This window comes from Callorhinus ursinus, unplaced genomic scaffold, assembly GCF_003265705.2.
Source record: "Callorhinus ursinus isolate GAN/ISIS: 27379988/994484 unplaced genomic scaffold, GSC_fseal_2.0 scaffold24, whole genome shotgun sequence".
In the NCBI taxonomy this organism is placed as follows: Eukaryota; Metazoa; Chordata; class Mammalia; order Carnivora; family Otariidae; genus Callorhinus; species Callorhinus ursinus.
In genome coordinates this window covers 17,891,571-18,138,198 of record NW_027397086.1, presented here as the reverse complement: position 1 = coordinate 18,138,198, position 246,628 = coordinate 17,891,571, and the positions used below count along the sequence as shown (strand labels likewise).

At 43.2% G+C, this 246,628-nt stretch overlaps 1 protein-coding gene, 1 long non-coding RNA gene and 3 pseudogenes across 7 annotated transcripts; 1 reads left to right on the top strand and 4 right to left on the bottom strand.

The window, feature by feature from the left end:
• Window positions 1–54,243: 54,243 nt before the first annotated feature.
• Window positions 54,244–54,994, bottom strand: LOC112836679 (small ribosomal subunit protein eS6-like; annotated as a pseudogene).
• A 15,844-nt stretch (window positions 54,995–70,838) lies between these two features.
• LOC112836680 (uncharacterized) lies at window positions 70,839–73,073 on the bottom strand. The gene is made up of 2 exons (XR_003211537.2): window positions 71,663–73,073; window positions 70,839–71,241 (listed from the first exon to the last, which is right to left on the bottom strand). It is a non-coding gene; the product is annotated as an uncharacterized lncRNA (long non-coding RNA).
• Window positions 73,074–97,478: 24,405 nt separating this feature from the next.
• Window positions 97,479–224,583, bottom strand: SUSD1 (sushi domain containing 1). Of its 6 annotated transcripts, none has more exons than XM_025888078.2 (18): window positions 224,288–224,583; window positions 211,989–212,096; window positions 208,873–209,028; window positions 198,273–198,425; window positions 197,425–197,604; window positions 186,891–187,070; window positions 177,589–177,686; window positions 176,821–177,007; window positions 161,604–161,713; window positions 158,475–158,667; window positions 131,960–132,051; window positions 130,320–130,506; window positions 119,766–119,862; window positions 116,148–116,406; window positions 107,768–107,807; window positions 99,130–99,154; window positions 98,547–98,640; window positions 97,479–98,196 (listed from the first exon to the last, which is right to left on the bottom strand). In XM_025888078.2, the coding sequence occupies exons 1-18, from the start codon at window positions 224,391–224,393 to the stop codon at window positions 98,026–98,028; spliced, it is 2,436 nt and encodes an 811-aa protein (XP_025743863.2). In that variant the 5' UTR covers window positions 224,394–224,583; the 3' UTR covers window positions 97,479–98,025. The 6 variants fall into 6 exon arrangements, with proteins under 6 accessions (XP_025743863.2, XP_025743864.2, XP_073732638.1 ...); XM_025888079.2 differs by lacking the exon at window positions 224,288–224,583 and adding an exon at window positions 223,755–223,871; XM_073876537.1 differs by lacking the exon at window positions 224,288–224,583 and adding an exon at window positions 220,685–220,709.
• A 5,542-nt stretch (window positions 224,584–230,125) lies between these two features.
• On the top strand, window positions 230,126–231,690 carry LOC112836625 (double homeobox protein A-like; annotated as a pseudogene).
• Window positions 231,691–238,108: 6,418 nt separating this feature from the next.
• Window positions 238,109–238,795, bottom strand: LOC112836693 (large ribosomal subunit protein uL13 pseudogene; annotated as a pseudogene).
• Between the last annotated feature and the right edge of the window lie 7,833 nt (window positions 238,796–246,628).

The following is a 246,628-nucleotide window of genomic DNA, read 5'->3' as shown; positions in this document are numbered from 1 at the left end:
CGTGATGGACTTCTCAGGGTCAGTGTGAGAATTAAAAGGAGGACAGCATTTGAAAAGCCACGTTCTCAGTAAAACCTTGTGTGTGACTATAAGGATCTCAAGTCACTAAGTGAAAATGAAAGCTTAGTTACACAGTTGACAAAGCAGTTCTTCTTCCTTCGAGGCTTGAGGGAAAGAATTGTTCACAATCTGATGGAGAGAGTTGCACGATCTTTTGTAGGGCGACTGACCCCTCAGCCCCTGGTGGCTCAGAGCAAATATTCTAGCATTCAAGGTGAAAATCAATCTGATTTAAACTATTCTAAATAGTGCTATTGTAGCCCATATAATACTGTCAGAGTGTCAGAGCCAATGGCCTGAGCTGCAGGGCCTGGCAGAAAATCGCAAGACCCCACTGCACAGACCCGCATTCTGAGAAGAATGTCCACAGAATCTGAAGGCCAAGAACCTGGTGTTCACAGCAGAGCATTACAACACACCTGTGTGGAATGAGGTGCACCCATGACATGGGCAACATTCAAGGAATTTTACCTTGGCTGGAATGGCTGGAATGTTTCCAGCTATTATTCTTTTATAGGACAATTTTCTGTATAATTCAAAGAGTTTCCTGGGTGCTCTCCTGACTCTCTGCACTGACAGCAATTAGCACGGAGGCTGAGGTCTCTAGACCTGGCCCTCTGAAGGGGACTTTTCTTCCGCATGGCTTTGTAGCTTCCATGGTTCCTGAACTAGTATAAGAATTATTTTATTTTTTAAAGATTTTATTTATTTGTCAGAGAGAGAGATCACAAACAGGGGAAGCGGCAGGCAGAGGGAGAAGCAGGCTCCCCGCTGAGCAAGGAGCCTGATGTGGGACTCGATCCCAGGATCCTGGGATCATGATTCGAGCCAAAGGCGGACACTTAACCGACTGAGCCACCCAGGCATCTCATATGAGAGTTATTTTAAATACCAACTGCAGTGCTCCACTCCCATGTCCTAAAGCCAAAAACTCTATACCTTTATAAGCTTCCCTTAGATTCTGATGCAGGCACTTTCTGGGACACTTCAAGGAACATTTCAGTAGAGCTATATTACCATGGGGATGCATTTCACACAAGTCAAGGACCGTGGAATGAAGGTGGTGTCCATGTGGGCAGGAAAGTTGAGGCTCAGCCCCTAGGTCATATTTTTTTTGATCTCTGAAGTGGCTGAGATACTTTGATTTATAATAAGAAGCAGGGGCACCTGGGTGGCTCAATCGATTGAGCGCCCGCTCTTGGTCTCAGCTCAGGTCTCGATATCAGGGTCGTGAGTTAGAGCCCTGAGTTGGGCTCTGTGCTGGGCGTGGAACCTACTTTAAAAAAAAATAATAAACATATATTTGATCTTCACCCCCCTTTCTGGCACAGAGCTCCTAAAACCTTTACAATCTACACGGAGAGGCCTTTTGTTATGTTAATGAGGTAACTCCGACTGCAGCTAGGGTTGGGGCTGGTGGCCTGGAGAACCAAACGTGATTGGAGGGTTGGAACTTTCAGGGAAGGTAGAGCACCTGGAAGTTGAATAGATCTCCAATGGCTGATGATTTAATTAATTGTACCTACATAATGAAGCCTCCATGAAAACCCGAAGGATGAGGCTCAGAGAACTTCTAGGATGGTGAACATGTGGAGATTTGGGGGAGATCCACGTGCCTGGAGAGAGCATGGAAGCTCCAAGCCTTTCCTCCTGCCATGGCCTCTGTATCTTTTCCATCTGGCTGTTCCTGAGTTATTCCCTTTAGTAAACTGGTAATCTAGTAAGTGAGATGTTTCTCTGAGTTCTGTGAGCTGCTCTGGCAGAATAATGGAACCCAAGGCCGGGGTGGTTGGAAACTCCAATCTATAGCCAGTTGGTCAGAAGCTCAGGTGACAACCTGGACCAGCTTCGGAAGCGGCAGGGGGCAGTTTGGGGAACAGTCCTATAGAACTGAAACCTTACCCTGTGAGATCTAATGCTATCTCTGAGTAGATAGTGTCACAATGGAGCTAAACTCTGGGACACCCAGCTGGTGTCCTGAGCATTGCTTGGTGTGGGGGGAACCTCCTCCGCTACATGGTGGAATGGTGATCAGGAACCAGATAGTGGTCTCGTGCAAGTGTAATCACCAGAGGTTGCCACAACACTCGGGAACCTACAAGGCAGATCATACAGAACAGCAAACAAGAGGCCAGGTAGTGGGAACTTAGACGCAGAGGAAAACACATTGAAAAGTTAACAGAGTTTTCAAATATTTTTTTCTTAGAAACTGTAATTTTGAACTTTGTTACAGGGTAGCTTGGACTTAAAATTTTTACTTTGTTTTCATGGATTAGCCCAAGGGGGGAAATATGTGGCAGAGGACCCATGGCTGTGTCTAAAGACATTGAGCCAAAGTTGCTGAGTTGCAGCACCTGCTGTCCCAGGGAGTTCTGGGAAAATGACAACTTGTTATAGTCACTTTTTTTTTTAAGATTTTTGTTTATTTATTTGACAGAGAGAGAGACAGTGAGAGAGGGAACACAAGCAGGGGGAGTGGGAGAGGGAGAAGCAGGCTTCTCGCAAAGCAGGGAGCCCGATGCGGGACTCGATCCCGGGACCTTGGGATCATGACCTGAGCTGAAGGCGGACTCTCAACGACTGAGCCACCCAGGCGCCCCTGTTATAGTCCCTTCTGATCTCAGTCCCTCCCAGCTAGGACCACTCAGCCATAGAATAAAGAGTCCAGACACAGCTAGGAGTTAGTTGCTTGAAATCTAGGCACGCGTCCAAATCTGGCTGCCGTACATCCTTGCTGTGATCTTGTCTGGGAGATACTGGTGCGGTTCCACTGATGGTGCTAGAAAGAAGATTGAGCTTTCTTCCATCTGAGAATGGAGACCCCACCCCCAAAGCCTCAACAGAAATGTCAGGCTTCCTGTCCCTGTTACGGCTGGCCCATATTACGGTGGCAGTCAGCCCACCACTGCTGGAGGGATTCCACAGCTGACTTGCCAAATTATCAGGCAAAAGAAATTGCAACTGAAGAGAACATGTCATTTGCAGGAAAGAGACCAAGTGGCCAGAAGATGTGGGTAAGTGGAGGCAGAATTAATGGGAGAAACAGAGGGGAAATTCAATTAAAAAACATAATGAGTGGGAAAACATAATGAGAACTTTCAAGAATATGGAATTAGACCATAACAAATGAAATTATGGAACTAAAAGGCAAGATTTCTAAATTTAGAATTTCGACGTAGAAATAGAGTGATTCCATCTAAAAACCAAATTAGTGTTTGGGGGTGGGAGGGTGTCTCAATTAACCCAGCGCCAAACAAAACAAAACAAAGCATTCTAAATGCGAAAATGCATGGATCCAAAAGGTAAAGGACCAGTGGGGTGAAGACTCAGTAGTCTAACAGTAGGAGGCCTGGGAAAAAGGGGAAGAGAGAAGAAACCTGAAGACATGATTTTTATTTAAAGGGCCCAGGGGGGTTTATTGAAAAGACACACCCACAAAGAAGCATCCTGGTGAAGGTTCTGAGCTTCAAGGATGAACTTCACCCTCATCAGCCAGAAGGAGCAAGTTACTGACAAAGGAAAGAGAGTGAGGCCAGGATTGGACTATTAGCAATACCAGAGGCTCTTGGGAAGCACAGGAATGATATCTACAGGCTGGGGGTGGGGGGTAGTGGATTATGATCAGAAAAGCTCACATCCAGTCAAAACATTATTATAGGAGGGCAAAAAAAAGAAGGCATTTTTTTGGACCCAGAGGGCCTCAGAAAGTACACCAGCCATGTTCTCTGAAGAAATTAGTCAAGAAAATACTCAAGAAAATAAATCAGAAATCTCTGCATGGGAGAATTGAAAGAATTCAAGGAAACTGTGGTAAATAAGGAACTTGTGGGCGCCTGGGTGGCTCAGTTGGTTAAGCAACTGCCTTCGGCTCAGGTCATGACCCTGGATCGAGTCCCGCATCGGCGGGCGGGGGGGGGGGGGCGGTCCCTGCTCAGCAGGGAGTCTGCTTCTCCCTCCGACCCTTCCCCCTCTCATGTGCACGCTCTCTCTCTCATTCTCACTCTCGCAAATAAATAAAATAAAATCTTTAAAAAAAATGTAAGGAACCTTGTGTTAGTATTGGTCTGAATGATGATGCTAGTGTGGCATGGAATAATGAGAAATTTTTGAATCAGCTAAGACTTTTTATAGGGGAAAGTTCAATAGCCTTGGCTAAAATTCTAACTTATCTCCAAACCTAGGAGTAGGGACGTGAAAGAAAATGGAGAAGTAAAAATGGTTTCAAGCTTTGTTGAGGTTTACCAAATTACGAGCTGAGGTGCCATGCCACAGGGCACAACAAACAACTTCAAATTGCTCCTCAGACCTGCAAAGCCCTTTGTCCATCCTTCCACTGAGGATTTCTTGATGGTAATAGTAGTGTCCCCTCAGTCTCTCTCTCTCTCTCTCTCTCTCTCTCTCTCTTTCTGCCTGTCTCTCTCTCTCTCTCACCTAGTGGTGTCCTTTCTTTACCTTCTCAGCTCCCCATCCCTGTTTTTGTTCCTAGCCACATTCGTCTTACTCTTGACACAGGGCAGGTTAGCTACAGATTGCAAACTTAGCTCCAGGCCCACCCGTTCAGCTCCAAAACCCATCAAGATGCTCACTTGGACAAAAGGAACAATTTCTCCCTTAGAAATAAAAAGGACTAGCAAAAACCTTGTGATTATGATCTTTGTTTTGATAGAATCCACCCCATTAGAAGGCTGTGCGCTTTTTTTTTTAAGATTTTATTTATTTATTTGAGAGAGAATGAGAGAGAGAGCATGAGAGGGGGGAGGGTCAGAGGGAGAAGCAGGCTTCCCACGCAGCGGGGAAGCCCCATGCGGGACCCGATCCCGGGACTCCAGGATCATGACCTGAGCCGAAGGCAGTCGCTTAACCAACTGAGCCACCCAGGCGCCCTAGAAGGCTGTGCGCTTTTTTTTAAAGATTTTATTTATTTATTTATTCATGAGAGACGGAGGGAGAGAGAGAGAGAGAGAAGCAGAGGGAGAAGCAGGCTCCCCGCTGAGCAGGAAGCCCGATGCGGGACCCGATCCCAGGACCCCGGGATCATGGCCTGAGCCGAAGGCAGACGCTTCACCATCTGAGCCACCCAGGCGCCCCGAAGGCTGTGCGCTTTTAAAGAACATTTCTCTCGCTCTGTGACAGAGTCCCGGATGAAGTTCAGGGTCACTGGGAAGCAATGGGGTTGAGAATAGGGGTAGGGACGAGGTGAGGACCGTGAGATGAAGATGGATGGAACGACAGGGCAGGAGCATGCCAAGCCTTGAAATCCTAGACGAAGAATTTAAGCTTTATCCTGAAGGCAGTAGGGAGCCATCGAATGTTTTGTGTGTTAGATTTCTCTGGTTGCTACATGGAGATAAAAGAGTTTTTAGTGATAATGACCCTGAAGGCAGAGACCAGAAGGAAAGTTGTTGCTCTAATCTAAGAGGAATTCTGTTTGTTTATGGAAACCATCCCTACCTTTATGACCACAGCATGGCTAGAAACTTCTTTTTTCTCTTTGTGCAGGTCAGGTGGGAATGTTCCACTTACAACCTGCTCGCTTTCTACAGATGGGAATCCTTTCTGTGCCATACTGACCCTAAGTCTGCCTTCATGAGGGTCTGACTTCCCAAAGTCCCAAGAGGCTGACACCTAAGAAAAATCCATGTCAGGATGACAGCCCACTGCATCTGACTTCCTACCCTCACCTGACTTCTCAAGGACACCACTCTCCAATTTGTTCCTGCATATGACAGGCTTTTGGTGCTATTAACTTTATTTCCCTGTTCAAGTCTCCTACTCACAGCTTGGCTTTCCCTGCTGCCACCTAATATTCAAAATTTGATTCTGAAGCTTGTTAAATTAAAACCTTAGCTGAATCCATAGCTTCATCAGGTCTATTGCAAACATTACGGCATTGACCAGAAGGAAGTAGGTCCCCAGGAATTGATTTGGGGGGATTTGTGTGCTTCAGAGTATCCAGAATCCCACAGAGCCTCTTGCTGGCAGATGCAGCTTCTCTTCCTTCTTGTCCAGTGGGGATCCCACAATGATCTTCTCCCGGGAGTTACTCTGCAAGGGGGGGGGCCGGTTTCTTCAGCCCCTACCCTTATCATCTCTGATTATCTCCAGACTTTATAACTAGAATTATGTCCTAGTATGTCTCCAGGGGCCCAGAACCAGGAAGATGGCTAAGACATAAAAGGAATTTTTTAAATCTTTGCTAATTTTTATCAGCAAAACCCTGGCGAATGTGTGTGAGATTAAGGGCTTGACCAAAGAGAGAGGGACATGACTAAAGATTAGGCTGCATTTTTCGAGATGGTATTCTTGCCAGAGATTCTGGATGAAAATACTAGCTCCAACAGCTGGGAGTACGTCTGATTGTTTTGCTCATTTGGCTGGCTGGAAACTACCTCAGAGGTAGTTTCTACCAAATGAAGCCAGAAAGTCAGAAATTTCTGGGATAATGGCAAGGAAGGAATAGATTTAGGAAGACAGGGATTGGGGAATGCATTGATCATTGGTAATTCAGTCCATCTCCCAGTAAAGATCAACAATGTACTCCTATCGCCAAACCTTTGAGAAACACGTTTGTTCAGGGAGAGCAAGGATCTTTGTAAAGGTATTTGGCCAAAGATGCAGATGGGAGGGACTCGCTGTACAAAATATCTTCCTGATTTCAGGAAGGATGGTGGGATCAGGGTAGGGCTCTTGAGCAAGGCCAAACACTGCATTTAACCATCAGAGGCTTGATACCTAGGATTAATGCACATGGCAAAGGTACTACAGTGGTAACCGGAATGGTCTCTTTGACGGTATCTAATTAATAAGCAGAAGATCCAGAACTGAAACAGATGGGCAGCCTCCTACAAGGTTGTACTTGATTTCTGGAACCAAAAAAAAACCCCAGTCTGGTGGAAAGAGATCATACTTGAGCCACTACAATAGAAAACCCCATGTCCTCACTCAATTCACAGGCCTGATTTATTTCAGAAACTCTGAGCCCCTTAAATGAAAGGAAGGGTGCATATCCCTGACAAAAGCCTCTATGATAACATGTCAGGTTTATAATACTGTGCCTCTTTGTCCTGATCTTCTCCAAAGAGACAGCTATTCATCAGCGTCAATGTATACTGAGGGAAAGAAAATCTCCAAACCTCTTGCTTTGAAATCATGGCAAACTAGGATGCCTCTGTGGATTACCAGTGAGTGGCAGCCTTATCATGATCAGATGATAAATATTTTAATTCTAATTAGCTTCACATGGGGCCCTGTGAAACCCCCACCTGTCTTGTGGTTGAGTGTAGCTGGAACAGATCAATTGCCAATGAGCATAATTTCCAAGTTAGCTTCCTGACCCCTGTCATGAGGGCTATTGTGGCAGGAGAAGCAACTTAAGACTCCAAGGAGTATTGTCCGATAGAGATATAATGTGAGCACACATCTAATTTTAAGTTTTCTAGTGGCCATATTTTACAAAGGTAAAAAGAAACAGGTAACATTATTTAGTAGTATTTTTTATTTAACCCACTATATCCAAAATAGTATCATTTCAACATGAAAGCAATACACAACTTACTAATATACTTATTTTTGTACTAAGCTACACTTAGACAGAACATCTTATTATGGACTAACCACGTGTCAAGTGCTCGGTGGCCACATGTGGCTAGTGCCTATGGTATTGGATAGCCCAGCTCTCGAGGTTCTCCGCCCCACTATGAGAGCTAACCAGAAGCAATGACACGTTCGGGAAGATTCTCAGAAATGCGTATGCAATCAAAAAAGATTTGATCGTGGTTATGGTTGTTTGGGAATGGTTCCTTTCATATCCCTTTTTAACAAATCTGTTTTACCTATGCAGCCATCAGATAAACTCAAAGAAATATACAGTATTACTATAGATTTAATTAGGTAGAGACTCAAATTGTATCTGCCTCTCCAGGTGTGGTCTCTTCACTAGAGCAAACAAGCCCAGTTCCTAACGTCTGGTGTGCAACTAAGGGCGTGGTAACTGTTTGTGTCCATTCAAATAAGGAGAAAGCATTAGTTGCTAATTTGCTTTCACCTGGCAGGCACAGCTGTCCACCTTCTCTGTTTGGCTTTGGGATTACATGGACTCTGCCTCTGTGCCACAGTTGTGTCCATGCTTGGCTTTCTGCCTATTCCACAGGACGTGATGCTGGTCCATTATATGGATGACATCAGTCTGATAGAACCTGGAGGCCAGGATGCAGCAGGTGCTTTAGGTACCTTGGGGAAGATACAGATGTGACTAAAGGGAGAGATGCATGCCATGAAAATATAGTGCAAGGCTTGGAATACCACTTTTTTTTTTAAAGATTTTTGTTTACTATTTATCTGAGAGAGAGAGAGAGTGCAAGAGAACACAAGCAGGGGGAGCTGCAGAGGGAGAGGGAGAAGCAGGTTCCCCGCTGAACAGGCAGCCTGATGTGGGGCTCGATCCCAGGACCCCAGGATCATGACCTGAGCCCAAGGCAGATGCTTAACTGACTGAGCCACCCAGGCGCCCCAAGGCTAGGGATACCAGTTTCAAAGGAAAGGGTAGGTGTGCCTTGCAACTTCTACCATTAAGAAAGAGGCACTTCGTTTGGCAGACGTCTTTAGATTTGGGAGGCACTGTATACCACATTTAAGCATGCTGTTTGGACCTTTTTACTGTGTGACCAATCCTTCCAGGATTGAGCAGGATCCAGAGCAAGAAAAAAGATGAAATGGTGGGTGTAGCATCTTCACTGTTGCATCTAATATACCACTTAGTTTGATGCTCATTTCCCCAACTACGAGCTCTGTTAGTTTAGAATCTTACTACCAGACGAGGAATGTTTCCACCAGGGACACAAAAACGACACTGAAGTAAAAGCTGAACCAGTCACTTGGCCATTTGGGCTCTTCCTTATCACTTGAAGAACAGGCAGAAAGGGGGTCATGGTGGGCGCCTGGGTGGCTCAGTTGGTTAAGTGACTGCCTTCGGCTCAGGTCACGATCCTGGAGTCCTGGGATCAAGTCCCGCGTCGGGCTCCCTGCTCAGCGGGGAGTCTGCTTCTCCCTCTGACCCTCTCCCCTCTTGTGCTGTTTCTCTCTCTCAAATAAATAAATAAATAAAATTAAAAAAAGAAAGAAAGAAAGGGGGTCATGGTGTTGACCAGAATGATTTATCCTGATTTTCAAGGTGGAAAAGGGTTGCAGTTATACAGTGGAGGCCGGGAGGAGGTATGTCTGAAAGCCTTAGGTCTCTGTAAGGAAAAACCTGGTTTTCGTCCTGTGTGTCTCCTGCGCCCGCACCCTGCCATGCTCACAGCGTGGCATGCGGAGGTTTTCCCCCACCGAGCAATTCTCTGAGACACCAGCTGGGTGTCCTACAGCTTAATTTAATTCATTTCTGACGCTCCTTGGCGATAGCCTCAGATCCCGCAGGTTAAGGGTCAGCCCCACGAGACTGTTCCCACCCCACTTGCGGTGCCAATCACAAGTCCAGCTTCTCACCTGTGCCTCCATCCCACGGCTCCCCTCCTCCAGTTCAATTAATTTGTTAGAATGGCTCACAGAACCCAGAGAAGCCTTTACTTATGTTTAGCAGTGTATGGAAGGACATGATAAAGGATACAGATGAACAGCCAGACGAAGGGATACATCAGGTGAGCTCTGGGAGGGTGCCAAGCTCAGGAGCTTCTGTCCTCATAGAGTTCGGGGGCATCACCCTCGAGTACATGGATGTGTTCACCAACCTGGAATCTCCCCAGACCCTGTACTACTGGGATGCTATGGAGGCTCCATCACATAGGCATGATCACTTATGAACTCCATGTCTAGCCCTTCTCCCCTGTCTGGAGCTGAAAACGCCAAGCTTCTAATCATGGCCTGGTCATTCTGGTGACCACCCCCTTCGAGGAGCCCACCAAGGGTCATCTCAGTAGACTAAAAGATGCTCCTAGTGCTCTGAGTGCTTAGAATGTACAGTCTGAGTCAGGAACCGGGGACAGAAACCAATATACATTTTTCTCAATATTTCACAACCTCCCAGTATTTCTTCACCCAGTAGCAGTTAAATAAAAAATGCTATAGAATAGTATAGAATCATCCAGCCAACAGGCTAACTGAGGGCAGAGGAACATAGAATGGATGGTAGTGGAAAGAAGACATATAAACACCAACTCTGACCATTTAATAAATAGTGGGGGGAAATGCTACAGTATGTACTTGTATTTTTTTCTTTCTGGGTCATAACTGTTATTTTTCCTCTTTCCTATATGCTTACGAATTTATATGGAGAGTTGTGGTGCTGGTGGTTATTTTACAAAATAATCCATAGCTTACCAGATATAAAGCCAGAATCCAGATGAAACTAGAGAAAGAATGTGCGTCACCCAGAAATCCGGGACTTGAAGCTGGGTGCCCTAACTGGTGAGACCTTGAGTGGTCTCCTTTTTGGACAGAGGATAAGTCTGTTTTCTTTTGGAGGATAGTTGCATTATCTCAAGGTAGAAGGCTTGTCATTGGTAAGCTTAAGTAGGCAAGAAGGGTATAGGTTAATGTTGAGTAAACAGGGTTGACTATACCGTAAATATTCATCACGTTTTCTGGCTGCCCAGCAAGTTGGGAGCGCCCTCGCTATGTTTTGGGAATTTGCCATCTTGTAAACCTCAACGCACCCTACCCCAAGGTAAAAGCCAAAAGAACTCTGCCAGCATTCCTGTCAACTGTAGCATAAACGTGTAATCCAGACCCCATCGATAAGGCCTACCCACGGAGACAGTGACTTTGAAGTAAGCGATATAAGGAAACAGTAGTGCATATATATTTAATTTTTTCTGTCCAAAGGGTAGCAGAACTCTGGCTTCTAGAGCCCTCCAGACTGAGTTCTTGCTGAAGAGATGTCACAGATGCTGGCAGAAATGGCAGTTGCAATAAAATTGAATTTCTGACCCAGAAGTGGCAGCAGGGAAAAACCACAGATTTGGTTAGTGCTCAGGGAAACAACCAAGGTGTTTTCCTCATAAAGCCAGCTCTGTGGCTCGGCTGTTAGGGCTCTAGAAATACAGGGCTGTGGCTGACTCTCTGGTCTTGTCAATCAGTCTGCAAACTACCCAAAATCCAGAGACGATTTCTGTCCCTTGCACCTGGTGACTGAATGATCCATACAGATGCTAGTTCCATTTGAAAGGGGTGAAGGGTACACAAAAGGAAGGAACAGGAGGCAAGTTTAAAAGCTGTGATTGCGGAACCAGGGCAAGTCTCTGAGCAGGAACTGATGTCATCAGAGTGGTGTGTCGGGAAAAATTCAACTGGCAACAGCAGGGAAATTTTATTGAGGAGGAACTTGAGACAAGTTCCAATTAAGGCCAAGACAAGGCCCATGGCGAGACCATTGCACTAGTCTAGGTGGGACGCCAAGGCTTGGAGCAGATGGGGGTTTAGGTCAGGGATATGGAGTTGGAGAAGTCTCATCCCTGGTTTGACTATTGACAAAGAACTCACTTGGCTTTCTAATCACAACTTTTAATATATTAAAAGTCACTACTGGGACACCTGGGTGGCTCAGTCGGTTAAACGTCTGCCTTCGGCTCAGGTCAGGATCTCAGGGTCCTGGGATCAGGCTCCCTGCTCAGCGGGGAGTCTGCTTCTCTTTCTGCCCCTCCCCCTACTCATGCTCTCTTTCTCTCTCTCTCAAATAAATAAAATCTTTAAAAAAGAAAAGTCACTACTAATCATTTTTCTGGTATTCGAAAAAATTATCAAACTCAAGTCTGTCCAGATGTCACAGGACAGTTCTCTGTGCGGATTCGAGTTTGAACTTGACATTCTGTGAGCTTTCTTTGTTGTGTGGTCCTTTCTGCAAAGCAAGTGACTTCTATAAGAAACGTTTCTGAGGAGTAGCATCTTACTCAGTGTTTAATGGAAAGAAGAGACATAACATTTAACATTCTAATCATGCGCCTGATCACTGAGCCCATTTATTCCCCCTGAGAACTTTATGAGATTGGAATGATTATATTCATTTTCTAAATGATAAGAGTAACCAGGGATTCTGACAAGTGAATTCCCCACAGTTTTCAGAATTCCCCCCTGCCAGGCTGATTTAGTCCCAGTTGGCCTGGCTCAGGCCCCGGGTCTCCTTTTGCTCCAGATGAAGGGGCTCACAGAAAACTTAGCAATGTGATAGTCATCAGAAAACTATTGCATCTTTTTTGTTTCCACCAGAACTCAAGAGGAAAAGCAGAGGGAGGTGGGTGGGTGAGAAGAGCACATGTACTCGTCCTCAGTGGGATTGTTGGCAACCACTCCCAGCTGCAGAGTCAACAAACGTGTTCCCACTTATTTCCTTATTGAATGAGCTCTTCACAGGGACTGAGTAGGTATCGTGAGGTCCATCTTAAAGATGGAGAAACTGAGACTCAGTAGACTTACATATGTGTACAATTATGCAACTAGTAACCAGCAGAGCCGAGATTTGAGTTCAAATCCTCTGACTCCAAACCCAGAACATTTTCCACTGCACCGAGCCACAGAAGAAAATGAAGAATGGAGCATCTTTCTGGATAGAGTCCAGGGCCTGGGATTTCCTGGTAGGAGGCCAATATCCCTGCAGGGTGTCCTTCTTTCCTCAGGTTACCTTGGGACCCTTGAGGCAAATCACTCTGGGCTGTATCAAAGCTGGTGTGGCATACTTTCTCAAACATCCAGGCCCAAGGATGGGCATCTATTGGGAAACAAGGTGGTGCTCGTTGACCAGACTCTTCCCTCCTAAGCCACCTTCCAAAGTGACTGAGACATAATTGTAAAATTTTACAAAGACAGAAATCAAAATACTAGTTTTATGGCTCCAAAGGAGACCATGACTTCACCTCCCCAGACTTCGTACTATTTACCCCCCAAATAGTAGTCTTTTCTCTCTCTGAGGGGCAGAATATGTTCTGGTAAGTTCACTGCATGGAGAAGCAGAGAATCTGCCTTTTCCGAGAGTAAGCTGCTCCAAAAGAAAATTTTCCAGTTGGTCACTCCTCCTCCCTTGGGGAGCACTATGTGGAGAGACAGGCTGGATGTGTCTGCCCATGCTTTCTCCATGACAGTGTCAGGAACGGGAAACAAGCATTCCTTCCTCTCAACACTGTGCTTCCCACATTGCAACATGCTGAGTCTATCAGAGACATCAGCAGATGCATCATGTAATCCATTGTGATGAGGAAAGAAAGACAATGGTCTTTGATGTCTTATCTCAAATGGTAGGTAAACGAGACAATCATATACGAGGAAGGACTGGTAACCAGGAAGAGCAGATGTGTTATTTGCGGACTGGTGTAACCACCAAATTAGATTGTCAGGGCTGTAAAGAACCTTGAAGATCATGTACAAGAAATCCCTGCTCACCTGACAGGCTTGTTTGTCGTATGAGAAGACATGGAGCTGGGATGTGAGTCCAAGCATTTAGTCTGGTTGTCCTAAAGAAGTCTAATGACCTAAGCCCCATACCCATGACCCCCTTCTAAGGCTCTCTCACCCTGGATCCCATGCTGCCACTGTTGACCCCTCCAGCATGGCCATAACTGAATGGGCATCTGATGGAATGGTAGCCAGCCTAGATGTTGGTCTATAAACTGAGCAGAAGGGACTCCAGTGACTAATTGAACCCACCAGATTCTATCTTTTGAGGATTTTTGAATTTGAGACATTGGGCACTGAGCAACTGATAGGAAGAGCAAAAGACACAGAGAACAGGCAGTAAGAAGACATGAGCTGAAGCTATGAGTGGGCAGAGTGTGAGGTCAGGTGGAGTAAAGAGTATTTCATTGGCGGAGATGTAGATGGCAGAAGAAAGGATGGAGGAGCTGGATCCAAATGATGGTGAAGCTCCAGAGTAGCAATTAGTTCCTCCTGCTGCTGAGGGAGGGGTAGACATCACCCAGTTGCCAGACCCACACTGGATCCTGTACCTTCCAATTATCAAACTACGTTCTAGGCCCTGGGGAGGTTAGCTACTGAGCTATTTATAGGTTCACCAGAGACCTGGTTATATGGCCAAGATGTCGCTCTTACTTAAAACATGTAGCTTCACAAACCACCAACACTCAGGGTAATCTGGATAAGCCACTTTGTATATTACAACTCAAACAGGCTAACACACTAGCTTTTCCACTGGCAACTTTCCCTGTGCAAACCATATACATAAGTATTAAAATTTTTGATCCAATAGTTTTATTCCCCCCCTGGCAGTAAGACCCAAGGCCTTTTGGTTAGACCAGAATCTCACCTGTGATCATGTCCTCCATCCCAAATAATCACTAATGCAGTCTTAGAAGCCTTCCGGTGCAGCCTAAACAGCTCCTTTTTTCCTGGCACACTCGACAGGGACTCCTTGGGCAGTGGGTGCCTCCATGTCTAGTGTCCATCCTGAGGTCCAAGAATGGCATTGGGATGATTAAGTGCCCAGAGCATAACTACCTATTCACAGATGTGGAGCAGCTGGGTGGAATGTATGTGTTGGATGGAGGGAGGCAAGTCAGGTGGAGAGAGAAGAAGAATGCATCCGATAGCTAGGAACTGTCATCTCTAGCTTTGCTGGCCCAACCTACTCCTACTTGACTTCCTCACCCTCTTCACCCCTTTTTTGCCCCTCTGTACCGCTCTTCTCTCCTCCCCACTCCCCCCTCTCCCCAGCCTCTCTTCAGGACCCTGGGGTGATAATGAGTAAACCTCAACGAAGCTTCTGCAGAATCCAGATCTCCTTCTGCCAAAGAGTCTCCAGTGATACAAGCATGAATTTTTTCACAGTTGAATGCAAACTTTATTTTATTTGCTCATCTATAAAATTGGCAAAAGCCCATTTTATTTATAAAGGTATAGGACAACAAGCACTCTTCTCATACATTGCTGGTGGAGGTATAAATCGGCACAGTTTTCAGTATGAAAACTACAGATCATGTGCCTTTTGACCTATGTTCCACTTCTAGGAGTTTATCCTAAAGATATACACGTAGCAAACTTTATTTTTATCCTCTTTCTTTCAGGAGGTATCCGTTAAGGACAGCTCCAATGAGGAAGAAGCAATCTTTGAAAGTCTCTTCAGTCCAAGATATGGGGTAAGCAGTGTTGTAGCCAACAGCCTGTCTGGCTCAAGAATGGTTAGAGGTAGGGGGCATCTCCCTCCATCAAACCTTCCTTGATTTTTCCCATAGAATGACCACAGATAGCACTTTGCTACATCCCTTACATTTAGCAGCTGAAGAACTCAAACTATTCACCAACTCTTCTGCCTTTCTGATGAATGAAAGAGTGCAAGAGGGTTGTGACCATGTAATAGGGGATATTGGGCAAAAAGTGACAGTACTGTTGCATAGGAAATGCCAGAACGCTGTGTAAATGGGGAAGTCATTTTCAGTTCTGACCTCAAGCAGGAAGGGACTCCTCTGGCCAGAGAGCCTTTAAAACCCCCTTTTGCCCCCACAATTTATAATGAATACAGCCACTAGAAAAGAGGAGTCCCAGCAGAGTGTATACTGAGAGACTTTGGGTAAGAGATTCAGGGCGCCAGCCTCACTCAGCTATTCCCAGACTCAGCATCCAAACACTGTACCTTCAAGCATGTGCAGAAAGATGACATGTAGCAGTTGGATCCTACAGAAAGAGACAGACCTTGGGGTGCCTGGGTGGCTCAGTTGGTTAAGTGTCTGACTCTTGGTTTCGGCTCAAGTCATGATCTCAGGGTTGTGAGATCAAGCCCCTCATCAGGCTCCACACTCAGCACCAGAGTCTGCTTGAAATTCTCGCCCTCTCCCTCTGCCCCTTCCCCAGCTTGCATGCGCATGTGCTCTCTTTCTCTCTCAAATAAATAAATAAATAAATAAATAAATAAATAAATAAATAAATAAAATCTTAAAAAAAAAAAAAAAAGAAAGAGGCAGACCTCCCAGTGCAGGGCATGCTGTGTGAAATGGGGAGACATGGGCTGCCTACAGAGAATTAGACCTCATCTGCCCCTCTGCTTTAGGGTCATCACCAGAATCATCTAAAGAGGAGCCGGAGCTGGGGTTCAGAACTCACCATGGGCTGTTACCCAGTGTGTACTATAGCCTTGCTTCAATCATTCTCAACATTCACTTTGCCATTTCCATAAAATTCTGAGCCTGGTGAATTCCAAGGCAATATTAGAGTCCTTTAGAAAAATAAAGGTATATACCACCTTTCCTATCATTCCTGCCACATATTACACCAGTTCTTCATTTGAGGGGGCATGGTAGTTGGGTGAAAAGACCATTTCACTTGCTATTTGATGTAAAATGAGCCTTCTTGTGCTTTATTTCCTTATCTGCAGTATCAACTTTTATGATATTGAGGTAAATTTTCTGACATGGAAAGAATGGGGGAGGAAGGAGGGAGGTGAACAGAATAATGGTGGGGTCTAGAGTTCCTGGATGACAGGGAGATACTTCTCCCAGAAAAATAAGTTGTGCCCTGACTGTAATGTTAGCTGTGTTCATTGTGAGGACAGGTGTTTGTCCTCTGATAATGAATAGACTTTAATCCTAGGTGTGAGTACAAGTCATGTCAACAGGGGTGGTTCCAGAGAAATCCACAGTAATTGCCCAAGACACGACATGAGCCCACAACCAAATTCTCACACTGAAAAATGACTGACAAGTAAGAATGTCAGTCTTAATGCAGTTTATTAGGTAATAGAAAAGGCACTGATTGTTCAAGTCAACAAACATCTTCTGATGCTTCAAAGGCCAGCCAGGCAAGCTATACCAGCAATGGAGAGGTGTGGCTCTGGCGTGTGGTGACACACAGTGAACACCCAAGCTCTGTAGTGCTGATTAGTTGTGTAATGGGTGGATGAGTCAAAGATCATGCTTCCTAGTTTGTCAGCTACTTGGTAGCTCCCAGGAACTTGCTCCAGACTTCCAGTGGCTCCATGCAAGCAATCCTGGGGCTGGTTATGAGCCCACAGAGTCATCAAGACTCAAATTTCAGTGTCTTAAGCAGTGAAGCAAAATACTCCTGACTCACATCCTTGATCCAACAAGGGAGCTTTTGGTCAGAGATTGTGTTTCTGTGAGCATCTTCATTTTCATCAAGGCCTTGTGACTTTATGTTGACAGTGCAAGAGAAGGAGCAAAGTAAGAGTCCAGCAAAGTCAGCTCTTGCAAGGTATGAAAACTTACTGACAAGACACGACCCCACTGGCCAGTTAATAGCGCCCACAGTTGTGGCTCCATGTTCCCTCCAGTGAGCTTCCTCCCACAAGTCCCCTGACTATAATATTGGTATCAACCCTGATTGCCCTGTTACCCAGGAGTCATGGAGTGGGCAGAATGGTTCGCTTTCCTTCCAGTCCTCAGGGTTCCAGGAAGAATCAAGGAGTCATATACTCCCAGGGATAAGCCCTGGCTAAGCTACTTAATAATTGGATGACCATGGACAAATAATCGGAGTCTCAATTTCTTCATCTGTATATTAAAAATAATAACATCCATTTTGTTGGGTGGTTATGAAGATTAAATTAAATCAGGAATGTAAAGTACCTAACACAATGCCTAGCACAAGTAGAAGCTCCATAAATGGTAGTTTTCTTATTTATTTATTTTTTTAAGGTTTTATTTCTTTATTTGACAGAGAGACAGAGAGCATGAGTGGCCGCCCAGCCTCTGCTTTGAGTCTATCCAAGACAAGAGAAAATATCTTTAGGGGGTTCTGAGGACTAAAGAGTAGCACTTGCAAGAGTAGCACTTCTGGCTGTGCAGACTTGTTGTTCACACAGACTACACTGTAAGGAGTTGGGCAGTGTGGTGGCCCTGTCTATGTAACAGTCATCCAAATATTTGGTGTCCACCTCATATTCCTTTGAGTCTTTTCTTCCCCAATGAAAACTTCCAAATTCCTTCTGTCATGTCTCACATGACAAGTTTTATATCTCCCAACACTCAAGTCATTCTTCTCTCAGTGCTCAACTAAGTACTGCCTCGATCTGGGCACAACACTCGAGTCATCATCTGACCAGTTGGGAGAAATGAGACCTACTTTTCACATTTCACGCGGCTAAGCTATGGTCTCCCACTACTCCATCCTGACTTGCATGATGTGTTTTATTATTTTAGTTCTCACTTAATCCTTACACTTGCCCTGTGAAATTTCATCCTGCTAGGTGTAACTCATCATTCCAGATGATGAAGACATCTTTGTATCATGCAACATACTCATTCTCTCATGCTGGTACAAAGATTACTCAAGACTCACAAGACAATGGGCAGAGCTCTTTATTCCATTCTCAGAAAATTCCCTCCAATGTGACATGGATTCTTTCTTTCTTTCTCTCTCTAGCTCTTTCTTTCTTTTTCCCTTTTGATATTTGTTGCACTAGCATCCAGTTAAGATATCTCTTTATTGACCACAACCTAACTATGGGAGACTTTGTTGAGTTTCTTGTTCAAGTTATTTATTCCTTCGGACAACAGTAGCGGGCACCTGCTGTGTCTTGGCAGTACTAGACACCTAGAGTACAGGCAGTGTTGTGCTGGAGTATGTTTAACATTGACTACCCCCCCTGGAAAAAATCCCTGGTTTGTAGCATTTGCTGATTTCCATGACTAAGTACTTCCCAAACGGCAGATTCCAAACTACTAACGTGTTGTCACTGAATATGGAGTTGGGAGGACATGTGTATGATCAGCTCTTGTGAGCCAGCATGAGCCAACTCCAGCACACCACTGATGATGTACACATAAACCATAGATGGTTTCTTTTTTTTTTTTAAGACTTTTTTATTTTGAGAGAGAGAGAGAGCTGTGGGAGGGGCAGAGGGAGAGGGAGAGAGAATCCCAAACAGATTCCACACTGCGTGTGGAGCTCATCGCAGAGCTTGATCTCATGATGGTGAGATCATGACCTGAACCGAAATCAAGAGTTGGATGCCCAACCCACCGAGCCACCCAGGTTCCCCGAACCATAGATGGTTTCTGCCATAGAAAAGCTCCAAGAGGTTCTTATAGTCTGGTGATGCACAATGCCTGTCTTCCCTCTAGACCCACCATGGAGGAACCATGTCAGTGGAAGAAATAAGATTTGTCTGATGTGATTTGTTCTCAGTGAACCCATGTCGTTTCATAATTGCAATGGACCCTTTTAAGTGCTTGTAAACTTAAGTGTTTCATCCAAAATTACTTCCAGGAGCAATGTTGAACTCATTCACCTATAGTTTAAGGAATCTACATTCTCCCTTTTAAAAATCAGTACATTTCTAATCTTTTAACATGTTTAATATTCTCTGTAAATCCTTCAAACTCTCCACAAGCAATTTTGAAATCTCATTCTTAAATTCTCAGTATCTTGGAGTGAATTCCATTCCAATCTGAGAGCCCAGAGCACATACTGCCGCTTCACCCTCCTTGAGCTGTTGATTCTTCTCTTTTGGGTCCAAAGATCTTTCTACTTGATGAGAAAGAAAGATGAGAGGAAAGTAGAGATAAGGACCCTTTCTCCTTGTTTTCATGACAGATGATCTTTGCTAACCGACAGGCAGAGTAAGCCCCCCTCCTATGATGGCCACATCCTAATCCTGGATTAGGAGGGTTATGTTATCTTACATGTAAATATGTTATATTTTTTGGCAAAGAGGAATTAAGGTTGCATATGGAACGAAGCTTGCCAAACAGCAGGTCTTAAAATGAGAAGATTGTTCTAGATTATCCAGATAATCCCAGTGTAATTACAAAGGTTTTTTTAAATGTGGAAGAGAGAGGCAGAAAAGATTTCAAGATGCTACATTGCTGGCTTTAAAGATGGAGGAAGGGACCATGAGCCAGAGAATGCAGATGGCCCCTAGAACTGGGAACGGCAAGGAAATGGATTCTCCTTTAGAGCCTCCAGAAGGAAAACAGCTCTGCTTAGTCTTTGATTTTAGCCCTGTGAGACCCATTTTGGACTCTGACCTCCAGATCGTAAGACAGTAACTTTGTTTTTTCTAAAACTACTAACTTTGTGGTAGATCTGCTGCAGCAGCCAAAGAAAACTCATATATGAGGGGCGCCTGTGTGGCTCAGTCAGTGAAGCATCCGAATCTTGATTTCGGCTCAGATCATGATCTCAGGGTCATGGGATCAAGTCCTGTGTTGGGCTGTGCGCTTAGAGGGGAGTCTGCTTGAGATTTTCTCTCCTTCTCCCTCTGCCCTCCCCTGCTCGTGCACGCTCACTCTCTAAAATAGATAGATAAATCTTAAAAGAAGAAGAAGAAGGAGAAGAAGAAACAAACAAACAAACAAAGAAAAGAAAAAGAAAACTCATACATCAACCCATTTCCAGGCCTTATTCCTTGCATTCTTCCACCATCAAGGCTGGAGAGTCCGGTAGAGACAGTGCTCAACTTACGATGTTTTGACTCACAATCTTTCGACATTAGGATGGTGTGAAAGCAATACACATTCAGTAGAAACCGTACTTCAAATTTTGAATTTTGATCTTTTTCCGGGCTGGTGATATTCGACAGGATTGTCTCTCATGTTGCTGGGTAGCGGAAGCCGCAGCTCCCAGTCAGTCATGTGATCACAGGGGCAAACAACTGATACACTTACCACTGCTCCGTGCCCACACAACCACTCTGCTTCTCTACCCTTGCTTCTCTAACGGATTCGTCCCCCCCACCCCCCAACTTCCTCTCCACCATGAAACCATCAGGAAAGCAAAGCGAGAACTTTGCCACATATTTCAAAGGTAGAGAGGCCACTTTTAGGCAGCAGGCTTGAGCAGTGGAAACCTGAGTAAGGCAGAAGGTCCCAGAGCGACCACCAGGCTGAATGCAAACAGGCTCCTTAAGCGACCCACCTCGAAATAGCCATAGACCTTAACTGACCAATTACAACCAGGCACAGTTCCTAAGATCACCGAAAAAGGGAAAATTCCATACCTTCCCATACTCCCTCACTCCACCCTGTAACTGTGGGGCCCCTCACCACCACCTCATGGCAGACAGTCTCTCCTTTGCTGTCCTGCCCACCTCTCCTTAGCGATATATTCAATAAACTTCTATCTCTTTTGTTCTGCCTCGGGTGAATTCTTTCACTGTCTGAACCACTGGCCCCCACCCAATTGGGACACCCCACATTTGGTGCCCCCCATCCGATTGGATGACCCCGCATTTGGGTCTTACATGAGTGAGATCTTCAGGAGAGGGTGGAGAGATCCTGTACTGCCATTATCTTGCCCTTTACTTTCCTTCAGCTGGGTGGGCAGGATGCAATTCTTCCCCACAACCAAAGGTCTTCTATGTTCTCCCTTCTTATCCTCCCTTATTACCTATGTGCCCTCCACTGAGTCTCTAGCCTAAGGTAATTGATTTCCACATCACCATAAATGTCCCCTTGAATAATTCTGTTCTCTTTTATCTCTGTTTTCCAGCCTCACACTTCATGCTCCAGAGTCTCTGGAACTGTGTTCAATGAGTTTATTACTCATGCTCTGTACTGAAGTACCCTGAGTTCCATCAATCATTAATATGTCCTAGGTGCTGTGGGACATGAAAGATGCTCCATGTGACTCGAATCCTGCTTTTTAGTTGGGACATTATCAGATAACTATGTTGTGAGGTAGGAAGTATGTGCTTTAAAGAAAAGAATTGAAAAGGTCCAATGGGAGCTCTGAAGTGGGCAACAGGTCACTTCCAATTTGAAGGCAGGCCTCAAGGAGGAGGAACTTCCCAGACAGGGCTTGAAGAGTATGAACAATTTAAAGATGTGAAGAAGTGGGCTATCCTGTGATAGAGAATTCAGAGTTGTGATAAGGCTGGGCGTATCCATGCAGAAGAATGAAGGTCAGCTTGGACAAGCATAGCTTGGTGGGTAAAAAGTGTGAGATAAGACTAGAAATGTAGGTGGAGCCAGACCTCGGAGGGTTGTCAAGTCAGCAAACAGGATTCGGCCTTTTGGCTATAGTCAATGGGTGTCTTCAAAGCTCGGTAAGCAAAGAATAAAGTAACGTACTTTCTCAAAGTTATATAATAACCGCTCATTAAAAAGAAAATTGATATTCGGTACTTTAACTAAGTTGTATAGGTTGTTGCCTAATCACTGACAGCTCTCAAAAAAATTTTTTTCTTTAACAAATGTTCTGAATTAAAAGGGGAGAGTGAAGAAAGTATAACTTGGGTCCTGAAAGGCCCTGCCCATGTGCACCCCAGAGATCGAGGCTGGAAACAAAAACCTTACCCAGATCCACCAGGCAGAGGCCTTTCCTAAGCCGTGCAGTTGGATACAGAGGAGGAGGAAGCAGCTTCCAAATGCTGCATGTGCTACGTTGGAAATGACCTTGTAATGACATTCAGGAACCTAGCTTTGTCACTAATTCACAGGTCCCTTCCCTTCTTTAGGCCTCAGTTTCCCATCTGGACATTGAGGGAGTCCATCACAGTGACCCCTGTGACCTCTGTCCTGACAGCTTCTGTAATATCTGCCTCCAATATCTACCTCTGCCTCTGCCCCCAAAAGGACCTGAAATGAATACCCTTCATCCGTGCTTCCGGCCTTATCTCCGGGACTTCTCTTGTTCTAAATGCTGCACACAGAACTCTAGATTCAGGGAATGTCAACTCTGGGCCCCCTGATTCTATTACCTTCCCAGGTAGTTTTGGCATGCACTGGAGAGAAGTTTCAGGTGGGAGCGATGCTTGGGTGAGGAAACCTTGAAGAAAACCAGCTACAACCCTTCCTCCAAGGAAGGCCTGCCCTAGAATACTGAGAGAAAGTGGCTTTTAGAAAAAGCTTGGCTTGGGCTGCCTGGGTGGCTCAGTCCTTAGGTGTCTGCCTTCAGCTCAGGTCATGATCCCAGGGTCCTGGGATCGAGCCCCGCGTCGGGCTCCCTACTCCGCGGGAGGCCTGCTTCTCCCTCTCCCACTCCCCCTGCTTGTGTTCCTGCTCTCACTATCTCTCACTATCTCTCTCTCTCTGTCAAACAAATAAAATCTTAAAAAAAAAAAGAAAAAGAAAAAGCTTGGCTCAACAGAATTAATGAGGTCATGTAAAGTTGTGAAGCCTCAGGTGGGGTGGGGATGACAGTCAGGTCTGTCTGAGGGGAAGTGGCACTGAAAAATGGCCCATTAACAGGGGTCCCGCTCTTCATAGATTCCCTGGTCCCAATACCTGGAGCTGCAGGTTGGCCTGCGAAGACGTATCTGATTGGTTCGTAAGTGCAGCCATCAATCCTTTGGCCTCTGCCGTCTCCTCCGAGGGGCAGGGCGGTGCTGAGAAGATGGCCACAGAGAGAGAGTGGAAGCAGAAGCAGGGACAGGAAAGGAAGAGGAGACATGCAGGGTCCTAAAGTCTCCCCAGTATCTAACAGCACAGCCTGGCTCTGAGTGACTCATACCCTGGGATAGATCTTGCCGAGAAGATGCCACACCTTCCCGGGCAACAACTTCTGTCCTCTGGAGATAGGTGCCTTCTCAAAGCTAAGCCAAGGCCCCATCTGTTGGTGAAGGCTTCCATCCAGACCACTCACCGAATGATGGTACGGGGCCACGCCTGGCGGGGCTAAGCTCAAAGGCTCCCGGAGGGTACCTAAGTGAAGACCTCTCTCTACCAAGGAGGAAAATTAGGCTCAGAGACAGGAAAGGATTTGTCAAATCCTTCATTCATCTAGCAATTAGCTGCATTAGAACTTGACACCAGGCCTTCTTATACAAGGTGTAGCTGTTAAGAGAACATCAGCCTCAGAACCAGATAAGACACCATCAAAATCCTGCCTCCCCTACTCCTAGCTGAGCAATTTGACCAACTTAACCTCTTCCAGGCTCAGTTGCCCCACTTACCAAAATGGGGATGGTAATAGAATCTAATGCAGAGGGTTGTTGTAATGCTTAAATGAAGTAATAAATGATACACACTTAACAGAACTGACTCACACAGAGTAAGTGTTCGGGGCATGTTCAAGGAGCAAAGTACAGTCTTCTTTTCTCTACAGCCTGGAATAAACACCTCCTACCCCCAAGTCTTGTGCCCAAACCAAACTACTAGGTGGTTGATACTGAGTTTTCCACAGCTGGTCACAGTCATCACTCCTTTGGTCTTGTCCAAAGCACAGGTCAGGGAGGGGAGGAAGTAGAGGGCCTAATTCCATAAGCCCCACCTCTCTCCCCACTCTCTCTGTTTACACTGGGGTTGCAATTGTAAACATCCAGAGAACAGACAGGTATATAAACATGTGAAGCAGGCCAGGTGGGATGTGTGACAAATTGGAGAGTCCAGTTTGATCCTGGCCCCATAAAATCGCCTTTGCTTATACTTCCTGGGGTGCCCAGGGCTGGGAGACAGACAGTCATTATGGACCCAGCCATGGTCTGAGTTATACAAATGCTTACAATGTCATGTTTGCAGGGACACGTGAGTCAATTCTTGACTGATAACGCTATCAACACTGGGTGGGTACCTGTGACCCCCGGCCTGAGCTTTTATCTATCTCACGGACATGGTGAGTTGTACTGAACAGTTTGTACTGGGGGGAACGGCAGCCCCGACAGCTCAGAGGAGACTTCACGGCCCCACACAGAGATGCATCAGTTACTATGCAGGTGAGCTGTACCGAACAGTCTGTACTGGGGGGAACGGCAGCACCGACAGCTCAGAGGAGACTTCGTGGCCCCACACAGAGATGCATCAGTTACTATGCATTTTAGGGTGTTTTTTTTTCCTTCTTTGATCCTACCTAATTTTTTAAAATCCCCTATTTCCATTAAGAAAGGAATTGTGCTTTGGTAATATGTTCAAGTAAAAGTGTATAAAGTCAAATGTATAATTAAAATCCCTTCTAGAACCACCTCTTCGGAAATAACCTCAGCAAGAGTTTGATAGATTTTTTCCAGTTTTATTTTATTGCATATACACACTGTACTAGTTTGCTAATAACTTAAATAACAGAAATGAATTTTCTCACTGTTCTGGAAGCTAGAAGTCTAAGGTCAAGGCGGCAGCAGGGTTAGTTTCTCCTGAGGCCTCTCTCCTTGGCTTGCAAATGGTCATCTTCCACCTCTGTCTTCATGTGGCCTCAATTTGCATGTGTCTGTGTCCTCATTTCCTTTTCTTATAAAGACACTAGTCATATTGGATTAGGGTCCACCCTCAAGACCTCATTTAACTTTAATTACCTCTTTAAAGATCTTTCCTCCAAATACAGTCACATCCTGAAATCCTGGGGATTAGGGCTTTGGCACAGGAATTGGCCAAATTGGTGGTGTACAAATTCCACCTGCAACACACACGTAATAATTCCTTTTCTGCACAGTTAGCAACTTGTTCTGTTTTTCACTTAAAGTAGTTTCAGCACATTTCCAAGTCAGAAGACTGTGTATGTTCCTGAGGAGGCTGAGATAGTGAGTATTTAGCTTTATCTGCTATATATATATATAGCAAGAGAGAAGAGGTTGGGAATGGCCATTTGGGTCAAAACCAACAGCGTCCGTCAAACAGCTATGGCGGCTCTTCACTGCCTCTCTTCCTTCTTCTTCTAATTGCCTTTTTTTTCTTAAAGATTTTATTTATTTATCTGCCAGAGAGACAGAGAGAGATCACAAGTAGGCAGAGAGGCAGGCAGAGGGCGAGGGAGAAGCAGGCTCCCCACTGAGCAGAGAGCCCGATGCGGGCTTGATCCCAGGACTCTGGGATCATGAGCAGAGCCGAAGGCAGACGCTGAACCGACTGAGCCACCCAGGGGCCCTCTAATTGCTTTTATTACTTTGTGTTTTCATCTAAAGTTCATGTGATTTTCTTATGCTTTTTCTTCAGATCCCACCTTAAGTTGGCTATTGCATAAATTATGCTCTGCGTGCTGTTTCTATGATGTGTATTCATTGAAAAATGCTATTATGTCCTTGCTTTTTTTTCTTAGCTCTTCTGGCTTCCTTGTTTTATCTCATTCTGTTGATTTATTACTATATCTTTTATCTCTTTTTTTCCACAGAGGTCACATGCTCTATCTTTTTCTGTGGGAAGTGCAAGGCATGTGCTATCTGAAAGCCCCTACTGCTCCCTGGGATGTGTTCTCTGAGTCTCCTGTTCGACTCTCAGTAGTATGAGTGGCTTCCTTTACTCACCTCCTTGTGCCTTTGGGTTGCCTGTATATTCTGCCCCTCGTACTTAAAAAGGCACATGGATGCCCTATTGTTTACCTTCAGAAGTCTGTGTGTGCATGGATGCATTTGTGAATTTTGTCTCAACTCGCTTCCTTCACCCTCTCAGGGCCCATCCTGTGGGCATGCCTTCAGTCTTTAGAGTGTTCCCAACCTGAGGTGAAGCTCATTCCCTTTGCAGGCTCCTTAAGGCCCCTTGAGCATTGCTTTGATGTGTCAGTCAAATCTATTTTAGTGTCTTTAATGTCATCATTAAGAAAGATTTTCTTACTTCAAGATTATGTAAATGTTCATCCATATATGGAAGTATACTTATCACTTTTTTCCAAATGGCCAGCCAACTTTTCCAATATCATTTTTTAAATTATCCAAATCTTTCCTACCTGTATAATTTGCCGGACGGTATTTATACACATGGTGTATATAACATACCAAATAATGTATAGACATAGAAATTTTCTAGGCTTTTCTTTCAGCATCACAAAAATAGCTCTTCAGGTTATATCTATTTTCAGAACACTAATGTATATTCACAAATAGATTATATTGCATTATATTATATTATTATACATAATATATATGAGATTCTAGCTTTATAATACAGGAAATTAAAAGTTGCATAAATTAAATAAAAGCTCCCACTGCTCTCACCTCCCACTTAGACCCCATGGACAAGGTCCAGTCATAACGTTGACCTGATTAGAGCACAATAGATAAGCCCTAAACAAGAAAACTTAGGGACAGTCTCTACTGCCTGTGGGTAAGGCTGCTAGAGCAGGGCACAGGGCCCATGCTGTGACTTAAGAGTTAGAAATTTGTCTGAAGTTATCAAATCTTTATTTTCATATAACAGAGGCAAGTCTTATATAGATCATTCTTCAAATAATCAAAACAAATGGCCCAAGGATTCATCTTAGGGAGGGAGCACTCTGTTTAAAAAAACATTTCATAGTCCACTTAGATAGATAAAGTGGGTTCTCAGGTCACAAAGCCTAGTCATGAGGTGCATAAAGGGAGTTCAGTTGCATTATAACAAAAGGAATTATTTTAGAGCCCCATGAGGAGAAGACAAAAACAAGGAAGGAAGACAGAAAAAGCAGAAACCAGTGATACAGTAAAATCCCCAGGGCTGGGAGAGCTAAATGGACTTTGAAGGGGATACCTGATATTCAAAGTTGAGTTGTTAGTATTCTATTTTTTTTAAGATGTTATTTATTTATTTGAGAGAGAGAGAGAGAGAGAGAGCGTACACGAGCGGGGGTGGGGGAAGGGGCAGAGGGAGAAGGAGAAGCAGACCCCCTCCTGAGCAGGGAGCCCCACACGGGGCTCGATCCCAGGACCCTGCGATCATGACCTGCGCTGAAGGCTGATGCTTAACCGACTGAGCCACCCAGGCGCCCCTGTTAGTATTGTTTTGACATAAACTCCCCCATTTCTCCAAGTTCCCAGCATCCTTTGCTCCTCAAATGAAAAGCCTGTGTGTAGTGGGGGTGTAGAGGGGGGTAGAGGACAGTAGCTGTGTCCATATCTAGGTCTATGTGTTGTCATGGATGGTCCATAATCTAAACTTATTCAGCAGAAACATGAACCATAACAGAGGTAACCATGAGCAGGTGGGTTCCACAAACTATTGCAAAAACTTGGGGAAGATCATTGATTTCTACAAGTTATAAAATGGGGACTTTAAATTACACTAAATTTTGCAAGCAGGATGAACCCAGCTGACGTCTTGTAGTTAACCAAAAGGTCACTGCCTATGCCTACACTTGCCCCTCAAGAGAACTGGCATTACTCATATCTTTGGCAAAATGCATTGCCGTACTGCTCAGTGTACCTCCCAGAAACAAGCGGGGAGAGAGAAGGAATAAACAAAATTTCAAAACCTCTGCTAGTTTTTCTAACGGTCCATTTTTAAAGCAGAGCAGATGGGATATGATTACATTTTTTAATTTGTAAAATGTGACGAATCATAATAGCTTCTTCACAGGATTGTGGTGAAGATCACATGATTAATGCTATATGTCCAGTGCTTTAGAACTGCCTGGCACAGAGTACATTCTGCATACGTTTACTATTACACTACAAATACAGCTGTCATGATCATGCCTCCTAGAATAAGGGGAATTGAGCTGGAGGGATTCTAAGAGGAAAGGAGCTGGAACCTTCAGGAGCAGGGAGTGGAGTGCCTGTCCCTGGCTCCCCCTTCACCTCAAACCTTTGACAAATGGACCATATACAAAAAACAAAAGCCTGTGGGAAGTTTGGGGGGGGCAGTTGAGGGGCAAGAATCACAGAAAAGGAGCTGCATTATGGAGTAGAGAAGAGAGAATGGCTTCAGGAAGTGGAATGTAAATGAAACCATGAGTGTGAGGGAGCTGGAGCTTGAACTCAAAACCAGAAGTGACTGGGGGGTCAATAAACTCACCTGGAATCTGCAAACATAATTGGAAGGGACATTGACCTTCCCATTGAATTTGGGATTAAAGAAAATCATGCCAATCAAAACAAAAGAGAAACAGGCCAAAACAACATGCAGAGGATGATCTCAGCTGATCCAAGCTCACATTAAAAATAGAATGTACAAGAAAGTTAAGAAACAACTTGTTGAAAATATGTCAGATAAACACTTCTGGGAAAGTGGTCATTCAGTGCAAATTGACAAGTTCCCTTCCAGCCTATACTCATTAAAATAAACAAAAATATCCCCAAATAGAGAAGGCCCCCATCTCATACATATTAGGAAAATTCACTGGCTATGATTTAATTCATATCAAATTGAAAACTGGTGCTGAGATTGAAAGCATTAACATTCCAGTTGGTGAGCACTGCTGGTATTGGTAGGGGACAAAATTCTGAGGGTCCCACCATTACTACCCAATAGAGAGTTGGGGTGGGTTGTGGGCTAGTACATTCAGGACACATTGCCCTGTAAGATCTTAATAAGGTTACAGAGAACACTGGGGAAGTAGATCCTCTGCTTCCATCCTGGACAGGTTAGGTCTTTAGGGAAGCTGCAGAACAAGAGTGACTGGGTGGGGTGTGGGGTACGATACGCCAACCAATAAAACCAAGCACTAGCATTTCCCTAGCCAGACCTCCTCCAAAATGGCTGCCTTTCCCCAAAGTCAGGATCAAACAGAAGTATGGAGACTCACCCACTGTTCCCCCACCAGAAAGACAAGATCCTAAATCAGTGAAGATGCTCACAGCTATGGGAGTTTTAACAACCCCTGAAAGGAAATGCCGCTTCCCTGAAGATTACCAAAAAAACCCCAAACAATAAATAAACCCATGGAATTCAAGAGAGAGTCCAGAAGTACAACTTTACATATATAGTCAATTGGCTTTTGATAAAGGTGCCAAGGTAAAGCAAATAAGGAAAGAAGAGTCTTTTTCAATAAATTGTGTTGTTGAAATTCCTTACCTCACACTACATATAATCAACATTTATGTCTTGCTATACACAAAAATTAACACAAAATAGATCATAGACTTAAATGTAAAAGCCAAAACTACAAATCTTCTAAGAGAAAACATAGGAGAAAAAATTTTGCTGTCTTTGCCTAGACAAAAATATCTTTTTTTTAAATTTTATTTTTAAGTAATCTCTATGCTCAATGTGGGGCTTGAATTCATGAACCCAAGGTCAAAAGTTGCATGTTCCAGTGACTGAGCCAGCCAGGTGCCCCCTAGACAAAGACTTCTTAGACAAAACACAAAATGCATGAACCATAAAAAAAGAGAGGAAGATAAATTGGACTTCATCAAAATTTAAAACTCTGTTCTTCCAAAGATGCTGTTAAGAAAGCAATGGATTGGGAGAAAATACTCACAGTATGTCTATTTGCCAAAGCACTTATAGCCACAATATATAAATAACTTCTATAGTTCATAATAACAAGACAAGTAACTCAATTCCTTGTCTTTGTGAGGGAGGGAAATGGGCTTTGGAAGCCTAATAGTAATAAAAATAATACAAAGTGTTTCTTGTTTGCCAGGCACTCTTCTAAGTCTTGTATACATATAGCTCATTTAATCCCTTGAACAATTCTATGAGGTAGGAATTCCTATCTCCATTTTACAGGTGAGCAAACCGAGGCAGGGTGAAGATTAGTAGTGTGCCGAATGTCACAGAGCTAGTAAGGGCTGAGCCAAGATTTAGACCCAGGCAGCCTGGCTCCAGATACAGAACTCTTGTCTCTGCATTCTGCTGCCTTCCATTACTGTGTCAGGAGCCATAGGGTGAGGGAATGGTTGAAGGAGCACACTCTCCCCTGTCATTTCCTCTCCCCCACCTTTCCCTCCCCGGGTGAATGGCAGGAGGATGGCAATGCCCACAGAAGGTCAACTGGAGAGGACCCTCCTGGCCTCCACAGCATCTTCTGATAATGACAGGTCAGGCGGGTGCTTGGTCCCTGATCATCACCTTGCTTCTCCCCCTACAGTCTGTGAGTAGGAAATGACAAACTAGGATACCACCCCTGCAAAAGATCTGTGCCTGGATACAGTGGTTTAGAGATTGTCCAAAGAGTGGGATTGCCAGGGGATGTGGGGGAGCTCCTTGGAGGTGCGCTAGGGTGGAGTTGTTGAGCCTACCCGGGGCTCTCCCGTTCCACTCATCTGGAGAAGAAGACAGTGCTCAGGTCTTCATCCCTCCCTGGGAGACACATGGTCAGCCAGAGTGGCCAGCAGGCACAAGGGAATATGAGCTCACAAGAAAAAAACAATGAGACACCTGAGGAACGCACACTATAAAATACAGACGACAAACTGAAAAGCTGACAGCAGAGGAAGCTGAGTTAAAGGACTGGCAAAATAAATATCAAATTAAGATTATAGATGTCCAGGGCACCTGGGTGGCTCAGTCGGTTAAGCGTCTGCCTTTGGCTCAGGTCATGATCCCAGGGTCCTGGGATCGAGCCCCATGTCCAGCTCCCTGCTCGGCAAAAAGCCTGCTTCTCCTTCTCCCTCTGCCTGCCACTCTGTGTACTTGTGCTCCCTCTCTATCTCTCTGTCAAATTAAAAAAAAAAAAAGATTATAAATGTCCTCGGAAACACAGGGGAGGAATTAGAAATGCCACAGTATGAAAAGAATAATAGATGGTATGAGGAAGAAGCAATGTCATGTGAGAAATAAGGTTAAGCAAATAACTTTATGGCCAACTAACTAAATAATGGCAAAAATTAAAAAACAAAACACGTGTTCATGACAATGCCTCACTACAACTACAGAGTTCCAACGTTCTGGGAGAGAAGGCTGGGTCACAGGGATGTGAAATTGTGCTGAGGGACTTGACTCATTTGGGGAGAAGACAAGGAGAATTTTAAAAGGTATAAAATAAGGTGACAAGGAGGAACACATCAGATGATAAGGGCTGGAGAAAACTGGAGTCACAGTTTAATTTTAGGCAAAATAGATTTCAAACTCTTTATTCCCCTCCCCCGCCCCCACAAAAAACAGACTCTGGGGAAAATAATGATGTCATAAATCGTACAAGTGCAGTACACCCGAAAAGACATAATGATTATAAGCATGTATACATCCGACTACTTAGCCTTAAAATAGATAAAGCCACAACTGATGCAACTAGGGGAGAAAGAGCTAAAACCACCATTTTTAGAAGAAGTTTTAACACTTACTCAGAAACTGTTAGATCACACAGATTTAAAAAATTAACTTCAGTATAGATGATTTAATAAATAGAGGATTGGACATTTTTAAACCGGGACTTAGCAACATATTTTTTCTCAGCACATCTGAAGGAAGAGGCTCACTATAACAGTGATTCTCAGAAGCAGGAAGTCTCGTTGAGAAAGAGACAGAATACTAATTCATAAAATTAACAATGACAAAGGAAACGTATAGAATCAGAAAAATCAAAGTGAGTCTAAAAGTTTAAAAATCTGCAGTGAAAGAGATAAAATTCTAGGACAGTTGGCTAAACAAGAATGAGACTCTGATATAAACATGGAATATCTATTTAGACCCTGGCTTAACCCTAACTCATCTCCTTCAATTCTTAGAACTAATATTTAGTAAGCACCTACTAGATGCCAAGCACTCTTTCACATCGCATCTCGTCTCATCCCATCCTTAACAACAACTCTATCAGCTAGGTACCATTAATATCTCCCATTTTACAGAAAAGAAAACTGAGGCACGGAGAAATTAAGTATCTTGCTCAAGGTTACTCAACTTCTAAGTGTGCTATAAGTAAGCAATTGAAATATACTAAATATTAGAATGTGAGAGGTCATATTATCATCACTACATCTATTATTTTTTTTAGAGAGAGAGCATGTGCGTGTGCATGTGTGTGTGCGGGGGGGCGGGGCACAGAGAGAGAGAGAGAGAATCCCAAGCAGTCTCGGCCCTGACTGAGCTACTCAGGAGGCCCCATTTTATCTATTTTTTTTTTAATTGTGGAATCAGACCTAGGGAGTGTTAATTATTTTTCCCAAGGTCACAGAGGTAGGAAGTGATGGAGCAGGTACTTGAATCCAGTTAATCTCACTCTAAGAGCCAAAGCATGTGACCACTAACATGACTCTCATCAGTGAGATCAGAAGTGGCTCTCTGTACTCCTTTTGAAATTGCTGCAGTGGGGAGGGAATTTAACTCCAAAAATAGTATGTAAAATATTTCCTTTAAAAACATAACATACCTCATATGTGCACATTATATCATATAATACATAATTTTATAAATTTCTATTTATTGTATATAAATTTATATACATATATATTTTATATATGCACACATATAAAACATATAAAATATTATATACATTTATTAATATATTATATTTATATAATATTCATAGTAAGTATGTAATGAAATTATATATTATATAGAGAGAGAGGGAAACAGAGAGACAGAGATAGAGAGAGAGACAGAGAGAGATTGGACAGCCTGGGAAGAGCGTCGGAGTCACATTGCATATATTGGATCCCAGCTCTACCATTTACCAACTGGGTAGCCTCCAGCAGGATATATAATCTCTCCAAGCCTCAGTTCCTTTGCCATAAAATGGGGCTAGTAATGGTACCTAATTCCAGGCTGTAAAGATGAAACCAGTCGCTACATGGACGAGTGGTTGACCAAGGGCAGCTGCCTACTAAGTATTAGTTTACTTTGGTTGTTAAAAATGGCTATTTCTGGAGAGCATTTCACTGTTATTACTTTTGTAATCAAGGAAAATTATTACATTAGGAATAACTCTTCTGTAATTAAAACCACGTAATACTGATGCAGATATAGGTAGATCAATGAACTAGATTGGAGACTTCAGAGAAGTCCCCATTATCCTGGGATATTAATGGATAATACGAATGTGGAATCAGTGGGTGAAGTACGGGCTATTTCATCTCGCCATTTGGGGAAACTGTGCGGCTATTCTGGGGGGACAACCAAAGCTGAAGTCAACAAAGCCTCTCCATTCCTTCTGCAGACGTGCTGGGCAAGGAGGGCTGGGCTAACCGAGCCACCCTGCCTATCTGCAGTGGACCAGTGAGCTGGTTTAATTTAGTGCCACTCATACTGCTTTTCCTCTTCCCTTTTCTGAATTAGAGTACCCACCTGAGCTGGGAGTCAGGTGGATAGAGTCCACTTAGGCAGTGTTCTCAGCCCTGGCTGCACAGCAGACTCAGGTGGAGGCCTTTAAAACTACTGCGGCCCAGCCCCCCGCCCCCCTCCCCCCCGCCAACCCTGTGCGTTGAAATCATCTCTGGAAGAGGGCCCATCCATCCGCATTTCTCAAAGACTCCCCCAGATGATTCTAGCATGCAGTCAGGATTAATAATCACTACTTTACAGGGTATTATTTTACCAAAATGATATATTTATTAAAGGTTAATTTCCTCAGGAACAAAAGTTCACACAAGTTGTTTATTAAGAGATTCGCCATTCCTGCATTCCTCCCCTTTGGGGATCCTAGTTGGCAGGTACACTTTGCATTTAGATTTGCCCTCGGGAATGTTAATTGCTTGAGCTATCATAACAGGATGGAATTTTTACTTTTCCCTTGTAGGAGTGAGAGAAGAATCTGTACAGCATGGCTGAACTCTGACCTCTCCGTCTACTTGGGTAGCACCCCCCCAAACCCAGCCAAGTCAGTGGTCCTATTTATTTATTTATTTTTAGAGATTTTATTTATTTATTTGACAGAGAGAGAGCATAAGCAGGGGAGCAGCAGAGGGAGAGGGAGAAGCAGGCTCCCCACTGAGCAAGGAGCCTGATTTGGGGCTCGATCCCAGGACCCTGGGATCATGACTTGAGCCGAAGGCAGCCACTTAACTGACTGAACCACCCAGGCACCTCAGTGGTCCTGTTTAACTGCCGAACTTGTGCACCACTAAAAATGCAGGATTGAGTCAGTTAACAGGACGGGGAAATCACCAGGCCCCCACTATAGAGCCTGAGATAATGAGGAAATCAAAAGTCTTTCTAATGTTGGAAAGTTCTGCTGTATCTCCAAAACTTCTTCCTGGTTTCCAAGCAGCCAGCCACCTGCTCTCGGCTTTGACCAAGAACTAAACAATTTAAGGAAGGAAAAAGATAATTCTAGGCCAGAAAGGTTCTGAGAAACTTTAAGTAACCTTGCCTGTGGGGAGGATGCTCCTTGGCCTCTTTCCCTTGTCAGGCAGGACCATCTTCTGGGCGGGGGAGAAGAAAGCCTTTTATCTTTTCCTAGTCAGGATCATTTTTTCTAGGCCTAACCGCCTGAGCTCACACTGAAAGAGACCTGTTAAGTCCTGCTTTGTGGGGGAGAGGAGCAATTTCAGATTAGACCACTAAAGATAAGGTTGAGCAGGATCAGTTGCTAGATTCACTCATTTTATGTTTCCACAGTGCGCGTGGTGCAGTAAGTAACACACAGAGATGTGTTGCCAAGCCAGAAATTACGAAACATCTCAGGTCTTTCCTGAAACCTGTGAAAGCTGCCCCTTGGGAGGTGAGGGCAAGTTGCAGATGGGAATGGTTTGATGGATGGGTTTAAAGAATTAGCTGACGGCTCAGTGTGGACGCTTTCAGTGTCCTTGCTTTCAGTGCCCATCCCTGACTTCTGGAGCAGCTGCTAGAAAAGCCATACTGTGCCGACTAAGCGTTACAGGTAAAGACAGAGTTGACGCAGGAAGCCCGCAAAGAAAACGTAAGAAGGCTCAGGAAGGTCCCTGCCCTGTATAGGCCTCTCCCTCCTGCAGCCCGGCCACCCTGGGGGCAGTGGACCAGGGCTGAGCCCAGGGCTGGCGGGAGATGCCCTGGCCCCATGTTTTAGGCAGTGTGCTTCCTCAGACTCTGGATGAGATACCTCAGCCGGCCACTGGGCGCCTATTTGCATAAAGGTTGCTATGGGTCCTAAAAATTGCTACAAATCAGGAAGGAAGCAGCGCCTTCTTTCCAACCCCTACGCAAGGGAAAATAAATGAGGCCAGAGGCAAAAACCAGACGTGGCCTAGATCTCCAACACAAGACTCTGTCAATGGGGAAAAGCAAAGCTACCTGTGGGGGCCATGGTTTTGTTGAACACCCCACGTTGTCCCCCCCCCGGCCCCGGGGGTTTGGCAGAACAGGGGGTGGAAGGATTCTCTTCCAATGGGATTGGAGAGGACTGAGGCCTTGCAAGAGCCAGCAGATGAGACTTTGTTAGAGCTTTGCTGTTTATACATATTTTCTTAAATCTCAAAGGAATTCTGCAGAGCAGGGAGGTCACCTGGGGGCTGGGGAAGAATGCTGGCCTGAGCATGGGGCCAGGCCTGGGAAGGACTGACGGGAAGGGTCCTACAGCGGGCAGCCCCAGGATTCTCCCCCGACCTGGAGTGATTGGGGGAAGACTCTGGTGTATCCCTTCAGCAAATGTGGCTTCAGAGGAGGAGGGAGAGGGGACGACGCTGGTGGACTTGGAATCAGGGAGTCTGAGGGTAATCCGGCGAATGCGTCTCGGAGTATAATCCAGGGTCTTAATATTTCCAAAAAAAAAAAAAAAAAAAAGGAAACCAGAGAAATATTTACCATTAGATTGTTTTTGCAGTAATCCTGACCTCATGCTCAAATCATAGAATCACAGAATCAGGGACCCCTGGGTGGCTCAGTCGCTTAAGCGGCCAACTCTTGATTTCCACTCAGGTGGTGATCTCAGGGTTGTGAGATCTGAGCCCCACATCGGGCCTTGCGATCAGTGGGGAGTTGGCCTGAGATCCCTCCTCTCCCTCTCCCTCTGCCCCTCCCCCCGCTCACACGCGCGCGCGCGCGCGCGCTCTCTCTCTAAATAAATAAATAAATAAAATCTAAAAAAAAAAAAAAAATGACATAATCAGAGGACTTGCCCAGAGGCCCATCCCAACTTTTATAGAAAGTGTCCCGAAGAGTGACATCAATAGCAACTACCATCTTATTCCACTGCGTTCTGGTCACAGGGCCAGCACTAGGGGAAGATAAGCGAGGCACTGGCCTTGGTGCAAAATTTAAGAGGTGCCCCAAAACCTAATAATCACAATAAGTGTTAATGCTCTGATGCAAAAAAGCCCATGATGAACAAAAGAGCAAAATTTTAGAGAAAGACAAATACCATACGATTTCACTCCTATGTGGAATTTAAGAAACAAAACATGAACATAGGGGAAGAGAGAAAAAAATAAAACAAGACGAAACCAGAGAGGGAGGCAAACCGTAAGAGACTCTTAATGAGAGGAAGCAAACAAACGGTTACTGGAGGGAGAGGGGGCTGGGGACATGGGGTAACTGGGTGACGGGCATTAAGGCGGGCACGTGATGTAACACTGGGTGTTGTATGCAACTGAGGAATCACTAAATTCTACCTCTGAAACTAATCATACACCACATGTTAATTAAATTGAATTTAAATTAACAAAAAAGAGTACACTTATGGTGATGAGCAGTGAGTAATGTAGAGAACTGTTGAGTCCCTCTATCATACCCTTGGAACAAATATAGCACTGCGTTAATTATACCTCAATAAAACAACTAAAACGAAAACAAAACCAAAATATTTTAAATAAAGACGGAATCTAGTCCTGTACTTGCTGGACCCTGAGAGTGAGCATTGAGTTCGCCTCCCTCTAGTCGTGGCTCCAACCAAATTCATTCTCATTTTAGGGCTTTTGTACTTGCTGTTCTCTGTCTGGAATGTTCCTCCCAAATCCTTGCATAGCTGGCTTCTTCTCATTATTTAGGATTTTGCTCCAGTGTCATCATCTCAGAAAGGGCCTCTCTTCTCTGACTTTGCTATAACATCACCCACCCTGTCCCCACCCCAACCCCTGCCCAGTTACTCTCTATTCCATTACTGTTTTACTTTTCTCAAAACACTCATCACTATGAAATTATGTTGTTTCTATATTTGCTGATGTCCCTTCAGTCCCTGATACATAGTATAAGCTCGCAATATATTCGTTCCATGAATAAGGCACATGAATGGAGCACTTGCCTGTGAGATATCATGCTAAGTGCTTTACGTGTATGATTTCAACCCTGTCATACAGATAAGGAAACTGGAGCTCAGTGGGCTTACAAGACGATGATTTCAGTTCATGTGACATAAGGTCACATAGCCAGCAAGTGAACGAAGGCCTAAATCATCCAGAATCCAGTGATCGATTTCATCATATCTATGGTTACCACCCGTGCTTTGGGTTCCTTATTTCTCTCTTCCAAGGAAAGATATAACTCTTTTATTCCCAAAGTCAGCCTGCCTTCTCCAGGGAGTCATTGTTGTGGACACAGTAAAATACCAACCCCTTCCTTGATTAAAAGCATGGCCAACAGTAGGCTTGCATGTCCGGGGAAAGCTCTGGTATGACCCGTTCGTGGATGGGGCTGTTCTCACCAGTCCGGCTGAGGTGGGGTCTGATTCCTTCATGCAAGTCTGGCCCGGAATCATGTAGAGTGCACCCACATTCTCCTTCCTTCGAGGCTACGAACTGTCTAACATCCCATCAGGTTTGATGAGATAATGGTAGATCTGGGACCCAGAGCCGATCTGTGCTTGACCTAATTTTCTCTTTGGCCTTGTATTCAAGGTGCTGTGCTTCTGCCCTCCTCAACGCCTCTACGTCTGTGTGTGTGTGTGTGTGTGTGTGTGTGTGTGTGTGTGTGTCTAAACAAGTTTAGATACCGTAAGATTCACTAATAATTTTACCAAGTTGTGTAACTAGCACCACAGTCCAGTATTAAACATTCCCGTCATCCACTAAGGTCTCTCATCCGCATTTACAGTTAAACCCCATTTCTACCCACAACCCCAGGCAGCCACTAATCTACTTTCTGTCTCTATGGCTTGGCCTTTTCTAGACATTTTATACTGATGGAATCATTCAATATGTGACCTTCTGTGTCCAGCTTCTCTCAGTTAGCATAATGCTTTTGAGGCTCATCTATGTTGTTAGTGTGTACATATTGTGTTCCTTTTTATTACTGAATAGTATTCCAGATGTGTGATTTGAATGGGACTGTATGAGCAGCTCTAGCCCCTGGCTCCTTACTCTAGGCCTCTTTCCTGGAGAAGACATCCAACAGCCCTACCCACGGGGCCTCCTCCAGGTCTGAGTAAACTTCTTGCAATTACGTCTTCATGGGAGAGCACATCTGAACCCCGCAGCGTGCACTTGGAAACGGGTTACTTTTCACATCCTCAGCCCAATGTCTTTGGTGGTCCTGAGTCTCCTTTATCAGACCGAAAACTCTCTACAGGGAGAAATTGGGTCCTCAGCTGCTTCTTCATTGATTCAGTCTTCTAAGAACAGTGCTGAGCAGAAAGCATGTGCCTGCTAGGTGGGTAGGTGTGCGAGCTGCTTGGGCGCGAAGCCAGGCTGCCGCACGGACTGTGGACAATCCCCACGTTCCTTCCGCCCCTTTGGCCCCAGCTGCCTGCGCAGTGCGAGCTCGGCACCGCCACACTGAGTCAGTCCAGCGAGACACAGAGCGACAGCTTGGCTGCGTCAGCTCCCCTGAGGCCCTGGGCCCAGATGTCCCTCCAGGCAGGTCTCCAGAACATACTGGACATACTCGGTTCTACAGAATATACAAAAGCTCTGTCTCTGAGTGACCCCGGGAACGGTTTCTCCTCTGGAAAACAGAGAAAGTATCCATGCCACAGGCTATGAGGATTAAATGAGTTAAGGTATCAAGAACATAGTCAGGCCCAGAATACGGTAGTGCCTCCCTCCCTCCCCCCCAATGCGCTCATCTTCTCCCCCCGCCTTGTGGCTTTTCTCACCCCTCCTCTCCCAACTCTCCCAAAGTCAGTAGATAACGGAGATTCGAAGCTACCTTAGAATTTGGTAAAAGCGGTATTATCACTATCCTAAAGGTATTACTATCTCTGTGGGAGGATTTAACCTGTTAGGGGAAGGAGTTCCAAGGACTGATTCGGTTTTGATATTGCTGAGCTGTTGCAAGGCTGAGTGGCAAATGGACAGCTCTCAGCTGTGTTTCATTTGGTTTCTAAACAGAAGTTCCAGGGAGGTATTGTCAACATTTAAACAATTCAGAGGTTTCATATTATAATCTGGATTTCTGTCTTCTCTTGAAAACTAAAACAAAACAGAAGATCTGGCCATTGGGTTTCATGCTTTGAAGGGCCAGCACCTCCCAAATGGCCTGAGTCCCCATGGGTTTTCTCTTGCTCTGAAGACTAGGATCCATTTTCTTTGCTGACACTCATTTACATTTCCTGCCTGGCCCCTGACACACTTGAATCTGTGCCCCCTTAAAAGGTGATGCCCAAAGAGAATCGTTCCTGGAGTTCACAAAGGTTTGGTGAAGAGGTGAGTTGCTCAGAGATGCTAATTGTCCACATGGGCTGAGGCCACTGTTATTCTGCCTTTATTTTATCTTAATATCCACTGCAAAATATAGATGATAGTAAAAGCTTGAAGTGGGGAGTAGGGGGTATTGGAAGGGGAGGCTCAGCTTGGTCTTAACTTTTGACTGGGGTCTAGGAAGGGGAGGTTTGGTGAATTCCTTCCTATGCTTCGGAGCAGAGGTCGTGCCCAGCTCTTTAGCTTTCACCCGAGACTGTGAATGTAACCTGCTTAGCCTGGTGGCTGGCGCAGACACTGGGAGCACTCCATGCACACTGGATGGCAAGTATTATGACTAAACCCCTGATTTCCTGCTACTCAGCCAGCTCCCAGCAGGATGGGCTCCTGATACCCTTGCCTTTTAACAGCCACCTCCACTACTCTCTGTCTCCTGACCTCTTCCAAATGCCTTGACTCACTTTGCAGCCCTGCACCCACCCCTTAGACCTACCCACAGCCCCGGCCTTTGGCCCTGACTTCTGGCTTTCCTCCTCCAGCGGGACTAGCACATCTATCCCTCGTTGAACTGCTCCTAGCTACTCCAGGTCAAGGGCTCAGGCTACCTCCTCCTGCCTCTGGCCTAAAATGCAAGTGGGAATCTAGATAGCAGAGGACACATGCAGAGACTCCCGTGACTCTCAGGGGAGTGAGGACCGCCTCGGAAGCAGGGACATGTCCGTGTCTGTCTTGTTCGCTGCTGCATCCCCAGGGCCTAGGCCAGTCCCTGGTACACAGCAGGTGCTCAGTAAATGCTTGTTGAATGGATAAATGAATTAAGAGATGAATGAATGAAGGAGTAAATGAAATGGATCAGAGACCTGAGTGGTAAAAACTGTATAAATTCTCTAACTCTGGGCGCCTGGGTGGCTCAGATGGTTAAGCGTCTGCCTTCGGCTCAGGTCATGATCCCAGGGTCCTGGGATCGAGTCCCGCATCGGGCTCCTTGTTAAGCAGGGAGTCTGCTTCTCCCTCTCCCTCTGCCTTTCCCCCTGCTTCTTCTCTCTCTGTCTCTCCCGCAAATGAATAAATAAAAATCTTTAAAAAAAAAAAATTCTCTAACTCTCCCAGATGGGTTGGTTTTTCAATGCTGCTTGTTTTTCTTTCATGAGTAGGGATAAAATCATTAAGGGGAGGACAGTCTGTGTGCCGGCCTTGTAGGGGAAGAAGCAGGGAGATTACCTTCTAGACTGCAGACAAGCCCTAAGGAGGGCATGGGGTCAGTGGCGGTGACCTTCAAAGGAGCTGGGAGAGAGGGGAGCACCCAGAGCACAGGAAGGCCAGACAGCTTGGGGAGCCAGCTGGGGATTGAGAAGCCACCAAGAGCCACGCAGGAGAGAGGCCTGCTGGGATTTTCCTCCTGTAGGCGGAAACACGTACTCCACAAACCCTAACCCTGATTTGCTACTGACCTTAAGCAAGGCCCTCATTCCATTCATGAGTGAGTCATCTGGGGGCCTGCTCTGGGGCTCAAAAGGCACCTCATAAATGCAGCTGGTTATTAGCCCTGAATGATGTAAAACCAACAGCATCACCACCCCAGGACACAACCTTCCTCTTCCGCTCAGTTCTGTTTCTCCTCCCGCCTGTTTTCTGCACTAAGTGGTTAGCTAAGGCAGCTGGGGCTTCTCAAGCCCCAGACCGATGAACCCACTTCCTTCCCTCGGACCACTCCCAGCATTGACAGCCCCGATGTCCCCTTCTCCTCCCCCCCCCCCCCCCCCATCCATTTGTCCCCAGAGATGAGCCATGAACCCCCTTGGGCAGTGGGAGTCAAGATGAAAGTAGCAGGCCCCAAGCACTGCCCAGCAGATGGCTACTTCTTCCCTTTCTTCTGGCCATGTGTCTCTCTCGTTGGGCACAAGTTAATTTTAGCCAACCTCTATCAGCTTCCCAAGGTTGATTGTCTTTCACCATGATTTTTCTGGAAATTTGAGCTTTTCTATTTCTGGGGTACCCCGAAGGCTGAGCTGGGGGCAGAGTCTAAGCAGCTTTCAGCCTCTGGGATGCTGCTCCTTCTGCATCCCTGCCTCATCCATTCCCTCCCACCTCGATGATGTTATAGTTGGGGGGCACCAGGGAAGGCCCTTTGCATCATATTTTCCACTGCACTACCCTAGAACTCTTTCCTCTCGGGGTGCCTGGCTTGGTTCAGTCGGTGGAGCATGCAGCTCTGGATCTTGGGGTTGTGAGTTCAAGTCCCACGTTGGGCAAAGAAACTACTTAAAATAAAAAAAAAAAACTTTAAAAATTAAAAAAAAAAAGAACTCTTCCCTCTCATTTGTTTGACCAGGCATTTCTACCAAACACTTCATTATCTCTTTTGATGCTCATAACAAATCTACAAGGCATGTGATATTATTTCCTTCATCTTCAAACAAAAAAAGAAACGGACTTAGAGAGATTAGGTAACTGGCCCAAACTCACCAGCCAGTAAGTGGTAGAGCTGGAAATTTGAACCCAGGAAATGAGACTCCAAAGCCTTATGTCTTATTGCCATTTCCACTGGGCTGAGGGGTCGAGGGAGGAGGGGAGGTCCGTACAAGGGTTTCCTTTTGGGGCTGTTAGTAAGCAATCTCTAGGGGTGGGAAACGAATATCTGGGGGGAGGAATTTGGGGAATATGTTTGTGCCAGCTAGAAGCTGCACCTGGCAGGTACAGGAGCAGGGCACCTCTTCGTGCCCTCACAATTACCCCAGTGTTTAGATCACAAAGAAAGCCCTTCTCACCGGATCCTCTCATGAGCCAGCCTCCGACCAGCTCCCAGGGGCTCGTGGTCTTGTGGAGCTAACAAACTCCTCTCCTCCACGTCCTGTTCCCTGCCCACGCCTTCTCCCTCGGGAAAGGCCCCCTCCTGGGCCTTGTCTGAAAGAGTCCCCACCTTGAAGGAGACCAACCCTTGAGGCACAGACCCAAGGAACGAGTCCTCACCACCCATCAGTGTCCTGCCCCGGGCAGGCGTCTGTTGGGCACTACCTGAGCTCCTCTGTCTCCAGAGAAACCGCCAGGTTACATGAGATTAACCGTCTGGCAGAACTCCACCCTCACACTTAAGGGCCTGTAGGAAGTCTGACCTAATGGCGCCAAACCCTCGTATCTCTAACAGGGAAGTATGTTCCCACTGGGACTACCTGTGCTAATTCTCAGAAGCTTTCTTGTCGCAGAGGAGGAGGGGGAAATTTATTTTAAAACTCAGCTTTTTTCATCCTTTTTTCAAACCTAAACTCTTGGTTCCCACCCCGTCAAACCCTTGACCTCCTCTCCCTACTTTCTCTTGGCCTTTTTTAATAGAAAAATGGCCCATAAACTGCTCCCTGCACATACCCACATGCTTATTTTTTTTTTTCTCTCGTCACAAAAGTGAAATACATCCATTGCAGTGTGAGAAGAAAGACAGAACCTCCAGGCCTTGCTGAGGGACTGGGTGGGGAGGGCCAGAGGAAGAGAAGAATCTGGAATGATGAGGAGATTTCTGGCCTGAGCACGTGGATATAGACACTAACAGAAGGAAGCGTTTGGTAGGCAACTCACAGTCCCACTTCCTGAAAAGGGGGTACTTTGTCCAAGACAAAATGAAGAAATTTGGGAAGTTTGTCCCAACTTCTGACATGGAAGCAAGGCTGGCCGTGAGACGTGGGGACCCACGGTGTTTCTACCATCTGTGTCGTTGTGGATCGACCATGGTTGGAGTGGCTTCCATGGTAACAGAAAACTACCGGCCAGCAAAAGGAGGCAGGGGCCCCAGGAAGGAGGCCACAGACCCACCAGGCAGTGTGCCTTGAGTGGCGGTTGAGCCAAGGAGAAAACATGGGAAAACTGGCCCCTCTGTAGCTGTTACACCAGATGAGAAACCACAAAGAGCAAAGATCCCTGCTAGGGCTGCCCTGGGCCCAGCTGTCTGCAGGCTGCCCTGTCAGTTAGGCAACAGGGGGTAGAGATTTCCTCTTCTTACAGAACACCTCTCTCTCAGACAGGAATAATGCTAAGGACTAAAATGCCAGGCACAGACGAGGCGGCCAGGGAGCTATCCCAGGGCAGCTGGGGAACCTCTAGCAAGGCCTGGCAAGTTCGACCACAGCGTGCCCCCTTCCGAACCCAGGCAGTTTAGGGAAGTTAGGAGAGCTGATGTGAGTTTCTCGGCACCACACTCAGTTGTGAGAGATGCCACATTTCTTTGTTTCTATAAATACGATGAGTTTTCTTGCGGCCCTCACCCACTTTGCTGAGACGAATATTCCATCTCGGTCACAATCCAGACGCTCTCTCTCATCTCAGCATCTCCCTACCACACACTCCCACGTACACACAGAAAATGCTGCCAAAATCCCGAGATTGCCGGGGAGAGCAAGCCAGGGAGGGGGCAAGTTGGTCCAAAAGAGGTGCATCAAGGAAATCCATTGAGACGGGAACCACAGGCTATGGAAACTGCAAAACATCTCAGGGCCACCAGCGGCGAACCCGTTGGATTTCTGCAAGGGGTACAGCAAAGGAGGCGGTAAGAAGTGCCAGCACTGGTCTGGGCCCGTTGTGCTGTAGAATGCTTTCCCCCAGAGAAAGAGACCATCGGGGTGGGCCCCACCGAGGGTCACACAGCAGGGGGAGAAGGCCTGCCCGGGAGAGACCCCAAACCTCTTGCTGTGTTCCTGTCGCCGTGTACTTCTCAGACAATCCTCCTCCACCCACTAGCTCCTGTCTTGCTTCCCATCTCCCCTTCAGGTCCTGGCTTTGTATCAGGTTTCAGTTCTCCACTTTATAATGTTCAGTCTCTTCTTGCCTTTCCAAGCTTCCTTACGCGGGACTCAAGCAGGGTTCCTTGGTGATTCTCTCTTTCCTCGCTCTGAAGCCCGGGTCCTATCTACTGACTCCCTTTCTCTGACTGCTTCAGGGAGCACAGGCGGGAATCTATGGGCGCTACTCTCTCAAAAGCCAAAGTTCAACAGTTTACCCCTGTTGCCCCAGGGTGGCGGCGGGGGCGGGGAGGGGTCTACATTCATCCCAGGCCCCAGCTCAGGCTTGATAAGACAACTCTGGCTTGCTTGGTCTTTCTGTAGCCTGGCCTCACCCTGCCCTTTTCCCGCACCACGGTCAGTTGATTCTTCAACAATTACAAATTCTTTTTACTCAAACCAGGGAGAGAGCAGGGGCTATTTCATGGCTGAGTTCCTCAGTCCGGAAATCCTGTTCCGCTTAAGGGGAAGGATTGTGCCCCTAAGGCTAACAGCTCCCTCTAGTGGCAATGATGCATCTAGAGCTGAGGGCACTGTTTAATGTGTTTACATATATTAGTAATTTAATATTCACATCAACCCACTGAGGCATTATTATTATTATATCACCATTTTACAGATAAGAAGATGGGCACAGAGAGATTAAGTAACTAGCCCAAGGTCACACAGCCAGTTAGGAACAAACCCAGGCTCGAAGCCCAGAAAGTCTGGTTCCAAAGTTGGTGATTCAACCTCTGTACTACACTGACTCTCAAAACAAAACACAGCACCCACCCACACCACTAAAATGCTCAGACACACTTCTACCCCTCCCACAGGAATTCCTTTTCCAGCAGACATGCCACAGGCTTACAGATGGATAGTGTGAGCCCCCTTCCTTATTTTACTGTTAGCAGGTAAGGTGAGAGAGAAGGATGAGACTTCTCTGAGCAGCCTCTGGTTCTGGAGCAGCAAGATGCATATTCAATGGCCTTATCCAGCATAAAGATAGTCACTGTCTTAACCTGCAGGTTCAGCGTGGGGAGAGACTGGTTCTCTTCTTGCTATGCGGTATGGCTCTTTAGCCAGGCACAGGAATGGAATGATTTTGGACTACGGACTCGACTCGGTTCTAGAAAGAATTCAGGGACATACTCTCCAAAGAATTTGTCTGCCCCATTTCCTTCAGCTGCCAAACCTCCCTATGAAGAGAGGAGAAAACCTCACATCTCAGCTGCCACTCAGGCCAGAAGCTGGACCCAGAAACGCTGAGGAACCAGCAGATGGCTCAGCAACTGCAAGAGATGTCCAGCTTCTGGTCAAGGACCCCCATCCTCACATAGGGCCGATCGGAGACTCAGCCCATGACTCCACCGGGACGTGGTCCTGCAGGCTCAGTAGCAGTGGGAGGAAGGTGAAGGGTCTCATGAGATGCTTCCTACTTACCCTCACGCAGGAGAGCACGTGGTCCTGGTGGGGTGAGGATGGGCCCATGACAGTCTCGTGGACACTGTTCTCCCTATTAGTTTTCCTTTCACTTTTGCTGCCTGCATGCCCAGAACCCTGCAAAACCTCTTTCAGCCTAATATCCCCAAGGCAGGAGTTCTGGGAAAACACAGACAGCATTTATGAATCCCAAACCTAAGTAGGGTATGAAGTCATAGTTTAAAAAGCACAGTCCACAAGTGAAAAGAATTTTTAAAAGGAAGCCAAATCTTTAATTTGCATCTCTATTGTATTAGAAGGGATTTAATTTATAATTTCTAATGAGGTTATAGGGGACAGAGCCTTTAAAAGTAAGACTGCCAAAAGAACAGTCTTTGAAGTTTATAAATGAAACTTCGTGAGAATCTTCTCTTCCTTTTTTCTGTTATGCCATCTGTAAAGTTAACTGCCCAACCCTCCAGGAGCTGTTGATAGCAAAAGGAGGCTTGATGGAGAGTTTTGCCCCTCACCAAAGGAAAAACCCAGTGTTCTTAATTAGAAGGACAAAGCAAGAGCACGGTATTAGAATAAATGTCTATTCCTGCTGAGGCCTGAAAATATAAAAGAATCTCACAATGGGACATCAGACCTTCTGTAATTTAGTGGTTCCCAGACTGGAGTTCACAAAGGTAGCACATTTTGAGCTGTTTGAATCAAATCTAAGATGTCATTAAAGTGAATAACAGCACTATTTTATGTACCATTGAGAAAGAAAAAAAAATGCTATCAATTAAACCGAGTGTTCTATTTGTTATAAGATGCATTCAGGTTTTAGAGATGTTCAAATGTGAAAACAAATTCACAGAATCAATGAAACATGATTGATTGAGTGTTGTTAGGATGAAAGGGGTCCCCCCTCACAGAGTGTATGGGGCAGTATTTGACACGCTGGAAGAACCCCAATAAATGTTAACTATGAACTGTAATTGTTGAAGTACCTTGGCTGTTCCTATATTGGGGATTTAATCCTAAGGAAGGTAAGAGGCTGTATTCAGGGAGAATAATTCACTTCCCACAGCAGAATGGAGAAGTATAGATTGAGTTGGTGAGGAGAGTGATCACGAGGAGGCTGCCAGAGGATATGCCAGAAAGATGGGCTGCATGGAGCTGAGGTGAGCACGCTCTGTCCATGCCAGGGAGGACCTGCAGATCTGGTGCCTGTCTAGATCCAGCCGAGAGAATGGGAGCCACTGCCTACCAGAAGCAAAGTCACAGCAGGGGAATCTTGTGACAAGGTCTAAGGAACCCATATCATTACCATAAAAGCGAGGCCACGAACTAACAACCTGTCTTCTGGGCAAGGGTCCCTCACCCCCTGAGAGTAATTGCTTTCTTGAGGGCACCGGGTGTGAAGGAGTGGTTATATCACCAGAGAAGGGAGAGTAAAGCCACCACATGACACCTCTGCACCCGCCACAAAGTTCTGTGTAGTTCAGGCAGGGGACCAACCCAAGACCATGAAGGAAGGGCCATCCGGCTCAGGCCTACTTCCTCATTGCCACCAGCTGTGTCCACATTTGGCAGTTGCCATTCGGCAGGTGCTGGTACCAAATGACCATGAGGAAAAGAAGCCCCGGGTTGACACCAAACCAGCTGTGCCTCATTTCCAGGTCCCAGCTAAGTCCTGTTACCCCTACTTTTACCTTTCCTTTTTCATTGCCATGAGACAATAGGACCTATAAGATTTTTGCTTTGGGGAATGTATGATCGTTGCCTGTCTGGCCAAATAGGTGGTGGTGTTCGTACTCCATGAGCAAGGGATTCCAATTAAACAAGGCAAATGGGGCACATTAAAAACCCACTCAAATGACAGAAAAAGAAATGTTTTTCAAAAGCCATAAACCAACAAAGAGAATTGTGGAGGAAATAATAGTAGACTCAATTGTCAGAACTATTTTTTAAGATGGAAAGCCGATAGAAGAGACAGAAGATGGGAGGAAAGTGGGGAGCCTGTTGGGGAAGCCAAGAAGAAGCAAGATGATCCCCACCCAGGAAAGGCTTAGGGCTTGGAGACGCTCGTGCCTCTCACAGCAACGTAAGAAGCCAGAAGACAATTGAACAATAGCAGCCCTAACTGCTACAAATATCATTTTTTTAAAAGAAAAAGGAAAAATTAAGTTTCCTCATCTTAAGGGGAAAAAAAGCATCATTCAACCAACCCCTGTCCTCATCAAGATACATCCCTCTTTTCCTTCTCTTCTATAGTCAAACTGATGTTAAATATTGTCATGTCCTCACCTCCCCCTCATTCCTCATTGAACTTCAGTCTGCTTTTCTCTCCCATCACTTTGCCTAAAACTCGTCCTGCAGTCACTAATCCTCTGGGCACTTTGGCATCTATATAAAATTTGAGATCCCTTCCGTCTTAAGGTGACATTGTTCATCTTTCTCTCTTTCTTAAGACTCTTTTCTGCCCTTGGTTTCTGAATCTCCACACTCTTCTGAGGTCTGGCCTCTCCTTCATGACCTTCTTAACAAGCTCTTCCTTTGCCTCTCCCTTAGGTTGGTTTCCTGAGGATTCTGCATTTTCTTGTTTCACTCTAGCCACTGTACCAACTCCTTCTATACCTACTGGAAAAACTCCACAAGGGTTTCTTGTTGATGAATGACACTCAAATGAATTTATCATCTTCCCAACCATCTTCTAGTTCAGAAAAAGGCACCACCATAAACCCGGCATTCCTATTATATTTTCCCCTCTCCCTTCCTGTTCTTGTTATCCATTGCTGCATAAAAAATTTCTCCTAAAGGGTGTTATGCTGAGTGAAATAAGTCAATCAGAGAAAGACATGTATCATATGACCTCACTGATATGAGGAATTCTTAATCTCAGGAACAAACTGAGGGTTGCTAGAGTGGTCGGGGGTGGGAGGGATGGGGTGGCTGGGTAATAGACATTGGGGAGGGTATGTGCTATGGTGAGTGCTGTGAATTGTGCAAGACTGTTGAATCACAGATCTGTACTTCTGAAACAAATAATGCAACATATTTTAAGAAAAAAGAAAAAGAAGAAGATAGCAGGAAAGGAAGAATGAAGGGGAGTAAGTCAGAGGGGGAGACGAACCAGGAGAGATGATGGACTCTGAAAAACAAACTGAGGTTTCTGGAGGGGAGGAGGGTAGGGGGATGGGTTAGCCTGGTGATGGGTATTGAGGAGGGCACATTCTGCATGGAGCACTGGGTGTTATGAACAAACAATGAATCATGGAACAGTACACCAAAACAAATTATGTAATATATGGTGATTAACATAACAATAAAAAATTTAAAAAAAATTTCTCCTAAAGCATGGTGGTTAAAAACAGGTATTTTACTCATGATTTCGGGGGTCAGAATTCATGAAGGGCTTGGCTCGGCAGTTCATCTCTGCTCTGTGTGGTATCAGCTGGGACATCCCGGGGTGGAGGATCTACTTTCAAGATGTCTTCTTCACTCACATTGTGTGACACCTCAGTTCTCCTCGATCTCTTTCTCTTCACAGGGCATCTCATTTCCAAAGTCTCTCCAATGCCTTGGGCATTTCACAGCTTGTTTTTTGCGTAGTCATATTTCCTACCCAGAGGTTCTAAGAGACAGGAAGTGGCCAGGCTAGTTGGGTACTAACTTGGAACTGACACAGTGTTACTTCTACGTTCTAGCGGTCAGAGTAGTCTCAGGGCGCACCCAGAGTTAAGAGGGTGAAGAAAGGCTCCATTTCTTGATATGGATAGGAAATACTGTTGCGACTGTCTTTGGAAATAAAATCTACCATGTTTACCCACACAACCAATCATCGGATCTTATCTCTTCTACTTTCTAACTGCCTCTCAAATGCATTTACTTCTCTCCTTTTCCTCTATCACCACCTTATGTAGGTCACCATTTTCTCCCTCCTGGACTCTTGCCTTAGCTTCCTAACTGGCTTCCATGGTACGTCTAGATCTTCTTTATTCTCTGTATAACTGATAGCATGATCCTTTTAAAAGGCAAATTTGATTATGTTTCTTCCTATACTTAAAACTTTTACATAGCTCCCATTGCCTTTATTTTTTTTTAAGATTTTATTTATTTATTTATTTGAGAGAGAGAGAGAGAGAGAGAGAGAGAGCACAAGCAGGGGGAGTTACAGGCAGAGGGAGAGGGAGAAGCAGGCTCCCCGCTGAGCAAGGAGCCAGATGTGAGCTCCCATTGCCTTTAAAAGGAAAAATCTAACATAGTTTACAAGTCCATTCAGGACCTACCTCTGCTTATATTTCTAGCCTCAACCCAGACAATATGATGGGTTAATGTATAGTTCTATATATTTAGAAGCATTTTAAAAGAAGTTTTTAACTTTACACAAAGTTGTTTTTGTGTTTGTGTGAATGTTTCATCTACACCTTTTGGGTAATTTAATTTTGATTATGAATTTCTGGTGCCTATAAAATAGCTATCACCTGAAAGGTGCTTAGAGGTGAAGGTACTGGTACTGTTTCCAAAACTGAATCGCTATGACACCTTTGTATCTTCCTACTTTCAGTCTTGTCTCCCCTGTTCTTTTTGGATGCAATTTAGATGATTGGTTATTCCCAAAGACTAAAACTTCTATACCTCCTGCATTCTTTCACTGTGTTCATGGCTTCTGATTGTACAACAGTAGCTCTTTTCGAATGGCCTGTTTTACACAAATAAAATGTATTTATGTGATGTCAAGTATAAATAAATAGTAGAACTTTAAAAAATTAGTACAAATGTTATCTTTTGATAGGAAAATTTTAGCCATTTACATTTCTTGTCATTACTGATAAATTTGGCCTCGTCTTGAATTTTATGTTTTGCATTTTTTCTTATGCTTCCTTTTTCCCCCTTTGTTTTCTGTCTTACAGAAAGAAGCTTACAGACCTTTGATAGTGTTTTGGAAAATAAATCAATGTTTCTAATTCTATTTGTACTTATCTTGATATCTTTGCATGATGAAAAATTTTTTAGAACTTTGACTATAGTATCCAAAATCTATAAAGAACTTACCAAACTTGACACCCAAAGAACACATAATCCAATCAAGAAATGGGCAGAAGACATGAACAGATATTTCTCCAAAGAAGACATACAGATGGCCAATAGACACATGAAAAAATACTCAACATCACTCAGCATCAGGGAAATACAAATCAAAACCACAATAAGATACCACCTCACACCCGTCAGAATGGCTAAAATTAACAAGTCAGGAAACGACAGATGTTGGCGGGGATGTGGAGAAAGGGGAACCCTCCTACACTGTTGGTGGGAATGCAAGCTGGTGCAACCACTCTGGAAAACAGTATGGAGGTTCCTCAAACAGTTGAAAATAGAGCTACCGTATGATCCAGCAATTGCACTACTGGTGATTTACCCCAAAGATACAAATGTAGTGATCCGAGGGGGAACCTGCACCCCAATGTTTATAGCAAGAATGTCCACAATAGCCAAACTGTGGAAAGAGCCCAGATGTCCATCGACAGATGAATGGATAATGAGGATGTGTATATATATATATATATATATATATATATATATACATACACAATGGAATACTAGTCAGCCATCAAAAAAATGAAATCTTGCCATTTGCAATGACATGGATGGAACTAGAGGGTAGTATGCTAAGCAAAATAAGTCAACCAGAGAAAGACAATTATCATATGATCTCACTGATATATGGAATTTAAGAAACAAAACAGAGGATCATAGGGGAAGAGAGGAAAAAATGAAACAAGACAAAACCAGAGAGGGAGACAAACCGTAAGAGACTCTTAATCACAGGAAACAAAGTGAGGGTTGCTGGAGGGGAGGGAGGTGGGAGGATGGGGTAACTGGGTGATAGACATTAAGGAGAGCACGTGATGTAATGAGCACTAGGTATTACATAAGACTGATGAATCACTGACCTCTACCTCTGAAACTAGTAATACATTATAGGTTAATTAATTGAATTTAAATTTTAAAAAATGGAAGAAAAGTAAAATTTTGACTAGACCACTTTTTTTTCCTACTGTTCAATATTGGTTACTGACCACCTAGTATGCAGGAGGCAGAGATGACAAAATTGTAAAGAAAAGAAACAATCTCTTCCCTCACAGAGCCTATACTTTAGCAAAGAAGACTGACCATAACACATAAAAAAGTAAAATAAGGCCAGATACAGGTTTTATAGTCAGTTATACATGTCATACATGTTTAACTATACAATCAATTGCAAGAATAATCTTTGGCTTTTGTGGTCCATTTGGAACTGACTTTACCTTTATTATAGATAGTAAGTGATTTTTTCAGGCTGCCATGCTGTTCCCATTATTGGGTCCTTTATTTAGCTCCCCTAGGCTATAACATGTCATTCAAGTAGCCGGGTAAAGGGATTCTTTTATGGGCCCTCCAAGAGCCAGCCCTCAAGGCAAAGGGAACTCAATACCATGAAAAATTGACACATTCATGATTTTTCACCATCAGGGGGCCACGAAACATGCAGCAAGCCTGTGGATTAGAAAAAACAAAACTTCCTAGCAAGGTTATAGGGACCACTGCTTGGTTGTTTTGTTTTTTTAAGATTTTATTTATTTATTTGAGAGAGAGAGAGATAGTAAGAGAGAGAGCATGAGCAGGGGGGAGAGGGAGAAGCAGGCTCCCCGCCAAGCAGGGAGCCCGATGTGGAGCTCGATCCCAGGACCCTGAGATCATGACATGAGCCGAAGGCAGACGCTTAACCGCCTGAGCCACCCAGGCGTCCCCACTGCTTGGTTTTGAAAGAGACATTTTTCTAAGACTTTAGAAACTGGAGTAACCTTTATGCATTGAGTATAAGAACAATGACCATTTCAAGGTTCACTGCACCCATACTGAGATCTCATAGCTGGCCGTGCCAGAGTTGAGGCATGCCTGGTAGTCGTAGCAGGGGCAAGGCTGTCTCAGGAAACCAGAAAGGAACTGAAATGTTGGACTCTGCTCCCACAGAGTCTCGATTGAGATGGCACCCGTTTCCTCTCTCATACCAGACATCTGGGGCCTGACACAGGATAGTGGGTAAGGGGAAGGACTAGCCACTTGCATAATGACTGCTTTCATGAACAGATACTTAATCTAGACAAATAAAAGCAGGAGGCCAACTCTGAAACTGTAGAATCCAGAGACTGGGGAAATAAAATTAGTCTGAGAGTCAAGAGAGCATGTCAAGAGATTCATGTCAGGAAACCAGACCAAGTTCCATGCCAACATGGTACACCCCTGCCCATATGTCAAAGACAGCTGTTTACTCTTTGGTGATACAATGCATATATTTTTTTAAAGATTTTATTTATTTATTTATTTGAGAGACAGAGAATGAGAGAGAGAGAGCACATGAGAGGGGGGAGGGTCAGAGGACGGAACAGACTCCCTGCCAAGCAGGGAGCCCGATGTGGGACTCGATCCAGGGACTCCAGGATCATGACCTGAGCCGAAGGCAGTCGCTTAACCAACTGAGCCACCCAGGTGCCCAATACAATGCACATTAGCGGTCTGTCTGACTCTGGGAACATTCTGCCTGCTTGCCCATGTGAGTCAGCTTCCTGAAGGTGGTAGAAGAGAAAAGAAGCTAATGTGAGAAAGAGGATGAGCCACCCAATATTCAGGCCTACTCTCTTGACCCTTGAAAGGTCTAGAGGAGTTATCACCGCCACCAAACCCTTAACTTCTCAAGTAGGAGTTAGTCCTAGACAAAAAGGGTGGGGTATTTGGGGCAGAGCCTCATATCCCATACTCTTGGGGAAGGTGGTAGAGCAACCTGGAGAAGAAATAAATTTTCTACGTGGGACCACAAGGATTTACTAAAGGAGATGTGTAGGACAATGGTTTAGTAATATAAAATAAGGATTTGTTTCCACCATTACTTCACTCCTCTCCTCTCTTCCATTTCTCCTCATCAAACATAGATATGTATTCACAAGTGATTTTCAGTAAAAGGTATTTCTTTTAGATCTATATCTATCATCTATCTATCTATCTATCTACCTATGTATCTATCATCATCTATTTGTATACATATATATGTAGGGTTTTTTTTTTTTATGTCTGATCTTATTTACTTGTCCCTCTTAGAAAATCTCATTTTTGACTGGACTCAGACTTAGAGGTAGAAGCTCCCAGAGGGAACAGCCTCGGTCTCTTGGCAAATCTGTTCCTGGCGTTTTTCTTTGGCCTCCTTCATTCTCTTGGCCAAAAGTTTAGCATATTCTGCAGCTTCTTCCTTATTTTTCTGAGTGCGCTGCTTCTTCAAAGCAACACGCCGACGTTTGTGATGGAGGACACGTGGAATGACAAGACGCTGAATCTTAGGCGCTTTGGTTCTAGGTTTCTTACCTTCTTTGGAGTTTTCTCACAACATACTGGCGGACATGATCTTCTTTAGAGAGACTGAAAAGTTTGCGGATTCTGCTGGCTCTTTTGGGCCTCAGGCGACGAGGCACAGTAGTATCAGTGAGTCCAGGAATATCCTTCTCCCCTTTTTTAACAGTGACCAAGTTGAGAACACCGAGAGTGGCATCCACAGTGCAACCCCGAACAGATTTGTGCTTTCTCTCTCCAGTCCGCCTTGGTCTATAGCAGGAATGCCCCTTACTCAGCAGCAGGAGGACACGGCCATGGGTCGAGACACCCCGCTTCATGGGGAAGCCCTGTTTGTCATCGCCACCACGGATTCGGACCACATAACCCTTCCATTCTTCACCCAGAGCATCAGCAGCAGCTTCTGTGGCCATACGCTTCTCATAAAAGGTATGAGGTTTGAGTTCATCGTCCACTTCAATGAGTTTCTGGCAGCCAGTAGCTGGGAAAGAGATATTCAGCTTCATCCTGAAGCAGCCTACTGCCTCCGAGGCACCACGAAAAAGAGCTATATGTAGTTTTTTATATATTTATAGCTCTTTATATATAGTTATAAAGTTCATTTAATGCATTCTATTAATTATATATTTTCCCCATTTCTTAGGAATTAAAAAACATCATTTTTGCATGGTATATAATAAAGAAGTAATTTTAACTTTCAAATAATTTTAGATTGACAACCTTATCAGTGTAGTATAAGTTCCTTTTAATACAGTCTGATAATTTTCATAATATGTAAAGGCAAAACTCTATTTTCTCTTATTTAACAAATGACATACTCTGAATTTCTTTTTTTAAAGATTTTATTTATTTATTTATTTGACAGAGAGAGAAAGAGTGAGAGTGAGCACAAGCAGAGGGGAGAGGGGAGAAGCAGAGGGAGAGGGAGAAGCAGAGGGAGAGGGAGAAGCAGAGGGAGAGGGAGAAGCAGGCTCCCTGCTGAGCAGGGAGCCCGATGTGGGGTTTGATCCCAGGACGCTGGGATCATGACCCGAGCTGAAGGCAGACACTTAACCAACTGAGCCACCCAGGTGCCCCTGAATTTCTTTGATTATATACAAAAATAATTTTGGGGGCGCCTGGGTGGCTCAGTCGGTTAAGTGACTGCCTTCGGCTCAGGTCATGATCCCGGAGTCCTGGGACTGAGTCCCACATCGGGCTCCCGGCTCAGCGGGGAGCCTGCTTCTCCCTCTGACCCTCTCCCCTCTCATGCTGTTTCTCTCTCTCAAATAAATAAATAAAATCTTTAAAAAAAACAAAAAAAACAAAAATAATTTTTTGAGAGAGAGCGAGAGAGCATGCACAAGCTGGGGAAGGGAGAAAGGCAGAGGGAGAGAGAGAGAGAGGGAGAATCCCAAGCATGTGTGGGGTTCAATCCCATGACCCTGAGATCATGACCTGAGCCAAAATGAAGAGTCAGATGCTCAACTGACTGAGCCACCCAGGAGCCCCGCAAAATCATAATTTTAAACAAAAAACTTCAACAACATGTTATGTTGAGTTTAGTTGGGGATTAAGCACATACTAAAATGAACGAAATCGCCAGTGTGTTATGTCATCAAAAGTAGACAAAACCCATCGTTCATAACCTTGAAATTTTTGAATATTAAAAATAAATTGATTTACTGTTTTAATTTTTGCATTTTATTTTTTTAATGATTTTGCTCGAGGCTAGTAACTAAATTTTTTTGGTTTTTTTAAGATTTTATTTATTTATTTGAGAGAGAGAATAAGAGAGAGAGCACATGAGGGGGGGGAGGGTCAGAGGGAGAAGCAGACTCCCCGCCGAGCAGGGAGCCCGATGCGGGACTCGATCCCGGGACTCCAGGATCATGACCTGAGCCGAAGGCAGTCGCTTAACCAACTGAGCCACCCAGGCGCCCAAATTTATGCATTTTATTTCTGATTGATAAGATTAGAAAGAAAGTTCCAGGCAGCTAACTGGAGACCTTCTCTGCAAATAATCTTTATTCCCAATAGGCAAAAAAAGGTAAATGGGAAATGCATGTCACCATAGTTTCTTTTTTTATATTAATTTTTCAAGTATCAGACACTCTTTGTTACGCTATATGAGAATCTGATTTGGATGAATGCAACATTTGATAGAATGAAGATTTGTTTGAGGCAAACTTACAGAATTATTCCTACATATCCTTCATGAGTTTGTGGTATTTATCACAATCAGTTGTGAGGATGAATCAAATAATATAAATGATAAGTAATAAAAACAGCTGTTGAACCAAGCAATACAACCTCTAGACAATTTTCCTTCACCAGAACATTTGTCTGACTCCCATTAAATATTATATATGCTCACTTGCCATGCTCCTGGAGGCTCTCAAATGTTCTAGATCACAGGGAAGAGCACTGCTTAAAGAAAGAGATGTTGAACCAGATGCCATTAGCCACCTTTAATGATACGAATCCCCAGAAATATCACTTGAAAAATGCTAACGGATTGATGTTCAAGATAATAGAACACAATTTATTTTATTTTATTTTTTAAAAGATTTTATTTATTTGACAGAGAGAGAGATCACAAAGGCAGGAACACAAGAGATCGCGAAAGCAGGAACACAAGTGTTTTTTTTTTTTAAGATTTTATTTATTCATTTGACAGAAAGAGAGTCAGCAAGAGAGGGAACACAAGCAGGGGGAGTGGGAGAGGGAGAAGCAGGTTTCCCGCTGAGCAGGGAGCCCGATGCGGGGCTCGATCCCAGGACCTGGGGACCGTGACCTGAGCCGAAGGCAGACCTTAACCACTGAGCCACCCAGACACCCAATAGAACATAATTTAGAACTGCCTGACTTACAGCTTTAAAACTGACCTTTTCTTCCTTATAAATAAATATTTCTGCAAATCATTATGTATAATAATAGCCTTAGGAGGAAAGTCCCCACAAAATTGCTGGAGAGATACAAACTCTTAAAAACACATTTATAGGGCGCCTGGGTGGCTCAGTTGGTTAAGCGACTGCCTTCGGCTCAGGTCATGATCCTGGAGTCCCGGGATGGAGTCCCGCATCGGGCTCCCTCCTCGGCGGGGAGTCTGCTTCTCCCTCCGACCCTCCCCCCTCTCATGTGCTTTCTTTCTCTCGCATTCTCTCTCTTTCAAATAAATAAATAAATCTTTAAAAAAAACCACATTTATAAATTTATTTAAATACATGGAAGTTGATTTGAATTGAATTGCAGTTACGAGAGAAGGCCCACCCTCCTTCCCAACTCAGTGCTTTCCACAAAGAAAGTAGTCTTCTGAATATGTAATTATTTTTCATGCCATATGTTGTTATTTGCACTGGGTTTCTGAGCATATTCTCAAACTGCTCTTTCTACCCAAACCTACAGAATAAGTAAGAAAGGGAAACTGATTAAATAGGGCCTGGACTGTTCCCTAGGAAGACACCTCCAAGAGCCCTAGGCAACAGCTGATAGCTGAAAAAGTGGGGTGAGTTTTTGGAAAATCCACTGACGTATATTCAAGGATATTGTCACTATATTTTTGTATCAGAGACATTTGGTCTTTCAACTTGTAAAGAAACCCATCCAACTTGTCTTTATTATTTGCTCTAGGGCCCAAAACAGAAGACTTAAGAAATAAGTTTTGGCATAACTTTCATTTTGTTTATTTGTTTTCTTTAGCAAACCAGTTTTAACACCCTTCCTCTCTCTGCTGGGTTATATTTGTTCTTCTAACACCTGTCATAACTAACTTCAGTAGCAATGACATTGAGTGAAGTATCTCCCCAAGGGGCCTGACAAAGCTAGCCCCCAAAACAAAATCTGGCTGCTAAACTCAGAATTCTTCCTGCAACACCGTGCTGCCTCAGTTCTCCCGAGATGTAAGCCACAGGACTGGCTCTGGGACAGCGTGGGGCAGGGATGAACGGTGGTTATTAGAATTACAGGTGTTCTCTCTTCCGACTAATTCATATCATCAAATAAATCACAGAGGATTTTTGCAAGTTCAGCTGCGAAGCACCGTTCATTCCTTCCAGGAAAAAAAGAAAAGCAAGAGGAAGTCATCCTGGAGAGTGATGCTATCTCATATTGTCTTTTTACATTTCCTAAATCTTTCCTAAATCAGCCAATGTACAATTTCTCTCCTCACTTCAATTCAGACCTGGAATGTGGGAAGAGCTAGAAAGACTTTACCGAAGGCTCAAGGAAGCACAGGAAGGAAATGAGACCAGAGTGTTCCCACCTCATGAGAAGGCCCAAAACAAAGTCACCAACCATGGGATTAGGCTAAGTCTCCTTCTACCATCTCTTTGTCCATGCCATACTGACCCAGGACAGAGGGAAGTGTTTACTACTGAGTCAGGCACATCTCTTCTGTTTTGATTTCATAGGAATAACAAGAGTTGCAATCATTAAAGCACTATCTAAAGGAACTGGAACCCTCATATACTGCTGATCTGGAATGTAAACTGGTATACACTATTTCTTAAAACATCCAACATGCTCTGTTAAGTGAAAGAAGCCAGACACAAAAGCCACATATTATATGATTCCATATTTACAAAATGTCCAGAATAGGCAAATCCATAGAGATAGAAAGTAGGTTAGTGTGGTTTTCAGGGGACAGGGGGAGGGAGGAATTGGGCTGACTGCTAATAGGTATGGGGTCTCTTTCTGGGATGATGGAAATATTCTGGAATCAGATAGTGGTGATGGTTGCACAACATAGTGAATATACCCCATCTCAGTAAAACAAATTAAAACTAAAAACACTGGGGCCCCAAATGGTCTGAATTAAAGCAACCACTTTATATGGATATATCCAATTACATAAAAGATACCTTTCTCAGTTTGGAAAAAAAGGGAATGGAGAGAAATAGGAAGACCAGTTGTGTCTGATAATCTACTGATCTACTTGTGTTTTCATAAGCAAAAAATAAAGTCAGGCAGAATCTTACCATAAATCTTACCACAGAGTCCACTCCTGAGAATCTACCCAAGGGAAATGAAAATATGGTCACACAAGTGATTGTACAATAGTCATGGTGACATTATTCATGACGGCCAAAAGCCTGTCTGCCCAGTGGTGAGTAGAACAGTAAAATGTGGTGTATCCACATAAGGCAATACTATTTAGCAATTACAGGAACGAAATAATGCTCCATGAAATGATGTGCTCAAAAGACTTCAAAAACACGATGTTAAGTGCAAAAAAGCCAGAGACAAAAGACTATATCTTCTATGATTTCACTTGTGTGAATTTCACAGAAAAGGGGAATGATGAGAAAGTTCTAAAATTGGACTGTGGTAGCGGTTGCGCAGCTCTGTGAATCTACAAACAATTACTGAAGTGTCTATTTCAGTTAGTGAAATGGGGGGCGGAGATTGCCAGAGGAGGGTAGGCTGGAAAGAAGAAGAAAAGAATTGAAACAGAAAGAAATATTTTTTAACACAAAAAAATACAAAACAATGTAACAGAAGTAACACAAAAGTTTCAGATTAAGACATAGTTAATGCAAAACACTCAGAAAAGTTTAAATAAAATGTGGGTAAAGATACATCAAGCAAACACATAAAAGCCTGGCAATATTCACAGCAGAAAAGTGGAATTCAAGGGCTAAGCCTTTGACGAGACAAAGAGAATCATTTTATATGAATAAAAGGTAAAAGATGCAGGGAAGAAATATTAAAGCTTATCATGTTCTGATTTTCTAAATACACGATTGTAACTGTTCTTATTGGTCTATCACCAATCAAACGGACAACAAATAAGTTTATAAAAATGTCCAATAATACATACAAGTTTGAATTCATAGATATACATTAAATATGTATAAAATTGTTTCTTTTTAAATGTCTGGGAAAAATTCACACAGAGAAACAGCCCAGCAAGAAAATCTCAGGTTCTGAAACACAGAACTTTTTCAGACCATATTCTCTGACCACAGAGCGTAAGGAGACATTAATAACAAAACTACAACACAAAAATAAAACCTCAACTATAGGAGAAGGGAAATTTTAGTTCTTCTCCCCAAGTCACATGCTTCTCTGTCCACCCTCATCCTCCCCCACACTCTTCCCCTAAGCCAGGGGGCTGTTGAGCTCTGCTCACTTCTTTGCCTGTCTCCAATTCTGCACAGCTAGGACCACTGATGCCCAGGTGGGCACCATCAGGGCCCCTCGTGGAGCCCAGCCAGCTCTCCCAGGCTGATGCCTGAATATGTGCTCCCAGGATTTAGAGCAGGGTCTCTGTTGGGCTTGACCCCGAGTTCTGTCCTCCATTCTAGCTTCTCCAGAGCTTTTCAATGAACATTATTATGAACTGGCTCAGCTATTAATAAAATGGTGCTTTGATTCCCATTTGATTCATGTTTCTTCTGTAAAGCTCTGTGGGAATCTCCAAGAAGTATAGAGTGACTGGATGAGGATGATTTATGCATTTCTGCAATCCCAGATATAAATATTACTGGCAAGTTTCACTAACATTCCATCCTGATTTTTAATATCTACCAATTGGAAACTAGAAAAGACTCCCGTGCTGCCCAACATTAAAATACTATTACAGACTATTTATAAAATAGAACTTATAAAAACTAATGAGATGCTTCCAAAAAATGAACTATTGGGACTTCATCAAGATAAAAATCTGCACAGCAAAGGAAACAATCAACAAAACTAAAAGGCAACCTACAGAATGGGAGAAGATATTTGCAAATGTCTTATCAGATAAAGAGTTAGTATCCAAGATCTATAAAGAACTTAACAAACTCAACACTCCAGAAATTAGTAATCCAGTTAAGAAATGGGCAGAAGAGGGGCGCCTGGGTGGCTCAGTCGGTTAAGCGACTGCCTTCGGCTCAGGTCATGATCCCAGGTCCTGGGATCGAGTCCCACATCAGGCTCCCTGCTCTGAGGGGAGCCTGCTTCTCCCTCTCCCACTCCCCCTGCTTGTGTTCCCTCTCTCGCTGTATCTCTCTCTGTCAAATAAATAAATAAAATCTTTAAAAAAAAAAGAAATGGGCAGAAGACATGAACAGATTTTTCTCCAAGGAAGACATACAAATGGCTAATAGATACAAGAAAAAATGCTTAACATCCTTCATCATCAGGGAAATACAAATCAAAACCACAATGAGATACCACCTCACACCAGTCAGAATGGCTAAAATGAACAACTCAGGAAACAGCAGATGCTGGTGAGGATGTGGAGAAACGGGAACACTTTTGCACTCTTGGTGGGAATGCAAACTGGTGCAGCCACTCTGGAAAACAGTATGGAGGTTCCCCAAAAAGTTAAAAAATAGAACTACCCTATGATCCAGCAAGTGCACTACTGGGTATTTATCCAAAGGATACAAACATAGTGATTCGAAAGGACACATGCAGCCCCATGTTTATAGCAGCAATGTCCATAATAGCCAAATTATGGAAAGAGCCCCAATGTCCGTTGACTAATGAATGGATAAAGAAGATACGGTGTACACACACACACACACAGACACACACACATGCGCTCACGCAGGAATATTACTCAGCCATCAAAAAGAATGAAATCTTGGGGCGCCTGGGTGGCTCAGTTGGTTGGGCGACTGCCTTCGACTCAGGTCATGATCCTGGAGTCCCGGGATCGAGTCCCGCATCGGGCTCCCTGCTCGGCGGGGAGTCTGCTTCTCCCTCTGACCCTCCCCCCTCTCATGTGCTCTCTCTCTCTCATTCTCGCTCTCTCAAATAAATAAATAAAATCTTTAAAAAAAAAAAAAGAATGAAATCTTGCCATTTGCAATGACATGGTTGGAACTAGAGGATATTATGCTAAGCGAAATAAGTCAGTCCAAGAAAGACTTGGACTTTCTTGGTCTTCAAGACTTCATATGACTTCACTCATATATGGAATTTAAGAAACAAAAGAGATGAACATAGGGAAAGGGAAAGAAAAATAAAATAAGATAAAAATAGAGAGGGAGGCAAACAATAAGAGACTCTTAACTATAGGAAACAAACTGAGGGTTGCTGGAGGGGAGATGGGTAGGGGTGGGCTCGATGGGTGACGGGCATTAAGGAGGGCACATGTTGTAATGAGCACTGGTTGTTATATGTAAGTGATGAATCACTAAATTCTACTCCTGAAACTAATACTACACTATTTGTTAACTAACTTGAATTTAAATAAAATCTTGGAAGAAAAAAAATAGGCCTTTAGAGAGGTAATCAAGTTGAAATAAGATCATTAGGGTAGTCCCTAATCCAACATGACCAGTGTCTTTATAAAAAGGGGACATTTGGACACAGAGACAGACTTGCACAGAGGGAAGATGATGTGAAGACAGTGAGGATGCCATGTAAAAGTGAAGACAGATATTGGAGTGATGCATCTTACAAGCCAAGGAATTATACAATTTGCCAGCAAATCACCCAAAGTTAGGAGAGGGGCATGGAACAGATTCTTTCTCACAGCCCACAAAGCAACCAACCTGTGGACACCTTGATATTGGACTTCTGGCCTCTAGGACCATGAGATAATGAGTTCTTGTTGTTCGAGCCACATAATTTGTAGGACTTTGTTAAGGCAATCCCAGGAAACTAAGGCACCATCCAAAATGCTAGCTCTTTTGCAGGGTAGGTCTTTTGATAGCCCTACAAAAAACAGCCCCGCCCCCGGCTTGTTCTGTGACATGAGCTTTCTGGCCTGAGTGTGATCTCTTCCACCATTCCCTAACCCCTGAGGGAGAGCTCCCATCTCCTGGGATTCCTTGTCTGGGTGATGGCCCTATTGGTAGGGTACCAGACGGAAGGCTCAAGCCCAATGGCCTTCCTCGGTCAGTGCTCACTCTTCCCATGGGAAACTTCTACCACACAAAATGTTGAGAATGTAGGCTTCTCCACTGGTAAGCATACATCCAAGCAGGGAATAAAATGCCAATCCTCCATTCTTGATCTTTAAAAGTGATTATTTTGAACCACCTTGCCAATGAAAGGGTCAGTGGCTCCTTCCTCCTCAGAAGGGTGTGAGGAGAGCCTCTACTTAGGATCACTCCTTTCTCAAAGACGCGTCAACCTCCTTGTGCTTCTCAGGCCTTTCCCTGTACTGACCTAGGGTTGGGAGACTGAGGTTAGTTGCAGGGCCAGATTTATTCTTCCATATGTCACAGAGCCATCTGTGAGGCATCTGACCCCAACTTCCGGAAGTTTTTGAACTTAGAAATGTGGTGCTTAGTTAGCTCCATTTGCCCTCAGTTTTAGCCACGGTTCCAAAGTAATAGGAAAAATGCCACTCAGTACCTTGTTATGTATGGATGGTGATTCTGTTATTAAATTAAAATATTTTCTTGTTTAAAAAAAAACTAATGAGATGCTTCCATTTAAAAATGCTTTTTTTTAACCAGACAAAATAACAATAATGTGTTAACATTTAATGACAGAGGTTCAAATAAAATCCACTGGAAAGAAATTAAGACAATCAAAATAATAAAGATAAAGGTAGAAATTAATTAGGAAACAAAATTGGACAGAACAGATAACTAAATCCAAGAGCTGTTTCTTTGGTTATCTAGTTATTTAAAAATAATACTAAGGCAACACAAATAATAAGATTTATCCCGAGTTTTAAAAGGATTTATTTAGGGACATGAAGATTTAGAAATCATCAACAAATACCATAAATTTCTGTGTGCTAATGATTATGAAGAGCTCAATGAAATACACAAATCTCACTCTGCCAAGCTCCCTGCCACCCACCACACCCCATCACACCCTGAGACCTCAACTCCTCACTTCAACAGCCCTGAAACAGTGAAATTTCCTTAGAACAAGGACGTTGGCCCTTAAGGCTTGGCAAGACTTTTCAACCCATTTCTCTAACAATGCAAAAAAATTCAAGGTTACACTGCAAACCTCAAGGCACAATGCCCACTCCTTTCAAGTAGCGTTGACCTTGTCTCTGTTCAAGCTGACCCACAGCCCCACTGTTAAGCCTTGCAAGAAAGCCTAACTGTAAAATAAGCTGGGAGAACCTGGAGACTAAAGGGCGTAGAGCCCAGTGTTTGACCTGGAAAATACTGAACTATAAAGACTTTGTTACAGGAGAAAGCAAACAGGGATGGGGGTGGGGTAAAAGATCATAAATATTGCTTGGGAAAAAGCTAAACAATTTTGCACCAGGCTAATCCATTCAGTTTCTTATCTAGTCCCATCTTTTCTGTTTTAGTTGTATGATTTCTGATTTTGTCTTTTCTGTAAATTGAACATAATCACTTACCCCACAGAATTGTTAGAGGAAAAAGGCAGGCTATGTGGAAGAACTTTGCAAAGAACAATGCTTGATAGGATGGTAGTGCAGGCAGAGGGGTTTCACTGCTCAGTGAGGGATGAGATAAGACAACACATGCCTTGAGTCTGATCCAGGACAGTCATGACATTCAGCTTTCAAATGCAACTGTCCTCCTTGGTCTCCTTGAACCCATTTGGAGCTGCCAGTAGGCCGCTGTGAGGTTAAAGATCCTTTATAAGTCAGAAGGTCCACCTGTCCCAGCCAAGGAGGGGAAGTAGCATATTTCCAGAGCCCAGTAATCCCACAACGATATTAATAAGGGCAACCCTGGGCCCTAGCTCCTCCTCTTGGGCACCCACATTTCTTGATTACCAAGGCCTTTGGGTAAGAGCTTGAGTGGAAGCACAGATCTAGAGAACTGACTTTTAACTACGAAACAAATATTTAAAAACCCCATCAGGACTCAGACCCATATGGAGAAACATAAAGCAGATGAGGCCAGTGGAGGTGGCTCAGCGCAGCTGGGACTGGGGGCTTATTGATTGGCTTGTACGTTGGCGTGTGGTGGAAACCCACTCCTCCGTCTTTCTTAGCAAATATTTAGTAGACTCCACATTGATCATTAATGTTCTGTTAAATGGATTTTCTTGAGGAAGGCATGCAAAGAGGCCTCGAGTCTGGTGTCATGAGTAGCAAGATCAGAGGCTGCACTTGGAAGATAGAAATTCCTGAAATAGACCATATACATCTTAATAGTCCAAATGAAAAATTTTAAGAGAGAATTTCTGGCTGGCCCAACTTGGGACAGGAATGACGGTTTGGATTAATAAACTATAGCCAAGCGGGCCCAGCCAAGTTAGTATCGTCATGGCAACGAAAGGTCTTGTGAATCAGGGGCCGTGGCCAGGAAGAGACTCTTGGCAAGCTGGGCAAGTGCTCTAAGAGGAGCTATTTTGAGAGTACAGACCACAACGTGAAAACAGCTTATCTCTGGGGGTGAGCCTGTGGATGTCTTTTTGTTTTGGTTTGTATCATTCAAGAACGGGTTAGTTGCAAGAAACAGAAACACAACTCTAACCAGCTGAGGGAGAAAGTGAAAATCATCAAAAGGCTAACATGCGTGCAGTGTACAAATGGTCTCAAGAACAGCCAGAAACAGAATCTTGGACACTCTGCCAGGACCATCTCTCACTTCTGCTTCTCCCTGAATATCAGTTTACTTGCCTCCAGATTTTTCCACACAACAGGAGACATGGCTGCAAGAGGCTCCCCAGCCTGGCATCTCCCTCTTTCACCACCAGAATGAGACGGATATTTACTCTTTCTGGTTCCGAATTTTAAAAGCCCCAGAGAAAATCAGCTTAACTCAGGCAGGAATCGTTACTGCCTCGTTCCCCTTCTGTCCACACTATCTGGCACGTGGGAGAGCCTAAGTCCACATGTTAAACAAATAGTGGATGTGAGGGAAATGGAGGGAGCCTCGTGAAAGATAACTCCCGAGTTTGGTGACCAATGCGGAGGTGATGCTATGAACTCAACCAGGCTGCAGAGGAGTTATGGCCAAGCGGAGGGCCCAGAGCATTGTTTCGCAGTGAAGAATGTGAACGTCGGAGTTAGACGGTCTGGACTGGAGTTCCAGCTTTGCCACTGACCATCTGTGTGACTGTGGGCAGGTTATTGCAACCTTCAAAGCCTCCACTGCTCCACCCATAAACGTGGAGATCATTTTAACACCCAGTTTATAGGGCTCCTTGTCAAAATTAAATAAAATACCCTGTGCAGAGCGCTCAATAATTGACTGATATTATTATATTCTTCTTTCAACCACACTGCATTATGTTTTTGAATTGACTTTCACCATCTTTGTGGTCAAAACAAATTATTTTCTGATGATAACATTGTTTCATGTTTCCTCGTCCGTGCCAGTTAATCGGTGTGTTTCTCCAGTCCACAGGCAAAGATATGTGCTCAATCATACCTATCTCAATGGGGAGGAATCACTTTGGAGCCCCCACTTTTGTTCGGGTACTGGTCATAACAGCCTATGCCGTAAGAAGTGTCTGTATGTCGCTCAGGAACGTGCTTGGCAGGTTGCCAGGCAGCAATATCCAGAAGAAGGTGACAGTTATGTTCAGAGAGTGCAGGCCTTGCCCAGCAAAATCTGAGACACTATGGGGACCACCACATGGTCGAGTTCACTCATTATTGGGACCACACCTACATGTGGGGAAATCCAAAGGGTTTGGCTTCTCTCTCTAAACCTTACGGTTGAAAGTAATTTTCCCCTCTCAGTTTTTAAACATCAGCTAAGGGGTTGGAATATGTCCTTTACCTGGGAGAACATGTACATTTAAAAGTAGAAGCTTTTGGGCGCCTGGGTGGCTCAGTTGGTTAAGCGACTGCCTTCGGCTCAGGTCATGATCCTGGAGTCCCGGGATCGAGTCCCACATCGGGCTCCCTGCTCAGCAGGGAGTCTGCTTCTCCCTCTGACCCTCTTCCCTCTCGTGCTCTCTATCTCTCATTCTCTCTCAAATAAATAAATAAAATCTTTAAAAAAAAAAAAAAGTAGAAGCTTTTAATGTGGTCTTTTAAATTTCTCCGTACATAAGGACTATGGCTTTGGGGTCACCCCCGCCCTCTAGATAGATAATGCTTTGAAGGTATATAAGTAGAACCTAGAATAAGAAAGAAATTTTGTGGGTTTTACTTTTTATTAGTAGAATAAATTTTAGTATTTTATATAAAGGTCCTAATTTCTCTAACATCCTCAAATATGTTGGGGCAAATTATATTTTCCAAAGATGGCTACACCAATATATACCCCAACCCACATCCTCTGATTATAAAGAAGTGCAAATAACTAGTTTCATTCAAAAGATACTGATTGCATCCCTCTAACTATTGACTCCTGTGTCATGACCCCAAATCCAGACCTCAGCACTTGACTTCAAGTCATGTTATATCCTAGTCTGCATTTGTGAATGTTAAAAGCCCTGGATGTAGAATTAAACTTCCTGGGTCGGTGTCTTCATTGACCACTAATTGTATGACCTTGGACAAGGGACTTAACTTTCCACTCAAGTACCAAGATTACTCCCTTTATTCAGGTTAATAAACGAAGGCAAGGAGTCATTGTTGACTCTACTGCTGGCTCTGCTCTGCTGGGCATTTCTTGGGCAGCCATGTCCTAACACACTGTGGCAGGACTGGGGTGGGGCTGACTTGACCCACATACTTCCTGGAAGCTGAGGTCTGGGAGTAGATGTGTGTGTTTGGAGGGGAAGGTAGAGACATCAGGGCACTGGAAGGAAAGCTAATCCTAACGACCGAAAGGACCCAATTCAGGATATTGGTTGCCCCAGGAACTAAGTCCATGTTTTATCATTTCGCCCAAGTCTGGGCCCCACCTGCCCTCAGTCTTAACACCGGAGGGAGGGAAAGAATAGGGCAAGCCTGTAGAGTAACTTGTGCTAACTGAGGCCCAAGCTGGGGCTTCTGGGCAGGGAGTGCACTTTGGAAGAGGGGAGAGAAAAGGTGGAATGTGCTTTAGAGGTCTGCAACTTTCCTGCTCCAATCAGTGAGGGAGAGACGGGGCCCTGCTCCCTCCCCGCCCTTCCCAGCTGAATTGTATTCCTCATGACTTCCCAGACTCCCCCGGCTTACCCCACTCCCTCCACCCTGAGCACCACAACCTATGGAGACCTTCCCATGGTCAAATGCTTAGGTGGGGTTTTGTGCTAAATTTAAAACAGTTGGGGGTGGGCTGGGGGGCAAAGGGGTGCAGAGAAGAGAAGAAAGATAATTTCTTGAATGCCTACTGAAAGTCAGGAAAAGAGCTGAGTCCTTTTCCATGATCTCACGTTAGTCTTCAAGAATGACTCTGAGGGGTTCCTGCATGGCTCAGTCGGTTAAGCGTCGGGCTCTTGATCTCGGCTCAGGTCTTGATCTTGGGGTTGTGAGTTCAAGCCCCATGTTAGGCTCCACGCTGGGCATGGAGCCAACTTAAAAAAAGAAAAACAACACTGAGTTCAATATTTCTACTTCTCTTCAGGCAAAATGGAAACAAGTTTGGTGTCAGGACTGGAATTTGAATCCAATGCTGGTTCCAAGGTTCGTGATCTTCCGAGTAAGCCAGAAAAAAAGAGGGGAAAATAGGATAGTTGATGCCAAAGCAGGACTTGAGATTCACAATAACAGGATATGCTGAGCACAGCAGAGTTCTCTGGTTATCAAACTCGTCAGTCACCTGCTCTCATCCTGCCTATTTACAAGTCAGGAAATGAAGTGGGGATGGCAAGTGTGAGGAGAAACTTGACAAGCAAGCCAATTCTAGAGCTTTCACTCAGCAGTACAGTTCTGTCTCATTTTGTTATCAGCAGGATAGATAAACTGTCAAGGTTGTAGAAGGTTGCAAGATGAGTTTGTCAGCCACGTCTCCCAAAGCCACACCAGATATTCAGGCACAGTAAGAGATGTTGGCTCAGTAACGGTCAGTGGAATGCCTGGGGCACCAGCAGCTCCCTCCCCCAGCCAATCCCTCCCTTTCTGATTCAAGGGCTCACACAGCCTCCCAGACACAGTAGGATTTAGCGGACTTCACAGGTAAACATACTTGGTTCAAACCCTGGTTCCACTGAGTCCCCTCATAGGGTCGTTGTAAGAAATACACTAAGACAACATCTGAGGGAAACCGCCACGCCCCCCCCACAGTAGTGTTCACTCACGTCACTGGCCAAGGGTAATTCTAGATTATCCAAATGGTTACAGGGTCCTGCCAGCTCCAAGCTTTAAATATTGCAAGTCAGCTTCCTTCCCCAGCCTTAGTTCAGGCTACCAGAATGCTCCATCAACACATCCAACCTGACTTCATCATAGTCACAGAAAAATAGATTTGAAGGGGAAAAAAACATATCATTTAGTTTTCAACTTGTATTCTACCATCACAACACACACCTGTAGTGTACTACTAAGTAATATAGTTTAGAAATCCTCTGGTTATCTTTCAAAATAGTGTGTTCTTTACACTATCTGAGAGGACTGTGTGGTTTTCAGTCGTTTCAGTGGGAAGAGTCATTTCCACTTTATGGCTCCTTCTCTACTACTCACAGCTGACCCCTGAACCCATTGGTGGGCTACGTGGCTTGGCTCAATAGCAGTGGTTCCTCTTCTGGAGAAAATCCGAGGTATATTTTTTATACCATGAGCAACATCTGCAGTGTTGTGCAACCTCCACCACTGTTGAGTTGCAGAACATTTTCTGTCACCCCAAAAGGAAACCTCAAACCCATTAAGCAGCTGCTCCTCATTCTCTCCCCCCTCTAGAGGTTGGCAATCACCAATTTACTTTCTGTCTCTATGGATTTGCCTACTCTGGATATTGCATACAGATGGAATCATACAGATAATGTACCTATAAGAGCTAAGGTTAACCTATCAGACCAAGGCATCCTGGCCTGGGAGGCCTGAAGGCCAATCAGGGATTTCCCAGGCTCACTGACTGCACTGCGGTCCAGCTCACCTTGACTGACCCAATGAGTGACTTTCTCAGATGAGGAAAGATACTTAACTGGGCTGCTTTTTCAGTGATTCTATGGGTTGAAACCCCATCTTCCCTTTTCTCCAACCTGATCTTGCAAGTCAAAACCAACAGCTCCAACACTGTGGCAGGGCCATTCTGCTATAAGGACTGAACTCTCTGATGCTATTTTTTTTTTTAAGATTTCATTTATTTATTTGAGAGACAGCATGTGAGAGAGGAAGAGCACACACAAGAGAGAGCACAAGGGGGGGGGCAGAGGGAGAAGTGGACTCCCCACTGAGCAGGGGGCCCAACACGGGGCTCGATCCTGATCCCAGGACCCCAGGATCACAACCTGAGCTGAAGGCAGATGTTTAACCCACTGAGCCACCCAGACACCCCTCTCTGATGTTATTTGAAGCCAAAGAAGTAGATGCAATTTTTTTTCTTCAGCTAAGACAGCAAAAGAGATGATTTATTGTACACGTGTTACATCCAGCCACAAATGAAAACAGAATTAGTCCCGAAAGTCACAGGTCCAGGGCAAAGGACCAAAAGGGACTGTTTTGGTATGAACAAGGCAGGTCTCTTCAAAGGTGGTCGTTGCGATCAGATGGCGATGATCTAGAGCCCTTGAATCAAGCTCTAGAAAGTAGGCATGCAGTCCAACAATTGGTACCAGCGTCCCTGGCCTCTGGCTTTCCTTATTTCTGCTCCTGTGGCTCCATGGGTGCACAAGCTAGCGGTTTACTTGGACCTCTGCCTCATCTTTCTTCTTTTACGCTTCAGCCTGCGCATTCGCTTCTTCCTCCACTTGGCTCTCATGGCGCAGAGGTTTCCAAGAAGATGGCGCTAAGGCCGAGAGTAGATGCAATTTCTTGAGGAATGAGTATTGGATACGAAGAGGGTCTAGGACAGAGCTCTAAAGAACTCCAACAGACGAGACTGGTTAGAGGAGTCGTTGACCAGGAGGCTAAGAAAAAGTGATCAGAGACATAAGAGAAAAACCCAGGATTGTGAGATGTCAGAGAAGCCAGTGAAAGCTAGTTACAAGAAAAGGAGAGGAGTCAACAGAGCTCAAAGAAGCTGAGTGTGAATAGGCGAGCTTCAGGAGAGCAGGGCCGGGGGAGGCCAGATTGCTGTGGGTTGCAGGTGGAATGGAGGTGAGGGGGTGCAGACATGAGAGTACTCAATGTCAAGAAGTCTGGTTACCAAGGAGAGAAGAGAAAGTGGGTTGCTTCTAAAAAGGGGCATGGGGTCTTAGGAGGGTTGTTTTGGGGTTTTGTGTTGGGGTTTTGTGTTGGGGCATGGAAGAAAAGAGCATGTTTTAATGCTGATGGGGAGCCTTCCACAAAGGAGAGATTTGATGTGCAGGAGAGGGGACAACCACATACCATGGTCCTTCAGAAGGCAGAGGATGGAGCCAGACCAGAGTTCTCCTGAGGACAGATCTGCTGCAGCCATGGGAGTCTGGGCGGAAGACCATCAGGCACACAGTCTGTCAAACATATCTGTAAGCTGGGAGACCCCTGGCAGTGACAATGTGGGCACAGAAAATGGCAGGTGGAGGGCTCCTCCCTGGACTGGTCTGTCCTCACATCAAAACGACTTCCCATAAGTGGTCTCAGACAAGGAACTGGTGCAGAGCCCGCCTGGCTCCCATCAACACCCCTCCCTCAGGGACTCCCTCACAGCTGTCCTAGGGGCAGACAAAGCCTCCATTTGAGAGTCTTTCATTGCATAAAGGGATAGTAATAAGTGGAAAAGGTGGATTAGAGCAAGAGTCAGAAAACAGGATTCCCGACTCCCCAACTCTGATTCCTACCCCCTCTGATAGAGGCAACACCCCTCCAAGGGAGCACGCTCTGAGGAATGGGCCAAGTAAATTGACAAAGGAAATGATCAAAATAAGGGCACAGAGCATGTTTCACAGGAAGAAGTACAAACAATATCTTGGTTCTTTAAAATAAATAAATCTGGAGGATTTTAATTCATTAATTATCCTGTCTCTGCAGGATGTACATCCTGAGATTTGTTTGTCCTCTCCTGGACAGTGGCTCCATTTCCAATGAGATTACACAAAAGCCAGGGCCCAAAAGGAGCTGAGACGGAACCGTCACATCTCCTGCAAAGACACATGATCAGCGGTAGCACTAGCGACCAGGCAGAGGGTGGGCTGCCCCCTGCCCAAAGCCCCGTCTGCAGCACACCAGCCCAGGCATTCGGGCACTCTGCTCAACCTCCTCAACTTTGGAGCCTCCACAGGCTTCCGCCTCACCCTGGCGTGACAGTCCCACTGATCCAATTCAAGCTCTCCCCGCCTCTCCTCCTGGGTGTTCCCAGCACAACGATGATCACGTGATTACAATGTGCTTATGAGAGCTGAGGTGGGGGTCAGGTCAGCTACTGATTCTCAGGATGAATCACAACCCTCCGAAGAAGGAGGAGATGTTGGTGTCAAGTGCCTGTTTCCCAAGCCAGGGCCTTATCTTGCTCCGAGTTGGGTGGCAAAGGGTACTGAGATCACGGATTTCTAAAAAGCACTTCTATGGCACTATCTTATTTAATCCTCACATCGCTGGAGGCACAAGAGGGGATTACCAGAACATTTCAGATGATGAAACTAAAGTCCAATGATGTTAATGATATGCCGGGGTTTTTTTTTTTTTGAAAATTCAATTTATTTTTTAAAATTTTTTTATTGTTATGTTAATCACCATTCATTACATCATTAGTTTTGGATGTAGTGTTCCATGATTCATTGTTTGTGCATAACACCCAGTGCTCCACGCAGAACGTGCCCTCTTTAATACCCGTCACCAAGCTAACCCATCCCCCCACCCCCCTCCCCTCTAGAACCCTCAGTTTGTTTTTCAGAGTCCATCGTCTCTCATGGTTGGTCTCCCCCTCCGATTTCTCCCCCTTCATTCTTCCCCTCCTGCTATCTTCTTCTTTTTTTTTTCTTAACATGTATTGCATTATTTGTTTCAGAGGTACAGATCTGTGATTCAACAGTCTTGCACAATTCATAGCACTCATCATAGCACATACCCTCCCCAATGTCTATCACCCCCCAGCTACCCCATCCCTCCCACCCCCCACTACTCCAGCAACCCTCAGTTTGTTTCCTGAGATTAAGAATTCCTCATATCAGTGAGGTCATATGATACATGTCTTTCTCTGATTGACTTATTTCACTCAGCATAACAGCCTCCAGTTCCATCCACGTCGTTGCAAATGGCAAGATCTCATTCCTTTTGATTATGCCCAGGGTTTTATAGGCTAGTGGATGAGTCAGAATTTGAACGCGGATCAAGCTGATTCTTTTTTTTTTTTTTTAAGATTTTATTTATTTATTTGAGAGAGAGAGAGCACATGAGAGGGGGAGGGTCAGAGGGAGAAGCAGACTCCCCACCGAGCAGGGAGCCCGATGTGGGACTCGATCCCGGGACTCCAGGATCATGACCCGAGCCGAAGGCAGTCGCCCAACCAACTGAGCCACCCAAGCGCCCCCAAGCTGATTCTTGTCCAATCTGGTTTACCTACCTAAGACTCAGTCCCTGTACTCAAGAAACGAACAAGGAATGTACACAAATTACCAGAACGTGAATGTGCATTAGAATCCAGTAGGGAGGGGCACCTGGGTGGCTCAGATGGTTAAGTGTCTGCCTTTGGCTCAGGTCATGATCCCAGGGTCCTGGGATTGCACCCTGCATCAGTGGGGAGTCTGCTTCTTCCTTTCCCTCTGCCCCTCTCCTCCACATGTGATCTCTCTCTCTCAAATGAATAAATAAAATCTTAAAAAAAAAAAAAAGAATCCAGTAGGGATTGAGAGAATGGAGACCCCACATCTAAACTTTTTAATTTGGGAGATATGGTTCAACTCTCTGAGGAAAAAACAGCCAGGATATCTGGAAGCAAATTTGTTTTGAAAAATCTTGTTAGGCAAACTTGCAAGCTGAAGTAACAAAGTGAGGGGGTGGAGGGGAGGGCGAACACTGAAGCTGGGACCTAGTGGTCGGCGTAGGATATTCAGAGAGAGGAGACCTATGGATGTTAGTTCCAGAACAGGTTCGGGAAAACAAAAGCCATGATTGTCAAACAGAAGGCCTAGAAGCTGAAGCATGACAGGAATGAATTTGTAACTCCAACCTGAAAGTGCAAGAAAGAGCACATTGCTCTATTTACTTTACATAAAATTAGGGTATGTATGACACTGAGCCTCCCCGCCGCCCTGTTCCCTTCCGCTGGCTGGATTTAATTTAATGTCAAAGATTGAGAGCGTTCTCTTCTCCCCCCACCTCCTGCTGCCATCGCCACTCCAAGAGTTAATGATCAGGAGTTGGGATGTGAAGTCAAACATTCATCCTGGTCATCAAGGGCAAGCAACTTTTTTTCCGTAAAGGACCAGATAGGAAATATTTCAGGTTTTGCAGGCCAGATGGGTCTCCGTCACAACTACTCAACTGTGCCATTATTGCTTGAAAATAGCCACAGACAATAACAGGTAACCACTCTCAGCTAACAGGTCAACAAAAACAGATGGTGGACCAGATCTGACCCATGGGCCCACCCCTTATCAACATGGTTTCCACCATGATCCCCAAAGGCCAAACTTACATAGATCCTTGAAGTTGGGTGGTCCTTTGCCAGGGCTGAGAGCCCCACTACCCAGAGGCCAGGAAGATATTCCTACATTTAACATGGAATTGTTGCCTCTGGACGGCTTGTCATCTTCCTGAGGTTCTGTGAGGATTGACCGCAGAGCATCATGACAGGTATCCCTTGCTTTTCGAAAGTTTACGTTAGGCCCCTTTGCTTTTATGACAGACCTACATTAGTACCTGTTTTCTCCAAAATGGGATTTTTTAATTTCATGTAAAAAGACAAAAAGCAAAAATAGGGTTCAGTGTTTGTGTTGCAGCCAGCCTTTACAGAGGCGGTGTGCGCACTCTGAGCAGTGAGCGGCCCCCCAAGCTCCTTCCCCAAAACCACACTCAGCATCTCAGCATCAGGCCCCTGGAGGTCTGAGCTGCGTCTGTGAGCATCTGTGCTTGATCTCGATTTATTCTGTGCCTCCATTAGCATGGTGCGGCCTAAGGTATCAGAAAAGCCTGAGAGCGGTTATTTTGGGGGTCTAGGAATGCTAAAAAATGTTTTCATATAAATTCCCGGTAATGCTTCTTCACCCCATTTCAGCTTCCGAAAGTTTTCATAGGAACACTCTACTTTTGGATAGCCGGGGAAACCTGTACTTGCAAAAACTGCAGACATCTGTTCCTTCTCTTGGACAAAAATCTTTGCTCTTTCACTACTAGAAACTCTATCCCTCAAAACCACTCTCAGCTCCTTTCCCTGATATAATATGCTCAAATCCCTCAGGAGAAAGTGGGGAAAATCAGGAAGGGAGATGGCCTGCCAACTATTTCTTCTAGAGGCCCCAAGGCAAGGGAGCACAAAAACTTGGCACCTGCTGGAATGCTGAGCAATATACAAAGAAAACAAAGACAACCACTTCATTCAATAAATTTTCCCACCTAGTACCTGAACTTTCTAGCCCCAAAGCAAGTTCAGGCCTGATATTCCAAACTTACAAGTACAGACTGTCCCTTCACACCTCAATGGGTCCTGGCGTTCAGGTGTCCTCGGAAAACCTCCGAAGGGAGGTCAGGGTTCTGGTGACAAAGAAGGGAGGTACATGATTCAGCCTTCCCTGGGACACCAGGTTCCAATAAAAGTGACTCACGGACTTGGCTTGTAAGCAACTTTGCTAATCACTTTGACAAACCACTATTCCCTACCAGCTGCCACTCCAGGAGGACTCCCAGCATTTCTGTGATATGTATGAAGAACACCTACCAGCCAGTTTCCATTTCCCCACAAAAGCCTGCTTTGCTTCTGCTTTGGGAGAATTGCTTAAGCTGTGTGGAACGTGAGCCATAATTCCCAGAATGGGAGAACATAGGCCACTTTAGTTGTGAACTTGTCTCCAATTCCCCAGCCTCAAAAGGCCTCATCCCTCCTGAGTTCAAAGCACACACTCAACAGTGCCTGCTATTCATGTCATCGTTGGACTCTTGGCCCATCTCAGGCCCCTTAGGCATAGCACTGGCTTCAAGCATAGTTCCTGTACCACCTGCCCCCAAGTAGGATGGCCAGGCTTACTGGAAGAGAATGTTCTCTATGCAAGGCAATTTGAGATAGGAAAAGTCATTCTTGGAGGGTAGAGACTGGGTGGACATTAGAGCCTGGGAAATGCAAAGGGTTTGTGCTGGGAAATTGCTCTTGTAAAGAGTGCATGGGAGGCAGGTGTCTTTTGCCCAGACTTATTCGCTCAAGTGGAAAATAGAGACCATCATCCAGGGTGATTTCTTGCTCCTTATCTCTGCACCCACCAACCTTTGACAAGACCACTTTTTTTAAGTTTATTTAAGCAATCTCTACACCCAATGTAGGGCTCAAACTCATGACCCCGAGATCAAGAGTCACGTGTTCTTTTGACTGAGTCAGCCAGGCACCCCAAAGACATCATTTTTTATGCCCACAAACATCATGCAGGAAAGACTCAACCAAGCCTTATAAAATGGATGAATTAGTGAAACTCACTCTCGGGAGTTTGGCCACATTTTGACTAATTTTCCCCACAGCTCTAGAGAAAAAAGTATATTCTAAAATAGCCCTCTCCGGGGCACCTGGCTGGCTCAGTCGGTGGAGCATGCGACTTGATCTCAGGGTTGTGAGTTCAAGCCCCACGTTGGGTGTAGAGACTACTTAAAGATAAAGATCTTTAGAAAGAAATAGTCCTCTCATTCCACAGAGCTGTACAAAGCCTGCTTGCTTAACTGACTTTATCTTCTTTCTGCAAGTGGCAATGACTTACCCCTTATGTTATGTAAGGGGAAGAAAGTCTCAGTTTCTGTTCTGTGACAGTAAATTTACTCTTTATTAATAGATCTGTGATTATTCCCTTATGAGCCAGCATGTGTTTGGTCTGTGGGAAAAACTGAGCAGAAATTTCTAGAGAAGGAGAGGGCAACCATTGTTATGGTACTTTGTTGAGCGCTGGCAGAAATGATCCTGAAAGTTCATCAGTCCTCTTCATGGATGAGGATGATGATAATGATGATGATGATGATAAAAATAATCACAGTAGCTGGCATTTCATGAGCATTTAGTATGGGCCAGGAATATGGATTCTACCCTTTAATCCTCAAAACCACCCTTTGGAATTCTGCTATTGCCATCCCCCCACCTTTTTTCTTCCAGGTGAGGGAATTAAGGATAAGTTAATCATCCAAGGCGACCCACCCAGGAAGTGATGAAGTCAGGATGCAAGCCTTGGTGGAGAGACCCCAGTGCTCACACCCCTAACCCCTCTCCCACCTCCTTTGGCAAAGCCTCTGATCTACCAGACCGACGGCTGGCAGGCCGAGACCCAACACCAACAGCAGGAGAGATATCTGGTCCTTCCTGGAATGAGAGTGCATGAAGCTAAATATCTGAATTTTCCTGACTCCTTCCAGCTTGTAGGTTAGTAAGAAATACCTGCAGGGCGCCTGGGTGGCTCAGTTGGTCAGGCATCTGCCTTCTGCTCAGGTCATGATCCCAGGGTTCTGGGATCGAGTCCAGCATCGGGCTCCCTGTTCAGCAAGGAACCTGCTTCTCCCTCTGCCTGCCACTCTTCCTACTTGTACATTCTCTCTCTCTGACAAATAAATAAATAAATAAAATCTTAAAAAAAAAAAAAGAAACATCTGCATTGTATAAAAATGAGGACACCGCTACACGCCAGGTGAGCCCAGAATGGCAGCGTTTCAAGGGCTCAGTCAAGAATGGGAGGAATCAGATGTTTTCTGAATTCCTCATGTTCCGGAAGAAAAGCAAATCCCCCTACTTAAATCCCATCATGGACAAATAGGGAATTCCAGCTTCAAGAATGTGTTTAGAAGTCTTAGACAACGTAGAATTAAAATGTGATGGGTGACATCCCAAACCTTGAAAAATATAAAAATGACACAGAATAAAAAATGGACAAAGAAACATGATGCAAATGCAAACTAAATGAGAGACTGTCATTATTCTAAATAAAGTAGAATTCAAGAAAAAAAAACTCAATTGAAAAAAGGCACATCATTTATGACTGCACTATAACAAATATTATCTTTTATGTATCGAATAACATGGAAAAGTGCAAACTGCTGAAAATGAAGGAAAAGATGACAAAAATAGAATAAAAATAAGAGAGTTTAAAATATTTCTATCATTATGTGACAAATCAAGCCTGCACTAAAGGTAAGAGAAGCAAGGAAAAGGGGAACTGAAAATAAGTAATAAGATGAGGTTGGATTCAGAAGGGTATTTGTTAAGATCTGTTTCTGGGCCCAGCCCCGCAATTCTAAAGGATACACTCCACGCCTCTCTTCTCTTATGTATAAGAGAAGCAAAGATGTAGCAAAGATCTTTGTACACCTATACTTACATACCAGTGTCCTCATTTCCTGGAGGTGGATTACCAAATGTGAGATTTCATGACCAAATGTAAATGTTTTTCGTTGTAATGGATACATCCGAATTGCATTCCTAAAGACTGCAGCGACTCATTATTCCTACCACCTCATCAATGCTTTATGTTCTGCCAATGTCAGTGGAAAATGGTATCTCCTAATTGCCTTAATTTGTATTACATTGTCTTCCATATTTATTGGGCATTTGCATTTTTTATAAATTGCCTAGTTATGTCCTTACCCATTTAAAATTTGATTTTTTTTTCTATCAATCTGTAGGAGCTCTTTGTATATTAGAACATTAAATCTCTATTACATGTATTACTAGCTGGGAGTCTTTTGACTTTGATTTTGGTGTTTTTCAAGATACAAAAAACTTTTTTAATGTAGCCAACAATGTCTATGTTTTCCTTTATAAATTGTGGGTTTTCTAATTTGTTTAAGAATTCTCCACTTATCCCCGTGTATGTATGTATTCTCCTAAATTTTCTTTTTTTTGCATTTAAAACTTTAACCCATCTGAGATACACTTTTTGTATGTGATGCGTGAGGAAGAAGTCCAACCTCATTTTCCTCATGATGCACAGTTGGATTCTTTTCCCACTTAATTTGACGTCCACCTTTGTCCTATATTAACTATCTACATGCACCCAAGGTTATTTCTGGACTCAATTATGTTTCTCTGATCTATGTATAGGTTTTTGTGTCAAGTTCATAGTGTTTTTATCGCCATTGTTTCATAGAATTTTAAAAGGTGTTAAGTAGGGCCACCTGGGGGGCTCAGTCAGTTCAGAGTCTGACTCTTGGTTTTGGCTCAGGTCATGATCTCAGGGTCGTAGGATTAAGCCCCCTGTCCGGCTCTGTGCTCAGTTGTGGAGTCTGCTTGACATTCTGTCTCTCCCTCCCCCTCTGCCTCTCTCCCCGCTCTTGCACACACTCTCTCTCTCTCAAAATAAAAAACAAAAATAAAATTTAAAAGGTGTTAAGTAACTACAGGTCAAGCAAAATGAAGAGTGAGAAGCTACCGGATATGGATTTGAGTCCCCAAACCATGATCACCCTTGTAAGTACAGTTTCCAGGAAGATAGGAGATGGACGCTAGCTTTAGCGATGTTTGGGAAAGAGTGGAAAGTACATGTTGTGCTCTTGAAGAATTCAGCAGTGAGAGGATGCGAGAAGGAGGTACAGTAGATTGAAGGAAAAAAAAAAAAAAAAAAAAAGGTGCTGTACACCTGAAACTAATATAATACCGCATGTCAACTACACTTCGATTATAAATAAATAGATAATAATATCAACTACATTCTCCCTATTGGTAAAAACAGATGAAATTCATTTTTTCTCTGTAAAATACAATTCTGAGGATAGACACTGGGGGAGGAGGCCAATGCAAGGCACTGGATTCTGAGGCATCACAGAGACTCTGCTTCCTAATAACTAAGGTAGCAGCAATGGTTTTACCTAGTATTTGCCTGTTCCCTTTTCTTCTGCTCCAAAGAAGAAACCAGCTAATCTGCGTTCCTGCACTCAGGGGCATGCACAGTAGAGTTAGCTGAGGAGTTTAAAAAAAAAAAAAAAAGGCAATGCCCAGGTGATACTCTAGGCCAATTAAATCAGTCATATGAGACCTGAGCATGAGTATTTTATTTTAAAGATTTTATCTATTTATCTGAGAGAGAAAGAGTGCAAGAGAGGGAGCATAAGAGTGAGCGGGTGGGGCAGAGGGAGAGGCAGAAGCAGACTCCCCCCTGAGCAGGGAGCCCGATGAGGGGCTCGATCCCAGGACCCCAGGATCATTACCTGAGCCAAAGGCAGATGCTTCACCGACTGAGCCACCCAGGTGCCCCTGAGCATGAATATTTTTTGAAGCTTCCCAGATGATTTCAGTGTCTAGCAAAGCTTGTGAACCACTGATCTGGAGCTTCCGAATCAGCCGACAACACAATGCTGTTTTCTGAAACTGGTACATGTGAGCCTTGGCAAGGTCCAGTGTGAAAAAATATTAGAGACAGAAGACCAACACTCCTTCATGTGACAGGGCATATTCTCTGTAGGCCGCTTTACTTAGGATGTCCTTCAAGGAGAATGCTAATGATACCTTGAATTGAGGTGCTTTCCCAGGTATTTCTAACATAGGCAAGACTCAGAAAGGCACAACAGTGTTTGCATAATAGGGTGTTTTGGTCACAGTGCAGTGGGAAAAAAAAAGATTAAAACATCACAGGAAATGAAACAGAAGCTACTCCTGAGATGAAGTTGAATGTGAGAATTTAATTACTAAGAGCAAGAAGGGGGTTGTTCATTTAGGAGTTTCCTAGGAGGTGAACTCATTTCTTTGTCAACTCTCCAGTGGCTGGAATGCTGTTTAAACTAATGGCCAAGAGGAATTTAAAAATTAACTGTACTATAAACTGTTTCGACATACAAGCACCTAGAACAAACACATATTCACACCCACCCTAAGGTCAAAGTTTGCAAAACTAAAAAGATATTTACTGGGAAACAAAATGAATCGTATTGAAATTTGGAAAATAGAACACCAGGGTGTCACCCTGACATTTGAGAAGCAAAAAGAAGTATTTGCTAGTGTTTGATTTTTATTCCTAGGGGCCGTCTTTTTGTGATCTCTTAACTAGAGAACAGGACGTTGAGTTCATCATCCAGAAACTCCTCTCAAATGAGACAAATGTCTGCACTTATGGAACACTGTATTCAAAATAATTTCCTAGCTCAAGATTGAGAGTACAAAGCCCTGGTTTGGAATCCCAGCTCTGTTAGGTAATCGTAGGTGACCTTGGATAATGATTTAACCACTCTAAATCTCAGTTTTGTCATCTTTAAAATAGGGATGATGATGATTATGATGATGAAGACAGACACCTACAACATGAGTTGTTTACAAAGGGTTTAGCTCTATGCCCAGCACAGGGTAAGCATTCGATAGATCATAATCATTCTTCTAGTCATATTCTATTTATAAACTAAGAGATTTAGAAGTGTCCCTGTCATTATCTGATATGTAAAGATCATACAGAAATAGCTGAAATGTTCTGGCCTGAATAAAGGACACATGGTTTCATTTAGAGATGCACTATTCTGAATCTTCATTTGTGATTCTGACCCCTCAGCTGGGACCACTCTCCTTTGATGCAGTGCTCCTGTCTCTTAGCTACCCTAGTGCCCCCTCTCCAGTAAAAAACTAAAAATACACTGAGTAAACAGAGTACAAGCTATTGGTTTATTTTTAAATTTTCTAGATTCCCTTGGGAATCTAACCATCTCCCATTGGCAAATCAGCTCACTCTGAAGAATACAGCCAGATAGAATGCCATGTGGAATAAACTGAGAATCCCATGACCCAACGCCAGTCTCTAGCTCACGACTCAGTGCAGTGCTGCAGGTCTCAAGGGAAGGAAATTCCAAAGGTTCCCACCAGTATGAGTTCTGAAGGCATGGACAAGCTTCTGGAAGAATAAGAAACACTCCCCCAGAGAGCCCATTGGCCCACCACTGATTGCTAAGGTATGTGGTGTTGCAGGAGAGACTGCCCTGCCAAGCACACCATTTCTTCATTGTTTCCTCTCACACTGGGGCAATGTCTAAGGGCAAAGCCTACCTCACAATCACGGAGAATACTAAATAATCCTGTCTGACATAACTGGAAAACTAGATGGAAAGAGATTCCTCGGTTACTTAAAATGTTCTAGGTTAGGGAAAGAAGGAATTCTTGCCAGTTAAAAAATACCAATATACTTCTGTCTTCAACAGACAACGCACAAGAGAAAACTAGAGACATCAAAACTGATTTTTAAAAGGTCCTAGGGGCGCCTGGGTGACGCTATTGGTTAAGCATCCGACTCTTGGTTTCAGCTCGGGTCATGATCTCAGGGTCGTGGGATCGAGCCCCGCACAGGGCTCCGTGCTCAGCACAGAGTCTGCTTCAGAGTCTCTCTCCCTCTCCCTCTGTCCCTCCTGCTGGTGCTCTCTCACTCTCTCTCTCTTTCTCTCAAATGGATAAATAAATCTTAAAAAAAATTTTTTTAAATAAAAGGTTCTATATAAAGTATTAGCAAATAGAATCTAGGAGTAGATTTAAACAGCAAAACACCATGACTGTGAGTGTGTATTCCAATAATGCAAAGGTAGCTAAATATTAGGAAATCTATATTAATATTCACCAAAGGGGGAGGAGGCATATGATCCTATGGTAGATATCAACAATTCTTAACATTTAGTGTCCTCTCCTGATAAAGGCTCTTGGTGAAATGGGATTCAGTGAATGACTTCCTTAATATCAAGATATATCTTAAACCAAAAGTCGATATCATCCTTGGTGATAATGTCTATGACAGTGTTTTTATGTGATAGATATTCCAATTAGACAAGAGAACAAAATAAGAGGTTTAAATATTGGAATGAAGAAAACAAATTATCATTATTTGCAGATAATATAAAGTCTAAGATTCAGCAGAAAATTATTGAAAAGTAAAAGTCCAAAAAGTTTTCATGATATATTAATATTCAAAAATCACAAGTCTCACAGTGTATTAAAATATAACCCCAAATCAATCAATTTGTAAAAATATAAAAACATAAAATTACACAAATAAATTTGAATGATCTGAAAAAGCAGAAAACTCCCAAGAAATATAAAATAATAGGTGACTAAGTCAAAAGGCATATGCTGTGAATAAATATTCAGTATGGTTGTAAAAACATAAATTCTTCCAAAATAATCTAGAAAATCATCTTATTTGTGGTCAAAATCCCAACATGATATTTGTGGGAGGGAGCATTTTAAAAAAGCATCCCAACCCATGACTGGGAAAAGATAATCACATAAATAATTGTGATATTATCACTGCGATGAATAGTAGGAGAGATAAACACAGGTTTGGTGCAAAATATTTTAAATAAAATGTGGGCTCTTGTTTCATTCATTACTCAAATTCCAAACACAACAAATGTTTTAAAGTAAAAACTAAAATTATGTAAGACCTAGAAGAAAGACTGCACAACTACTTCTATAATCTTGGATGGAAGGTGTTTCTGAGCACATCATGAAAACTAGCAATCACAAACAAACGATTGATAACCTCGACTGTGAACAATGAGAACTTTCCAATGGCAACAACAAAGAGAAGCCTATAAATAAAGCTGAAAGACAAAGGACAAATGTGGGAAAATATGTGTAATACGGATGACAATCTGCTGTTACTCTAATATAAAGAGTTGGGCAATTAAGAATAAATCATTCCTCCTTCCAAGTAAAAAAAAAAAGAACCAATAGGTTCGTCAAAAGACAGAAAATGAAAATAGTAACTCGAAAAGATACATGCACCCCTATGTTTATAGCAGCAGTATTTACAATAGTCAAGATAGAGAAGTAGCCCGAGTGTTCATCATAGATGAATGAATAAAGAAGATGTGGGATATTTACACAATGGACTATTACTCAGCCATAAAAAAAGAATGAAAAAATGAACAATGTGGATAGAACTAGAGGGTATTCTGCTAAGCAAAATAAGTCAGTCAGAGAAAGACAAAATACCACATGATTTCACTCATATGTGGAATTTAAGAAACAAAACAAAGAAAAAGACAAACAACAAAAAAGTATAGTTTCTACAGCTGATAAATTTTTTCTCCTGACTCAACTGGCCTCTGAAGAAGGGAAGACGTATGACCAACAGCAGTTCCTACTACTCACTCCTACCAGGATTCTCCCAGCTCCCTTCACACACACACACACACCCCACCTTGGGCAGTTTATTGAGGAATCACACCTGCGTCCTTGTAGCATGTTCCTTCCTAGTGTACTGCTCAGCTGTTTCTAAGCTTTCTGTTCTTTCTGAATCAGAATACTGCCCATGAATGTGGTCGTGGAGGGGGCAGTTCTCTTCAAAATGGAATCAGTACATAGAGAAGCATGGCTGCCTATTACCTAGTTCAAGTTATAGGAAGGGCTCTCTTCCCTTTGCACAAGGGCTCCGTGTTTGTGAAACAAAGCCAGAGTGTGCAGTGAGCTGATTCCGCCACTAGGCTGTTTGTCTTCGCCTTTGCCGGTGCTAGGAAATCCCCTTCCTTGCCCAATTTTGTCAGTCTTCATGGGTGATTTAGCAAGAGGTTCTAATTATGAGTGACTGCACTGGAGGCCACCCGTGAACCATATGCTGTCACATAACGACTTGTCTATTCACAGTGACAAAAATTCCACAGAATACATATGATCATAGAACACAGTCCCTGTGTCTACAGACACTGTGGGAGCCAACACTGACTCCAATGCGTGGCTGCTCAAAATACTGTTAGAGTCTCTCTTCGGGGATTGCCATCAGAGCCTGCAGTACATTGTTTCTGGGATCCTGAGTCCACAAGTGAAATCCTTTGTGGATTGTATTCGAGTTTTGGGAAGAGGGAAAAGCCATTTGTCACATTCTCCAATTTATAAAAGGAATGTGCAACTGGTTAAGTTTTAATGATATCTTATATGCATATAGGATGCTTTCATCATATAGTCACACAGAGACAGAGAAAACTATAAGGTAGCAAGACTAGTTGATGCTCTGTTATAGATCATTAACACATTCTGAAGGCAATTCCCAAAGGGGATTTCTAAAGATTTTTTTTAAACACTAATAGCATCACAAGTGAGTAATCTGACTTGTTTTGGGGAAAACCATAAATATCTGGTTTTTGGGGAAAAGTCACATGAGAGTATTCAGTTTGTCTAGCTGATGTTTTCTTCTTTCTATGTTATTTTGAAAGGCTTAATAAGCAAATCTTCCCCTTCATCTACCTACTTCCCTGCACCCTCCAACAACAGCCAATCCAGTGCACCATCACCTTCATTTTTTCTTTCATAACATCGCCCTTACATTGGACCTTCCTCTCTAGTTCCTCCATTGTGATCTTTAACATCTCTCTCATTGAAATTTCATGCCTTTGTTCACTTTCTTATACCCCTGCCCCTGTTACTGGAAATTCCCCCCTAGTCTTCTCTGCCTGACAAAACCCTCCTAACCGTCCAAGGTCCAGCCCCGAATCCACCTGACTAGTGGGCTTGCTGGCCTCCTGCTTTGCTCCCTGTCGTTCTGCTTGTCACTCTGAACCACTGTGTAGTGTAGGAACTACATCCCGGGTGGCACTCAGTCAGACATCAGTTGGGTATTGTGAAATGAAGGTTGGACTGATTTCTCAGTCACAGGAGAAATTAGGGGTCAAAATGAAAGGGGGAAAAATCAGTTTGTTTCAGTTGGACTAACATCCAATTTGCTCAGAATGAATGATAAATTAACAACAGAGGGGACTGAATTTTACACTTGCAGTCTCATTACTTTTAAACTGTTTGGGGAAGCTTCCCAGGCACACTCCATATGGGGGGACACACATCAAGTCCTCCTTTGGGTTGAGGAAATAGGACTCAGAGAGATATGATCAATTGGAAGTCATCAATTAGAGAAGACTAGTGGTAGGCAAAAAATAATAATAATATCTGGGAATAGAGAAATTGAAGACGCACACTGTGTGAGCCAGGATGAAAATCACACCTCATCTTTAGATGAGGGGGGGCAGAGGGAGAAGAAAACATTGGTCAGCTCTCTGATGTGTTCACCTGGCTCCCAACTCCAATGTTCTCAGGTTCTTCATTGGTTGCTCCATTTTTGGCAGTGCAAGAAAAACTAAACTACAGGTATGACTTCCAGAGAAAAACAGGGGCAGACTTGTTGTGAATTGTCTGATCATTTTTCCCCCTTGTACGAGAAGCTTACAAGTTTTTCTTACTGATGGTTAAGACTTTCACATAGTAGGCCTCTTAACTCTTTTGTTAACCATGTTTATTGCAAACAAGTTTTTCCCAAATGGTTAGACATTTATTCCTATGCTTCCCTAATAATCCATCTTTCCCCACTAATTTGAAATGGCCACCAAAGCTTTATACTTAGCAAGGAGGATGGCCAATAATGCAGGGCTCCAAATGTCACACAGGCTGTAAAGGTGGGCTCAAAGGCGGACCCCGAGCGTTCCAAACCAATTGGACAATGACATTCAGGAAACTAGCAGTTAAAAACCAATCAAACAAACAAAAACCTGTGGTGATTCAGCAGGTTTATTCCTGGGAATAAAAAATAATAATAATCTACATACTTAGAGTCTTAGCTATGTGGCCTATTTGGAGCATTTCCAAAAATACAGTGTAACAGACTAATTTAAGCTTAAATTTCTTTCACTGTGTATCAAACCCCATCCCTTTGTGTTACGGTTTAAAAAAAAAAGTTTTCTTTCACTATAAGCATTTACTATAAATCTTATAAAAATAGATGTAAACAACTCTAATGACCCATCACCACCCTCAGAAGGGTGTCCCTAAGGAGCCTCCTCAGGATTATGGGAATTCACTGAGATCAGAGAATTTTGGAGCCTCCCTGTTGAAATGCTTGCAAGTTGGGTATAGCTGGTCATCCTCCCCTTCAGACTCAAGTCTCAGGCTCTCATTTCACTCAGAAAGTATCTACTCATTAAATAAGTTCTTTTTCCTGTTGCTCAGTTCAAACACCTTATTTTACTTCTGGTTTATCAGCATGCAGCATGGTGGCTGACCAAGCAAGCAATTATGCAAAGCAGAAGTCCTTCGGCAAAAAAAAAAAGTCCATTTGGAAACTGTCAGTTTCCTAAAATGCAGGCTAACTCGCAGTGGCAGATGAGAGGTTCTATGAATCCTACGTTCTTGGGAAACTGGTGAAGTCCCAGGGATTAAGGGCAATGACTGGGTGACCAGCTGATGAAAGCCACATGGGGGATGAAGGGCCAGTTGGCAACCCACCTGCTGGCAGAGGCTGGGGACGATGAGCTGCCTGGTCAACCTTAAAAAGCTAAGTGTGCAGTACGATCAATACAGATCACATTCCAGGCCACCTCCTTAAAGCTGTCTGTCAACTCCCCAAGGCTGTTCAACTTCGTGCATCCTTCCAGGAAGGCGTACTGCCTGTTTCCCTCCAGAAGTGGGTCTCTTTCTTTGATCTCAGTTATAAGCCTTGATCTTTCTATGCTTGGCTCTCACTGAGACTCACTTGCTCTCCCGGCTGTATCTCCACTGTGGCTTCCAGCTCTGCATCTAACTCCAACCCCATCTGCGTGGCCTCTCCATGAGGCCTACAGGGGTCCGTAGGAGCAGCCTGCAGGGAGAGGGAGAGGAAGCCAGAGACGTGGCTGCAGCAATGAGGGGAAAGGGAGGAAAGCGGCTGACACCACAGGTGTGTTACAGCTGGAGACAGAGATATAGTCTTGTGAGATCAGTCTGGGGGGCTGGTCCTTTTGCCTTTGTGGAGTTCCTTCAGTCCCCCTCTAATCCAGTAAATTGTTTCAGATGCACCAAACTCAGACTGATAGACCAGATGGCTATGCATTAATTTTCCAAGAGAAATCCAGTAAGAATACTGATGAACGCAGATCACAGGCAGCCAAGTCAGACTCAGCAGCTCTGCACTCTTGGCGGCAAGCTGGAGACAGGCTGATTCTTGGAGCCTCCCAGCCCTGTGCGCCATCTCCCTTATAGGGCTATGTGCAGTGTGGACAGTACATCCTCTGGCCCAGGACCGGGACATAGCCTTCCTTGTTCAGCTCAGGACTTGCACTGCCCAGCCACTGGCCCTTCCTAGGCTCTGTGATAACAATGCCCCTGTCCTGGGCACTGCCCTTTTTTAACCAGAAAGCAGTACGGTGGAGAGCCTCCCCATGTCCCTGACCATCACCAGCATGGCAGAGCCCCTGCAAACCACAAAGGCCCTGGATTCATCTGGTGCTCATCTCTGTGAGATCCCAAGCCACAGCGATCGCGCCCCAAAATGCCAAGTTCCCTTCGCTCTTGGAACTCAGGCCTCTTTCAGGTTCTTGGGTCCACTCTTCACCGGAAGTCACAGCTGGTGGCTAAGAGCTGTGACTGCTCCCCACCTCAGCCTCAGCCACTCTCTGCCTTACACACTGACTTCCAAGTCCTTGGCTAGGGAGGGTCCTGGGGGCTGGGCGTAACCTTTGTGCTCTCCAGCTCTGATCCCGGGAGCTCTTTCCACCCTCTGGAAGCCTTGAGTCTGGTCAATGTTGCCTTCCCCTGTCTAGCCCACCAAGTCTCAGGATGGCCACCTCCAGGGATCATAGGAGAGAGCTAACCCTCCAGGGCCACACGCTACCTCTCTCAAGTTTGGCAGAGATAGACTTTTTCAGGCCAAGTTCACAAACCCTGAATCCTGCTAACTAACCCAAAGGCTAGGAGATAGGACACATGCCCATGGACCCAGAGAAATGGCGCCCTTTCCGTCCCCCAAATCTCTGTGCCTCACTCAAGTGAACGCATCCAGTCAAAGATGACAAAGCAGCCTTACAGACCCAGGGGCCTTCCTAAAATCTCTGGGCTGTTGGTCATTTCTACTCCCGGCAGCCTTGACACCTCTCCCTAGAGAGAACAGAATTATGCCCTAGGGTTTTGCTATAAGGTCAAAATAGCCCTATCAGAAGGACCCAGGAAATACTGTGGTGAAGTTTAAAGTTTTTTTTCTTTAGCAACATGTGGTAGGCAGAATTCTAAGATGGCCTGCAATCCCTGCCCCCTGGTGTTCACAACCTATATAATCTTCCCCTCCTCTACCCCCACCCCCCCCCCCCCCCCCCCCCCCCGCCCCACCTCATCCTCCCGGTGGGACTTCCTTCTAAACAATAGAATACAGCAAAGGTGAAAGGATTTTGCAGATGTAATTAAGGTTCCCAATTAGTTGATTTTTCGATAGTTAAAAGGGAGAGAGATTGTCCTGGGTGGGCCTGACTTAGATGAAAGCCCTTTAAGAGAGGGACTACGTCCTCCCTGCATAGATTCTCCTCGCTGGCTTGATGAATTAGGCAGCTGTGTTCAGGAAGCCCACAAGGTAGGTGACTGCAGTTGGCCTGTAGTACTGTAGGTGGCATCTAAGACCTGAGCCACCAGCCACCAGCCAGCAAAATGTTGGGATTTTGCCCTACCATACAACCACAAGGAAATGAACACTGCCAACAATCTAAATGCATGGAAGAGAACTTTTCCTCAGTCAAACCTTCAGATGAAAATGCACCCTAGCCAATGCCTTGACTGCAGACTTGTGATACCCTGAGCAGAGAATCCAACTAAACTACACCCGGATCCTGACCCACAGAAACTGGGGCAGAATAAATGTGGACTGTTTTAACCACTACATTTGTGGTCATTTCTTGCACAGCAAACAGAAAACTAATACATGGCTACAAGCATATATAGTCTTTGCTATACTTCTCTTACAAAGAGTTCACGTTCTAGTTTCTGGTTGTCCCCCAAAATCACATGGCCAAAGATTCACAGAAAACTTTTAAGAAAAATCACTCAATCACTACTGTGCAACAAGGAAAAACACACTCAATAAGAAGATGTGTGAAATTTTCAGAAGGCCAAATATATATAAAATTGAAGTGAACAGCTAGCAACAGAATTAAGGAGGAAAATATTTTTGTTTAAAATAATACTTTGGTGGGGCCACCTGGGTGGCTTGGTCGGTTAAGCCCAACTCCTGATTTTCACACCAGTCATGATCTCAGGGTCAGGAGATCGAACCCTGCATCAGGCTCCATGCTCAGCAGGGAGTCTGCTTGAGGAGTCTCTCCCTCTCTCTTTGCCCATCCCCCCACACTTTCTCTCTAAAAGAAATAAATCTTAAAAATAAATAAAATAGGGGTGCCTGGATGGCTCAGTCGTTAAGCGTCTGCCTTCGGCTCAGGTCATGATCCCAGGGTCCTGGGATCGGCTCAGGTCATGATCCCAGGGTCCTGGGATCGAGCTCCACACTGGGCTCCCTGCTCCACGGGAAGCCTCCTTCTCCCTCTCCCACTCCCCCTGCTTGTGTTCCCTCTCTCGCTGTGTCTCTCTCTGTCAAATAAATTAAAATAAATAAAATCTTAAAATAAATAAATAAATAAAATAATACTTTGGTAACAACAAAAGAACTTTGGTAAACTATTTGGGTAAAGGTGGATGCTTACAACATAGATTAGCAAAAAAAAAAAGGACATAGCTAAATTGTTCTATATTTCAGGAATTTAGAAAGTTTGATAAAGAAGAAAGATGGGAAGGGAAGAGAACTTTGAAGAACAGGGATAACTAGTATCCATTTGTAATTTGCATATCTAAAATATAACCCTCTCCGTGGTGGGCAGAATAAGGGCCACCCAAGATGTCCACGTACCAGAAGCTGTGACTATGTTCTCTCCCATAGCAAAAGAAACATTATAGATGTGATTAAGAAACCTGAGGTAGGGAGATTATCCTGGAATTTCCAGGCAGGCCCAAGGTAATCACAAGGATCCTTATAAGTGAAAGAGGTGGGGAGCCAGTCAAGAGTCAGAGAGTGATGTGAAGATGCACCACAGTCGGCTTTGAAGATCAAAGAAAGGCCACAGCTACAGAATGTGGGCAGCCTCCAGCAACTGGAAAAGGCAAAGAAATGTATTCTCCCAAGAGCTTGCAGAAGCATCACAGTTCTGCCCATATGTTGACGTCAGCCCAGAGAGACTCATGACACACTTGTGACTTCCAGAATGGTAAATTAATAAATGTGTGTGCGGTTGTAAGCCACCAAGTTTGTGGCAGTTGGCGACAGCATCAACTGGAAAGTGAAAGATACACTCTCTCTTCATGTTCTCTAAACGCCCAAAGTCCTTAGTAAGACTTTGAGTGGAAATCATGGAAAGGAGCCAAGTTCTACAGGTGGGTCAGCGGGGGTGGAACAGGGACCCCACACAGGAGAGTGAGATGATCCGTCCACTGAAGCAGTTCAGAGGAAGCAGAGACTCGACCCTAGAGTTGATCCCAGGGATGTAACACAAGCACCTCTACTCCCTCATAGAATTTGCCAAAATTGTAAAAGACAGCACTGGATACTCTACCAATTTTGGAATAAGGAGTTAAACCAACCCTACCCAAATCCTCAGTGTCTCGGATTAGGTTGAGAAGGAAGCCACGCTGTCCCTGTCAGGTTTTGATTTGACCCATGTGTAACTGGATAGGAAAGGCCATACTTTTTCTCAAGAAACCTTATTTTTATGTTTTTGAATATACTTATGTTTCAAACCAAAACAAAATGAGAAGATAAACACTCAAAAGACTCCCCTTCACCCTATCCATCCCACCCCATTCTCCCTTGCTCTATTTGTAACCATTTGCATTAATTCATTATTATCCCAGTGTTTATGCGAGACTGAATACATATTTTCATTCTCCTGTCCTACACATAAGATAGGATACCATATACACGCGCAATACATCTTAGAAATCTCTCCATATCAGTGCACAGAGTTCTTCCTCATTCCTTTTTCACGACTGCATGATATTCCACTGTTATGAGGAAGTATCATAGTTCATTTAACTGGTTTCCTCATGAGAGGCATGGGGTTGTTTCTCAGCTTTTGCGACGATAAATGATGTCACAGTGAGTAACTCTGTTCCTGTGTCATTCTGAACGTGTGCAGGGGAGCCCACAAGAAGTGGGACTGACAGGGTTGGGGACAAAGGCAAAGTAAGTATTGCCAGGTTCTGTTCCTTTCCACAGAGGTCGTACCATTCTGTACCCTCACTAAGTGTTCGAGTGCCTCAAAAGAGAGTGAGTTGTTAAAACTTTTGGATTTCCCTCAGATTGATAGGTGAGAAACGTTATCTTACTAACTGGCATTTCTCTTAAAGGTGAGGTTGAGCATCTTTTTTTTTTAATGTTTAAAAGGGCCATTTGCATTTCCTTTTCTGTGAGCTGTAATCTCATATCCTCTGACCCCAAACTGTTCTTTTTGTTTTGACCAAAGTTCCAGAACCTGAAAATAATAGGTTGCAAGTACTTCCATATTCTAAAAGGAGGTTTTTCCCATAGTCTTGCGACCCTTTGCCCAATATCCAGGATATAAAGTGCTTTAAATGGAAAAGGTCAAAAGAAAGGAGTTCTTTGGAGAAAGCTATTGGTGTGCTGAGCATTTTCTATTCCCCCACCACAGTGGCGGCGGCGGCGGGGGGGGGGGAGGGGGCCTTCCTCAGGGAAAGCCTGGAAAGAGAAACTTCAAGGGAGCCCCACACTCAGAGAATCTGACTTGTGTACCCTAAAGCTTTGGAAGACACACTGGCCTGGTAACTGATTCCAAGGTTAACAAACTCAAGGGTCAAGAAGCTGAGGCTGTCAGGCCAGACAGCAGGACAAAAAAAAAGTAAGAAGCACACTGGGAGTGAGCTACACTTTCACTAATGGTAGGACAAAGGGTCAAATGAGTAAGAAAACTAGTCTGTGGCTGGAGCTAGCCGTGAGAGCAGGCAGTCCTCCATTTGGCATGGCAAGGATCTGCGAGTGTCCACAAGTCCAGCAGATACCTTGGAAAGTAATTAGGACTTCGGGGCAAGAAAGCTGCAGTGATGGAGCAGAGGGCACTTCCAGGGGCAGGAGCTGAGGTAGCGACTCGAGAGTCCAGGATAACAAAACATAAAATACCTAGACATACATAAAAATAAGCACAAACTACCTTGTAAGTTGAAAAAGTAGAATACTCTAGAGAGGGGCACACACACAAAAATTAAATGGAGACACATACCATGCTGTGGGGTGGGAGCACTCATTATTTAACACATCTCCCCCCCCCAAAATGTTAAGATTTCAGGGGGGGAACTGACCAAATAATTCTTTAGTTTATGTACAATAAATATGTATCCCTGAACAAATACATAATAAAAGCTGAGGATAATCTGAGAATTAACAGAAAGAGTGGTAACTTACTTTTACTTGGTATGAAAAACCCTATTTTAAAATTACAGCAGGTGATATTGGCACAGAAATACATCAGTAGAACAAAGGGGAACGTTCAGAAATAGACTTTGGTATATGATTCAGTATATAATTCAAATCACTGGGGGAAAAAAGTCAACGAATATTAATAGGACAACTGGCTAAACCATTTAGCAACTTAATAAAAAAGATCCACCCCCCGAATCTCACTGCTTATACTAAAATAAATTTCAGATGGGTTATAGACTTATGTGTTGTTTTTTTTTAACTGTTGATTTAGATTTATTACCTTGAGACTGGAAGGTCCCTCCAAGCATGGCACCAAAGGCAAAATAGATTAGGAAAAGACTGATAAATTTGACTATCCAAATGTAAAGTTTTTGTGTGGCAATGTTTGACACAAACAAGGTCAAAAGGGAGACGATAAATTAGAAAATTTGTTTACAAAATATGACAGCTAGGAAAAAAATTACTATGATACAAAGAGCTTTTCATATCAATAAAAGACAAGCCAAGTACTTGAGAAAAAAAATAATTCACCAAGACAGAATTGCAAATGACCAATCCACATGCAAATATAGAGATATGCAAGTAAAACACTGAGTCATCATTTTTCACCCATCAGATTAATCAAGATGAAACAGGTCAACAGTGCCCAGTGGTGTTTGAGGCTTTCTGCTGGTGAAAATGTCAACTGGTATAAACTTTCTGTTGAGATTCCTCTGACAATATGTAGTAAACACAAAATGTATATCATTTTCAATTTCATTCCCAGGAATTTGATAATTACATGCATATGAATTGTATAAGGATAGCAAACGTCTGGAAACATTCTAAATGCACCATGCACAGAAGAGTATTGGTTAAAGAAACTACAGCACAAACTTTTAACATAGTCACTATTGACATAAAAAATAAATAAATAAATGTGCCCAGGAAGGAAAGAAACAATAGTACAAAACATGTGTAGTTGAACCCCACTCTGGTAACCCTGAGTTGTGCCCCAAAAGTATGGATATGCACCGAAATGATTCATTCATTCCCTTTCTCAAACAATGAGCACACTGCTTTTTTAAACTGATTTGCTTCAATGTATCACCCGCCCGCAAACTTGGGCGCAGAAAAAGCCACACCCTCTTTCCTCTCCCATATCATGCACTTCAGTTCAGTGACAATGGTTGTGGCAGGCAGAAGGCCCCCTAACACACTATTTGATTGACTACTACTACTGATACTGGTTTTCCCTCAGATGAATAGAATGGAAAAACAGGCGGCTTAGAAAATCTGAATGTGAGGTTAGCAATAAAAAGGGAGCACTGAGAATTCTTTTTTACTTCCTTTAAAATCAATTTAAATATTAACTTGATTCCAAGCTAATGTGGAATTGCAAGATAATCACTTCTGCTCTGGTCTTGGTTAAGTGCCCAGCTACAATTTTAGGTCTTGAGTCAGAGATGGGCTATTACGTATTTCCCCTAATTAACTTCCATCTGTTTGGTAGTTTGTGTTCTCTTCTAGAAGTGATGGAGGGGCGGGGAGATACCATATAGTGAAAACATAGATATAAAAAGGCCTGTGTTACAGTAGTTAAGGACAATGGTTCAAATATGTTTGTGTGTGTGTGTGTGTGTGTGTGTGTGTGTGTGTTTGTGTGTGTAGGAAATGCAAAGACCTGATTCTCCCCAAAACCAAAAGGGCTGTTCAAAGGTTAGCTCAAGGCCTGTCCAATTCCAGGAATGAAGACTAGACTTGCAGTCAGAAGATTTGACCCTAAAATTCAGGTCACATACCTGTCTGAACCCATCTCTCCAGTCTAAAGCGGGGAAAATGGGGTAACCGCTGACCTTCCCACCATCCACAACTGTCGTGAGGAGGGGATGGAAGAATGTGTGTAAACAAAACCTCCAATGAGATAAATCAAAACTACAGAAATGCACACACACAAATCAGCCAGGGAATAATCAGCCCCCTAGCTGGGCAACCCCCAATTTTGACTCTTCATCTAGAAGGGAGCACACAGCCGGGTCTCAGAGCTCAACTTGACACACTGTCCCCAAGACAGTTAATAAGGGAAAGATCCTTCCTCCACCCCCAGCTTGGACCTAGCTTTATGTAGTGGCATGCAAACCGAACTCCGAGCGCTGCCCTACCGGTCCTTCGACAAACAGACCCTGCGTTCTCCCAGGAAGACCCACTATCGCTCTCCTGAGATGCCCTCCCCACCTTAACCATGAATTGGCTTGGGAAAAAAAGAACAGTCTTGTGGCAAAGCTACCACGCGAATTTAGAGAACTTCTGGATGTCCTCAAGTTTATGAGAAAACAATTAGAACTGCAGAAAGATGGCACATCCTCTTGCCAATGCTCAGCACCTGCTCTTGTTAAGTAATACTACTGAGCAACTCTGGGCTGTCATTTAGAACATTCATAGGCAGTGAAAAAGTCCATGTTTTTGTTATTTTAGTATTCTTTCATAAACTGTTCTGTACTTCCACACTATACCCACAAGTACATTTTACGTAATATTTTACTCAATATTTAGTGAGTTATTTTAACTAGAAGCTTTTGATACTAAGCAAGTGGGATTTCTTCCTTTCAATGACAATTTTGCTAAGCTCCCCTGTGGACCACAGGAACTTCTTTGGCAGCTAATTCTAAAGCTGGAAGTTAAGGGGGCTGCAGAAACATATGGTGTTTACAGAACCAGTAAAATAATAATGATAATAATAATGGGAGTTCAGATTCTCTTTTGGATAGAGGAGGCTTCCAGGAAAATCCTTACTCATCAGAGACCCTACCCTACACTAACCACGATAATGTGTAATGATTCCAAATTTCATTCAAAGACTGTGAAAATACTATGAGCTTGAATAGTTGCATATAAAAATTAAAAGTAGAAAGCTATGTGTATTAGTCTTTTGAGAGCTCGACTCTGTAAGTCACCTAAGATGAGAGCATGAAAGGTTCTAAATGCTGATCCTAGGTTATAGTCCGAGATGGTGCCTCAGAGGACAAAGGACAATTATTCCGAATACTGCCGAATGCTGATGGGGCCTGGGGCTAACAGCTGTCCCTGAACACCCAAGTGTCAGGATATCACTTCCCTCTCTCTGACTCTCCCCAGTTGAGGGGATATACTTGGAGCCAGGTCTTCCAGGGCAGGGCAGCTTCACAGTTTCCACCTGTTTCTATTGTTCCTCTCATTTCCTCCTCTGCCCACCAGCCCAGACCACTCAGATCTGACCCTCAACGAATGCCCAGTGAGCTAGCGGAGAGAGAACAGAGCCGCCCACCCACCCCGTCAGGAACATTGTCCCTCTTCTGCAGGACTACAACCCTGCACAATTCCAGGGCCATGTTCATATACACTGCGCCCGAAGGTCATATACTAGAACTGTCCCCTGCTTGCCTCCCCCAAGCTTTTTATTCTCCAGGCCTCGAAAAAGAGGGAGAAGAGGGAGAATACCATTGTTGCCTAGGAGAGCCACATGCCTCTGCTCCATTCGTTTCTTACTGAGCCTTGGAGTCACGCCATCAGTTAGGGAGGAAAGTTAAAGAACACTGATTCAGGCTTTAAAAGTCCAATCTAATACGCCCATCTGTAAATTCAGCAAGTTGAGAGCGGGCCCAGGACAGCTTACATCTAATGTGTCATGGTTCATGATAAAGTAACAGCCATAGTCACTGAGGCTGTAGGTAAAGGGGAAGATCACATCACTCACATTCTTCCCCCTTCCCTGCAAACACATGGGCTGGGCATGGGCTTGACAGTGTTTCAGCCCATTGTTACTACATGAGCACCAAATCTAAAGGAAGACAAGGGCATTTTTAAGAGAGAGTAATGAAAAAAGTTAGCCAAGACTGCTATAAACTTTGGTGTGGAAGAGAAGAACTGTCTAAATTAACAGAATATTTTTATTTGAATGAAAACTTACGGCTTTTGAATACCTGTAAGACCCATGGATCTGTATCAAAGCAACGCTGCCTGACATTGCAGGGAACTTACTGGAGTGGCCAGGTTAGTATACTTTCTATTAGTATGTCAATTAATTATAGGAAAGGGGTTGCTTCTAAAATGTTTGACAAGTTGCCTCTGTGAATGATCTCTATCCTTTTCGATGACCTCCTTCATAAAGGCAAATTCTAGCCCAAACTTAAGTCCATCTCATTGCTCATTGTAAAAGGATGGTTCCAAATTAATCCAGAGATGCTACAAAGGAAGGTGCAGAGACTCTCTTGCATTCAATTTCCAGAAGAGCTGACTCTCAGGAATCACTCAGAGGAAGACAAAGGTCCAACCCACATGATCTGTAGCCTGTGGTCAATATTACACTATCTATCAAGGGTCTCAAGTACACGGACACAGAACTGGTTGTGTAGTAGGCAGAAAAGATGTCAGCAATTCCTGAGTTTCCTCCTCTTGGTGGGGGTTCCACAGAGGTATTCACCATCTTGAATCCAGAAATGGGGCCAAGCTGGGGATGGAAAAAGTTGCAGACCCAGACCACCTGGATGGAAGCCACACGGGGCCTCTGTGTAGGCAGGCACCTGAGAAGCTGTCATAACACCTGCCCCAGCAGCACTGCATCCCCCACACGTAGCGCCCATCTGCAATCTAGACATGGAGGAGAAAAAGAGTCCATTGACACACTTTGGTTTTCCCTTGGTGCATCTGTATGCGCAGCTTACGTACCCTCATGGGAAGCAGCGTGGTAGATCATCCACCACTCTGTGAGTAGCCAGGGCAGCCATCACTGACCCTGCTCCTTTTCTGCACCAGAAGGGCACCCCCCGCCCCGTCCTGAGATGTAGAGCTACTCATACTTCTCACCTGCTGAGTGCTGAGCCCAGGATGACCTCTACCCACAGCCCCTTTGACCCTCTTCAATCCCAGCTGTTCTTCATGACTCCAACCCCATCCTTCCACCATTCCACTCATTTCTCAAAAATGACAGTCTCACATACCACACGGCCGAGAAGGAGAGGAATGCGAGAACAATCACAACGGCCATGGAGCCCAGCCCGACGCCCACCATCTGCTGCAGCATGAATGACGAATCTGCGGGACAAAACCATACATTGAGCCCACAGCACGCAATCATGGCCCTCCTGGGAGGCACACGTGCACCTGTGCTCACTCCAGTCTAACCCAGAGCTTAGCCCCATTTAACAAACCATCCCAAGAATGCCCAGAGTGCCTCTGTGTCCCCTGAGTCAGCCCTGAGGGTGTAGGACCTAAGGAAAACACAGTCCCGGGGTATTTCTGAAAGGAAATGGAAACGAAGGCCACATTCAAGTTACAAGGGATAAAAAAGGTCATCTTGCTGTGCATACAAATACGGTGGATTGTGTTGCTCGTATTGGTCCTCTCTCAGTCAACTGCACTGAAAGCTTTTATGGGCAGTTTTCCTTTGCATTGAGGAAGAAGTCATCCTGGACTTTTGCTCCAGAAGTGATAGGTAGCTCCAATGGGCAAATATAGCAAATGAATCCTCTCTGATGGATGGAGTCATCTGTCATTTTCCCAACACACCAACAAGGATAGTACCCCCTCGCTCTGCTCAGCAGGTTGCCTTGAGGATAAAGTAAGAAAATTAATGTAGGGCACCTGGGTGGCTCAGTCGGTTAAGTGTCTGCCTTTGGCTCAGGTCATGATCCTGGGATCCTGGGATCGAGCCCAGCATCGGGCTCCCTGCTCAGTGGGGAGTCTGCTTCTCCCTCTGCCTCTGCCTCTCCCCTAACTTGCGCACATGCGTGCCTTCTCTCTCAAATAAATAAAATCTTTCTTTTTAAAAAGAAAATTAATGTAAAAGCTCTCTGAAAGACATACATATGTTCTATTTGGGGGTGTAACATATGTTGACTGCAGGGAGATCCTTTGCTATAGACTGAAAAACACCCACACTTGAGTTGCACATTTGGGCCAAGTGACTGAATCAGAGCATCATGTTCTACGCCAAAGGTCTCATTTTAAATTACAAACAACTTATTTAGCACTTACGATATGCCAAACACTGTTCTAATGACTTCTCCTAACTACTTAGTGAGTACTATAATAATAGTACCAGGTATTACAATAATAGTGCCTGGCTTAATAACACACTGAGTACTATTATTATTCCCATTTTACTGATGAGGGACTGAGGCATGGAGTTGTTCAGCAACTTGTCCATGATCACACAGCTAATAAACAACAGAGTAAGGATCCAAACCCGAGCTGTCTGGCTTCAACATCTTTGCTTTTAACCACAACACCCTGCTTTCCCAGGGCAGATCTGAATCCAGTTCTGTCTACAGCAGAGCAGGTCATGCTCCCCCTCAGGAGTTAGGGGTGCAGGCCCTGCCCTTTCCTGCAGAGGCTGATGATGATGGGATAGTTCCTCTTTAAAAGAACAAAGGTCTGCATGCAATGGTGCCACCAGACATTGAAAAGATCTTGGGGGTTGATGTTACATATATAGAATTATAAAAGAAAAACACTGCCCAGCCATGGAAGAAGTGTAAGGAAGTGCAACTAAGTCCAAATTTTGCCAGATAATTTGTCATGGTTGTCATTGTCAGAATATGAAATTTTTTCACTTTTCGGTACCCTCCTTTTACTGATGCCCCAGGCATATGCTTAGTCTGCCCCATGGGGCATCCAGTACTGCCTAGGAAGAGCTGAAAACAGCAAAAGCAAAGATCTGCTAAGTAAGGAGGAGGGACTTGAGAGGAAAAACAGTAGCCCCTGGACGTGAGACCCTCGAAACATAGATGACTCGTTTCCCTGGCAGCAAATGAGACTCATCCGAGAAGAGTTCTTGCTCCTTAACTCTCTCATCACCAAATCTGCGCTATCCAACACAGTAGCCACTGGCCTCAATGTGGCTGTTTAAACCTAAATTAGTACTAATTTAGGTTTAAACTAAATTAAATTAAAAATTCGGTTTCTCAATCATTATCATCTCAAGTGCTCAATTTCAAGTACACACTTCAAGTGCACAGTAGCCTCATGTGGCTGGTTGCTACCATATTGGACAGCACCACTTTAAAACCATTCCACTGTTGTAGAGAGTTGCAGGAAGGTACCGTTCAATCTCCACAACCAGGTTAAGAGCAGTTTGGTTCTATTCTGTCACAGGGTAGCTGGCACCAGCAGAAGCAGCCGTGGAATACACTTCTTGCTAAAAAGCTCTGAAAAACCCATTACCTCAGAAAGTGTTGTCAAGAGACTTTCCAGAAAAACATGGCTTATATTGTTTGGCTACCTTTAGGATTCAGAAGAAAAAGGCTTTGACATTTTAAGAAGCCATACTACAGAATAGAAGGAGAAGCTGTGGTTAAACTAGAAATTAGTAGAGAAAAAAACTGGGGGAGTGACTTGAATGACTACCTATTAAAACAGTGCAGTATCAGCATCGGGATGAACATACTGGAACAAAATAGTGTAGAAACAAACCCATGTATATCAAATAATTTCCAAGTCAGGTTGTCCAAGTCTGTATCTGAACATCCTAACTGTGGACTCTGGACAAGTTATTCAGCCATTCTGTGCCTCAATTGCCCCACTGAGGGATGATCTAGTAACACGGGAATGATAATAATAGTACCCACCTTATAGGGTTATTGTGAGAAATAAATGAGCTAAGTCCTGTTAGGACTGTGCCCTGGACACAGTAGGCAACTGGCAAATGTCAGCTATGGTTCATTATTGTTGTTTGTTACTGTTTCAAGTCATTAGGGGAAATGACATATTATTCATAATTCGTGTTGAGAAAACTGGCTGACCATTTAGAATAAAGTGATTTTGATCATTAGAGCTTATACTATATATGCCAAAATAAAATCCAGACAGATTAAAGACTTAAATGGAAACCTAGAAGAGTCAGAACAAAGGGTAAATTAATCCTTATCTAAAATATCTCAGGCAGGTACAAATTGTCTAACTGTATTTATTAATGCAGAAACCATAATGCTCACTGCTGGGATCTGCTCTTTCTACCACAGAGCCACCTCCTAAAAGATCTTGCCTGGCCCTTGACTGCAAGTTATCATCAACTACACTTTGCAAACTCTGTCTTCCTCATACAAAGTTCCACGTTCTTTGCTCATCTCTGGTCGACTTAAGTTTGCTCTTCAAGATTTCTTAAAGATCACCTGCAGTTGTTCACCATCTCACTTGCAAATTGTATGAATCTGCTAGAATGTGCTTCATCCAGGTCAGAAGGCATTAATTTATATGAAGCAGTTAGCTCTTCTTTTGCTTTTAAAATGTACCCCCCCAAACCAACAGGACAGAAGCAAAGTTGGAGTTGATGAACCTTTCTCTTGACCATCCACCAGCAGGACATCATTCACCCCAAGCAATGGGCCCACCCAACTATTCCTTATTCTAGATGTAAATATTGGAAAATCACCTTTTTCTTTTTAATTATTCTGCATAACATGACTTGGGTTTTGGCTTCAGGCATGATTCTTGCTGGTGTAGGTCTCTTGGTCTACTTTGTGTATGTACTCTGTGAAAATCTGAGTCCGTCCAACCCAGAACCCTTACAGTGTAGCCACACAAGATTTCTTTAGGGATTTTCCCAGTTAATTCCTCACTGAGAAAATTTACAACTGGCCAATTCGAATTACATTTTTTAGAGCTTTGCTGTCTTCTGGTTACCCTTCCTTTCACGGTTTCATGCTTTATAAAATCATGCTTATTTTTTTCCTGAATCACTTGTAGAATATTCTTTTGGAAACTCAAGTGAATCATGTGTTATATCACAGTGACTCATTTTTGGAGAGAGTAAATCCATTAGGTTAAACGCTGCCTTTCTCTTCAGGGTGGCTCCCAGAAGAGGTACAGTGTTCGTGAGGCGTGACAGGGCTTCTCTGGGCTTATCTTTTAACTCTTCCACTAATGCAAATACCACAGGTGCTGAAGAGCAAGTTAGGAAGACTCCATGCCTACTTTCAAGCTTCCGGACAGCCTGAGAACTTCCTGTGGCTGTCGACATTTTTTCATGAATTTATATGAGCAGGGTCACTTCCTGAAAGCGATAATCCTGTTCTCCAAAAGGTACATATAATTTGCACCATGACGTCTAGTTAGCATGTTAAATTCTTCTTCCGCTATCCTAAGGTCTCCTCACTTGAGTTCTATGCAGAGTGGGTAATGACAAAGGAGATCAAAGTAAGAGATTAATTTAGAGACATGTAACACCTGATGAATCAGCAACATTTTTTAATTCATTTTCTAGTGCAGCTTAGCAGCTAGCCCCCACTCATTAGCTCGCAGTTCTGTGGGCCAGGAGTTCAGGCACATTGTGACTGGGTCCTCTGCTCAGCGTCTTCCAACGCTGAAATCAATGTGTCAAGTGGGCTGCATTTCCCTCTGGAGCCTCTGGGAAAGAATCTGCTTCCAAATTCTTTGCAGATGTGGGGCTGAGGTCCCCATATTCTTACTAGCTGCCAGCTATCAGCCACTCAGCTCCTACTGGCCACCCACATTCCTGCCATGTGGTTCCCTCCACCTTCAAAGACAGCAGGAGAAACCCTTATTCATGTCTGATCCATCTCGCCTTTGAATCTCCAATCTCCTGTTTCTGACCTCTAGATCCAGATTTAAAGGGCTCATGTGAAGGTCAGGTCCATCTGGATAATCTCCCTACTCGGGACCTTAATTCTTCAAATCCTTTCTCAGCAACACTTAGTATAGCCTTTGAATGAGTAACTGAGAGAAGGTGGGTGTATACCAGTGGCCAGGAATTTGTGAGGCCATATCATAATTCTCCCAGCCACAGTGATGAAGGGTTAAAGTATGCGTGTGTGTTTGTGTATGTGTGTATACATACAAGTGCACAGCATATACAAACACATACATACACACTAGGCTTCCATCTTCTCTGGTTCACTTAAGTATTGCACTTACTGTGCTTCATTTTTCATCCGACTCTACTGCTGGTTGACCAGTAATCCTCCAACCCAATTCGCTAAATTCTGATTAGGTACCAATGTGCACCAGGCACTGCCCTCCTTCTTCAAATGCTCTCCCTCAGGGGTATGCAATCTAGCAAGAAAAGACAAGTGCACCAGTTGCACTATGGTATGGCAGAATGGCTAAAAGAGAGGGAGGGAGGGAGAGAGAGAGAGATCCTGCCCCACTGAGGAAATGAAAAAAGCTTCATGGAGGACATAGCATTTGATTTTAACCTTGACAAACAGGTGGGATTGTAATAAGCTAATAAACAGAGATTACAGGAAGGTCATAGGGCAAGCCAGGTAGAAATAAATAGGTTAATTGTATGAACAAAGACACTAAGGAAAGTAAGCAAGGACCATAACCAGAGAAGAGCAGACACATCACTTTGAATGGAGAAGATGAGAGGCAACCAGAAGGGTAAGCTGGTGTCAAACCAAGGCCTTAGAAACCAGTCTAAAACGTTAATAGAGAACTCTGGAAGAACCACCAGGGGAAGTAATCAAATTAGAGCTACAGTTTAGAAACAGGAGTTAGACGTGTAGGCTGGAGTGAAGGAGCCCCTGAACACCATGGTGGGAGAGGAAGAAGGAGGCTCTGCCAGTCATCTATGCTAGAGCTATAAAGGCCTATGCTCAGGGCGTGAATCCAGACATGAGATGGGCACACCCTAGGTGTAAAATGTGGGCTGAAAGGGAAAGGGGAATGGTCACTAATGACTCAGGGGTTTCACCCCTATGACTGAAAAGTGTTCTGTGAATACAGTTTGTGATCATCTCACGCATATCAAATGACCTTGCTTTGTGACTCAAGAAATCAAAGAGCCAGTACTTTGTGGCTGGAAGGGATCTGAGAGATCTTGGTAAGAGGCAATTGAGAACCAGCCAAGTTAAACACAATTTCAAAGACATTAGGCTGTTGAGTAGCAAGGCTCAAGCAAGGAAACCCAGGCCTCTGCATTTCCCCTCAAGCCAACTGCTGGCTCCCTGGTAGTCATCACAAAGCTCTTTTAGGGGCAATCTGCATAAGGTAAATAGCAGAATTCCACCCTGAGCAAAGGTGAGAATGGGGCCGTTGCTTGGCACAGATGAACTGGAACAAGTTCAGGACTAATCTGGATCCTAGTTCTCTCCAAATTACTTTCTGAGAGGGCAGTCTCTGACATTTTTGCAAAAGGGGACTGCCAGAGGTGAGTGCATGACATGTAGATATTTATATCAGAATTGCCTTCAGCGTTTTAAAAAAACAGTGGGCTTCTCTATTATCTCCAGAGCCTTCCAATAGTATGAATTCAAAGGTTTGAGCTCTCTTTCAACACTGGTTCTCAGGCTGAGGAGGGTAAAGAAGGCACTACCAAAAGCCACTTAGATTCTATTTCCAAAGCAAAATCCTTCCTGTTAACTTCATCACAGTAGCCAGCTCTTTGGCCATTTCTTCTACCCAGTTAGAGTGTTTGCTAATCTTATCAAACAGCTGCTGAAACCAGTGGATTCTGGAAGCTATTTCTAAGCCTGTCTAGGAGGCTTGCACATCTCCATTCTTCAGATAAAAGCACCTCTTTTCTTTGTGGGAACTGCATTCCCACCCTTAAAGCCTCAGGGAATGCACTGGCTGAAAAATTTCCAAATGCTGGAACATGTGGTTGTTTCTTGTGGTCTTCACTTAAATTTCAAGACAGGAAGCTAGGCCTATCTGCACGCATTAGTGTAAGAGCATACAGCTCTGTGAAGGGAGACCCTCACTAATTATGCTAAGTAAAATAAGTCAGACAGAGAGAGACAAATACTATATGATCATAGTTATACAAGGAATCTAAAAAAGGTGAATTCTATATAGAAACAGAGAGAATGGTAGTTGCCAGGGCCTGGGGGGTGGAGAGAAGTGGGGAAATGTTGGCCAAAGGGTACAAACTTCCAGTTATAAAATAAATTAAGTACTGGGGATCTAATGTGCAACATGGTAACTATAATTATCAATACTGTATTATATGACTGAAAGTTGCTAGGAGAGTAGATCTTAAATGTTCACACATACACAAATATATACACGGTAATTTGTGAGGTGATGGAGGTGTTAACTAACCTTACTTAGGTCATTATTTCGCAGTACAAATCAAATCATCACACTGCACAAATTAACCTCAATGTTATGTAAATTATATCTCATGAAAGTGGAGGGGTGGGGCGGGGGAGACCCTTGCCGCCTGGCAACCACAATCCAAGATGGCTGATGGTCAGGTAATGCGCCTTGCCCAGTAGAAAAGCCATGTCCTCCGCTCTTATGGAAGTTGGTGTGAGCAGAGATAAAAAGATGGGAAATAAGATTAGAAGATAAGCAGACAAATGAAGGAAGCCTAATTCTCTAGGTCCCTCCCAATCATTTCCTGCTAAGCACCCTCTACTGACAAGGTAACAGATCCCCCACTGTAAAGTGCCCTTTGCTGGGATCCTTCTGGAAGCAGGGTTATATGGGCACTTCCTTACCACCCCAGCCTATTGTCTCTTGCTGCTCTGGGGCGAGGGGCAGGATGTAAGGGGTTAAACTGATGCTCCAAGCTAATAGCAAAATTCCTCAGGCTGTTGCTAGGACTCATAAACCACAAAGAAAAGGTCCAGATTCAGGGGTCATAAACTTGACAAGATTTCTGGTATTAGCTACAAACTCACGGAATCCCTGGGAATCAAATCCACTGGCTGGCTGGCTGCCTGTTGGTTGAAAGAAACGTACTGCCAGGGAAATCCCACGTCTGGCAGACACAGAGCTGCGATTGCTCAATCCCTGAGGCAGCTCTCCCACCTGGACAGCTGCCCAGGGTAAGGAAGTTTGAGGCTGTCGAGCACTCAGTAGAGCTCCTCCCTGCTGTATCTCATGCACGGACAGCTTTAGAGGAAAGGGCCAGGGTACTTTCCCAGGAAAAGACTGAGGCAGCCCAACTAAGTGACCAAGTGACTCACTCTGCTGCCAGCCAGGGGATGCTTGCTTTGCCCAGCCAGCAGGATGTGGTCATTGTTCTGGACCCCCTGTCCGCTGCACCGCACTTTATCTTTTCTGCCTTTCTAAAAGAAAGTGCTTGTTGTGCTTGTCCAGTTCCCCCTTTCATGTTACAGACTGTGGTTTGGGAATGTTTACATTTGGCATTTAGTCACCGACTGCTAGTGGATCATGAGAAGTCCACCTGCATTGGATCAAGAGCAATGGACTGTCGCCAGGAATCCTGGGCTTGGAGCTGGATGCAGTAACAGACCCAATTTTGGGTTGTCTTCCAATCGAGTTCCACTTTTGGTTGTACAGAGGATAATTCTTCCATAATGGAGGGTATTTTTCCTAAAAGTTTATGTGGGGGCGCATGGGTGGTGCAGTTGGGCGCCCGACTCTTGGTTTCGTCTGGGGTTGTGATCTTGGGGTCATGGGATGGAGCCCCACATCAGGCTCCCAGCTCAGCATGGAGTCTGCTTAGGACTCTCTCTCCCTCTCCCTCCGCCCCTCTCCACCCCTGCACTCTCTCTCTCTTGCTCTCTCCCTCTCTCTAAAATAAATAAACAAAATCTTTTTTTAAAAAGTATACACATATGTGTGTGCACATGCTAAGCAGTTAAATGGCTGAAAATAGTGGACTGTTGTGGCTCTTTGTATTGGTCTGCCAACATGTTTTTCTGTGCTTCTTTTCCTGATGGGGATCATGTCCGCCTCTCAGTGCAGTCCTGGTGTGTCTGTCAATCACACTGATCTGCCCTCAACCAGTCATATGAGTAAGCCCAAAATCCAAGGTAAGCTGTTTGTAGTGCCTATATATAGTACCGTAGGAGGGGTACTAGTCATCCCACGGACGGTCACTTAATCTAGGAGGAAAGATTCTTTCCCTGAATTGAAAAATCTTCTGTTCCCACTGAAGTTGCTAAACTGGGCAGCTGGTGCCCATCCCTCTCCATCACATGGTTTATTGTAGAAGAAAATGAAGCCAACTCAGAAACAGAAAGCAGAGACAAAGAGAGAGTGTCCACCTCATGGTGTCAAGTCCCAAGCTGTCAGTTCCTGGAATCCTGGTGATGCCCCTCTGGGGCTAGGTCCATAAGCTCCCCACCCCCCATCCTTTTCAGCTATGGCTTTTTGCTTAAACTAGTATGAGATGGGTTTCGGTCACCTGTGACAACTAAAAAAGAAATCTCATTAACATAAACTTGATGCTGCAGACCGGACAGGAGAAAAAAAGACAGGATGCTTAGGCAGAAAATGGTTTTACCTTTCACTTGAGCCCAAACTGCACAGGAGCATCTTCTCACCTATGAAGAGAAATGCAGCAACACATTTAATGAAGCAGCACAGAACATCAGTTTAAAGAATACGTTTTAGCCCAAAAACTTTAGTGGGTTTTTTGTCTCTTAATTTGGATTAAAATATCCTCATCTAGCTCTAACATCTTATAATTGAGCCATGTGATCACTAAGTATTGGAGGGACTGGCGTGGGTAGCAGGGACAGAAGTGACCCTACGGATTAGTTCTGTAGCTTTTCAAAAGATCTCAGAAAGCACACACTATGGGTAAACAGCAGAAATAAATGGCAATGAGTTTCATTCTCCTTGCCAGCTCTGAGCAACTGGCACTGACTGCCTACAAATGATGTTGAAAAATATTCTGAGGTCCCATCCATGTGACAGGGATGTGACAGTGACGTGACGCATGTGATAGGCAAGGCTATGGGAAGTCTTGGCAAATAATAATACTTCACTGGTCTAGATGATACTTATCTGGCCAAGACCCACAAACTCATTGGAATGAGATACCTTCTTTCCTTCTCCTCCAGTTATTCCATGCATATTTGTCTGTTAGGAACACTGGGGTTACTCAGCAAAATGTTCCCCAGAGGAAACTAAATAGCAGGGGTCAGAGAAAGATCCCTCCAACTTCAAAAGAAGATTCTCTTTCAAGTGACAACCTTGGGTAGTCTGGTTTTATTAAAAATTAAAAAAATATATTTTACACTGAAAAATGCTGGTGAAAGCTTGAAATGGCCATAAGCTCTTGAATGTGACTAAATTTTGCCTTGATGCTAAGTGCATCAAGGGCATCTAGTAGAAAAATCATAGGCAAGAATAACCAGTGAAAGGGACCTCAAGTAGTAGGGCAGGTACTAGGGAACTGAGTGTATTAAAGGAGAGAAATTGGTGGGGCCAGGTGAAGAAGGAAGCTCATTAAAATAGAGTGTCGTGACCAGATTTACACTTTATGAAACTCATTCTGGCAGTTGTATGGAGCAAAGAGACAGAATAAGAGACAGGAAGATGAGTTAGAAAATTGATGTTCAGGCAAGAGATGTTAAAGGCTAAACATCATTAATGAAGAAGGAGAGGAAAGGATGATTTTACACAGAATGAAGGTGACAGAATTGACAGAATTTGATGGTGCACTAGACAAGAAGATAAAGAGGGAGGAGACAAGAATTATTCCTTGATTTGTCTTAGCAACTGGGAGCATGGTGATGCTATTTACTTGGACAGATACACAGAAGGAAAAACAAACTGGGAGAATTGGAAAACAAACTTCCTGGTGTCCAATTTTACTACAAAGCTAAAGTAATCACAACAATGTGGTGCTGGCATAAAGAGAGACATACAGACCAATACAGTAGTATAGAGAGTCCAGAGATAAACTCTTGCATATGTCAAATAATTTTCGACAAGGGTAGCCAAGAGAAAAGGAAATTTTTTCAGCAAATGGTGCTGGGAAAACTAGATATCCACATGCAAAAGGATGAAGTGGGACCCTGACCTAACACCACATAATTAACTCAAAATGGATCAGATCCAAACCTAAGACCCAGAACAGAAGAAAACATAGAGAAAAAGCTTCAGCAAATTGGATTTAGCAACGATTTCTTGGATATGACATCAAATGCATGGGCAGGGAAAAAAAAAAGAGAGAGAGAGAGACAAACTAGACTTCATCAAAATTAAGAACTTTTGAGGATGTGAAGAAAAAAGAACAGTCATGCATTGTTAGTGGGACGCAAACTGCAGTGGAGTGGCCATTGTGGAGAACAGTATGGAGGGTCCTCAAAAAATTAAAACCAGAACTAACCAGTAATGTCACTACTGGGTATTTACCCAAAGAAGAGGAAAACACTGAATTGAAAAGATACATGCACCCCTATGTTTACTGCAGCATTATTTACAATAGCCAAGATAGGGAAGCAACTCATGTGTCCATGGATAGAGAAGATGTGGGGTATATATATATACACAACAGAATATTACTCAGCCATAAAAAGAATGACATCTTGCCATTTGCAACGACATGGATGGACCTGGAGGGTATAATACTAAGTGAAATAAGTCAGTCAGAGAAAGACAAATACCATATGACTTCAGTTATATGTGAAATTTAAGAAACAAATTTTAAAAAGAGTCAAACAAACAAACAAACAAAAAAACCCAGACTCTTAAATATAGAGAACAAACTGAAGGCTGCCAGAGGGGAGGTGGGTGGGGGGATAAGTGAAATAAATGAAGGGGATCATGAGCACACTTACCGTGAAGAGCACTGAGTAATATATAGAATTGTTAAATCACTATATTGTACACTTGAAACTAATATAACATTGTATGTTAATTATACTGGAATTAAAAAACAAAGAAAGTTGGAACGTTAAAAAATACTAAGAACTTTGTACATCAAAGGACACTTATCGAGAGAGTAAAAAAGGCAACCCATGGAATGGAACAAAATATCTGCACATTGTAAATCTCATAAGGGATTAATATCCAGAATATATAGAGAACTCCTAATACCCAAGAACAAAGAAATAAATAACTCAATTTGAAAATGGGCAAAGGACTTGAAAAACCATTTCCCCAAAGAGGATATACAAGTTGCCAAAAGCACATGAAAAGATGCTCAACATCGCTAATCATTAGAGAAATGGAAGCCAAAACCACAATGAGTTACCATCTCACATCCATTAGGAGGCCCATTATCAACACAGAAAACAGCAGGTCTTGGGAAGGATGTGGAGAAAATGGAACCCTTATGCACTGTTGGTGAGAATGTAATATGGTGCCGCTCCTGTGGAAAATAGTGTAGCAGTTCTTAAAAAAAATACGAAGAAATTGCACCCCAAACCATAAAATACCTAGGAATGAATTTAACCAAAGAGGCAAAGGATCTGTACTCAGAAAACTATAAAATACTCATGAAAGAAATTGAGGAAGACACAAAGAAATGGAAAAACGTTCCATGTTCATGGATTGGAAGAACAAACATTGTGAAGATGTCAGTGCTACCTAGAGCAATCTACACATTCAGTGCAATGCCCATCAAAATACCATCCACTTTTTTCAAAGAAATGGAACAAATAATCCTAAAATTTGTATGGAACCAGAAGAGATCCCGAATAGCCAGAGGAATGTTGAAAAAGAAAAGCAAAGCTGGCGGCATCACAATTCCGGACTTTCAGCTCCATTACAAAGCTGTCATCATCAAGACAGTATGGTACTGGCACAAAAACAGACACATAGATCAATGGAACAGAATAGAGAGCCCAGAAATGGACCCTCAACTCTATGGTCAACTCATCTTTGACAAAGCAGGAAAGAATGTCCAATGGAAAAAAGACAGTCTCTTCAACAAATGGTGTTGGGAAAATTGGACAGCCACATGCAGAAGAATAAAACTGGACCATTTCCTTACACCACACACAAAAATAGACTCCAAATGGTTGAAAGACCTAAACGTGAGACAGGAGTCCATCAAAATCCTAAAGGAGAACACAGGCAGCAACCTCTTCGACCTCAGCCGCAGCAACTTCTTCCCAGAAACATCACCAAAGGCAAGGGAAGCAAGGGCAAACATGAACTATTGGGATTTCATCAAGATAAAAAGCTTTTGCACAGCAAAAGAAACAGTCCACAAAACCAAAAGACAACCGACAGAATGGGAGAAGATATTTGCAAATGACATATCAGGAAAAGGGCTAGTATCCAAAATCTATAAAGAACTTATCAAACTCAACACCCAAAGAACAAATAATCCAATCAAGAAATGGGCAGAGGACATGAACAGACATTTTTCCAAAGAAGACATCCAAATGGCCAACAGGCACATGAAAAAGTGCTCATCATCGCTCGGCATCAGGGAAATCCAAATCAAAACCTCCATGAGATACCACCTCACACCAGTCAGAATGGCTAAAATTAACAAGTCAGGGGGCACCTGGGTGGCTCAGTCATTAAGCGTCTGCCTTCGGCTTAGGTCATGGTCCCAGGGTCCTGGGATCGAGCCCTGCATCGAGCCCCGCATGGAGCCCCGCATCGGGCTCCCTGCTCCACGGGAAGCCTGCTTCTCCCTCTCCCACTCCGTCTGCTTGTGTTCCCTCTCTTGCTGTCTCTGTCAAATAAATAAATAAAATCTTTAAAAAAATAAAAAAATAAAAAATAAAATTAACAAGTCAGGAAACGACAGATGTTGGCAGGGATGCGGAGAAAGGGGAACCCTCCTACACTGTTGGTGGGAATGCAAGCTGGTGCAACCACTCTGGAAAACAGTATGGAGGTTCCTCAAACAGTTGAAAATAGAGCTACCCTACGATCCAGCAATTGCATTACTGGGTATTTACCACAAATATACAAATGTAGGGATCCAAAGGGGTACGTGCACCCCAATGTTTATAGCAGCAATGTCCACAATAGCCAAACTGTGGAAAGAGCCAAGATGTCCATCGACAGATGAATGGATAAAGAAGATGTGGTATATATACACAATGGAATATTATGCAGCCATCAAAAGGAATGAGATCTTACCATTTGCAACGACATGGATGGAACTGGAGGGTGTTATGCTGAGTGAAATAAGTCAATCAGAGAAAGACATGTATCATATGACCTCACTGATATGAGGAATTCTTAATCTCAGGAAACAAACTGAGGGTTGCTAGAGTGGTCGGGGGGTGGGAGGGATGGGGTGGCTGGGTGATAGACATTGGGGAGGGTATGTGCTATGGCGAGTGCTGTGAATTGTGCAAGACTATTGAATCACAGATGTGAAACAAATAATGCAATATATGTTAAGAAAACAAAAAAGAAGATAGCAGGAGGGGAAGAATGAAGGGGGGGAAATCGGAGGGGGAGACGAACCATGAGAGATGATGGACTCTGAAAAACAAACAGGGTTCTAGAGGGGAGGGGGGTAGGGGGATGGGTTAGCCTGGTGATGGGTATTAAAGAGGGCACGTTCTGCATGGAGCACTGGGTGTTATGCACAAACAATGAATCATGGAACACTACATCCAAAACTAATGATGTAATGTATGGTGATTAACATAACAAAAAATTTAAATAAATAAATAAAAATAAAAATTGGGAGAGTTCGCAGAAAAAAACATACGAAGAGAATTATCCAACTGTAAATGACCCAAAGAACTGAGATCAGGGACTCAAAAGAGAAATCTGGACACCCATGTTCATCGCAGCCTTATTCAAAATAGCCCAAAGATGGAAGCAACCCAAGTGTCCATCCACGGAGGAATGGTTAAACAAAATGTGGTATATACACATAGTAGAATATCTAAAAAGGAAGAAATTCTGACACAATGCTACACCATGGGTTAACTTTGAGGACATGAGGCTAAGTGAAATAAGATAATCAAAAGAAGACAAATAATGTCTGATTCTTCTTATATGAGGTACCTGGAGTAGTCAAATTCATGGAGACAGAAAACAGAAAAGTAGTCGCCAGGGTTTGGGGGAGGCAGGAAGGAGAGAGGCACTGCTCAATGGGTATACTGTTTCAGTTTGCCAAGATGAAAAGAATTCAGGAGACTGGATGCATAACAATGTAAATGTACTTAACGCTAATAAACTGTACACCTAAAATTGTTTATATGGTAAATTTTGTTATACGTATTTTACCATTAAAAATAAATATTAAAAATAAACCACTACTGGGCCTCTTGGTGGCTCAGTTGGTTAAGTGACTGCCTTCGGCTCAGGTCATGATCCTGGAGTCCCAGGATCGAGTCCCGCATCGGGGGGGGGGGGGTCCCTGCTCAGCAGAGAGTCTGCTTCTCCTTCTGACCCTCCCCCCTCTCATGCTCTCTCTCATTCTCTCTCTCTCAAATACATAAAAATCTTAAAAAATAAAAAAAGTAAGAATAAAAATAAACCACTACTAAATGTTCTGGAATTAAATGGTGGTAATGGTTCTACCACCTTGTGAATACACTAAAAACCACTGAATTATATACTTCATTTTTTATTTTATTTTCTTCATCTTAACCATTTTTATTTTTTTTAAAGTCTTGAATTTATTACCTTTTTTTTTAAAGATTGTATTTATTTATTTGACAGAGAGACAGAGAGAGAGGGAACACAAGTAGGGGGAGTGGTAGAGGGAGAAGCAGGCTTCCCACTGAGCAGGGAACCAGATGCGGGGCTCGATCCCAGGACCCTGGGATCATGACCTGAGCTGAAGGCAGACACTTAATGACTGAGCCACCCAGGTGCCCCACTTTTATTCTTAAAAAACCACTTCTATTCTTAAAAAAATTTTTTATATGGGTATAGTTGACATGCAACATTACATTAGTTTCAGGTGTACAACTTAGTCATTTGACAAGTTTATAAAAGATGCTATGTTCACCACAAATGTAACTACCATCAGTCCCATTATATCACTATCACCATATCATTAACTATATTCCTTATGCCATAAATTATATACTTTAAATGGGTGATTAATACGGTATGTTAATTGTATGTCCATAAAACTGTTTAAAAAAGAAAAATAAATAGTTCACTACTAATTTTAATATGACTGTAACACTAATAGATTGGAAACCCATAGGGGAAGTAATTGCAATTGAAAAATGCAAGTCCCAATATAAATTTTTTCCGAACCCCTTCGCCTCCTTAGCCTCCCAAAGACGAGTTCTGTGAAGCTATATGAAAAAGAGGTATCCATGACATCATAGAAAAGTTTCCTATAAACTAGGATTCGTATCTTAACCTCTCAATTATCTGTGTTATGGATTGAATGTTTGGGTCGCCCAAAGGTCATATATTGAAGACCTAGCCCCCAATATGATGGTACTTGGGAGTAGGGCCTTTGGAAAGTAATTAGATTCAGATGAGGTCATGAGAGTGGGGACTCCATGATAGGATTAGTGTCCATATAAGATGAAGAAGATTGACCAGAGCTGGGTTGCACGCTTTCTACCATGTGAGGACACAGCAAGAAGGCCGCTGTCTGAAAGCCAGGAAGAGGGCCTTACCAAGGAACCAAGTCAACTGCTACCTTAAGCTGGGACTTCCAGTTTCCAAAGCTGTGAGAAATACATGTCTGTGGTTGAGGCCACCCAGCCTAGGGTATTTTGTTATGGCAGCCCGTGTGTACCCATGTACCTTTTAGACTGAAGGCTCAATCTGGGAGATTAGCTCTCTGTGCCCTCCCTACACCGTACTCATATGGTACTGCTAGTGCTATATCTGCGGCTAGAAACGCCAAGGCAGGATCTCCAGGTAAGCTTCTAGCGAGAAGTCCCTGTCTGAGTCATAAACACCTTGTAAATAAGTTCAGGGAAATATATTCTGGGCTTTAGCCTGCCAATTCTTAATTCCCATGTTATTGTCACAAAACACTACCAAATCTCTTTGCTACTTGTACATATTCTTAAAAGTAAGCACTGATTTACTATCAAGTACGATAATGGCACATTAGACTTGTGTCCTATACAGAATCTAACAGAGTGTGTGTCAGGTTTAAATATGGGATGGGGGCACCTGGCTGGCTCAGTCAGTTAAGGGTCCGACTATTGATCTCAGCTCAGATCTTCACTTCAGGGTTGTGAGTTCAAGCCCTGTGTGGGCTCAAAATAACTAACTAACTAACGAAATAATGAACCTTACTCTCAAAATGGCTCCAATTCATCAGTCAAGAGCTGTTTCTATTAGTATAATTTTCTTCTAGTTTCCATTACCAATCTATATGAATTTATATCACACGTTGAGTTCTCCTGGGGCAACCACCACAATGGTTCTTCCAGATCTTTCACCCCTGACTCACTGATTCAGCTCTTGCTATTCTGCTTGTCCAGCTCACTGTATTTACTCATTATGCAATGAATCTATAGTTCTATGTCTCATGAAAAAAACACCACTGGAATAACGCAGGCTTTCCAAGGATGAGGAGAGGTGGGGGTGGCCAAGGAAGTCATGGAAGCAGAAAATAGGGCAGCGCTGACATTCATCTGCCTCGCCTTCCTGTTCCGAGAGGGTGAGGGGAGGCAGCAGCCTGGCAGGAGCACAGGGAAGTGACAAAGAAATCCAGATGTTCCTCTTCAACTCAGGCTTCAGCAGGGCATTAGGATGAGGGGATTTGTGAAGCTTAAGAGGAAGAACCAAAACGAGGTCAGTCTAAGCACAGATCCCACCAGGTCCCGCAGGAAGTTCAGACCATCAACCTCCTTAAAGGTCTCACCTGCCCATCATTTATACAGGCAAAGTATTCGACACATTTTTATGGTTCGTACATGCAGTGTCCATCCCAAATAACAGGGAAACAAATGTTCAAATATTGACATTTCACGCGAAGAAGAAAATAGAGAATTCACAAATTTTTAAAAGAAGTATACCTTATTCCATTCACTTGTGATTCGTAATATAATGCAGTAATCATTCCCTTTTTTCAAAGGTGCATTATAGTATTTCCCATAGTACAGCCTGTCTCCAATAGATATCTCCGTGGCATCATCTGGAACATCTCTGGCCAGTAGTTCTGCAGCCACATATCCCTCAGCGTCAGAAGTGTTGCTAAAGAATGAGGTGGTCCCTTCAGAATCACAAAAAAATGTGCTTTGGAGGGCCAGGGGAAACACTAACACCTGATATGAACTGGAAAAAAGAAAAAAGAAAATGTCTATCAGACCCCTGCTTGGGGGAGTCGTTCATTCAATTATTCATATGTATTGAGCACCTGCTATGAGAGAAACACTTTTCTGGGCACTGGAGATACATCCCTGGACAAGAAAAAGTCCTTGCCCCCAGGGGGATTTACAGTCTGACAGCGCCCACACTTAGGGAATTCCAGTTTGGACCCTCAGTGCTAATGCCCCATGACACGATGTGAGGGATCTCAAGTTCCCGCCACAGATGGATGCCAAGTAAACCCTCTTGAGCTGCGAGAGGTTGTTACATGTATGGCTGCCCTGAGTGTGCATGCCACACAGCTGATCTCATCAGCGGTTTCCACGTGGGCAAATGAAACCCAGCAGGGGAAAGGGTTTAGCAGTCACATGGAGGCTGCCTGCCTACAAGCGTTAATGTACTAAGTCTGCAAAAAGGCTCCAATCACATGGTAAGCTGAAACGGAACTCATGTGATCTGCATTCCCTCCAGTTCACAGATACCAGAGTTCATGTGAAATAAATGAGAAGGAGTGCCAAGTCACCGTGCGTTAATCTAGCCTGACCATGTCCTGAAATAGGCAGAAGGGTAAAATGTCATGTGTACATTGTGAAACTGTTCCCCCACTGTGGACAGAGGATCACACTAGCCAGCAAGCATCCTTTTGTATGTGTTTTGTTATTGTTTATCCCACCAAATACAAAACCTGTCAGCGAAAGGAGGTGTAAGAATAAAAACACACCAACAATGAATCATGCCTCCTTTTTCAACCCCTCCCCGCCTTCCTTCTCTCCTGCCTCTAGGATAGCACATGTCTGAACATCTGCTTTCTCTATCAGGCCTGACAGCAGGGATTTAAATGACTTACTCCTGTATCCTTGCAAATCCTTACCCAGTTCTTTGGCTGTGACTGACTCCCCACTAATGTTTCTTGAGTTGACGTTTCCGTAAAGAGGAAAAACACGCATTGGTACCAAAGATGATTAGGGTAATTTCCAAGCCATGAGGCCACATAATCTATTTTACTAGCAAATATACACTTCCTGTTCCACATTCCTAATGCCCCATCTCCTGCCTCCTAAAAGTCCATGAGTCACTAGGTTAAGGAAAGGGAGCCCTCCACCACAGTAGGTCTGGGACTTGCAAAAACCTCCATCCCAAACATCCTATGTGTCTTCGGGGCCCTGATTTCCACAAAGTCTGGGCTCACCTTCCAGCAAAGAGCTTTCTACACAAGGTACAAGGTAAAGCCTGCAGGGCGGTGAGTTGCTGCCACCAGCACCAGTAAACATCTATGAAGCATCCACTGCCTACAGGGGAACGCTTGTAACAGCACACTTTCCTGGCGACTTGAAGACATCCCTATAAATCATGGCTGCAGGTAAGAGAATAAAGGGTGCAGAAGCTCCATGCTGTCCTCAAGCTCCTCTTCCAATCCAACTTGACTTTCCATGTAGATGGTGGCATTCAAGTGCAACCTCAAGGCTCACCTTTGGTTCTGGACATTAGAGGCACCATTCATGGGGCATAAAGCAGTCTCCCCAGTTAGCATGATCATAATCACCTGAGTTGCTTGATAATTACACAAATTCCCCCCACCATCCCAGACCTACTGAATCGAAATCTCCAGGAGCTGAGTCTGAGAATTTGTACTGCTGCTAGGGCAACCCAGATTATTTCTCTAAGTTGGCAAGTGTGGGAGACACTAGCATTAAGAGACCCCAGGAACAGGCTGCATCATTCACTCAAGATCACCAAGCTAAGGAGGGGAGCCTTGCTCCCAGGGCCCTGTTCCACCATGTGCCCCACGCCACTGCCCCTCCCCCCCACCAAACAATGCAGAAAGCAGACTTAGGCCTGTCTCCCACACTGGCAAAGCTGCTCCCCCCGCTCAAACCAGGTAGTCAGAGAGAGGAAACTGCTCCACTTGCCTGTTGGTAATTAACCCTGGTGACGTTAGGGAAGCAGTTGTGGCTGTTTGTAACATGACTGTTCTGGAAAGACTTCTCCCCTCTTTCTCACTGCCACCCTCCCTGGAATGACTCACAGATCTCCACTTCCTGTTTTAGAGGCACTGGAGGGCACATTAGCCACAAGGATAGACTGTCATTTGCCTTTTCTTTTTGCCTTATGTAATTATTGGCCTACATACTACATTTGCTCTTGCAAATTCTCTCAGGCAGTGATATCATAACTTCTGTTCTCCTCATAGCAACAGAATGGCAGTGCCTTCCAGTAACTCATCAGGAATCAAGAAACAGAACAATGTAGGCAATGCCTGGAAAGACCTTTGAGAACTTACTGCACTTAAACTAATGGAAAGACAGGAAAAGCCTAAGTTTCATTATAAAGAGACACACAGAGGCACCTGGGTGACTCAGTCGGTTAAGTGTCTGACTCGATCTCAGCTCGGGTCTTGATCTCAGGGTCATGAGTTCAAGCCCCACACTGGGGCTCCACACTGGGCACGGAGCCTACTTAAAATTAAACAAACAAACAAAAAAGAGACACACAGATATTTATCCAGACTTTCTTTTTTATAATTTTATAATATCTCACATTTATTTTCACCTTGAATGTACTGAAGGGTCATTAGACTAACAGGTCAAGAATGACATAAGGCAACAAAGGTTAGTTCAAGGATGGCAAGGCTATTGCCATGTCCTTGCCTTATTCCTGTGAGCAAGGTGCTTATCTCTCCAGGGGAACCTCTATCTTCCTTTCTAAAAAAAGGTGGGGGGTTAATTCTGCTTCCTAATCCAAGCATGACCCTGTAAATAAAATGCTTAATGGAACACAATGTAGTTCTCCAAGTCAGGTGAATTAATTCCATCCTAATACCATCTGGAATCCCAGAAGCAGTCATTAGCTACGCAGCGTCTTGCCTATAACTCAATGTGTGAACAAATTAAGAGAATTATCCAAATGACCCTTTCAGATCGACTACACACACCCAAAGATCATCTTTAAATGAAATGATGCTCCTGGTCCACCATCACTGAGAGACGTACATGAAGAGGTGAGTGCAAAGGATTAACACCTTCCACATCACACACAGTCAATGCTTGTCCGGCCGGTGACCAAAGGAAGGGATTTCATTTTTTGAGCTAAGCTGCCCAAATGCCTGTCTCTGGCTCCTTAGAAGTCTCTCTATTCATTTGGAAAGATGCTGGTTGGAACTCAAGGCCCAATCTGTGGCCAAGGAATCAAAAACAAGAGGCCCTGATTGCACTGCCCCAACTATTCAAGTGCAGCACCTAGGACTTCCCCCTCCTCGATCAAACCAAAGTTTCCAAGACTCTCCATGAGGACCACTGGGCAACCACGGAAAAGGGGCCAATACCCACCTGATAGGTCCATTTTTCTCCTTGGCTTTCCTCAGTCTCAGACGTGGTAGAGGCCCCCCATGCACTGTGACAAAGTCTACTTCCGGAAGGGGAGGCTCTGGAAACAAGCGGAAAAGAGGAAAAGGGTGTGATTGGAATGAGTGGAAGCATGACAAAAGTGGTCATCGGGGAGCCATCGAAGGGAAAGTTTTAATGTAAAAAGCGATGAGCGTTTTCTGACACCTGCTACCACATGGATGAATCTTGAAAATGTTACACTACATGAAATGAGCCAGACTTAGAAGGATGATCCCTCTTCTATGCAACATCTGGAACAGACAAATTCATAGACACAGAAGTAGATTAAAGGTTGCTGAGGACCGAGCGGTGGGTAGGCAAGGGGGAGTTAGTTGCTTAATGATCAACGGAGATTCTGTTTGGGGTGATGAAAAGGTTCTAGAAATACAGTGGTGAGGGTTTACAGCATTGTGAATGGACTTAATGCCAATAAATTTTGTGCCAGAAAATGGTTAAAATGGTACATTTTATGTTGTATATTTTAAATCTACAATAAAAAAAAATTTTTTTTAAGTGAATCCCCAGTGCTGACAGAGGGTGCACACAGCGGGCCTGACAGTTAACTTGCTGGACAGGTTCCTATTTGGTGGGGAAGACCAGCATTTCTGACTTCTAGATCCTTTCCAGTCACAGAGCATTCTGTCCTCATTTTGTTCTCCCCAGCAACTAGATATCCCAAAAGGACCTTCTACTGGGAGGGGACTATATCGGCTGACACCAGCGTTCTAGTATCTAACTGGTAGTTACGTTCATAGTATGACTGCAGCATTCTGCCTTGTGGGTACCTCAGCTCAGATGCACTAGGCACTAATGAAATGCACTAGCTGTGTCCTGCACAGGCCTCATCCCATATAATCTTCTCAACATTGCTATGAAGTGAATGAGATTTATAGAGGGAGAAAGGAAGAGAAAAAGACAAAGAATAAAATATGAATGCCTCCCCCAGGTATTATATAAGACTGATGAATAGCTGAGCTCTACCTCTGAAACTAATAATACACTATATGTTAGTTGAATTTAAATTAAATTAAAAAATAAAAAATAAAAAAACATGAGTGCCCCCCCAACCCTGGCCTTAAAATCTGTTACAGTGAAATTAAGGACTAGGAGGCCAAGATAAACACTCAAGAGTTTATTTACCCAATTAGAAAATAACCTTGGTGGGCACCTGGGTGGCTCAATTGGTTAGGCGTCTGCCCTCAGCTCATGTCATGATCCCAGAGTCCTGGGATTGAGCCCCGCATCTGGCTCCCTGCCCAGTGGGGAGTCTGCTTGTCCCTCTCCCTCCACTCATTCTCTCTCTCTCAAATAAATAAATAAAAATCTTTAAAAAAATAAAATAAGAAAATAGACTTGGGGTAGAAATTCCCAAACCAAATTATAATAAATAAAAACTTATACCTTCCTATATTGTTTGTGGGTTTTTTTGTGGGGGGGGTAGGGACAGAGGGAGAGGAAGAGAGAATCTTAAGTGGCTCCATGCCCAGTGCGGAGCCCAACGCAGGGTTCGATTTCACGACCCTGAGATCATGACCTTGAGCCGCAATCAAGAGTCGGACACTTAACCGACTGAACCACCCAGGCGCCCCTAACCGCCTAGTTTTTAATTTTTTTTAATTTTTAAAAAAGATTTTATTTATTTGTTAGTGAGAGCGCACAAGCAAGGGGAGTGGCAGGCAGAGGAAGAAGCAGGTTCCCCGCTGAGCAAGGAGCCTGATGTGGGCCTCAGGCATGACCTGAGCTGAAGGCAGAAGCTTAACCAATTGAGCCACCCAGGCGTCCCTAGATAGTTTTTTAAAGCACTATCAAATATGATGGTTGCCAGAGGGTAGGGGGTTGGAGTGGACAAAATAAGAGAAAGAGATTAAGAGTTAAAATCTTCCAGTTACAAAATAAGTAAGATATGGGAATGTAATGTACAGCATAGGGAATACAGCCAATAATATTCTAACAACTCTGCATGGTGACAGATGGTAACTGGAGTTATCGTGGTGACCATTTCATAATGTATATAAATATCAAATTATCATGTCATATACCTAAAGCTAATACAATTTGTACGTCAATTATTCTTCCATAATAAAGCTCTATCGAATATGTTAATTATACATCACCTACCAACCCTTTTGTTAGCCACCTTTATACACCATGCATCCTGGGAGGCTGGGAGAAACAGCCATGGAAGACACAGTTTCTGCTTTCCAGGAGTTCGAAGTCTCACAGTGGAGACAGTTTCGTAAACACATGGCACTTAGAGCTACGATAAAGTCGTACACGGGGCATTGTCGGCGTGCAGAGGAAGAACACCTGACCAAGGGCAGGGGGTGGAGAGACCATCGAATGCTGAAATGCATGTACCCAGGGGCAGGTGGTAGGAGAGCAGGCAGAGACAGAACCGCAACCCTGCAGGAGTTCAGGGATGCTGGAAGGCGGAGTCCCGGCCTGGAACAGGCACACAACCAAGGAGGAGGTGTGGGGATAGGTCAGATTGGGGGTCCTGGAAACAAGAAGTCATTTACAGAGTGTTAGCAGATGTGAATTTTAGAAATGCAATTTAGACAGCTGGTTGGAGGATGAATTGAAAAAGAGCAAAAGTACAGGTTGTCCAAGACTCTAGGTATGCAGTGCCTGAGGTCTGAAGCAAGTGAAGGGCTGAGAATGGAGAAGAGGGGGCAGATGGAAGAGACACTCGGGGCCACTGAGAGCCCCCAGTAACTTGTATAAAACACTGCCAAGTCTAGAACTTCTTCCAAAGTCACCCAGATATGGTCACATAAATTCTGGTTTCTGTAAGCCTGTGGGATTGCCGGGGACCCTCAAGGTGGCCTGAAACAGCCCCTGCTTACAGCCGAGGTCTCACAAAAGGTGTTGAAGGTCTACCTCATTTCCAAGAGATTCTGGATCTGACACCCCTGAGGAAGACAGCTGCAAGCTTCCTGCGGGAGTGAAGGGGAGAGGGGGCTGAGATTTGAAAAACCCCGACCAGGTCCCCCAGGGGAGTGTGCCCCTTCTAGTTTGAGAAGTTCTGCCCTCAGCCCTTCACGCGAACAGGGAAATGCCCTTTCATTTGTGATGTTTTGCTGTCACCACAGAGTAAGTGGTTTTTATCACATACTTCCTGTTTTCAGCCCCAAGGGAGATTTACTGTTCACTCTGTGTGTGAGAACCCTCCTCGGCCTCTTTTAAATTGTTTGCTCTTCTCTGAGATTAATAATTTTAGTTCTTCTAATCTCTTGGCTAACCGTTTAAGGCCCCTCCCCCCCCCTTTCTCATCGCCCTCGGTCAAAGCAGAACAAAGTGCTTGCTGGGCTTGCAGAAGGCGGGCCCACGGAGGGAGCAGGAAGCACCCCCCCTCCGCCCCCCGCCCTTGTTGCTAGTTTCTGCCATCCAGCTGATACTATCACCATGTGACTTCCAGACTGCTTTCTGCTCTGAGACCTTCCCCACCTTGGTTTTTAAACAGGAGACTTTTTCTCTCTAACGTCAAAGCCTGAACTTCATCAGGCTCGTTCTTAGCTACATTTGAAGGTTAAATAACCTTAATTTCCAGCCATGTTTCCAGAATGCTGTTCCCCATCCCCCAAACTGGTGTCCTGGGCAGATGTGTTCTCTCCTTTCCATGAGCCTCATTACTGATTTAAACTAGATCAGACTCAAGTCCAGAATCGGGTCTCGTCTGAGCTGGAGAGTGTAATTCTTCCACCCTGGGTATGTGAGGTGGGGGAGGACCCAGAAGGGAGAACCTCATTACCATTCCTAGGTGTCGACAATATCCATCCTCTACTTGAAGCAAACGACAAAGGAAAACAGAAGGGCTACCATGTGAGAAAACCTTACAGAGTAAGGAGAAAAGCAATGAAGGAGAACGTGCCCTACAAAATATTATATATAGTATAAAATCATAATAATTGAAAGAGTGAGGTGCAGGCATAGGACAGGCAAAACAATGGAAGAAGCTAGACAGTCTAGAAAGAGACCCAAACAAATAAATGAGAATATAGTGTATGACATGGACAGTCTTTCCAAACGTGGCAGGAAACTGGCTTATCATTTAGGGGAAAAAATGACCGTGTAAATTTAGCTTTATACCATGTATCAAGATGCATTCCAAGTGGGTCTACGTTTAAAGGTGAAAAGCAAAACTATTAAGAAGCATTAGAGGGCCACCTGGCTGGCTCAGTCGGTAGAGTATGTGACTCTTGATCTTGGGGTTGTGAATTCAAACCCCACACTGGGCGCAGAGCTAACAAAAAAAGCAGCAGCAGCAGCATTAGAAAATATTAAAGAATAAGAATTGATCTGGGGCGCCTGGGTGGCTCAGTCGTTAAGCGTCTGCCTTCGGCTCGGGTCACAGTCCCAGAGTCCTGGGATCGAGCCCCGCATCAGGTTCCCTGCTCAGCGGGAAACCTGCTTCTCCCTCTCCCACTCCCCCTGCTTGTGTTCCCTCTCTTGCTGTGTCTCTCTCTGTCAAATAAATAAAATCCTTAAGGAAAAAAAAAGAACTGATCTAATTTCAGGGCAGAGAAGGCTTTTCTTGGCATGATCAGAGGCAGAAACTAAAAAAGCATCAATAGAATTGATTACATGAAAACTTAAAATGTCTAAATGTTAAAAAGTATATTGACAAGAAAACTAAACAGTAAATAGTATGGGGGATTATAATATGTATAACAAAAGATTAATATCATTCATGTAGGCAAACTATCAAAATCAGTAAGAGAAAGGAGGTAATATAAGTGAAAATGTGTTAAAATCCTCCCAAAACATACCAAAATGAACAAAGAGAACCAAAAATAGAAAATTATATATCTGCACCAAAACTAGCAAAGGTCCCAACTTTATACTATAAACTTAAAGTAAATGCAAGGAATTAACCCACACAAATAAATACACATAAAGACACTGTGATGGTTCTCTCCTAATCCTTGGCACCTCCCCAGATAGACCATGCCACATGCTGAAGACGTGATCAGTTGGAATTGACAGCAATAGAAAAAATGGTAGCTACACCGTAAGTCATCAGCTATCACATGGCTGGCTTCATCTCCCCTATCGATGAAGTTATGAGACTTAGCCTTCCAGGGAAAAGGAACAATCTTTTCACCTTTAATCCCCTCTTCAGCACTTAGCACAGGTCTTTGTGCATAGCAAGTCAATAAATGTTTGCTGGATTAAAATGTTATGTCACAGTATGCCCTTCCCACACTTCTATCACACACAGAAACTCTGGTTTTTAGGCTTATGAGGTAAAAAAACGTTCCCATTCATATTTTGTAAAAGCTAACACTAATAGAAGAAAAGAATAGTATGCAGCCTATTTTCCTCTGTGGTGTATCATCTATGTCTCCATGGGGCCTAGCCCTGCATGTGGATGCTTTCAGGGAGGGGAGCTGGGAGATATCCATCCCCACATAGCCATTCACTTGGGGGTTTGGGGTTGGATTTGCAGCTAGAAAGTAGCTGGGAGATTGCTGGGGATGAGAGCAATCGATGGCCCCCGGAGGAATGGAAGGGCATGTGCGCTCCCGTCTGGCCTGATCTAACATTAGATATCCAGATGTCAAAACACTTGTGTCCATGAAAGATTCTGAGAGAGTCCGGACAAGAGGGAAACAGCGGGGTGAAGGCCAGTCCCTCTCCTGACCTCTCCTGCAGCTTCAGCCCCTGGGAACCAGGGGGCCCAGCAGGAATACATGTGGTACACTGGAACAGCCTAAGGAGATAGGGTTCTCAGAGGACACGGGTGCACCAGCTTTGGATGGTCTGTGGGTCGCCAACCACAGAAGAATAACTCCTTCTGCAGAAGAACTCAGCAGACTTGGTCCCGCACAGTCCTTCCTGGGGGCACCCAGTAGTCATGGAGAGGAGGCAGGGGCTCTGGCTCCTCGTTCTGCAGGTGGAATCAGAGCTCCCTCCACTGGACCTACCCTCCATGAAGGGGGCAGTCCGATAATGCTTGGGACACACATGTGTCTTTTCAATCGCTTTGCTGAACATCTGAAAAAGTACATTCTCTTTTTCTTCTCATGAATGCAGGCAGAGATGGGAAATTCCCCATATAAGTTGCCAGGCTTGGTACTGAAGGCAAACTTGGGAAGGAATGGTTTCCTTGACATTTTTTCTTCCCTCTTCTCCTCCGGCATTCTTGATTCTTTTTTTTAATTTAATTTATTTATCTGAAAGAGAGCACAAGCAGAGGGGCAGACGTAGAGGGAGAAGCAGGTTCCCCACTGAGCAGGGAGCCCGACGTGGGGCTCAATCCCAAGACCCTGGGATCATGACCTGAAGTGAAGGCAGACGCTTAACCGACTGAGCCACCAGGCGCCCCTGGCATTCTTGATTCTGTAATAAATATTCAACCTCAAATGATCACAGTGTTGGGTGCACCAGTGGTTTTAGCTTGACATTTCCGTGCACATTTGCTGTCTCTCTCTCTCCCTCTCTCTCTCTCTCTCCCGCCAGTTTCCCCTCCCTGGCTTTCTCTCGCTCCCTATGGTAAGATAGTTTTGCCTACAGCTTTCTGACTTGGCTAAAAAATAGCATAGCTGACGTGGGAAAGCCCTTCTGACTCTGTATCTACACGGAGGATGGAAGTTTGCTCTTCATCCTGTCCTGAAGGGAATATAAATGGTGGAGCTCTTCTGAAGAATTCAGCTCACTGGGCTCTATCTGAGGAAGCTTGTCAGCCCCGAGGCAGAGACTCCGCGAGAGGATCTGGTCTCACCCTCGCTCTCCAGTTCTCACTGGGACACTTGCCTCTGTCCTTCAACATGCCTAGAATTTGCGCCCTCCTCTGAGGTCAGCGACATATTTAAAGCACTTGTCTTCATCCTGTTCCCATCAGTAAGATTTAGTTTAATGTAAGACATGAGGGAGGGAAATTCCACTCACTTTTCTTCTGGGAAATCAGGTGCTGCGTTTTCCAGACCCAAATCCCTTGCCTCACATTTCTGGTAAAATTCAAAAGTTCACGATTTTACTGAAACAAAGCCACATCTTAGGCAATCAGGCATACCTCTCTTCATATCAACATGAAAGGCTCTTTTTTCTCCCCTTTTATGAAAAAGAGGGCTTGGGTGGCTTTTTGTTTGTTTGGTTGGTTTTTACCCCTTCAGAAGATTGTAACAACTTGAATTTTCACACACTTTTTAAAAAGTTTCAAATTCTTGGGGCGCCTGGGTGGCTCAGTCATTAAGCCTCTGCCTTCAGCTCAGGTCATGATTCCAGGGTCCTGGGATTGAGCCACATCGGGCTCCCTGCTTGACGGGAAGCCTGCTTCTCCCTCTCCCATTCCCCCTGCTTGTGTTCCCTCTCTCGTTGTGCCTCTGTCAAATAAATAAATAAAATCTTTTAAAAAATATAAAAAAATAAAATTTCAAGTTCTTTAAAGTAGGGTAGAGTTGGAAAATATGCAGCCATTGTCTCCGAGCTTAGCTAAGGGTCTCAATGGATTTAAACAGCTCCACAGTGTCCCCTGGTGGCCATGAGCACAGGGCGCTTGAGCTACTGGGGCTCTACAGAGCCTACAAAACAAGGTAGAAGTAAGTGTCTCCTCAGGAAGAAACTCTTCTCCCCAACTCAAAAAACATGATATACTAATTTGAATCCGCAATGCAAACCATCCAAAACACAAGGACCGAAGAGCAGGAAACTAAACAGCTTTTCATTTGAAGAAGTCACCAGAGGAAGGAATGCCCAATTGAACATTACTTCTCTTTCCAGCCCAAAAGGTGGTGAATTCCTTTCGTCTGAAAGTCTTTCTTCACTAACCAGGCATCCCCTCAACACCAATAATACCCGGGGGCCACTCAAGGCTTGTGCTATGTGGCAGCACTGTCTTTACATCTCTGCCTTTGAGGAGCTATTTTAGGAGGGGAGAAAGAAAATAAACAAGTACATTAAAAAATGCTGCAAGTTCTGACAACAGGTTCTGTGATGAAATTCAAACAGTATACGTGGCTAGAGACGGATGGGGTGGAGATGGAGATTATTTGTGCAAGGACGGGAGGGAGAGCTCCTCTAAGGTAATGACATCTGAGCAGAGACCCGGATGATTATAAAGAAGCCACATGCAGAGAGTGCCCCAGGAAGAGTAAACAGTAGATGGAAAGGCCTGGATGCATGAACAGGTTTGACCCGTCTCAGGAGGGCAGGGAGGCAGCAGATGCTTAGTGAGAAAGGGGGGGAGTAGAGGAGATGAAGTCAGTGAGGAAGGTGGGGGTCAGGAAGCTGGGTTCTATTCTTTTTTTTTTTAATTTTTTATTGTTATGTTAATCACCATACATTACATCATTAGTTTTTGATGTAGTGTTCCATGATTCATTGTTTGTGCATAACACCCAGTGCTCCATGCAGAACGTGCCCTCTTTAATACCCATCACCAGGCTAACCCATCCCCCTACACCCCTCCCCTCTAGAACCCTGTTTGTTTTTCAGAGTCCATCATCTCTCATGGTTCGTCTCCCCCTCCGATTTACCCCCCTTCATTCTTCCCCTCCTGCTTTTTTTTTTTTTAACATATATTGCATTATTTGTTTCAGAGGTACAGATCTGTGATTCAACAGTCCTGCACAATTCACAGCACTCACCATAGCACATACCCTCCCCAATGTCTATCACCCAGCCACCCCATCCCTCCCACCCCCTGGGTTCTATTCTAACACTAATACAAACTCACTGGACAGTTTTCAGCTGGGGATGACATGTTCTCCTATGCATTTTTTTAAAAAATCACTCTGACGCCTGAGTGATCTTTTTAAAGTCATGGTCTTCGTTGTAACTTGGGGGGGGCGGGGGGGCGGGAGACTGACAGGCACCCACGAAAGCAGAAAGACCAGTAAGAAAGCTACCACAGGAGTCCAAACGAGAGGTGGCTGGCTTGGATAAGGCTGCTTTGTAGGGAAGAGGAAGGTGGGGAAAGTAGTTGGATACAGAATCTATTTTAGAAAGCAGCCAATGGGGCTTGTTGACAGATTAGAAGTCGGAGGGTGGGGAGGAGGGGCACAGAATCTCTTTGGCCTGAGCCACGAGTGAATGAGAATGCCAATACCCGAGACAGAGAAGCCCGGGTGGAGAATGGCTTTGGAGGTGACAGAAGAGTTGAGAAATCAAAATCCTCTTGGACTTGCCTATTGCGCGTACAAGAGATGTTTAAGAGATGACTGGATATATGAGTGTGGAGCTCAGGGGAGGGTCTGGGACTAGGATACGTATTTGGGAATCCTCAGCATACAGGCAACGCTTGTAGTCAGGAGACGGTATCGGCACAAGGGGTGGCTAACGAAAAGGAACAGAAGCAGGCAGAGAGGACATCAATAAAAGAGGACGGAGCCAGCGATGAAGCCTGAGGAGGAGGAGCCAGCGAGGAAGCCTGAGGAGGAGGAGCCAGCGAGGAAGCCTGAGGAGGAGGAGCCAGCGAGGAAGCCTGAGGAGGAGGAGCCAGCGAGGCAAGAGGACCCAAAAGCCAAGCGAAATGGCGTTTCAAATAGGAAGGGATGTCAGCTGCTGTGGGTGGGGAGGGAATCAGATACAAACAAAACTGCCCAGTGGATTTTGTAAGATGAATACACTTCCAGTAAAGCAGTGTGGACAGGACAACTGCCTTCGGATTGGAACCAGTTAAAGGGAGAACAGGAAATAAGGACGTAGAGCCTACATAACAGACACTTCTTTTAAGGAGTTTCACTGTAAAGGGGATGCTGAAAGAAGTAGCCGGAGGGAATATGGGATCAAAGGAAGTGTGTTTCTTGTTTCTTTGTTTTCATTTTTAAAAAAGGAGATACTACGACATGCTCATGCCGTGTTGGGACTATTTCTCTGTTGGGGGGACATGATGATTAGGCAGGAAAGGATGGGGTCCAACGTACCTGAGGGTGGCAGTCACCTGAGGAGTGGGGACAGGAGAGAAGACAGAATACATGGTTCTGCATGCGGGTAGCAAGGGGAGACTTGGGAGAGGCAAGTCCTCACCTGATTACTTCTAATTGCTCAGTGAAGTCAGAAACAGGAAGCTAATACTCTGAGTATTAGCTCAGAGTGGGGGAGGGGGAGGAGGAGAGGGGAGCATCCCAGAGTTGAGAAGACAAGAGAAAATGAGTGGAAAATGAATTTGCTAGGGGACCAAAGTGGGACTGCCAATCACTTTTCCCTGAGAATAACCGACTCTTGAGGCATTTGCGACAAAAAGACAATCACACATACCTGAGAAACAGTAATGCGAGCCTTTTAGGTATGAAATATGTTAAATATTCCAAATAACCCGAAGGAATGTACCCAGCACTCATGGACACGTTAGCCAGGATTTGATTCGTGTTACTACTTTGTCTCGACTATCTTTCTAAGAAAGAAAACATGACAGGCACAACCACAGGACCCTTGCATCCTCACTCTTCAGGTTCACTGTACAACAACAGGAAGCAGTGGTGTTCCTCTTCATCGGGGCCCACCTACAGCTCTGTGGTGACCTCGTTCCTTCAAATGCTGCCATTCAAGACTTACCTGTAATCTGCGTTGTCAGGGAGAGGACCACGGGAAGCTGAGAGGACAAAGCGTGGACGCTGACGCTGTAGTTGGTACCTGGACGCAGGTCCAAGCACACCTCAGGAGCCTGGCTCCTGGCAGTGATATTAAAGATCATCTCCTGGGCAAATTCCTTCTGATACCATCTCTGGCCCTGAATGTGGAACTGAAACAGAAAATTCACTAAGTGAACGGCTAGCTTGAGGAAGGCTCCAAATGCCTGGATACTTGCCCTCTCTCACGAGCCATCTTGCCCTCGACTCTAAAGTTCCTTCAAAAAGTGAAACAGAGGGGTGCCTGGGTGGCTCAGTTGGTTGAGCGACTGCCTTTGGAGCGACTGCCTTCGGCTCAGGTCATGATCCTGGAGTCCCGGGATCGAGTCCCGCATCAGGCTCCCTGCTCAGCAGGGAGTTTGCTTCTCCCTCTGACCTTCTTCCCTCTTATGCTCTCTCTTTACCATTCTCTCTCTCTCTCTCTCAATAAATAAATAAAAATCTTTAAAAAAAAAAAAAGTGAAACAGAATGGTAAGCAAATCTCAGAGTCGTCATACCCTAAGGACCGTCGTTACAATGTATCAGTACAATAAAAATATTTTTAAATCAAAATGTACAAAAGGCCAAAATCCCAGTGCTAACAACGTTCTCATTCTTGTTCTCACATCTCTGATGCACAACACCGAAATGTCTGTGGGCGGGGGCAAAGCCACAGAACATTTTCTACAAAGAAAATGAGGAATCTGAACTAAGGCTTCCCCAAAGCAGGACCTGAGTGATGATACTCCTAGCTGGCCTGGTTAAAGCTCAGCAGGGCTTTTCTCCTTGGCCTGCCCCCTTCATTTTTTTTTTTTTAATAACGCATTTTTTATTTTGTGAACACAGTATTTGCAATGTGACGGCCATACACCTTCCAATCTTGCTATTCATTTTACAACACTTGAGGTTTAACTGGATGACCCTGGACCTAGGCAAGCCACAGTGTCTTCAGGATCACGGAGCAACTTTCAACAGTTTAATGTGGTACGAAACTGAATCAAAATAGGAGCTATTTATAGATGAAGCAGCATTTAATGCTTCATATAAAGCAATGCATATTTTTTTAAAAGTTAAAATGCATATTATCTACATAGATGTGCCTGCCCCCTTCTGACATTCTCCACACTTTCGGGTAACATCCCAGCACCTGGCCCAAGAGACATACTTCTCTGCCCACTTAATTTCTTCTAGTAGCAGCTCTCATCCCATGGTCTTTACCTTTCTTACTCACAACCACAATAGCTTCGAAAGTTCCCCCTTACTCTCTAGACACGTCCAGATCTTGATCAGAGACACTGGCCTGAAGAGACACACACAGGCAAAAGCCACGGGTTCCTTCCAGGGATGTGGACATCAGCTCTGCATCAGGCTATGTGCACAAAGTAACTCGCATGGCTTACTCAGCAATCCCCAAGGTCTCTCTCTTCAAATACGTAGAAGTGCCCATTTTCTTGCTTTTTCTTGCAATTCTTACTATAAATCTGCCATTGATAATAACAGCTACATAAGTAGATTTTTAGGTTTGCTGATATTTTTTTAAATTTCCCACACTAGACAACATCTATACATAGAGTTCGGTAACTTACTGAATACATCTCCTCTATATCAGCTGTCTTTGTACTTCTCCATCTCAAGCAGGTTTCATTAAATATTGAAATGTTACCGATGATCTGTTTTACTGCAGCGGGGAAAGAATGAGAAATCAACTTATACTCGATACAAACATACTACCTTTCATACAGCATGGAACTCTTGATCTTGGGGTTGTGAGTCAGAGTCCCATGTTGGGTGTAGGGATTACTTAAAAAATAAAATCTTTTAAAAATTACTAACTTTTTTTTTTAAAGACTTATTTATTTGAGAGAGAGAGAGAAAGAGAGCACTCATATGTTGGGGGGGGCAGAGAGAGAGAGGACAAGAGAGTCTTTTAAGCAGACCCCACACTGAGCATGGAGCCTGAAGAGGGGCTCAATCCCATGACCCTGAGATCACAACTTGAGCCAAAACCAAGAGTTGGATGCTTAACCAACTATGCCACCCAGGCACCCCCCCAAAATACTACCTTTTAATCAAATCATATACATGGGATGATTTCAGCAGTATTTTTTTTTTATTTTATTTGTTTATTTGACAGGGAGAGACACAGCGAGAGAGGGAACACAAGCAGGGGGAGTGGGAGAGGGAGAAGCAGGCTTCCTGCTGAGCAGGGAGCCTGATGCGGAGCTCAATCCCAGGACCCTGGGATCATGACCTGAGCCGAAGGCAGACGCTTAACAACTGAGCCACCCAGGTGCCCCATTTCAGCAGTATTTTGATTTAGAAATTAGTCGTAGCAGCACTTTTATATTTATGTAAACACAGTTCTGATAAAAGATTTAAAATCAACATGTACCTAATCAGAGGACCCCTCTTAAAAATTACTTAAATCCAGTCACTGCAAACTCCCCTGGTTTACTAACCTAAAACTGCAATTCAGCCTTGGACAACCTCATTTATATAAATAAGTATCAATTTCAAATTCTGAGCTGGGAGCAACACTTTAGCAGAGAATTGAGAAGTGCTCTTTGAAGAACTGAAAAAGATTTGCTAAGAAGTTTCACAGCAGGGGTACCTGAGTGGCTCAGTGAGTTGAGCATCCAACTCTTGGTTTCAGCTCAGGTCATGATCTCAGGGTCCTGAGATGGAGCCCTGCATTGGGCTCCCCACTCAGTGGGGAGTCTGCTGGAGATTCTCTCCCTCTGCCCCTCCCCCTACTCAAGTTTTCTCTCTCTCTCTCTAAAATAAATAAATAAATCTTTTTAAAAAAAGTTTCATAGCAACACTGCAATAATTAATAAATGATAAAGACAACTCCCAAAGCACATGGAAAAAGAAGTCTCATGGGAGCCAAGCCTTTATTGTGTAAGCCCTTGGCCTGACAGTTTTCTATGAATGAAGCCATGTTGGTAGACGTGACCCTTCTTTATGGATTGGGCAGCTTTGCCCAAAGGAAACCTGTTCTACAAGTCACAAGCTGTACTTCAAATGCTATAAGACAGAGTAGATAAGAAAGTACATGTGATTCAGAATAACGCAATCTCACCATTGGGTATAGAAGGTTTTCGAGGTAAGTAGCAGTGGTCCAAGGAACCTTATGTTTATAAAACTTTCCAAACCAATAACCTCAGGGCGCCTGAATGGCTCAGTCAGTTAAGTATCTGCCTTCACCTCAGGTCATAATCCTGGGGTCCTGGGATTGAGTCCCATGTCAGGATCCCTGCTCAGCGGGGAGTTTGCTTTTCCCTCTCTCTCTGCCCCTGCCCCTGCCCATGCTCTCTCTCTCACACACGCTCTCTCAAATAAACAAAATCTTTAAAAAAAACAAAAACAAAAAACCTCAATACTATTTAAATAGTTCCAGGGGAGGGATGGTGGAAAATTAATTAGTTAATAATTAAATAAACAGTTCCAGACCATACAAAAAGGTGGAAAGTTTCCCAATTTATTCAAGATGACTACATAACCCACAACAACACAAAAACTGTGCAAGGATAGCGCAATTACTAAACACACTGTGCCAAACTCACTCATTAATATAAATGCAAAAATAAAATATTAGCAAATAGAAGTCAGCAGTACATTCAAAGAACAATACACTGTGACCAAGGAAGATTTATTCCAGGAATACAGAGATGATCATTATTGGAAAAGCTATTAATAGATTAAAAGGGAAAAGCCATATGGTTACTCTTACAACCATAATGGTTAATACATTTAATATACATTCCTGACTAAAAACCTTAGTCAACTAGGATTTAATTTGATAGAAATGTCTTAACTTAAAAGAGTGTTTATCAGAAACTACCACCCTGGGTAGTAAAACAATGAGGCAATTTCTAGTAAAGTTGAGAACAATAGAAGGATGCATGTTCTCATAGCTATTATTTAGCATTAGCTAGAAGATTCTAGACAACATGGAAAGAGGTGAGAACAAAAGAGCTATAAATCCAGGAAGAAAGGGAACAAATGTTACCACTGCCAGTAACCCTAACAGAATCCACTGAAAAACAAATATGAAATAGTTTGAAAGCAATGTTAAAACAAATACAAATAATGGGACTTCAGCAAAGCATACCCAAATACAAGAACATAGAAAAACTAGTGGTTTTTGATGTATCTGCAAGAACAAGTATGGTAGGCTGAAAATGTGCCCCCCACAAATGTCCACATCCATCTGTGACCATGTTACCTTACATAGCAGAAGGACTTCACAATGTGATTAAGACAGGGAGATTATCTGGGATTATCTAGATGAGCCTAATGTAGTGACCACAGTCCTTACAAGAGAGAAACAAAAAGATCAGGGTTGGAGAGCCATTTAAGGACAAAAGCAGCAGTTAAGCCAAGGAGCTTCAAAAATGGAGGACGAAGCCACGAGATAAGGAATGTAGATGGGATCTAGAAACTGGAAAGAACAAAGAAACGGATTCTCTTCCCCAGCCTCCAGAATGAAGACAGGTCTGCTGCCACAGCAATTTTAACACAGTGGAACTGTTTCAGATTTCTGACCTCTAGAAGTATAATAAATTCACATTGTTTTAAGCCACTAAATTTGCAGTAATTTGTCATACTAGCAATAGGAAAATGAAACAACAAATAAAATACAACAAAAAGGCACAGCGCCCAGCCACTGCAGTGCACTGCTCCCGGCCACCAGGTGCACAGCTGCCTCCCTCTACACACTGCACCCAGCCACTGATGCACGCTGCACCCAGCCTCGTGCACCCAGCAGCCCCAGCTTGCAGCCCCCAGCTACCGCAGCACTTTGGGGAATCCAGCAGAGGACTAGTGACCAAGTGCAAATTTTGCTAATACCACCTCCTGCTCTCAAGTTCCCCGGCAGGCACTCTACCCTGCCTGGGACCCACTAACACCACAGAGAGCAAACACAGCCCACAACACGCAGAGAGTCAGTGCAGACAACTACACTGAAAGAAAAGAGACTCAGACACAACAGCAGGCTACACACATAGCAACACAGAGAGGATACTCTCCTGGAGTGCCAGGTTCTGGTGAACAGGCGACACTGCACTGTAGGGTACTCCAAGACCTCTTCTTCATAAAGTCACTACTTTCAAGAGTATAAGACATAGCTGACTTCCTTAACACATAGAAACAGACACAGAGGGGCAGACAAAATGAGGAGACAGAGAAATTTATCCCAAATGAAAGGACAGGACAAAGCCATGGCCAGAGATCTAAGCAAAACAGATATAAGTAACATGCCTAATAGAGAATTTAAAGCAATGATCACACGGATACTCACTGGACTTGAGAAAAGAGTGGAAGACATGAGATAAGGAATAACAGCAGAGATAAAGACCTCAATAAATGAAATGCGAAACACATTTGATGGAATGAACAGCAGAATGGAAGAAATAAAGGAACAAATCAGTGACCTAGAAGACAGAGTAAAGGGAAGTAACCAAGCTGAACAAAAGAGAGAAAAAAGAATTATGCAAAATGTGAATAAACTTAGGGAACTCAGTGACTCCATCATATGTAATGACATTTATGTCATAGGAGTCCCAGAAGAAGAAGAGAGAGAAAGGGGACAGAGAATTTATTTGAAAAAATAATAACTTGACGCACCTGAGTGGCTCAGTTGGTAAAGCATCTGCCTCTGGCTTGGATCATGATCCCAGGATCCTGGGATTGAGCCCCATATCAGGCTCCCTGCTCAGTGGGGAGTCTACTTCTCCCTCTCCCTCCATCCCTCCTCCTGCTCATGATCTCTCACTCACTCTCTCTCAAATAAATAAATAAATAAATAATCTTTAAGAAAGAAAGAAAGGGAAAAAAAGAAAAGAAAAAAGAACAGAACAGAAAAGAAAAGAAAAGAAATAGTAACTGAAAGCATCTGCCCTCGGCTCACGTCATGATCCCAGGGTCGTGGGATCAAGCCCCACATTGGGCTCCCTGCTCTGTGGGAGGCCTGCTTCTCCCTCCCCCACTCCCTCTGCTTGTGTTTCCTCTCTCGCTGTGTCTCTCTCTGTCAAATAAATAAATAAAATATTAAAAAAAAAAGAAATAATACTGAAAAATTCCCTAATCTGGGGAAGGAAACAGATATGCAGATCCAGGAGGCACAGAGAACTCCAATCAAAATCAACAAAAGCAGACCCAACCAAGACATACTGTAATTAAATAGCAAAATATAGTGATAAAGAAAAAAATTAAAGCAACAACAACAAAAGAAGAAGAAGAAGAAGACGATGACGACGACGACGACAGTAACTTACAAGGGAAAATCCATAAGGTTGCAGGACATTTTTCCAAGAAAAACTTTGAAGGCTGAAAGGGAGTGGCATGATATATTCAAAGTGCTGAATGGGGAAAGTCTGCGGCAAAAAATACTCTATCCAAAAGGCTATCATTCAGAATAGAAAGAGAGAGAAAGAGTTTCCCAGACAAACAAAAACTAAAGGAGCTTGTGACCACTAAATCAGCCCTGATAAAAATATCAAAGGGGATTCTTTGCGTGGAAAGGAAACCAAAAGTGACAGTATAAAAGTAGGAAACACAAAAGCAGTAAAAATGAGTATTTCTATAAAAAATGAGTCAAAGAACTCACAAAATAAAACAATGTAATATATAATAACATACTTCTAAAACATGGAGAGAGGAGAAAAGACTGGGTTCAAACTTGAGCGACCATCAACTTAATATAGACTACTATGGGCAGAAGACATTATATACAAACCTAATGATAACCATATATCAAAAACCATAATAAACATGCAAGGAATAAAGAGGAAGAAATCCAACTATATTACTAAAGAAAACCAGTAAACCAAGAAAGAGAAAGAGAGAAGAAAGTATCAGAGAAAAACTTCAGAAACAACAAAAAAACAAGTAACAAAATGGCAATAAATACATATCTTTCAATAATTACTTTGAATGTAAATGGACTAAACACTCTAATCAAAAGACATACGGTGACAGAATGAATTAAAAAAAAAATCTATAAGCTGCCTACAAGAGACTCATTTCAGACCTAAAGACACCTGCAGATTGAAAGTAAAGGGATGGAGAAACATCTATCATGCAAATGGATATCAAAAGAAAGCCAGAGTAGCAAGATATTTATATCAGACAAAATAGACTTTAAAACTAAGACTATAGGGGCGCCTGGGTGGCTCAGTTGGTTAAGCGACTGCCTTCGGCTCAGGTCATGATCCCAGGGTCCTGGGATCGAGCCCCGCATCGGGCTCCCTGCTCGGCGGGAAGCCTTCTTCTCCCTCTCCCACTCCCCCTGCTTGTGTTCCCTCTCTCGCTGTCTCTCTCTCTCTCTCTCTCTCTCTCTCTCTCTGTCAATTAAATAAATAAAATTAAAAAAATAAATAAATAAAACTAAGACTATAATAAGAGACAAAGAAGGAAACTATATAATAATAAAGGGGACAATCCAACAAGAAGATATAACAATTGTAAATATTTATGCACCCAACATGGGAGCACCCAAATACATGTAACAGTTACTAACAGACATAAAGGAGCTAATCAATAATAATACAATAACAGTAAAGGACTTTAACACCCCACTTACATCAATAGATCATCTAAACAGAAAAATCAACAAGGAAACAGTGGCTTTGATTGACACACTGGAATAGATGGATTTAAGAGATATATTCAGAACATTCCATACTAAAACAACACAGTACACATTCTTTGCAAGTGCACACGGAACATTCTCCAGAATAGATGACAGACATATTAGGCCACATAACCAGCCTCAACAAATTCAAAAACACTGAAGACATACCATGCATCGTTTCTGACCACAATGCTATGAAACTAGAAGTCAACCATAAGAAAAAATCTGGAAATACCACAAATACATGGAGGTTAAATAACATGCCACTAAACAATGAATGGGTCAATAAGGAAATAAAAGAAGAAATAAAAAAGCACATGGAAACAAATGAAAACGAAAACACAAAGGTCCAAAACCTTTGGGATACAGCCAAAGTGATTCTAAGAGGGAAGTTTATAGCAATACAGACCTACAAGAAAAACCTCATATAAACAACCTAACCTTACACCTAAAGGAGCTAGAAAAAGAACAACAAACAAAACCTAAAACCAAGAGAAGGAAGGAAATAAAGATGAGAGCACAGGGCGCCTGGGTAGCTCAGTCAGTTGTGTCTGACTCTTGATTTCAGCTCAGGTTATGATCTCAGGGTTGTGAGACTGAGCCCCATGTTGGGCTCCACACTCGGAATGGATCCTGCTAAAGATTCTCTCTCTCTTCCTTTGCCCCTCCCCCCTGCTCATGCGTGCTCACTCTCTCTCTTGCTTTTTTGTTCTCTCTCTTAAAAAATTTTAAAAAATTAAAATAAAGATGAGAGCAGAAATAAAGATATAAAAACAACAACAACAAAAAACTCCATAATAGAACAGATCAATGAAACCAGGAGCTGGTTCTCTGGGGGGGTAAAAAAATGATAAACCTCTAGCCAGATTTATCAAGAAAAAAAGAGAAATGACTTAAATAAATAAAATCACAAATGAGAGAGGAGAAATAGCAACCAACACCATCGAAACACAAACAGTTGGAAGAGAATATTATGAAAAACTATACGCCAATAAATTGGACAACCTAGACGAAATGGATAAATTCCTAGAAATATGTAAACTACCACAACTTTGAACAGACCAATAACCAGCCAAGAAATTGAATCAGTAATCAAAAAGCTCCCAACAAACAAAAGTCCAGGACCAGATGGCTTCATATGCAAATTGTAGCAAACATTTAAAGACAAATTAATACTTGTTCTTCTCAACCTCTTCCAAAAAGAAGAAAAGGAAGGAAAAGTTCCAAATTCATTCTATGAAGCCAGTATCAACCTGATATCAAAACTGGATAAAGACACCACTAAGAAAGACAACTAAAGGCCAATATCCCTGATGAACATAGATGCAAAAATCCTCAACAAAATACTAGCAAACTGAATCCAACAATACATTAAAACAATCATTCACCACGATCAACTGGGATTTATTCCCAGGATGCAAGCATGGTTCAATATTCAAATATCAATTAATGTGATACATCACATCAATAAGAGAAAGGATAAGAATCATATAATCACTTCAATAGATGCAGAAAAAGCATTTGACAAATACAACATCCATTCATGACAAAAATCCTCAACAAAGGTCTAGAGGGAACATACCTCAACATAATAAAGTCCTTATATGAAAAACCCATAGCTAACTCATCCTTAATGGGGAAACACTGAGAGCCTTTCCCCTGAGGTTAGGAACAAGACAAGGATGTCCACTCTCAACACTTCTATTCAATATAGTACTGGAAGTCCTAGCCACAGCAATCAGACAACAAAGAGAAATATTATTAAGGCATCCAAACTGGTAAGGAAGAAGTAAAGCTTTCACTATTTGCAGATGGCATAATACTATATGTATAAAACACTAAAGACTCCACCAACAAACTGCTAGAACTGATAAATGAATTCGGTAAAGTTGCAAGATACAAAATCAATGTACAGAAATCAGTTGCATTTCTATACACCAATAATGAAGCAGCAGAAAGAGAAATTAAGAAAATGATCCCATTTATAATTGCACAAAAAATAACTAGATACCTAGGAATAAACCTAACCACAGAGGTGAAAGACTTGTGCTCTGAAAACTATAAAACACTGATGAAAAAAATGGAAGATGACACAAAGAAATGGAAAGACATTCCATGCTCATGGACTGGAAGAACAAATATTGTTAAAATGTCTATACCCAAAGCAGTCTACATATTTAATGGAACCCCTATCAAAATACCAACAGCACTTTTCACAGAACTAGGACAAACAATTCTAAAATTTGTATGGAACCACAAAAGACCCCGAATAGCCAATGCAATCTTGAAAAAGAAAAGCAAAGCTGGAGACATCACAATTCCAGACTTCTATGATATTGGCCAAAAATGGACACAGAGATCAATGGAACAGAAGAGAAAACCCAGAATTAAATCCACAATTTTATGGCCAATTAGTCTTTGACAAAAGAGGAAAGACTATACAATGGGAAAAGGACAGTCTCTTCAACAAATTGTGTTGGAAAAACTGGACAGCAACATGCAAAAGAAAGAAACTGGACCACCTTACTAAACCATACACAAAAATAAATTCAAAGTGAATGGAAGACCTAAATGTGAGACATGAAACCATCAAAATTGTAGAGGAGAACACAGGCAGCAACCTTTTTGACATTGGCTGTTGCAACTTTTTTCTAAATATGTCTCCCCAGGGCAAGAGAGACAAAAGCAAAAAATAAACTACTGGGATTACATCAAAATAAAAAGCTTCTTCACAGCGAAGGAAACAATCAACAAAAAAGGCAACCTACAGAATGGGAGAAGATATTTGCAAATGACATATCTGGTAAAGGGTTAGTATCCAAAATATAAAAAGAACTTATAAAACTCAACACCCCAAAACCAAATAATCCAATTTAAAAATGGGCACAAGACATGAACAGACATTTCTACAAAGAAGACATACAGATGGCAAACAGACACATGAAAAGATGTTCAACATCAGTTACCATCAGGGAAATGCAAATCAAAACCACAATGAGATATCACATCACATCTGTCAGAATGGCTAAAATCAACAACACAAGAAACAACAGGTGTTGGTGAGGATGTGGAGAAAAAGGAACCCTCATGCACTGTTGGTGGGAATGCACACTGGTGCAGCCACTATGGAAAAGAGTATGGAGGCTCCTCAAAAAGTTAAAAATGGAACTACCTATGATCCAGCAATCACACTACTGGGTATTTACCCAAAGAATGCAAGAACACTAATTCAAAGGGATGCATGCACCCCTATGTTTATAGCAGCATTATCTACAATTGCCAAATTATGGAAGCAGCCCAACTGTCCATCCATTGATGAATGGATAAAGAAGATGTGGTATATATATATATACAATGGAATGTTTTTTTTAAAGATTTTATTTATTTATTTGACAGCGAGACACAGCAAGAGAGGGAACACAAGCAGGGGGAGTGGGAGAGGGAGAAGCAGGCTTCCCGTGTTGCAGGGAGCCCAATGCGGGGCTGGATCCCAGGACCCCAGGATCATGACCCGAGCCAAAGGCAGATGCTTAACGACTGAGCCACCCAGGTGCCCCTATACACAATGTAATATTACTCGGCCATAAAAATGAATGAAATCTTGCCATTTGCAATGACATGGATGGAGCTACAGAATATTATGCTAAGTGAAATAAGTCAGTTAGAGAAACAAATACCATAGGACTTCATTCATATGTGGAATTTAGGGAAAAAAAAGAGATAAATCAAGAAACAGATTCTTAACTATAGTGAACAAACTGATGGTTACCAGAGGGGAGGTGGGTAGGGGGATGGGGGAAATAGTGATAGGGATTAAGGAGTACACTTGTCATGATAAGCACTGGGTGATGTATAGAATTGTTGAATCACTATATTGTACACCTGAAACTAATATAACACTGTATTAAAACTTGAAAAAAATGAAATGAAATGAAATGAAAAGATCCCTATCCACGAGAGAAGAAACCACAAACTTCAAATAAGTAGAATAGAAATTGATCTATTAGAAATAAATCTAGCTTTCTGCCCGTGGACGCCGCAGAGTAAGCATCGTTAAAGTCTCCCCTCCCACCGCCGTCATGTCTAAGTCAGAGTCTCCCAAGAGCCTGAACAGCTGCGGAAGCTCTTCATCCGAGGTCTGAGCTTTGAAACAACCGATGAGAGTCTGAGGAGCCATTTTGAGCAATGGCGAACGCTTACGGACTGTGTGGTAATGAGAGATCCAAACACCAAGCGCTCCAGAAGCTTTGGGTTTGTCACGTATGCCACTGTGGAGGAGGTGGATGCAGCCATGAACGCAAGGCCACACAAGGTGGATGGAAGAGTTGTGGAGCCAAAGAGGGCTGTCTCAAGAGAAGATTCTCAAAGACCTGGTGCCCACTTAACTGTGAAAAAGATTTTTGTTGGTGGCATTAAAGAAGGCACTGAAGAACATCACCTAAGAGACTATTTTGAACAGTATGGGAAAATTGAAGTGATCGAGATCATGACTGACCAAGGCAGTGGCAAAAAGAGAGGTTTTGCTTTTGTAACATTTGATGACCATGACTCTGTAGACAAGACCATCATTCAAAAATACCATACTGTGAATGGCCACAACTGTGAAGTAAGGAAAGCCCTATCTAAGCAAGAGATGGCTAGTGCTTCATCCAGCCAAAGAGGTCGAAGTGGTTCTGGAAACTTTGGTGGTGGTCGTGGAGGTGGTTTTGGTGGGAATGACAACTTTGGTCGTGGAGGGAACTTCAGTGGTCGAGGTGGCTTTGGTGGCAGTCGGGGTGGTGGTGGATATGGTGGCAGTGGGGATGGCTATAACGGATTTGGTAATGATGGTGGTTATGGAGGAGGCGGCCCTGGTTACTCTGGAGGAAGCAGAGGCTATGGAAGTGGTGGACAGGGTTATGGAAACCAGGGCAGTGGCTATGGCAGGAGTGGCAGCTATGACAGCTATAACAATGGAGGAGATGGAGGCGGCTATGGCGGTGGTAGTGGAAGCAACTTTGGAGGTGGCGGAAGCTATGATGATTTTGGCAATTACAACAATCAATCCTCAAATTTTGGACCCATGAAAGGAGGAAATTTTGGAGGCAGAAGCTCTGGCCCCTATGGTGGTGGAGGCCAATACTTTGCCAAACCACGAAACCAAGGTGGCTATGGCGGTTCCAGCAGCAGCAGTAGCTATGGCAGTGGCAGAAGGTTTTAATTACTGCCAGGAAACAAAGCTTAGCAGGAGAGGGGAGCCAGAGAAGTGACAGGGAAGCTACAGGTTACAACAGATTTGTGAACTCAGCCAAGCACAATGGTGGCAGGGCCTAGCTGCTACAAAGAAGACATGTTTTAGACAATACTCATGTGTATGGGCAAAAAACTCAAGGACTGTATTTGTGACTAATTGTATAACAGGTTATTTTAGTTTCTGTTCTGTGGAAAGTGTAAAGCATTCCAACAAAGGGTTTTAATGTAGATTTTTTTTTTTTGCACCCATGCTGTTGATTGCTAAATAGTCTGATCATTACGCTGAATAAATGTGTCTTTTTAAAAAAAAGAAAGAAAGAAAGAAAGAAAGAAATCTAACTAGAAATGTCCAAGACTTATGAAGATTTTTTTTTCCTGAAGCACAGAAAAGAAAACAATAGAGAAATGCCACATTCACGAATGGAAAGACTCAAAAGTGAACCTTCTTGGAATATGTTTACACATTCATTCAATTACTATTTAGGAAGTTCTTACCATGCACCGGCATGCTTTAGGGGCTAAGGATAAAGTGGGGAGGAAAAAAGTCCCTGAATCTACGGGAACTCATCCTCATGAAAAAGGTGGAAAATAAATAAGTAAACAAATAAATAAAAAATATAATCTTGTGTGCTGGGAAAGACTGAAGAAAAGCATTGCAGGAGGATAGAAAGCATGGCCAGGGGAAGCTCTCCATGGAGATGATTTGTGAGCAGAGAACTGAGGGGTGTGAGTGAGTCACCAAGGATGGAGGAAGAGGGCTCAGAGGTAGCTCCAAGGTCAACATCCCACATGCAGGAATCAGCTTGTCACACTCACAGAACAGGAAGCAATTACTGCTAAATTTCTTTGAAAAGATTAACAAGAATAGCAGGAAAAAAACTGAATTAAAAACATTGGAAGAGGCCATAAGCAGGTACCGGGACCTATTATAAAGTTACAACAGTGTTTCTCAACCTTTTATCATTACAGTCCCACAAGGAGACTTTTAAAACATTTTCCCCCTAATCTCTCGCCTTTTATAAAATTTTAATACTCCTGATATGCTGTATGTTTCTTATGTACTATATGTTTATCTATGCTTCATATATAAAAAGAATATTTTCTTGCCCCTCAAGAACCAATTTTTGCCCTTTTGTGGGTAATTCTGCCTCCCAGGGGTGACACCACCCCACTGAGAATTAAATAAAATTGTCTCACTGGTTAAATTCCATTCCATCTTGGTCAGAGAGCAACTCTCACCCTAAGTCTCCTTCTCTCCAATCAGGGGGGTTATGGTTTGAACCACAGGTAGGCTGAACCCCTGATGTGTTCACTGGGGAGAAAAGGATCCCTGAAAGAGCTAGTCCTGAATCCCTTCCTACCCTGCTCTCTGACCCTTTGCTATGGAAAGTACATGCCCTGTCCCTCATACAAGTATTCCTTCCCTGGCTCATTTTTAGTGGTCACTCTGCCTTCTCTTTCTCTCCTTTCCCCACCCCGAAGGCCCATCTAATCTAGAATCCTGAAGCTGAAAAACCAGACTTGCAAGAATGCCTCAGAGAAGAGAAAAGCTGGCTCTTACTTCATCTAGTTCTTTGAAACTTTGTGCTTCACTCATGTGGGGGAGCCACTCTGGGTAAAGTCAATCATTACTTCCTCTGGGCTCCCATAGCACCTTCAAACATTGCAATTACACATCATGCATTGTATTATTATTAGTAGTTTTTAAGATTCAAAGATTTGGTTTATTAGTTGAACACAGCTGCTTTACAGTGTGGAGAATTGGGTTCTAGTACTGGCTGTATTTGCTAGATTAAAAATATGGGCAAGTCATTTCACCTTCACCGAGCCTCAGTTTCTTTAGCTGTAAAACGGGGAGAGTAGTAACTGCCTCAGAGGGATACAGTGAAGGTCAAAATAGATGGCCTAGGGCAAATAGTAATATGCTTAAGGAATAGTGGCAGTTTAGGGGCACCTGGGTGGCTCAGTCGCTAAGCGTCTGCCTTTGGCTCAGGTCATGACCCCAGGGGCTTGGGATCGAGCCCCGCTTTGAGCTCCCTGCTCAGCGGGAAGCCTGCTTCTCCCTCTCCCACTCCCCCTGCTTGTGTTCCCTCTCTCACTGTGTCTCTCTCTGTCAAATAAATAAAATCTTTAAAAAAAAAAAAAGGAATAGTGGCAGTTCATGTTATTACTGTTTTAAAAGTTGCTAATTTGTTGAAAAATAAAAAGCAATTTCATAGAGAATTTTGAAAAATGGTAGTGTACTTATTAAAGACTTTTCACTCAACTTTGAGCTCCCATTTAGTGCAATGGACCCCTATTTTTGCCCACAGGTCGATACTTCCCTTTTAATTTTAGAAATTATTTTGAAGTGTTTCACATAAGAAATCTTTTATGCATTTAAATTGAGGGATTAGTTTTTAAGCCTCTAAAATATTAACTCTGCTAATAAACTAAAAATAATAACCAAAAAAAATGTTATTATAGTACAAAGAATAAATCTTCTTAAAGGTTTTGCAAAGAAGTATATTGAACATAAAAAAGGATAAAAGAAGCTCTGGTGCACTTATAAATATGCAGAACTGTGGATTATTGTTTTCCATACTGTTTACAAGGCATTTACTCAATTTATACGGTGTTTGCTTAGGTACTGCTATCATTGCTCTCATCAAAGAGAAATCAGCTTTATCCCTTTTAAGACTATTTCAGAATTATTTCAAATAATGACAAAATACATATGTTGCATTATCTATTACTTCAGCATTGTATTATTATTGATCCTGTCTATCGCCCCACTGAACTGAGAGCTCCCTGAGGGGAGAGACTGATATCTCGTTCATCTCCGCACTCCTCATGTCCCAGACAGTAGCAGGCACAGCATTCATGGTTGTTTCGATGTAAACAATCAGCAATAAGGAGAAAGCTGAGCAACTGATAGCATATGAACCCAATGAAATACAGGTGCTCTGTATATGGCATGGTTTCTGCCCTTACTATGTATTTGATCTAGAAGAGGAGTTACACCTTATGTCAGTATAACAAAAATACAAGAGCATATATAATAAATGTCATAAAGTAAATTTAAGTAACAGTTAACATTTCATAGATGCTAATTATGTGTCAGGTGTTGTGCTGGTCCCCCATAACCCACTTAGTTTCACAACAAACCCCTGACACAGGTACCGTCATTCCCATTTTTACAATTAAAGTAACTTAGGCACATAAAGGTTAAGTAATTTGCCCAAAGGCACACAGATATAAGAGATCTGAGCTTTGAATTAAACAGCCTGACTCCAGAGTAACTGTGCCAAGCTATTACCTATACTTCCTCCTGAAGCAGAGTATAGGAATTCAGAAAGATCTACTTTCAGTTGGGGAAACTGTGGAAGAAGGGATGAAGGGAATATTAGGGAAAATGGGGAGAGGATTCCAGGTGGACATAGCACATGCAAAGACATGGGGGTGGAAAAGCTAGTGCTTGCGAAGTTATTCTAGATTAACGTTACAATTTGTTCAAGGATAATGGTGGCCAGTTAAATCCGAATCTCTCAACACATTTCCCAAAATACTCTTCAGATCAACAAGAACAAATAAAACAACATAAAACCAGTGCTGTCATCACAACCAGAAGACAGAGAATATAAGAAACTTTAAATCGCCTTTCAATAGAATAATAAATACCAAATTCCAGCAAAGCTGTTTCTCAACCTCCCATAAGTCACTGTCGAGAGTGAGAGGGCTCTAGAAGAGCAAGGGAAAGAGAAGAGGAAAACAAAGGGTCTGAACATGAGCTTGACTCACTCCCAGAAAGAGAAATTCCACTTTCAGCATGAAAATACTGAAAAGAAGATCTGGTATACCAGGGTACTGACTACAAGCAAAGGATGAAAGTCCAGGAGACTTCAGGCAGGGGTATGAGAAAGGCATTGCTTCTGGGAAAGAAGATGATTAAATGGAAAGAACTGGTGTCCTGTGGAGACTAAGTAGTGATGGGGAAAAAAAGCAATAGGGGAATGCAAGATTCTACAAAGCAAAGGAGAACCCCAAAATAAAAGAATATACCATTCGTTCCCACTCTCACCAAAAAACAGCAAAAATATCCTTTAAAGGCACTGCACTTCATTAAATGACAGAAGAGGGCACTCTTAACCTAGAAATATTATTAACCATTCTAAATTACCAATTCTATGGAATTAATATACAAAAGCAGTGTTTGTTAAAGAAAGAAAGAAAGAAAGAAAGAAAGAAAGAAAGAAAGAAAGAAAGAAAGAAAGAAAGAAAGAAAAAGAAAGAAAGAAAGAAAGAAAGAAAGAAAGAAAGAAAGAAAGAAAGAAAGAAAGAAAGAAAGAAGAAAAGAAAAGTCAGCTAAGAAGGTGATAATCAAAACATTTCAGTTTGTGGGGCGCCTCGGTGGCTCAGTTGGTTAAGCGTCTGCCTCAGGCTCAGGTCATGATCCCAGGGTCCTGGGATGGAGTCCCACATTGGGCTCCTTGCTCAGCAGGGAGCCTGCTTCTCCCTCTGCCTGCTGCTTCCCCTGCTTGTTCTCTCTCTCTCTCTGACAAATAAATAAAATCTTTAAAAAAAAAAACTCAATTTGTGAAAAACTCTACATTTTTTTAATAATGCCCAAACAAGAATTAACACACACACACACACACACACACACACACACACACACACAAACACACAAAACAGTAACTCTGTAACACAATAAACTGAAATAAATATCCTCAAATAAGCATTGTGGGGTATGAGGAAAACACCTTGAATCAGAAATTCAAAAAACTAAGAACAGAAATGGACACAAAGCAGGCAGGAAATGAAACAAAAGTGACTGAATTCAGGAAACAGAAGGAAAAGACAAATTCATGCCAGAAATAAAGTCAAAATGTCATGGTACCCAAAGAAGGATAGATTAGAATAAAAAATTAATGAAGAAAATTGAACAAAAACAGGAAAACAACCAAAAAGAATAAAAATGATATTAAAAAGGAGCAAAAGCCAAGTGGCTGAAATGGAATAAAAGCGAAGATCCAACATATGTATAATTAAAGTCTCTAAAAGAAGAAAAACATTAAACAGAATTAATATTTAAAACTATAATCCAGGTTAAATCTACAGACATAAAAAGATCTGAATATAAGTACTGAAAGGGCCCACTGTATACCTGAGAAAGTTCATCCAGAATAATCAAACCTAAGACTTAGTCAAGTAAAACTATTATACTTTAAAGATAAAGAAAAAAAAAATCCTCAGCATCTCCACTCAAATAAATAAATAAGATCCAAAGGCAAAAGAATTCAGTGGCATCAGACTTCTCAAAAGCTACATAAAAAGCAAGGCAACAAAAGAACTGAATTTTAAAAATGTGAACAAAATATCCAGCCAAAACTATCTTTCAGGTATGAAGGCCATTGAGACTTCTAAAATTTACATATATATATACATACACTATTCAACATATGCAAGTTCTAACTATATGGCTCTTTACTAGAGGAACTCCTGAAACAAAATGCTTGAGAGAGACGAAATATAAAGTGATGGGCAACAGCACAGCAGACAAATGCAAACCATATCAAAGTAGGGGTTGTAATCCTCACATAAGTAGAAGTCAAGCCAAAAAGTCTTTAATGTGACATAGAAGAACACTTTTTAATGCAAAACGCCACAATTCACAATGAAGATAAAATGCAACCACCTTTATACAGTAAAACAAAGCATAAGAAGGACTATAACAGGGCGCCTGGGTGGCTCAGTCAGTTAAGCATCTTCCATCGGCTCAGGTCATGATTTCAGGGGTCCCGGAACCGAGTCCCTCATCGGGCTCCCTGCTCAACAGGGAATCTGCTTCTCCCTCTCCCTTTGCCCCTCCCTCCTGCTCGTGTGTTCTCTCTCTCTCTCTGTCTCTCAAATAAATAAAATCTTTAAAAAAAAAAGGAATATAATAAATATGGAAGCAGAAATTAATGACATATTTGAGCAAGGGTCACCAACTTTTTTCTATAGAGGGTCAGAGAGTAACCATTTTAGTAAAAACCTTCTCGGCCAGTTCTGTCACACTACTCAACTCTGTCTTTGCAGCACAAGAGCAGTCACGGATGTTATGTAAACAAACAACTTCGCCTTTAGTGTCCAATAAAACTTTATTATAGAAAACAGGTGTCAGGCCAGATGTGGTCCACAAGCCATAGCTGGCTAATCCCTGATGTAGATGGCGAAGAAAACAGTAGATCCAATTAATAGAATAAAACCTTGGTTTTTTGAAAATAATAAAATAGATGAACTGCTAGCTAACTTAATCTAGAAAAAAGGAAGAAAATACAAATAAAGGGAGAAATCACTGAAACAGAAGAAAATTCAAAAAGTTAAATGAAAATAATTTGCAGACCACTCTGCAAATAAATTTGAATATACAGAGAAAATGGGTAATTCCTAAGAAAATAGTTTGCTAAAACTGACCCCATTAAACTTAAAAAGTTTAAACAGACCATTTTCCATAGGGGAAAAAAAAACTGAGAAAGTTATCATGGAACTACCCCCCAAAAAAGCCCCCATGCCTGGGCTGTTCTGTGGGGAAATTCTACCTAACCACTGGACTCAGATAGTCCAAATGCTATGTGAATTGTAATAATGAAGAAAACCTTTCAAATAATGAAAGGCATAATGATGAAGGAAACTTTTCAAATTCTTTTTACGAAACAAAGAAAATATTAATCCCTAAACCTGATAAAGATGATACAAAATAGAAAGAAAACTATAAACTAATATCGCATATGAATATTGTTGCAAAAATACTAAAGAAAATATTAGTGAACCGAATCCAACACCACAGAAGAAACAAATACACCATAACCAAGTGGGATTTATTTCAGGAAGAGAGAGAGAATGGGGGAGAGGGGGCATGAGAGAAATTTGAAATCATATCAAAATTTAAAAGTTACAAGGAATTGGAATTGAAATTAAAAAGAATATATTGTAGTTAGCTTTCCTTTGCACTGTATTAATGGACATTTTAGACTAAGGAGTTACGTGATCTTTTCTCTGATTTCAGCCTACAAGACGGCAGTCTTGGAGTCTCTCTGGGTACACATGATTAGACTATGGGGTAGTCCCAAAAAGAGTAGGATGAATCTATTGCCTCCAAAACCATTTAGGACCCATTTAGTGAAGGGCTCCAATTCTAAATAGTTTATTCATCTTGATTTACCCCATGGGTATGGTACTGCCTAGCTGGATCTACAATGCCATTATATGATCTTAAAAAGAAACAACCATTTACTACCCCCCCCATTTTTCGCATATTGCAAATGCTTAGGTATTCCATGCAAAATAAATGCCATTTTTTGGCTAGACCAATTGCAAGTATGAGTTTCTCAGGCTGATGGTTTATAAAAGGAGCAGAAAGACTTCAGACATAACTCTACTACCACAGAATACTGTTATAATATTTATCATTTTGTAGGAAACAGTCAGAAACAATGTTAAATTTTTTATGGTCTTTATTATCTTTTCTTTGTACTTCAATTGTGTAAACAGGAGTCAGTTGGTGGGGGGAGTTTTATAAGGTCAACACAGATCTCAAACTATGCATGCTGTCAGAAAATTTGCAACATAAACCACCGTTAACAGTCACGGTTTTCTACCAGGCAATAGAGGGAAGACTATTCTGTTTCCCCACCTTTTGATTTTTTTAAAAAAATGTACCAACACTATTTTAGAAGTGCATGTAATCCTCTGCTATAGAGAACAGAAAAACAAGAAATCTCTTATTCCTAAATGATATGGTTTTTAAAACCCTAATTAGGAGCAGTCTAAATAGACAGGTGACTTTGCAAGGGAAACAGTGTGAGAAAAAATGGCTAAGAATCAACTGTTTTGAAAACCAAGTCACTATTTTTATGACTGTTCTATAAACAGCGGTATCACTTTATTAGCCTTCAGTTGTCCTTGATGTACATTTTGCAAACAGTTTATCTTAGAAGGAACAACAAGATATGACGTTGTTCAAAGTCGGGAGTTTTACTGTTACTCTGTTGAAATTTTTCTTAAGACAAATTTGGTATCTGGTTACAACTACCATGAAATTTGCTTGCTGAAAGTATGTGATCATATTATATGGAGAGAAATTTGGGGGGGTTCCAATCACTCATTCAACTATGCAGGGCAAATTCAAATGACTCCCTTGGTTCAGCTCCATAGGTTCAACCTTCTAACAGAGGTGGGCAGCCTTCTATTGAGGCACAGGTCCTCACATTCAACCCAGAACGGCTGCTCCCTGGGTACTGGCCAGAGAGAACAATCTCAGGCTCAGTGACACCTACCATTTATCAGATCTGAGTTGAGAGAAACAATATTTAGGAAACATGGACACCAGCCATTCCTCAAAATAGTCTACAATAATCTAATCCTACCCCTGAATCAAGCCAGATCAGCAGAGGACAGGCATTTTTAAGGCATCTTTCCTTGTTCACCACACACTGAACTGTGCTTTCCTATAATGTAATGAGACATGCTGAGGGGCAATAAAAAAAAAACAGCCTCATAAAATCCTCATAAAATGTTGCTCATACATTGTACTATCTACAATAGAAAATTCCTATCTAATCACATTGTTGAAAACAATTGTACTTCCCCTGAGAAACACCGCTTTGCTGTAACCTTAAGGACAATGTAATGGCACCCTTTCTGACTGGATGGGTCAAAAACTAAACCTAAATTTGGAGCCACTAATGAAAAAATAAATAAGTTATAAGAATATGGATTATCCCTAACCCTTCTTCTGCATCTTTTTTTATGTCCCTGACTTTGTTTTCATTCTTCTTTAGCTTACATATCTAACTTATTTTATTTTCTATACCCATGCAGGTCACTTAAAGTTTTTCCCAGAAAAAAGATGGGATATAAATAAATACTCTTTTGTTTTAAAAATTCTATATTTAATATTAATGTAATAAATCACAAAGGAAAAGAGCAATAGTATTGACTATATAAAATCTAAAACTTTTATATGTCTAAAAAATAAAATTAAAAGAAACTATTAATCAAGAAAAATGTTTGACACAAATTATAATAAAACTCTTACTATATGAGTAAGTTGTATATATCAATAAGAATATAAAATTGGATAGATGAAATAATGATGATAAATAAATTGGTCAAAAAATATGGATGTTGAAATAAATGAATTTGAAGGAACCCAGAATTGCTTTCCTAACACAGACTCCTAGAACTAGAGGAGAACTTTCCTGTTCAATCCTCTAACATTGCAGAAGCCAATTACCTTGCTCAAGTGTGTTAAAGGTTGCTATTTACCTGTCTTCCCAGGTGGCCTCTCTCCACTCCCTACTCACTAATTCTCAAGGATGGAACAGTAAATATGTAATCTGACTGGTAGGAGACTCCCATTCCTTGGGTCACATCTCCTAGTGGGCAGAGTTCATATATTACAGGTCACTGCCCAAAGAAGATGCAGATTCTTGCTTTCTGGGACCTGTGCATAAGACAAGACCAGGAGAGAATGACATAAAGTGAAGGAAATCACACCAAGGAGAAGAAAATCTGAAATCCTACTGGTCCAGCTAGAAAAAATATATAAGGAAAAGGAAATACATCCAAATGTAACTACTCTAAAGAGCCCAGAAAAGATAGGAATATTTACTAGGTTCAGGGACGGTGGCTCAAAATCATCAAAGAGAAGAATAACGGGACTATTTTGGAGGAGAGACTAAAAGGACACTTCCCCAACAGGTGCCCAGATCCAGGTATCATTCTATCAAGAAAGGGCTTCTAAAGGTTTTAAATAGAGACACCAGAGTCAACATTAATGGGGCACTCCTCAGTAACTACAATTGTGATGCTATGTAGTTTCAGAAAATGTGGACACATTTAAGAAAAGAATGGCTAGAAAAATTGGAGTAGAATTCTTCAAGCATTGTTAAATTAGTTTCAGGTGACACTATTCTTATAGCAGGTACAGCACTGGCTTGAAGGAAACCTGCCTGGGAAATGCAGGGAGTTAGAACTTGAGGAAGAAGGAAAAGAATAACAGAGATGCATGAAAGAGAATCCAGGGAGAATGACAAATGATCAGACCCAGGCCTGGGTTACAGGTTGAACTGAATAGAAACATATACCTTCTAATGAAATGAAAAGTGGGCAGAATTTATTTGAACACTGAATGATGGTAGCAGACCCAGAACTGTCTGACATCATTCTCTCTCCATGGAGATTCCCTGGCTGAATCCAAAGTAGGGATGTTAGGAGAACAAAAATCTAAGTGTGAAAACAAAAACCAAATATAGGGAAGGAAAGTCCTAATACCTAGCAAAAGGAATTGGCCAGACCTGGGGATAGAAAAGAACAGAAATGAGGATGGCAGGTGGAAAGCTTACAGTGGGAATCATCAGAGGAAGCTGAGCACTGGAGGCTTACCCGATGCAGAAAAGGATACGGTGGCCGGAAGGGATGCTGCAGTCCCCAACAAAAAAGCCCAGGCAGCTGAGTCTTAAAAGTCAGTTCTAAGGAAGGGGGGCTTGGATGAAAAACCACTAACCTAGGGCACTTCCTGGACGTCACTAGACCAGCGAAAGCACAAGTTCCAGAAACTCAAAGCAGATCAAGGATCCACTAAGGGTATTTCTCCAGGAGACAAAGGTGAAAACTCCTAAGCAGAAAGTAGCACTCAGAGGCAAGGCATTCAATCATAAGAACCCCAGAAGCTCAGAACTAAAACAATTCTCAGGATCTTTCTGGGGACAGAGAAATTTAGAGAAAAAAGCAGGAAACTGGGACAGTGAAGGAGGCATGCAAGAAGATGCAATTCTCTTGAAGAATTTCCTCTCACTATAATGTGGGGTATCCTGCCCACAAAGCAAGGAGGCTCTTTCACTAGAGAGAAAGATCTTCAGCAATGGTGAACAGTGGACAGAAACAGGGCTTGAAGGAGAAATGAAAATGAAAAGGTTCTAAATCCTTGGGATGGGCACCAAGAAAGACCCAGAACCACCATGGCAAAGTTCTAAAATTTTCAAGGGAAGAGAATTTCCCTCCCCACAAAACATATGGCAAGACTAGTGAAAGACAGAACCCACTAACCTTATGAGAAGAGAGCACTTCCCAAACTAAGTTCAAATTCACAGGTGGTGGACTCCAGATTGCTTGGTAATCTAGAGAGGCTGAACTATCACATGCAAGATTATACTTACCATTGGTAATTCAGGATCCATGTTGTAAAGGAGAAGATAACAGTGGACTCACTTTCTAAATTTGACACCATGGGACCCTGACTGATACTCAAGCTACGGTTTAGATCCCATCTCCTACCACTTTCTCCAGCTCACTCTGCTCCAGCCATACTGACTTCCTTGATATTCCTAGAACGTGCCAAGGACATACCTCTCTCAAGACCTTGTCACTTGGTGTCCTCCCTGTGCATGGCTTACTCCCTCACTTCCTCCAGATCTGTGCTTAAATGTCACTTTATAATTGAGACCTTCCTAAAGACATGAACAGACATTTCTGCAAAGAAGACATACAAACGGCCAACAGACACATGAAAAAATGCTCAACATCACTCAGCATCAGGAAATACAAATCAAAACCACAATGAGAAACCACCTCACACCAGTTAGAATGGCTAAAATTAACAAGTCAGGAAACAACAGATGTTGTCGAGGACACAGAGGAAGGGGAACCCACTTACACAGCTGATGGGAAAGCAAGCTGGTGCAGCTACTGTGGAAAATAGTATGGAGGTTCTTCAAAAAGTTAAAAATAGAGCTACCCTATGACCCAGCTATTGCACTAGTAGGTATTTACCCAAAGGATACAAATATAGTGACCCAAAGGGGCACCTGCACCCCATTGTTTATAGCAGCAATGTCCATAATAGGCAAACTATGGAAAGAGCACAGATGTCCATCAATAGATGAATGGATAAAGGAGATTTGGCATACACACACACACACACACACACACACTGGGATATTACTCAGCCATCAAAAAAAGGAATCATCTGCAACGATATGGATGGAACTAGAGGGTATCAGGGTAAGCAAAATAGGCCAGTCAGAGAAAGACAATTATCATATGATCTCACTGATATGTGGAATGTAAGAAACAGAACAGAGGATCATAGGAGAAGGGAGAGAAAAATAAAGTAAGATGAAATCAGAAGGGAGACAAACCATAAGAGACTCTTAACTCTAGGAAACAAACAGGGCTGCTGGAAGGGAGGGGGTTTGGGGGGAGATGGGTAACTGGATGATGGGCATTAAGGAGAGCACGTGATGGAATGAACACTGGGTATTACATGCAACTGATGAATCACTAAATTCTACCTCTGAAACTAATAATACAGTATATGTTAATTAAATGAATTTAAATAAAAATAAAATATAAATAAATATATTTTATATATAATGAGCATATATATATTTATACATATAGAGACCTAAATATAATAAATATATATATTACATGTATAATATATATAAAATAGAGGTCTTCCCTGACCATCAGTTGTCACTCCCTTTGCCATGCTTTCTTCCCCACCTAACATGTGATTTATTTCCTTACTTGTTTATCTCTCTCCACCATGACCCCCAAACAATTCCAACACCATGTCACCTGGGACTGTTTTACTGCTGCCACAATGTCAGCTATTAGAACCTGCTTGACACAGACTAGAAAAGAAATAAACATTTGTTCAATGAATGCATTTATGCATCCATGTCATTTGAAGTTTTTGCTCACAGTCCACATTTGACAAAAGCAAGGTGGGTCTGGACTGACTGTGCACTGGATTCTGAGAATATAATTTTGCTTTTTCCTTTTGAATAACTAATTAGTGAGAAGCAGCAGAAGTACATTAAGAATGAGGACCGTGGAACCAGGGTCAAATCACCCTGTGTTCAAATCACTAGGTGTGTGATCCTGGACAAATTGTTTAATTTCTCTGTGCCTCATGATCTTTGTCTATAAAATAGGAACAATGGCAATGCTTTCCTCAGAAGGTTTGGTAGGTCTGAGTTGATTCAAAGAGGACACATTGTTTTGTTCTTTGTTTTGTTTTTTATTTTGTTTTTTGTTTTTTGCTCACTGCAATTTCTTTTTCTTTCTTTTTTCTTTTTTAAAGTTTTAATTTAAATTCCAGTTAGTTAACATACAGTGTGGTATTAGTTTCAGGTATACAATACGGTGATTCAACACTTCCATGCATCACCCAGTGCTCATCACAACAAGTGCCCTCCTTCATCCCCATCACCTGTTTAACCCACCCCCCACCTCCCTTCTAGTAACGATCAGTTTGCTCTCTATAGTTAAGTCTGTTTCTTGATTTGTCTCTCTCTTTTTTCCCTTTGCTCATTTGTTTCTAAATCCCACATATGAGTGAAATCATATGGTATTTGTCTTTCTCTTACTGACTTATTTCTTTTTGTATTATACTATCTAGCTCCATCCATGTTGTTGCAAATGGCAAGATTTCATTCCTTTTTATTCAATTTTATAAATTCCGTATATATATGTGTGTATATATATATATACATATATATATAAAGAAGGTGTGGTATATACATGTGATATATGTGATTATGTGATATTATATGTGATATATATATATATATCACACCTTCTTTATCCATTCATCAATGATGGACGCTTAGGCTACTTCCATAATCTGACTATTGTAAATAATGCTGTAAACACTGGGGTGCATGTATCCCTTTGAATTACTGTTCTTGCATTCTTTGGGTAAATACCTAGTAGTGCGATTGCTGGATTGCAGGGTAGTTCTACTTTTAACTTTCTGAGGAACCTCCAAACTGTTCTCTGAACTGGCTGTACGAGTTTGCATTCCCACCAACAAAGCAAGAGGGTTCCCCTTTTTCTACATCTTCTCCAACAACTGTTGTTTCTTGTGTTGTTGATTTTAGCTATTCTGACAATATGAGGTGGTATGTCACTGTGGTTTTGATTTGCATTTCCTGATGATGAGTGATGCTGAACATCTTTCAATGTGTCCGTTGGCCACCTCCATGTCTTCTCTGGAAAAATGTCTGTTCATGTCTTCTGCCCATTTTTTAATTGGTTTATTTGGTTTTGGGGTATTGAGTTTTATAAAATTTTTTATATATTTTGGATACTAACCCAAAGAGGGCACTTTAGACAGTGCCTGGCACATACTTAGTACTCAATAAACATAGCTATTATTGTCATCATCATTACTATGTGCTGGAAACTATTCTAAACATTGTACTTGTATTATGTCATGTAAAGATCAGTCAGAAGGTAACTGAGGCCCAGGAGCCAAGAAGAACATAGCTAAGTTGTTGGCTTTTTTTAAAAAAGGGAGGTGAAGTTCACACAACATAAAATTAACCACTTTCGAGTGTATACTTTAGTGACGTTTCTTAAGTTCACGGTGTTGGGCAAACATCACACAATTCTGCTTTTCTTTTCTCAGAACAATGGTGACTACGGGAGAGAAGCATCAGGAAGACAGGAGCAGGACCTAACCTACTCAACTGCCTTACTTCAAAGGTGGCAGCCCCTCCACCTGGTTGCCCATAAATTTGTCTGTTAAACCCAGTGGATTAGAGAACAAAAAAATTCTATGTCCCTTCCTACTAGAGAGAGCTGTGGAGTTGACACAGCTGGCCTCTAGCTGGCTTCTTCACAAGGCCAGATGGCCTTTCTAGAAGTCTGACCTTCAGGAGGCCACTGTTCTCTATGTCAGGTTCATGTGCTCAGACATGTTCCAGTCATAAGGCCTCTTTGTCGCAACCAGTGCCAGCACAGTGCGGCTCACATTACTGATCTCCAGGAATTTGGTTCTAGTTGTTCATAATGACTACCCTGGGGGCTCAGCAATCTTAAACCTGGGGTAAGAGATAGGAAGCCTTACAGTATTTTCAATCCATCGCTATCAGGAAGCCCTAAATAAAACAGTCCATTCTTGGTCTCTACCCGCTATGAGCCAGAACCCCTGTGGGGAAGGGGACAGGTAGTAAAATTCAGGCACCCTGAAGCCCCGAAAAAAGTTGGTAGTCATAGAACTAAAACACACACACACACACACACACACACACACACACACACACACACACAAAACCCAATGTCTTAAAAAAAAAAAAAAAAACTAGAACACAAGTCTCTTGACTCCCAGATGAGCATTCTTTATGCTCCCCCACCTTGTGCAATTCACATATTTCACATGTCCTGAGACACAAAACAGGGACACGTACACCCACCTGCTGGCGCGGTTGTCATCATTATTTGCGCTGAGTGCTGCTCAGAAGATCCCAGGAGAGTGACATTCACTGTGTAATCAGTTGCTGGGTACAGGTCTAAACATACCACTGGAGCTTGTTCCCTTGTTGTAAAGTTAAATGATGTTGCATGATAAAAATTATTCAGGTACCACCTTTGACCCAGAACTTTAAACTGTCATGAGATTAAAAGAAAGGGTTGCATTAAATTTTCTGTTGGCTTGCAGATATCTAGACTATAAGCAAAACAGAGATAAAGCAAGAAGGTTCATTCTGTTAGAATTATTTTTAATAGGGCGCCTGGGTGGCTCAGTTGGTTAAGCGACTGCCTTCGGCTCAGGTCATGATTCTGGAGTCCCAGGATCGAGTCCCGCATCGGGTTCCCTGCTCGGCAGGGAGTCTGCTTCTCCCTCTGACCCTATCCCCTCTGATGTGCTCTCTCTCTCTCTCTCATTCTCTCTCTCTCAAATAAATAAATAAAATCTTTAAAAAAAAAAAAAGAATTATTTTTAATACAATAGCAAGCTAAACTGGGGATGGACTTTACAAACCTACCCTCCCTATCCTATTCAACGTCCCCCTCCACCAGCTACAGGACAAAGCTTAAAATGCCTAACTGCATCTCAAATGAACAAAATGTAGGCTATTCTAAGATAACGATGTCCTGCCAGGTAAAGAAGATGGCACTGGAGCTATTGGGCAAATCCTTTTAATTTCTTTTCATTCATAAAGAATCCACTGATAAGCCTCATGAAACAGAATTTTTGAACTTTATGAGGATTCCTCCCAATTATGCATTTAAAGCAACTGTGCAAGGGTACTTCACTTGGTCCTTCCTATTAGAGCTCTGGTAAAAGAGTTTTTGGTCCATGGATTCATCATGCACACTGTTAGCCTTTAATACTCTATCCATTGCCAAACCAAGATGCATGTATAATATAGGGACTTACAAGGGAAAAAATATGTGAAGGTCCCAGAAGTAATACACTCAACCCCTGATCGATCTGTGTGCTACAGCTGGGCATTTTGTGTTTAGCGTTTCCTTCGATGCTCATGTCATTGGCTATGACCACCCTCCATCCTTCCTCATCACTGCCATTCTTCCACAGTCATCCAAGACCCTGACACCTGGCTCATTGGGGGTTTCCCCTCTCCCCCAATTCCTAGCATTCTCTTGGGTAACCTAAACATCCTTACAGACAAGCCATCAAGACTTGGCCTCAGAGATCCTTGAGCTCAACTATGAAGTTCCTCTGCTCCACTTTAGCTACTCATATCCACGGCCACATCCCAGGATGCGTCATCCTCAGAGCTGCTCCAAGATCTCACAATCTCCTATCCCTCTGGCCCACTCATCCATTATGCCTGATCTCTCTCAAAAAACCCCTAAAATTTCCTCATTCGAGATCTTCTACCCATATTCTACCACCCCCATCCTCGTCTTCCCAAGCTCTCTCAGGTACCCTATCACTTCAATTATTCTCTTGCCTGAGACCCTCAATGCCCTTAACCCTCTGTTCTCAATTTCACCCATTCTAGAAAACCCGAAACACACTGGGTCAATCCAGATATTCGGCTTCACCAGTTCTACATTTAGGCTGCTGCCATCTGCTGGAAAAGACCTCACAACTAGGTAGCCTGCGTTTCTACAAACTTAGTCTCATCCTAAACTCCACGCGGTTTAGTCTACAAACAAAAAATAACTTTCTGGTTACAAACACTGTATGCACAAATTTACTGTAAAGTTATTTTATTTAAAAATATACTGTTCATATGTGTTTTAGAGATTATATATATATTACCTACAAGTCCTGGCTCTAAAACTTAACTGCATGACACACATATATATATTTATCCTCTTTTGCAAACTGCCTCTGAATATTCACGTTTTACAATGGATCTGTTAAGAGTATTTTACATGTTATTTAATGAATCTTTAACATATTAAAAAACAACTTCTTTTCCCAACTTAACTGTTTAATCATTTTAGTGTAAATGCAAAGAATCATTTATTTTCTCAACGAAGTAGATAACCAATTGTCCCAGGACCATTTATTTTCACACCAATTTTTAAAAAATCATCTAAACTTTATCTGGGTACCTGAATATGTTTCTAGCCCCTGTGTTCCTTCTAAATATGAAAATTTGAATATTTGGCTCACCTGCTGAAAATCCTTCAGTGGCTTCACAGAGACATTAAAAATAAGATTGAAACTCAAAATTATAGGGCTCTTCATATCTAGCCACTGCTCAGGTTTTTGCCTCATCTCTTCCTATTCTCCCTTGCTTTCTTTGTTCCTAAGAGAACCATGTTCCCTAATATTCAAGATGCTTCTTTACTTGCCCACAGTGCTCTTCTTCACCTTCACCTCACACCTTTGATCTGGTTGAGTCTCACTCATTCTCTATGATTTAGCACAGTCTTTGCTTCTTGTTAAAAACAAACAAACAAAAAACAAAACCCTACCTGGACATACACACATGCACACAATCCCCCATTTATTTACCTTTTATCAAAGCACTCATTATACCACACTGTCGTTTACTTGTGTATTTACATTAGTGTGAATTGAAAGTTATAGGTCCTGATACATGATATTCTTTTGGCAAATGGCTAATGAGTGAATGAATGAATTTTAATACTTAGTCTACTCTGCCAGAAGATTTGCAAGGCACTAAAAGTGACACAAAATAACGAATCTCAGTTCCTACCTGAATTTACCAATCATTTTACTTGAGAAGTGTGATTTTTAAAAAGTCAAGTTAAATGAGGACCAATAGCCATACAATGAGTTTCTTAACAATCTACAAGCCAGTGTGAATTTGATGACAGAATAAGCTGCAATTATAAAACGCACTAAAACAAAATATAATACATCCGCGTGAAATACCAGACAGGGAAACCGATAGCAAGTCACCCACTAGAGTGTCTTCCTCCAACTTAGTCCCCCACTTGGCACCCATCTCGCATCCAACTCTAGAGACAAAAATCAAACTGTCTAGAAGTTCATTCCATTAGTGTTTTTAAGTACTTTGGATCCTCACTTGGGAGAGCCCTCAAATTTTTAAGTGATGCAATACATTGACAGATAACATGAGAGATCTTCTTACTTGGTACATTTGTTCTGATCCAAGTTTCCTAGGGTGCCTCTTCAGTTTCAAACAAGCTTCACTGAATACTGAAATATTGAAAATTCCATCATCTTCTAAGAGATCATCCTCTAAAAGATAAAACATATGGAAAAGTTGCACGTCTTAGCAAAACATATCTTGGCTAAGTACAATTGAAACTCTGACGTCTTACAAGAGCCAACAGGGTGTTTAACAGCAAGAGCATCCCATCTGCCTACAAGTCCTGGCTCTAGAACTTAACTGCATGACCTCAGCTAAGTCACTTAACCCCTCCAATCCTCAGTGTCCTTCTCTGTGAAATCAAGTAATCCGGTTTGCTTTTCTTATATCACAGGCTACTGAGAGAATCAGATAAAATAATTCATATTTAAAAATCACCATAAACTAGGGGCACCTGGGTGGCTCAGTCAGTTAAGCATCTGCCTACAGCTCAGGTGATGATCCCAGGGTCCTGGGTTCGAGCCCCACATCAGGCTCCCTGCTTGGGGAGGGGGTAGGGAGCCTGCTTTTCCCTCTCCCTCCTGCTCATGCTCTCTCTCGCTATCTCTCTCTCTCAAATAAATAAATAAAATCTTTTTTAAAAAATCACCATAAGGGGCGCCTGGGTGGCTCAGTCATTAAGCGTCTACCTGCAGCTCAGGTCATGATCCCAGGGTCCTGGGATTGAGCCCCATGTCAGGCTCCCTGCTCCGCGGGAAGCCTGCTTCTCCCTCTCGCACTCTCCCTGCTTGTGTTCGCTCTCTCTCTGTCTCTCTCTCTCTGTCAAATAAATAAATTAAATCTTTAAAAAAAAATCACCATAAACTAATAAAGCTGTGATATTTTTAGAAAGTTCATCTTATCACCTGGATAGTCCATACATTAAATGTCCTGAAGGTAAGCATGTCAACATCTATAAAGTCTGAGCATAAGGAAAAGGTGAATGAAGGTCAGAGACCATGGATCAGAACTCTCAGAGTGGGTGGTGTTTCTAACCTAGAAGATGAACAGAGAGGAGATGTTCGCTTCACAGCAGACAGTATTTCAAGAGGTACTCAGGTAAGGACGAAGGCAGTAAAATAATCAGAGAGGAGACTTATTTCAACAACTGGATTTAAAAAAAAAAAAAAGGCCATTTCATTCCTCCTGCAGTCTAATTTATTCCTTCCATGGTCTATTTTCTTCATGTAGTCATGAAGAAAGAAGAGGTTTGTTACTAATGAGTAAAAAATTCCCAGAGTGTCCGGGAATACCACAGCTAATTTTCAAGGAAGAGAAACTTTCCCAACAAGCCAGTACATTTTCTACAAATGAGAAAAAGTTTAAACATCTATCAGAGAGAAACTTTTTATAACTACCTAGAAAACTACATTTCTCCCATGGGAGCCTGCTCCCTAAGAAGGAAGAAGAACAAATTATTCTATTCAAAATCAAAACTGCCCACAGCATATTACATGTCACTCACACATGCTACACGAGGCAATTAGCTGGGGGAAAACATTCTGGCTATAATTGGAAAATATAAAAATATGGTTACGAGAGAAAACTTGAGGACCTATCACATGCATTCCCCTTTATCTTCACAGCTTTTAAAGATTTCATAAAGACATCAGAAATGAAAATTGCTGTGTGTTTGCATATGATTTTGAGGGACACCAAATATATGTATGTAAGAAATACCACATGCAGGATGTCTGTTCACAAACAGAACATAAAGCAGAAATACTGTCTGCACAGCTCCCATCTCAGTACGACTGGCTCACTCACAGCCACGGGAGTCTGAACTCAGGGGAAGATGGGGATGTTAACAAAAGCATCTGGTTCCCACTTCCCACCCCTAATCCTGACAGAAGTGGCGGAGAATAGGAAAAAGGGGTCACAATTTGCATCTGGGTTGGAAGGAAGGGTTGGTTGATATACACAAGGCATCAACATGAAGACGTTTCTGCTTAGCACCGTGTGGAGGAGACCAGACAAAAGAAAAGACGCTGAGAGCTACAATGTACAAAGTGCCCCCAAGCAAAGGAGGCTGGTCTCAATGTCTTCAAGGAAGGAACTGTGGACGGACTGGGGCCCACAAGGTGGGGGCTAGAAGCGAGGAGGGCAACAGGACAAATAAGTGATGGATGCTCCATCTGGAACAATTTAGCCTGGTCGTTCCTGATCCTGCCTGCACATCAGAATCACCCAGACACAGCAGATCTGAGGTACAAACACACATCTGTATTTTGTTTTACCCTGGCTGCCTGTATTTTGACAGGCAGCCAGGGTAAAAACCATATATACTACTATGACTACTACTACTAGTAATAATAATAATTATAGTACCTCCTTAGCATACTAGAGATCAGTAACATGGAAGGACTTCTATGGGGAGGTCTAGAGACCTGGAGGTTCCACCTGACAGAGAGCCTGGGTGGGCAGAAGGAGGGACTTGGTTCTCTCCTGCCTCTGTAGACCATAGCATCATAATGAAGTCCGACAACACAATGCTGATGGAGAGCAACAGTTTCACCAATCAAGACAGCCAAGTGCTGAGGGGCACCTAGGTGGCCCAGTCAGTTAAGCGTGGGACTCTTGGTTTCAGCTCGGGTCATGATCTCATGGGTGGTAAGATCCAGCACCACCACCCTCACCCCTCCAACCTTTACCCCTCCCCCACCCCCACAGGTTCTGTGCTCAGTGGCAAGTCTGCTTGAAGATTCTCTCCCTCTGCCCCTGCCCCCTTCCCTCTCGCTCTCTCTCAAATAAGTAAATCTTAAAAAAAAAAAAAAAATAGCAAAAATGCTCAGAAATAGGGGCGCCTCGGTGGGTCAGTTAGTTAAGTGTCTGACTCTTGATCTCAGCTCAGGTCTTGATCTCAGGGTCATAAGTTCAAGCCCCATGTTGGGCTCCACACTGGGTGTGGAACCTACTTTAAAAAAAAAAAAAGTGCTCAGGTGCCTGGGTGGCTCAGTTGGTTGGGCAACTGCCTTTGGCTCAGGTCATGATCCTGGAGTCCCGGGATAGAGTCCCGCATCGGGCTCCCTGCTCAGCGGGGAGTCTGCTTCTCCCTCTGACTCTCTTCCCTCTCGTGCTCTCTCTCATTCTCTCTCTCTCAAATAAATAAATAAAATCTTTAAAAAAAAAAAAAAAGTGCTCAGAAATAAAGCTCAGGGCATTGGCTTTCTCACAGCTAGCTGCTCCAGCTAGGGATGCTGGATTATCCAACCAGCAATAAATCTTTCAAGATGAGATCTGAGATAAGCACATTAATATTATCCAATAAAAAGTAAGATCAAAGAGAATGTCATCCATTTTATTACAAAAGAAATATCAAACCTAGATAAAACTTTTATCTTCTAACAATAAGTAATCCAGAAGCAAAAAAACAACATGAAAATGATTCTATGAAATGATTCTACAAAGAAGATGTGCTTAAGAGGCAAAGAATGAATGTTCTTTTGAAAAAAAAATATTGAGCAGACTAATAGTAAAATTAGGCAACATCTTTTTTGTATTTCCAGTAAAAAATTTTAAAGATGGATTAAAACAGATAAAGGATGAGTTAATAAGAGAATGCATGAGGGGCGCCTGGGTGGCTCAGTCATTAAGCGTCTGCCTTCGGCTCAGGTCATGATCCTGGGGTCCTGGGATCAAGCCCCACATCGGGCTCCCTACTCAGGGGGAAGCCTGCTTCTCCCTCTCCCACTCCCCCTGCTTGTGTTCCCTCTCCCGCTGTGTCTCTCTCTGTCAAATAAATAAAATCTTAAAAAAAAAAAAAAGAGAGAATGCATGAGAGGAAACGTTGAGAGAGGCAGAAATAAAAAGGGAACTAGATGAGGGGCGCCTGGCTGGTTCAGTCAGTAAAGCATGTGACTCTTGATCCTGGGGAAATGAGTTCAAGCCCCACACTGGGTGTAGAGCTTTAAAAAAAAAAAAAGGAACTAGATGAGACAAGGAAATACAAGTCCAACAACAAAATATAACATGCATTAGAAATAGTGAAGACCGGGGGCACCTGGGTGGCTCAGTCGTTAAGCGTCTGCCTTCGGCTCAGGTCATGATCTGGGATGACCTAATCATGGTCCCAGGGTCCTGGGATCGAGCCCCGCATCAGGCTCCCTGCTCTGCGGAGAGCCTGCTTCTCCCTCTCCCACTCCCCCTGCTTGTGTTCCCTCTCTCGCTGTGTCTCTCTCTGTCAAATAAATAAAATCTTTTTAAAAAAAAGGAAAGAAAGAAAGAAACAGTGAAGACCAGAAAAGTTGATGCACATATGCATAAATGTCTGTACAGAATAAACCTGCTGTGCTCTCACAGAAGACAGAGGTAAAAGGCAAGGATATAACAAGGGAGAGAGTGAAGACCAGTGCAGACAAACAAGGAATTCCATATAGGGAGCATTTGATCAGCCAAAATACCAAATGAAAAAAAAAAGCAATAATCAGAGATTTCATGAAAGAAACTATTTCTAATGTGTAAATGTGATGTGGGAAACAAAGGCAAAAGAAAGAATCAAGTTTCCTTACTGCCTAGAGACCACTGACAAGTCCTTGAAATAGGTGGAGTGACCTTCCTCTGGGAGCTCAGCTGCCTGGATGTTGACACTTTGCTAGGGGCAAACAAAAGGCAATCTTAGCCCAACCGCCCCCCACCCCCATCCTGTGAGTCTACTAGAACATACACATTCCTTTGGAAACTTCTTTTATCTCTACCCCACCACGATACATGTGAGCAATCATCCTCCAAGCATATGGCCCACTGATACACATCTGAAGGGTCTCATGACTAAGGGTTTACTAGATAGTAATAAATGACCTTCTCCTAACAATAACTAGTTCCCTCAGGATCCTGGAAACCTTGTTTCCAAAACACCTTGAAGGCTTGTGCTGTCCCTAACCGCCTACCAACTCGAAAGTATATAATAAGTCACCCGTCACAACCCCAATGCAGCACTTTCTGCCCACAGGTCCTGTCCGGAGCAATAAAACCACCATTGGCTCCAAACCCCACCACTTCAAACTACATCAAATGAACCAAAATCTGAAGATCCAAAAACCTTCAGAGTACTAGGAAAACTTAGTGAAAAACAGTAACATTTATATCACGCCTGATTAGTTTTCATGAGGGAAGGGATTTTTCTGTCTCATTCACTACTGAATTCCCAATGCCTAAAATAATGTCAAACACACAAGTGGTCAATAAACACCATGTGCATGAATAAATAATTAGTCTTGAATTTCACACATAAAGAAAGCCTCTGTGATATCAAGTCTTAAAAATCAGATTATCTATAATAGGATTTTTTCTAAAAAATCACACCCTCTTCAAATTCTCTTTCAAAACTTTAAATTCCCAAAATCAATGTGAAATGCCTCTAGAATTCTACCAAAAGAAGTTATGGACCAAGGATTTTATCTTCAATTGAGCTCTTATTTCATCATGAAGACAGCAAAAAGACATTCTCACATAATCATGGGCTCAGAAAGTATCCCATTCCTTGGTAAGAAGATAGAAATCTTTGTGCAGTGAAATAAAAATGGAGAAAAAAATAGAGAAACTTTGGTATGAAAGGACTGGTAGTAAGCACTGAAACTATTAAAATATATACCTGTTTAAATAAGTGTTATAAATATTGCTCTAAATCAATATAAAGATGAATTCTTTAAAGAGGCAATTTACAAGTTAAAAAATAATTAAAAATAAGAAGCTGGCAATAAAATGCTGTATTAAGCCAATAACATAAAGGAAGCAAGAGGGGAAGGAAAAAAGAAGTAGAGAATGCTAACTTCTTTATCTTATTCAGGAAGAAGTTAACATTATTTCAGTCTGAACGCCAGTAATCAGAAATACACATTCAAATAGGATTTTGTTTTTTAATGTGTAATATAAAATAAAAATATCTATACTGTTTGAATCACTGAAAAAGAAAATCTGTATAGCAAAAAGGTAGAAAACAATGGACACAGCAAGCAACATTAGAAAAAAACAAGATGACAGAAGAAAGGAAAATCATAAAGAACACTAAATGTAAATTTCTTATCTACCTCAAAACAAAACTTTTCTCAAAACGGTTCACAATATATGCTGCCTCCTGGAGTACAACTACAGCAATGTTACTGAGATAGATTTTAAGAACAAGTGTTTAGGCGTGGAGGAGACGGGGGAGACAGGTGAAGGGGATTAAAAGTCCACTTATCCTGATGAGCTCTGAGTCATGTAGAGAATGGCTGAATCACTATACTGTACACCTGAAACTGATAGAACACTGTGTTAACTACACTGAAACTAAAATTTTTTTAATTTAAAAAAGAACAAAAGGGGGCAAAGGCATATTATGCAAATAGATGTACAAAGAAATCAAGAGAATCAATATTGCTATCAAACTATAATTCAAGGCAAAAAAATTTTAAATAAGATAAAGTGAGCCATTTGTCACTAATGAAAGTCAGAATCTACAGTAAGACATCAGTCATGAACATAAATATTGTTAACTCAAAATGTGTGAATCCAAACAATTAGAATTTCTGAGAGAAATTGAGAAAAATGGCAATCCAAGTATCTACAAACCACCACCACCAACAAAAAACAGAAGTCCGGAATACCTTTATTAATAGAGTTGACTGAAGACTAGATCTTACTCTACTCACAAGCAAACATACTACCTTATTATCGCAAAACTTTCCCAAATAATAAGCCCCAAGAAAATAACAATAAATCCCCTCAAAAATACCAAAATGTAATAAAACTAGAAATTAACAACAAAGTTAAATGTTAAAAAAAAAAAAGAAAACCTACCATTTGTATAATTTACTTATAATTAATCCTTCAATCAATGGGGAAATCAAATAAGAAATTATGTAATGCCTTTTTTTTTTAAGATTTTATTTATTTATTTGACAGAGAGAGACACAGCAAGAGAGGGAACACAAGCAGGGGGAGTGGGAGAGGGAGAAGCAGGCTCCCTGCCTGCTGCGGGGCTCGATCCCAGGGCCCCGGGATCATGACCTGAGCTGAAGGCAGACGCTTAACGACTGAGCCACCCAGGCACCCCAAATTATGTAATGCTTTGAAAGTAAACATAAAGAAAACATATATTAACACACTCATAAATAATTCTTCAATCAAAGAGAAAATCAGGACAATTATATCATGCCTTAAAAGTAGGGATAAAGAGTATGTATCAATGCCTAAGGTATTCTGCCAATGCTCAAGTCCAAAAACATTAAAGACTTTTATTATTAAACAGAAAAGAATGGAAATGAGTTGAATTATGCATTCAACTCAAAAATTTAGTAATAGAATATAACCAACTTAAGAGAATCAAGGAGAAAAAAAGTAATAAAACTAAGGGGAGAAATTAATAAGATAGAAAAAAAAAAAAAAACACTTAAAAACCCAAGAGTTTATTCTTTGGGGAAGGAAACAGTAATAGAACAGAAAACTCAAGCTAAGCTAATCAATTTTTTAAGAGAGAGAAAACCAAACTTAGGAATCAGAATAACCTGAGGTTATATAACCTGTAACCCCAGAGCAGTTGTAAACAAATATTCCATATGACATTCTGCCGATACATTTAAAATCCCAACCAAGGGTACCTGGGTGGCTCAGTCGTTAAGTGTCTGTCTTCAGCTCAGGTCATGATCTCAGGGTCCTGGGATCGAGACCCACACTGGGCTCCCTGCTCGGCGGGAAACCTGCTTCTCCCTCTCCCACTCCCCCTGCTTGTGTTCCCTCTCTTGCTGTGTCTCTCTCTGTCAAATAAAATCTTTAAAAAAATAAAATGAAATAAAATCCCAACCAAATGGACACTTTTTTAGGAAAATATAAGCTATAAAAATTGACTGAAGAAAATGTAGGAAACAAACAGATCAAAAGAAAATCACAGAAGAAATTAACAAAGTTATCAAAAAATTATCTCCCAAAAGGGGTGAAACTTAATGATCCTGCGAGTAAATGTGTTCAACTTTAAAAGGAAGGCAATAATTCCAAAGTGATACAAACTTTTCCAGAGCATAAAAAACTATGGAAAACTTCCCAATTCATTTTAAGAGAACTAGTGTAAAGCTTAAATGATATCAAATTGCCAAATGTACAGGCTCTAGAGGAAGAGAATGGCCAATCTTTACACCAGTGCACATATAAACAGAAAAGATAAAACTTAAGTACATACTGAATAAATGTAGAAACGTGCTTTGTTCCCAGCTGGAATGGCTCCACATAAACCCCAGTTCTTACTAAATTAACTTCCAAATTTAATCCAATTCCACTTAAAATTTCAGAGAGAGGAAAGAGCTCTGGAGACATTTAACAACTCAGCCATGGTCACCTAACTCTTCAACGCAGAGTTAAGATGCAAAACCAGGTCTGTCTGACCCCAAAGACCACCATCCTTTTCCTGGGGTGGGGTGGGGGGGCAGATTACCTTGCAGAGGTAACTGGATATTAGTAAAAACAGCTGACACTGAACAGCAAGCTGTTATTCTGACTGAATAATGACACATGAAGTTTAAAGTCTTTTGAAAAGACATATTCCCCAGAAAAACTACAAAATGAACCACAAACAAGTAACAAAATGACAATAAATACATATCTCTCAATAATTACTTTGAATGTAAATGGACTAAGCTCCAAACAAAAGAGAGGGTGTCAGAATGGATTAAAAAACAAGACCTATCTATATGCTGCCTACAAGAGATCCATTTCAGACCTATAGAAAGTGAGGGGATAGAGAAACATCTATCATGCAAATGGATGTCAAAAGAAAGCTGAAGTAGCAATACTTATACGTGACAGAATAGACCATTTTTTAAGATTTATTTATTTATTTTAGAGTGAGAGAGAGAAGGTGAAAGAGCACATGAACAGGGCAATAGGCAGAGGGAGAGAATCCCAAGCAGACTCCCCACTGAGTGCGGATCCCAACACAGGGCTCTTTCCCACGACCCCAAGATCATGACCTGAGCTGAACTTAAGAGTCAGATGCTCAACTGACTGAGCCACCCAGGTGCCCCGGGACAAAACAGACTTTAAAGCAAAGACTGTAATAAGAGACAAAGAAGGACACCATATAATAATAAAACGGAGAATCCAACAAGACAATAAAACAATTATAAATATTTATGTACTCAACATGGGATCACCAAATACAGAAAGCAATTAATAACAAACATAAAGGAACTAATCAATAGTAACACAATAACAGTAGGGGACTTTATCATCCCCCTTACATCAATGGACAGATCATCTATGCAGAAAATCAACAAAGAAATAGTGGCTTTGAATGACACACTGGAACAGATGGATTTAACAGATATATTCAGAACATTCTATCCTAAAACAACAGAGTACACATTCTTTGCACACAGAACATTCTCCAGAACAGACCACATATTAGGCCATGAAACAAGTCTCAACAAATTCAAAAAGATCAAAGTCATACTATGCATCTTTTCTGACCACAACACTTTGAAACTGAAGTCAATCACAAGAAAAAATCTGGAAAGACCACAAATACAATGGAGGTTAAATAACATGCTACTACACAATGAATAGGTCAACCAAGAAATCAAAGAAGAAATAAAGAATTACATGAAAATAAATGAAAATGAAAACACAACAATCCAAAATCTTTGGGGTGCAGCAAAAATGATTTTTTTTTAAAGATTTTATTTATTTGAGAGAGAGAGAGCACAAAGGGAAAGTGAGAGGGAGAAGCAGACTCCCCGCTGAGCAGAGAGCCTGATGCGGGGCTTGATCCCAGGACCCTGATATCATAACCTGAGTCAAAGGCAGATGCTTAACAAACTAAGCCAGCCGGGCACCCCAACAAAAATGACTCTAAGAGGGAAGTTTAGGGCAGTACAGACATACCTCAAGAAGCAAATAAATCTCACATAAAAACCTAACCTTACACCTAAAGGAGCAAAAAAAGGGAACAAACAAAACCTAAACCCAGCAAAAGGAAGGAAATAATAAAGATTAGAGTAGAAATAAATTATATAGAAACCAAAAAATAATAGGACAGATTAATGAAGCCAGGAACTGGTTCTTTGAAAAGATCAATAAAACTGATAAATTTCTAGCCAGACTCAGGAAAAGAAAAAGAGGAGAAACAACACATCACAAATGAGAGGGGAAAAATAACAACCAACCAAATAACAACCAACACCACAGAAATACAAACGGTTGGAAGAGATTATGAAAACTCTACACCAATAAACTGGACAACCTAGAAGAAATGGATAAATTCCTAGAAACATATAATCTACCAAAACTGAAGTAGGAAGAAACAGAAAATTTGACCAGACCAATAACCAGCCAAGAAATTTAATCAGTAATAAAAAACTCCTAACAAATAAAAGTCCAGGACCAGATGGCTTCACAGGCAAATTCTACCAAACATTTAAAGAATTCATATCTATTCTCTCAAACTACTCCAAAAAACAGAAGAGGAAGGAAAACTTCCAAATTCATTCTATGAGGCCAGTATCATCCTGATACCAAAGCAAGATAAAGACACCACAAAATAAAGAGAACTACAGGCCAATATCTCTGATGACTATAAATGCAAAAATCCTCAACAAAATACTAGCAAACTAAATCCAAGAATACATTAAAATAATCATTCACCACGATCAAGTGGGATTCATTCCCAGGATGCAGGCATGGTTCAATTTTCACAAATCAATCAATATGATACAAGAAAGGATGAGAACCATATGATCATTTCAATAGATACAGAAAAAGCATTTGACAAATACAATATCCATTCATGATAAAAAACCTCAACAAAAGTCTAGAGGGAACATACCTCAACATAATAAAGGTCTTATCTGGAAAACCCACAGCTAACATCATACTTGATGGGGGAAAACTGAGAGCTTTTCTCCTAAGCTCAAGAATAAGACATGGATGTCAACTCTTGCCACTTTTATTCAACATAGTACCAGAAGTCCTAGCCACTGCAATCAGACACAAAAAGAAATAAAAGGCATCCACATTGATAAGGAAGAAGCAAACTTTTACTATTTGCAGATGACATGATACTATATATATAGAAAATCCTAGGGGGCTCATCCTAGGGGGCTCCTGGGTGGCTCAGTTGTTAAGCGTCTGCCTTCCACTCAGGTCATGGTCCCGGGGTCCTGGGATCAAGCCCTGCATCAGGCTCCCTACTCTGCACAGAGCCTGCTTCTTCCTCTCCCACTCCCCCTGCTTGTGTTCCCTCTCTTGCTGTGTCTCTCTCTGTCAAATAAATAAATAAAATACTAAAAAAAAAAAAAAAAAAGGAAATCCTAAAGACTTCACCAAAAAGCAACTAAAACTGATAAATGAATTTGGTAAAGTCACAGGATACAAAATCAACATACAGAAATCTGTTGCATTTCTAGACACTAATAAGGAAGCAACAGAAAGAGAAATTAAGAAAACAATCCCATTTACAACTGCATCAAAAACAATAAAATACCTAGGAATAAACCTAACCACAGAGGTGAAAGACTTGTACTCTGAAAACTATAAAACACTGATGAAAGAAACTGAAGACAACACAAAGAAATGGAAAGACATCCCATGCTCATGGATTGGAAGAACAAATATTGTTAAAATGTCCATACTACCCAAAGCAATCTACAGATTTAATGTAACCCCTCTCAAAATACCAACAGCATTTTTCAGAGAACTACAGCAAACAATCCTAAAATTTGTATGGGACCACAAGACTGTGAGGAGCCAAAGCAATCGAAAAAGAAAAGGAAAACTGAAGGCATCACAATTCCAGACTTTAAGTTTTATTACGAAGCTGTAGTGATCAAAACAGTTGGTACTGGCACAAAAACAGACACATAGGTCAATGGAACAGAAGAGAAAACCCAGAAATAAACCCACAATTATATGGGCAATTTATCTTCGGCAAAGCAGGAAACAATATGCAATGGGAAAAAGACAGTCTCTTCAACAAATGGTGTTGGGAAAACTGGACAGCAACATGCAAAAGAATGAAACTGGACCACTTTCTTTCATCATACACAAAAATAAACTCAAAATGGATTAGAGACCTAAATGTGAGACCTGAAACCATAAAAATCCTAGAAGAGAGCACAGACAGTAATTTCTCTGACACCGGCCATAGCAACATTTCTCTAGATATGTTTCCTGGGGCAAGGGAAACAAAAGCAAAAATAAACTATTGGGACTACATCAAAATGAAAAGCTTTTGCAGAGCAAAGAAAACAATCAACAAAGCTAAAAGGTAACCTGCGGAATGGGAGAAGATGCTTGCAAATAATATATCTGATAAAGCATCAGTATCCAAAATATAAAAAGAACTGATACAACTCAACACCCAAAAAATAACCCAATTAAAAAATGAGCAAAAGACATAAACAGATATTTCTCCAAAGAAAACATACAGATGGCCAATAGACACACTGAAAGATGTTCAACATCACTTATCATCAGGAAATGCAAATCAAAACCACAATGACATATCACCTCACACCTGTCAGAATGGCTAAAATCAACAACACAAGAAACAACAAATATTAGTGAGGATGTGGAAAAAAGGGAACTCTCACACACACTGTTGGTGGGAATGCACACTGACGCAGCCACAATGGAAAACAATATGGAGGTTCCTCAAAAAAATTAAAACTGGAGTACGCAGACCATCACCTTGAGGGAAGTGTGCTCAGGACTCATTCTGATCTTCCCTAAATATCTATGTTATAAAGAAGCTCATGTACTCACAGAATGAAAATATCTTCATAAAAGGACTCCAGAATCTCAAGACCATTACCTATCAACAAGTAGGACTCACCTTTAAGATAATAAGAATCACTGAAGAACTTAACTAGGACTTTCCAACTACTGAGGACCTGTTAATTAGCACCTCCCACATATCCTAAGCTGGATCCTCCAGAGGAAAAGCCATGGGATTACATAGTGAGAAGGTAGGCATCTGCAACTCAGGAAGAGGCTTCCATCAAAAACAGAATTTACCAGCACTTTGATTGTATACTTCTAGGCTCCAGAGCTGTGAGAAAATAAATGTCTGTTGTTTAAGCCACTCAAAAAAAAAAAAAAAAAACAATTAAAAATGGAACTACCCCATGATCCAGTAATCGCACTACTGGGTATTTACCCAAAGAATGCAAGAACACGGGGCGCCTGGGTGGCTCAGTCGTTAAGTGTCTGCCTTTGGCTCAGGTCATGATCCCAGGTTCCTGGGATCGAGCCCCACATCGGGCTCTCTGCTCAGTGAAGAGCCTGCTTCTCCCTCTCCCTCTGCCTGCCACTCTGCCTACTTGTGCTCTCTCTCTCTCTCTCTCTCTCTCTCTCTCTCTCTCTGTCAAATAAATAAATAAATAAATAAATAAATAAATAAATAAATCGATCTTAAAAATAAATAAAGAACGCTAATCTTTCAAAAAAAAAGAATGCAAGAACACTAATTCAAAGGGATACATGCACCCCTATGTTTATAGCATTATTTATAATAGCCAAACTATGGAAGCAGCCTAAGTGTCCCATCAATTGATGAATGGATAAAGAAGATGTGGTGTGCGAACACGCGCGTGGGTGCGTGCATGCGCATGTGCACACACACACATACAGGAATATTATTCAGCCATAAAAAAAGAATGAAATCTTGGGACACCTGGGTGGCTCAGTCGGTTAAGCGTCTGCCTTCGGCTCAGGTCATGATCCCAGGGTCCTGGGATCGAGTCCCACATCGCCCTCTCTGCTCCGCAGGGAACCTGCTTCTCCCTCTGCCTCTGTCTCTCATGAATAAATAAATAAAATCTTTAAAAAAAAAAAAAAAGAATGAAATCTTGCCATTTGCCATGACATGGATGGAGCTAGAGAGTATTATGCTAAGTGAAATAAGTCAGTCAGAGAAAGACAAATACCATAGGATTTCGTTCATATGTGGAATTTAAGAAACAAAACAAATGAGCAAAGGGAAAAAAAGAGAGAGAGGAAGACAAACCAAGAAATAGACTCTTAACTACAGAGAACAAACTGATGGTCACCAGAAGGGAGTGGGTGGGAGTGGGTTAAACAGGTGATGGGCATTAAAGAGTCCACTTATCATGATGAGCTCTGAGTCATGTAGAAAATGGCTGAGTCACTATATTGTATACTTGAAACTCATATAACACTATATGTTAACTGTTAAGGAGTTGAAATTAAAAACTTATAAGAAAAAAAAGAAGACGATGTATTCCTGATAAATTCATAGCAGTTTATCATTAATTTTGAACAGGACTCTCTAGGTATCATATTCATATCACATTCATTCTACAACACCTTTCCCTACATATTATATATTGTTTTACTTGTATACAAGTGCCCTGGGGATTGAATTTGTATAATTTTGTAGTTGGCTTTCTATTGTTAAGATTGGCAGACTATTTGATTATTTCTGCCAAATCCATGTCACTTCCCAGTTCCTGGTGGCAGTGATACCTGGAGGCTGGGGCACCTTTCAAGTGGGACATCAGACAGCTAGTTGAGAACTACCTCAACTCACCTAAAATGATAAATGACACCAATGGCTCCCCGAGATTTGCTTACAAGGTATTTAATTAGTCCTGACACCCCATAACGAGAATGTTGAAAAAATTATAATTGTCACAATATTAAAAAAATCCATGAGATACGTATGTCCAATGAGGTTTATTACCACTTTTTGAAACTCCTTCCTGTCCACTTCTCTTTTCACCTAATATCTCCCTTCCTGCATCCTAGGGCTGCCTCTGCCTATCCGCTCGCTCACTATCAACTTGATTCACACCCCAACCAGTCCTGGGGTCAGTTCCCATCCTAGATGTAAAGCCACTGGGTCACCTTCCCCGGCTCCTCCTCTCCCACAGCCAAGAGTAAGAAAGGACTATTGTGCTTCCTACCAACGATAAGTCACAGGGCTACCCTCTAGTGCCTTGGATAATTGAGAACTGACTGCCTCATCACCTAATGTTCTCCGCTTTCAAATGCCTTATTACCTTCCATTTCAACCAAGGACCCAACGAAGAAACAATCCATCAGTGCTCATTTGGCCTCGCATCAACAGGACAGGAATCTCTCCTATGAGACCTACTAGATCTGCATCCTCCTCACTGCAAACCTCAGAAAGCAACTATGAACTCTCGTGCCCAGCTGACTCTGAAGGACAGTCCCCCACATCCTGTGCTTAGCGTTTTCTGGGAGGCAATGAGACTTCACCTCCACCTACCAGCCGTCTGGAACCCAATGATGGCCGGCCCGGAGCGCGAGGGAGGGGCGGTGGACACGCTCACGGTGTAGTTGGTGCCTTGGTACAGATCTAGGCACACTTCTGGGGTCCTGCTGTCTGTGGTCACGTTGACTGTCTCCTCGTGAACTGATCCCACAGGGTGCAACCGTTGTCCTTTCATGTATATCTTTGGGAGGGGAAAAGAAAAAAGAACCCGCTGTGACTCTGGTGAAAACAACTGAGAGACTTGGTACAGCGGAATCCTATTCTCCTACTTTTCCCTTTGACACCACACTGTGCACACAGGGGAGATGAACAAGGTCAGCCTCTGCTATCAGGTATCTGATGCTGAAGTCTGATCAGCCCAGTAACCAATAAACCCTAAGAAGTGACATAAAATGAGGAGTCCCTCTAGGGAGGCCTAAGCTGCACACAAAGGACCAGCCGTCCGTGGAGGCAGTCACAACCTGTCCCCGAGGGAGCAGATGTTTCCAGGCCTCCTCTGGGGGAGTGAGATACAAGTGCTGGGGAACAAGCGATCATGATGATGCCAAATATAAACAATATATCCCCCACACATACCCCCTGCCGAATGACACATATATTAAACATAGAATGTAAAATAAAATAAACCAGATATCTTAAAAAAAAAAAAAAATCCGATCACTTTTTAAAAGAACAATCAGACAATGAGATGGAAAAGCCCTCATGAAAGGAAGTCTCTCTAAGTCATGTTCCTAGCAGGAAAAAGTGGATCATTTCACTTACCACGTAAACAATCTTGGAGACGATGCTTCCTGGGTTTATCTGCCACCTCACACAGGTGTTATTAAACACTGATACATCACTAATTTCTGTAATTATTTCTAAAACAGAAAAAGAGAGAGTCCACTCACAAAATGCATCAATGGCCTCTGGCATGACTCAGTTTCTCTGTGCAGCTCATATCTCCGCTAATCACCATTCGTGCTCTGATTCAGAAAGCAAATCAGGCAATTCAAGCTGCCCCAGGCCAATCACCCCATTTTTCTTCATCAAGAATGAGCCTGGCCTATTACCTGACTTGGAGGAAAAGAAAAGATAGACACGCACTTGAGAAGGCTAAGAATTCCAACCTGTGATTGGCCTGGCAGGCCACTGGATGCCACCGGCGTTCCATTCCTGCAGGACAGAGAGCCCAGAGCTGGGCCCTGAATCTCCCCTGCAGCTGCCCAGGAAAGATGTGTTTCTGGCTTTGTACCACCTGGCTGACAGAATACTCTTATTTCCAGGTCACTGCTGTTCCCAAGAGGGAAATGACATGCATCCCCACACAGGACCATTCCTCAGGAGCAGTTTGGAGTAAACTAAATAAATTCTCCATAAAGTCCCTGGATATTTCTGGGGCTTCTCTAACTGAAGCTATTTAATTCTGATTTATCAGAAAGCCACTGATTTCTTCAAGTTGTCCTGCTTCTTTTAAATATTCTGTGTGTATTTCACATAATAAATTTGGCAATATGGGAAACCTTGGTTCTGAGGTCACAGTTTCCAATGGACTGTATTGGCTCTCTTTCCTCCCCTGCTTTACTCACTGTACCCCTCACTCCTGCTTCCCAGGATGTCATTCCCCATTGTGTAATAAATGTAAGTCCTGAGCCTCAGGCTCTGCTTTCTGGCAAACCCAAGGTAAGACTCCCATCAAGAAGGGTGAGAAAGTTAATTCTCCATCTCAGAAGATGCCTCCTCTCAACTCAGCCCCCTCTCTCCCTTCTCAGCCTCCAACGTGGGAAAGAGAGCCTGCACATTGGGCACCTGTAGGACTGACTCATTTCCCCCGTACCCGGAACCAGTGCTACCTTTAGATAGACCCTACTGATGATCTCTTTGCCATACAAGATTTTACATCTTTATTAAATCATCCATCAGCAGCATTATTGGGTCTTGGGTAAGCGCAGGTCAGGCTGTCAGTAAGTGAGAATAAATACAGGCAGACAGAGGAAAACAGACAAATTCCTGGAGAGACACCACAGGATCACCTGTGGTTATTTAAAGTATTCTCGTGTCTCTACGTCAATACTTCTCCCAGAGCACAGATAAAATGAAATCAAAGAAATACTCCAGTTGTGGACATGGGTACCCCAACAGATGCAAAGATCCTATCTGTTCACCCCCTTGGGGAGCATGAAGATGACATTGATGCCAGTCTTTTATCAGCTTGAACAAGTCCCAAATACTCTAGCCCCTTCCCTCCCAATCACCCTTCAAAGGCCCTAGAGCCCTGGACTCCTTTGCTTACCCACACATCCCTCTGATACTAACATACCACCTGGTCCAGAAGGAAAAGGAAACAGCCCACCCCTCACCTAGTCTCTGACTGCCAGTAAAGCAAATTTCCTTCTCACTGGGGACCTCTTTGCCACAAGCAGAGATGAGAAAGGAGACATGACAAAGTTTCCTTTCTTGTCCTTCCATTTTGCTCATTCACTATGACAACAGCAAATGACATCTCAAAATTGCCATCTGCCTCCTGCCTGTGCCATGCTCTCTTGCACAGATGGGACCAAGATCTGATTACAGGGATGTCAGATATCTCATCCCAAGGAGCAGTTTAACAAAATGCAGTTGCTTTTCCCTCCAGGTGTCTACAAATCAGCTGGAAAGACCTCTTTATAAACCCATCAGATACTAAACATCCACACAAATGCTGCCCTTTTAAAAGAGATACCCTAATTCTAATAGTACCGATAACTGAAGACATTTCTGGAAGTTCTCTTTGGAACTGACTCCAGGGCTCTTTATGCACCATTCACTGAATGATTACCAAATGCCAAGGATCCTCCCATGCCAGGCACTGGGCTGTGACAATGATCAGAACAAAAGCCCTTCCCGCAGGAACATGTTGTCTAATGGAGGGAGCAAACATATAAGTAGGGAGATTACAACTCGATAAATCTTAGAACAAAGTTACACATGAGTACACGGGGTCTAGAGAAAGAAGCCACTCTTACTGGAGGGCCTGGGGAAGCGGCTCTGTGGAGGGCATGACCTTGACGGATAAATGGCTGAAGAGTGGGGAAGACACCTAAGCAAACAGACAGCGGGGCTAACGTCTGGAACCATAATGGGCTGTGGCATATTCAGGGTGCTGAGAAGGAGGCAAGACAGGATCAGACAGGGAACGACCCCACTCGCCATACCAAGTGCAGACTTACTCCTATGAGCAATGGGTAGCTAAAAGCAGGAACATAAGGGCACTTTTTTTTTTCTTTAGAAAGATAACTCTGGTGTTTTGCGAAGTAGACATTGGAGTAGAACTGGAGATCATAAGAACAAGATACTCTTTACCCAGAGATTATAATGTGCCAAACACTGATAGATCTTTATTCTATTTTTAAGACGTATTTATTTATTTATTTGACAGAGACACAGCGAGAGAAGGAACACAAGCAGGAGGAGTGGGAGAGGGAGAAGCAGGCTTCCCGCGGAGCAGGGAGCCCGATGCGGGGCTCGATCCCAGGACGATGGGATCATGACCTGAGCCAAAGGTAGACGCTTAATGACTGAGCCACCCAGGCGCCCCACTGATAGATCTTTAAAGACCAGATCTCATCTGAAGAGCAGTCGTAAGAAGCAACAGCGAACATTTATTGAGTCACTACTATGGACCTGATAGTATGTACAGAACTTTAAAAGCATCATTTATTTAATCTTCAAAATAACTCTGTGATAATACTTTCATAATACATGAAAGTCAGACCATCACACTGTGTGCCTTAAACTTATACAGTGATATATGTCATTATTTCTCAATAAAACTGGGCAAAATATTAAAAATTAATTTTAATTTAAAATAAGCCCATGAGCTCGATATTACTGTGTCCATTTTCTAGGCCTGAGGCTTAGAGAAGTTACATAACCCGCCAAAGGTCATGCGGACTGTAAGCAGTCAAGTCAGGATTCAAAACGAGAACAATCAGACTCCAAGGCCAGGAGCTGGGGGCATTGTGGCAGTTATTCAGCAGAGAGGAGGAGAGGTGGCCTCACGGCCGGGTTTTAAAGCCAGAAGACAACTCTGAAGGAGAAGCAATAGGAGGTGAGTGATAAGGAACAGCTGGGAGTCTAGGCTGACTGCCAGCCTTTGAGCCCAAGAGGCTGAATGGATTGTCTTATACTGTTCTCCTGAGAAACAGAGGCGGGAGCACCCCAGGTTTGGGAGAAAAAGACTAATGAACTGTGTTTAGAACATGCTAGATAGGAGTTCTCTACAGACTATCCAGGTGAAAAAAAATCATCTTGAAAGTCAGCAAGGTATGGATGGTCATTGATGCCAAGTGTGAGGTAACATCCAGGGAGGACATGGAGAGCAGCCCAATGGACATGGAACCCAAGGGTAAACCAGAGGACACAGAGCAGCAGAGAGGAAGGAGACTGGCTAGAGGTGGGATGCCTGGAGGCCAAAGAAAGATGTGAAGGAGTGTCTGCTTCCTCCAAAGTTATCTCCCTTCCTTCCCACCAGTTCCCCACAACGTCCTCACCTCTGACCCAAGAAGGCCCTGGAGCAGGTCATCACAGCACCAGGGAGAACCTCCACCTCTTTCTTCTCTCACATGGTTCTTGGTCCCCAGAACACCCAAAGTGTCATGATGAGATCTGAAGTTTGACTTCGGGTAGAGGTAGGTAGAGCAGGCCTGTGCCACGTCCAGTTAGAGGACACTTTAGGCCTCTCTGGATTTTATTAAAAAAAAAAAAAAAAAAGAGGCCCCCACCCCATCCAATTGAACTCTCCATTAGATCTGGGGAAGCAAAGCTTCAGTGGATAATAGAGTACCTTTGCTTGCCTTTGGATTCTGTATGTGGTGCATGCATGTGTAGAAATGTATATAGGTATATATTTTAGTATTCTACTAGCATCCAGCATTTCTCTGCAGTACTTATCACATTTAAACTCAATAATTTTGTAATTGGTTATTTAGTGTCTGCCTCTCCTGAATGTAAGCTCTGTGATAGCAAAGACCGGGTTTATCTCTCTATCCCCAGAACCTAAGAGAGTACCTTAGATATTTTTTTTTAATATTTATTTGGTTGACTGACTGAATGGATGGACAAAGGTATGGTTAGGTGACCAACAATACTAAATGTTGTGGAAAGGTTAAGAGGACTGAGGATTGAAACTAGAACAGGAATTTGACAGGTGGTCACTAGGGACCTTGGTGAGAGAGCTACAGTGGACTGAAGGCCCTGGGTGCCTGACTGTTGGCTGGGAAGAGAAGTAGAGAGGGAGGGGACAGAGGCAGCGGACATACTCTCAGGAGTCCCACTGTGGACAGGGACTGATTCAGCAGACTCTCTTGGTTTCCAGTTTATATCCTTTTTCTCTATTTTTCGAAACAGTAAAAGATCACTGAGAGTAAGTTCAGGTGACCCAAGCAGATGGTCACGCTCAGTGTCATTTCTAGTCAAAAACAGTATCTGATTTCAAAAGTTAAATGACTGATCTTCTAATATGACTCACAAACTACTTCCAAAGGCAATTTCCAAACACAGATTACAAAACAGATACATTTTGATAATGGCAGCATCACTGAAATCAAAGTGACTACTTGAATAAGTGCATGCTTGGCTCTAAGAGTTCTGCTATATTTCCTTTCCTGTTTTTAAGTCTTTAGAGTCACATACGATAGGTAGAAGTAGAAAGACTTAGAGGAGTGCTTTCCTAAAATGCATTATACACCTAAGGATGATTTTTTTGCAGCACATGAATAAATTTATATATGTTTGCTTGTACTGACTTTTGTGTATATTAGAAAAAAATACACGTAGTTCATCCAACACATAATATCACATACGCTACACAAAGTGTCTTTGAGCAATAAACTTAAATTATGATTTGAAATTTCAAATATAAGGTTTTTTAAAGAAACTTATTTAAAAAAATAATACTTTTGTTATGGCAAACATCATCAGGGTGGTATACAAATGATTCAAGCTTGGGAAACACTGGTAGGAGAGAGCGAGATCATGGGCTTCCCAGGCGTCCTGACCAAAGTTCAAGTCCTGTCTCTGCCATTTACTAGTTACCGAAGGACCCTGTGAAAGTTGCCTAACTTCTATGAGTCTCAGAGTACTCACCTATGAAATGAAAAATAACAATACTTACTTTACAGGGTTTCTCTGAGGACAAAGCGAAACCAAGCATGCAGACCCCTAGCAGAGACCTAGCAGAGCCCTGGGCATGTAAGTTGGCACACAGCCAATGGCAGCTATCCTGCTTGACAGTCCAAACATCATACACATATTCAAACAAATCCCAGCCATGGGGCTATTTATATCAATGTGTCCATTTACTCCAGCTGACCTTTGTTTTCCATCTGAACCACATTACTGCTGCAAGTGAGCACTCACTAGGCTGAAAAGGAAGATCAGCAACAGAACCGAGGGGCAGAAGCTAAGAGGACGCCTGGAGGCATTTGGACTCGGGGCCTGAATTGGGTTAGGGGGCTCAGAACAGACCCCAGCCCATAAACAGTCTGTGTTTCAACAGCGATGTTACCCTTCTCTAAGAGCGTAGCAAGAGCGAGCGTCAACCTTATAATTATTAACTCAGATTCTAAACATGAAAAGCCAAATGGCCCGAGCAGAAGGAAAGCCAGCAACAGTCTTATCAAGAATGAATCAGCCCCTTTGATCTTGAGGTAAACCAACCCACTAAACATCAAGCTCCTACCTGGGGTTTTTCCAGACACTAAAATGGTTGCCTAATTCTCAGCTGTCTGGAGGTTCCAGTCCAAACTGGCCTTAAAGAAAAAAAGGAAAAAAAAAAAAAGTCTCACCACCTTGCCAGCGTTCACACCCCATTAAAAACATACACAGACCATGCTGCTAATCCTAAGAAACAGGGCCTCCGAAAGTAAGTTCAACTAAAAACAATCCAGGTAAAGTGAAGATAAATTATTCCACCCAATTTGGAACTAAACAGTGAAGTATAAAGAGAGGGGGTAAACAGAATGGAAACAGCGAGCAGAGGTAGAAGTCATTCAGAGGTTAGGCAGAAAAGCAGACGGTGGGAGGAAAATCCAGACGCGGACATCGAAGAAGGTAATACACGGAGGGAGCTGATACAGGAGAGGTGTGCAGAAATGAGTGGAAAACAGGGAAAAGAAGGCAGAAGGGGGTTCAGCGGGGCAAGAGCCACGGTAATCAGCATCTCTCACTACATTTCCAGAAGCCTCTCCCCTACCTACCCACCCAGATCGTGCGCGCGGCACCGTGAATTAATCAGCATGTAAATCACCCCCTTTATCTGAGGAAATTGAATTTAGCTGCCAATCTTGATTGAGGGCACAGAGGCCTCCTTCCAGAAAGATCGCAGCTCTCAGGGAAAAATGCCTTTTCTCTCCTTAAATCAAAGCTTGCATAAACCCAAGGAAACAGCTGCAGCTGGAGCCACAGACTGTGTGAAAGGTGGCGGGCTGAGGGCAGTAATTATAATTAGCAGTTACATAACATGTTTGTTCTTCAAAGTGCTCTACAAGCATCAGCTAATTAATAGCTTACTATGCCCCATGCGGATTCACTGGTTTTTCCTGTAGGGACTAATCCCTGTACCTCCACTGAACTCTGAATGGAAGCAAAGCAGCCTGAGCAATGAGGCAAATGGCTAAGGGTCCAGAAGCTATGCCCAGCTGTCTCATCAAGGGACTCCACAGGTATCTCAGGGCCAGGAACATTGCCCCAAATGTTTAATTCGGCATCCCGTGAGACAGCCGCCTTACTGCCTCCAAATAATTCTTAAAGTGCTATTAAAGATATACTAACAGGGGTGGGGCGGGGGATGGCCATCAGTCTGGTCCAATATGGCATTAGCTCTTCTCAATTTCCCTAATGAGACTGGGACTCTGGAGTCCTTGCTGTTAGTTACAGGACCGCCCTTGCTTCTCCATGCAGGTACGGTAAGTCAACGAGAACTCTCTAAGAACAGGTTGAACCAGCTCTCTGGGCTCCCATCCAAGTCTACCCTTCTTCGTTTTCTAGGCTTGCAGTCTCTAGCCTCCATCCTCTTCCAGTTATGGAGGAGATGACCCGATGTGGGAACTGCATGGCACAGATGGCTCCAGCAGCCCCGCCGAATTCTTCATCTATCTCAGGGAAGTCCATGAACATCCCGAATTTGTAAAACATTATATGTATGTGTGTATGTGCATTTCCTTGGAGAAAAGTTGGTTTACCCTGTTGCCCAATGAATTCCAAGAAGGTAGTGTCTAGCAAAGTACCTCACCCCTAGCGTATGCTAAATAGATACCTATTAAATCAATTTGATAGATTTCACCAAATTCCTATGCCCCAAGTGGTTAGGAACCATTGTTCTATGGGCAGATAATCACCAGCAGTCCCCATGTTTTGCTTGCTCTGGCTAGACTTCCCTATGGAAAACTTTGACCAGCAAGACCCAAGACATGCTACAACAATTCAGCTGCAAGTCAAACCGGAGACCCAGACCAAAGCTCCCTTGAGATTTCACTCTTCATAGATCTGTCATTAGAGTCATTCCCAGGGGCGCCTGGGTGGCTCAGATGTTAAGCGTCTGCCTTCGGCTCAGGTCATGGTCCCAGGGTCCTGGGATCAAGCCCCACGTCGGGCTCCCTGCTCCAAGGGAAGCCTCCTTCTCCCTCTCCCACTCCCCCTGCTTGCCGTGTCTCGCTCTGTCAAATAAATAATAAAATCTTTAAAAGAAAGAAAAAAAGAAACACATTCCCAGAGCCATTCAACACTGTGTGACAACCATTTGTCACACCCCCTGCCCAACCATCACAAATAGAGTCACTGCCTTCTCCCACCTTGTCACTTGGAGGCAGTGGTGTGAACTAAAGAATGTGTAAGCGCATACTTGTGACTCATCAGAACACCTTCTTCAAGACGGGCCAATAATTTCAGTAAAAGACCTAACATGTATGCAGTGCTTTAAACTTTTTAAAATGTTCCCCACAGATGATCTCATTTGATTCCCTCTCAATAACTCTTTGAAATAGGAAAAACAGACTTTATTTTCCCCCCTTTATAGATGAAGAAACTGAGGATCTGAGCAAATAATGCCTTACCTGATGACACACAGCCCATATATGACACTGCTAGACTTTGAACTGTTGTCTCAGAACCGCTTTTCACCAATAATTCCATTTTGGGGTATATAAACAAAAGAATTGAAAGCAGAGTCTCAAAGAGATATTTGCATGCCCATGCTTACAGCAGCACTATTCACAATAGCCAAAAGGTGGACGCAACACAAGTGTCCATCAGTGGATGAATGGATCAACAAAATGTGGTAAATACATACAACAGAATGTTATTCAGCCTTTAAAAAGAAGGAAACCCCACCCTTTGCAACAACATGGATGAACCCACAGAATATTATGCTAGGTGAAGTAAGCCAGTCACGGAAGGACAAATACTACCTGATTCTGCTTATATGAGGTATCTAAATTAGTCAAATCCACAGAAACAGAAAGTAAAATGGTGGTGCTGTGGGGAGCAGGAAGTGGGGAGTTACTGTTTAATGGGTACTGAGTTTCAGTTTTGCAACATGAAAAGGGGTCTGGAGATGGGTTGCACAACAGTGTGAATATACTTAATACTTAAAAATGGTTAAGGTGGTAAATTTTATGCTGCGTGTGTTTGACTACAATTAAAATTTTTAAAATAAACATTAAAGACCTCTTTATCCATTAAACCAGATTTTCTCTGAAATGCTGCCAACGTGGCTAAGTTAGGACGGTTCAGTATGCCCCCCCTGAGAAAAATGGTTCCTGGAGAAACATTTCTCAGCCAGCCAAGCAGAGAAGACAGGAATCATTGTGATTTAAGGTGAGTTGCAAAAGATGGATGCATTAGATTTTCTACACAACTTATTTTCTCAATCCACCCTCTAAATCTCTGGGGTTCAGCTGACACATCTAAAGCCAAGTGCCCCCTCAGGTAAATGGCAGAGCCAGGCGCAGTGCACAAGGAGCGATGGGCCGGCTGGAGGTCCCAGGCTCCTGCTGGCTGTTTGCTTCCAGGAAAAAAAAAAAAGCCCCACCGAACGGAGTCCTTACCTGTGCATGTCAAAGTACTTTCTCTCCAAGTGCCTTTCTCCGTGCAAACAGAAGTGATCTTTCCTCCAGGGCTCTCAAAGCCCTCCTGACAGACATAGTGAGCCACACTGCCCGGGCTGGAGCTGTGATTCCCCACCAGCAGTGCATGCTGCACCTGCGGAGGATGGCCGCACTTGATCTCTGCAAGGGCAGGAAGCATAGCACTAGTTATGATGCCCAACTTCTATCCCTATAGTCCACATTTTAGGAAAAAACATTTAGTCATGCTAGAGTCCCCTCATCTGGGAAAAGAGAAAACATGAACCCCATCAAATAATCCAGTTGCAGATAGAGAAGACTGTTCGGAAGGAGAGAAAATAGACATGCCTGACTTCAGTGAAACTCACAAACATGTACACATAGAAAATATTCCACTTATAAGATGATTTACATTATGGAGAATTCCTTGGTCAATGAAATAATCCATTCTGGGGTCCTTTTAAATATTAAGATTTTTCAGGTGCCTTTTCCTATGTATCATGAGATCACAAATTCCTAATAAGTAGATGATAACGCAATTACAGTTTTGTTCCCAACGGATTATTAAATGAAACAGATACAAAATCTTTGAACTTTTTAAAGCAAATTAATAGGGAAAGTATATACAGTCTAAACATTCACTTTATGTTTCTATAAAAGAAAAAATCAGCTGCATAGAGGGAGACAAGCCAAGAATTATAAAATTGATATGAAATTTCTTCTCGGCAACTCTGACTACTAGAACACAGTAGAATATTTACAGAAGCCATCTGAAGGAAATGGATTATGATGCTACCATTTCAGACTCAGCCAAATTCTACTTCATGTAAGAGTAAAAGAAAGTCATCTTCAGATATTTTGCAATTTTTTAAAATTCATGTTTATCTTTTCTGAAAAAAACAAAACAAAACAAAACAAACTCCAGCCCAATAACAACACAGAAGAACCAGAATAAATATCTTAAGAAAAGCAGAAGACAGGTTTTAGAAGAAACACTAGCAAGCAATGAAATCAGCATGTTGTGCAGGTTAAGTCTCCATAACCATTTAAATGTGACTGGAGAGCTTGATACAACTAGTAGTAAAGGATTCTATAACAAAAAGTTGAACACTGTAAAAAAAAAAAAAGAATAATTTGAAAATAAAATTCCAAATTATTTCAAAAACTCTGAGCAATGAGGCAAAGGGAAGAAACGAACATGTCAAATTCCTCATGCAGTCATGGGGAGTTCATAGATACAATTTTATTCAAGAAAGCATAATAAATCTAAAATAAGGAGGCCATAATCATTCCAAATGTAGCCAAGAGTCCCAGTTATACCCGAATACAGAGAAAAAATATATATAACTCCTGGTATTCATTCTGATTTTTAGTGTTCTCCCCAATCTGTAGAAAGCCAAGAATATCAGGCACTCTTGACATACAGGCTTTTAAAATATAAGTGTGAGGCGCCTGGGTGGCGCAGTTACATTAAGCATCTGACTCTCGGTTTCAGCTCAGGTCCTGATCTCAGGGTCTTGAGATCAAGCCCTGTGTTGGGCTCTGTGCTCAGCATGGAGTCTGTTTGAGTTTCTCCCTCCCTCTCCCTCTGCCCCTCCTGCTTGTGCTCTCTCTCTCTCCCCCTTTCTCTCTCCCTCTCTCAAATAAATCTTTTTTAAAAAATAAAATTTAAGTGCATTTATTGAGATAAAGAACTCCAGATAGAGAAAATGGTATGATCTGTTTCCAACTCCCCATCAACTATTCTTGGCCTTAGAAACAGGTAGCTTCTCTTAAATGAGCTTCCGATGAAGAACTGGTGGATTTAATGGAACTGCACATGCCTCCATCCCACTATGAATGCTTGGTCTGTTGCAGAACCCCAGAGTTCTTTCCCTGAGGGAGGCCTCCCAGAGCAGGCTTTCATCTGTTGTCATTGATGTTCTCATGAGAACATCAATACAACAGCTCAACCTACATGGCTCTGAGATTTTTTTTTTAAGATTTTTATTGATTTATTTGACAGAGAGAGAGCACAAGCAGGAAGAGCAGCAGAGGGGGAGGGAGAAGCAGGCTCTCCACTGAGCAGGGAGCCCAATGTGGGGCTTGATCCCAGGACCCTGAGATCATGACCTGAGCCAAAGGCAGATGCTTAACCGACTGAGCCACCCAGGTGCCTCAGCTCTAAGATTTTTAAAGAAGAGTTAGTTTCTGGCCAATGCAGATTCACATCATGAGCAGTTATGGGACCAGAACCAGGTGGTCATTTCATAAATTCTCCAACCCTGCCCACCTCACAAGTCCCATATTTGCTCAGGGACTTATTCCCTTTTCATATGTGTTTACCAGACACAAGGGCTACCTCATCATGTTTTTCGCAGCATCAAACCTTTAGAGATTATCAACAGGCCCAAAACACTGCAGGACAAGAGTATATTTTGTGTGTACCTGGGCAACCAACCGAATAGGTGGTTAATGTTTCATAAAGCTGCCCAGTCATTGTTGACATCTAAAATATTTTCTAATTAAAGCCAGAGTTCAGTTATAGCAGGAAATAGAGGGAACAGCAGTGAAGAGGTTGAGGGTGTAGGTTTATGTAGGTTTATGAACCTTGAAGCTGGAATTCTAAACAGCACACTGGAGAGGTTTCAGAAGGAACCCAGTGATAGATCACTGGATTAAGGGAGAAGCACAGATTCTAAACGTATACGAGTACAGAAGATACCTAAATTGGCTTCCATCCTTGGACGTGACCAAGAATAATGGAAGGTGTGTAAAAATATAAGATTTTTTTAATTAATACCAAAAATATTAATTTGGGAGTTGATAAGAGATCAGTAGCTTGGTCTCTAGGGCCTACAGTTCAGAGACTCAGGGAGTTGCCCAGGAGTGGGCAACCATGACTCTGTGAGTTCCCATACCATAGCTACTCAAGTTGGATAGTCCCTTAGTGAGAGACAGACAGGATTCTAGCATGGCTTGGATTAAACACATGGTTCGAAATGGTAGCTGTACATCTGAATTGCCTAGGGAACTTGTAAAAAACACCCATGCTGGTGGCTCACAGCCTCTCCCCTTACCCAGAGATAATTCTTCCGAATCAGTAGTACTGAGTTGGGTTCTTGGCATCCACATTTCTACAAGGTTCCAAGTTTGATTTTTATGCACACACTCAGCTCAGAACCTAAATTAAATACTGGGATGAATAGCTACCATTTATCATCACATGCTTGAGGGTTTAATGTCTTTCTATGAATACATTATGTCTTCCCAGATATATGGCCAGTTTGTAAAGGACAGAATCTTTATTTGATCATCTCCTGCACCCCCACAATGCCTACTTAAAATAACACATTTTGCATAGTAAATACTCAATAAATAATTGTTCACTGATAGCTTGCTACTACTTTATTATTGTTCAAGATGTAATAAATGTTACTTTGATATGAAAAATGGCCCCTGAGGAAGGAAAGAGGCATCAGTAAATTGTAAGTATAAATAACAAGACAGGTATACATTACATTTGTTATCCAGCAGAAGTAACTCACACCTACCAAACACCAAGTAGATGAAAGTGGCGTAAAAGACTCACAAAAACTAGTATCAGTTTTGTACCAGGGAATTCTGGGAATGTTGTTCAAACCTCAATCATTTTAATCATAATAGCATTCATCAAAGTCCTACTAAATGTAAGTCTATTAGATACATACTATCTTATTTATTCCTCAAAGAAAACCTTGCAAGGTAGATGGGTTTTTTTCTCACATAGTTTATAGATACGAATATGGAGCTTAAGAGTCCCTAAGAGCTCCTAAGAGCTTAAGTCACGTTCAAAAGTCACACCACTAGTAAAAGATACAGCCAGTACTCAAGCCATGGGATATATGACCCCAAAGTCCAGGTCCATTAAATCTGGGGAGGCTCACCATGAAGGGGTTCAGTCTAGGCCCTGATTAGGCCTGAGCTTAGAAGTTAGCTAAAACCTCAGGAGAAAAGGTCGCATAAAGGAGCATTCAAATCAGTATGGAAGAGTTCTTTAACAACTCCCTCTTCCAAATCTTGTCTCCCACAGCTTTCCCAGAGCAAGATAGCTGCTGGAAACAGACTTACCCTTACATCTGTGTGATACCCTGAAGCCTTCTTAGTACGGACATTTAAACCCGTAACATGGGGCTCTGTCAAGGTCTGGCCTGGCACATGGCCCTGTCACAGATATTCCCATCATGCTTAAGAGAGATGGCAACCAGTGCCATTTCTACTCAGACCAAAGGGTACCCAAGGAAGCAGGTGGATACTATCAAGAAATACTCCAAAATCAATCCAACGGAGGCTGCAATAGGTGGTAATAAAAATATGGTTCTACACGAAATGCCCAAAGTTCTCACTATCACAAGGAAATAAGCCATTTTAAAACAGTTTATAACCAAAGGAAAGAAAAAAATAAGGAGCACAAATTTGCATCACATATGCATTAGGGGTGTTCATTTAAGCACACGTTTCTCTGGCTAATTATATTGTGAAGGAACAACATTTGGATACGTATCAGCAATACAGTCAACTAATTATGAACACAGCTGGGATTTTTTTTTTAAGATTTATAAGATTTATTTATTTACTTATTTGAGAGAGAGGGCAAACACACAAGTAGGGGGAGGAGCAGAGGGAGAGAACCCCCAAGCAGACTCCCCACAGAGCATGGAGCCTGATGGGGAGCTGGAGCTCACGTCCCGGGGAGCACGACCTGAGTGGAAACCAAGAGTCAGATGCTTAACCGTCTAAGCCACCCAGGCGCCCCCATGGTGGAATTCTTCCTTACCATCCTACTATCTGTGATTTTATTCAAATAATCAACTTCAAAACAGGTCTCCCTGCGGGGGAGGGGGGGGGAGGCGAGGCGGGGGGAATGTGCTGTGCCAGTTTCAAGGACCACATTCATACTGTAACTCTGTTTCATATCTTGAAGGTAAAAAAGTTTATCCACACTACAGGCTTTACTATTCAACCCAAGAAAATATTCCAGAAGGAAATCTGTTTGATGCAAGGCATAGGCAATTTATGGCATCTAATCAACAACTGGCTGTGTCACCATGTCATCCCCATTGGCTACTTCTCCTGAGAAACATCAGCACAATAATGTGATTGATTTCAGAAATAACATAGTCATAGAAGGCTTCATCTAGGACTGTTTTAGAGAGCAATAAATACCAAGCTGAGAAAGAAAAAAAAAAAAAAGACCAATAATGTCCATAAATTGAGGCAGACGTTTTGCCAACTGCCAGGGGAATGAATGATAGACCTATTCCACATGCTGATATTGACTCAGGAAAAGTCTTCCCAGAGAAATAAACTATGAGCTGGAAAGCTCTGGCAGAGGAGCAGAAACAAGTATGAAAACCGAAGAAAATCATATTAAAGTCAGCTTTCATTTACACAACAATAACAGAAATGTCTCTGTTGTGCTTTAGAATCAAAGCAGAATTACAGATCACCTAGAAGTCAGCGGGATGGGCCAGGTTGTAAGGGTCCAAAATGTCTAGGCAGATTAACACCAGAGTCTCCACTATACTCATGTTCTGGATCAGATAATTCAGCACTTACACCTATATTTTCTTCATTTGCTTCATTTGGAAAAATGTCCTTTTCCCCCCTTAATGGTAAGTTCTCCATGGGATACACCTACACCCCATATTTTTAGACTATCCCCTGCAATCATGTGAGTTATTAATATTATCACGAACATTAATCCTTGTGATGTGTATAAGAAATACGACCTAAGGAATGGGGCTGAAAAATGTAACCTTATGACAAAGTTTCACGTACTTTATGCCACGCTCGTAATTTGGCCACATGTAGTTAGAGCCTCATTCCAGGATCATCTGAGCACTGAATTCCATATATCATAAATGTGGGGGGTTGGAATCTAGCATCTCAGTATGTGGCAACTTGCATGTAGAAAATTTTATTACAATCATCAGAGGAAGATGGGAGGGTTGTACTATGCCATGAAGCACATTCTCAAGGATAGCTTATTAACTGTGGTAACTAAGCTAATGAGCTCATTAGTAGCAAAAAGTCCACTCGGCCTGAAGGCAGTAGAAAAAAAATAGTAATCATAACTTTTTGATGTATTTTGTATCCTCAAGTCTTCCATGAACTTTAGCCTCGACAAACAATACATTTCCTTCAGATCATATTCATAGAAGCTCACTTGGAAGAAGAAAAAAATTCCATTTCACGTAACAACACTTATTGCCAACAAACAGCGTCTACTATGAAAACAGCTAGAATCTGAAGACTTTGGAAACTGTAGGGGTGACAGGCTAGGTGAAAGCATGAGAGCTGGAAAGAAAAAAAGTGTTTATCAGTGTAATCTCTTATAAGGATCTTCCATTTGTAGAGGTGATAATGGTTGTTGATGCTTTGGCACATGAATCTTTTTTTCAAAAAATAACATTAAAACTCTTCATTTTAATACTCTACTGGTAAGCAGAACACTTGGATTGAAAACTAATAAATGAGGTAACGTGAAAGCTGGAGAATTTTAGACCTTCTTCTTCTATGGTGGGAGGTTTCACAAAGATCTTACATTTTTGTTGGAGAGACACTACCTGCACTCCCCGCTAGATCATGACCCTCTTATGAGGATGGTGAATACGTATCAGGCAGCTATTTTGCATCAAGCACAGCACCACGTGCTTTCTATCATTATCTCATTAAATTGTCAGGATGGAAACAATCTTATCCCCTTCTGCAGAAGGAAACTGGAGTTGAGAGAAGGCTAGGGCTGGTTCTGGAACTCCCAAGTGGTGCAGCCAAAACTCACACAGTCTTTCTGATTCTAAGGCTCCCGCTTCCCCACCTCACGGCAGTCTTCTAACTAGGGTCATCGTTCATCCTGCACACGCCAGTGACCCCAACCATTTGTAAGTGACATATTTTAATGGCATTTACTCGACAAAAGGATAACGCAAGAGATTTGTTGCATGCAGCCAGGAAATCAATGCAGTTTTCCTACATGTTTTAAAAGATCAGTATGTGGTGAGGTGCCCAAAAATCTGCTTCGAATGATTGCCCGGAACACAAAACATAAACACAAGGTATTTGTGGGCTGGCCCTGTGTCTACCCTCACCCTTGGCAGGCACCAGGCGTCAATCTCTCCTGCCAGGTCTCGATGTGAATCTTCTCCACAGCCCGACTGAAAATTCCGAGACAGCAGTGCAACAAACCTTGTCCGCCGCCCTTCACTTGAATGCCCTAATTTGTGTTCCAACTTATGTCAAAACTTTTTCAAACGTGCTCAACTTGGCAGGGATGAGATGGAGCTCTACTGCGAGAACCTCAAAAGGTGAAGAGTTGACTCCACAACAATACATATTCTTCTGGGTGGGTCCCGGACCACGCTGCGTAACTGTGTAACCGTGTACTCCCAGGCCCTCCAGCTTTTCCTCGGTGCCTCCCACCTCCAGCACTCACAAGGGTTGCTTCCACATGGAATCTGCCTTCTAGAAAGTGCTTTGGGTCCTCATCTTGATACATAAACTAGTGACACGAGGTAAGTCACCTCCTCTCTCTGGTTCTTAATGGGAAATAATACCCACTATTCGTTGTAAATAGAATATATGTGAAATGAGAAACAACCTATTAACCACCTCAGAAGGCATTTCAAAAGATCAGATGAGACAATGTTTACAGAAAACCTTGTCAACCTTAAAGCGCTGGCCACCTTTAGAGAAGCAGGCTCTGCTATTAGTAGATGTTAGAAACCATGGCCCATCCTCATTAACCAACTCAAAGGAGAAACTCTGAGGCCCACTTGGATGGGGACTCATGTCACGGGGTCCTGGCCATGGCGGCAGAGCCTCCAGGGGCCCGGGAATCGGGGAGGAGGCAAACAACGGGATGCACCAACTGCACCTTCTCTGGTAGGGCAGTCTGTGAAATGGGACACAAAAGCTGGGTCTGTAACACACAGCTGCTCCCTTTCCAAGTACCTGCTCCTCAGCAACATCCAAGTTCACAGTTTGCTAGTGTTGTTAGCGGAATTCCCAATTCCTGTGGCTTTATACCTCTGGGCTGAAAATACCGTGCCGGCTGGCATGCGGCCGGGCTTCTGGAGCCCCAGGATGATGAAGGATAAATATGAAGGGGTGTGCTCAGAGGAGCAGACACAGCCTTGAGACGTGGCCATGTGGTGACGCGGGGGAGGAGGAGGAGGGTGTCAGCCGGCAGACGGAGCAGTTATTAGAGGAGGGAAAAAAGAAGTGAAGATCTTCCAAATAACAGTTCTTTGGGGAATGTAACAAGTACTCTCCTCTAAATTAACTTTCTCCATTCTCAGTCCAATAATCCAGATGACTACTGGTTCTCGAATTCACACAAACTCTTTTATTGGGGTTTTCCTATATAAATCCTTAGGGAGTTATTTGATATGCATTATGGCACATTTTAATCTAAGTTCTGCATTTTAATTGATCCACTGAAAGATAATGTGAGAACTAAAATGTACTTTTAGAATTTCTTAACCCCCAGGATGATAATTAAGTATTAAAATGTGTTTAGAACCTGAATCGCAAATCAGAACAGCACAAGAATTAACTTAGCCAAGCACATCACTGAGATTTCCCAGCTATGCAGTAAATTCAGTGAAAACTGTTTCCTTTTTTCCAAAATGGAAACAGCTTTGTTACTGTGTCTAATGCATTTAAAATTCTTTCAGTACAGAAAGAATATCAAATATGAAAATCATCCAGGATCCCCCCCAGTGGAAGTTACCACTGGTAAACATATTTTGATGTATCACCTTCTAAACTTTTGTAAGCATATATGTGCATATGAGCTTTTTCAAAATTAATGTCATGTTATTCATATAGTTGATAACACAGTAATATACTATTAAGGCTAACCTATGTCAATAAATATTATTTTCCAATGTAATTTTTATTGGCTACGTAATATTCCATTTCATGTATATGCCATAATTTATTTAACCAATCTCCTCTTGAGAGACATTTGGGATTGTTTCCAATATTTCACTTATAAACAACTACAACTACAGAAAATTATAAATATGAGTGCTTTCTACTTCTCTCCATAAATAAGTTTGAAAATCTGGGTAAAATAGATGATTTTCTAGGAATATGTAAATTACCAAAATGGACACCAAAAAGGATAGGAAAATTATACCAGTAAGTTTAGGATTTTTTAAAATAGCCCAAGGACTACCTCTCCAAAAAAGCCACATCCAGATAATTTGCAAGTGAAATCTCCCAAGCCTTTAAAAATTCTATTTAGAGTAGTCCAGAGAAAGAAGAAAGAAATTCTTTCACATTCTTTTTTTTTAAATTTAGAATAATACTGACACCAAGCCCAACAAAAATGGCATAGAAAAAAGAAAATAAACCAACCTCACTTCTGAATATCAATGTAAAATTTCTAAATAAAATTTAGCAAATATAATCCAGATAAAAAGAATAAAAAACCAAAGACCCAGAAGACTCCATTCCAGATATTAGTATGTAAGATCATTATCAGAAAATCTAATAATATACCTTACCATATGACTTGTTTAAAGCAGAAACATATATGATCACTCTAACACATGTCTAAAAGATGTGATAAAAGTAACTCATTTCTGATTTTTTTTTTAAGCCCTAGTAAAGTAAGAATAGGTAGAGGTTTCCTTAAGATTATGTCATGCCGGGGGGGCGGGCTCAGTTGATTGAGCACCAGACTCTTGATTTTGGCTCAGGTCATGATCACAGGGTCCTAGGATCAAGCCCCAAGTCAGGTTCTGAGCTCAGCACGAAGTCTGCTTGAGATTCTCTCTCTCCTTCTCCCTCTGCCCCTCCGCCCCGACGCATGCACATGAGCTTTCTCTCTTTCTCTCTCTCTCTCTCTCTTTCTCTCTCAAATAAATAAATAAATAAATAAAGTCTTAAAAAAAAAAAAAGAATACAACCTCTGAAACCAGAATTCCTGGGTTCAAGTTCGGCTCTATCACTAGCTGTATGACCTTGAACAGATTACTTCATTTCTCCATGCCTCACCTTTCTCATCTGTAAAATGGGATAATAACAGTACATACTCATAGGGATCCTGTAAGGTAAGTGCTTAGAACAGCACTTGGCACATAGCACTGGATTAGTGTGCATAAGAATATAAGTAGATATCCATAACATCAAGGAGCCAAGACCATGAACAAATAATGAAAAACTAAAACCATTGCCATGAAAGTCATGACTAAGAAAAGAATACTCAAAGTCAACACTACTATTTAAATTGTTCTGAAAATACTAACCAAGTGGGTCAATCAGGAGAAACCTAACTTTTATAAATGTAGAAAAATAAAAGATGGAATTAATCATGATTAACTATGCCTGAAAATACCAAGAGAATCAACTGAATGCCTATTAAGGACAACAGGAATTTACTGGATCTATTTCATTCATTCACTACCCTAAAGAGAAATTTAGAGAGAACTATGAAAACAATCTCAAAATGACAGAAGCTGGGAACCTGAACCTTTTGAAAACTCACCTTGGCAATTTAATTTTGGGGACTCCCATGTGCCCAAGGCTGTGCAGCTTGAAACTGTATCTTCCGGGCCACTGAAAAATCCTTCTTTGCAAGCATAACGAACCTGGCTGCCAAGCCTAGAAGTATAATTTCCGACGATAAAGCCATCTGGGACCTCAGGAGGGGTGCCACAGTCTATTTCTGAAAATAAATTAACGTCAAATTCACTAGTATGTGAATATGAATTTTCAAAAATCATCTCTCTCCACCTCTACCCCATCATTCCCTTTCCCTCCACACACACCTGAGCGATATTTTACATAGACTGGTTCATTTCCATTTTGACTTCTGGGCATGTTTCCAATGATTATCTCTATTCAACCTTCTGGCTTTCCATAGGAATAGCATCTACACATGCACAAAGCTGATGGGATTTGGCAGTCAACCTTCACAAATTCACACTAGTTAAAGAGAAGCCTACCCCAGCAAAGTAAAAAATCTGAATTGCAAAATACCTTCAGATATATATGGCTTTGTAGTTTTCAGAGTCACTTTTCTGTTGCTGGTCCTTACCAGGGCAGCTCTGTTTACCCTCTAAAATCAGGTTTAATAGGAGAATATCTATTAACTACTAAAAATCCCAAAAGTTTACTAATTGTAGCTTTTAAAAAATATATATATAAGATAGCCAGCCCCTTCTATCTTGTAATATTGACTTTATTTCATAGGTTGTACAGATGCACAAAGGAATAGATAATCTCTACTCATATCCCAACAGAGGCCCCACAGACGCAGGCTCAGAGCAGGAGAAAGTCATCTGAGAACAGAATCCCACTTTCAGAAAGCTCCCTTCTTTGGCAGAAACCCACCTGTGCATGACGTGGCGTCTCTGGTCGGGTGGAAAGGCTCAGGTCCATTCTTTGGCAAGTATCCATCCATACAGTAGCATTCGAAACTTCCGTAAGTGTTCACACACCGTCCTCCTTGCTTGCATAGGCCGGAAACCTCACACTCATCTACATCTTGAGACCCAGATATAAGAAGGGAGAGAGAAAAAAGAGAAAAAGGGAAACACAGGGGCAGAGGGGCATTGGAACAGCCATTACTCACATTTTCAATCTACCCTTACAAAAATGGATGCATTTGTTTGCAATGGCATCATGAATTTTATTTCGTTCTTCAAAGATTCTTTTCATATACCCTTTATGCCATCAGTACTAAAAGGTGTTCAATAAATACTTGTCTATGTGTTTTGGAAATTTACAAAAACAACGACCATCACGAACTCTCTGACATCCAACAAAATGAGCCCCAAAAAAGTATGCTGAAAAAAATTCAATCACTACAAAATAAGGATGTCCTCTACCTCATACTAAAATACCTGAAGGATGGGGCACCTGGGTGGCTTAATCTGTTAAGCGTCCAACTCTTGGTTTCGGTTCAGGTTGTGATCTCAGGGTCATAAGATCAAGCTCCTCATCGGGCTCCATGCTGGGCGTGAAGACTGCTTAAGATTTCTCTCTCTCTCTCTCCCTCTTCCTCTGCCCCTCCCCTGTCCCTCTCTTTAAAAAAATAAATAAATAAATAAATACCTGAGGTAGAACTCCAAATATAAAACAATTTAAACCAGAGTGAAAAATGCTTTCTAGCTCATGAGCATAGGATGGTGAGGCAGGTAGTAAGAGGAAAATTCAGAAGGGTCTCACTAATTTTACCAAGATTACAAGAACTTAAGACAAGCTTCGAGAAGAAAAAGACATGCCCCTTGGCAGACTTTGCCCCTAGACTTCCAAAAGTATCAGGTACAGCGGTCAAAACCACACAGTAATTCAGAGACTGGAGAAGAAACCTCTCTGCCAGTTAGCAGATTTTTTTCCCCCAGAAATGACTTAGAGAACAAAACTAAAACTTTAGGAATTCCGTCAGAGTCATACAAACACCAATTTCACCTAGAGAAAAAAAATACCTTAAGTGAAATGGGACTTTTCCCAGGACACTTACAAGAACCATGGCGGGGGCAGGGGAGCAAAGAACAAGGAGTAGCAAGACTGAAGAAATCCTGGTTGTTACCAGGCTCTGGGATTTTAAAGGCCAGTAATTTTGGAAGGACCAATATAAAGTGGCCAGTATTCTATTTTGCCAGGTAAAGAGTGTTTTGTTTTGTTTTCCAAAACCTACTAACACCATAATTCCACAAAAGAAGGAAGAAAATAATATCAGAACCCTTTTAAGTTTGTGATTTTATTAAAATTCACTATAGTCTCCTTTTTGTGTGGTTTTTGGTCTTGACCATGAACTCCTCATCACTCACTGATTATTGTTTAGGTGGCAGTGATTCATTGAATTGCTGAAAGAGCCCATACAAGCTAACAATTTTGATAAACCTATGTCTTTAATGCAGCAAACTTTGGGGAAAATCTGGGAGATGATCTCTAAAGATGGTGGCCATCTCTTGGGGATTCAAGAGGGGAATCCATTCCGCCACCACCCCCCCTTGGGTTGGTCTCGAGACTTGCTTTGGACAATAGAATGCAGCAGAAGTTAATGCTATGCCTTCTGTGAACCTAATCTTGGAAACGACTGGCACTTCCTCTCTCCCTCTGTTGGAATACAGTGGCCATGCTGTCAGGAAATCTAAGCTATCATGCTTGGGAGAGAAGCCACTCAGAGGACACCCTGAAGTTGAGATGCCACGTGAAGAGAGAGACCACATGGAAAACTAAGGTGTCCCGGCTGATAGTCAGCATCAAGGCCCTAGAATGTGAGAGAGACCTTCTTTTACCTACCAGCCCAGCCCAGCCACCAGCTGGATGTTTCCACATGAGTGAGAGAACCACCTAGGCATGGAACTGTGAGTACTAATAAATTGTTGTTATAAGCCATTAAATGGGGTGGAGGGCTGGGGCGGGAAGTACCATTATGCAGTAATAAATGACCAAAACACTCTTGACATATAAAGAGATGCAGGAGTCCAAATGAGATTAAGAGGATACTGTAATCGGGTGCCTGGCTGGCTCAGTTGGTAGAATGTGTGACGCTTGATCTCAGAGTTGTGAGTTCAAGTCCCACACTGGGTGTAGAGATTACTTAAAAATAAAATCTTAAAAAAAAAAAAAAAGAGGATACTGCAATCAATGAAAAAAAGAGGGGAACTTCTGAAAAAAACAATGAGATCTTGGAAATTAAAAGCAAAATATGAACGCCAAAAATAAAAACCAAATAGAGGCATTGAATAATAGGTTGGTTGCTGCTGGAAAATAAATTTGCAAATTCCAACTTAAAGAATTCTCCAAAAGCACATAGAAAAGGAAATTATACGAGACAGAAGCTATAGGACAATAAACAATATAAGGACAGATCCAGAATATGTAATATTCACTTAAGAGGAATTGCAGGGGGCACCTGGGTAGCTCAGTCAGTTAAGAGTCCCGACTCTTAGTTTTGGTTCGGGTCATGATCCTCGGGTCGTGGGACTGAGCCCCAAGTCAGGCTCCATGCTCAACACGGAGTCTGTTTGAGATTCTCTCTCCCTCTGCCCCTCCCTCTCGTGTTCACTCTCTTTCTCTCTCTCTCTAAACTAAATAAATAAATCTTTATTAAAAATTAATATCAAAGGGAAAATTTCCTCTGCTTATGTATTCACTTCCAAACAGCCTTTTGAGGTGACAGGTGTTAATGATGAAAAGTGAAAGTCATTCTGAATTTCATGGAATAAAAGAAAATCTATGAAATGAGAGAGAAAGGAATGGTTATCTATGAAGAAAAGAACACCAACCTGACCTAGGACTTCTTGTCTGAAACACCAAATAGTAATGGAATATTTACAGAGTTCTAAGGAAAAGGGAGCAAGACACAGTACTATAGTTAAGTCAACAAATGACATTTTAGAACATGAAGGATCTCAGAAATTATACTATTGACATTTCTTTTTTTTAATTTTTTTTTTTTTAAGCAGACTCCACACCCAGCACAGAGCCCAAGTCGGGGCTCAAACCGAGAACCGTGAGATCAAGACCTGAGCCAAGATCAAGAGCTGGAAGCTCAACCAATTGAGCCACCCAGGCGCCCCCTGACATTTCTTTTCTGAAAAAGATTTTGAAAAATATTCAAGCCAGTGAAAAACATCAGAATAAATCATGTCAAGAAAGGGAAAACATAATTTAAAACAAAACAAAGAGGTAAGAAATAAAACCAATAAAAACTCAGTTAAACAATTGTTGATAACAGGGCGCCTAGGTGGCTCAGCTGGTTAAGCGTCTGCCTTCAGCTCAGGTTATGATCTCAGGGTCCTGGGATCGAGCCCCACATCAGGTTCTCTGCTCAGCAGGGAGTCTGATTCTTGCTCTCACTCTCCTTCTGTGCTCTCCCTCTCTCTCTCTCTCTTTCTCTAAAATAAATAAATAAAATCTTTAAAAAAAAAACAAAGTTGTTGATAATAAAATCATGGGGTTTGGGGTAATAGTTAACAGGATTCTTAAAATATAAATAATATGAAATAAAATCAATCTCAATCCAGCACAAACTTTAGAGATGATTTCAACCCTGCAGGATCCAACATGTATTCCTAGAATTGGATCCATCATTTCAGCTTATCAAGATTCTGTATTCCAAGTGGGAGTTTGTAAAATGTGTACATATACCTTTGACACAGTAATCATCTTCCAGCCTGCCCATCTGCCCCAGGCTCTTCAAAAGACAGTGATTGGGAATAAATGGAATTTTCTGTAGATTTCTAAAAACAGGCAGTACCAGTACAGGGCAAAAATGTGGCTAGGTAGCAATGGTAGGAAAAAAGATGGAGTTTTTAGATATTGATCAGCTCTGTATGAGTCACTACAGTCATTAATCACTTTGCTTTGTGTCCAGTCATTCAACAACCTAATAAAAATGATTGTTATAACGAGTGCTAATCCCAGGGACTCCTGTGTGTCATCTGACACATGGCGGCCACTGTTCTACACACTTCATTATTTATTACTAATTATTTCCATCTTATTCTGCACAATAACCCCATGAGGTAGATGCTATTATTATCCCCATTTTACAAAGGAAGTACATGAAGCACAGAGTGGGTAAGTAAGTACACTGAAATCACACAGGTTAAGTGGTGGGAAAGCCAGACTTGGAAACCATGTGTGTGGCTCCAGGACCACTCCCTTAACCACTAGCCACACTGTGTCTCCCACTACAGTCACACTGTACCATCATCCAATCAATAATTCCATCTTGTCCACAGACAATATCAAAGATATCCATTGTCTTAATGAAGTCTAGAAGTACCTACCATCTATCCCTAAGATCAGTGACATGATTTTTGACTTTTAATGCCCCGCTACCTCTTAATGTTCACAAACCGTCCCTTTTCTAACCTATTCTAGAATCTTGGCTGGGTAAACATATTAAGCTCATTAGAATAACTTCTCCATGTGGTGGATTCCATGGGGCCTCCAAGGTTAGAACATGTTTGCTTGGGAAGGAAAAACGCTCTGAGCAACTGAGCAACCTTAATAACATACCTAACTAATCGAGGGGGAAATTTTCCCTTGTCCCATTGTACATACCGGACAATTTAACTTTATCCACAGCCAGAACAATTCCTTGCCAGAAAGTAGCAAAACTAGGCAGGACACGCTGACCTGGTCCCAGGGCCCTGATGTTCTATATTTACTTCTTTTCATCTAATAGCCTGGGTTTGAAAGTCAAACAGACCCAGGTTTGAGAACTGATTCTGCTATTTATTAGATGTACTCAGGTCTGTTCCTTAACCTTTCTAAACCACTTTTGTAAAATGAAGCTAATTAGGTCCTCGATGCATGTTGGCTAATACATGAATGGGCCTTGCCTCTCTACTGACTCAGTTCTCCCTGCAGCACAAGCCACTCCTTCAGAGTCTGCACTTAACCCTCAGTGTGACCATGAGCAACGCCCTCACACACACACACACACACACACACACACACACACACACACACACACTCTCATGGGTTTCTTGGCTGAGGTCTGGGGAGGGGCCCCATGGCTTGTCCCCCTGGATCTGAATGCTCTTGGCCCAAATCCAAAAATCCATCTGGAGGATCCTTAGCTAGAACAGGAGTGTCAAAGAGGCAAGGATTTAGCTTCGGCAGCCGTGCCAGAGAGGCGAGTTTCTGAACGCCCCATTACACACAAGCTCTTGCCTGCAGAAGCCTTTAAAATCTGAAGACTCAGAATGGACTCAGCAATAAAAGTGCAATGAAGAATTGTCACATTCATGAAAATGCTCTCACAGCCTGCTCTTCTCCCTGTAGCCAACTAATTACTAGTTCCTGCCGACTCCATGCAGGTGAGACAGAAATGACTTCCTCACATCTTGGGAAGTAACGTTACTGTTTCTTTCCTGCCATCTCGCCTCCTCAAATGCCAAGTTCAGCTAAGAAGTCTGCATCTTAAGAAGCCATATTTAGAGGGACAGAAACACCCATTTAAAATCAAGACTGTTAGGGCGCCTGGGTGGCTCAGATGGTTAAGCGTCTGCCTTCGGCTCAGGTCATGATCCCAGGGTCCGGGGGTCGAGTCCCGCATCGGGCTCCCTGCTCCTTGGGAGTCTGCTTCTCCCTCTGCCTCTCTCTCTCTCTCTCTCTCAGTCTCATTAATAAGTAAAATCTGAAAAAATAAATAAATAAATAAATAAAAAATAAAAATAAAATAAAATCAAGACTGTTAAATTCGCATAATTCATTGCTAATGTCCGGTGTTGGCAAAGATGTGAAGACATGAAGACCTTCATGAAATGACTAGTGAGAGAGAATATTGGTGTGAACTTTTTGGAAGACAGTCTGTCATGATGTACCAAAAAGTAACAATGTGTAGGTATACCTTCGACACAGAAATTATTTTCCAGAATTTATAACAAGGAATAATTATCTGCAAGGATGTAGGTACAAGGATGTTCATTATACCATTTCTTATGATAGCAAAAAAAAAAAAAAAAAAAACCCCACAAAAAACAAAACAAAACAAAAAAAAACAGAACAACCTCAGGCGCCTGGGTGGCTCAGTTGGTTAAGCGACTGCCTTCGGCTCAGGTCATGATCCTGGAGTCTCAGGATCGAGTCCCGCATCGGGCTCCCTGCTCAGCAGGGAGTCTGCTTCTCCCTCTGACCCTCCCACCTCTCATGTACTCCCTCTCTCTCTCATTCTCACTCTCTCAAAATAAATAAATAAATCTTAAAAAAAAAAACAAAAAACAGAACAACCACAAGAGGGGAAAAAATGATCAGTTAAGTAACACCATACAGCCACATAATAAATTCCGTGTAGTTAATATATAAGGTATTATATATCTATCTCTATATTACCTTTTAAGTGTTATCGTTTATACTTAAAAAGTACTGATCTTTTTTTTTTTAAGATTTATTGTTTATTTGAGAGAGAGAGAGTAGGGGAGGGGCAGAGGGAGAGAATCTTCAAGCAGACTCCCACTGAGCATGGAGCCCAACTCAGGGCTCAATCTCACAGCCCATGAGATCACGACCTGAACTTAAATCATGAGTCAGACACTTAACCAACTGAGCCACAAAGGTGCCCCCCAAAATGTACTGATCTTAAGTGTACAGTTCATGAGTTGTGAAAATCTCGTACAAACCATGTAGCCAACATCCAAAACAAGAGATAGAACATTCCATCATCCAGCAAGTTCCCTCATGTTTCTTTCCAGCCAATCCCCCCCCCCCGCCGCAAACAACCACTTCTTTTTTTAAAAGAAAGATTTTACTTCTAAGTAATCTCTACACCCAACATGGGGCTCAGACTTACAACCCCAAGATCAAGAGTCACATGCTCTACCAACTGAGCCAGCCAGGTGCCCCAAATAACCACTTTTTGATTTCTATCACTATAAATTATTTTTGCCTATACTTTACATAAATGGACTCTCCTGATGCATTTAAGGGAAGGGTGCTTTGGTTTAACCATCTTCTGATTCAGAGTCTTTGATCTCTCTCTCCTTCCTAGGAGCTGGAGCACTAGTGGGGGCCTGAAGCCATCACCCACCACCATTAGAAACCTAACTAAGCAGGAGTCAAGGGGATTCCACAGGGAAAATAGTCAAGAAGCCATTGGTTATGAGCAGTGTCCTGAGAAGTGGAAAGCAATAACCCCCCAGGACACTCTTCCTTAGGTTTATCTTTCCTTGTTTCTTCCTTCTTTCAGGGTAGTAAAACATGACACTTTTGGAGTAAAACCCAGCTAAAACAAAGGATTAGGATTTGGGGAGCAAAATCCCACTTGGAGAGAGCACTGGGGGAAACCTCAGGACAGCTGCAAGTCCATTGAGCAATACCCCACACAGAGCCAGCAGAATCCCAGCAGGACGACACGTTTGTGTCTGAGCCCACAGCAGGCTGCTCCGGGACCTGAAACAATAGGGCAGCTGAGAAGCTTGTGAGCAAAGGCTCACATGGAAAACAGGCTCCTGATCTGGGAGAGGGATTTACATCCAGGAACGAAGGGGTTTACTTCACCACAGGCAGACCTATGGGGCACAGGATCTGAGCAGAAGGTTCCAGAAACTGATGAAGGGCAAGGCATTCACTCTCTCTAGATTCTTTTTTTTCCCCCATTTCCTAGTCAAGGCTGAAATGCTGTTACATTTCTCTAGAAGAAATGGCATCAGGCCCTTGATACTGCAGGAAATGAGCTGACGAAAAAGAAGGCTGCAGCCGCCATCAGGGTCAAGTTGGATTCCCAAGACTTGGGGAATTCAAAGTTGAGAAAAGGCATTTTGCAGTTCTCAGCAGATGTGGTAGGGCCACGCCTCCTTGGAGTCAGGCTGATAGGGAGGTGACAGCCCCAGGCCTGCTCCCACACCAGTTTCATCTCTCTCCCACCCCGTTCACGCTGGAAACGCCACTGACCTTCTCCCTCTGCCAAGCTGCCAGGAGCCCCAGAACTTGTTTGGGGGCAGCCCGGGGGGCAGGGCCAGGACATCTGCAAGCTCTCCGGAACTAGAACGCTTGCAACTGCATCATCATCTCTCGGGGACATCCAAAGAGGCCCACCTGCAAACAGCTCTGAAATCTGGCTTGGACTCTGCAAAGTACAACGAACACCCGGTCGCAGGAGTTCTTGTAATTCAGGAACCAGGATTCAGATCCTGTGGCTCCAGACAAACACCGGATAACCGCTGAGACCCCAAAACGTTCTAAGCCTCTGCTCCAGCTGAAGTCCACTGCCGTTCCTGTGGCAAGTGTGGATGCTAAGAGACACTCAGTATCATCAAGAAAAGTCACCCATCAGCTTTTACGAAGTGATAAGCCGAGACCTCAAAAGGAGAGGTCACAAGAATGCCCTCAGATACGGGCCTTCTTTTGAAGCGATGGAGGTATTCTGAAATCAGATAGCGGTGGTTGTTGCACAACTTTGTGAACAGACTAAAAAACCACTGAACTGTATACCTTGACAGAGTGAATTTGATGGCATGCAAACTATATCTCATAAAAAAGAAAAAAGGGGTCACTAAATAATTACAAGTAGAAGAAAGAGAAGCAGAGTCGAGATCAAGATTTTGTTCTTGGCTCTTATTAGGCTGACATCTCTTTGGCCCTTGCATAAAATATTTCTCTCTTCTTCTCCTCCTCCTTCCTCTTTCCTCCTTCGTATTTTTTTTAAAGTCAAATGCATCCTTGGGAACTCGAGTGATAGATACAGTGATAAACGTTTTTCCCCAGCAAACTCCCGCAGCCTTGAAAACACAATTTCGGGTATCATGTTCTCCAGAAAGTTCTCTGATCCCTTCCCCACTTCCAAGGTAAGAGCCCCCAAGGATTCCAGATTCCCTAAGTGCCCTTTGCTCACCTATGACTAACACTTTATACGGAAATTAGCTGTCTGCCATCAGCTGCCACTGGCACTGCCTTGGCACACGGGAGGTACGTGAGCAATGTGTCTTGAATGAACTGAACACCCTATCATCATCTTGTCGGGCTTTTTAAAACTGGGCACGTGATGGGATGAGCACTGGGTGTTATACTGAACTGATGAATCATTGAACATTATATCAAAAACCAATGATGTACCATACCTTGGCTAATTGAATTTAAATTTAAAAAAATTTTTTAATTGATATGTTGTTTTTTTGACACATCTACTTTAATTCTGCAGCACTGCACTTCTGCAACCATATAACAAGCTATTTGCTACCGAAAACAACAGTATGTCATAAAATGTTTTCTCAGAGGGAATGCAGTTCATTCATGCCAAGAATAAATCAAGTGGACCCCGTGAGGGATTTCTACCTTGGTACAGGTCAAGAGGGAGAATGAATCAGAGCATCAGAATCCGTGCTTCCTGGTGGGTAAGGAGGTAAAACATGTTCTCTTCTCCCTTCCTTTTCCCCGAAAACCTTTAAATATCACAAAGCTTTTAAGCAGAGTCATTAAGTCTATGCAAAGCCATCCCAGAACCAGGAGTCTTCCTGCCTTTCCTCTTCCTTACTGTTCCTAGATTTTCTTAGAAAACCAAAGAGCTATAATGTCATGACATGCTGTAACACAAAGTTCAGCCAAGAGTTTCAGGGCCCACCGAAAATTAGGATTCTCGGGGCGCCTGGGTGGCTCGGTTGTTAAGCGGCTGCCTTCGGCTCAGGTCACAATCCCAGGGTCCTGGGATCGAGCCCCACATCAGACTCTCTGCTCGGCGGGAAGCCTGCTTCTCCCTCTCTCACTCCCCCTGCTTGTGTTCCCTCTCTCGCTGTCTCTCTCTCTCTGTCAAATAAATAAAATCTTAAAAAAAAAAATTAGGATTTTGCCCACCCATTGTATTCAACCAACATGTGCCCAAAGCGTCAGAGCTGCTGAGATCCAAAACGTTGCCCTCCTTGCCCCGCTGATTCCTCTGAGAGGCAAGCCCCACCTCCAACCCAGCACCACTCTGAGCTCCCGGAAGCCAACATCACAATGCCCACCCCCGGGGCCTTAGTGCACAGTGTGCACCATGGGCAGCGCCAGAGTCACCCCAAGAACACTCCAGCTGGAGTTACAGAAACCTGCAGATGGTACACCATCTCTGAGAGCCCCTCCTTGTTTGGTAGAAAAATGTTCAAATGCACAGAACAAGAGAAAGAATATTCCAGTGAACTCCCACAGACCCACCCCCCACCCTCAAAACTAAACAATTCACAGTTTGTCAGTTAAGATCCTTTAGAGATCATAATAACACTGGATACCTCATAATACCCCTAGATACTTCAGCATGCATCTCCCAAAATGAGAATATCATCTCCAGTATCACGATGCCGTGATGCCAGCTAACAAAAGTAACAATAGTTTCCTAACACTAACTGAGTACTCAGTCCGAGTCCCAAATTTCCCTCATGGACCTTCTGAAAGGAGAGTCCCTCCCTTAAATGACACCCTGTCCCGGCCCTGCCCTCTCCCTCCTCCACAGGCCAGACACCTGTCCTGCCATCATGGTGGCCCCCTCCTCAAGTACCTGTGCAAAAGCTGCCATCATTGGGAATGAATGTTTTGTTGTTGTTTGTGGCTCGATATCCTTCTAGGCAAACACAGTAAAAGCCTCCGAGCGTGTTGTGGCAAGATGTGTGGTTTCCACAGACCACAGTGGCTCCAAACTGGCACTCGTTTTTATCTGTTGAAATATTGAGACAATGCACAGAAAGGGCTATCAATCCATACCATGTTCAGCAACCCAGACTGTTCTGTGCTATAGACTCGGGAGTTGCTATTCCGTGACAACATCTCAAGGGTCTATTTCCCCAGCCTCTTTTCTTTTCACGATGCTTCTCAGAATACAGTGCATGGGTCCCTTGTAGTCGTGCGCTAGGTGTATATGAAACCACAAGAGAGGGGCCCCTGGGTGGCTCAGTCAGTTAAGCAGCCAACTCTTGATTTCAGCTCAGTTCATGATCTCAGGGTCAGGAGATCGAGCCCCACATTGGGCTCTGCGCTGAGCACAGAGGGAAACTGCTGAAGTTTCCCTCTCCCTCCGCACCCCCCACCGCCTGCACACTCACGCTCGCTATAAAATAAATAAATAAAATCTTAAAAACACACACACACACACACACAAGGGAAACCCAACATCTTAATCTGAACATCATCTTATTTGAAGATTGGGAGAAGGGGATTGCACATTCCCCCATCAACCGGGTGAATCTGTCATTATCTACTATTCCAGCTCTGTCTTCCAAGCTGCATATTGTGATTCTTTTTCAATTTCTCCATATTCAAAAAGATCTTGTGAAAGAAACAAATCCAGCAGCATCCCATTTTTCCAGCTCGGCTGGCCATTCTCTTGCTTTTTTCATGAAAGGCAGACTAGGACGATTTTGCATCCAGTGATTAACCGGAAAATTTGTTACTTCTGAGTTACCAGGAAACACAATGGAATTAGTGCTTAAGCCTCATCCGGGAGCAGAGCTAATATTGTGGCAGGAACAGTTCCTGCTAATCGTCAATGACCCATGTGAATAATATTAGTCACCCAGTGAGAAGGAGCTGAAGTATATGATGCCTGATGAGTCTGCAGAAGCCTGACCTGACTATTTTTAATTCAGTCATTTGACATAGATGTCAAATGAAAGTAAATCTCCCTCCTGTCTCTGTCCTGTAGCTCAGGGCTTAGCAAACTTTTTCTGTGAAGGGCCAGTCATAGGTCTCCAGTGGTAAGTGTTCACCCATGCTTCTGGAGCACAAAGCAACCACAGACAATAAGTAAACAAATGAGCAATATTGTCTTCTAATAAAACTCTATTTACAAAAACAGGCAGTGGCCAAATTTGGCCCGCAGGCCTCTGCTGACTCTGCTCTGGCCTCGACCATCAGAAGAACTCCTGTGACCAATTTCTTATGCATTCTTTCAGAGCTGATCTCTCCTGCTGGTGGTTTTGTTTTGTTTTGTTTTGGGGGGCGGGATCACCAACTTATGAAATGGAGTTTTTCTGATTGTTATTTAGTGTTTTACTATAGCATTGGTTCGCCTCTCACAATTGCACTCAATTCCTGCCAACTCAAAAGTACCCTTCTCAAAATCTGGTGTTCCTCCCCACCCCCCATTTTCCTTACAGGTGTTACCTTTTTGGAAATGTAACTGAACATGGAACACACTTCACTGTTAACACTGTCTGTGGTGAGATCTGCCTGGGAGCTGAGAGAAACAGCCCTCAAGCCACAGCCTGGCCAAGTGTCCAGCCCAGCTTAGGAGCACTGCATGGGGCTTTTGGACACAAGTCCTTGGCTGTTATTTCTGAGACAGGGCCTCCCCTGCAGACTTCACCAGAAGGGACAGTGGGTTTGTAGAGAATTCTACATTTCTGAGGTCCCTTGATTGCAGACCACGTTATAGCACGTGGGGCACACAGGTAATGTCACCTGTGACCTGTGGTGTGGTCTCAGAAGGCCACATACTGGCGTAGGCAGTGTCTAGTGTCCGAGAGCAAGCACCACATAAATCAATAAGCCCCTCCCTCCCATTAAGAGAAGTTCCTCTTCAGAAGTCAAAGAGCAATCAAGAGTGTGGTGAGCTTCCGCAGGAGGGGAACTGCCTTCGGGGAGGGAGCAGAAAAGGTTTGTCCGTGCTCAATTCCAACCTCATTTCCAAGCCCCTGCTAGCAAGCCGCGGGAGGAGAGGGGTTCAAGAGATGCCTCAGGAACCTAGACTGTAGGGTAACCACAATTCTCCTGGATAGAATCCCAAAGAGAGAGGGTCAGTGGTGGCACAAATCCAGCCCGCAGGAACGGGCGATGGTGTGTGCCTGTGAAAGCTTGTATCTGTGAAGTAGAATATGACTTTTGGAGCTGGGAATTTTTATTTTTCTTTGGGAAGAAAAAAAATCCAAAGATATCACAAGGTTGTATACACTGTCAGTGTACAACTGCAAGGCAAACTATCAATATTTGTACTGCACATAACAAGGTTGCCAGGAGGATGCTGTGATTCTCCTAACATTCACTATTATAAACGTGCCGTGAGGTTTTCCCTCTCTCTGAATTGGGCTTGAACCTGGATACTGCCCGACTCTCACGGCACGGAGGAGACCATGAAGCCAAAAACTAATCTTAGATACCTCCTAAAGGTCTTTGTATTCCTTTAAGGCACCCAAGACCCCAAAGGGCTACAACTACAAAAAATTTTGAGAATGGATTCTGGTAGACATAAGACTCAAAGCAGTACTACTTCACTAATTAGCCAAAAAGTCCAATAGGCAATTGTGTTTTGTTTTTCCTCAGGGTACTAATACAAATCATTTTCCATCAAAACAACCAAGAGAAATTAAGGAAGGCAATATTCACTCAAGTTGTTAAGTTAAACTCAAGACTTGAAACAGATTTCAAATTTGTGTTGGATCAGAGAATTTCCAGAGATTCAAGTTCAATGTCTCTCTAACACGAAAGATACTTCCTTGGAAACGCTACAGAAAGGCTATATCCAAACACTAAAACAAAGGCGTATGATAACGGACAAAACCTCTTGTAATAAAAACATGTGAACAAAACAACGTTTTCCCCACAAGGACATTAGCTCTTTAACACTAGGGAATCTCGTTACCTGATTCAACTTTTCAACTTCACCCAGGATTCAGAACTTACCAATACAGTAAGTCCTCCCATTGCCCACAAATCCATATTTGCAAACACACATCTTCATCCCTTCTCTTTGCTTGCAGGTAGCGTGTTCATGGCAAGTGGCACAGACATCTAAACCAGAATCATAAATTGTAGATTAAGGAAAAGAAAAATTCAATCACCTCCTCTAGACAAGTCACATTTTGGGTAGTAGACGTTTACAATGGAGAACCAAAATTTGAATAGCAGAATTATAAAAGGCAGAGCTGATCCCAACCTTAAAAACCTGCAATGGCTACTCACTGCCCACAGAGTAAAGTACAAAAACCTCTACCAAGCAATCAAAGCTCTAAACAGTCCCAACTCTAAGCTAACCCCTCCAAGCCTCACTGTTCCCAAACCCAAACCACACACAATATTCTCTAGGGAGGAGGCTGACTACTCCTTCCCACGCATGCTGTCCCCTGTCCTACTTCACGCCACAGTCACAATGTGCCCTTCAAGTAGAATGCCTATCCCTCCTTCTCCGCCCAGCTAGCACCCATTTCTACTTTAAGACTTACCTTAAACATCACATTCTCCCTGGTATTGTCCCCATTCCTCCATTCTCATGAAAAATTAAATTCCTCTGTGCTCCACTAACACTTGCACATTCCCATGTCAGCCGTGTAAATCTGTCATTATATACTGTTCCAGCTCTGTCTTCCAAGCTGCAGATTGTGAATGAGCTTCTCCTCCCAGGACAGGGATTATGTCATTTGCCCATATATCATCATGGCACAGTACAAACATTCAAGATACTTTTACTGACCAACTGGATAAAGGAACTTGCAGTCCTACTTGCCACAACTCAAAAAGCAGTGGAAGGGAGAAGAGCTCATCTGTCTATTACCCCATCTGTGTTTCTTTTAGGGAAAAAGTGAATGTGTTTAAAATGTCAGCAAGATGAACAGCCAGGTCCCAGCAGATGACCAGATCCCAATTACTTCGACAGGCAGCAAAAATGTGTGAGGCCAACACAGACAAACCTACCAGAGGATGACTGATATGTGGCCCAAGGTCAACCAAGGACGTCCACCCGAGGCCACGTGGGCCGCCATGCTGTCCTCTCAGTGGAGGACTTTAGGAGCGGCCCTCGTCAGAAGAGTCTTTCAGCGTGGAATTCCATCTTGTCTTGGCCCCACGACTACCCAGGGAATAAAGACTCAGCCCTCAGGTTGCTCTACCCAACTGAGACAGGGAGATTTCCAAGTACAGGCAGCCCCTGATTTACAATGGTTCGACTTAAAATCTTCCGACTTTACAATGGTGCAAAAGTGAAACACATTCAGTAGAAAGCATACTTCAAATTTTGAATTTTTGATCTTTCCCCAGACTGGGGATATGCAGTGTGATCCTCCCTCATGAGGCTGGGCAGTGGCAGTGAGCTCCAGCCCCAGCCAGCCACGCGATCACAGGGGCAAACAACTGATAAACTCACAACCGTTCTGTATCCACATGACAATTCTGTTTATCACCTTCAGCAGAGTATTCAATACATCACATGACATAGTCCACACTTTATTATAAAACAGCTGATTTTGCCCAACTGTAGGTGAACATGTGTTTTGTGCACATTTACGGTAGGCTAGGCTAAGCTATAATGTCTCATAGGTTAGGAGTATTAAACGCATTTTCGATTTATGAGATTTCCAAGTTATGATGTAACCCAATTGTAAGTTCGGGAAGATCTGTACTGACTGTTAACCATGCCCGTGTTTTCTTTCTTTTTTTTCTTTTTTTTAAGATTTTTATTTATCTATTTGAGAGAGAGAGATAGTGAGAGAGAGTAAGAGCAAAGGCAGGGATCAGGGAGAGGGAGAAGCAGGCTTCCCGCTGAGCAGGGAGCCCGATGCGGGGCTCGATCCCAGGACGCTGGTACCATGACCTGAGCCGAAGGTAGACACCTAACTGACTGAGCCACCCAGGTGTCCCCCTGCTTTTTCTTTTAAACAAATATAACACAGAAATGAGACAAACCACTGCTTATCCCTAAGTAATACTAAATTAACTGTGAAATATTTACAAAATTTGTTATATTGCAGACCATTAAAAAATGCAAAAAAAGTGCAAAAAAAAGTAGAGACTGTAGAAGTCGTACATGACTACCATGTAATAATGTAATAAGACTACAAAATAAAACATAAGACTAGCATTCCCAAAAGAAACCTACTTGGAAACTACAGAACACTCTCCTAAATAATTCTTGGGACAAAGAGGGTAGCAGAATTGAAATGTCTGGGGGCACCCAGCTGGCTCAGTCAGTAGAGCATGTGGCTCTTGATCTCGGGGTTGTGAGTTTGAGCCCCACGTTGGGTGTGGAAATTACTTAAATAATTTTTTTTTAAATTGAAATGTTTAATACTAGATCTAAAACTGTATCCACTCTAGAAAAAGTTTTTCATGTTTTTGTACTTTAAAAGAGAGAAAGAAAAGCAGGCAGCCCGAGGGTGGGGGGAAGCCTTAGAATTTTAACACAAGAAATTTGGGGGGGAAAAATTCCTTAAAAACAGGCACCTGGGGGGGCGCCTGGGTGGCTCAGTCGTTAAGCGGCTGCCTTGGGCTCAGGTCAGGATCCCAGGGTCCTGGGATCGAGCCCCGCATCAGACTCCTTGCTCAGCAGGGAGTCCACTTCTCCCTCTCCCTCTGCCCCTCCAGCCCCCCGCCCCCCTGCTCAAGTTCACGTACTCTCTCTCAAATAGATAAAATCTTTAAAAAAAGAAAGAAGAAAGGAAGGAAGGGAAGAAAGAAAGAAAGAGAGAGAGAGAGAGAGAGAGAAAGAAAGAGAGAGAGAGAGAGAAAGAAAGAAAGAAAGAAAGAAAGAAAGAAAGAAAGAAAGAAAGAAAGAAAGAAAGAAAGAAAGAAAGAAAGAAAGAAAAAGAAAATAGGGGGTTTGGGGGGCTTGGGGGTCAAGAATTAGTAAAGAAACAAAGTATTAGAAATTACATCCAAATTCATTGAAAAAAAAAAGTTTCCCCAAAGTCAGTGCATCGTAAAGACCAGTAGTCATGACTCAAGTGTACTGGTTAGAGGAACAAAGAACATATGCAAACACATAACATTAGGAATATGAAAGAGCTGGTAAGAAAAAAATACATAAAAGTTTTTTTATTACAGATGAAAGACTTGCAAATAAACATTGCAGATTTAGTACACTCTCAAAGCTCCACCTCCCCCAGTGACATCAAGGACCAGAAACGTATAAACTCTGGCAGACAAAGATGACAACAGATGAGGATGTCAACAGTATTTCAGAAGATGGAAGAGAATGGACATACGGGAATGGCTTGAGAGGAAGAACTAAAAGCTGGCCCCAAAGGCAGGAATTGGGGCCACTGAGTACTTCAGAAGGCAGGTGTCAGGGACAGGACTCAAAGTTCAAGGAACTAGGTACAAATATGGATAAGGGGTAGGTAGATACCCCATTCCCCTCGTTAAGCCTGGCATAAGATGGGAGTTTACAACCTGGAGGAAATGGACCAGAGAGGCCCCCGATTATAGGGGCAACAGGCAGAGCTGAAGTGAGAACGGGTCGCCGTACCTAAATGTCCATCAGTGTGGAGTAAATATATGTAACCATTTTAACATTTTAACACATAACATTTTTAAATGGTGCCATAGGACACGATCAATTCATAATCACACACAACCAAAATCCTGGAAATACCCTTTAAATAACAGATCCTGGGTCAAGTCCACAAATCCAGTGTGACCAACCATATAATGACGAACACTCTCCCCAGTGTGTACATATAGTGCAATAACAAAAAATAAATACCATATTTATGAAATCATCAACAAAATGGTAAAATGTTTGATTTTTTTTTCTAATATGGAATATCTGTCTTTATCAAGATGGCAGCATTTATATACGTCCAGTTCCAGAAACTTACATCAGATGGAAAAAAAAAAGGATTATTTCATTCAACTGTTGAGTGAATCTAATAAACACACACACAAAATTAAGAAATAAAGTAGTGCCACCCACTCAGATAAATTAACGGAAGTCCAGTCTGAATTAGTGAAGGACAGAATGTAAAGTTTTTTAAATAAATTGAATTAAGTTCAAGTTCATTCAATAAACAGAACCAAACAAAATAAGGCCTTGTAAGAAGGCATCGAGATACAGGGGGAAAGCAAGCACCGGAGCTGAGTGTCAGAACTAGATCCTAAATCTAGCCGAGTCTAATTCATTGTACGACCTTTAACAAATCACTGAACTTCTCTGGATCCCAATTTTTTCATCTGTAAAACAAGGGATTTGGGCTTCTCAAATTTTAAAGGGCATTCAAGGGCATCTGGGTGGCTCAGGTCATGATCTCAGGGTCATGAGATCTCAGGGTCCTGGGATTGAGCCCCTCATCAAGCCCCACACTCAGCAGAGTCCGCTTGTCTCCCTCTCTCTGCCCCCCCCAACAATCTCTAAGATAAATACGTAAATCTTAAAAAAAAAAATTTAAGGGCATTCAAATCACCAGGGGCCAGTACTAAACCCCAGGCTCTGATTCAGGGTGGGGCCCTGCATTTTGCATTTCTAACAAGCTCCCAGGGGAGACACATTTTGAGCAGCAGGGGTTAAGGGGCCTCCAAATTGTCCCCTAATCCGGGGACACTTCATCCTTAGGGTACCTGTTTTAATGACCCACTAAGAATAATTCAGCAAGGTGTAACCCCAGAAGGACAGTATTTGGCATGTTCGGCTCAATAAATGTCTGTTCCCCATACTGGCAAAAAGACAACATGTATGCCAGGCTACCTAAGGCTTCTCACAGCACTTGCAGGAGGGAAAGCAGTTTCCAGAGGAAGAAGAGCCTCAACTAAAGCTTCTTACTCACCCATAATTAACCATCTGCAGGGCCTTATATGGCAGCTTCTGAGTTCTAACTGCTTGAGGGACTAAGTAGCCTCTTGTGGGGGCGGGGGGGGGGGGGGGGGGGAGGTCCTGGGACAATGACACAATTTATCCTAAGGAAAGGGGCAGGAAATACAATCCTAATCCAGGAAAAGACAGGGTGGGGAGGGTTGCCTCCAAACACACAACAGTCTCCACCGTTCACCAGCCCCTAGCTCAGTTAAGAATCACCTACAGATGGGGTGACTACTTTGTCCCAGTTTTAATACTACAAGTCCTGTGACCCAGAAAAGCCCTCATTTCGGTGCAAACCAAGACAGATGGTCACCCTACCTGGAGAGCCTGTTTAAAACAGAATCCCCAGAGATTCTGATTTGGTAGGTGTGGGGTGAGGCCTGAGAACCTGCATTTCTAAGAAGCTCCCAGGTGGACCACACTACAAGTCGCATTACAAGTCTAGTTCAACCTCAAGGTCTTGGGTCAGAATCCTGGGGAAAGAAAAGGCAACACTTAAGATGTTTTTCACCAGGCCTAGACTGATGCAGAGAATAGTCGGACCAAGGTGACAGAGATAATAACCCAAGGAATGGAAATTCTCCAGGCCAATAGAAAGATCACCGTGCCTTTGTCGTATAACCTGAGGGGAAGAGGGTGCGGGAGGGCATCTTCACATCCATATCAAGGAGGACTTAATTTTGTCATCAGCAGACTCTGCTCAGGACAGCAGAGAGGTGGCTGCCATGTAGTGACTGACGGAACTACTGCAGAGGTGAAGAACCCCCACCCCCCTGGCCTAGGAATACCTAGAATTACTGGCAGAGAAACAGGACAGTGGGCATTCCAAAGTCTAGATGGACAAAAAAAATACTAAATACTCTTTGTTACTATTATTGTACCCCCAGCAGGGACGACCTAGGCGTCCACTTCCCTTCAGCACTCTGTATCAACTAAGCCAGCTAAAACCACCACCAAGAGAGAGGGCAAGACAGGTTTTGGTACGTCCACCGAGGCTGGGAGACCTCTCTCTTGCTCCCTGGTTTGGTGATCTTAGGCAAGTTAACCCGCCCGTCCTCCAGTTTTAATCTGTGAGATGGAATCGTGTTGTGAGGAGTCAGTGAGAAATAGGAATGCTGTATGAGCTCAAAAGCACTAGACAAAGGGCTAATTTACATGAATATTTATGTCTCTCTCCACAGATATTGTTATTATGGCTAGAAACAGGTCACGCAAGCCGCAGGGCCTGCTACTTGGCCCAGCGGTTCCGAGCAGGGGTAAGTGAGACGAAGAGGGTACAACCGTAAGCTCCACCACTGGCTGGCTGTGTCGTCCCAGATGGGGCTCTGTGCTCCAGCCTCCAATAAATCTGAATATGAGGATAATAAAAATCCACCTCATATGGCTGTTGTGCGAAATTAGTTAATACACGTAAAGCAATTAGAATATGTTAGATGCTATTATAACCACCACTCGGCAACTCCGTTAATGAATAAATGAAGGTACGGACAGCTAGCCAACTCCCACGTATACTAACGAAGAGGGTGATGGAGAGCGGCATTAGGGCAAAAACCCGAAGCAGTATCTTTGTGTAGACAGATGCCTACCCTATTCGTGGGGCTGACATTCTAGGATCCATAATATCTTAATTTACATAATCACCCCCTGCCTTCTCCAAGTCCTCCCAGCCTTCTGGTTAACACCTGACACAGACCTTGGAAGCTCAGCGTCCTCCCCCCTTCAGGCCTGTTCACCTTCCCCTCCTCCCCTCCACGCACCACGTAGGCCTATACCTCAGCCTGGACTGGGGGCTGGCAGCCCGGGCAGGCTACTCTCGCTTGGTATTTCAATATGCAAGGAACAATTTAAATGAAATAACAGCACACGGACTTCGATGATACAATGAAGAGGTCTGTCCGCTGTCTGGGGAAGAAGGTGGTTTAAAAGCACAAATGGGGGCGCCCGGGTGGCTCAGGTGTCCTGGGATGGAGCCCTGCATCGGGCTCCCTGCTAGGTGGGAGGCCTGCTTCTCCCTCTCCCACTACCCCCGCTTGTGTTCCCTCTTTCGCTGTGTCTCTGTCAAATAAATAAATAAAATCTTTAAATAAATAAATAAAAGCACAAATGGAGTGCTTGCATTTAAATTGTAATCTAATCCCCAGCTATTCAGTCAGACCAGACAAAGGCACTGCGCTTCCTTCATGAGACCCTGTCTCTCCGGGTAACCTTGTGGAGATGTGTGGAAACGGAGCAGATGACCTGAGGAAATGGGCAAAGGGGGCCTAAAACTCAGGAAGAGAATGCATTCCCCAGTCTTCCACATTATGTAAAATTGCATTGTTCTTAAGGGACTGCATCAAATTCCAGAAATGGAAGTAACCTGAGAAACCTTGAATTCTCTCCTCTCCCCATGCCTGACAAACAAAACAAAACAAAACAAAACCATAGCCTCTGCTTTAAAATTCCCCAAGACAGAGAGTACTCTACTCTCTCAAGCAAGATGATCCTTGCAGGGCAATGGGAACCACTACAGATTTCTCTTCCCTGCCCTAATCCAGGACTGACATTCCCCGTCAAGAACCTGCGACCTTGGGGCGCCTGGGTGGCTCAGTCGGTTAAGCGTCTGCCTTCGGCTCAGGTCATGATCCCAGGGTCCTGGGATCGAGCCCTGCATCGGGGCTCCCTGCTCAGCGGGAAGCCTGCTTCTCCCTCTCCCACTCCCCCTGCTTGTGTTCCCTCTCTCGCTATCTCTCTCTGTCAAATAAATAAAATCTTAAAAAAAAAAAAAAAGACCTGCAACCTTGACTTGTGTAAGATGGTTAGGTGGAGCCCTCAGCTTCCTTTTGCCTTCTCACGTCCACTTTCCTGCTTGACCAAGACCAACTTCCAGCGGGGCCCCCCCACACGTGGCCTCCAGACCAGGAACCAAGCCTCACTAAGTGCCCCAATTTCAAAGCTTTTGCGTTTTGACACCCTCGGTTCATGTCCCGCACGTCACCCACTAACGCGTTCTCTCCCACCTGACGCACACTCTCAAGCCGGCGGAAAACGTTTTTTTTAATCCATGCAATTAACTTCCCCTGTCTCCTCTGCAGAGCGAAGGCCAAGAGGCCCACTTGGTACCTGGGGCTGCAGAGACAGAGGAACCCATTCTAGGACTGGACCAGACAGCTGAGGACATGCCCGCGGCCAAGACCCCAGCAGCGGCGGCAGACAGACCCCAGGGAGGATCTTCTCCATCAGCTTGAATCCTGCTCCCTTACTTGGAGCAACTGTAAGTCACTCCAAAACAACTCACTCCCCCCCACGTCTCTTCTTTCCCACCTTGAGCAGTGACTGAGGATGACAGAGTGAGGAGCAGGCCTCTGAAATGCAGGACTGGTGAGGTCACGTGCACGTTCTACAGCAAGAACGTCCACGCCTCTCCACCATCATCACTCCCTCCCCCAAGATTCTCAAGGCCTCTGCCTGTCCTTCTGGCCTTCCCAACCCAGCCCATCTGGAGCCAACAAGTCCCCAGCTGCTCCAGACTCAGGGCCCTGCCGGACAAGGTTAAGAAACAGGACTGACTGGTTCTACGGGTCCTCGCCCTTTCCCAACCTTCCATTCCCCTGGGCGAGGCACCCCACCCACCCCCAACACCCTCCTGCTCTACCTACTATGCGTCTCACACTTCCCTCACATCCAGGCCATCTGACTGCACCAACTCCACTCTCTCCTCCCTGAAACATCTTCGGTAAGGATTCAGTGTAATTCAGCACACGTTACCAGTGAGACACTGAATATACACACAGACAATGGCCAGGCCACAGATAAAAATAGAACTCGGACCCACACGGAGGCATGAGGCAGCCATCGCCAGTCCAGGAAGTCAAACCCCAACCGCTGTAGCAGCAAGACCCAAATGGTCAGGATTCACTCGCTCACAGCTGGCTTCCCTAATTGTTGCCCCCCCTTCGCACGTAGGACCAATCAGAGAGAGCCAGGTACACTCCCCCAGCCAATCACGTAGCATGTGGGCTGATGGGAGGCCACCTCCCGCTTCTCCAGCTTCTCCAGGCCAACAGCCTCCAGCCTCGCGCCGGGGGGCACACCGGAAGCCTTTCCCCTTTGATCCGCTATCAGGCTCTCCGAGTGATGCTGACTGACTCGCCTGCGACAGCAAACTCTATAAACCCTTGCCTGTTCCCATTTGGGTGCTCTTCCTTTCCTTTCATACCAAATTCCTAATCCAAGCCACAGCCCCCGACTCACATGAAGCTCTTAGTCTAGTAAACAACGACACTATGCAATATGTGTAATATGCAATCTGGCAGAAGCGTGCCGAGTAAGGGTCCCATATAAACACGTATGCGTGCTAGTGTATGCTAGTACGCATATAAATACGTGCGCATCCTACCAATCCGGTGCAGAAGCACGGGCGCCGAATCGCTGGTGCTGCAGGGAACTCGACAACTTCCCAGGAGGGAGGCCAACTGGGCTGGTTTTGAAATACGAAGAGCCCTCCCTAAGTAGACAGCTGTGGGGGAAAGGGAGGGGCAGTTCTTCTCCATTTTTCTTCCCTCCCCTCGCAGAGACTAAGCTTTCCCCCTTGTAGACCAATTTCGCTTTTGGACATGTTCCATTAAGTACCGCATTTATTTCTGCATTTTTAATGTCCCCGTCTCTACTGAATAATGCCCTTCACACTGCAGTGTGCTTGTGCTACTTTACCAAAACCACCATCCCACAAAAAGAAAAAAAAAAATTCTTGCCCAGACCTGGCCAGCCCAGCTGAATGCGATCTTGCCTTTGCTTCTAACTTCTTTCAAGAGTATCTTTAAGAGCCAACCAACATTTCTGCACTCACCAGAGCCCTCTGCATCTGGCTCTCACCCTCAGGGCTGCGCAAGCCCTGGCCCACGCTGAGCAGAGCCACCAAATCCAAAGTTTTTTTTCTCAGTCTCCACTCCCACAGCTCCCCTTCCTCTGGCTTCCCTGGACACTCGACTGGCCTAGTCGTTCTCCCCCCGTGTGGTCACTCTCTTTCTCCTGCAGGTGCACCTACCATAGAAAATGGGTCTTCCCCCAAAACCTGCCCTGGGTCTCCTTCCTCTTACCAACTTCAAGTTTTCAAGTGACCATCAAGTCTCCATCACTGGCACGCACCTCTTGTCCACAGTCTTAACTCCCTGTTGAGTTCACCTCTCCAGAAGCCCTAACATCACCTCAAATTCAGGATATCCAAAATGACTTCTCTTTCTTCCCAAATCTTTTTTTTTAAGATTTTATTTATTTATCTGAGAGAGAGAGAATGAGATAGAAAGCACGAGAGGGAAGAGGGTAGAGGGAGAAGCATACTCCCCGCTGAGCTGGGAGCCGGATGCGGGACGCGATCCTGGGACTCTGGGATCATGACCTGAGCCGAAGGCAGTCGCCTAACCAACTGAGCCACCCAGGCGCCCCTCTTTCTTCCCAAATCTTTTTCCTCCTCCTACACAACCATATATCCAACTCACCCAGGCCCCAAACCTTCATGTCCCCTTTCTCTTCTGTTCACTGGCACCTTAATGTCCGTTGTTAAGTCCTTCGGTTCCATTTCCTCATTATCTGCGTTCAATCCCCTTCTCCTGCTGCTATCTTTATGGTGGGCCCAGTCCTCAGAACTTGCAGGCCAGCTATTACAACTTCCTCAATGGTTCTAAGCCTCCGCGCATTCCCCACATTGTCCACTGGAAGGAAACCTGCCCTTAATAAAACCAGATTCTTCAAGGTTGTAAATGAAGAAAGAATGCCTACATAGGGAGAGGAGACTCTACTGGGCACCCCTGACTTCCATTTACCAAAATTCACCCAATAGCCTTTAGGTAGTTACTCTGTTCCACCATCTTAACCTGGTACTTCAATGGGACCGTATGGGACCGTTGCCTAGGCTAGAGAGCTTTAACACAGATTCTGAAATAGGTCCCAAGCATCTACAGGTTTCTTTGCACACTGCCGTGGGAGACCAAGTCAGGGAAGGAAGTTAGAAAGCCTACCAGAATATCTGATGTACAAAAATGGCCACCCCAGAAAGTTGAGCCAGCAAGAGAAACACCTACCAGTGGTGGTAAAAATCCAAAGATGAAAAGAATTTGAGGGAACAGGAGTCTGAGCCACAAAATCCACTCCCCCATCTCCCTACATGGAGGTTCCCTTCTACTTCAAGATGAATGATTTTACTAAGAAAGCTGGAAGGTTTCCTTACACCCACTTTTTATATCACTCCCTGTACAAAAGCCTGCAATGACTTCCAATGGCTTCCCACCACCCAGGAACAGCTAAGTCTAAATACCTTCTTCATCTGCCAAGCAAGGCATTCTGCCTTCTGGTTAATCCAATCTGCTTTTCCACTTCCATTTCCCACCCATCTCCTACATACCATAGGCCCCATGCTTTTACACCTCCATGTGCTTCCTCACACTGTCCCTTCTATGTGGAATCCATTCATTCTGCATATATTTATGGAGAGCTCACTGTCCCCTCTGCTATGAGCTGGGATGCCTTTTCCTCATCTTCCCATACCCAAATATTACCAAACCTGTTGGCCCAGTTCAAGAGTCATCTCATCCCTAATGCCTCCAGATTCACCAAGCTAGAATGAATCTTGCCCTCCTCGGACCACCTACACCTTCTCAGAGCACTTAGGGCATTCTGCCTTCTATTATGGTTACTTGGGTAAGTGGGTAAATGCCACCTCCCCTACATGTTTGAATCGTCTGTGTAACTCCCACCACCTGTGACATTGCCTAGAAATGGATGATTTGCTTGTCTGTCGCCTCCAGAACAGGAGCTCAGTGAGGGCCAGCGCGGCGACCTCGCATCCTGCACAGGAATTCAAGGACCATCTGTTGACTTGAATGACTTGATTAAGGAATGCTTTATACCTGTAATCTTCCTTGCACTTCTTTCTCACCCCATTAGCATCTGGTTCTTCATTTAGGAGAAAAGAATTAAAAGGTAGAAAGAAAATTGCTTCGGGTCAAGAATTTGTCGTGCAAAAGCCACAGCAGAGCCGGAAGCGTGACAGTGCAGCCGGAACGCCCTTCCGCGCCCTTCCGCGCCCTTCCACGCCCTTCCACGCCCTTCCACGCGGGGCGCGGCTCTCCCCCGGGGCTCCGGCTCGCGCCCACCCCCCGTCTCGCCCCAGGTCCCGGGCGCCGAGGGCGAGGCCGCCTGCGACAGGTTTCCCCCACCCACCCAACCCCAGCGGCCCGGGGCGGGGGCGGGGAGCCCCTCCTGCCTCCGTGCGCCCCGCCTTCCCGAGCCCCAACTGCCCGAGCGGGCCCCACCTGCGCTCCACGCCCGGGCTCCGCGCCGGCCCTGCCCGGGGGCGGGGAAGCGTCCCTGGCGCGCCCGGCGTCGTCGAGGGCCCAGCCGGGGCACCCAGCCGGCGCCCCCGCCCCCCGCCCGCACTCACCGTCGGCGCCCGGCGCTCGGCTCCCGCCGCTGGCCAGACCAAGCAGCAGCAGGAGCGGCAGCAGGCGGCGAGGCTGGTGGCCTGCGCCCCGGAGCCCCCGGCTCATGCCGCCGCCGCGTCCCTCCCGGCGCGCCCGCGACTCCTCCCGCGGCCCCGAGGCGCCGAGATAAGGCGGCGGGCGCCGCTGGGAGGGGGCCGGCCCGGCTGCTTCCGGCGCCGCGCTGGGGAGCGGAGGGCGCCGCGGGGTCCCGGGGAGGTGGCGAGGCGCGGGCCCTTCCTCCCCGCGTGTCCTGCGCTGCCCGCAAGACGCTCATTCGGTACGCGCCCCTCCCTCGCTCGTGCACCTGCTGCGCGCCGGGCACGCGGTGGCCCGGGGGACACGGCGGGCGGAGCGACAGGGTCCGGCATACTCGGCGCGGACGTTCTGCAAATAGGGACAGACATCCAGCACATAATGACATAGCTGACCCTAGAGTCCCGGACCGTGCCAGGACGAAACGTCCACCGTGCTGCAAGCATAAGAAACGATTGGGAGATCCGAGCCTCCCTGGGGCTCAGGGGGGCACCCCGGGTGGCAGAGGAAGAGGGGTGAGGGGCAGAGGAGCGGGAATCTGAGGAAAGAGTACTGGGGGTGAAGTGGCTGGTGCTCCAAGCTCAAGGTGAGAGGGCAAGAAGCCAACGGTCCAGTCCACCCAAGGGCGACAGACGACCAGGTGACCGGAATGCAGGGGGCGACGGAACTGTGGTGGGGGAGGAGCTGACAGGAGTTCTGCAGCACCGAGGACATTCAGCTTGGGGCTTCGGGAAGGCTCCTGGAGGAAGTAAGCTAAGACCCAGAGGATGCAAAAGGCGTGGGAGGGGAATCTAAGCGGTGAGAAGGGCTTATACAGAGAGACAGGACCCCGAGAGCGCAGTCTAGAAATGAGGAGGATCTCCTTAGAGTGGGAACAGATGGTTGGAGCGAGGCATTAAGCTGCAGAGATAAGGACGACCTCACAAACCAAGGAAAGGAGGTTGCCCAGAGGCTGTAACAGGGTTTACAGAGTGACCTCATCAGGAAAGGCTCCCGTGTCTGCTCTCTGGGATTGGGACTGGGGCTAGGGAGGCGGGAAGACCAGCCTGTGGCTGCTGCAGGAATCCAGGCGAGAGAGGACACGTCCAGGAGCAGGGCATTGGCAATGAGAAGTGGCAAATGAGAGCGGTATTGGGTGGAATCCACTGGGTTTTATGACCAGTAGAATGTGCACGAGAAAGAAAGAGAAATTAGATGTCACCTAAATTTCTGGTTTGGGCAGCTCGGTGGATGATGGTGGTGGAAGTCACTGAGATAGAGACCCAAAGGGACTATTTGCAAGTTGGGGTGTGGGGGGTAAGTTCCAGTTTTGAAGGCTTTGAGCTTGGCATGTGTGTCCAAGAGCAGGGCCCCCCTACTACTTCACCCATAGCCTCACTTGCTTTCTCTTTCCACCATGAGCCTGCCCTAAATCTAACCACCCGTGAACACACCCATATAAGGGCCAAACTTGTTGTGCAGCCTTAAAAAGAAGTTAAAAATAAACTGCCTCGACTCCTTTGCAGCAGGCTTTCTTGCTAATTATTTTTTCTTCAGCAAAGATAAGAGCCTGCTTTGGGGAGTAGCAGATGGGCAGTGGGGTTACAGGGGTCTGTCCTCTATAATTTGGACAAAGCTTTTGTTAAGCTCAATTCTTCATGCACTTTGAAACCATGTCATTGTTTCAACAAAAATACATTCGTTTAGGACATTGTTAAGCCAGCCTATACTTCTCTGCCGTGTCCCCTGCAGAGTAAAGCAGTAAGTTTAAATATATGTGTGTGTATACACATATTTTTTTAATTGGTGATATTGGGGGGAAATAGTCCAAAACTTGGAAATGGGCAAGCTTACTGGGTCTTTCCAGTGGGGTGCTGGGTGTTATAACCCTTCCGGGGGTTGTCTAATTCTATAGGATTGTGCACATTTGATGGACTTTTTATTAACGAAGCTATTTTACAGGCTCTGTGGGTAGGGATAGAAGATCACTTGCAGAAAATTGAGAGTGCAAAAGATTCTTGTCCATGGCAATGCAAATTAATTTTTCCTGTAGAGATAGAAATGATTCCTCCCACATGAAAATAAGATAAAACTAATACTAAGATTTTGTCTTATGATGTCAGCCAGTTTCACATTTAGCAAATTCATCTTATCTCACCTAACAGATAAATACATGTGTTTGTATAGTATATTCTTCAAATTTTCCTTGGAACTTGATATCTTACTAGTACTCCTTTGAAGTCAACAGCTTGCTGAGTCCCTCATGAATTAATTAGTTGAATAAAATCTTAAGTTTTCTTTTCATATTTGCATGAACCACATTTTTAATATTTTGAAAATTTTTCTATTAGCATAATCCATGTGACTCATATTCTACATTAGATTGTGTGACTCTCGTCATTTCTTTATACTGGCTCAGTATACTGGCGGACCTGAGCCGAAGGCAGACGCCCAACGACTGAGCCACCCAGGTGCCCCGTACACCAACATCTTCTTAAAGAGAATTTAGAGGGGCACCTGGGTGGCTCAGGTCATGATCTCAGGGTCCTGAGATCAAGCCCCACATCAGGCACCCTGCTCCGCGGGAAGCCTGCTTCTCCCTCTCCCACTGCCCCTGCTTGTGTTCCTGCTCTCGCTATCTCTCTCTCTCTGTCAAATAAATAAATAAAATCTTAAAAAAAAAAAAGAATTTAGAGAGCTCTTTTTGTCCATATCTAGATTTCAGTGACTTCATCAAAAACTTTTGACTTTTAGTTTCAAGATGGCATTGTAACCCCTGAAAGTTCTCTCTTTCAGTAAAGTGGCCAAAGATACACACACACACACACACACACACACACACACACACAATTAAATATGCAACAGTGCTTTCAAACAAAAAAGGATGACATCAGTGAACCAGATAGCTTTGAGGACTGTATTAGGTTACATTTGCCACATGTCCTCCACAAAAACATCCACCAAAAGAGACAGGAAGTAGAGCGAAGAAAAAAAAAAACAACATGCAATTTAAATTTTTTTAAAATTATATGTACACTTCAAATTATTATTTGTACATATTAACATAATGTGCAGATTTTATAATGTTTTAAAATTTAATTCAGAACCACTATGTAAGAATTGTTGAAAAAATGCAAAATACACTTCTTACCAATTCAAAGCATTTTATTTTGCTCATCTGTGTACATCTTATTCATTACCATCAGCTCCTTCTTCAGGCTTCAGGATATCCAAATACCAGTTTCCTGGCTCTCCAAAAAAACCCTGTAAATTTCCACACTTAAAAAAAAATCATTTTGGGGGGCACCTTGGTGGCTCAGTCGGTTAAGCACCCAACTCTTGATTTTGGCTCAGGTCATAATCACAGGGTCATGAGACTGAGCCCCATGTGGGACTCCTTGCTGGGCATGGAACTTGCTTAAGATTCTCTCTCTCTCTCTCTCCCCTACCCCCACCCTGCTTATGCTCTCTCTCTCTAAAAAATAAATAAATAATAAAAATTTTAAAAATAAAAATTAAAGCTTTTAAATCATTTTATTTTTTATTTTCTAAAAATTTTATTTTTAATCTCTATACCCAATGTGGGGCTCGAACTCACAACCCCGAAATCAAAAGTCACATGCTCTACTGACTGAGCCAGCCAGGTGCCCCTAAAGAAATCATTTTAAACTTCATTTTTCCAAAAATTTTTTAGAAGGACGCCTGGGTGGCTTAGTCAGCTGAGCATCTGGCTCTTTATTTCAGCTCAGGTCATGATCTCAGGCTCCTGAGATAGAGAGCCCCAAGTTGGGCTCCACACTGGGCGTGGAGTCGACTTGAGATTCTCTCTCTCCCTCTGCCCCTCTCCACCACTTACTTGTGAGTACGTGCATGTGCTCTCTCTCTATAAATAAACAAATAAAATTTTTATAAGTTTTTTATAGTAATTTACTCATCAGAGGGCCTTCATATAGTTAAACAAAATGTTTAAATCACAACTAAAATATTGAGATTACTGACCAATATCTGAAGTGTTCTTAAGGGACCTCAAACCAGTATACAAGATGAAGGGAGTTTCTGAAAGAGACTCCTTCCACAACAAAATTATTCTACCCTTTGGAAGCACAGGAAAGAAGTTTCTGTGCGTTCTCAGACTGCTAATTTGTTCCTGGCTCCTTCATCAAAATTAAGAAATATTGAAGTCTATTTTAATGTGTCTTGCTGCCCAGTTGAAACATTCAAGGAAAACTTGTATGCTTGACAACTTGTATATTCCTAGCATCATTGTTCACAAACACCAAAGGTTTGAAACAACCCAAATATCCATTGACTGCACAAATGGAGAAACAAAATGTGGTAGAGCCGTTCAATGGAATATTGTTCGGCCTTAAAAAGGAAGAAAATTCTGACTTATGCCTCAGTGTGGAAGAACCTTGATGGCATTGCACCAAGTGAAATAAGCCAGTTTTTTTTTTTTAATTTACTTGTTTGAGAGAGAGAGAGAGCACACGCGAGAACACAAGGAGGGTGAGCGGCGGCAGAAGGAGAGGGAGAAGCAGGCTCCCCGCTGAGCAAGGAGCCTGATGCAGGACTTGATCCCAGGACCCTAGGATCATGACCTGAGCCAAAGGCAGACGCTTAACCGACTGAGCCACCCCGGCATCCCAATAGGCCAGTTTTAAAAGGATAAATATTGTATGATTTCATTCATATGAGGTACTTAGAGTAGTCAAATTCATAGAGGCCGCAAAAAGAGGCCGCATGGGGGTAGAGGGGAAGGGGGAGTTAGTGTTTCAGGGGTAGAGCGTTTCGGCTTTATAAGATGAAAAAAGTTCTGTGGACGGATGGTGGTGATGGTTGCACAACCACGTGAATGTACTTAACGCCACTGAACGCTACACTACATTTAAAAAGGGTTAAAATCTTTTTTTAAAAAAAGTCAATGACAAAAAAATTTGAGGTGCCAATTTTTATTTTTATTTTACCAGACAAGCATTAACGTGTAGGACTTTCCATATCATTTTTGGATCCTGGTGACTCTATCTGGGATTAGAATTGTAGGAAAGGTCCCTTGGAAAGCCCCATCCCCCAGTCCCTGAGAAGGGAGAGGATGATCCCAAGAGAGCCCCGAGTGGGCTCTGGGGCAGCCAGGGGTGTGGGAAGGAGGAAGACACAAGGGAGTAGAAGGTGAATACCGGTCTACTCTCTCTAGGGTTTTTCCTCAGGCTGCCCTTTGCTATGTCTGCTTCCAATGTCAAGTTTGGAGTTTGCCCAGTGGGTGCCCATCTGGGTACTAGCCCAGAAGGAGAAGGGGACAAGGAGGCTGGGTACCAAATACTCTGGAACTCTTCTGGAAAAAAAAAAAAAATCCCTTGCTTGATCATGACGCTACTGAGCAGAAATGATGTACTGTTTTTCCCAGAGTCTGGCTTGGGAATACCACTAGCACATTTGCAAATGTTAATTGCTTATATGTGGCATTTCAGGAATGGTTTGAATATCGCATTGTAATGAGTTTGATATACTCTGGTGTTAAACTTATTGCTTGAAGTTTGCATGAACAGGAATGATTTTAACGTTTGAAGACTTTGTTAAAAAGAAAACCACACAGGGCGCCTGGGTGGCTCAGTTGGTTAAGCGACTGCCTTCGGCTCAGGTCATGATCCTGGAGTCCCAGGATCGAGTCCCACATGCGGCTGGCTCCCTGCTCGGCGGGGAGTCTGCTTCTCCCTCTGACCCTCTTCCCTCTTGTGCTCTGTCTCATTCTCTCTCTCTAATAAATAAATAAAATCTTAAAAAAAAAAAAAAAGAAAAACACACAGACTTCAGAACTCTCTTCCAACATGGCCCAAGACAACTCTCCAAACAAGACCATAACAATGAATCAGAGACGCAGCCGCACCAAATTCACAGAAGATCAATTGAAAATCCTCATCAAGGCATTTGACCAAAATCCTTACCCAGGTTATGCTACCAAAGACTTGCTTTAGAAATCAACACTGATGAGTCCAGAATCCAGATATGGTTTCAGAATCGAAGAGCTAGGCACCAGTGCCAGAAAAAATCAGAACCCGATGAGGACTTAGAATCAAGTCAAGACCAAGATCACTCTGAAGAGGAGATTCAAAGTAGGGAAGACAGACGGTGTCGTACCAGCTATACTTCTTCACAATTACACACCCTCATCGGGGCATTTATGAACAACCCTTATCCTGGCATCGATACCAGAGAGCAACTTGCTAAAGAAATTGGCATTCCAGAGTCAAGAGTCCAAAAAGCAACCAATGAAGATGCAAGGGATGCAGCAGAAGGTTGGAAGAAGGCAACAGTATTATCCAGGTTCCACCCAAAGATTTGGTTTCAAAATCGGAGATCCAGATTCCATGTCCAGAGAAAAAGAGAACCTGATGATCAAGACTCAGCACAGAGACAAGACCAGGAACAGGATCTCTGGGATGCGAGAGTTCAAGACAACTGTTTTCCCAATAAACTATTGGGCCTTTTCAGACCCAACAAACCCACTAGCTGTCTCTGTGGAAGCCTGGACTCAAGGTCAACTGATACAGTCCCAGCCCATGAACAAGGAAGGCCCTGCATTTCTTATTCAAGAAAATGAGCCCAAGACCCCATCCAGCTTATACCAGCTGCCCTAAATTGCTTCCCCTTGTCCTGACATCAGGGGCTGGGTTTTGCTTTGTTCTGGTGTTGTCTTTACCCACAAATGAATATGGGATGTATGTTACATATAGGTTTGCTCATTATGCACACTCCGTCTTTACTCATGAAAAGTCATGCTCCCCCACTCTCTTCATCAATATGCATGTAGCCTCAACTCCTTTGATTATAAAAAACTTGTTCTCTCCCCCTTCCGGAAGGCGGGTTTGAAGCTCCCTCCCACCACCTTGTCTCCTCATCTGGCTGCCTCTTGAATAAACCCTTTCCTTGCTGCAAAAAAAAAAAAAAAAAAAAAAAAACCACATGCCCAAAATGGTGTCGCTTAGGCCAAATTCCCAAATGGGGGCTCAATACCTAATCTAATTGCAGTTTCAACCTCCCCAGAAATGTAGTTTTAACCAGTCCATCAGGAATTTTCCCAGGAGAGCCAAAGAGTCTATCACCTGAGCCCTTATCTCCAAAGGAAGAGGAGATAATCTGCATGATAAGACCCCTTGCTCTTCCCCCTAAGGGAAAGCGACCTTGCCAGGAACAATCCTGTTCTGCTACTAATAACTTTCTTGCCCCATCCTCCTTCCCATAAAATCCTTCCCTTTTGTGCAACTCTTCAGAGTTCTTCTCAGCTTGCTAGATGGGATGCTGCCCAATTCATGACTCGTTTAATAAAGCCAATTAAATCTTCAAATTTACTTGGGTGAATTTTGTTTCACACTTCCAAGTATGCTGATTGAAAAACTGTTTGAAACAGATGAAAGTGAGTCCCTTTAAAACACCCCACTGCACGTTCACACACAGCCACCCCTCCCCAGCTGACATCACATCTGAGAACACCACAAGCCACCTGAAAGGAGCCACACTGACCCTCCCAGAACAGAGGTGTCCTCTCAAGCACATTTGTCAAGACTGGTAACAGGGACCTGGCTCTGTGGAGAAATGCCTTGCCGATGACTGTCTCTAAGCCAAGCAGAGATAGATGGACTTCTCATTCTTGGAGGCTCAGTGGCGCTCAGACCCGTGTGAGAAACAGTAGGATTATTCTGCCTTCTGTAACCCGTCTCTGCCTCCCCCCAAACACGCACACAAACCACACACCCGGCCTGAAGTTAGTCTGGGGAACGAACGTGGGTAGCAAATATGCTGCACATGGCCGGCGCTCGAACCCGTTGTTCTCAGACCAGCAAAACGAACGGGGTGGGAAGGGTGGCTCAGTACAGCAGGGAGGAACCCCCGCACAGCAGTGCCCTTCCTCCCCATCTCCCCCCCAACCCCCACCCCCCGGCACGTGCTCTCCGATGGGACTCAGACACCCGGTGATCGCACCAGCAGACGCTGGAGGAGCAGGTGTGCATTCGGGAACAAACTCCGGACACCTGACAGACCGACGTTCAGGTTCCAGCGGGCACGATATTCGCCCGTCTGTCCCCTGACCTCAAGAGGTGGGGCAGCACCAAGGGAGACTGGGTGTCTGTCACACACACACACACACACACACACACACACACACGCACCCAGTCACCTGCCCCACTTGAGGAATTTTCAGCTGTGGGCCTGTTTGTTCCACAAAACCTGAAAGGAAGCCTGCTGACGGCCCATTTCCGGACCCAGGATCAGCCCAGGACCCCAGGCAGCCACCCACAGCCCTAAGCAGACTGGGGGGGGGGGCACACCCAGCAGTGACGGACACGGTTGCTGAGGAAGCCCACAACAGACGGTGTGTGATAAAGACCAGCTGACGGTGAGCCCCGGATCCCTGATCTTGGCAAATAGTGCCATCTTCAAAATGGGAACACTTTATTCGATTATTTTGCAGTGGACTTTGCTACGAGTTTTGCTGGTTTCTTTGTTTATGGCTGGGTTGTTTTTTGAGGGTTTTTTTTTTTTTTTTGTCGTATGTTTCCCTCTTCCCCCCCGCCCCCACCCCCTCCTTAAACTTCTTCTGGTAGGTCGTTGAGTATCGCCTTCAGAAAGTTTTCCTGGATGGTAAACTTTCTGAATCTTTGCATGTCTAAATATGTCCTGATTTTGCTTTCATAATGTAATTATAAACTAACTAGGTGTAGAATTCTGAATTCAAAATACTTAAAAGATAGTTTAGTGGGGTCTGGAATTTTCCCTCAAAATTTAGCCTTCTCACGATAGCGTTGCAGAGAACCCCAGGCCAGTTTGGTTATCAACTCCTTCCACGTGGTGTGTCTCCCTGACCCCCGCTGCAAGCTTTGGGGATGTCCTCTTTCCCCTTGGAATTCAGAAATTTCATGAGGATGTAGTTTCCCATTATTCTTGCCCAGCACTCATTGAACCCTTTCAATTTGTAGATTTGAGCCTTTCTTCAGCAGAGACTTTTTTTTTTCTTTTGGTTCTTTGATTATTTCATTCTCTCAGTTCTTTTTATGTATATCCCTTCTGGAATTTATGGTAGGCAATTTCTAAAAATGTGCCTCTAGCCTCCATGACCCCGTATTTATCTTCCCTTCCTCTTCTTCAGCTTTATCCACTGAATGTGGGAGACCACTCTAATTCACTAATTCCACCTGAGACTACCCTAATTCACCCTGTTCACTAATTTGACCTTCGTCCATACCTAATTCTGCTCTTCAGTCCATCTGTTGAATTTTTTTTTTTTAAGATTTTATTTATTTATTTGACAGAGAGACACAGCGAGAGAGGGAACACAAGCAGGGGGAGTGGGAGAGGGAGAAGCAGGCTTCCCGTGGAGCAGGGACCCCGATGCGGGGCTCGATCCCAGGACCCCGGGATCATGACCGGAGCTGAAGGCAGACGCTTAACGACTGAGCCACCCAGGCGCCCCAGAATTTTTTTTTTTAAGTAGGCTCCTCACCCAGTGTGGGTCTTGAACTCACAACCACCGAAATCAAGAGTCAGACACTCCACCAACTGAGCCAGCTAGGTGTCCCTGTTGAAATATTTTTTTATTTCAGCCATCATGCTTTTGATTTCTAAAAACTCTGTTTCTTTTTCTGGAATGGTTTCTATTTCTACAGATGTGATAACTTCTTTAATTCCCCCAAGTATACCAGCTATCGTATTTTAAAATTCTTTTCTTTTCTGATTAACTCTGTTTTATCAGGAGGTTGTTCGTTTCCTTGTAGTTTGATGACTCTTCTGCTGGTTTTCTCAGTTGTTTCATGATTTTTTTAAAGGATTTTATTTATTTATTTGAGAGAGAGCAAGGGGACGTGCAAAGGGAGAGGGACAGAATCTCAAGCAGATTCTGCACTGAGTGCAGAGCCCAACATAGGGCTAAAACTCAGAACCCTGAGATCGTGACCTGAGCCAAAACCAAGAGTCAGATGCTTAACCAACTGAGCCATCCAGGTGCCCCTGTTTAATGATTTTTGACTGTTATTTTTTCCATGGGAGTCTTGTCTGTTTTAGAAGTTTGGATATATTTCCACTGCCTAGGTGAGAATCTCTGCTTTCTTTCTTTTTTTTTTTTCTTTTAAGTTTTATTTTGGTGGGGGGGCCCCTGGGTGGCTCAGTCAGTTGAGCGCAGACTCTTGATTTCCACTCAGGTCATGATCTGAGGGTCGTTGGATGGAGCCCTGCATTGGGCTCCACGCTCAGCAGGGAATCTGCTTGAGATTCTCTCCCTCTCCCTCTGTCCCCCCGAATCAAGCTCTCTCTCTCTAAAATAAATAAATAAATCTTTTTTTTTCCAGTTATTTTTTGAAGTAGGCTCCACGCTCAACATGGAGCTTGAACTCACAACCCCAAGATCAAGAGTCACAGGCTCTACCAACTGAGCCCGCCAGGCACCTGAGAATTTTGCTTTGGAGTCTTTCCAGAGTTCTAATTAGAAAGTTCACTTTTTTGGAGATCCTCTCTCTCTGCGTTCATGGGGTTGCAGGTGCATTGGCTCCTTCATGTTTTTATTCATCTGATCACATCTGCTTTATATTTCCCACAAATCATCTCTGTGTTGGCACTCGTAATTCCCTGCCAGGATTTTCAGTACTATTTTCAAATGATTCCTTCCCGCCCCACCCCCCAGTTTAAAAAATTGACGTCCAATTTACATTTAGTGAAATACGCGTATATTAAGTTTGCATTTCTACTTCTAAAGTCCCCCTATAAGTTACGTTTTGCCCTTACTTGTATGTCTTTCCCACAGGCTTTAAGTTGCTCAAGGGCATGGCAAGTGCCGTGTTAACCAGCTATCCATCCCTGTATCTGGCAAACTCCTGGTACCTCGTAAACGTTCGACATATTTGGGGAAGGAAGGAAGGAAAGAGGGAGTGGAGTCAGTCACTGTCCTAGGTTGCCAGTGGGTGTTAATATTTGGCTCAGCGGCACATCCTTGGAGCAGGCCAATGTGGAAAACCTGCAGATCACTCATCTCCCGACATGTCCAATTTCCTGTTCATTCAAGGGCTCCGTGGTTCCTAGATGATATATCCCCAGGTGACTGTCTCCTGAACTGTCTCCAGGACTCTGATGACACCTCACATTCTACTGACTTGCTCATACAGTCGTTTTAAAAATGGGTCTGAGCAAGAAACTTTGAATCTGTGCCAAAGGCGGTAATGGCAAAGAAAGCATGTATTAGCCAGTTCAAAAGATTTCTTATGCTTTGATTTTCCCTGGCAGGTTTTTGGAATCAACACTATGCACTCACAGGTAATTTTTAAATCAAATTATTCTTTCTCATCATGGTAGCTACTTCTGAAACTCAGTTTGCCAATATCAGCCACAATGTTGGGCTGACGGGCCAGAAATCTTAGATGCTCACATGTCGTGTGAGGTTGGCACACATCACCTCAATCGTATTCGCTCCGCCTGCCCAAACAGGCTAGCTTACCGACTCCCCGGTCCCTCTCCTTCATAGCCCTGCTGTGGACCATCTAGGAGTCTTTTGGTTCAAGTGACTTAAAATGATCCAGAATGTTGAAAGCAGAACTGGAGTTCATTGGCTCCCATAACCTAAAAGAGTCATTGACAGATCGGACAGAAGATGGGACTTCGCCAAACTCATACGGGGCCCCAGAAACCCAGTTTTTCCTCTTGGCTCTGCTCGCTCCTGCCTCAGGTTTTCCCCTGACAATTACAACATGGTCCCCGCAGTGGCCGTTCTTATATCCTCCCAGCTTCAAACTCAGTGGATGGAGAAAGCTTCTCATCCCCAAGAGGGACACAAAAGCCTTGAGGCTGTTTATCCCTGGAGACAAGCGCCCATAGCTAAGCCAACCACCCCACTGCCAGATAATAGGGCCAATAATGAGCCGAGAGCACCCCCCGGCTCACCCCGAAGTGTGAGTGTGGGGTCAGCCTCCTCCAAATCCCAAAGACCCAACTGGAGAGGAGTGGTTCCTGATGGAAACACAGAACAACATTTTATCAGAAGGATAAAGGGTGCAAGGCACAAAAACAGCAGGTGTGATATAGCTTATGAGCATACTGGCTCATAAGAGTCCCTCTCTTCTCATTTAGTGAAAATGCATTTCCACAAATCCTAACTCATTTGACCTGGCCTCCCTCTCCATGTGATGTTCTAGGATGTGGCTTTGCATCTCTTATCATTCTCAGTAACTCCTTTTGGTTTTGTTGTTTTATTTTTGTATTTTTATTTTTTTAAAAGATTTTATTTATTTATTTGAGAGAGAGAGAGCACAAGCAGGGGGCAGGGAGAGGGAGAAGCAGGCTCCCCGATGAGCAGGGAGCCCCACAAAGGGCTCAATCCCAGGACCCTGGGATCATGACTGAGCCAAAGGCGGACACTTAACTGACTGAGCCACCCAGGCGCCCCGGTTTTGTTGTTTTATTTATTTTGAAGTAGGATCCATGCCCGACGTGGTGCTTCAACTCAGGACCCTGAGATCAAGAGTCACACTCTCTACTGATTGAGCCAGCCAAGCCCCCCTGTTGTTGTTGTTCTAAACTCTATCTACCTAAGGTGTTATTTATATCCAGGACTGAACACAATATTCTGGGAATAGTCTGACTTAGTGTAGAAACAAGTGGATCTTTCCCCCAGGTGCTGATAGTAAACCCTTGTAATACACTCAAATTTTATATAATTCAGGTGTATAACCTTTAATGCACACCCATATACTTTACCTTGTTAGATGCAGTCTATGGCATGTATTTTAGAACGTGAGGATTCCAGAATACACTATCAATGGCTTTCTGAAGACCAACTCTCCACCCCACCCCCCTCCAGGAATAATGAACCTGAAGTCACCCTCCGGCTAGCTCCCAGGACCTCTTTAGGGTGGTTTAAAAGGGGAGGTACTGGGCAAGGAGACTCCATGGCCTCCTTAAGCCACACACTACAGTTGTAACCTCTGCAAAGATGTAGGAAGGACTGTGGCTTATACGCCAACCTAGCTTTCCAGAAGTATTTCTGTCTGGCTTGGGGCGCCTGGGTGGCTCAGATGGTTAAGCGTCTGCCTTCGGCTCAGGTCATGATCCCAGGGTCCTGGGATCGAGTCCCGCATCAGGCTCCCTGCTCCTTGGGAGCCTGCTTCTCCCTCTGCTTCTCTCTCTCTCTCTGTCTCTCATGAATAAATAAATAGAATCTTAAAAAAAAAAAAAAGAAGAAGTATTTCTGTCTGGCTTAAAGAAAGACCTATGGGGCCTCAAAAAGGGGGCTTCTGGCTGCCAAGATTAGGAAAGATATTAAGAAGGAGGTCTTCAAGCAAGACCCTAAAATATGGGTAGGTTTTCAACAGGTGAAAATTGGAACCCAAAAGGGAACATGAGATAGACAGAAAAGGGCTTTTCTCTGAAAAATGCGCACATAAAGAAATTTGCTAAGGGATGGAGGTGTCTGATTTGCCATAGACACAGAAAAGAAAGTCAGAAATTAAAATCAAGCTAAAAGGAAAATCCTGCTTGCCCCGAGCCCTAAGCCTTCATTCTCTCAAAGAGCTTCCCTAGGAAATGTTCCAAGCCAGGATGCTCTTTAATTATAGTAAGAGGAGCCTACATCCTGAACCCTGTTTTTCAGAGGGTCCTGCATGTTACAATCATATTCTTAAAAATTATTTTTTTAAATATATTTTTAGGTAATCTCTTACCTAAAAGTTGCTCCAACTTGCAACCCTGAGATGAAGAGTTGCGTGCTCTACCGACTGAGCCAGCCAGGTGCCCCCAAAATTAATTTATTAATGCACAAAATAGCATTTTCATCATCTGATCATAAAAGCAATGTAGGTGAATTACGGAACCTTTTTTAAATTTTATTTTGAGGAATAAACAGTCTTTATCAGGCTCGGATCAGGAGGCTGAGAGTCTTGAGGACCTCCGTGTATTTGTTAATTTTCTTCTCAACGTTGTTTTAGGACTGTCTCACTAGCCACTAGCCTTGCAAGCTGTTCTTCCTTCAGGCAATGGGTCTTGGCCTTCTTCCTCTTTTGGGGAATGGCTGTCACTGCCTGCTTCTTCCAGCCAGCCGCAGAGCCAGGTGATGGGTTCAGGCAAACTTTCCTGTAGGCTGCCGACGTACAACCTTGAGGTCAACAGGAACCCCCCTCTGCTTCTTCTTGTCATGGGGCAGTGGGGCCCATCGAACACCTTGGGGTACTTAGGGCAGCCTGGCCTCACACCTTCATAAAGCATGGCTGGGGGCAGCCACAAGATGGGCTGGCGGTCATCCTCCTACAGAAGAAAGCCAGGTACTTTAATTTCTTTCTGTAGAAATTGCCAGAAATGCTGATGCCCTCACAGCACATGACCATTACCTCCTGGCCCAGTGGTACCTATTTGGCCACGGTGGCTATCAGGTTGCCCTGGGAGATGCCTGGGCCACTGAGCACCAGGATCCACCCTCTGCCATCTTCCATGGTCTCCTGGGAAAGTGGAATGTTTTAATACAGAAAAATTATAAGGAAGAAAAAAGAAAGATTGGGCATAAACATTAAAATTGATTTCTCCAAAGCCACAGATGTGCGCTCTCACACAGGATTCTACTCTTAGCGTTGGCAGAATCCCCCTGTAAGTCTAAACATCCATCCCATGATCGACCCCATCAGACTCAGGAAACGTTTCTCCATTTCTCTTGCCCCACATTCTTGAAACAAGAGGCAGCAGCTTCCAAATGTCCTGAAAGTTTATCACTGTATCCTTGCTGGCATAAGAGGAGACACCTCACACTAGAGGAAGGGTTGGAAACGGAAAGTACATAAAAAAAGAGAGAAGACAGATTAATTAAATTATTAAATCCTTTCTCTGGGATGGTACAAATGTAACAGACCCTGGTGTGATGAAGTACACTTCCCAGAGTGCTGAGTGTCCATATTCTGTTTTCCTTCATGTTTTATCCAATTCATGGCTCTAAAGGTACTCACAAATTTGCACAGTTTTTGCAACCATGCTCATTGAGAAAACTTTTGCAACATTAACAGTTCATCTGACTTTTAAATTTGCAAATAGAGAGGTCTAGATCTAATGCAGACGAAGCATGATACCAGTTCTTTATGTTGGCACCAAAATGAATATTAAAGGCTAGAATCGTGAATATCACGTTAATCGTGATAGTTAATCGTGAATAGTATTAAATTCTACTAAATAGTAGAATTTAATAAGATTTAATCAAATCTTTAAAAATTAAAAGTCCACTTTACGTGATTTTGACTTAAAATATTGATATTGACTAATCATAATTTGAATTTGAATTTTAACAGAGGATTTTGAACAGTTTAGAAGACAACTTATTGAAGATGTACTAAAATAATTGAAGATTTTCATTTTAATTGTGATCTACCGTTTTTGATAAAATATATTCAAATTGTGTACCCTGCAAACACAATTAAAATAGATTTTTAATCCTACAGGATTCAATCTGGTCCACCACCTGTTTTTGTTTTGTAAATAAAGTTTTATTGGAACACAGCTATGCTGCTCATCATTTACATGTTGTCCATGGCTGCTTTCATATACCAGTGACAGAGCTGAGAGTTTTCACAGAAACCATATGGCCCACAAAACCTAAAATTTTTACTATCTAGTCTTTCATAGAAAAAGTTTGCCAACCTCTGCTTTGGATGATTACTGCCAGGGGAATACAAATTATGTGAAAATCTTTAATATGTCAACATAATTTGGCTGAGATAAATTTTAAAAATTTATGGGAAATCTATATATATATGTATTATAAATTATGAATGTCTTTATTTTATTACTTATCCAAGTATCACTGGCTTCTCAACAGAACACCCAGACATGTGCCATAAGTGGGAAAGTCATCTTTAATAGCCTGCCAACTTTCAGCTGTGTAAAATTCAGAGCTTTTCACATATTTTTCTATTTTGTATTTAGGAAGGTATGTTTTTCAACATGAGGTATGTTTATTCTTGCCCTGGGCTCTGCAGATATAAGGGGTAGGCCTGCCAGTGTGGGCTCTGAAACATGCCCATGTTCTGCCATATTGAAGGCTGAGCCTGAATGCTGGAGCTTTGGAGACGGACCCTTGTGCCTTTGATGGGGGTTTTTATGGAGGGCACGATCCCAGAACATTAGCACACCTCGCCCTGTGCCCTGCTCCAGGTTGGGTTGGAGCCAACCTGGCCACTAAGATGTTTGGACAGACTCAGTGCCCGGAAGGACTCTTCCCTCTGCAATTGACCAGATGGGACCAGCTTTGACCCTAGAAGCCCGTGTGAGTTTCCAGGCCAGGTGTGTGGGAGCCTTTGGCGTAGGGAAGAGCTCCTGAGGGCACGGACAGTTCTCCCACCCGCACAGAAAGCCCGGCATTTCCTCCAACAGCTATGGTCTTGTGGCCACTGCCTAAGTTCTTCCCTGCCTGCCCCAGCAAGGGCTCTTGGTGCCCGTGGGGGCTGTGTAGCTCAAAACATGAGATTGATGCTTAGGGCCCATCCATCCCTGCTGCTCGGAGGGGCAACCATTCACAAAATGTTGGCAAACTTTTCCTTAACTATGGCCAGATTTAGCAAATAAGAATGTAGGATGCTCAATCAGAGAAAGACATGTATCATATGACCTCACTGATATGAGGAATTCTTTTTTTTTAAAGATTTTATTTATTTATTTGACAGAGAGAGACACAGCGAGAGAGGGAACAGAAGCAGGGGGAGTGGGAGAGGGAGAAGCAGGCTTCCCACTGAGCAGGGAGCCGGACGTGGGGCTCAATCCCAGGACCCCGGGATCATGACCTGAGCTGAAGGCAGATGCTTAACGACTGAGCCACCCAGGCGCCCCTGATATGAGGAATTCTTAATCACAGGAAACAAACTGAGGGTTGCTGGAGTGGAGGGGGGTGGGAGGGATGGGGTGGCTGGGTGATAGACATTGGGGAGGGTATGTGCTATGGTGAGCGCTGTGAATTGTGCAAGACTCTTGAATCACAGACCTGTACCTCTGAAACAAATAATACATTATATGTTAAAGAAAAAAAAGAAGAAGAAGAAGAAGATAGCAGGAAGGGAAGAATGAAGGGGGGGAAATCGGAGGGGGAGACCAACCATGAGAGACTATGGACTCTGAGAAACAAACTGAGCGTTCTAGAGGGGAGGGGTGTGGGGGGATGGGTTAGCCTGGTGATGGGTATTAAAGAGGGCACGTTCTGCATGGAGCATTGGGTGTTATATGCAAACAATGAATCATGGAACACTACATCAAAAACTAATGATATAATGTATGGTGATTAACATAACATTAAAAAAAAGAATGTAGGATGCCCAGTTAGATTTGAATTTCAAATAAACGACAGATGCTGTTTCAGGATAAGTATATCCCATGCAATAATACTGTGTATTTTAAGTATGTTCCATGTGTCACCTCTCAGACAAGGCATTTAAGAACTGGGACATGTTAAGAGTCATTGCTCTTACACTGCTAAGGAGACTTTGCAGGTTATGTGTTTTAGATGATAAAGTAAGATGTGTTTAGATGATAAGATGATGGCTGCCCAGCTCGTAGACATGAACTTGTATTCATCGCTGGAAAGCCGTGAATTTTTAAGGTTTATCTGTTACCACAGCATCATCTAGACCTTCCTGAGTATTGTATCATTCAAGACGCTGCCCAGATGTCACTCTGGCTCCTTCCTCTTCCATTGTGCTCCTCTTATCTTTTACGAACCCCTTTTCACAATGCTTTTTTTTTTTTTAGATTTTTAAAAATTTATTTATTTGAGAGAGAGAGTACACAAGCAGGGGGAGCAGCAGAAGGAGAGGGAGAAGCAGGCTCCCCGCTGAGCAGGGAGCCCAATGCGGGGCTCGGTCCCAGGACCCCAGGATCACAACCTGAGCCGAAGGCAGACGCTTAACCCACTGAAGCACCCAGGCACCCCACTTACAATGCTTACTAAATGCCTGCTTAGTTATCTCTCTCCCTCTCAGCAGGCGCAAGAGCCTTGCCTTATTGGACTTTGTGACCCCAGGACCTCACATAGGAAGTACTTTAGAGTGTGCTGAATGAACAAATGGCCAATAATCTCCCGAGACGTTAGAGCCAGGAGTTATCTTCAAATTCGCCTTGGTATCACGAAGGACGGTACCTCTTTAGGTTTATCTCCATTATTCCTCAAATAAAGGACTGACTCTCTTTAAATAGGTCTGCAATCTTGGGGAATTCAATTACACATAGCGGTATTATTTATACAGTGACCAGTAATCAGAAAAGCAAGAGATTATGGGTGACGACATTCATTCTTAGTCACAAATTAAAAGAGAAACACGACAACGACATTTCCACTGGGAGAGAAAAGGTCACCTGGCATTCAGAAGCCCTAATTGCCAAGCTGTGTTTTACGTTCTCATCATGTATACTTTCTGGAGATGTCATTGCTACGGATGCAAGAAAGGCTGGGGTCCCTTGTTTATTTCCCTAAATACTTATTACCGCTAGATCAGAGATTCTCAACCAGGAAGTGGGAAGGGTGCACGCCTATCAGAATCTCAGAATGGGGGAAAACAACAAATATTTTGATTCTATTTTATTTTTTTTAAAGATTTTTAAAATTTATTTATTTGACAGAGAGAGAGCAAGAGAGGGAACACAAGCAGGGGGAGTGGGAGAGGGAGAAGCAGGCTTCCCGCTGAGCAGGGAGCCCGACGTGGGGCTCGATCCCAGGACCCTGGGATCAGGACCTGAGCCGAAGGCGGACGCTCAACGACTGAGCCACCCAGGCGCCCCTAGAGCATTTTTAAAAAGGAAAATCCAGTGCAGCAAATGAGGTGGAAGAAGCAGGAGAGAACGGATGATGGGTCCAGATAACTGGGTGGTGGATAGAGCGAGATCTCCAGGGAGGTGGGAGGGACGAGAAACGGAACAGATGGGGGAAAGGGGATGAAAGGGACCAAGGTTCCATGTGACTGCATTAAGTTTGAGAGTCCCTGGCAGGTGCCTGGGGACTGCAGGCCATCATGGTAATCAGGGGGTAGGTAGGAAACTGGATTTATTTGTGTATTTTTATGAATATCTGAGTGCCAATGCTCAATTTGTACAAATTTCTGCAGTTTCATACTGAAGTTTGTGGGTGGCCAAAGAAAGTCACTTGGCTAAATTTAGAAACTATTACTTTGGGGTGAGGCTAACATTTTTAAACTTTTCAAAAAAGGCTAAACTGCAATCGAGTTTGTTTTGTTTGGAATATAGAATTGAAGCCCCAAAGACATTGAATCTGAGATATAAAGGCTCAAATACCAACTGCATTTGTTCCTTTAAGCATTTATATTTAAAAAAATCCATTTGTAGATTATTCAAGTTGATATTACAACATCTTTTCATTTTTTCATCTTCACAATGTTCTAAAAGACAAGAATTTTGAAGTTGGTTTCCAAGAAAAACAGATTCCAACCTCATTCTAGTCCAGCTGCAGGATAAACTCAGGCTAACTTTTCCTTGTGTGTGGAGAGGTAGACCCAAATTTCTTTCCTTTGTGAAACTCGGTGGGCGGGGGTGGGGGCGGATTCAGAATTCTTCCTTTCTGATAGCCAAGTCTTTGCCAGAAAAAGCCTCAGGAAGGGCTTAAGTGATGCAACTTTGAGTTAGTTGCATAAGAAAACATTTAGAATAGCACGCTGGAGAATTTAGGGATAAAGTAGTTCCCTGTTTGTCGTAAAGAGAACCGATTTTGTACACCATTGTATCATTTCCCTCAATGTATGATGCCAAGCTGATATGTCTGCCCCTCTGGCTACGTAAACCTAGCAGGGGCAGGCTATGCCTTCCACATAAAGCTTGTCATGGGGCACACCCCGTGCTCACATTGATACTACCTTACTAAGATTAAAAACACAAATTTTTTAAACTCCAAAATACATTTGTTCTCAAAATTGCCATTGCTTTGTTTTTAGCCATGATGTTTACATTAGTGTAAACCTTTTTTTTTTTAAGATTTTATTCACTTATTTATTTGATAGAAGGAGATAGCGCGCCCCTGTAGGCACCAGCAGGGGGCGGGGCAGAGGGAGAGGGAGAAGCAGGCTCCCCGTGGAGCAGGGTCATGGGGCTCCATCCCAGGACCCTGGGACCACCACCCAAGCCTAAGGCAGACACCCAACCGATGGAGCCATCCAGGTGCCCCTAGTATAAACCTTATAATGATCCTAATGGGAGGGTAGGGGAATGAGATTTGTAAGTTTATAAAAGAGTTGAGAAAAACTAGAAAAATAGAAAAAGTAGTGTTGAGAATGAACATGGCTAGAGAGATCAGGAATAGCTGTCCGAAGACGCTCCTATTCAAATTCCTGGCTGAAGTTGGAGGGCATATCTGGTTCCATGAGGAGGGTGACTTTAGGATAAGCAAAATTTTAGTGTGAAGGCATTTTAGATTTCAGGCTTTGGGTCTGAGATGGATGGGCAGGGTTTCCCTTGTTCATCTTACTCTTTTATGCCCACCTGAGATCATTAATTCCAGATGACTCCCCAGACCTTTTGTGGATTGCCTGGTGTCAGAGTAGGAACATGGCAAATCATGAAACTTCCTTGAGCTTTATGCTAATTTCCATCATTTTCTGGCCAAACCACTGTTTACCTGACACTTCTCTAAGATGATGGTATAATATTAGGACCCACCCCCCCTAGTTTAAGACACCCTTTTTTAAGATTTTATTATTTTATTTTTGAGAGAGAGAGAGTGAGAGCGCATGCGTGCATGCAGACTCCCCGCTGAGCAGGGACTCCCTGACGTGGGACTCGATCCCAGGACCCTGGGATCATGACCTGAACCAAAGGCGGACACTTAACCGACTGAGCCACCCAGGTGCCCAAGACCTAGCTAAGACAAATAGCTCTATGGCAGAGACCAAGGAACAATCTTTCTCCCCAAATGATTTTCTAGCTTCATCCTTGTATCAGGGCTACATCCTTAGGATCTTAGGGAAAGAGGAAATATCTATTCACTAGAGGTAAATGTAGAACTTCTGTATCATTTCCTGGACCGTTGGAAGACTGTTCAATAATAGATAACTTTGGATAACATTTATTATATTGCATGCACTATCCTAAGTACTTTAAATATAGTAACTCATTAATGCTTCACAACAACTATATGAGAAAGGTATTATTATCATCATCTTTTTTTTTTTTTAAGTAAGCTCTACGCCTAACATGGGGTTTGAATTCATGACTCTGAGATCAGGAGTCGCACGCTCTACCAACTGAGTCAACCAGGTGCCTCTATCATCATTTTATAGAGAGGCAACCAAAGTACCAAGTGCCATGGACTGAATTTGTCCCCCCAAATTCATATGTTGAGGCCCTAACCTCCAATGTGACTGTATCTGGAGGTTAAATGAGGTCATAAGTGTGGAGCCCTAACCCAGAAGGACTGGTGTCCTTATAAAAGGAATAAAAGGAAAAGATACCAGGGATATATGGACACAGAGCAAAAGCCATGTGAGGACAGAGCAAGAGAACTGTCATCTGCAAGCCAAGGGGAGAGGCCTCAGGAGAAACTAAATGTGCTGACAACTTGCTCTTGGACTTCCAGCCTCCACAATTGTAAGAAAATAAATTTCTGTTGTTTAAATCCCCTAGTCTGGGGTGCCTGGGTGGCTCAGTCAGTTAAGCATCCAACTCTTGATTTTGGCTCAGGTCATGATGTCAGGGTTGTGAGATCGAGCCCTGTGTCAGGCTCCGGGCTAGACCTGAAACCTGCTTCAGATTCTCTCCCTCTGCCCCCCCACCCCCCATGAAATGTTAAACCACCTAGTCTAGGGCATTTTGCTGTGGCAGCTAGCTAACTAATATACCAAGATGCTAAGAAATTTACCCAGGATCACATAGCTGTTAATTGGTAGAGCTAAGATTCAAACTCAGGTAGTCTGGCTTCAGAAATCATACTCTCAACCTTCTGTCTTCACCAATGAGTTAAGGCCACACTTCCCAGTGGAAATATAATGTAAGCCACAAATTTGAGCCTCCTGTGTGATTCACAATTTTCTAGCAGTCACATTTTAAAAACTAGAGGCAGTTAATTTTTTATTTATTTATTTGACAGAGAGAGACAGTGAGAGGGAACACAAGCAGGGGGGATGGGAGAGGGAGAAGCAGGCTTCCCATGGAGCAGAGAGCCTGATGCAGGGCTCGATCCCAGGACCCTGGGATCATGACCTGAGCCGAAGGCAGGCAGACGCTTAACGACTGAGCCACCCAGGCGCCCCTGCAGTTAATTTTAATAATGTATTTTATTTAACCCAACTTACCGATGT

What these genes read in the sequence shown, in the direction of transcription:
- SUSD1 (XM_025888078.2), bottom strand. Translation starts at nt 224,393, where the DNA reads ATGAGCCGGGGGCTCCGGGGCGCAGGCCACCAGCCTCGCCGCCTGCTG. An exon ending in TGGGAGGACTTACTGTATTG is followed by an intron (nt 209,029 to 211,988) that starts GTAAGTTCTGAA and finishes ATATTTCAACAG; the next exon opens with ATAAAAACGAGTGCCAGTTT. An exon ending in TCACAAGTGAATGGAATAAG is followed by an intron (nt 107,808 to 116,147) that starts GTATACTTCTTT and finishes TTCTCTTCATAG; the next exon opens with GTGAGAAGATGCTCCTGTGC.